This window comes from Bubalus kerabau, chromosome 10 (genome assembly GCF_029407905.1).
Source record: "Bubalus kerabau isolate K-KA32 ecotype Philippines breed swamp buffalo chromosome 10, PCC_UOA_SB_1v2, whole genome shotgun sequence".
Taxonomy (NCBI): domain Eukaryota; kingdom Metazoa; phylum Chordata; class Mammalia; order Artiodactyla; family Bovidae; genus Bubalus; species Bubalus kerabau.
Window position 1 is genome coordinate 76,993,602 of NC_073633.1, and position 219,148 is coordinate 77,212,749.

The following is a 219,148-nucleotide window of genomic DNA, read 5'->3' on the forward strand; positions in this document are numbered from 1 at the left end:
GGCAAAAAGAGGCCAGAGTTGGTCCTTAGGATGTGGAAATTCACTAGAAATGCAAAAGAACTGCAGATGAGAGATCTTTAGGGATGGGGGTGATCTACACAAAGAATCCACAATGCTCCATAAAAGCTTTAAACACCTGCCACACACAGAGGAAGTCAACTGGCTTTTACATCATTGCCCTTCAAGCAAAATCTGTCTTAACCCTTCCTCTCTGCAGCCACACTTTTACCCTGGAAGGTCATGAGCTGTGCCTGGACCTGACTGAATTAACAAAAAAGCTAACTGGCCCCCTCTCTTCTACTGCAGGCTTCCACACAGAATAGCCTTGACTATTGACTATATAGCCTTGTGGTAGAGAAAAGTTTTAACTTTAAATGAACTAGGAAGAAGTTTATAAGGATATGACATTTTGACGGAAATATGTGACTATGTTTTTGCCACTTGAGGTAGCTGAGGATGTTTTGTTTTCCCAGAGTGACCAGATAAGTTATGGAATCACCCTAGCATTCATCCAAAACAGCAAGGAAGAACCAGCCCCACAAAGCAGATTGGAAAAGGGTAAGGAAGGAAGAATAAATGTTGTATTTGAAGCCTATGAGGCCTGCCACTTCAATGTACCCTGAAATACATTATTAATTATTCTTACTCACAATAAATAAAAGTTTGTTTTCATTCTTGACAAGCATGTTGGAATGTCCCAACATTTTATACCAGGGAGTCAGGTTTAGCAAACACTTTCTTATTCCAATATCACTAAGTCAAAGCAAAAGGCCATAATTATACAAATTAATGGCTTAGTGGGATAGAAGGGTAAACAGGAGCCTAACTAATGAATCTGCTAATTGTCTTTCCTTATTGTGAGCATCAGTATTCAGTACTTAGCTCTAACGTATCCAGTGGAAAGGAAAGAACAGAACTTCACAGGCTGCCTGGCAGTTGGGTTGGAGATTTTCCTATAAAGGCCTCCCTACTTTGGGTCCACCCCACAGAGTAGCTGAATGAGGGCTGAGGACTGCCTCAGTGTACAGGGCACAGCAGAGGACCCAGAGGCTCCTCATAAGGTAGTAAGAGTGTTACAGGCTGATTTTCATGCCCTTTTTTTTTTTTTTTTTTGAAATTTTTAAAGAAATTGGTCCCTGTCCAAGGATTTTAGAAAGAATCTTTCTCAAACAGGGGCCTTTTCATTTCCTCTCAAAGACTGTTTAAAAACTTCCAGCTGCTTTCACTCATTCTTCAACAACAAGCATTTATTGAGTACCCACTATGCTCCCAACCCTGTGTTAGCTGCCAGAAAAAAGAAGATTCATATTGGGAGATAATTCTCCATGAGTCCCTTCGTAATTCCGTGTGTCTTATAATGAGGTCTTGACTATCCTTTCAAGAATGTCTTTGTAGCAAAGAGCCTTGGAAAATAGGGAGAGTCTCCCTCCCAGGCAGGGGCAGGTCTGTTTCCCATCCAGGACATGAAGAAGTCTCCCTTGGGAGACTTTTGTGGAGCAGGTTTGCTGGCGGGCCCTTAGAACAGGGGTCCCCAACATCCGGGATCTAATGCCTAAAGATGTGAGGTGCAGCTGATGCAATAATAATAATAGAAATAAAGTGCACAATAAACGTAATGTGTTTGAATCATCCTGAAACCATACCTCCCCAACCCTGGTCCATGGAAAAATTGTCTTCCATGGAACTGATTCCTGGTGCCAAAAAAGTTGGGGATTGCTGCCTTAGGAGATTGGAAGATTCCCTAAGCTAGAGTTCCTGGACTGTGACAAGCCCACCATGTGTGCAGCACCCACCTGGGCTGCTCTGCATCACTCCCATGGGATTCGGGATTTGCAGGCAAGGAACTGACTCAAACATGAAGCTCATGGTGCCTGCAACATGGTGAGTAAGTATGTCCTCTGTCCCTGACCCAGGAGTCCCCACTCCTCTGTCAGCTTCCATGGAACTATGGCAGACTAGCTTGTTAGGTGGCAAGCAGGATAGAATCTCCAACCCCTCACAGTTCTCCACATTCAGTTCCTCACATCAAGGAGCTCCAGGTTTTGGGGAGAAGTATAAAAAATATTTTAAAACAACGTCTACCTGGAGTATTAGACATATACTTATGGGCCCTTTGCAAAATCAGTGGGGAGGAAGAGTCAGGAGAGGTTTCCATGGCAGCCAAACATGGTATGTGTAGAGAAGTAAACACTTTACTGATGCTGAAGGATCAAGTGTGAACCTGGCATTGATCCAGACTACAGCTGGAACGGCTGGCAGAGGCCTGAAGACAGAGACCCTTGTATTTCTCCAAAACTCAAAATGTGTGCTGTGTGCTCAGTCATGTCCAACTCTTTGCAATCCCATGACTGTACCCCCACCAGGCTCCTCTGTGCATGGGATTTTTCCAGGCAAGAATACTGGAGTGGGTTGCCATTTCCTTCTCCAGGGAATCTTCGCAACTCAGGGATCAAACCTCCATCTCTTGCACCGCCTGCATTGGCAGGCAGATTCTTTACTACTAGCGCCACCTGGGAAGCCCATATTTCTCTACAGGAGCCTAAATTTTGGTTGTACTCGGTGGTTTCCAAAGAGAGGAACAACCTGGGGCTTCCCTGGTGGCACTAGGGGTAAAGAATCCACCTGCCACTACAAGAGACAAAGAGAGGCACACAAGCCAATCCATTGTGACACCAGAAAAATATATTAGAATATACAGATATGTAAGCTTTACTGAAAATATAATTTAACTTTATTAATATATAATATATGGATTGACACTGCCTCCCTCACTTGATCTATAGTTTTGGTGATTCCGTGTCACACAGAACACAGAGATTCCCAAGGGAAGAGGCTAAGCTCCTCAATCACTGGTGGGCTTTTAGAATGTTATAACATTACTATCTATGAGTACTCAGTTAAGAATATGTGTAGATTATGCTACCTTGTTTTATTGAGCTAACACAATACGGATGGGCTTCCCGGGTAGCTCAGCAGGAAAGAATCCGCTTGTGGTGCAGAAGACGCAGGAGACGCAGCGGGTTCAGTCCTTGGGTCGGGAAGATCCCCTGGAGGAGGGCATAGCAACCCACTTGAGTATTCTAGCCTTAGAGAGCCCCATGGACAGAGGAGCCTGGCAGGCTACAGTCCATAGGGTCGCACAGAGTCGGACATAACAGAAGCGACTGAGCATGCACGTACAGTATGGACAACTGGCTAGAAAGGGTTTCAGCAAAGAAACCACAGACCGATAGTAATCAGTAATGGTGCAAATACACAAACAAGTGACCTGAAAGTAGTCTGACAAACCAGCCACATTATAAGCTAAAATCAGTGACAATTTAATCAGATCTAACCACAAGAATTCATTTTCTTATTAATTGAAATATGGATCAATATCCACCATCAGTAAAGATGAACCTCATTACAAGTAATAATTCTTGAGGTAATAGGTAATGCTGGTGTCAAGTCACCACAATTCGCGAGACACTTTAAAACCTGAGCATTCTAAACATGGAGGTAACCATTTCAGTTTTTTCACTGTTACTTAATGTTATATGTGCTTCAACTCAGAAAATGGTGTTGCAAGATGCATTAAAAATATTGCTGTGGGATTTCCCTGGTGGTCCAGTGGTGGGTATTTTGAGCTTTCACTGCCAGGGGCCTGGGTTTGATCCCTGGTTGGGAAGCTAAGATCCCACAAACTGTGTTGTGGCAAAAAGAAAGGAAGAAATGCAATTTTTAGAAATTGCTGTATATTTGAAGAGATGTGTATTAGTACAAATTACACAATGTGGGAGGTTACTACACAGTTGGATGAAAGTCCTGGGGTTTCAACATACCTAAGCTTATGGTATTTACTAGTATCTGTTTGAAGGATAAAATACACAAAGTTGCTTCTGGTGATGTATGAAGCAGTGATTCTCAACTCAAACTGCTCAGTAGAATTAACTGGGTATTTTTTTTTTTAACTGCCCAAGGCCAGGTCCCATCCTAGACCTATTAAATTGGAATCACTATAAATACTTCTTTTGTTAGGAAAGGGGAAAGGAAGGAAGGTTGCAATGATAGCATCTCACTATGAAACCCATTCCTGAATCATTCATTTTGATATTTGGCAAAACTAATACAATTATGTAAAGTTTAAAAATAAAATTAAATTAAAAAAATAAATAAATAAAAAGTTAATTACTGAAACAATCTTAAAAACAAAAACAAACTATTGCTACAAAAAAGTTAAAGCCAGGATTGTACAAATTGCTACTAGAGCTCATCAGTGTATAGTCAGTTCTGTTTTAACATGACATGCAATCTTGATAATCACAGCACCACACTACGCAAAATTGCAACAAAAATCACAGTGCTTATGAAGACAATGGAGTGAAAGCAAAGCACTTAAAAACTTGGTCAATACCAGTTGTTGTTTTTTTTTTAAGTTAAAGTGAAAGTTGCTCAGTCATGGCCAACTCTTTGCAACCCCATGAAGTATACAGTCCGTGGAATTCTCCAGGCCAGAATACTGGAGTGGGCAGCCTTTCCCTTCTCCAGGGGATCTTCCCAACCCAGGGAGCAAACCCAGGTCTCCCACACTGCAGGCAGATTCTTCACCAGCTGAGCCCCAAGGGAAGCTGGAGTGGGTAGCCTATCTCTTCTCCAGCAAATCTTTCTGACCCAGGAATTGAACCAGGGTCTCCTGCATTGCAGGCGAATTCTTTACCAACTGAGCTTTTTTTTTTTAAGGAGATAAAATTTTAATAAAATCAGAAACACAGTTTTACCTGTCTTAAATGGCTAAGACCCTTGAAAAAGGCCTGAAGGTTTGTGTTGCAGCTTGTGGGTCGTTGTGTAGTGGTGAAGGAGGGTTATCTGAAATTGGATGGAAAGTTTTATAACACCAGATGTGAACAGGTATGACTCATCTCATAACACACAACACGGTAAACTGAGGCAGCTAATAAACATTTGAGAGTAGGTGTGTGTACATGTGTCCTGATTCAGCGATTTTCTGTATTCACCCAGATTCACATACTATTTCTTGTGGATGAAACTGTGCATAAGCAAACACAAAGTTGTGTTATGCTCAAAGTAATCCCAAATATGTCCATTGCATTGGAACAAACTCACATTTTCATATAAGCTTTATAGCAGAACTGACTACTTAAAATTACAAAAACAATGCAATGAAATACAACACAGTCTTTCAATAATTTGCAATGAGATGGATAGTGACCAAGAAAAACTTTTACATCTAATCAAGGTTTGCACATTATCTCACTGTAAAAAAAAAAAAGATTTATTGAACTTTTAGTTATCCATTTTTATCTCACAAAAAAGACAAGTCTCTAAATTTGCTGACATCTCCTGATATGACAAAAGCCTTCTGCAATGCAGTACTAAGTAGACACATAAACTCTCCCTTCATCATAAAGGTGGCATTTTAACCACAAGGGAGGAAATAATGGCTTTTCAAATGAGACAACCCCTGAAGGGAGCATACTGAAAATGAATAATTGGAAATGATTCCATTATCAGGTAATTTTTGCTGAAAATGATGTGTGTCATATATAAAAACTCTCATACCTGCACACATTAAATTGGAAATGGAATTTTCCAATCCATCTATAAATCTTCCACCTGAAGACTTTCTGTCAATAGGTTTTGAAGCCAACTGTGAAAAGTATACAGAGCATCACTTCTAATTAGTTTTGCAGGGAAATTATTATAAAAGATGGAGGTTTATTGGCCAAATTCAATATAAAAAAAAAAAAAACCTTTGCATTATTGAGGGATGGAACTGAAAATTGAGTATCTGGATGTAGTAAGTTCAACCAATAATCTACTTATTCCTTTAGGAAATGCATGCCTTTGTAAAGTATCTTTTTCAGACTTGAGAGTTAATAAAACCAAGCATACAACTAAAATAGCCTTGAAGACAGATCTTCAGATCATTCCATCAGAAGGTGTTAGACTTAGATTTTCAGAAACTTTGAAAGCATATTAAATTGCAATCATGTTGTTCAGTATTAAAAGTAAAAAAAAAAGTATCATTAATAAAAATCAAATACAAAATACATGTATTTTGTCTTTAACTTATCCATTTTCCTCTATGTCTAACATATAAGTACATGTAGATAGTTTATAAATAAATAAAAATACAAATTAATATATATATATACATGTTCAAAAATTTTATTGATAGATGTCTCGATCAAAAAAGGTTTAAAGACCACTGCTAGAGCTTACTCCTTGGAAGGAAAGTTATGACCAACCTAGATAGCATATTCACAAGCAGAGACATTACTTTGCCAACAAAGGTCTGTCTAGTCAAGGCTATGGTTTTTCCAGTGGTCATGTATGGATGTGAGAGTTTGACTGTGAAGAAGGCTGAGCGCAGAAGAATTTACGCTTTTGAACTGTGGTGTTGGAGAAGACTCTTGAGAGTCCCTTGGACTGCAAGCAGATCCAACCAGTCCATTCTGAAGGAGATCAGCCCTGGGATTTCTTTGGAAGGAATGATGCTAAAGCTGAAACTCCAGTACTTTGGCCACCTCATAAGAAGAGTTGACTCATTGGAAAAGACTCTGATGCTGGGAGGGACTGGGGGCAGGAGGAGAAGGGGACGACAGAGGATGAGATGGCTGGATGGCATCACTGACTCAATGGACATGAGTCTCAGTGAACTCCGGGAGTTGGTGATGGACAGGGAGGCCTGGCGTGCTGCGATTCGTGGGGTCACAAAGAGTCAGACACGACTGAGCGACTAAACTGAACTGACTGAACTGAGAGTTGATGAGGAGATTAAACAGTTGAGCATTCAACTACATGTATATTCAACTATATGCATTCAACTACAAGTTATCAGATATCCTACTTCTGGGTATAATTTTCTTAAAAGAACCCTAGGTGTAGGACAGTCCCAGGCTGGGACTCATAAAAGGTCCAGACTCCTTCTATAAAGTCTCTTTAAAATGTGGACTCTCCCTCATGCAGACATAATGGCTGCTGTACCCTTAGATATCATGTCCACATTCCAGGCAGGATGAAGAGGGTAAAGTGAAGGGAAAAAGACAGATCATGCACATTAGCTGAAGCCCTCCACAGATAACCCAGGGCTAGGCACCCAAGGGAAAAAAATCCAGAGAGGTCAATTAAGGCTCTTACTGTATTTTATATATATATACACACACACATGTACATATATACACATCGTGGCAGATAATAGACCCAGAGCCCAAAAGCTGGGCATCAACAAGAGCCACTGTAGAGAAGCAAACAGAAAGCCTGATCTCTAGCTGACTGAATACTGGAGTGGTAGTGAGGGGCCAAAGTAAGCCTTGTCCTATTGGAGCCAGGGCAGGTGTTCATGGGGTCCTCGCTGTGCAGCAGCCTGGCACCTGCCCCACATCTGAAAGCATAGGCTATAAAGACATAAAGTCACAACTTCTCTGGAAAGAGCCACCAGTTCAATGTAGAGAAAGACTACGGAAAGGACTAGCTAAATCAACTTCTCACAAGTCCACTCCATCTCATACTTTTAAACCCATTAACTCATTTTTTCAAACAATAGTACATCAGCGCATCTACAGAGTTATAATCTAGCAAGCTAGATTGGGCCCTACTTCAAAGTATTCTTTGGGAAAACCCTGATTGGAAATGCTAAAAAATTATTCTCTGAAGGGTCTTATTCATTTATCCACATAAAGCAAACTCAATGATTTTAGGCTAACAACAAGCAACCCAAACAACAAAATAAATATAGAAAGTCCACAGTTTAGAATGGCAGCCAAGTTCTCTCTGGGATGATTTTTATCCTGAAGAGGAAAAGTTATCCTGATTTAACATCTGTGTGATTTTCTCACATACAGTACTTTTGAAATTTTTGCTCTGCAATAGTCAGAATCAGCTACTTTGTTAAAACAGCAGCAATAGTAACATTTAAGGCCAAGCTTGTATATCTCTCACAATAGGATGTCCAAGCTGTTTTATATCGCTCAAGACTCAAAAGCCTTGTGTATTTTTCATTTACTCCACACAGGGCATGTAATAAATTACTGCTGAGATGCAACCACTTAAAGCAAGACAGTTCATATTTACTCTGAAAAATGATTTCTTCTCAGAGAGCTTTTTTCTTTAAGGTCACCGTCACAGGCACCGATGCTCCTCTTAAAAATGTTTATTCTTTACCCTGCACTGGGTAAAGTTCCATTCCACGACCTGAAACAGAATTTTCTCTCTTGGATCTCGCCTTCTGAGGGCAAGAGCTCTGGGATAACTAAAGAAGAGTCCTTGGGGTCCCCCAATACAAGTGAAAGCCTCCCTCCATTCCACAGGAGCTGTCCCTGCTTCTCCCTTGGGGACGGCACTGCATTGCTCCTCCTTTCTCCCTCTCACACTTAAATCTCTTGCCTGACTTCAAAAATCCCCTCCTAAACCTTACATACCCCTGAAGTTGCCAAGGCCTCTCTATCTCAGTCTCTTCAGGCCAAGATTCTTAGATGGGAATCTGTACTGTCATCACCCTCGAGTCTCACTCTCTCCACTAGCTCCTGGTCCACCAACCAATGCCTACTGAGCCAGGACTTCTGCAGAAGGTATCTATGGACACTTAGCATCTCTGTGTCCTCCAGGGAACACAAAGGTGCTTCGTGGTGGCTCTCCTTCCCCGCCAAGTTCTCCACCACTCAGCCCTTCTCACATCCCATACTGATTTCACACACTCCTCCTTTCCCGGCCTGCATCCTGCAGTCAAATTGTTCAGTACCCTACCTCCTCCTTAGATTCCCCCCTTTTTTCCTCATTTCCTTAATGCTGATTCTCAGGTGTGGAAGGACCCCAGGACCTTTGTCTACCTGTATCCTTCTCTAGCTGCCCAGGTAACCTGCTCTCAATTTTCTCTGCTGTTTAACAATTCCCACCTCCATGCCTTTCCTCAGAGCACTACTTCAGCGAGTAGTGTCCCTTGTTCCTAGCACTGTGCAGTCACTTATGCCACCTGTCCTTAGACAGATATGAAGTCCCTCCATGTACTTCCCTGATTAATCCTCACATCTCTTATTTCACCCAATCTCCCCTAAAAAACAGAAGCCCAATTTCTCTCTGATGCTTAATGTATGATCCTTGTCTCCTATTTCTTTCATGATTATCTTTAATGCTATACGGATCATTTTAGAGAAAGGAGTGCAAATACACAGGCCCCTAAACATGCAAGTAAATACAACAGGTTCTCAAGTAATTAATGCCATTTCAGAGTTTTTGCAAAGAACAAAATAGCCAGTCCCCAGGAAGTTGCTCTGCATCCTCACCCATCTCCAATAGCATCTCGTCCACTTCCCTATTGCTACAGAGCTGACCACACGGTAATGCTGCTCACTGTCTGCCTTGCCAATCCCCAAGGAACTTCTAGGAAATCAGGATGAAATCATATTTAGCTCTCTGTCTCCAGCATCTCACATAATGCTTGAGACAAAGTAAGGGCTTAATAAACATTTATTGCATACAGAAATGAGTTTTGAGATGGAATATTCAAACTAGGTTTTGACTAATACCCAGGATAAGATTAAGATCTGGTGGAGGGGGAAGGGAAGTCATACAAAAAGATATTGTGAAAGATTAAGTTATAAAATACTCAGTACCAATAGTGAAAGTCCAACTCTTTGCAATGCCCTGGACTGCCTCCTGCATTGCAGGAAGATTCTTTACCATCTGAGCCACCAGGGAAGCCCAATAAGGGTTGTTTTATGTATGTTTTAATGGCAGATCTCAGCATGATAAAATAAATAAATATATGTGGTAAATTTACTAGAAAACAGGAGGGGGCATCATAAGAAATGTTTCTGCTTTGAAGGGAATAGTCAAACATAGAGCTCAAGTCCTAATATGTAAGTACCCACTTAATTAGGAAATTGTTTTTTTTTTTTTTAATTTTATTTTATTTTTAAACTTTACATAACTGTATTAGTTTTGCCAAATATCAAAATGAATCTGCCACAGGTATACATGTGTTCCCCATCCTGAACCCTCCTCCCTCCTCCCTCCCCATTCCATCCCTCTGGGTCGTCCCAGTGCACCAGCCCTAAGCATCCAGTATCGTGCATCGAACCTGGACTGGCAACTCGTTTCATACATGATATTTTACGTGTTTCAATGCCATTCTCCCAAATCTTCCCACCCTCTCCCTCTCTCACAGAGTCCATAAGACTGTTCTATACATCAGTGTCTCTTTTGCTGTCTCGTACACAGGGTTATTGTTACCATCTTTCTAAATTCCATATATATGCGTTAGTGTACTGTATTGGTGTTTTTCTTTCTGGCTTACTTCAGGAAATTGTTAGTAAGTGCCTATATGTGACAGGCACTCAGCCAAGAGTAGGGGTTACAAAAGTGATAGTTAGTCCCTGTCCTCACAGGACCTCTATTTAATGTTTAGTAAATAGACATTAACAAACTAGTAGTAATAAAAATGAAAACGTAATTGCAAATGGTGATAAGAACTGTGAAGAAAAAAATAAAAGGTATCATGAGACTATATGCAGGATGATCTAACCAAGATGATGCTTCAAGGTGGGGAGAGGCTCCACTTGTTTTAAGGCAGGAAAAAGGTGCACGTGGATCAATTTCTTAAAAAATCAAGTTGTCCTATATTCTCCTCCAACTATCTGTCAAAATAGACGTGCATCCCATTGTCCTGACAAAGGCGGAGTCCTAAAGAAGATGGTCTCCATGTGTATTGTTTGTAAAGACAGGCGTGCTGCCCTCTCAGTAAATATGCCTCAATGCCCTCAACCACTTCCGTATTAATGGACGATTGCTAACACTAAAACATCTGTCTATCTACAAGGTTATTCTCCCTTTGATTTGTTTTTCTGTAAGAAAACTTCTGAAGAGTGGAACTGCTGGTTTAGTAGTAGAGGCATTCCCACGCCTCATCCACAGTGCTGGTGCTGGAGCGTGTACCTAAGTACCCACAGCTTTGTCAGCAGCACATTTCAACATCTCCTCTATTTCTGCAAGTTGAATAGATGCAAACTAGGGCCTAATTTTCATCTCTTTACTGGGAGTTAAACAGTTTTCAAAAAACGGTTTGCTGGGCTTTTTCTTTTATGTCATTTTGAATAATTATTTACCTTCTCTAAGCTTAATGTTCCATATATGCCAAACAGGCATAATAACAATACTCATCTCTGTAGTGTCGCTTAAGAATCAAGTGAAATAATGTTCTTAAAATGCTAAACCCAACATCTGGGATGTAATAAACATTCAACAGATGATAACTACTACGCCTATTTATTCATTATCAATTTAGTTCTTTTAGATTCGTGAGTACTCATATTATGTTTTAGGTAATAAACATCAACCTTGGAAAAATGATTGAAAATATTTTCTTTCATTCTATGATTTTCTTTATTGTCTTCATTTTGCTTGTTCTTCTTATACAGAAGGGACTTCCCTGGTGGCTCAGAGAGGAAGGAATCTGCCTGCAATGCGGGAGACATGGGTTCCATCCCTGGGTCGGAAAGACCCCCTGGAGAAGGAAATGGAGAAGGCTTTGTAAAATAAACACGTTTTGAGGGAGGGTCCATGGACTTCTATTGACATTTCAGCTTTATTTTCTGGATTCTGTGACCCCTATATTGATGGTTTAAGTTTATAGGGGGGTTAGATGAATGGTACGGAGAAGGCAATGGCACCCCACTCCAGTACTCTTGCCTGGAAAATTTCATGGACAGAGGAGCCTGGTAGTTCATGGGGTCGCGAAGAGTCGGACACGACTGAGCGACTTCACTTTCACTTTTCACTTTCATGCATTGGAGAAGGAAATGGCAACCCACTCTAGTGTTCTTGCCTGGAGAATCCCAGGGACGGGGGAGCCTGGTGGGCTGCCGTCTATGGGGTCGCACAGAGTCGGACACGACTGAAGTGACTTAGCAGCAGCAGCAGATGAATGGTAAAGAAGATGCGGTATATATACATATATAACATATATATACATTATTTATATATATATATATACACATGTGTGCATGGTATGTCGCTTCAGTCAAGTCCGACTCTTTGTGACCCTATGGACTATAGCCCGCCAGGCTTCTCTGTCCATGGGATTATCCAGGCAAGAATACTGTAGTGGGTTGCCATGCCCTCCTCCAGGGGATCTTCCTGACCCAGGGATCACACCCATGTTTCCTGCATTGCAGGCAGATTCTTTACTGCTGAGCCACTTTGGGAAGCCCCTAGATATACACATACATACATATATACATACATATATAATGGAATATTACTCAGCTATATAAAAAAATGAAATAATGCCATTTGCAGCAACATGAATGGACCTAGAAATTGTCACACTGAGTGACATTCAGTCAGACAAACTAAGACAAATATCATATGATATAGCTTATATGAGAATCTAAAAAAGGGTACAAATTAACTTACCTACAAAATAGAAATAGAATTACAGATGAGGAAAACAAATATATGGTAATTACTGGGTGGAGGGGAGGGATAAACTGGGAGATTGGGACTGACATATAAACATTACCATACATAAAATGGATAACTAATAAGGATCTACTGTATAGACAACAAAGGGACTCTACTCAATACTCTGTAATGGCCTATAGAGGAAAAGAATCTTAAAAAGACAAGATATATGTATAACTGATTCACTTTGCTGTACACCTGAAACTAACACAAAATTGTAAATCAACTATACCCTAACAAAAATTAAAAGTTTATAGGAGGAGGAGAGTTCACCCCTTACTTCAAAACCAAGAAAATTGCCCAGAACGTGATTTTCTAGAAAAGTAAGATGTTGTATAGTATTTACCATGCAGATGCCTGTATATGTGGTGACTCCTGAACTCTGTTATTCGGGAAATACACCCCTTGCACAAAGATGCAGTGACAGCTCCCTTGCTGAAGTCCTTCTTCCCTTTAACCTGAACTAGCTGATTTTTTTTCAAAATACAGTTTTAGGAACTGCAGCAATAAGAACTTCTGGCAAGCAACTAGCTGAAAAAGCAACTGTATTGCATTCTACTCTTTAATTTTTATACTCACCAACTGAGAAGTGTAGATCCCCAAATTCAAGGCATTATTAGAATGATCATAATGTATAAAATTCCTGATTTCATTAATGAGACTGTTCAATAAAAGGTGACAAACTTCCTATGTGCTAAAATCTGAGCCTAAGCCACACAGTCTTTCTAAGAGCACTTCCTTCCCATCTTCCAGCTTAGATGGGGAAGGGCTCAAAACTACCCACAGCCTAACTTTCTGCCTCCCTGCTCCAGCCACATGATTCAACTTTGACCTCTACCCTCCTCAAACAAGTACCAGACTTGAAGTCTAAAGACTCTGTCATTTACTTACTGGTAATACAGGGGAATCACTTAACCCTTCTCAGCCTCAGAGGACCCAGCAGTGAAGTGGAGATAATAAAATAATACTGACCATGTCTATCTCAAATAGCTGAAGTGAGGACCAGATGCTAGAATTATGCCTATTTCTTGATGCCAGGTTTGACCCCAAGCAAGGAAGCCAGTATCAGGAAGTTCCTTACAATAATTAAGAGGTTTCTGTTTCAGAAAGCAGATGGCACATTAGAAGTTTCATTCTGCTGGTGCCCTGTGCCTATGTCCAGATGTCTGTCCCAAATCCTAATCCTTAGCCAGGTTCCCAAAGCTTTGTGGCCCAGACCTCCTGCCTTGAGCTGCATGCCCTGCTGTTGTTCAGTTTGCTTGCCTGTATCCTGATATCTGATCTTAGATTTTGTAGATGTGACCCTTTATCTGCTATCCTGTCTTAGTTTAGGGTTTCTTAATCTCAGCAATATTGACATTTTGGACTGGATAATTCTCCATTGTGAAGGGCCATCCTGTGTTAGTTTAAAATGGTTAGCAACATCCCCAGTTTCTACCCACTAGATTCCAAAGCTTCCCTGGGTCATGTCAATCAAAAATGTCTCCTAAGTCCATCAACAGATGAATGGATAAAGAAGATGTGGTACATATATACAATGCAATATTACTCAGCCATATAAAGGAATGAAATTGGGTCATTTGTAATGATGTGGATAAACCTAGAGTCTGTCATACAGAGTGAAGTAAGTTAGAAATAGAAAAACAAATCTCATATATTTATAACATACACATATATATATGGAATCTATAAAAATGGTACTGATGAACCTAATTTGCAGGGCAGTAATAAGAGACACAGAGAACAGACTCACAGACACAGCAAGGGAAGGAGAAGGTGGAACAAACTGAGAGAAGAGCATTGACATATATACATACCATGCGTAAAATAGATGGCTGGTGGGAGGCTGCTGTGTAGTACAGGGAGCTCAGCTGGGTGCTCTGTGATGGCCTGACGGGTGGCAGGAAGAGGGGTGGGAAGGAGGCTCAAGATGGAGGGGATATATGGTACGGCCGGTTCACTTTGCTGTGTGCCAGTGGCTGGCACAACATTGTGAAGCAATTATATTCCAATAAAAAAATGTCCCCAGACGTTGCCAAATGCTCCCTGAGGAGAACACTGCTCCCACATCTCCTGTTGAGGATGTTAGCTAATGCTCTTAAACTTGACCTCTGGCTCTCTGATATGTCACCCTTGCTTGCCAGCCCTAATACATTTTAGACAAACACTGCTCCTGTTCTCCTCCTAGCTTTCCCTACTATTAAAAACCTGGAGTATCCAAAAAGATGCTCTAACACAGAGAAAGTTGTTGTAAAATAATAATAGAATAGTTTAAAATGTGTTCTCTGATTTTTCAAAGTCTCACTGCCTGCTATGCAGCCCACAGTGTGAGAAAAATACAGCCATGGCACATCTGGGCTTCTGGCCTCCAAGGGCACAGCTCACCACAGCTCAGGCCAGCAGTCATCAAACCAGGAGTGCATACAAAGCACAAAAGGCCTTAAAACAATGTCATCATGTGCTCTTAAAAGTAAAGAGAATTTTGGAGTTTTACTGCCTCAGTGCCCCATCTCACCCTCAGTTCTACAGAAGATAAACCAGAGGTCTGCAGAGGCTAAATGGCATGCCCACTGTCATAAAGCTATTTAGCAATTGAATTCAGACCAGAAGCCTATAATCTCATCACATGCTACTCATTCCAGGCATGGTGGAACAGTTTGTGGTACCCATTTCCAATATCATGGTTCATACATTTCATTGTTTAGTACTGGATTTTCTCTTGGTATCTGTATGTTTTATACTATTAAACATATCATAGTACACTTACTGTATTTCCCCACCAGGCAGATTTAAAAAAAAAGTTGATAAAAAAGCACTAAACCATATATCAAGAGATCAGAAAAGCACCAAAAAGAAGAGAGAAGGAGAGTGGAAAATGAGAGAACACACATTTATGAGCACAAACTAAACACTTTTAACTAATTGTCTCAGTTGGTTCTCAACATGATCCTATGATGTACATTTGAATATTGACTCCACCACTGAACAACCAGTGACCTTTGGTAAGTTACTTAGGCTCTCTGTGCCTCAGCTTCCTCACCTGTAAAATGGGTATAATAATAGAACGTACCTCTCTATATAGTTGTGGGATTAAAAGATTAAATGTATATAAAATGTAGAGCACAGTGGCTGGCACATAGTCATCATTTCACAACTGTCAGCAATTTTTGTTCTGTCTTCTAGCAAGCTGTGTCTTTTTCACCTCCATGTTTCCGATCCCAGTCCAGCCATGTAACCATAATTCTGAGCTGCTCAATGGAAGCCCCTTCCAGACTTTGCAATGGCTAATGACTCCTGGAGACAAGTGACAAAGAAGACAAAGATCCAGGGATGGTCTCTCTATAGTGGCCCACACTTGCTCAAGAAATGCTTCTAAGCTAGAAATTCAAAACACAGAGATGAATAAAACGTAAGGCTTCCACATAAGCAGCGCACAGTTTTTTAGCTAACAAATGTTTACTGAGCTCCTGCTCTGTGCTAGGGTCCATGCCTGGCTCTGAGGATACCATGGAGGAAGGACAGGCCCCTGCTTTCACAGTGACTAGATTCTAAGGACAATAAACGAATAAGCAAAAACACAAAAGCAGCTAGCGATGAGTCCAAAGGAGAAAATAAAACGGACTTGACTGACAGGGAGGGTTGGGAAGTGGGGCGTGGTATTTACGGGGGGTGGTCAGGGAGGGCCCCTCTGAGGAAGTAGTGGTACAGCTAGTATACCTGGCTGATAAGAAGCACCTGGCCAAGCAAAAGTTTGGAGGCAATAAATGGGTTTACAGCCAACGAGAACATGTATGTGTGTGGTTCTTACTGCAGTTTTCTTCTTTGCATCACTTGAGTTCATTTTCTACTGGACTTGCCCTCCTGTTGGCTGCCATAGCAACCTAGGCAGACCATTTTATTTTGCCCACCAAGTCACTCATCGGCCCACACTTGGCTCACACTCAATCCTAGCAACTAGTCATGGAAACATTACTGAGAAAACAATAGACTCCATAACTCTTTACATCAGCTTCAAGGACTATTCAGCTGTAACTGAAAATAAATCAGGCAGCCTTGTCCCAGGAGAAATCCTTCGTCATTGCCCCTCCTTCACAAATAATAAGCTCGGCTTCTCAAACCAGCCTCTACCTTGCTTTCAACAAAAGGCTCTGATCAGCCAACCAAGTGACCCAGAACAGGCCTGTCTGATGCCACATGGGGTTCTTCTCTACCCCTCTGTACTCAAACTTCCTTGTACTTTCCCTCTGAATATATCTGCATTTCAGACAAGTCTTCTCATTTCAGATTTTTCTATAAGACATATTCCCAGAAGTTGCAGCCTATGTATGGTTTGCTTCCACTCATCTGTGATATATAATTCAAGTTCCCCCATACAAGCAAATGAACAGGAGACTTCCATGTTTAATGAGCCATGTAGGACCAAAATAAATTGCCATCCCACTTCCCTCCCAGGAAATGAGTTCAGGGAAGACTTGCTTACTTTTGCTTGCCTCACACTGGGATGTAGCTTGGCAAATACAATTTTACATCTTTAACAATTCAGAATCATTTCTCCTGACATGGGAATTCTTTCCATGCATCTCTGCCATCACTTCCTGAAGATCTTCAAATATTTGCCCCTGGTTTTTATTCTAAAAGGAAAGCTAGGGACTTCCCTGGAGGTCCAGTGATTAAGACTCCATGCTCCCAATGCAAGGGATGCAGGTTTGATCCCTGATCAGGGAGCTAAGATCTCACACACTTTGGGGCAAACGCCATCCTCCAAAAAACACCAGAAAACAGAAGCAACACTGTAAAAACTCAATAAAGACTTTAAAAATGGTCCACATAAAAATAAATAAATAAAGAAGAAAGTAAGAGTGAAAGTCGCTCAGTCGTGTCCCACTCTTTGTGATTCCATGGACTGTAGCTCACCAGGCTCCTCTGTCCATGGAATTCTCCAGGCCAGAATACCGGTGTGAGTAGCTGGAATTAAACATACGTGATCAAGTTTATCCAAAGATCTAATCATTTTTGCAATACTGAAGTACTGGGTTAAGTGTATCATGAGAAAAGAGAAAGAGACTGGCTGTAATACCTAAGCAGAAGGCAAGGGTTGTGTTCTGACTTTCCCTGAAGTGCTGTGCTGATTTCTTGTGCCCACCTTGTGGCAGGCACTGGACAAGAGCGCAGAGGGGAGATGATAATAGAGGCCTGAAAGAAGAGTTTGGTGAAGAAGAGCAGCTATTATGTGGCCTGGAAGGAAGGCTGCAGAACATCCATTTACATACCAGCAGCAGAGTAACTGCAAACTGCCTCAAAACCAGATGTCAGTGGTCTAATTATCTCCCAGTTTAGATCTCAGGCAACGACTTTCTACAGATGCAGCTACAGAAGGGTCCTCATCATAGAACACCTGGACAGCTGCTTGTTGCTACACCACAAGAGTAAAGGCACTGCTGCTTGCAACTGACAGGTGATTTTTCACCCCCATGGCCCAAAGGTAGATGGTTATAAAAATCTAACAGTGGGGGACAGCGAAGTATTATGATTTCAGTATGAAAATCTTGGCTCTAAAGAGACATAGAGTCACAAATCAGTTTTCTGAAGCACTGAACATCTATAAGTAATAAGGAAGCAAGATAGCATATAAAAGGTACGATACACAATCTTAGGTTAATGAAGTAAAGCTGGATGGTAAATGCCTTATGTCTGCTTACTCCACTTCTGCCAAATATTATATTTTTCAGCCTCTCTGCCTTTCACCATATCTCTGTTTGACCTCATAGCTCTGTATTGACACAGCCAGTTAATGATGAACTTCAGGATATTTGGTCTTTTTTTGGCCCTAAAATGAGCTTCTTATTTCCCATTCTTTCTACTCAAGAGGCTAGCAACCACATAGCAATCCCTCATTCAATCACTAATGAACATCTGAGTGCCTTGTAAAGACACAGTGCTGTTTGGGAGGGGTTCAAAAATAAATTAGATGTGTTCTCTTAGGGATCTTGTGATCTGGCAGAAGGAGAATAAAAATATACATGAGTAACTACAATACACAACAAAACACTCCATTTGGTAAAAGAGAAGAAACAAGATTTTTATGTGCTTGCAATTAAGGTGTGCATTTTTTTTAAAAAAAAGGAAAAGAAAACTATCTAATGAGATTAGAAAGAAAACTCTGAATGAGATTAGATAATGCTGATGTAACCGCAAAATCTCAGTGACTTAAAGCAACACTTCATGGCTACATTAAGATGGAACCATCAGGGAAAACTGAGTGAAGGGTACAAGGAAACGCTTGGTACTGTTCTTGTAACTTCCTATAAATCTATGAAAATGAAAGTGTTAGTTGCTCAGTCATGTCTGACTCTCTGCATAGCCCGCCAGGCTCCTCTGTCCATGGAATTCTCCAGGCAAGGCTTCTGGAGTGGGTAGCCATTCCCTTCTTCAGGGGGTCTTCCCGACTCAGGGATCAAACCCGGGTCTCCTACATTGTGGCAGATATCTGAGCCACGAGGGAAGCCCATAAATCTACAGTTACTGCAATATGAAAAAAACAAATACACAAACAGACATGTGAATGAGGGGGTACAGAACAATACATTTCTTTTCTTGCTCATGCTGCTCGTTTAGGCAGGTTGGCTGTACTCTGCAGTCTCACCCACCAACAGGCAGAGGGAGGCTCCAGCTCTGTGCCCCCAGGAAGCAGGATGAATAACCTGAATAACATGTGGTGAAGTACATCTTGGCTCTTAAAATTTCCACCCTGAAGAGGCACACAACACTTTTGTTTCATTGACCAAGCAAATCACACAGCCACATCTAGCTTCCAGGGGACAAGGATGTGCACAGAGGAAAACCAAAACTATTTGGCAAATAGCAAGATTGACTTCTGCCCCCAAGAACATAAACTGTATCATTGGGCACTGGTTTTTGAGGAGTTTTCTATGTCAGATAATCCCAGGTATTTTTGGCACATGCTCTAAGTGTGATTTTTCTTGTAACAACAGAGTAAATTCTAAAAGGAATTTAACTGGAACGCAGTCACCCAATCTGGTCAGCCACAGAATGAGCAAGTGTGAGGCCCTCTCTGCTGGTTCAGTTGTCTGCCTGTCAGAAGCACTCTGCTGTTACGATGCCTTCCTGAAGTCATTAGAGAGAATCTGGATCAATGTGGATGATGCAGGCTGGAAAGCAATTCTGGCTACATCAGATCTGAGTCTGAATTTTAAAGTGGCCCAAGATCTTTAATGCCAACATTAAAGATGATTTGTGCTGACTCTCTGGGTGTATACTGTAAGGAAATGATCAAACGGCAAGCAGCAAGGAGACCAACCCAATTCCTTTACCCCTGGAGTCTGCTCATGGAGCCAAGGAACTCAGGGAGTTCTCTGGCCCAGGCAGCACTAAGGTAAAATGCTGAGTGTGGCCCGCAGAGCCCAAAGGACAGTGACTATAGCTGGATGACAGAGGGGAGAGGGGGCAGCATCGTGGGAAAGAACCCAGGAGAGGGTGACAGGTACCCGAGGACAAACCTCAGCTCTGCCTGCTGGAGAGCCTGTGCCTCTGAGCAAATCAGTCACCCTTCTCCTGTCTCCTTTTCTGTGTCTTTAAGGTCAGAGGACTGCACCAGATCATCTCTGAGCACCTTCCTAATTCAGAGCCAGGTCACTGGTGTTTGAACAGCAGCTCTGTCCCTAACTAGCTGTGTGACCTCAGCAAGTGCTTAATCTCTCTATATATCAGTTTTCTGTAAAATAAAGATAGTAATGGCCTTAGCTCACAGCATGGTTGCAATGAACAAATGAGTTAACATATATATAAGGCCCTTAGAACAGGGGCTGCTATGTAGTAAGGGCTAAATAATTATTATCTGTTATTATTATTATTAATAATAAAAATGGAAGACATAGAAACAACCCTGAGAGCTCTCAGCTCTGTGTCCTGGACCAATTCAGACACACACACACACACACACACACACACACACAATACAAGTATATTTTAGATCAATTTCCCAATGAGTATCAGTTTAAAGCTAAAAGTAGGGTTATAAATCAAAAGAAAAAAATGTCAAATTTTGGCTACCCTCTTGATACTAGAAAAAATCCAATTTTCTTTCCCTACACTTGAAAGAAGAGCCACACTAACTCAACCTAACCAACACTCTGACTTATTCATCCCTGACCCGACAGAAGATGCCTCTCTAAGTCGAGGCTTTTTGAGGCCGTATTTTCCCCATGTTAACACTGATGATCCCTGTACACCCTGGTAAATCTGACTTAGCTAAAGATCACAGGTTTCTGAGATTCACAGTATATGCCAAGCACCTGAAGAGCAGAGATGGGAAAATTACAATCTGAAATTAGAGTTGTAAGGATCTGAAAAGTCATTATATTTATTCACAAATATAAATAATTAAATTTATATTTTCATAAAGATTTAAAAGCCTGATAGCTTATATAAAGATAATTATAGTTACTCTTCAATTTATTTATGAATAATTTTAGGTTTATTAATAATTTATGAATTATTTGCAAGTACCTCTAATAAGGTATACATGGCTTATTTATCTTTCTTCTCATTTTTTATCTGTGAATTCCTAGAGCCCATAACTGGTCATTGACTCCACTTCTTCACTTTTCCTCGCACTCCTCTTAGAGCACAGGGAGTCGAGAAAAGAACTACACAGAGCCAATGAGAACTGTGCTCTACAGAGATGACACACTAGGAAGAGTCCTTATAATCGAGGCACACAGAGCATTTCCGGAGAATATGACAAAGGGCCTCAGGAGAAGAATGAATGATAAGACGCATCTGGGTAACTGCCAAACTGAAGCCTGAACAAATATTTTCCAAGAAGCAGAATCTACAAACCTAGAGAAATGGATCATAACTCAGAGATTTAGCTGAAAATGAGACATTCATATCCACATAGATTAAATTGGAAATATGAGTCTAAGAGGGACAGAATTAAAAAATATAATAAATACTGACTATCTCATGGTGATTAACAAGTATTTAAATTGGTGCTATAAAAATTTAATTATAGGAATGCATTAAATAATAGTGAAAAGTTTAATGACATGATTTACACATTAGTTTTAGAGAACATGCATGCTGGTAAATAATATGGTAACTTCCATTTATTCAGTGCACAGACAATACGAAAGGTCATGCAGACATGTTTATCTCCAAAGCAAATGCTGGCTCTGAAACACTGCAAGATTCTTTTACACAATATTTCAGAATTTTCCTTTGTTTTAAAAATCATTTCATTAAGACAAACCAACTTGGAGGACAAACACTACCAAATTTCAAAACATTATTAATCTACAATAAATCAAGAGATTGCAGTATTAACTTAAAGATAGAAAAACAGGTCAATGGCATAGAATAGAGAACCCAGAAGCAGATTCTACACACATATGAACAGCTTATTTTCAATAAAAGCAGTTTAGCAGAGAAAGAGTCTTTCAACAAATATTGCCAGAAAGATTGGATATCCACGTGCATAAAAAAGGAAAGTCCTCTATCTATACTTTGCTGCTGCTGCTGCTAAGTCGCTTCAGTCATGTCCAACTCTGTGCAACCCCAAAGACAGCAGCCCATCAGGCTCCACCATCCCTGGGATTCTCCAGGCAAGAACACTGGAGTGGGTTGCCATTTCCTTCTCCACCATATACAAAAACTAACTCAAAATCAATCACAAACCTATAGATAAAACATGAAATTATAAAACTTCCAGAAGATAAAACAAAAGAAAACTTTTGTCACCTGGGGTTAAGCAAATATTTCTATATACAACAACAAGATCCAAAAAAGACATAACCCATAAAAGAGCAAACTGATAAATTAGAGTTGATAAAAATAAATACTTCTGCTCTTCAAAAAGACTGTTAATGAAAAAAATATAAAGCCACAGACTGAGAGAACCAAACCATATCTGATATAGGAACTGTGTGCAGAATATATAAAGTACACTTAATAACAAGGGGGGAAATCTAACAACAACTTGAGCAAAGCCCTGAGTACTTCACCAAAGAAGATATAAAGATGGCAAATGAGCACAGAAAAGATGTTCAATATCATGAGTCATTTGGAAAATTCATGTTAAAAGCACAATGAAATACCTGTTACAATGGCCAAAATTAAAAAGACTGACACCACCATGTGTTCGTGGGGACATGAAGGAACTGGAACTCTCACATATGTGTTGTGGGAATGCAAAATGGTGCAGTCACCTTGGAAAAACAAGTTTCTCAGTTTATCAGAAACTCAAAAACTGTACCTACTTTATGAGTCAGCCAGTCTACTCTAAGGTATTTACCCAAAAGAAATGAAAGCTTACATCCATATGATCTTCCCTGTAGCTTAAATGGCAAAGAATCTGCTCGCAATGCAGGAGACCCAAGTTCTATCCCTGGGTTGGGAAGATACTCCGGAGAAAGGAATGGCAATCTACTCCAGTATTCTTGCCTGGAGAATCCCATTGACAGAGGAGCCTGGCAGGCTACAGTCCATGGGGTCAAAAAGAGTGGGACACTACTGAGCAACTAACACTACTACTACTCCATCCATATGAAGACCTGTTCATAATGTTCACAGCAGCTTTATTTATAGCAGCCAAAAACTGGAAACATTCAAAAGGCTATCAAAAAGTAAATGAATAAACAAATTGTGCATCCATACATGGACTCAGCAGTAGAAAGGAATGAAATATTTATACAAACAATATGAATGAATTTTATAACTATTTTAAGTGAAAAAAGCTACCAAAAAAGTACATTCTGTAAAACTGCATTTATAGAAAGTTCTAGGAAATATGAAATAGCATACTAACAGAAAGCAGGTGTGGGAGTAGAAAGGATAGATTACAAAGAAGTCCCAGGAAACTTTTGGGTGTGGGAATGTTCATTACTTTGTTGGTACTGATGGTTATACAGGCTTATGAATATGTCAAACTCATTATACCTTTGGTCCCACCACTTCATGGCAAATAGATGGGGAAACAGTGGAAACAGTGGCTGACTTTATTTTGGGGGGCTCCAAAATCACTGCAGATGGTGATTGCAGCCATGAAATTAAAAGACACTTACTCCTTGGAAGGAAAGTTATGACCAACCTAGACAGCATATTCAAAAGCAGAGACATTACTTTGTCAACAAAGGTCCATCCAGTCAAGGCTATGGTTTTTCCAGTGGTCATGTATGGATGTGAAAGTTGGACTATAAAGAAAGCTGAGTGCAGAAAAATTGATGCTTTTGACTGTGGTGCTGGAGAAGTCTCTTGAGAGTCCCTTGGACTGCAAGGAGATCCAACCAGTCCATCCTAAAGGAAATCAGTCCTGGGTGTTCACTGGAAGGATTGATGGTAAAGCTGAAACTCCAATACTTTGGCCACCTGATGCGAAGAGCTGACTCATTTTTAAAGACCCTGATGTTGGGAAAGATTGAGGGCAGGAGGAGAAGGGGATGACAGAGGATGAGATGGTTAGATGGCATCACTGACTCAATGGACATGAGTTTGGGTAAATGCCGAGAGCTGGTGATGGACAGGGAGGTCTGACGTGCTGAATTAAATGGGGTCACAAAGAGTCAGTCACGACTGAGCGACTGAACGGAACTGATGTAGAGTTTATTATATTTCAATTATTCCTCAACACAACTATTTTTAAAAGAAAAAAATGTTATTATTTCATTCAATATTTATTGAGCATCTACTCTGTACCAGGCACAATTATAGGTATGAAAGTGAAAGTGAAAGTCGCTTAGTCGCGTCTGACTCTTGCAACCCCATGGACTATACAGTCCATGGAATTCTCCAGGCCAGAATACTGGAGTGGGAAGCCTTTCCCTTCTCCAGGGGATCTTCCCAACCCAAGGATCAAACCCAGGTCTCCCGCATTGCAGGCTGATTCTTTACCAACTGAGCTATTAGGGAAGCCCATTATAGTATAGGATACAATAGTAATAAGCCACAGTTGACCCCTGAGCAACACAGGTTTGAACTACCAGAGTCTACTTATAGATGGATTTTTTCAATAGTAAATACCACAGTACTAGATGGATCCGAGGTGGGCTGAATCCATTGCTAAGGAATAATGGACAGGGAGTAATCCAGGATTCAGAGGAACCCTTATAAATTATACGTGGATATATGACTGCTCAGAGGCTTGGCTCCCTTAATCTCTCACATTGTTTAATGGTTACCTGTAGACAAAAATCCCTTCTGTTGTCCTCTCTAAAAATATTATCTCCATTTTTATAAATAAAATTAGTTGCTCAAGGTCAGGAAAAAGTTTAGAAACTGCTAGAGTCAGGAGCAGGTCCTCCTCTAACATCTGCAGAGCCAGGGGCAAGAGTGCAAATAGAGGTTCACAGCACAGGTTTAACATATAAAAACAAGAGGTCCATCTGTACTCCCTCCTAGCCCCAAATCTCTCTCAGCCCCAAGAGCTAGAGTCTAAGGAGCAGCCCTTCCTGAGCCCCTTGCAAGCCTGAAGTGGAAGTCGCTCAGTCATGTCCGACTCTTTGCAACCCTATGGACTGTATAGTGCATGGAATTCTCCAGGCCAGAATACTGGAGTGTGTAGCCTTCCCCTTCTCCAGGGGATCTTCCCAACCCAGATATCGAACCCAGATCTCCCGCATTGCAGGTGGATTTTTTGCCAGCTGGGCCACAAGGGAAGCCCAACAATATTGGAGTGGGTAGCCTATCCCTTCTCCAGCAGATCTTCCCCACCCAGGAATCAAACCAGGGTCTCCTGCATTGCAGGTGGATTCTTTACCAACTGAGCTATCAGGGAAACCTGCAAGTCTGAAGGAAGGCAAGAAAATGTAGCAGCTAAGTAGAAGCCAGGCCTCTCTGAACCAGACCAGACTCACAGAATCAAGCTCCAAGCTGAGGCCTCACTTTCCAGACTCGGGATTTCCAGGTGCCTCCCAATGCTCAACTTCTGGGCAGAGCACAGGACAGGAATGAAGTTACCTGGGAAACCTGGAGGGCCTGAGGCAGGAAACAGCTGGGCCCAGACAGAAAAGTGTATGAACAAAGGGGTGGAGGGAGGAAAGTTAAATTCCTCATTGAGGAAAGACAAGGAGTCCAGGACATCCAGAGCAAAAGGGGTGTGTTGGGGAGAAGGAGGTGATACAATTGGAAAGGAGGGGGCAGAAGCTGGCTTGGAAGAGGATAAGGATTTGGACTTAGGTAAAGGTGGGCCACAGAAATAAGAAACCCGGGATGACACAACCATAGGAGAGCATTAGGCAAATTAACCCAAAATGTATACTAAATGGGAAAGAGAGAAGCAAAAAGTGAAGATATATAGAAATATATAGAACATACAGAAGAAGGAAAGTTGTCAAGTTCCTCTGAAAAACCGTCAGAAATACTTGAATAGAGATATACTCATTTCAATCAAAATTTTTCACTGATTTTTTTGTATGTGTAAGTGGTCCTTAATTTAGAATGGTTCAACTTATGATTTTTTGACCTAACACTGATGCAAAAGCATTATGCATTCAGTAGAAACTATACTTCAAAATGTTGAATTTTGACCTTTTCCCAGGCTAGTGATATGCAATCCTCTCTAGTGATGCTGGGCAGGACAGAGAGCTACAGCTCCCGGTCAGCAATACCACCACAAGCTTACCAACCAACATGCTTACAGCCATTCTGGATCCATACACAGGAAAAAAATCACATGTAGTAGTTTGGCCATCACAGACAGGTATGATTGAGGATATTGAGATCATTAAAGTACAGCTGTGCTTCTGACCTAGAAAATCTCCTATAAATCTATCTCTGCTTATCTCAAACATTGCTATTTCCTTCTCCAGTGGTCCAGTTTTGTTTATTTAGCCCTTTCCCCTGACTTTGCAGTGTAGTATACATTACCAAGGGCAAAGAGTCTGATAGGACTTAGTGACTAAACAGCAGTAGCACATATTATTAAAGCTTAATAAGAAAACAGCATCTGACAACATTAAAAAATTAAGAGAAGTCTATTTTTTACTGGCAAAATCTTCCAGATTTCTCATTGAAATTCCACATTATGAATCAAAAAGAAAGACTGAAAATGATCAATAGAATTAGATGATCAAGTGAATTAATTTGAATAGATAATACTTTGTGTTTTTTTGCTTTCGATCATTTTTTTCTTGTTCCTAACAAATACAAGCAGATGTAACTAGGTTTATACTAAATATCACCAATCTATGTATTTACTACTACAAAAATACTTTCATTATAGGAACCCTGTTCTTCCTCTAAGAATGTTTAAAACACATATTAGTTTCTCTTTAGCTCCAGCTCATAAAATACATTATGAGTTCCTTTCACTCTTGCTGTAATTATTGCTATTTCAAAGTAAAGCCAGCTTACTTTTTATAACCTGTCAAAAAACCAAGAGAACTACACAGAGTTGATAATCTTCCTCCCTCCACCTAAATCCAACTCTCCTAAGGAAAACAGATTAACTGGCAGTTATCCTTTGGCACTTTCTAAAACATTGTTTTACTTTGGTCTTACAGGTGTGAAAAAAAAAAGCAAACAGTCAGACCGTTAGCAAAATGTATTGTGGTTTTCCAAAGTATTAATCTACATACTTACTTATATGAGCTTCCCTTGAGGCTCAGCTGGTAAAGAATCCACCTGCAATGTGGGAGACCTGGGTTCAATCCCCGGGTTGAGAAGATCCCCTGGAGAAGAGAAAGGCTACACACTCCAGTATTCTGGCCTGGAGAATTTCATGGACTGTACAGTCCATAGGCTCACAAAGAGTCGAAGACGACTGAGCAACTTTCACTTTCACATACTTGTAAGAAAATTAGTGGAAATATATCCAAAGTGACTCAACCTTTATAATTCTGACACATAAATTAAGGTGAAAAAGTTTAACAAATTCAGTTTAACCTATAGGGAAAACTCAGCTTTTTTTCTAATACATTGTTGTTTGGTTGCTAACTCTTTGTGACCCCATGGACTGCAGCATGCCAGGCTTCCCTGTCCTTCACTATGTCCTGGAGTTTGCCATGTCCATTGATTCAGTGATGCTATCTAACCATCTCATCCTCTGCTACCCTCTTCTCCTTTTGCCCTCAATCTTTCACGGTATTAGGGTCTTTACCAATGAGTTCTTCGCATCAGGTGGCCAAAACATTGGAGCTTCAGCTTCAGCATCAGTCCTTCCAATGAATATTCAGGGCCAATTTACTTTGGCATTGACTGGTTTGATCTTGCAGCCCAAGGGACTCTCTATTTTAGGCAATGCATTTCCTTTGTAGAATTTTCATTTCTACAAAGAATAATTGAGAATCTGTTTTTTTTGTTAAACACACAGAAAAAACGAATTGGCTTTTTCCTGCCTTGTAAACTTAACCTTTCCTTTCTGTTCTAAAATTATCTGAATTCCTAGTATTCTGTAATTATTCTTTCTTTCCATCTTTTTTTTTCTCTCTCTCAAACTATTCAAGACAGTTATCCAGAATCATTTCCAAACTCTTCCACTTTTAGACTTTGGAACCTTCTGCCTGCATTGCACCTCATTTGATATGGTTGCTCCTTCTGATTTCACTTTAAGATGGATCCATCCTCATCACCAGGAGACTTGGACCCCAGTAGACCTTTATTGACAGCAATATTGAATGTTGCTGAGCTCACCTAACCACTGACTACATTTTTCCATCATTAAAATAATAACTGCATTTACTGACTTCAGGAAGTTGTGAGGTTTACATGAAATAGAGTCCAGAAGAGCTGTAAAATGCACTCTCTCCTCTCCACTTTCAATTTACTTACTTTTTAATACTCATCAAGCTATACACTTAAAGTGAGTGCATTTTATATGTAAATTATATCTTGATACATCTCAGCTGGAAAAAAAAAAAACCCACAGTGAGATTCCATCACACATTCACTAGAATGTCTGAAATTAAAGAATCTGACGATAACAAGCAGTGCTGAGGATGTGGAATAACTGAAACTTTCATGTATTGGTAGTAGGTGTGCAAATGATACATGTATCTTGGAAAACTGTTAGGAATTTCTAATAAAACTTAAACAGAGGCATATAGGCCTGGTAGGATGCACTCCTAGGTAAATACTCAGGAGAAATGTTTCCATAGATCCAGAAAATGATGTTTCAAGAATGTTCACAGCAGCTTTATTCATAATAGCCAAAAAATAATGGGAGAACCCAAAAGACCATGGACAAGTGAGTGGTAAAAAAATGTAACACATTCATATTGTAGGCTATTGCACAATGATACAAAAAAATAACTCTCCACACAGAAAATAACATGGATGAATCTCAAAAGCATCTTCAGTTCAGTTCAGTCGCTCAGTCGTGTCCGACTCTTTGCGACCCCATGAATCACAGCACGCCAGGCCTCCCTGTCCATCACCAACTCCCGGAGTTCACTGAGACTCACGTCCATTGAGTCAGTGATGCCATCCAGCCATCTCATCCTCGTCATCCCCTTCTCCTCCTGCCCCCAATCCCTCGCAGCATCAGAGTCTTTTCCAATGAATCAACTCTTCACATGAGGTGGCCAAAGTACTGGAGTTTCAGCTTTAGCATCATTCCTTCCAAAGAAATCCCAGGGCTGATCTCCTTCAGAATGGACTGGTTGGATCTCCTTGCAGTCCAAGGGACTCTCAAGAGTCTTCTCTAACACCACAGTTCAAAAGCATCAATTCTTCGGCGCTCAGCCTTCTTCACAGTCCAACACTCACAACCATACCTGACCACTGGGAAAACCATAGCCTTGACTAGACAAACCTTTGTTGGCAAAGTAATGTCTCTGCTTTTGAATATGCTATCTAGTTGGTCATAACTTTTGTAAAAAAGGCCAACAGAGAATTATTCCCTTAATAAATATTCAAAGACAGGCAAAACTATTCTGTGGTAATAGAAACCAGAATAATGGTTGCCTCTGAGAATGGGGGGATTGACTGAGGAAAGTGGCATGAAAGAGCCTTCCTGAATGATGGAAATATTCTTTCTTGATTTGGGTGATAGTTACATGGATATGCATACACCAAACTGTACAAATAACATCTGTTTGCTTTTCTATATGTAAATCACATCTCTATATGTAAATCAAATCTTTTTGAAAGATTAAATGGTATCAAGTTAAATCACAGAATCAGTCTGACTCATGAATGATGTTTCATAAACTATAGCTATTATTGTTATTCTAACTTAAATACCTGTTAATAATATCTGCTAAGCAAGTGTAACTGTATACCTTTTAAAAGAGAAGCTAAAACAAATTGAAAAAAGAAAGGAAATTTTGACTGCAACTTCCCGGTAGCTCTGACAGTAAAGAATCTGCCTGCAATGCAGGAGACCTGGGTTTGATCCCTGGGTCAGGAAGATACTTGGAGAAGAGCATGGCAATCCACTCCAGTGTTCTTGCCTGGAGAATTCCATGGACAGAGGAGCCCAGAGGGGTTCAGTCCACAGGGCTGCTAAGAGTCAGACACGACTGAGCAACTAACACTTTAACTTCACTAAAGTAAGACAACAGAAATAATACAAAACTTGTAGAATCTATGCCCTATGAATGGCCAGATAAACCTCATAAAATGTTTATATATTAGATGGCCATTGGAGTTTTGCTACCAGTGTCATTTATTCTCAAAGTCTTCAATTTGAAAAGTAACAATTAGAGAATAGTGCTTTTTTGTAAATATTTTAAAGGCACTAGGAGAAAAAAAAGAGAGATTTATTTTAAGAAAATAAATGGGTTAAGATTTAGGTCGAAATCCCAAAACGATTTGTGTTTGTCCTTAATTTGCTCCATGAAAAAAGCTGCTCTGAGAATCCCAGCATCCTCCTGGGACACCCGTGCTCCCTGCCTCTGCAAGAACACAGACTGGTTCAGCAATGGAGGAGAGAGTCCCGTCTGGGCAGAAGAACAAGGAAAGATTGTGGGTGTTCTCACAGGTACAATTACACAGATCTCATAAATACAGTTTACAAGATGGAAAGGGAATAAAAACAAGATTGTAATAGTGCTCTTACTGAAAAAAAGTGAAAGTGTTAGTCACTCAGTCATGTCTGACTCTGCGACTCCATGGGCTGTAGCCCACCGGGCTCCTCTGTCCATGGAATTCTCCAGGCAAGAATACTACAGTGGGCTGCCATGCCCTTCTCCAGGGGATCTTCCTGGCTCAGGGACTGATCCTGGGTCTCCTGCATTGCAGGCAAATTCTTTACTGTCTGAGCCACAAAAGAGTTTGTGATTATTATGTAGAAAAATATGCTTTAAAGCAGAAAAATACAAAAGTAAAATAAGCAAGGTGAAGAAGCACATGACACTTTCTCAACAGGGAAGAACTAAATGGAGAGCCTGGAAGTTTTAGGGCTTAGACTTCTTTTGCTTCCAGATGTCTCCCAGTAATCTCCCCAGGGCTTCACCAAAGAAATCCAGCCATTCGTTCATGTATTCAATCTTTCATTCAATATACATGTTTTGAAAACTCTTATATGCCAAGTATTGTTCTAGTCCATGGAGATATAACAGTGAGGTTTCAGGGAACATTAAGTTTCCAAACATGAAAAATAAACCAGATACTTGTAAGTGAGTTGTTATCCCCAGGTTTCTGAACACAGAGCTGCTGATACAATCCTCGCTTACCTCAAGTCTGTCAGAAAACATTGGGAGTACGTAAATGTCAAAACCTCTATTCTTGAGGAAAGAATAACCCTGTTTGCATTTGAGAATGTGGAATGAGAAAGAAGTTGTCAAGCTGCAGTGGGAAGAGAGGATGGGGAACTCGTGATTTTTCAACTAGAGCAGTCAATTCCAGCTAATGTAAAGGAGGAAATCCTTACACAGGGCCATCATCTACCTCCTGCTCAGTTTATGTTGTGACATGGAGGAGCCTGAGCAACCCTTCTAGTATGCAATGCTTTGATTCACAATCTTTTTGAATAATACACAGCATATTCAGCATTGTGAGTCACCATGTTCACACTTCATATTTCTATTATCAAAACTGGAGACATATATTGGGCCCAAAGTTGAACCCCAGAAATTTTACCAACCATGACTTTATTTCACATCCCAGTTGTAGCTGATTTTAAAAACACCATGGTAAGGTCTTTTTTCTTTTTGGCCATATGGCACCTGAGATCTTAGTTCCCCAACCAGGGATCAAACCCATGACACCTGCATTAGAACCACAGAGTCTTAACTACTAGACCACCAGGGAAATCCTGCAGGTTTTGAAATATTCCATGATCATGGTTCAGTCATGTCCTTGGTCAGCTCAGATGGACAACATAAGGTACTTGGAGTAAAAGCTCACCTGAGAAATTATAGTAGTTGACACTGATTAAATGCTTACAGCATGCCAGGCTCTTCTAAATGCTTTTATATATAACAATTCACTGAAACCTCACAACACTATAAGCCATGTTTTACTGATTTATAGATGAGGAAACTGAGACTCCCTGGGTCAATCAACTTGTCCAACAATTAGAAAATGGCAGACCAGGATTCAAACTTGGGCAAAGCTACTCCAGACACTGTGCTCTCAGACTGGCATAATGTCTGGCATATGCTCCCTACCTGGCAGACCATAATCAGACTGCTGATTCTGATAGAGACTGGGCAGCATCTGAAGGACGTGTCCAAAGATCACCCATGTGCTACTTTCTTACCAATGCACTGTGATGCTGTAAAACCTCTCAAAGGTTATTCTGATCATGAATCAGTAACATGTGAGCCAACCCAAGCAACCAATAACAGGTTATAGAAAAACTACTTTCTCTTGCTCAAAAAGTAATCAGTCCTCCTAGAATAGTCAAATTTATGGAGACAGAAAGTAAAATGGTGGTTGCCAGGGACTGGGAATAGGGAGCTAGTGTTTAATGCATGCAGTGAGCTCTGCGGAGAGATGGTAGTCATGGCTGCACAGCAGTGTGATGTGCTTAATACCACTGAGCTGTACACTTAAAAATGGCTAAGATGGTAAATACTATGTGCGTTTTATCACAATTGGAAATAATATTTTTTAAAAGATGATAACAGGGGGAAATTAAATAATGAATCCTCTTCTGATGTTTTAATAAATTATCAAATGGGTTAAGATATAATCAAGGCATTTTCTTTTTGCATCTTATTAGAGGCTGTCAAACTTTAATTTGTTCTCTAATTAAGACTTAGCAGTTTCAGTTACTTTTTATGGATGCTAGATAATGAGATTATGAGAAAGAACTGTGAGTCCAGTTACATTCAATCAGTAAAACTAGTCAATGTTTCTCCACATCTTAAAGCCCTAATAAAGTAAAATCTATAACCAAAGTGAAATGTAATCACCTTAAACATGAACTTGACATTGTAGATTCCCTGCATCAATTAGAAATCAAAAATTCTAAGTGTTCATACTTTGCAGTTTTATAGTGTTTATAAAACCACTTGCTTTGTGATTCCTAATGTGATACCTTAATTGATATATGATTTTAATATTAATATATTACATTTACAATGGAGTGCTATTATCTTTGAAAGTGTTTTACATTGATTTTCTCTTCCTGTATCCACATTTCACTTAACAGTATCACCATGCACCAACATGTCCAAGCCAGAAACAGAAATTATTCTCCAAGTCATATCTGTACTTCAAATAAAGTCTCTCCATCCCAACCCCTCTTGCTCTCCACTGCCAGTTTCTGCCTCACCATGTCTCATCAGACTGCTGTGGAAGCCTCTCAATTCACCTCCCACCCCTCACCTGCTCCCGTTTCAACCTTCCACATTGCCCGAGTGCTTTCGCAACACCAAGCTAAGAGAGATCCTACCTCACTGAAAAAAACTCAAATGACTCTCTACTGTCAAGAGAAAAAAATCTACAGTTCTTAGTATGCCATCCAATAGCTTCAAGCTTCTCAGAGTCCAGTCCTACCCTCCATTCCATTCTCCCTTCCCTTCACGAGGAGGGTCTAGGCACACCTTGAACCACTTGTCATTAACCCATCATGACAGCTTTACAATTCTATTCTTTTGTACTCCTTGGACCTCCTCCCTGGGGGTTCTTCCCCCCACCACCCCCCCGCCCCACACAGTTTTCCAGCTCATGACATCCTTCAAGATCCAGAAAAAAAGAAGCTAGTTCAGGCAGCTGCTATGGACAATTCTAAAGAGGACATAAGGGAGGAGAAAAAAACATCTTTTAAATTCCAGCATCATACATACCTCCACTATAGTAGATTAGGAACAGTAGCTGGAACTATAAACATACCATTAACAAAGGCTATACATTAAAAAATCTGACCTTGGACAAGTGCAAAAAAAGAAAAAATCCACAGAACTCTGTAGTAACAGCCCTGGGGTGGGTGACAATGGGCCAGACTGGGACATAACAGAAGCTCAGTGATACTGCATAATAAGGATGATGCAAAGAAAGAACCAGCACCAGGACTGTGACATTTCCCCTAACCTTCCAGGTTCACTGGTGCTTTTGTGAGGAAGGAGAAATGAAATGATCTAAAGCATAAATTCTGGCCCAAATTTGCTTCTCTTCCTTCCCACTTTTCACCTACAGCAGACATCACTCACCAGTCCCAGCAGTCTTTATCACAGCATTCCTCTCATCTCAGCACCCATATGGATGAGTCATTGCATGCACACACACACACGTCAACACAAACTCACGTACACCCACACGTATAACACTCATCTGCTACCTTGCTTCTGAGGTTCTCAGTACTCACCCCAGAGCACCTACCCAGACACCTTTCTACCTACTAGTTCTCAAATATTTCCAACTAAGTAAGCACAACAGACAAAGAAGAGCAATTGTGCATGCCAAGGGTCTGCCGATAAAGCCTAGGTATATGATGCAGGAAGTGTATTTAAAGTCTCAATTTTGAAAATGGCATGTAAATTTATTCCTCAATGCATCCATTTATTTTTTAATAAAAAAACAAACAAACAAACAACAAAAAAAAACAGTGTTTTAAAAGGCTTACTACTGGAGAAAATTGATTTTGTCTAGTCTGGCTCTAAGTGCCCTTGACCCTTAGCCAAGTGTCTGCATACCTGCTTGAGATGCAAAGTCTGTCCAATTCTGAGGGCCATATGCACTCTCAGAGAAGCAGCCACTTTGCACAGACTGATTTTGCTTATGAGTCAGGAATCATCCAGAGGTTTAAAGACAAATGCTAATAAAACAAACAGCTCTGCATCCCTTCATCATTGTTCTAGAAATCTAGAATCTGAGAGGCAAAAGAAAAACCCTACACACAAAAGATTCCTCTTTGAAAAAGCAAGAAGGGAGAAACATAGTTTTAAGCCGAGTTGTTCTCTCTGAATAGTCTTCCCCATGCCTCATCTTGCTAATTTCTTATCTTTTAAATCTCAGTTCCAGAACCACTTCCACTAAAAATCTTCTTTTAACCTTCCCTTCTGTTAAGATGCCTGGCATAGCAACATGTACGTCCTTCTACCATATTTCACAATAAAATATAATTGATGCTTTATTTAGCTCTTTCATTAGACTACAAGTTTCTTGAAGAAAGAGGTTTTTTAATGCTCTACCCACAGCACTTAGCATAATACCTGGCGTGTGAGTGTATAATAATGAATAATTAGCTCCTATCTCTTTGCTGTTGTCCCTCATGAGCACTATGGTATAAAATATTTTTGCCAGCAATAGTAGTTTACAGAACATAATGATTAATCAGTGTTTCTATTTTATTAACTAATGATATTTTACCTGAGCATGCCATAAAAATAATAAGCCAAAAGTATTTTTGTGTTAAATTTACTTGCTAATTTAGACTGTTAGAGTTTTGGTTTGCTTATAGGGGCTCATACAAATTTTAGCTAAAGGTCTAGATCCCCAGTATTCAAAATATAGGTGTCCTAACAACGTCTTTCATAGGACTTAGTACATAACACTCACCTGACTTTATTGTAAAACCATGGAATCCTGAGACAAAAGGAATAAAAAGATTATTGGAAGTAGCGTAGTTCAACATTTCACTCATTGAAAATAAGCCTACTTTTAAACATCTCTGATAAGTGATTATGCAGTCTCTTCTTGAAACCTCAGGGATGGAAAAAACCCTACTTCATGCTACACTCCCTTTGAATTCTAACTCCTGAACCCCAGACTTTTCCTGCCATATAAGAGACAGAAACACACACATGCAGGGTCGAGTAGAGATGGAGGAAGCTGGCACAGATTATCCAGCCCAGCAGTCAGGAAGTGGGCTCAGTGCCTGAACTCATTTACAAATCCCATATGAAGACTTTTAGCCAGGCCATCTTCGCCAGGGGCTCCTGAAATAAATTTTTCACCAGGCCCAAACCTGCTTTTAAGTTCCATTTCACTGGAGCCTCTTTCATCTCTAGTAACTGCTCAGACGTTAAGAGACTAGAGTTGAATTGGAAAGACTGTAATGTCTTGCTCTCCACAAACTAATAAAAAATTAATCCACCACTATTATTCTTAGTACTAATAGCAAATGAAGACCCAGCTTGTAATGGTCTGCCCCTCCATGTATCATCCCCTTCTTGGGGGCAGAGCTGCCAGGTGAGTTGCCAGGTGCTAAGGAGGAGCTGTTAATGGCAATTGTGTCAAACTAATCTCAGGGCAAACTGCTGCATTTTATTATGTAAATTCTCAGGATAACTGGACACCTTATCAAGGACATCCATCCAATTAATTTTTTAATGTCAACAGAATTCATTTATCATTGGATAGTTTTAATCATAACTGTCAAGAATTGTTTTTATTTTTTAATTTAGCACCCTAGAGTTTTTAAGAGAAATTAAAAATGCTATGATGCTGCTGCTGCTAAGTCGCTTCAGTCGTGTCCGACTCTGTGCGACCCCATAGACGGCAGCCCACCAGGCTTCCCGTCCCTGGGATTCTCCAGGCAAGAACACTGGAGTGGGTTGCCATTTCCTTCTCCAATGCATGAAAGTGAAAAGTAAAAGTGTAGTCGGTCAGTCGTGTCCGACTCTTAGCGACCCCATGGACTGCAGCCTACCAGGCTCCTCCGTCCATGGGATTTTGTAGGCAAAAGAACTGGAGTGGGGTGCCATTGCCTTGACATATGACAATTTTTTTGCTGATTATTCTTATAACTCATAGAGATAGGAGCATGAATTTATACTGTAATTGATTTAATATTACTCACATGAATCTTTTTATACCCAAAAGATTCATATCCTACTTCTAATGTCTAAGAATAGTCATTGATTCTGTGAACTCTGAAAGCTTATAGAAAATGTGCTATGATCCCAATACAGTACTATGATCTCAAGCCCATTTTATGTAATCAAAGGAAAAAATAAACCATCAATGAAATTCGGACATTGATGTACTTGACCCTTTGCTAGGGATGATAGCATGGGGGGATGGTGGAAAAGTTTATAAATAATCTCTTTCATCTAAGGGAAAGCCCTGAGCTAAATTCTTCTCCATTTAGATAAAGTTAATGTGAATCCTTTGGAAAACCCCCAGACAGAGAAAGGAACATTTGGCCCACAGGCCTGACTCAGGCCACTGCCTGATTTCATCCAGCCTGGGGTGAGAAAGCTCTGGGCAGCCCCGTACAGAACACCTTGAGAACAACTCCTACCCCAGAGCCACAGAGGCCTGCCAGGGTCACCCCAGTTAAACAACTCACTGGAGGTTTAAGAAACTAAGTAATCTTACAAATGCAAATTACAATTTCAAATGGAAGTAAAGCCAAGAACCTGGTCTCACTCCAGACTCCAGATTTTAGGAAAGCTTTTCTTACCCACTTCTCTTTTCCTTTTTTACAAATCCATTCCTTTATATAGAGATAGAGATAGAAATAGAAATACAGACATATTTTTTGCTTCCTCCAAGGGGCTTCCTCCCTCTATGTATTTCTTTGTTCCTTACCTCTCTCCCTTTCCATGTCTTCTCAACACCTCTCCCCTTTGTCTATTTGTGTCCATTCCAGGGGTCAAGCTTCCTTCCTCCATCACCATCCCTCCTCAGACCCCAATGCCCCCTTTCTTCTCCACCTCCATCTCTCCTCCTGTCTCTTCAGTTTATCCAGCTGAGACTCCTATTATTTTCTTCTCTCCCTGCAGATAGAGCTGAATTCCATGTCCTGGCTTTGCTGTCTTGTAAAACAGTGTTTTTTTCCTTATGCTATCTTTCAAAGGCAGAAAGGAAATTTGGTACAGTAGACAGAGCACGAGACTTGGGAGCCAGAGATGCAGCTTTGGCCTTGGTCAGAATCCAATTTATAAAAAGAGGATCACTCCATAAAGAACATCAGTGTTTCATCCATTCTTAAGTACTTAAGGGAGGTTGCTGATTATTATGCAAATAAATAAAATTGATAGGAAATTAATACCAATAATAAGAACCACAAACATTTATACAGTCACTACTGTATGTCAAGAACTACAAGCATTAGCTTATTGAATCCTCAAACCACCATATGAAATTGGCACTAAGAGTTGTCCAGAGAGGGTGAGATTTTTTAAAAAGAGAGAGAAAGTGAGATCAGGAATAAATGTTTTCTCTTGCAAACATTGTTTTATTATTGTTTTTACAATTTTAAAACAAGGCTATAGAGTTGACTCTTCCCACTTAACTAAGAAAATCAACTAAATTAGGTCCCATTTTACTTATATTTTTTCCTTGAAAGACAGAGACCTTCATAGAAAAAGAAGGTCTAGGCTCTTATAATCAACTGATATACCAACCCTGCCTTTTATGAACTAAAAATTATGTTTTAAAGATTCATAATAATGTGATTATACAGTGCAGCATGTCAACTTAAATCCAATATCCAAAAGATATCTTCACATGAACCATCACAGTGCAAGCATAGTTAATTAAGTGTTAAGTGATACAGTTAAAGGTTGACCTTGATGCCCCCCATCCAGCTGGATAGAGGAGCTTTTTTAACAGATTGACAAAAATTCCTTTCAGGAACCAATGTTCTTGAGAGTTATTACAATGGTTAGATAACTGCTGAGCACAGAGAAGATGACTACACTTTAAAAAAAAAAAAAAAAGTCACACAGATGGCCTTGACAGGCCACTGGTAATCGTCCCTACTCAATGTATGTTTACTTTCAGGATAGGTACATTACCTCTCTTTAAAGAAAATCATTTTTAAACTGCTCTACACTATTCATAGAAATGAAACCTATTCTTACTTCTGAGACTTCTGATATGCAAACATACAAATTATAAACAGGAACTGCTTGGCCTTTAAAATGTTATACAACTTCCAGGAAACAATACTAGGTGTTTATCCTTTCTCATATTTATGGTAAAAAAGAAAAGAGGAACACATCTCTTAAGGCCATGGATTCAATTTTTAAAAAAATAAACACTCAAATTCAATGCTGATAATGTAAACCTGCTGGGTTGCAATTTACCTTGTATTATCTACAATAAAAGGTTTGCCAAACAAATTAATAGTGTGATCCATAGTAGTATCTCCAAAATTTCTACATATGATGATGTTAGGGGCTACAGGCTGGCTGGAGCAGAAGTCAGGTGACAGTACTTTGAAGCTCCATTTGTACAGGGAGCACCTTGTTTTTACTTTGATGATGTGTTCATTTGTAAATAACAAAAGTAGTAGTTTTTTTAAAATACATATTTTATATCAAGTTGAGAAAGTGTTGTTTGTTTGTTTATTTAGATGGCTGATGGAGATTATCAGAGAGAGAATCAACACCTTTCTCTACCCCAACCCCAGGATCTCCTATAATCAGTAAAGCTGGTTCTAAAAACTTTAGTAATGACTAAAGTATACACAGATGTGCACCATGTACATAGAAACAGTGAATAGACAAATGATACATCACTATCTGGATGCTGGAGAATCATACAGACCCACCGTTTAGCCCTTCCCATAGGGGTTGAGACTAGCTATCATAGGCCATTGGAAGAGCTGAGATGGGTATCCAGCTTGGTGTCTCCAAGTCCACACTCTCTCCAACTTCACCAGGGCCAGTTTGGAAAGAACATGGCTCAGTAACCCTTTGAGAGTCACAAATTCAGTTACAGCACATTTCTGAAACTAACAAAATGGAATTTATGGAATGCAGACTTCTTCTTAATTTAGACTCTTCATAATAGACTACGCTGTAATTATTGCATTAATTTTTATATTCTGGTTATGTACATAGGTATCACTATTCAACTACATGGGCTTTCCTGGTGGCTCAGATGGTAAAGAATCTGCCTGCAAAGCAGGAGACATGGGTTCGACCCCTGGGTTGAGAAGATCTCCTAGAGAAGGAAATGGCTACTCACTCCAGTATTATTGCCCGGAGTATTCCATGGACAGAGGAGCCTGGAGGGCTCTGGTCCATGAGGTCTCAGAGAGTGGGACGCAATTGAGCGACTAATACTTTCACTTTCATTCAGCTACATACTTTGTGTGTGTATATGTATCCAAACACACACACACATACTAAATGCTTAATAAATATTTGTTGAATAAATAAATGGATGATTAAATGAGATTTTATTAAACCATGAAACTACTGCTGCTGTATAAACAGTGATCTACATGAGAGTATCTGGAATTACTGATTTTTTAAGAATAGGAAGTTATTTAATTACCCCATCCATAAAAGGTCTCCAGAAAAATCCCAGAATTTGTGCCCCAAATGGTATTTGTAAGTGCACTTTCCTGAGCAGAGATTCCAAAGTTTTTATCAGATTCTCCAACAGGAATCTGTGATTCTGAAAAGATACAAAATTAATAATCTAATGTATACTGTCTATTATACCTCCTCTGTTATATAAATGACCAGCCCAACTTTGCTTACACACCTCCAGTGATAGGAAACTCACCACCATATGAGGCAATCCAGGCTATTTTCATTTTTCACATTTAACTTCTGGTTGACCACAGCTCCATCCTCCAGAGTCATATAGAACACACCCAGTCTCTATGCCACTTGACAACTCTTTATGTATTTTTAGAAGTTATGTCCAACCTAGATAGCATATTCAAAAGCAGAGACATTACTTTGCCAACAAAGGTTCATCTAGTCAAGGCTATGGGTTTTCCAGTGGTCATGTATGGATGTGAGAGTTGGACTGTGAAGAACGCTGAGCACCGAAGAATTGATGCTTTTGAACTGTGGTGTTGGAGAAGACTCTTGAGAGTCCCTTGGACTGCAAGCAGATCCAACCAGTCCATTCTGAAGGAGATCAGCCCTGGGATTTCTTTGGAAGGAATGATGCTAAAGCTGAAACTCCAGTACTTTGGCCACCTCATAAGAAGAGTTGACTCATTGGAAAAGACTCTGATGCTGGGAGGGATTGGGGACAGGAGGAGAAGGGGACAACAGAGGATGAGATGGCTGGATGGCATCACTGACTCGATGGATGTGAGTCTGAGTGAACTCCGGGAGTTGGTGATGGACAGGCAGGCCTGGCGTGCTGCGATTCGTGGGGTCACAAAGAGTCGGACACGACTGAGCGACTGAACTGAACTGAACTGATCATAACCCACCCTATCTTCTCTTGTGCAGACTGCAAATCCTCAGTTCTTTCAACCAGAGTCCATGTTTCTGCCACCATCTCTGCTCTGGAGCTCTCAGTACATTCAGGACTCTGCCCAGCCCCAGGTATGGTCAACTCTCAGCTCCTGGTTCTGGGTTAACCTTGATTTAACAAGATTAACAGTTCTTCACCTAGGGGGGAAGCTGGCTTGCCCCACTGAGAGTTAACTTTTGGTTAAATAAACCTCCTCTATTTTTTATTTATATGTTGCAATTTCACCATGACCCTCCTATTCTATTCATATAGTTAAAGAATCCTACCACAAGATTTTATAACTATCCCTGTCAAATTTCCACTTTTTAAGTGTTTATTTTAGCTGAGGGTCCTCTGCATTCTCAAGTTCTGTCATTCCAAGTTTTAGCTACCATCCCCCTTACCTAGCTTCTCTCTCTTGCTCTAGTACAGATAGGTTTTCATCTAGGTTAATGTCTTACAAGAATGCTACTTTCACTACAGTCTTTTTATATTTATCCTACATATATAATGTCCAGAGTTTTTGGCTGTACTTAGCAAGAGGGATAAGGAAAAACTGTCTACTCCATCTTTCCAGAAGTGTTCATCTATTTACGGAAGACTTTTAAACCTATAGAGCTGTAAGATTAGCCTGCAAGTACCTTCGCTTGCCCACAGGGCCAATTAATTTAACATCAGGGGCTGAGGTGAGGGTGAGGTGCGGGGGCTGGCTTTCACTGTGATGGCCTCTCTGTGAGAGCAGCAGCCTTCCAGGCCCCCAGGCATACTTGGGGTAGCTCCCTGCATTCACTACCCATCCGCTGAGCAGGAGATTCAGAGTAGACCCAGCTTCCTATCCTCCACTCAGCTGGCCCCCGTGGACATGTATCAGCCCTGCTCGAGGCACAGTTCACTCTTTAGGACGTGAAGAATGGGGTGGGTCGCCACTCCAAATCCACACATTTTCAGTGTGGATGCCAGAACCTACTTCTGGCCAGCACCGTTCTTCCTCGCTCTCCTGCCATTCCCCACTGAGACTTGGCTGAGGTTCAGCTAAGTGCAGCAGTATTTTCTATTAAAACACCTGGGGCTGAGGTGACATGATTTTTTCTCAATCTTTATTCTCCTAGACTGCTCTCCTGCATCTGACAGCACTGATCAGGCTTCCTGTTAGTACTTCCTTACAGATGTACGCCTGCGTGCTAAGTCACTTCAGTCGTGTCCAACTCTTTGCCACCCTATGGGCTGTAGCCTGCCATGCTCCTCTGTCCATGGGATTCTCCAGGCAAGAATACTGGAGTGGGTTGCCATTTCCTCCTCCAGGGGATCTTCCTGAACCAGGGATCGAATCTGCATCTCTTATGCCTCCTGCATTGGCAGATGAGTTCTTTAACTAGCGCCACCTGGGAAGCCCCTCAGATGTCCGGTAATTTGCAATTTGCATGTACTTCCTCAGGTTATCTCATTTTATCTTCACAACCACAAGGTAGCCAGGACAATGGTATCAGTCCATTTTATATAGAAGAAACTGAGACATAAAGCAGATTTGCCCACATTGACATGATACTAGAGACCAAAGCCAAGACAAATCTGTCTTCTCAGTCAAGGCTCATTCTATACCATGCCATCTTGGCTTCTTTGATACTATAATAATGAGGGTAATTACCATCTGATTGCCAAGCACTCTGCAAGACCTAGGACCACACATACAGAACCTGAGGCTGAGGCAGCCTTAACGCCACTCAGCTAGTATGAGACAAGGAGCACACGTTCTCTTCTTGGCCCTTTGTTCTTTAGTCGCTCAGGTGTGTTCGCCTCTTCGCAAGCCCATGGACTGTAGCCCACCAGGCTTCTCTGTCCATGGGATTGTCCAGGTAAGGATCCTGGAGTGGGTTGCCATTTCCTTCTCCAGGGAATCTTCCTGACTAGGAATCGAACCCAGGTCTCCTGCATTGCAGATGGGATCTTTACCAGTTGAACTACCAGGGAAGCCCTCATCCTACACAATCTCAAAAAACAAAATTATTCTATGGCTTCTCTTTCAATTTTCTAAACCTGTATCTATAATCCTGTTATCATCTCCAAAATCCATTCCTTAATATACATTGCCAAGTGGAAACTTCCATTCAAATGGCTTTTCTTCATTCTGAGCCCCATATGACAAAAATGAATGTATTATCCTCATCTCTCTGACCAGTTCCCCCTCCCACTCTTTAGCACTGTCATTCTCCCAGCCATAGGCACAGAACCTTAGAGTTGATTCATTCCTCCCTTCATCCTCCTTGTCCTGTCAGTCACAAAGTCCTATGGAATATTCTGATGAAGTGCTCAACTTTCCTCCTCTTTCTTTCCAGGTACCTTCCTCTTTATTCTCATCGTTATTTATTTCAGGATCCGAAACTTTTATTCCAGGCTCCGAAACTGACGTTGTTGGTCAACCTTCTTTCAGCAAAATTGCAGGTTTTAGATCACCCCCATTGAGTTCATCATCTATGCATAACATTTAATCTTCCTAACCTAGCTTTCTACAGTCATTCCTCAGCATTCACTGGGAATTGGTTCCAGGACCCTGTGCATTTATCAATATCCATGGATGCTCAAGTCCCTTATATAATATGGTATAGTACAGTCGGCCCTTCTGAAACCAAAGGATACAAAAGGCTGAATGTATTACTTCCCCCAAATATAAACCTTCAAATGCCCCAGAATCCATATAAAAGGAGTCTAAAGTCCTGAATAGCCTTAAACATCTCTCCTCCAGAATCTGTCTCCCCGCACCCAAACAGGCAGGTTAAGATACCCTAGTCATTGCTCATCTCTATGTCACCACCCATGTCTCTCCCCTCACATAAAACTGCCTTTCTGCCACTTCTGCTTATTTCTATTCTATCCATCCTTTAGGCATAAGGCACATTCTACCTCTTTCAAGACACCAGGTACCCTGTAACTCATAAAATTATGACATTCCTACAGCGCTTATAGCTTGTAGCATCCATCCAAGGACCAGACTTGACTCTTGCTTGAGTTGTTTACCTTTGTTTTATGTGGATTAGTCACATCTCCCATCTAGATAGTAAGCTTGGAGGAATAGAGAAGACATAGCTCATGTTCCTCTGTTCCCCACAGCTCCTAGAAAAATGCTGAGCTAGTAAGTCAGAAGGAGAGGAGAGTCAATATATTAGTGTTTCTTAAAGTTTTGACATGCATTTGGCAGGCTTGTTTCCCCGAGGTGAAGTCTGTGAATCACTTTGTGTTATTTTGAAAGCAGGAATTCTACAGACCACATTTTAAGAAGCACTGATTTTTTGGGATTCATTGAACAATCCATGCCAAAAGGGAGATAGGACATTGCTGTTTACTCTTATGCATGACAACTGGATCAGCAATCATTTGAATACACATTTTCTGTTGCCCAAGACTTGTTTATAAAAAAATGAAGACTTGCTATGCATAAAGCAAAATCCTAGCTACTTTTAAGGATGTGAGATATTCAACAAATTCCCCATATTCAGGAAGCAAGAATTTGTTCTATAACTGGTTTTATAACAATCTCATGTAGTAGATGAATTAAAAATTCCACTTGGGGACTGGACATGGAAGTTAGAATGCAGAACTGTTCCAGCTAAAAACGTAAATCATTAGGCAGCTTAGCAAATACACTTTTACAATGAATAATCTGGCATAAATGTACAGTAGTGAGACAGAGGACTAAGGACAGAATCATATGATGCTTTTTATGATAAGACATTAATTAATGAATTCCCCAAACATTTTAGAATATATTAAATATTTATGGAATTAGAGTCTGTAGTAAAAAATGAAAAGTACAGTTCAGGAGAAAAGAATAAAACAGATGCTTGCAGATAGCATGTTTTGCATTTAAGGTAATAACTGTTAATTATATAAAACTGTGTTGTTTTCAAGAAGCAAGTATGTTACATTATGGAGCTTGTCTCAACAACGGAGAATTAGAGAAGAATTTTTTTATAGAATTCTTTTTTAAATTGGAGGATAATTGCTTTACAATGCTGTGTTAGTTTCTACTGTATGACAACACGAATCAGCCATGAGTATACATGCTTCCCCTCCCTCTTGAGTTTGCCTCCCACCCCTTCATCCCATTCCTCTAGGTCATCACAGAGCACCAAGCTGAGCTTCCTGTGTTACATAGCAGCTTCCCACGAGCTAAGTTACACATGGTAGTGCATATACAGCAATGCCACTCTCTCAATTTGTCACACCCTCTACTTCCCCTACTGTGTCCACAAGTCAGTTGTCTATGTGTCTCTATTCCTGCCTTACAAATAGGTTTATCAGTACCATTTTTCTAGATTCCCTAAAGAAGAGTGGCCTTCCATGGAAAGTACATTTTTTAGGAAGTCAATTTGAAGTTAGCTGTGGTTTTTGCAATAAGCACTGTTTCTGATTTCATTTGTATGCTATTCACTCTTAAGCAATATGCCTTCTTTAACAATCACAGGTAAGGTCAGGGGTATTGCTTTCTCTTATGAAGGAATAAAGATCTTGGTATAACACTTTCCATTCTAAGTCTCCTCCAGTAAACAGCAACCTCATTTGTTCTTAAATATCAGTAACTGAGAGGTAATCCATCTCTTTTTCTGAGCAATTCTAATTATCAGAACTTTCTCCTTCATTAAGTTGAAACGTGTTTCTCTGATTTACCTGCTAGAAGCTCCAGTGGCGCAATCGGTTAGCGCGCGGTACTTATATGATTTACCTGCTAGTCCCAATTCTGCCTTGTAGTATCACCTCAGTCAAGTCTTTATTTGCTTCATAAGATTTCTTCTAGTGTTTGAATTTAATACTCATATCTCCTTTCATTCTCTTATTCTGGCTAAAAATTCTTAATTTTTTCAATCATTTCTCAAACAGCAATTTTTTCCCCCAGAAGCCACACCAATTTAGTCACCTTTCTCTCACCATACTACAGTTTCTATAAACCATGGCACCCATCATTTAGTATAACACTCCACATTTGGCCTGCCTAGGGCGGAATCCAGGAGAACTACTACCTCATATAATGGGTACTCAAGACTTTCTATTAATATTACCTCAAATTACATAAGATATTTTAGTAATTTCACCATACCACTAGCTCATATTTAGTTAATTACAGTCCTCAAAGTTTCCATCCCTCACAATGAACTATTTTAGGTTGCATCTCATACACTCTGAACAAATTAAGCAGAATTTGCAGAACCCATAGTCAGAAATTTATATTTTTGATTTTACAGGCTACTCTTCTTCCCTCGTCTCTAAAATTCTGTAACTTTGAAGCCCAAGACACTATGTTCTTTCCTAAACGCAACAGCACCGGTTCACTGTACTCTACAATCTCTGCCACGGTTCTTTGCAATTTCAGTAATCACGTAGGTGATCATTCCACTCCCAGCCTGCCATTTTTCTGGAACCCAATCTTCTGATGACCTTGTCCTCTACTCCATCCCAGTCTTCCAATCTCCTCAATAACTGTACTCCCTCCTTAATCTCCATATCAAATAGCACACTGCTCATATCATCTTTTCTCTGTGCTTCATCGTCCTCTGTCCTCATTCCTCCTCCCCAGATTCTAAGATCAATCAGTAATCTCACTGCCTTGCATGCATCTGCTTACTCCACTGTCCACCTTATTTAATTCTCCCTCTACATCACTGGCTCAGGTGGTAAAGAATCTGCCTGCAATGCAGGAGACCAGGGTTCAACCCCTGGGTCAGAAAGATCCCCTGGAGAAGGGAATGGCAACCCACTCCAGTATTCTTGCCTGGAAAAGTCCATGGACGGAGGAGCCTAGCAAGCTACAGTCCATGGAGTGGCAAAGAGTCGGACACAACTGACTGAGCACGCACACACACACACACACACACACACACACACAGGACTTACCATACCTTGACTATATTTTTTGTTCTCTGTCTCCTTTCCCTCTTCTCTCCTTTCTTCACACACACACACACACACACACACACACACACAATTTATTGGAAATAGACTTTCATTTGTCCCTTTCCGTACCATATACTTGGTGCTTAGAACAATGCATGGAATATAGTAGAAGTTCAATCGATAATAGTGTAATAATGAACGAATTAACAGTGCTCCCTTGCTGAATTTGTAACAATGGTTGTTGCTGAAGAGGAACAAGGGCTGGTTGGAAGACTGAGTATGAAGAAGACTTCCTTTTCTCTGTATACCCTTTTGTACCTTTTAAATTTTATTTTTTAAAAAGCTTTTTATTTTGTATTAGAGTAGAGACAATTATCAAACTATGTTGTGGTAGTTTCAAGTGAACAGCAAAGGGATTCAGCCAACATACACATGTATCCATTCTCCCCCAAACACCTCTCCTATCCAGGCTTCCACATAACATTGAGCAGAGTTTCATGTGCTATACAATCCTTGTTGCTTATCCATTTTAAATATAGCAATATGTACATGTCCATCCCAAACTCCCTATCTATTCCTTCCACCATCCTTCCCCACCCTCTCAGCAACCATAAGTCCATTCTCTAAGCCTATGAGTCTCTGTCTTGTAAGTTCATTCATATCACTTCTTTTTAGATTTCACATGTAATGGATGTCATACACTATTTCTCCTTTTCTGTCTTACTTCACTCAGTTAAAATTTAATATCACATGCATATGCTTCCTATTCCAAAAAGGAATTTTTTAAATTAGAGTAAAAAATTATTTTAGTAAAAAGAATTCACTTTTGGGTTAACATTAAAATCAAGATTTTTAAATAGCAGTGATATCCTCTACCATATCAACAATCTTTTGAAACTTTGTGCCATTTGCAAAATTAAATGGCATGTTTTCTTTCTTTTCAATTAATTTTTACTGGAGTATAGTTGCTTTACAATGTTGTGTTGGGTTCTACTGTAAGCAAAATGAATCAGCTATACGTATACATACATCCCCTCTTTTTTGGATTTCCTTTCCATTTAGGTCATTACAGAGCACTGAATAGAGTTCTCTGAGCTATACAATAGGTTCTCATTAGTTATCTCTTTTATATACAGTATCAATAGTGTATATATGTCAATCCTAATCTCTCAATTCATCCCACTCCCCTCCTTTTCCCTCTTGGTGTCCATGTTTGTTCTCTACCTCTGTGTCTCTATTTCTGTTTTGCAGGTAAGACCATCTATACCATTTTTCTAGATTCCATATATATGCATTAATATATGACATTTGTTTTTCTCTTTCTGACTTACTTCACTCTGTAAGACAGTCTCTAGGTCCATCCAGGTCTCTACAAATGATCCAATTTTAATAATTTTGTGGCTGAATAATATTCCATTCTATATATATGCCATATCTTCTTTATCTAGTCCTCAGTTGATAGACATTTAGGTTGCTTCCATGTCCTGGCTATTGTAAATAATGCTGCAATAAACGTTGGGGTGCATGTTCTTTTGGAATTACAGTTTTCTCTGGGTATATGCCTAGTAGTGGGATTGCTAGGTCATATGGTAAGTTCTGTTTTTAATTTTTTAAGGAACCACCATACTGTTCTCCTTAGTGGCTGTATCAGTTTACATTCCTATTAACAGTGCCAAAGCGTTCTCTTTTCTCTACTCCCTCTTTAGCATTTATTGCTTGTGGATTGTTTAATGGTGGCCATTTTGATGGGGGTGAGATGATACCACATTGTAGTTTTGATTTGCATTTCTCTAATAATTAGTGATGTTGAGCATCTTATGTATTTGTTGGAGTTTTCATTTGCATTTCTCTAGTAATTAGTGATGTTGAGCATCTTATCATGTATTTGTTGGTCATCTGTATGTCTTCTTTGGAGAAATGTCTATTTAGGTCTTCTGCCCATTTTTTTGATTGGGTTTGTTTTTTTGATAAACAGTGTGCTTTCTAAAGTAAGCTGGGTACTTCTAAAGTTCCTGGGCATAGTACATGCTGTGCATATGTTGGTGATTCAGAATATGAAAAATAGAAATAATGTTTTATAGGCATTATTTTTCTAGTGAATCAATGGAAATTGCTGGCAATCAGCATGTTTACTATTTTCTAAGTGTTTATAAAAATATTTGGCATAATAATGCATTCTTAGATCTACAAGCACTCAGCAACAAATATATTGGCTTAGTAAGTTTTTAATATCTATCATTTTCTCATTTTTTAAAAATCATTCCCCACTTCAGCTTTTCTAAAATTAGTCTTATTCTCAAGAGACACTAGAATGACATTAAAACTGCTCACTGCACTCATTCTATACCATACGCAAAGTAGTCAGCTCAGAAGAGCCAAGCTTATCAGAGTAGTGGTACAGGATTTTACTTGCTGTTTACTTATCCTGGGTTTCTGGTCTTTCTGTACGTTTTCTATTGTCCAACTTAAGAATTACAACCCACTTTAACGGGTTTCCCCTGTGGCTCAGCTGGTAAAGAATATGCCCGTGATGTGGGAGACCTGGGTTCGATCCCTGGGTTGGGAAGATCCCCTGGAGAAGAGAAAGGCTACCCACTCCAGTATTCTGGCCTAGACAATTCCATGGACTGTATAGTCCATGGGGTCACAAAGAATCAGAGACAACTGAGTGACTTTCACTCACTCACATCCAGTTTAATTCTTTATTTTTAAATGATCACCACAATAACTTATAGTGAACTTCCATTATCTCACACAGATACAAGATTAAAGGATTAACTCTCTTAACAACTTTCATATATAACATACAGCACTGTTAATTATACCTTCCATGTTGTACGTTACATCCTGAGTACTTACTTATCTCATCTGGAAGTGTGTACCTTTTGAGTGACTTCATCCAGTTCTCTCTCCACCCACCAAGCCTCTGACAACCGCAAATCTGATCTCTTTTTCTATGGGTTTGTTTGTTTTCGAAGTATTACTGACCTACAACACTATGTTAGTTCCTGTTACATAACATAGTGGTTCAGTATTTGTATACATTTCAACGTGATCACTATCCATTTTAAATAACATAGCTTAAATATGAATTGAGAAACTTTTCCCTCTCCTTTGTTCATTACTCACGAGAGCATCTTCCACAAGCAGTGAGCCTCTCCAGTTCATGTTCTTCTCATTGTTCTTTTTGTCCCCCAATATTACTTAAATAAAAGTCGGTTGTCTTACATCTTTCGACTATGTTCTTTCACAGAGAGTATTCCTATGTGATATATTAGTCTCTTGAAATAGGTCTTTTATTTTCACTGCTGTCTATATTTTATAGTGCCTTTTCCAAATCTTCCTTAGTCACCACTGAAATAATTTCCTTTACCTTTAAAATAAAAGCACAACCAACTAATACAAGGATCTTTGAGTACTATTCAGCCAGCTATTTCTATAAAGACAGAATTAGCTAGATAGTTAGGTAGATCAATGGATTTTATTTTCCCCCAGCTGTGCACTTTGGGCAACCTATGCTAGTATTTATTTATTCAGTGTTGACCTCAGAGAAGTAACTCACACCTGTGTGCCAGTGTGGTTAGATTGTTATAATACCCTTCTAAACAAGCTTCCACCAGTGACTTGGGAATAAGGAAACGGAAAAAAAAAAAAAAAAAAAACCTTTTTAAACTAAATACTAATGTGAAACAGAAAGATGCACACGTTCTAGGAAACCACAACTTGTGTTCAGTACAAATCCTTACACAAAGGAGGCATTCAGGAAATGTTTACTAAATTGAGTTGAATCACAATGGTCTCTCATTTTATAGATAATAAACACTTTCCATAATCCAGGCTATGCAAGATAGACAGTATAGTAAACAAAATAATCCACTCTTTTCCAAATCCTCAAAGTCAGAAGTAGATGAACAGCCTAAAAAAAAGAGATGGGAGCAGGAAGGTTTATGCTGTATTTGTGGACAATGATAAGGATGGGGTTTCTGGAACAGTGAGTTCATGAAGAGGAAGTTATGCTGAAAGCTCTGATAAAGTTTATTTATCAATGTATTTTTAGCATATGTGTTTCTACATTTTAATTTAACCAATTTGAATTCCCAATATGAAAGACATGCACAGTAGTTACTGCCAGAAATGTCATTGATTATATTCAGAGTCTATGCCCAGAGAAATAAATTGTGTTAGAAACTCTTATTTTCTTAAAGGTTCTGTAAAATACTGTAAAAGTAAGTGCAGTGTTCCTTCCCATTTCAACAGAATTGCAGTTTTCTTAAAAGATGAAAGAAAACAGAAGATTAAAATCTATACCTTCTGAAGAGGATTGCTGGAAATGACTCCAAATAAAAAATACTTACACATCTATCAAACATATCCACAAGAAAAGAGTCAATCTAGCCTCTATGTGGATTTTAAAATATGATTGGTAATATGTGTGGTACAATTTATGATATTAAACAGAATAAATACAGCATATATAAACATTTCTGAAAGGTATTTAAATCATGATAGATTAAGAATAGCTTTTCCAATGGAGTATCATATTCAGCATTTGAAAATTATGAGTACTGTGGTCCAAGTAAACTAGGAAAATTTCTCTTTCTCTGTCCCTCTTCCTCCCTCCCTCTCTCTTTCTCTCTCCTTGTCACCCCTAACTCAGCAATCATCTAGAAATGTAAGGTAAATTATCTATAGGTCAATATCACTAAAGCACATCATCACACTGGACTGATTTCTCCAGGCCATTCTCAATTCTCTTATTCATTTTGCCTTCCATGCATGAATCAGTCAATGAGTTAATTTCTAAAGTAGCCAATGAATTAACATCTTACCATTGCATTTTGTTCAAATGTTCTATTTTAAATTCTTCCTTTAAACAAAGGGCCATTCTTCTATCCTTGTGTTATTGTATGCTCCTTTTGAATAGTTTTCAGGAATAAAATAACTGATCATGAAAAAACAAAACAGTTGCTCTTAACACCCTTTGTATAATGTTACTAGATGATGGCACTGATTCATGATTAACAACCTCACATGTTGTAGCCTACACATGGTGCATTAAATGTTCCCTTGGCAACAGACATATCATATGCCCATTATCAATTTTAGACATGAAAAACTGTAGCCTTAGAATAAAGTGTTACTTTTTGTTGAGAACATTTTCATCCCACTAAAGGGACAGAAGCAATAAGAATACCTGGAAATACAGTACTGATGGAGTTTTATCGTGCAATGCTAATGATATTTAAACATATATTCATTCCAGGACATCACAGAGAAATATTTTTAGAAATGTTTCTTCAAAAACTTTAATTACCATCAATGTATAAAAATGAATCACAGAATTTCTGTCCAGATGGCATGATTAGTGGTTTTTTCAGGGGAAAAAAGTTTTAAAACATGAATGTCTGTCTTACATTTTAGAATTCCATTTGAAAAAGAAACATAATTTGTTTACAATGTATCACACTCAACGTCTAAGTTACTTCTTAGTTTGATTTGAGTCCCAAAGAGCATCATTCTTTTAAAAAAGTAAAATTATGAGCTTAATAGGCTTCCTCTGGATTTTGTCCCTGATTAAGTTGAGGATGCACCTGCTAACTTTACTTATTGCAATAGAACTGTTAAAATAACAGATAAGGAAGCTGGCCCAGATTTTGTTTATTTTTTTTTCAAGATCTAGTAATTTATTTAGATATCATTTCTAGCATCTAGGCCTCTTATAACAGTCCATACTGAATACTGAATGCAAACTGAAAACACTAAATAACCAATAAATATATGACAAATTCCTTCAAGCAGCAATAATAAACTTTAAATTTTCTGTATAAATTGCAAACTTAATGCTTCGTCCCCCTCCCTTCATTCTTTTCCCATCCAAACTCAGCATTATGTTTAATTTTACTAATATATTTGTTGCCTAGGATAGGAAATCCCTAGTATATTTAACAAACTATTTCTAAAATAATAGTAATAATGTTAAAAATTGCAAATGCCTACTTTGTCACAATTGTTCTAAGCATTTTATATACAGCAACTATTTTAGTGGATAGTATGTTATTGAGAGGAAGCTAAGCCTCCTCTCCTTAGTTCACCTGACCCTGATCACACCAATGAGAGGTGGGCAATGTTTATAAATGATTTATTTTGATGACGGTGGATAAAGGTTCTGTACTAGAAGCCACTCTCAACACAGAATGCTGATGGTAAATCAACCAAAAAGTACCTTCCTTTTTCTATTAGTTTTTGCCATCTTCTTTTGCAATTATAAAGTTTTGTTTTCATTTAGATTAAGTTGGGATCTTAGTCGGAAATCTTCCCCTTCCCCATATAATAACTAATACTGGACAAACGGGGTTTTTTGCTTTTGAGTCTGTCTTTTTTCTTTTTTGTTTGTATATGGTCTTTTTCTCTTCCCTTCAGAATGTTTTATTCAAAACATTCCCTAAATCTCCTTTCCTCAGCTCAAATCTTTAGTATAAAGCATAATCAAGACTACCTAAAGCACTCCATGTGACCCTTAAGAGAGGCAGTGGCTTAAGAAAAGGGTTCCCCTAAATCAGCTGCAAAGAACAAGCACGCCAGTCCTGCCCCCATTCCGCTCCCCCAGGATCACCTAGCACTCGGCCTTCAAGAGCTACATCTCCAAAACTACACAACTCTCATTCCACCCGGCAAAGCTTTCTCGGAGAACTACACAACACAGCACCCTCCCCCCGCCCTCCCCGCTCCTTGGAAACACAGAGTTCCTAAGCCGGCAGTCCCACTCCAAAACTCGTTTCAGGCATCCTTTGGGCAGGATGCTTCATGATCTCAGGTCTCCGATGGGATCCAGTTCAGAAGGTGAAGTCAGGTGGAGGGAGGACAAACCCAGGGCAATTTCCTAACGCCCTCGCTGGTTCAGACTGCTGGCAAACTGTGCCTCCTAGCTACATCCACCGTCACTCAATCTCTAGCACCGCAGCCAGCGGCCGCTCTAAATTAGGGTTCCAAGTTCCAAAGCTCCCTTCGAGGTGGGAGCATCGGGGAGCTGAAAAAGAAGGATTCTGGGCGGGGGACCGCCACAACTCCCAACCTCTGGCTTCGCAGTCCCTCCGGAATTAAACACACCTAAGGCGTTTCAGTTTAGTGTGCGGTGAGCTAGAGGAAGGGAAGAGAAACGGGAGGAAGTAGGGTGTGGCGACTCTCGGAGGTTAAGGAAAGGGAGAGTTAAAGTCACATCTCTGCCCTAGATCGAGCCGGGTCTAGGGGCAGCGGGCCTGCCGGTCGCTCTGTCGTCAGCTTCCCCTGTCGCGGGCGCGAGCCCTGCAAGCAAACACGCCCCCCGCCCCCTAAATCGTCCCAACTGGCCAAGCGGGCCCTGCAGCCCCCAGTCCCAAGGAAGAAACTTGTACACAGGCGCGCCAGCAGCTAGGATGCTGCGGTTTGCCTCTGAGGACAACTTTGAAAGCCAGAAAAATAACCATAACGAAATAAAAGGATCAATAGTATTTTGTTTTCTTCTGAGCCTTTGGAAAAAAATAAAATTTATGTTCCTACCAGTTATTTAATATTTACAGGCGCCTGTGGCGAAGGGGGGGGGGGCGGGGACGGATTAAGGTTGGTACTGAAGATAGAGAACGCAAAGTAGGTTCCTAGGTGAGTTGCAGAGAAGGAGGCCGGCAAGGGGACCCTAGTCCCAGACGCCATTTGCGGGGCAGAGGCGCCCGCCCGCCTTACCTGTGGATGCAGTTTCCATGGCAACGGGCGGCGGCCGGGCGGGGCCCGAGCCCAGTTCCCGCGGCGCAGCTTCGGCGACCCCGGCGCCCAACCCCGGTCCCGGCTCCCCCGCCAGCGTCTCGGGCTTGGCTCCTTTCGGCGTCACCGCTTCGTCCTCCCCCTCCCCCCGGTCCCCGAGCCACTGGGACCCGGGGCCGGCCAGCGGCAGCAGCTTGTCTCGGGGATCCGGCGGCGCGGCCATGGCTGGCAGTTCCCGGGCGCGGCGACAGCGGCTTGGCGGGGCCGAAGTGCACTGACTGGGTGGGAGGGCGGGCGCTCGCTGCTGCTGCCCCCGCCGGGACTCGGGGCTTGGGGAAGCTGCGGTGTGAGCGCCGCCGCTGCTGCTGCAACTCCGGCCGAGCTGCTGCCTACCGCTCTCGGCGCTTCAGCTCCTCCTCCTCCTCCCCCTCCTCTTCCTCCCGGCCCCGCAGCGGCCTCTGCCCGCGCTCCTCCTCCTACTCTTGGCGCCGCCGCCGCGGCCGCCTCGCTACTCCCAAGCCTGTTATTACGCAGGTGAAAAAGGCCTGCTAGGTCCGAGTCTTCCTTTGCACACGTCAGCCCCCGGCCTGCTAATGGCAGGCCTCGATTTAGGAGATGTGCCAAATCCACTTGAATCTTCCTCTCAGGTGGGGAGGAACCAGAGAGGATGAGTAGGTAGAAGCAGCCCCTAGCTGAAACGTGACTGATTAGGCAAGCTGCCCACCCAATTCATAAAGTTAAACCCGGACTGGTGTCCTGGGACCCGAGTCAAAGGAAACTGGAGCCATCAAGGACACAGTTCCGAGGGTGACCAGTATCATCTGTGGATGGGGACTGGTCTTGGAGGGGAGGGGTGGAAGTGAGGGTTGACAGATGGGAGACGAGGGAATCAGCAACGCTGGGGTTAAATGTTGCATCCTTAAACTATTTCCAAAACAGAACCAAAAATAGTGGAGTACAGGAAAGAGCTATCAGGATAGCTTCCGAAAAAAAGCTTACCAGACTTCATTACTACCAGCACTGAGGGCGAATAAGATAGCAATGAGCAGGACAAAAACAACTTATGTTTCCTTGCAGAAACCCTGAGCCAAAGCCATACAGATTATAAGCTGTCTGTGCAGTCTGCTTTCTTAGAGAAGTTGGACATTCCAGGAAGCTTGCTGCTGCTTCCCTCGCCCCCATTTTCCTTTACAGCTCTCTGATAAGATGGAAGATACCTGACAGATAAACAGAAACTCAGAGAAAGGAAGTGACTTGGCTTATAATGTATTATTCCTATATTTAGATACATCTTTTCAAACAAGACTTGTGCTTTATTGGTTCCTAAACTGTCTATGAAATGATGTGGTTGGAAAAAATAATAACGCACAGGGTGGAGGAATAAGCCCATGCACTGCTCCTTCTCTAGAAAAGGTGGGGAATGGGGCAAGCTTCCATGAGGCTTGTGGAACTGCTAAGCCACCATAGACATGCTGATTTCATATATATCAATTTTCATGTATTCCAAGGCCAACTTCAGCACCATGCAGATACTCCTCAAAGATGCTGAAAGTTAAAAGCCTGAATTCTGCCCAACCTTTGTTCTATTCAGTGACTAATTAAGAGAAAATGTGTTCACTCAATAGAGAATATACATGGCCTTCTAGGGCCAGATACCCCTGGGTATGTGATGATCACCAATATTCTACATTATTGTTATCTTCAAAACTTATGATAAACGTGTCCATTCGCTCGATTGTGGTGATAACTTCACAGATGTGTACATATGTCAAAATTCATAAGTTCACTTACTATAAATATGTGTGATTCAGTGTTTGTCAATTTTACCTCAATAAAGCTATTTTTTAAAGTTACCCCCTTCAACAATAACAAACAAAAAAAAAATTGGTTATCCTGAACCATCAGGGTTTTCCAAATCTTTTTGTGCGGAAAAAATGAGCCTGTTTAAGAAATCTTTAAGGTGAAAAGTTATTACACTGCTGTCTTTCCATGAAGATTAATCCTTTCACATAATCAGGAGGCATTTGTGAGTTTTTTTTTCCCAAATCTATTGTTTAGAACATCAGAAATACCAGATGGAAATTTCTCACAATTTCATTATTGACAACATGCCAAAAATATAGAAAACTAATGATTTAATATCAAGTGGTTATCAATAAGTACTGAATATTTGAGAATTTTATGGTAAGTGAATTACATACAGAGTTATATGGAGAATGTTATTTTGTTTCTCTGACAAACATCAATGAGTCATCACTTAAAAAAAACTGAAGAAACTTTGCAAGCCTCACAACTTCCTTATAACTAAATTGATAAGGAGTTTGGGGATATGATTCCAAATCTTTTTCATATTTCATCAGATACTGATCAATACTCTAATTGAGAATGTGTGGAAGAAATAGCCAGTTAAAGTATATTCGGATTCTAATTGTTACAGAAAATTGAAATTTTCCATTTTGATTGAAAAATTTCATTTCCAGTTACCATTTAATTGAAATTCTGCTTTGATAAATTATTCTACTTTGCTCTGCTGAAAAGAGGTGTTCACAATGTTTAGTTTTAGCAATTTTCACAACTATCTTTATTCATTACATTCTACTTCTGGATGTGGACAAATAGTTATCTATTTGGGTGAGGAAATTTGCAAGTTTACACTATGATTTGAAATTACCAATGTCTATCAGTTTCATTTATCTTACATTTGCACCCCTGTGAACTAACAAAGCTTGACTCATTTGAAGATGTATGGCCGTAACACATAGGCAACAATGGGATTCCAGGGCTTGCAGAGTTGCTCTAAGTTATGAGTTTTTCCAAAATGCTTTTGAGACGAAAATGGAGTTGGCACTTTTAAAGGATTCAGAGCAAGGAAAGTTGAGACAAAAGAACTGTCAGGTTTTGTCTTAAGCTATTGTTTTTTGGAAGAGAAGTTTTGTTCACTGTTTCAAAAGAAGGAATCTGGTGAAGAGCGTTTAACACTAGCTTCTTAACTTAGACTAAAGCTTATACCATGGGGAAAGGAGTGTGGGGATATGCAGAAAGAGCATCACAAGTAACTTTAACCAAATGAAGTCCTTTCCAGCTTCGAAATGAAATTTAATTGTTCTGTACCTAAGTTTCCTCAACTATAATCTGGATATTTTAATAGCACCTTCTACAAAGGGTTTCAGTTCAGTTCAGTCACTCAGTCGTGTCCGACTCTTTGCGACCCCATGAATCGCAGCACGCCAGGCCTCCCTGTCCATCACCAACTCCCGGAGTTCATTCAGACTCACGTCCATCGAGTCAGTGATGTCATCCAGCCATCTCATCCTGTCGTCCCCTTCTCCTCCTGCCCTCAATCCCTCCCAACATCAGAGTCTTTTCCAATGAGTCAACTCTTCGCATGACGTGGCCAAAGTACTGGAGTTTCAGCTTTAGCATCATTCCTTCCAAAGAAATCCCAGGGCTGATCTCCTTCAGAATCGACTGGTTGGATCTCCTTGCAGTCCAAGGGACTCTCAAGAGTCTTCTCCAACACCAGAGTTCAAAAGCATCAATTCTTCGGCGCTCAGCCTTCTTCACAGTCCAACACTCACATCCATACATGACCACAGGAAAAACCATAGCCTTGACTAGATGGACCTTTGTTGGCAAAGTAATGTCTCTGCTTTTGAATATGCTATCTAGGTTGGTCATAACTTTCCTTCCAAGGAGTAAGCGTCTTTTAATTTCATGGCTGCAGTCACCATCTGCAGTTGGGGGAGCAGTAAATGAGTAGACATAGGTAATGCATGTTATTAAGATATAATTGCACATGCCAAATTATTTTTAGAAAATGGCTTATAAAGGTTAGAGCTCTGCCTGAGTATTTATATTTGTAAAGACCAGAGAGTCAACAGTAACCACTTCAGGCATTCAAAGCAAATTAGATAAAGAATGATATTGAATGACTATTGATCTCTTTCTACTAGTAGTTTCTATATTCTGAAAGGCAAACCTTACATGAAGATAAATATACTTCAAAAGTTCTTCTAAGTAGTTGTGTAAAACACACACATGTAGGCATATACACATATTTCAATTTGCCTTTTTACATCAGGAATGGCAAGTAGAACTCATTGATAGATTGGTAATGAATGCTTGCGGCACCGTGTTGAGAAAGAGTCTTAGATCACATTCACAGTCAGTAAAATAGAGTGTCTAGAAAAGTCAGCAATAGTTACACTCAGGCAAGTGAAGGCAGCATATGCCAAGTATTTGCCTTCTCTGATTAATTAATTTTAAAGCTGTTAGCACCCAAGCCAAGGCTCTACTTTTGAATCTTTTTAGGAGAGAAGAATGCAACTGTGGAAACACCCCCATCGACTTAGTAAGATAAGTATTTGGTTCAAGATGAGACTCACACTAGAGCCTCAGATTTCTCTGAAATCATGATGTCTGGGGTTGGTTCAAGGCTTAATTTGTCTGTGGAGCATTCCATTCATTTGCAACATGGTTTTCACTCTTTCTCAATGTCTAAAAGCTCTTGACTTTGATAAGGAAGAGTTCTCCAATTCCTACTGCGATGAAAGAATGTTTATATTGAAACTGATTTATAGAGGCTACAGGCTGGTGCCCGAGACAGCTGTGTTTTCGCCAGAAGACCACTCCAGCGTTCACAACTGTCACACAGCACATTGGGAACACGCCAGGCTCCTTCTGTCCATGGGGGTGGCTGCTGTTACTTAGCTTCTAATGTTCTCCCATAGGGGTGGGAGAAAGAGAGTTGATTACTTTTCACTGAACCCAGTTTCCTTTTTCTTATTCAATTTGCACGTATGAGTAAAAGTACAAAGACTTTAATTTCTTTGGGCAAAAACATAAATTGGGAGATATGTAACTAGAAATCTCCATACTTTGGACTCACAAAGCATCTTTTAAACATTCTGAGCTTGAGAAGCAAATATATACATGATAAAGGTAAATTCTGTTTGAATAGTTTCTTTGAAGTTTACAAACAGAGCTCATTTAATACACACACATACATGCTTTTAATTTACAAAATTTGATAAGATATATGATATCTCCTAACTGATTTTTTAAATTTAATGACCAGTGAATTTAAAGTTTTTTCATGTGCTTCTTGATAATTTGTATTTTTTAAAATAACAGATTTTTGTAGATATAATTTGCATACAGTACACTTTAAAGTATATATTTCAATGATTTTAAGTATCTTTATATGGTTATGCAATCATCACCACAATCAACTTTAAAACAGTTTCATCACTCTAAAAAAAAACATCCCTTCTACCCATTAGCAGTCACTCTCTACCCCCATCACCTGGTGTTCAGTCCTTGGCAATCACTCATCTACTTTCTGTCTCCGTAAGTTCGCCCATTCAGGACACTTCATATAAATGGAATAATACCCTTCTGTGACTGCTTCTTTCCCTTAGCATAAGATTTTCAAAGTCCATCCATGTTATAACATATATCAGTACCCCATTCCTTTTTAAAAAATATTTTATTTATTTATTTTGACTGTAACGAGTCTTAGTTACTGCATGGGAACTCTTAGTGGGATGTGGGATCTAGTTCCCTGACCAGGGATCAAACCCAGGCCCCCTGCATTGAGAGCATGGTGTCTCAGCCACTACACCACCAGGGAAGTCCCCACTCCATTCCTTTTTATTGATGAATAATGCTCCACTGTATGGATATAACACAATTTGTTCATCCATCCATCTGTTGGTAGACATTTAGGTTGTTTCTACTTTTTGATTATTATAAATAATTCTTCTATAAATATTTGTGTACAAGTTTTTGTGGGTATGCTTTCTTTTATCTTGGGTATATACCTAGCATTAGAATTGCTGGGTCTTATGGGAACTCTGTGTTTAATTACTTGAGGAACTGTCATAATGTTTTCCAAATGAACTGCCCCATTTAAAAATCTCATCATCAGTGTTTGAGTGCTTCAATTTCTCCACATCCTTGCCAGCAATTGTTATCTTTTTTATTACAGCCATCCTAGTGGGTGTGAAGTAAGTAGTAGCACATTGTGGCTTTAGTTTGCATTTCCCTGATAGCTAATGGTATTCAGCATCTTCTTATGTGATTATCAGCCACTTGTATATGTTCTTTGGAGAAATGTCTATTCAGATCCTGTGCCCATTTAAAAATTGGGTTATTTTTCTTTTAATATTGAGTGGTAAACCTTATTTAAATATCTGGATAAAAGTCCTTTATTAGATATATGATTTGCAAATATTTTTCTTTCATTCTATGGATTGTCTTTTTTACTTTCTTGATGGTATCCTTTGCAGGACAAAACTGTTTATGAAGTTCAATTCATCTACTTTATCTTTTGTCACTTGTGATTTTGATGTCATATCTAAGAAACGATTGCCTAAACCAAGGTCAAAAACTTTACAGCTATGTTTTTTTTCTAAGTGTTTTATAGTTCCAGGTCTTATAATCTGGTCTTTGGTCCACTTTGAGTTAATTTTTACATATCTTGTGGATAATTTGACTTTCTTATTTTGTAAATTGCCTTTTGTGCCCCATGTTTTCTTTTCCAATCAGGTATTTTTTCCTAGCTATTTTAAAATGCTCTTTGCATTGTATTTGGTAGATACATTCATGTTGTAGATATTTTTCATACTTTATTGTTCAGAGATGATGAGAATACCAAGGTTCTGAAATATCTTCAGATACATTCATGTTGTAGGTATTTTTCATACTTTATTGTTCAGAGATGATGAGAATACCAAGATTCTGAAATATCTTCAGAGGCTCCTTCAAAATCACATGGCTAATGCAGTTGTAATTAAAGTCTAAGTCTTTTTATTCTATAACTCATGCTCTCCAGCTTAAAAGTCCTGACAACGTATAATCAATTTTTCAGTTTGTGGGGCTTCCCTGGTGGCTCATTGGTAAAGAATTTGACTGCCAATACAGGATATGCGAGTTCCATCCCTGGGTTGGTAAGATCCTCTGGAGAAGGAAATGGCAACCCACTTCACTATTATTGCCTGGGAAATCCCATGGACAGAGGAGCCTGGTGGGCTGCATTCCATGAGGTTGCAAAAGAATCGGACACAACTTAGCAACTAAACAACAACAATAATGCAGTATGTTATTAACAATAGCCTAGATCAATAAAGCTCAAGGTGAACTAGAGAGATAGTCAAGATTAGTGGTAAGAAACTACATACAAAGTATTCAGAATTTAAAGCAAAATCACCAGCATCAGGCCCAAGGGTTGGAATGTCCTGTGCCAAAGTCAGAACCTTGGACAGCTCAGTATGAGCATTAGCCAAAAACTCATTTTCTTCTAACTTTGGACTGTAAACACTGCAACCTCAGATTAGTGGGTGACTCATACTTTATTGGATTAGTTCCAATTTAAGAGGCTCTCGCTTTACTCATGTGGCCCCAACCTCTCTTGGGAAAGAGGGTCATACCATCTTTCATCACCCATCTTCCAAGGGTCTGTAGTCTTGTTAGATGACATGCCTTCATCTTTGGGCCTGAAAGATATGTTAGGAAATCCCAGTCCTGGGGATTCTTTGGAGTTATCCTGGTCTGAGGAGAAAATGTTTTATTTCTTTTCTTTCTTGAAGCTCTTTATCCATAAAAAAGTTTATTCATCAAATTTAGGAACTAGTCAAGAAATTCACTCTAAGTGGGAGCCTGAAATAGTACTTGCCAAGAAGCTTATGTTTACATGAAAGTGCCAAGGGGATTAAGGGGAATATTGAGGCAAAAGGGTTAGAGCCAGGCTAGACTTATAATTCCACATACACTATAATATAATAATAGCTTGACCACTATTGTCGCAGAGCAAAAAGGACCATGCCAACTCTGTGGCTTGTATGCTTTATGAACTGTCCTATTGTCGATCATCTATCTCACTGAGCCCTCTTTTGTTACAGGTATAAGAGACTGATAAATCAAGATAAGCCCATCATAACTGGGAAAATAACCTACGTGAAGTTCCTGATGATAGTAGAAGGTTCCAGACAGATGTCCCTAGTGTGGAGATGGTTTATGATATCTATACACAGTCAGTAAAAAGAAACACTTACTTGAATAAATAAGCAAAAGGGAGAACACTGGGCTCTGTGCCTTTGAAATAGGCTAACATCCTAGAATATCAGTCAAGGGGTTTAGCTCTGTTTTAAAAGCAATAGGCCAACTGTCTTATATAGAGAATCAATTACTCTGCAGAAACATCTAGATGATACTCTGGAATAATGCAATTCTTCAACAGAATCAAGGTTTCCTGTACAACTTTACTTTGAAGACTAGAAATATCTTGCAGACAAATGTTGCTCCTACTCTAGTTTGTCATTGGTGTTGGAAATTCAACATTCTTATTTTATAAATTTGGAAGGTCAGGACTGCTATAAATGGTAGCATCCCCCCAAAAGGTAACTCAGTATTCACAGTATTACTATCTTACAGTGAATTATCAGACAGCTTTACTAAGTTAAGCTAAGATTTTGATAAGAGGAAGAGAAGAGCCAACACTTCATGCTTCCCAGGGAGAACAATCCGCAGGATTGCAACTGCAGGCCCTTTGGAGTCAAAGGAAGATTCTTAACTTTATCAGGGCTGAATATATTTCAGCAAATTATGGACATGCTCAACAAGCCTTGCAGACTGTGACAGTGTAGCAGAAACTATCTCTGCGATTTTGAAAATGTTTATAATGGTCCATCAACTTACCACTAAACCATTTGGAACACACAGCTCTGTAGATTGTCATAGAAGGGGAAAAGGGAAGAAAGAGTGTAGAATTCTCACCTGTTCCAAAATGCCTCATAATGAAAGTTCCACATATAACTTCTTATAGAATATTGGTCAGAACAGGTTATATGCCCCAAGTCTAAAGGATACTGGGAAATATAAAGAGGGGATATTTGGTGAGTCTTAATAAACTGTTAAAATATTCACATCAGAGACTTTGAGAACATAAAGATGAATCAATTTTCCAAGATGTTTACAATCAAATCATGGAGATAATAAAATGTGTCCAAGAAAAATCAAAATCCAAGGTAGAAGATTATAAGCATGAGGGAAAAGGCTCAGATAAAGTGATTGGCAAATTACTGCCAAGTGCAGATATCAAGGGCTTCCCTCATAGCTCAAAAGCTTCATGGGAAGCAAGGTATTTGAGCAAGGCTTTGGAAATTGTAGGATTTGTACATGGGGGACTAATAAATAGAGATCATTCTGATCTAAGAAATAGCCAGGGAATGGAAGAGTACAATGATAGAGCACTTACAGAGATGAGTGACTAGGTACATTTTTCTAGAGCTAAATGTAGGTAAAATCAAAGTGAAAGTGAAGTCCCTCAGTTGTGTCTGACTCTTAGTGACTCCATGGACTACAGCCCACCAGGCCCTCTGTCCATGGGATTTTCCAGGCAAGAGTACTGGAGTGGGGTGCCATTGCCTTCTCCAAAATGTAGGTAAAGTGGGAATTAAAAATAGAAAAATTGGTTGGACTCGGGTTGTGAAGGACCTAGATGCCAGGTTAGTCTTTGGATTTTTTTTAAAAAAAGAGTTTTAATGAGACATAAATAGATGTCATTCAGGAAAGGACAGCAGCAATTAAAATGGATTTGAGAGGAAGAAAACTAATGGTAAAGAGGCCAACTAGCAGGCTATTAAAGTTTTGATGCAGGGCACCGAGAAAGAAGAAATAATAATATAAATGGGGGGGACAAATACTAGGAATATTTCAGTCAACTGAACTTGGTACCTGACTGAATACAGGAAGAGTAAAAATTGGTCCAAAGAATTTGGGGACAGATAATTCGTAAATTTACAATAAACTGTGGAAAATTCTGAAAGAGATGGGAATACCAGACCACCTGACCTGCCTCTTGAGAAATTTGTATGCAGGTCAGGAAGCAACAGTTCGAACTGGACATGGAACAACAGACTGGTTCCAAATAGGAAAAGGAGTACGTCAAGGCTGTATATTGTCACCCTGCTTATTTAACTTCTATGCAGAGTACATTATGAGAAACGCTGGGCTGGAAGAAGCAGAAGCTGGAATCAAGATTGCCGGGAGAAATATCAATAACCTCAGATATGCAGATGACACCACCCTTATGGCAGAAAGTGAAGAGGAACTAAAAAGCCTCTTGATGAAAGTGAAAGAGGAGAGTGGAAAAGTTGGCTTAAAGCTCAACATTCAGAAAACGAAGATCATGGCATCTGGTCCCATCACTTCATGGGAAATAGATGCAGAAACAGTGGAAACAGTGTCAGACTTTAATTTTTGGGACTCCAAAATCACTTGAGATGGTGACTGCAGCCAGGAAATTAAAAGACGCTTACTCCTTGGAAGAAAAGTTATGACCAACCTAGATAGCATATTCAAAAGCAGAGACATTACTTTACCAACAAAGGTCCGTCTAGTCAAGGCTATGGTTTTTCCAGTGGTCATGTATGGATGTGAGAGTTGGACTGTGAAGAACGCTGAGTGCCGAAGAATTGATGCTTTTGAACTGTGGTGTTGGAGAAGACTCTTGAGAGTCCCTTGGACTGCAAGGAGATCCAACCAGTCGATTCTGAAGGAGATCAGCCCTGGGATTTCTTTGGAAGGAATGATGCTAAAGCTGAAACTCCAATACTTTGGCCACCTCATGCGAAGAGTTAACTCATTGAAAAAGACTCTGATGCTAGGAGGTATTGGGGGCAGGAGGAGAAGGGGACGACAGAGGATGAGATGGCTGGATGGCATCACTGACTCGATGGACGTGAGTCTGAGTGAATTCCGGGAGTTGGTGATGGACAGGGAGGCCTGGCGTACTGCGATTCATGGGGTCGCAAAGAGTTGGACACAACTGAGAGACTGAATTGAACTGAACTGAACTGAATTCATAAATGTCATTAATGGAAATTTTAAAACACAGGAAGAAAAGCTGGTTGTAGAAGAACAGTTAATGTTTGGCCAAGCAGAACCTAAAGTATAGATGAGACACTTAGGTGAAGGTATCTAGCTGACTACTAGAATATGAAAAGGAGGTTAGAAAAGAAAAGGAGGCCAAAATCAAAGTTGATGATTGAGAGTTAGGAGTCATCTAGGTAGGGGGAATAATCCAAGTTATAAGATTGGATGAATCTGCCACGAGACGGGGGAGACAGTATATAGAGATATGAGAAGCTGGCCAAGAGCACATCCTTAAGAAATATTTATTTGAGTTCAGAGAAGAAGAAAGAAGACAGAGGGAGGCAGGACACTCAAGGGAGTAATTTCAAGTGTGGGCACTTTCAACAATGTTTAATCCCCCAAAAAGCCTGATGATAATGATAACTAAATTGGTTATTGAATTTGGCCACTAGGAGGGATAGGGAAGAAAGGTGATACTTGCTTAAAGAAATAAAAGGATTAAAGGAAAGTGTGGGCTTTTAGAAAAAAGACAGGAGAAACATATAGGCTAAGGGGGAGAATGCAATGGAGAGGGGGGGACTGTAGATTCAAGAAGAACAAGAAATAATTGATGAAGCCAGTGGATGAAGACAGAATCAGCACCTGGTTCTCCTTGCCCCCTATACCTATTGCCCCAAAGAAGCAACTACCCACCCCCTCTCTTTGTCTTTGCCTATGTATTAATACTAATTCATTTTATCTGGACACAAAACAACATCATTTTCTGGTCTGTTCCTGCCTTCCTGAAAGCTCTCCTTGCAGCAGATGCTTGATACTTACCTCTGATACATTGGCCTCCCTCTTCATCCACAGCTCACACTCACTTCTAGACTTTTGTCAGCTTTCATCTAGCCTAGAAAAAAATCCTGACCAATCTAGTCTCTCCATAGGACCTCCATAGGACTAGGTACAAGCAAGCCCTTGAGGGTAAGGATTAAACTTAGAATGTAGAAAACCTAATTCTTTTTCAGAGATAGAAAAAAGAGACTACAAGGGAGATGAAGAAAAGTTTGAGCTGGAGATGAGGGAGATTCATGTCAGACAGTTAAGCGTAAGGCAGTCATCTGCAAAGCATGAAGGTGGCAACAGTCGGATTTCAGAAGAAAGATTGCTTATAAGCTTAATATTTATAACTTGCATTGCCTTTTCTAATTGACTGCTATTATACTGGGCTGGCAAAAAATTCATTCTGATTTTCCTGTAAGATGTTATGGAAAAAGAAGAATGTACTTTCTGGCCAACTCACTAATTTTATAGTACATTTTTCTCAGCTCTGCTAGACTCTAATTCTTCAAACAGAGAATTACAAAATTATCAAAGAGCTTTCTGACTGCTCTTTATCAAAGGCATTCTAATATGCTCTCTCTCTGTAAGGCAATATTGTCAAATGAATAATCAACTTGAATTTTCTTTTTTTTTTTTTTTTTTTTTTTTTAAGTCATGTCCAAATCTTTGGCAATCTCATGGACTTAAGCCTGCCTGGCTCCTCTGTCCATGGGATTTCCCAGGCAAGAATACTGGAGTGGATTGCCATTTCCTTCTCCTTGAATTTTCATCAAAGTGTTTTAAGGTGTTCTGTTTCTAAAAGTTCTTCAATAACTCCAGTGGAGTTAAATGTTAAATGTGCACAATAGTTATTCCACTCAGTACACATCTATCCAAAACAAACAGATGAGCAAACAAATAAAACCACCTGAAACTGACTTTCCAGATTGGATTGGTTAGGGATTCTGAAGTCAGGCAGAATTTGATTATCTATTGCATCACTTACCAACAGTATAGTATAGCAAGAAACAGCAGAAGGGCATTGTGGTATCAGACTTCCTGGGTCCAAATTATGACTCTCTGAGCTATTCAACTCAGGGAAATAACTCCCCCAAAGCCTCAGTTTCTGTTATCTGTGATACTAATACAAGTGCAATCAGCATGTAGACACATAAGACTATGGTGAAGGTTGCATGAGGTGGGTCATACCTGTAGGGTTAAGAGCATGAGCTCTGTGTCATGCTGCTTGGATACCAGCTCTGTCATGGGCTAATTCTGAGACCTTAGGTAAGCTACTCTCTATGCCTCAGGTTCCTCATCTGGAATATCAGAAAGATAGTATGTCTTCCACAGGACTGTTGTAAAGATTGAATGGCATGATAATATAAAGGACTTAAGGAATTCTCTGGTAGCCCAGTGGATAAGAATCTGCCTGCCAGTGCAGGGGACATGGGTTCAATCCCAGGTCTGGGAAGATTCCACATGCCACGGGGCAACAAAGCCCATGCTCTAGAGCCTATGAGTTGCATCTACTGAGCCCAAGTGAAGCCCACTGAAGCCCAACCGCCTAGAGCCTGTGCTCTGCAGCAAGAGAAGCCACTGCAATGAGAAGCCCACCCACTGCAAGGAAGAGGAGCCCCTGCTCGCTGCAACTAGAGGAAAGCCCTCACAAAGCAACAAAGACCCAGAGTGGCCATAAATAAATAAAATTCTTAAGAAATAGAAAGGGCTTAGCATAGTGTCTAATGCATAATGACTTTTAAAATAAATACTATTGTTTTGTATTCAGCACAATGCCTGATATTGTATTGTCAGCACTCAGTAAATTGTTCTAAATTATTCTAAAGGGAAAGCTTTTAGTGTCTCTTTAAGACTACTTTGCGTGCGTGCTAAGTCACTTCAGTCATGTCCAACTCTGTGCGACCCTGTGGACTGTAGCCTGTCAGGCTCCTCTGTCCATGGCATTCTCCAGGCAAGAATACTGGAGTGGGTTGCCATGCCCTTCTGCAGGGGCTCTTCCCAACCAAGCGATCGAACCTGCATCTCTTATGTCTAACCTGCATTAGAAGGCGGGTTCTTTACCACTTTCACTTTTCACTTTCTTTTCCACTAGCGCCACCTGTGAAACCCCAAGACTACTTTGATTCCTTTATAAATAGTGGTTTACCCAAAGCCTAGTTGACAATACACACATTCCAGCTACCACTAATGGGATACATTTTCACACAGTTGTAGAAAGTTGAGCTGCTGAAAACTACCCAGAAATGAAGTATATTTAACACTACTCTTGAGAAGGACATATACATAGCACAAACAGAGCAAGATTTTAAGTAGGTGCTCTGACATGAAGAAAAAAGTGAAATAATTGCAAACTGAAGAAACACCATAAAAAGCAATGGATGCAGAGCCAGAGGCAATGATGCCCCTGCTTGGTTACAAAATGCTAAGAAACAGTAGTGGTGGGTAGACCAGCTGGACCCACTGCCAGGAGTTCTCCTAGGAAAGTACATTGTAGAGACTGATACATTTGACTAAAAGTTATTTTGGTCCTGTAAAAATGAACTTCTTCCTATATATTGTGTTACTCATTTCAACTAGCGCACTCGGTCTGGATTGGAATAAAGCCACTCTAGATAATGCGTTTAAGGAATGTCTGAATAGTTAGTCCTTTTGGGCTATGTAATAGGATATAGTTGTGATTCTGTCCAGATTACTGTGCCTACTGACTAAAGCTGATTCAGTGCCCCTTAAATACCAGCTCAGGTGTGACTATAATTTTTCTCTAACTTGGTGGCCTTCCCAGGCACCATCTTAAACTGATACACTTAGGATAAACTGATTCTAGCTTTTTACTTCCTCTTTGAATTTGGGCAGACAAATCTCTATGCCATGTACAAGCACCCACTGGAGAAAAGTGGGGCATGGCAACCCACTCCAGTATTCTTGCCTGGAGAATCCCCATGGACAGAGGAGCCTGGCAAGCTATAGTCCATGGGGTAGCAAAGAGTTGGACATGACTGAGTGACTAAGCACACGGAGCACTGGAGAAAGGGAATGGAAAAATCCAGCTCTGATGCAATGAGCCACCTAACAAAGGATGAATTGCTTCAGGGAGCAATCCTAGAACCTGCCTTGATCATTCTACAGTTCAACAACTTCTACAAACCTAAGAAGCTTTGGGAACTGTACACTTTGACTGATAACTAAGGACCACATCTACTTCTACCCAATGTTTCCCCATACTTAAAGCATTCCATGAAGTTCCGTGCCCACTGCGTTCTATGAGAATGACATTCCCAGGAACCAAACACTGCAGCAGACTTCAACACCCCCACTGGAATTGAAACCACAAGAGCCCAACCTTGAGAACTATCTACTCATGATAAGTACTCTGTTTCTCTAAAAGACTATAAACCTGAGTGTAATATATATCCCATTTTTTCCCTTTAGGTCTCATAATTTGTGGTCTGCCTCATAGCTGGCATTTTGCTCCCTTAACAAGGTCTGTGGTTTTTCTGGACTCTGTCCAAAAGCCAGCATCCAAGGAAAATGTTCCTGAGATATGCAGTAAGTATCAGAAGTTCCAGTACACTTAGAGTACCATGGAAGCTACCATCCTGGTTCTGGGAGCCCCACTTCTTATGGGAGTGTTCATCTCTCTGAGAATACAAATTCAGGTATTCTGAGACTTCCTCCAAACCGGTCTGTGGCAGTGCTCCAATTAAGGAACATCACTCTTTAATGCTGAATTGAAGTGTAATCATATTCTGGATGATTTTTTTTCACAACTCCAGGGAGTTCTGGCCCATTCTCTCATATGACATGAAATTGCTGCTGGCAACACTGGCTCTTTGATGAGCTATATCAGCCCAAATATGAGACTATAAAGGTCAGTTCTCTGGAATCATCTTCCCTTAAAACATTCCATGGCAGGGGGCAGGCCACCAAGCTCCAACAGTCAGTAGTACTTCTGGGGTTTGCGGAATATTACAGGAGAGACGTGGGAGGGATATATAAATATACTTCCTGCCATATTTCTTCATCTTGACTTCCAAGCTTACTGAACTGCTTAAGAAAAATAAGCCAAGCATCATTAAAGGCCCCAAAGACATTTACAAACCACAAAGATGGTCCACCTTGCATCTATTCTAGTATACCCAGAATATCAAGGTCCTTCCCCTGACCTCAAGCATATTGTTCTGAATATACTATGGAGGAATAATTCTCAAAGTATGTTCTAGATACCAGCTATATCAGAATCACTTGACATTATTGTTTAATAGGCTTACTCCTGGGCCCTACCCCAGACCTACTGAGTTAGATTCACTGAAAATAGGCTCAGGAATACGCAATTTAAATAAGCAGCTCAAATTATTCTTATATTCACTAAAACTCGAAAATTATAACTATAGAATCATCTTTCCTAACTCAGCCCTGACTCAGCATTTTCACAAATTTATTCCACAAATTTACCACTCCCATCCTTTGCCCTTCCAACCACCCAAAGTTACATGATATGGGATAGGAAGCCCTTAACAACCAAAGGACAGAAATCCTGAAAGTATTATTTGGAAGAGGGCCATGTTTCCAATAAGGATAAAACCAGGTTTTTCCAACCAAGAACATCCAGTTGTCCAAAAATTAAGACAAAGATCCATTCACTGGTTCTAAGTCTCTTCTGGTGCAGAAGAGAGAATTTGTAAGTTCAGGCTCACTGGTTGAGGTGACAATCAGGGATCAGGATTCATTTTTATCTCTTAGACAGAAATTCTCCCTGTAGTGGGTGAAATGACCATTGGCAGAACATAATATCCATCCCGCTGGACTATCCAGTTCAGCCAGGAGCAATAGAACCTTCTTTGCTGATAGCTCTGAGGATAATGCCCTGGAGAGGACTTCCATTGCCTAGACTTGGGGTGATAAGTGAGATCCTTTAGGATGAAAGTGAAAGTGAAAGTCGCTCAGTCGTGTCCGACTCCTTGCGACCCCAAGGACCATATAGTCCATGGAACTCTCCAAGCCAGAATACTGAAGTGGGTAGCCTTTCCCTTCTCCAGGGAATCTTCCCAACCCAGGGATCAAACCCAGGTCCCCCGCATTGCAGGCAGATTCTTTACCAGCTGAGCCACAAGGGAAGCCCTTTAGAATGAAGGTTGGTTATAATGCAGGGCAGCATGACCAACTTGTCCCAGTTTGCCTGGAATCCTTCCAGCTTTAAAGCTGAGGGTCTGTGCTCAAGGGAAGCCCCTCAGTTTCAGGCAAACCTGGAAGACTGATCACCCTAGGTGGAATCAGCCTTTTTTCTGTATGGAATGAGCTCTCCACATGAAATAGCACTTCTGTTATAAAATGAAGGGGGAAGAGAGGCTTCACCCAGGCCAGGTCCACCTGGTACCTGTTTCAAAGCATGATGAAAGCCCCATCTGCCCCTCTTCTCTATGGCAACATTGGGGCACGTTGTCCTTCAGATCAAACTTGGGCTGTGTGACTTGCCCAGGCCATCACCTGAAAGGGTTTCATCCCTCACTAATCTCTATCAGGACCTGACATTTAGCTCTCAAGATTATTTGCACCCTCTCTAGATCCTTACTTGTTCATAGTTCCAGGCCTTGATCTAACTCTTCTCTCTGATGATGTGGCAGCTTACTCTGTTGCTCTCTTCCCTAGATTCACCCTGCTTTCTGGCTTCTGTCTTTGTAACTGATTTGCATACTTCTCTTATGTGATTGTTGCATCTTGCTTGCATTTGGTTTGATGTTCTCTCAAGAGGGTCTTTGCAGTTCATCTCAGCTAAGGTTTACCAAAGCCTCCCAACTCATGAAGTTTACCACGGCCCCCACCTGTTATCACATGGAATTCAACATGGCTGTCCATCAAAATCAGTCCCAAACTGTGAGACAGGAGTTTAATCCTTATAGTCATAGCTGTAAGCTCTCTGACTTCACACACACACCCTCTAATTCTTAGAATTCTGCAGTGCAGGCACTATTATTTCCATTTCACAAATGAGGACACTAAGGCTTTAGAGACCTAGAGGAGTGAAGTAACTGGCCCAAACTCACAAAGTCAATTCTGAAGTTAGAATTCAAAATCTTAAGCTGACTCCATTAGGCAATATGACGGTGGTAACTGGTTGAAATATCACAAACTGGTTGTAATATCACAAATGACAACTTCTGAAGACTATTTTTTAAAGTTCTGCTCAATGTGTATATCTATCCTTTTATTATTGGCACTCAACAATGTTAAACATTTATGTGGAATTTTTCAGAATTTAACCCTCAAAAAAAACCACACTCCCTTATAACATCTTATAGTAGTAACTATTCGGCTGATGCAATTTTAGTTTTGCAAACTCAGGAGAGAAGAAAACAGTATGAAAGAAATGCCTTCTAAAATCCCCAGAAACCTGATTTATTATCATTCTAAAAGGAGAAAATGGGCTTCCCTGATGGCTCAGCTGGTAAAGAATCTGCCTGCAATGCGGGAGACCTGGGTTCGATCCTTGGGTTGGGAAGATCCCCTGGAGAAGGGAACGGCTATCCACTCCAGTATTCTGGCCTGGAGAATTTAATGAACTGTATAGTCTATGGCATCAAAAAGAGTCGGACATGACTGAGCAACTTTCACTCACTCACTCAAAGGAGAAAGAGAATGGAGTAGCAAAGAAATTACCTCATCCATGTTCTAAGACTGGTGTCTAGAGTCTACCCCTTACCTCTCCTGATAACAACTGATAAATAAATGAACACTATAATCTAACAAATAATATAAAAATAAATAAAAACTAATTTCTAACTCTGCAACTTAAATAGCAAAGAAATTATTTTAAAATGTATTTTAAGATTGTTTCCCAATAACTAATGGAGTAGCATCTAGGTTTAGAATTGTACATTTATTTACTTTCAACCATGGATATTATACCTTTTCTATTCATGGGCCAAATATTATTCTAAACCAGTGGTTCTCAATGTGTAGCCAGTAATGCTTGGGGTTTGTGAGGTCAAAACTGAACTGATAACAATATTAAGTTGTTTCACTCTCATTCTCTTGTGGAGAATGAGAAGCTACATGATCTGAGATTCTGTAACAGACTAACTGCAAAAGCAGATACGAGAATCCAAATATCTTCCCTTATGTCAGACACTGAATAATTTTTAAAAAATGTAAAACAATGCTTTGTTTCTCACTAAAGCTTTTTTTCAGAAAATACCATCATATTTCATAAATGTATGTTTATGTTACCATGAACTGTGTTTTTAAAATAAATTAATAAACATGTTTTAAATTTCTGAGTTGTAATTTTGAATTAAATGGTAAATATTAACTGATATAATGCACATAAACAAAAGTTCTTCGGAAAGTGTGTTAGTCACTCAGTTGTGTCCAACTCCATGGACTGTAGCCCATCAGTCTCCTCTGTTCATGGGATTTCCCAGGCAAGAATACTGGAATGGGTTGCCATTTCCTTCTCCAGGGGATCTTCCCGACCCAGGGATCAAACCCAGGTCTCCTGCATCGTAGGCAGATTCTTTACCATCTGAGCCGCTAGGGAAGTCCAAAGTTCTTTGGGGTCCTCAATAATTTCTAACAGTATAAAGGAGACAAAAATGTTTGAGTATAGCTGTTCTAATTAGGATATTTTTGTGGTAAAGTTCTAAATTAAAATCTCTCTCTAGTAAACATGCTTTGATATTCTAGAAAACAGGGAAATTCTACAAATTAATCCAGTGTATTATTATTGCAAAAAAAAAAAAAAAAACAAAAGAAACACAAGAAACTTGTGATTTGAAATAACTGTCAGTTATTCATCAACAGTGCTCATCAATGTCTGGCCTAGCTCTCATTTGAGCCTCTGTTTTTATGGCTCTGGGGCTTCCCTAGTGGCTCAGCATTAAGAATCTGCCAGCAATATAAAAGACATAAGAGGCATGGGTTCAATCCCTGGGTCAGGAAAATTCCCCTGGAGGAAGGTGGCAACATACTCCAGTATTCTGTCCTGGAGAATTCCATGGATGGAGGAGCCTGGTGGGCTACAGTCCAAAGGGTCACAAAGAGTAGGACACAACTGAAGTGACTTTGGCCCACATGACCACATTTATGGCTCTAATAACATTCATAATGATTATCAACTCGTTTAAATTGAAATAAGAAATAAAACCTAAGGGAAGAAAATTAGTAACAAACTCTGAGAATATTTTTAAAATAAACTTTTTTCTTTAAATGGAATATCCATTAGGAAAATTCTTTATGGCAACTGAAAAAATTGAGGTATTCAAAACAAGATTTGGCAGATAAATTCAATAATCACTTCAGCTGAATATGGAAGAAGCAAAAGTGAAAAATTAAAGCTTTTGGAAGGACTGATGCTGAAGCTAAAGCTCCAGTACTTTGGCCACCTGATGCGAAGAGCGGAGTCATTGGAAAAGACCCTGATGCTAGAAAACACTGAAGCAGGAGGAGAAGGGGGAAACAGAGGATGAGATGGTTGGATGGCATCATTGACTCAATGGACATGAGTTTGGGCAAATGCTGGGAGATAGTGAAGGACAGGGAACCCTGGCGTGCTGTAATCCATGGTGTCACAAAGAGTCGGACACAACTGAGTGACTGAACAAGGGGAAGGAGCAATGCATACAACTGAAGATATCATCTGCAATCATTTCATTTATCCTCTCTTCCCCATTTGCTGACCTACAGCTTCATAAGGGGCTTAAATCTTTTCTCATGTGTTTTCCCATTGAATCTGATCAAGTGGCTGCTGAAATGGTTCTAAATGAGAATTGCAACCATGATTACACTTGCTAAAAAGTTTGATGTGGGAAAAGCAACTATGATTCCTTTAAAGTCATCATTTTTATTCAGATATCATTTTAACTAAACCAATTTGGTTAGTAAAAGAATATTGGCAGCATTTCAGAAATTATTTCCTGGGGCCACTGTAATAAGAGGGAGTCTTAGCTGTTCTTCATTTCACAACACACATGTTGAATAACCACTGTGTGGCCAGTGTGCTCCTGAGACCTGAAGGCAGGAGGAGACTGACAGAGACCCTGTCCCCTTAGAGCCACCCAGTCTAGTGGGCAAAACTACAGTAGGACTCCAACTGACATGGTGTTTCCTTCCCATTTATTTGATTGCTTGACATTTTATTTCCCCTGGCTGGTACCTCTCTCCTTCCCTTTCTTGAGTGAGTGAGTGAGTGAAGTCGCTCAGTCTTGTCCGACTCTTTGCAACCCCATGGACTGTAGCCTACCAGGCTCCTCCCTCCATGGGATTCTCCAGGCAAGAGTACTGGAGTGGGTTGCCATTTCCTTCTCCAGGGGATCTTCCCGACACAGGGATCCAAACCAGGTCTCCCGCATTCCAGGCAGACACTTTAACCTCTGAGCCACCAGGGAAGCCCTTTCTTAGACAAACCTAAACTGTCTACTAATGCATTCATTTATTAAATTAAAGTAAATTCATTTTGAGATTTTTGCTGTAACTGTTTAGATTATTGAAGTCACTCCAAGGTGCCATAAAACCTCAGCTGGAAACCCATTTACTTATCATCAGGCTTCAAGTCTCCACACAATTTAAAGAATTTTCTAGAAACAGTGATGCTTTTTGTTGGATCAGAAGTTAAGACTATGATTGTGGGAGGGAGGATGAGAAAATTTTTATTTCAACTGTTAGAAAGTATCTTGAGAAAGTAGGCAAACTGTTTTTTGAAGAAAAGCAGGAAGAGTATGGCTTTGAGTTTTTTGTATTTCTGTAATCTTGATCCTTGGATATTTGCCTTAGATTTCATAGCCTTAGAGCAGCAGTAGCATTTTAATTAAAAATATCAAACATCTGCTTATTCAAATACTCTACTAAAGTTGTGTCTGGCAAACACAAAAACAATAAAACATAGGTCCTTTCCTTCTGGATATTTATAGATATTTAGGAAGACAAAATGATTAAATGGCAAAAAAGTAAACTTGCCAAAAAAGGAGAAAGAGTCCTCCCTCCATTTAGCCCATTTTAAATCTAGAAATTAGTCCACGTTTAGAGAAATTTTGGATTTAATACATTTCTTGAACACACGACAACTCAAATAACTAGGCATTTAAATATGTGCACATAAGAATACAAGATTGGGAAGCTGGAATAAGAAAAGTCACGTCAAGTGATCTGGTTATAAACCTAGATCGAGGGGACCTTTCTACTGTGACAGAAGCCTCTCTGAGTGTTACACAACCATAGTTCCATAGGTTACACAACCATAAGTCTCCATACTGTTATAATTCTAGGGTCACATAACCCATTTGCATCTCTATCTTCTGAAACATTAAACGTCAGTAGATTTGCCAGTAAATTAACAAATTTGCTGGTTAATTTTATCAAAGTAGATATAACCCTGGGCTTCCCAGCTGGCACTAGTGGTAAAGAACCCACCTGCCAATGCAGGAGACACAAGAGACACAGGTTCGATCCCTGGATCGGGAAGATCCCCTGGAGAAGGGCATGGCAACCCACTCCAGTATTCTGGCCCGGAGAATCCCATGGACCTCCAGGGAAGCCTGGTGGGCTCCAGTGCATAGGGCCACAAAGAGTTGGACGTGACTGAAGCGACCTGGCATGCAGATATAACCCTAAAGATGTCTTGCTCCACTTTCAAACAGTGATGAGTGTATTTAAGATAATCTCCTCAAAAACCGATTGAGCTTTCAAAGACTCTCTTGAAATAAAGACTATTAGTTTCCTCCTTATTATCCATTTCCTTTTCTTCTATAGTAGTAAGAATATACTAAGTGGTGATCATTTTCAATATATATAGTAGATTCTTACTAAGAATTTTCAATTTTCTAAGGTCAGTCCATGTTCCAGACTCAGATATCAAACCTGTGTCTCCTGCATTGGCAGGTAGATTCTTTACTGCTGAGCCAACAGGGAAGTATATAATATACATATATAATTGAGCCATGAAAAAGAATAAAGTCTTGCCATCTGCGACAACATGGATTGAACCTTCAGGCATCATGCTAAGCAAAGATATAGAGAACAGATTGGGGGTTGCCAGAGGTGGAGGATGGGGGGAGGTGCAGTGAAAGGGTAAATGGAGTCTAAAGTACACACTTCTCGTTATGAAATAAATAAGTAATGAGGAAGTAATGCATCGCATGGCAATTGTAGTTAATAATGCTGCATTGCATATTTAAAAGTGGCTATGAGGGTAAATCTTAAAAGCTTTCATCAAAAGAAAAATATTCTGTAACTAAGTACGATGATGGATATTAACTAGACTTCCTGTGGTGATCCTTTCATAATACATACAAATATCAGATCATTGCACTGTACATCTGAAACTAATAAAATGTTGTATGTATATTATTCTTCAATTTTAAAAAAGATTTTTCTGATGATAATAAATGTGATTTAGTAAATATTGTAAAAACATTAACTTTACCTATTTTTTTTTACTTTTTTGCTATGGCTAATAGAACATTTAAAATTAAATATATGCATATGAGACTAAGAGATACAAAGAACTGTGTACAAAATAGATAAGCAACAAGGATATATTGTACAACACATGGAAATACAGTCATTATTTTGTAATAACTTTAAATGGAGTATAATCTATAAAAATGTTGAATCACTATGTTGTACAATTGAAACTAATATAATATTGTAAATCAACTTTATTTTAATAATAAAATAAATAAATACTTCAAAAGTAAAATTACATATATGACCCACATTTTATTTCTAATAAACAGCATTGATCTATAATAAAATATAAACTTTTAAGCATAGGGTTCAGTAGCTATATTCACTGAAGATTAAAAAAAAGGCAAAAAAAGGTAGAGTTTATAGCATTTTAGATTTAGGCCAGGTTTGGGGGTAAATAGGGTTCTTGAAGATTGCTAGCATATCTTTTAAATAAAAAGTATCTAGGATGATTTTTCTTTTTACTATTTTTTTTTATTTTTTCCACATAGCATGCAGGATTGGCATCAGTATGTGGGATCTTAGTTCCCTGACCAGGGATCAAACCTGTGCCTCCTGCAGTGGAAGTACAGAGGCTTAACCACTAGACTGCCTGGGAAGTCCCTGGGATGATTTTAATGTGACTCTGTTTTAAGATAAAAGGTGAACTAAATGGCCAAGTTCTCATAAGCACAAAAATTTTAACAACTCTGATACAAAACCCACTATCTTAGGTAAAATTCCTCAATATATCTATAAATGTTGTTGTTTAGTCACCAAACTGTGTCTGACTCTTTGCCGACCTGACGGACTATAGCCTACCAGGCTCCTCTGTCCATCGGACTTAAGAATACTGGAGTGAGTTGCCATTTCTTTCTTCAGATCTTCCCGACCCAGGGATCGAACCCTTGCCTCTTGCACTGACAGGCAGATTCTTTGTTGCTGAGCCACCAGGAGGCTTACACAAATGAAAACACATGTGAGACATTAACATTATATATTTATTGGCTTTTACTGCATGTTACTAGTGTTTTCAAGGACATGAATGGCTTATTTTTGAGGTCCTAGATCTGAGTGGAGGGTCATTTAAAGTTAATTACAATGTAATGCTCAGCTTGGTGTTTATCTTGTATTTGTATGATTGAAATTCTGCTTCTACCAGGTGTTGTGTTTGCAGGTTGGCTTATATAATGATCATTCTGGTGTAGTCTGCAAAGTGGTGCTGGCCACAACCAGTAATTGTCTCAGAGTTCTCTGTATTTAATAGCAGTGCTACATCTCTTTCCAAGACCTTTTGTCTGCACGAACGTGCACATTAGTCATGGTTTGTAAAGCAAATCAAGAGTTTCTCTATAGCCTGGCTCTAATTTCTAAAGATACTGTCATCTTTGTGTACACGTGGCTAAGAGGTAGGCCTGTAGTAACAATGCAGTGCACTTTCACCTTCCCAAAATAATAATAAGAAAAAAGATCTCCTTATTCTGACTAATGCAATACTCTGTTTTTATCAGTGTTAGTATTCATTTTAAATTTCAAATATTTGGATTAGACAAAAGTACTCAAGAAAATTAGAGATAACAAGGGAACATTTTGTGCAAAGATGGGCTCAATAAAGGATAGAAATGGTAGGGACCTAACAGAAGCAGAAGATATTAAGAAGAGGTGGCAAGAATACACAGAAGAACTGTACAAAAAAGATCTTCACGACCCAATAATCACGAAGGTGTGATCACTCACACTCCCCTAGAGCCAGACATCCTGGAATGTGAGGTCAAGTGAGCCTTAGGAAGCATCACTATGAACAAACCTAGTGGACGTGATGGAATTCCAGTTGAGCTATTTCAAATCCTAAAAGACGAGGCTGTGAAAGTGCTGCACTCAATATGTCAGTAAATTTGGAAAACTCAGCAGTGGCCACAGGACTGGAAAAGGTCAGTTTTCATTCCAATCCCAAAGAAAGGCAATGCCAAAGAATGCTCAAACCACCACACAATTGTACTCATCTCATACGCTAGGAAAGTAATGCTCAAAGTTCTCCAGCCAGGCTTCAGCAATACGTGAACCATGAACTTCCAGATGTTCAAGCTGGTTTTAGAAGAGGCAGAGGAACCAGAGATCAAATTGCCAAAATCCGATGGATCATCAAAAAAGCAAGAGAGTTCCAGAAAAACATCTATTTCTGCTTTATTGACTATGCCAAAGCCTTTGACTGTGTGGATCACAATAAACTGTGGAAAATTCTGAAAGAGATGGGCATATCAGACCACCTGACCTGCCTCTTGAGAAACCTGTATGCAGGTCAGAAAGCAACAGTTAGAACTGGACATGGAACAACAGACTGGTTCCAAATAGGAAAAGGAGTACGTCAAGGCTGTATATTGTCACCCTGCTTATTTAACTTACATGCAGAGTACATCATGAGCAATGCTGGGCTGGAGGAAGCACAAGCTGGAATCAAAACTGCCAGGAGAAATATCAATAACCTCAGATATGCAGATGACACCACCCTAATGGCAGAAAGTGAAGAAGAACTAAAGAGCCTCTTGATGAAAGTGAAAGAGCAGAGTGAAAAAGCTGGCTCAACATTCAGAAAACTAAGATCATGGCATCTGGTCCCATCACTTCATGGCAAATAGATGGGGAAACAGTGGAAACAGTGGCTGACTTTATTTTTCTGGGCTCCAAAATCACTGCAGATGGTGATTGCAGCCATGAAATTAAAAGACGCTTACTCTTTGGAAGGAAAGTTATGACCAACCTAGACAGCATATTCACAAGCAGAGACATTACTTTGTCAACAAAGGTCTGTCTAGTCAAGGCTATGGTTTTTCCAGTGGTCATGTATGGATATGAGAGTTGGACTATAAAGAAAGCTGAGTGCAGAAGAATTGATGCTTTTGAACTGTGGTGTTGGAGAAGACTCTTGAGAGTCCCTTGGACTGCAAGGAGATCCAACCAGTCCATCCTAATGGAAATCAGTCCTGGGTGTTCATTGAAAGGACTGATGTTGAAGCTGAAACTCCAATACTTTGGCCACCTGATGTGAAGAGCTGACTCATTGGGAAAGACCTTGATGCTAGGAAAGATTGAGGGCAGTAGGATAAGGGGACAATGGAGGATGAGATGGTTGGATGGTATCACCGACATATGGGTTTGGGTAAACTCTGGGAGTTGGTTATGGACAGGGAGGCCTGGCATGCTGCAGTTCATGGTGCCACAAAGAGTCAGACACGACTGAGTGACTGAAGAAATAAATAATATATTTTTCTTTTCTTCCCAAGCTTGGAACCAACTGGGAAATAGGCATGAGATAATTGGAGATTAAAATATCAGCTTTAATACTGGAAAGTCACTAGGAGAGTGGTTGTCTATCTGTATTTCCCCTATTCCCAACAGATCTTGCCAGATCCCACTCAAGGGAAAATTTGAGTCTATTCAGGTGATTCACTTAGGTAAATTTGTTGCCTCCCTCTAGTCTGGGGCACAAATGGATGAAATCTGGAGCGAATCTCCTGCGGGAGACTGGGAGTGGGGTAGGGGGGTGGATTCTCACATTTGTTCTCTTAACTTCTCAAATAGTTTATTGTAAAATACTATAGATGGAAAAGAAATGAGGATAAATCTATACAAAGTCAAAGGAGACCCGGTTTGGGGTATCTGGGGTAATATTTATCTACATGTTGTGATCCAAAATCACTGCAGATGGTGACTGCAGCCATGAAATTAAAAGACGCTTACTCCTTGGAAGGAAAGTTATGACCAACCTAGATAGCATATTCAAAAGCAGAGACATTACTTTGCCAACAAAGGTTCGTCTAGTCAAGGCTATGGTTTTTCCTGTGGTCATGTATGGATGTGAGAGTTGGACTGTGAAGAACGCTGAGTGCCGAAGAATTGATGCTTTTGAACTGTGGTGTTGGAGAAGACTCTTGAGAGTCCCTTGGACTGCAAGGAGATCCAACCAGTCCATTCTGAAGGAGATCAGCCCTGGGATTTCTTTGGAAGGAATGATGCTAAAGCTGAAACTCCAGTACTTTGGCCACCTCATGTGAAGAGTTGACTCATTGGGAAAAGACTCTGATGCTGGGAGGGATTCATTGGGGGCAAGAGGAGAAGGGGATGACAGAGGATGAGATGGCTGGATGGCATCACTGACTTGATGGACATGAGTCTGAGTGAACTCCGGGAGTTGGTGATGGACAGGGAGGCCTGGTGTGCTGCGATTCATGGGGTCGCAAAGAGTTGGACACGACTGAGCGACTGATCTGATCTGATCTGTGATATAAAGGTTGTGAGGGCAGCCACTCTTCAGTGCATATCTGTTTTTGCCTTCCCAGCATTCAACATTCTGGTACGAACACCTCAATTTTCCTTCAAAATATCAACACTCTTCCTATAGCATACCTGAGATTCTGAAGGACCTGACCCCACCCCTCAGCCCAGGCCAATCAGAGCACTGTAGTTGAGCAGGGGACCCAAGTTAGACCAATCAGCTTGAATATCAGAACTTGTGTTGAAACAGGTAGGAAAAAGGCACCATCTTTCCATTAGGGTCCGTAAGCTGGCAGATGGTGCTATGTGGAGATGCTCCTCTCCGAAAATGAAGCTGATTAAAATAGATTAGATTGATGGAGAGATTGAGTCCACATATTTTCATTTGAATGAATCCTGGATGTGTAGCTTTGCCTAAACCTATTCCTACCCCTGGACATTTGACCTGTTGCTTGTGAAGGTCAACAATTTTTTTTAGTTTTCTTAAAGGTTTGAATTAGGTTTTCTTCATTTAACATGAGAAAGATTCCAGGTCAATAAACTCTCTTGTCAAAATATATATTTTTTCAGAAACCTAAAATTGTGCCACAAAAGGAATTTTTTCCTGGGAGAAGTGTTATCCTATCAATTCTTAGTATTAACTATCATCTTGGTGTTAAGGTTTTTTTACCAGTTTTGAGGGGTGAAAAAGGGGGACAGTGGACATTTTTATCAAGGATTCTTGTATTTTTTTCTTTCTAAGGAAAATAAAGAGATAAGAAGCTAGTTTCTTCATCATCAAATCAGCTTCTGCTTAGATCTTTTTGATTAGCCAAGGTTTCTCAACATGGGTCTTCCCTAGTGGCTCAATGGTAAAAATTTGCCTGCCAATGCAGGAGACATGGGTTCAATCCCTAGGTTGGGGAGATCCCTTGGAGAAGGAAATGGCAATCTGCTTCAGAATTCTTGTCTGGGAAATTCCATGGACAGAGGAGCCTCGTGGGCTACAGTCCATGGGATCTCAAAAGGGTCGGACCTGACTTAGCGACTAAAACAACAACATCTAACATGACTGATTACTAACAGCATCTGGAGAACTTTTTAAAACATAAATTTGTAAATCTCAGTCTAAATCTACTGAATGGTATTCTCTGGGATAAGTCCTTAGAATCTTAAAAACATTCTATGAGAGATTGTAATAAACAGGTTTGCAAACAATCAAAAGTTTGCAGTCTATTTTGGTTTCAACTGAGGTGGTAGTTCTTTACTCTGCTGGTATACATTCACTTATTTATTCATTCAGGCATTATTTCTACTTTGTTAAACCTGTCCAGAGGAAAGCAAGAATGCATGAGACGTAGCCCTGATTCATAAAGATGACAGTCTGGTTAAAGAGATTCACTGTAAATAAATGTGCTACATCTGTAATGGAAGCATAACCAAGATCTGGGTGAAAGCTGGGGAAGAAAGAACAGCTTACTCTCCTGGGGTATTGAGCAAAGGTGCTGAAATAGATCTGTAGGATAGGTAGGCAGAAAGGGGGAGAAAGCATTTGAGGCCTAGGAACTAGTGGATACAAAAGGTTAATGTGGCACAAGGCCATGCAGCATTCTGGAAATGATAAGTTTGATATAGATGGGAAAATTGCTTTGAAATATGGTTTGGGGATGAGGAAGCAAGAGGTAATTTGAGCTTGTATTATATGAAGTGCTAAAAATTTGGGGTTTTCTTGTGTGGCCCCACTGGTTTACATAATCCATTCAGTTCAGTTCAGTCGTTCAGTCGTGTCCAACTCTTTGCGACCCCATGAATCGCAGCACGCCAGGCCTCCCTGTCCATCACCAACTCCCGGAGTTCACTCAGACTCATGTCCATCAAGTCAGTGATGCCATCCAGCCATCTCATCCTCTGTCATCCCCTTCTCCTCCTGTCCCCAATCCCTCACAGCATCAGAGTCTTTTCCAAGGAGTCAACTCTTCGCATCAGGTGGCCAAAGTACTGGAGTTTCAGCTTCAGCATCATTCCTTCCAAAGAAATCCCAGGGCTGATCTCCTTCAGAATGGACTGGTTGGATCTCCTTGCAGTCCAAGGGACTCTCAAGAGTCTTCTCCAACACCACAGTTCAAAAGCATCAATTCTTCGGCACTCAGCGTTCTTCACAGTCCAACTCGCACATCCATACATGACCACAGGAAAAACCATAGCCTTGACTAGACGGACCTTTGTTGGCAAAGTAATGTCTCTGCTTTTGAATATGCTATCTAGGTTGGTCATAACTTTTCTTCCAAGGAGTAAACATCTTTTAATTTCATGGCTGCAGTCACCATCTGCAGTGATTTAGATCTTACCAATTTTATCCCTTTACCGTCCTCCATGAAGTCACTTTCTTCCACACCCAGCTTTAATTCCAAGATTAATCACTATCAACCTTCCTGTGAATACACTCACAAGGTATCTGCCCACTTTCCTTTAGCCAAATTCAACTCTTATCTTCCGTGCTAGCACACACACAGCTGACCGTGGATGGAGAACAATCACAACCACACTGACAAGTCACTTACATTCCTGATCATTAAACTCATGAAAACTAATGCTGTTAGGCAATCATATGCCATTGTCCTAGTCCACTCACTCACCTGGATCATTACATCACACTTTTTCCTCTTTCATCAAACCTCAACACTTTTCCAAGTTCTTACTCTCAGGTGACCTTCTTTCTCTTCACTGAGAAAACTGAAACCGTGAGAAGAGGGCTTCTATATACCTCCACTACCATCTGTACATATCTACCTGCTGCTGTACCAATTCACTCTACCCCGTCTCCTATCCAGGCTCTTAGCCAGGACTAACCCTGTTACCTGTGCATACCCACCTTCTCTCAACTCCTCAAAGATATTGCTGCAACATCTCCCTCTATCTTCTGGATACTTTTTGATTCCCGTTGTATCACTCTCATTAGCATAAAAGATTGCTGTTATTCTCCCATCTTGAAAAATATCTTTATTTACCCTACTCCTCCTCTAGTTTATGTCCCCATTTCTCTTCTTCCTTTTATAGCAAAACTCCTTGAAAGAATTTTCTGTAATATGCATGATCTCCAACTTCTTTCCTTCTATTCTTCTTGAACCCACTCTGCAAAAACTGTCCTTTTTGGTAGCATCAGTGACTCAATTCTTGGACTTCCTCTTCCTTGATCTGTCATTACTCAGTTTCTGTCATTTGGATCTATTTCTTCCCACTTTTTGGCTAAGATTCTTAGTCTTTGGTGGTTCTTTCTCATCTCCCTTAACTTAAATATTCAAGTGTCCCACAGCTTAGGCCTTCAACTTCTTATCTTTTCTACCCACACCTACTCTTTTGGAAATTTAATTCAGTCTAATGACTCTAAATACCATCTTTAGGCTGATAACACCTGTATTTGTATTTCCAACCTGGACCTCTCTCCTGAACTCCAGACTCAAGCCCAACTTTCTACATAGCTTCTCTACTTGCATTTCTTATAGGAATCTCAAACCTAAAATATCCAAGTCTATGCTTTAATATCACCCCACGCTTAAAACCTGTTTCATTTGCACTTTCCCATTTCATAAAATGCCAGGTCTTTTCTATAATTACTCAGATCAAAGCCTCAGAATCATCCTCTTTTAAACCCCACATTCAACACTGTATCCCAGACATCATGACTCATGCCTCACCTCCTTCTAGTCATTACTCAAATATCATCCACTGATATTGGCCTTCCCTGGACATCCAATTTGAGATTACATACACATACATATCTTACCTCCTTTCTCTTCTTTACTTCTCTTCTTAGCACTTATCTCTAGCTAACTTGCTATATATTTTGTCATTTCTCCATTAGAATGCAAGTCACATAAAGATAGATATTTTAACCTATTTTGTTTACTGTGTCTCTAGTGTCTAGAAGTGGAAAAGGCAATGGCACCCCACTCTAGTACTCTTGCCTGGAAAATCCCATGGATGGAGGAGCCTGGTGGGCTGCAGTCCATGGGGTCGCGAAGAGTTGGACATGACTGAGCGACTTCACTTTCACTTTTCACTTTCACACATTGGAGTAGGAAATGGCAACCCACTCCAGTGTTCTTGCCTGGAGAACCCCAGGGATGGCGGAGCCTGGTGGGCTGTCATCTCTGGGGCCGCACAGAGTTGGACACGACTGAGGCTACTTAGCAGCAGCAGCAGCAGTGTCTAGAAGAGTGCTTGACTTACAGGAGAAGTTCAATAAATATTTGAATGCACAAATGAAAAGACATGTAAAGGATGATATGTGGGAGATCTATTAAAGCATGATTTTATCAGATCTGTTTTTTAAGTCCATAAACCTGGATGAGGAACATAGGCTAGTGGACAAAGATTCATGCTTGTTCATGCTCAGTTGCTCAGTCGTATCCAGCTCTGCAATCCTGTGGATTGTAGCCAGTCAGGCTCTTCTGTCCATGGGACTTCCCAGGTGAGAATACTGGAGTGGGTTGCTATTTCCTACTCCAGGTAATCTTCCTGCACCAGGGATGGAACACACACCTCCTGCATTGGCAGGTGGATTCTTCACCACTGAGCCACCAGTGAAGCCCAGACAAAGATGAGTGGCTGGAAAACAATTTAGAGGCTATTAGTAAAAACAAAAAAACTGCACCTTGAACTAAGACACTAGTGGTAGAAATAGAAGGAGATGAGCTGGACCAACTAGGATAGGAATTAGGAAAGACAAGATGGTCCTAGTGTGTAGAGGGCTTTAGTATGATTTAACCTGCTTCAAACAAGAGATGGAGGCAGTTATACCCTTCTGTCTCTGTCTGACTCAAACTTGGCTCTGCCCTCAACTCTAATATTATTTCTGGATCTTGGGTCAAGTCCTGTTCTGGATCCCTTCCTGTATGTGTAACTTTAGGCAAGATACTTTCCTTGGCTTGCAGCTACATAACTCTAATCTCTGCTTCTGTCTCACATGATTTTCTCTCTGTGTGTCCGTGTTTTCACATGACATCCTTACAATGACACAGTCATCGGATTTAGGTGTTACTCAAAGCCAGTATAACCTCATCTTAATTACATCTATGAAGAATCTAAATCCAAATAGGGTCATATTGTGAAGTTCCACATGGACTTGAATTTTGGAGGGACAATTCCAGAGAAAGGAGTTAGACATTTAGAGTAAACTATTATTATAAATTTGGATTTTATAAATCACAGTGTTCATACAGCATTTAGTTTGCTTAAAGTGGAGGAAACTTGGAATTTCCTGTAAGTTTGTGGACAAAAACAAAATTATTAACTTCTTGTTTTCCCCAAGTGTAGGAGAGATAGGATGCTATGGGTATTCTAGGCCTAATAAACCGAAATGATAAAAATAAGTGATTATTTATATAAAGCTCTTTGCACATTACTTAGTATTCATACATTCTACAAATCTTTCTTGGGCACTCGCTGTGTGACAGCCACTAAGCTAGATGCTGTGGACACAATGGGAAATGAGAGAGATGTGATTCTTGCCCTCACAGAGCTCAAAGGGTAGTGGTAGAGGCAGACGTTAAACATTCAGCAAATATATGCATGTAAGGGTAAATAGAAATCCAGAAAGAAGAAAATTTTAATTTTCCCTGTTATAAAAATGGTAAAGAGCTTCTTCTCTCTCCCTTTTCTTTTAGTGCATTTCTTTAGAATACTTGTAATTGCAAATTCTTTGTTTCTCTTAAAAACCTAAGCCTTTTGCCAACTTTATAACCCAGGAATGTCTTTCTCAAGGACCTGAGATCCATCTTTTTGAAATGGAATCAAGGAATATAGTGTGAAAGGAAACAAAAGCCAGACAAAAGTTAAAGTGGTGAAGGTATATTTTATGCAGGAACTATTGGAATAGGGGAAGAGAGACCTGAGTACAGAGTTCCATTCTGCATACAACAAGGGTCGGTGGGGATTTACAGCCAAGAAGAAAGGTGAAGAGGGGTTTGTGGATAAAAAATTACTCAAAGAAAACATCACAGATAACTTGTTTTTTGGTTAAAAAGATTTTATGAAATTAATAAGGAAGGCAGACCAGGATGGTAAGGTATTGAGGTTGGGGGAAGGGTGGGGTGGAAGGAGGAATTTAATCAGATATCATGGTTAGAAGATTTTCCACTAGGATGACCCAGCAGGATTCTTGCTAAAATTGGTCTTACAGGGCCAAGAACAAGCTCAAGTGTGAGGCCTTTTCAGAGAGGATTCGGGGAAGTCTTAGGAAAGTTTGATTAAAGACAGAGTCTTTCTTCATAGCACTCCTATCTCCCAGGTTCTGTGGGAGAGTAAGAGCTAACTCCAGCAGATGCCTTGCTCCAAAACTACCTTCTTTCATAAAGACACGAGTTTTCCTCTTTGGATAAAGCCCACTGGCTAACACAGATGGCCATTCCAATCACCAGGTGAATGTAGGACGAACACCGGCAAACGGTGCTGTCACGTCCTCTTGTCGGAGGCCTCGCTGATCACCTGAGAGCGTGCAGGGGACGGCTTGTATCTGCCTGGCAATATAAAAGGATTAGGTTTATTTCCATCTGCCATCTTTGCAGGGGGATTTCCTGTGATACAAATCATATTCTGGTTTAATGTTTATTTAGTAATAAAACTGTTTGCTTTGCTTTCTACCTCTGTGGAGAGGTTTTCTGAGTTGCCAAGAGATTTGGGGTTTAATTGTGTTTCCCCATAAAGGGGAATGAGAATTCTCAAGCATTTTGGTGGAAGGGAAATCTGGGCCAGCCATTCTAGAAAGTTCTCAGATGGTATTTAGTGAAGTCCAATAATTTAGAATTATTGGAGGCAAAAGGCAAAACAATAATTCTATTCCTGGCATATATCCCAGAGAAAATGTCCTTCAGAAAATAATTACAAGGATGTTCAATATCACATTGCTTACTATAGTCAACCTAGATGCCCATCACTAGGGAAACAAATAAAAACATGATAGATGTATATAATGGAATAATGTAATACAGCAGCAACAAACTACATGGATATACAGAAATAAGGATCAATCTTAAAATAGCACTGAAGGAAACAGAAACAAAATACAATTTATAGCACACTAACTTTTACATAAAAAATACAGACACACAAAATAGTACCGCCTGTTTTTTGAAGATAGATGCACAACTCAAGCTTTAAAAGAAACATCAAACTAATGCCTGTTATTGGAATGGGAGTGGAACTGTATATAAAATAAAATAAGAGCCTTATATGGACAAATGATGATACTGTGCTGTGAGCTGAGGATACAGTCAACCTTCTGAGCCTGTTTGTGTGTGTGTGCTCAGTCATGTCTGAAAAGAAAGAAGGCAGAGGAAAGAATTCTCCCACACAAAGAGCTGATCAGCTCTCTAGTGAATTAAGATGACCATCTCTTCTTAAATTCACTGTCCTTCAATTTGCTACCATAAATCTAAATACAAACAGAACGAGGAAGGTAAAATAAGGAGGTTATGTTGTCTGAAGCAGAGTAAGTGCCTTTTTACAATTCCATTCTAGCTGCCTTTTAAGAAAAGCTTGTGCGTTAATTACATATCAACAAATCATGGACAGAGATTATATGACTTTTTTAGATAGACTCATCAGAAACAGCATTATGTTGGTCTAATTAAAATTTTATTTCAGGACAACTCTTACTTTTTAATTGAATCATATATATTCATTACCAAACACTGGTAATAAGAGGGCCCCAACTGATGACTTTATGTTTCCACATAATCATCTCTTCCACTGCTAAAGTAAATCCTAAATTGTGCTACCTTCATGTTTTCATGATATAGCAAGCTCAAACATGTGACAGCAAATTTTCACAGATAATCTGAAAAATCATTAACTGGAAAACACTCATTTGCATAAGGATCAAATGTCAGCAAGAATATAAAAATTAAATTAGCATTTGAAATCTCCAGATTTTTTGTTTTCTGGCATTAAACTTGAAGATATTACAAAGCCAAATTGTAATTAGATATATCCACTATTACCAGTAAGAATAGGGCTTTGGAGGAAATCAATCTGACCATCAATTCAAAAGATTTTAGTTAAGAAAGATTTTCTTATTTAGGTCTATAAACTCATCTTTATTTTGTTTAAATGATTCTTCTTTAATTCAAGTGGTGACATGATAAGTGTGCCATAATCAGTGGTACTATATCTTCCCAATTGTTTTCAGGTTCAAGATTCCTTTATCCATAAATAGATGTAAATTTATATGTTTTGGCCCTTGTCTAGGGTTATGAACAGACTGATGAATGAAGCAAAGTCTTATTTCACTTAGACTGTTTTATTTTGACTTTTAATGGCTTCAATTTCTATTATTTCTTGTACAGACACATGAAACTGTATCATAAAGAAGCTTTAAAATGAGAAAAGGTGATTAACAAGAATGGTCACTGATTCTGCATTCTTCTTCTGGTTTTAACTGTAATCACCTTTTGCTCCAAATACCATCCAGAATATGCTAACAACAGGCAATTCTTCCTTTAAGAATTGCTCAGGACAAAGGCTTTAGCTTGGCAACTTATCAGTGGTTACCTGTCCACAGCCATATAGTAAACTGTGACTCAACTGCTGACCAAAGCCTTGACCTTTACCTAGAAATAACATTCTTAAAATTAGTCATCTATAAAATATAAAGAAAACTGTTAGCTCTCTCCCAATCTTTTACTGGTTAGATAAACCACACAGATTTCTAACAATCCAAAGTAGATAACCCCTATGTTATGCAAAAGAGTTGTATCTCCCAAAACGAGAAGTTTGATGTACATAACTCACCTGAAGAAGCTGAAGCTGAAGTTGAATGGTTCTATGAAGACCTACAAGACCTTGTAGAACTAACACACAAAAAAGATGTCCTTTTCATTATAGGGGACTAGAATGCAAAACTAGGAAGTCAAGAGATACCTGGAGTAACAGGCAAATTTGGCCTTAGAGTACAAAATGAAGCAGGTCAAAGGCTAACAGAGTTTTGCCAAGAGAATGCACTGGTCATAGCGAACACCCTCTTCCAACAACACAAGAGAAGACTCTACTCATGGACATAACCAGATGGTCAATACTGAAATCATATTGATTATATTCTTTGCAGCCAAAGATGAAGAAGCTCTACATAGTCAGCAAAAACAAGACCAGGAGGTGACTGTGGCTCCGATCATGAACTCCTTATTGCCAAATTCAGACTTAAATTGAAGAAAGTAAGGGAAACCACTAGACCATTCAGGTATGACCTAAATAAAATCTCTTATGATTATACAGTAGAAGTGACAAATAGATTCAAGGGATTAGATCTGATAGACAGAGTGCTGAAGAACTATGGACAGAGGTTCGTGACACGGTACAGGAGGCAGTGATCAAGACCATCCTCAAGAAAAAGAAATGCAAAAAGGGAAAATGGTTGTCTGAGGAGGCCTTACAAATAGCTGAGAAAAGAAGAGAAGTGAAAGGCAAAGGAGAAAAGGAAAGATATACTCATCTGAATGCAGAGTTCCAAAGAATAGCAAGGAGAGATAAGAAAGCCTCCCTCAGGGATCAATGCAAAGAAATAGAGGAAAACAATAGAATGGGAAAGACTATAGAGGTCTCTTCAAGAAAATTAGAGATACCAAGGGAACATTTATGAGCACAATAAATGTCAGAAATAGTATGGAACTAACAGAAGCAGAAGATACAAAGAAGAGGTAAGTGGTAAGAATACACAGAAGAACTATACAAAAAAGATCTTCATGACCCAGAAAACCACAATGGTGTGATCACCCACCTAGAGCCAGTCATCCTGTAATGCAAAGTCAAGTGGGCCTTAGAAAGCATAACTAGGAACAAGGCTAGTGGAGGTGATAGAATTCCAGTTGAGCTATTTCAAATCCTAAAAGATGATGCTGTGAAAGTGCTGCACTCAGTAGCCAGCAAATCTGGAAAACTCAGCAGTGGCCACAGGACTGGAAAAGGTAATTTTTCATTCCAATCCCAAAGAAAGGCAATGCCAAAAAATGTTCAAACTACTGCACAATTGCACTCATATCTCTTGTTAGCAAAGTAATGTTCAAAATTCTCCAAGCCAGGCTTCAACAGTCCATGAACCGTGAACTCCCAGATGTTCAAGTTGGATTTAGAAGAGGCAGAGGAACCAGAGATCAAATTGCCAACATTTGATGGATCAAAGAAAAAGCAAGCGAGTTCCAGAAAAACATCTATTTCTGCTTTATTGACTACACCAAAGCCTCTGACTGTGTGGATCATAACAAACTGTGGAAAATTCTTAAAGTGATGGGAATACCAGACCACCCGACCTGTCTCCTGAGAAATCTGTTTGCAGGTCAAGATGAAACAGAACTGGACATGGAACAACATACTGGTTCCAAATTGGGAAAGGAGTACATCAAGGCTGTATACTGTCACCATGCTTATTTAACTTATATGCAGAGTATATCATGAGAAATGCTGGGCTGGATGAAACACAAGCTGAAATCAAGATTGCCGGGAGAAATATCAATAACCTCAGATATGCAGATGACACCACCCTTATGGCAGAAAGCAAAGAACTAAAGAGCCTCTTGATGAAAGGAAAAGAGGAGAGGGAAAAAAGTAGGCTTAAAACTCAACATTCAGAAAACTAACATCATGGCATCTGGTGCCATCAGTTCAGTTCAGTTCAGTTGCTCAGTCATGTCAGACTCTTTGCGAACCCATGAACCACAGCACGCCAGGCCTCCCTGTCCATCACCAATTCCTGGAGTTTATCTAAACTCATGTCCATTGAGTTGGTGATGCCATCCAACCATCTCATCCTCTGTCATCCCCTTCTCCTCCTGCCCTCAATCTTTCCCAACATCAGGGTCTCTTCAAACGAGTCATCTCTTCACATCAGGTGGCCAAAATATTGGAGTTTCAGCTTCAACATCAGTCCTTTCAATGAACACCCAGGACTGATTTCCTTTAGGATGGACCAGTTGGATCTCCTTGCAGTCCAAGGGACTCTCAAGAGTCTTCTCCAACACCGCAGTTCAAAAGCTTCAATTCTTCTGTGCTCAGCTTTCTTTAGAGTCCAACTCTCACATCCATACATGACTACTGGAAAAACCATAGCCTTGAATAGATGTACCTTTGTTGACAAAGTAATGTCTCTGCTTTTTAATACACTGTCTAGGTTGGTCATAACTTTCCTTCCAAGGAGTAAGCATCTTTTAATTTCATGGCTGCAATCACCATCTGGAGTGATTTCGGAGCCCCAAAAAATAAAGTCAGCCACTGAACTTCATGGCAAATAGATGGGGAAACAGTGGAAACACTGGCTGAGTTTATTTTTTGGTGCTCCAAAATCACTGCAGATGGTGACTGCAGACATGAAATTAAAAGACGCTTGATCCTTGGTAGAAAAGCTATGACCAACCTAGATAGCATATTAAAAAGCAGAGACAATACTTTATCAACACAGGTCTGTCTAGTCAAAGCTATGGTTTTTCCAGCAGTCATATATGGATGTAAGAGTTGGACTATAAACAAAGCTGAGTGCCGAAGAATTGATGCTTTCGAACTGTGGTGCTGAAGACTCCTGAGAGTCCCTTGGACAGCAAGGAGAACCAACCAGTTCATCCTAAAGGAAATCAGTCCTGAATATTCATTGGAAGGACTGATGCTGAAGCTGAAGGTCCAATACTTGGCCATCTGATGCGAAGAACCAAGTCATTGGAAAAGCCCCTGATGCTGGAAAGATTGAAGGCAGGAGGAGAAGGGGATGACAGAGGATGAGATGGTTGGATGGCACCACTGACTCAATGGACATGAGTTTGAGTAGGCTCCGGGAGTTGGTGATGGACAGGGAAGCCTGACGTGCTGCAGTCTATGGGGTCGCAAAGAGTAGGATAGGACTGAGAGACTGAACTGAACTGAATTCATCTATTGATGATTTTGATTTCTGATCCAATTGCTTAATCTAAACATTTAGATATTGAAACTATTGTTATCTAGTCTTTACACTCTATAGTCAGGTCATCTTGCTCAATTAGATTTTCAGAGATGATAATATGAATCAGATTTTTCTAGTCCTTTTTTAAAACTCCTAAACCACAAATCTTTTAATTAATTTTAGTTAATGACAAACTGAAATTTCTGAGGTATAAAAAACATGTAAGTAAAATTTATATTTTTCTATGTTTATATATGTTTACAAACGGTCAATATTACAATAAAATATTTGAAATGAAAATATAGTAAAATATCTGCACTCATATTTTTCATGAGAACGCAGTTTTAAAATATAGTCTATTGAATGAGGCAGCCACCTGGTGACAGAAAACAGAACTTACAGACACTATTTTGCATGAACTGAACGTCATAAGTATTCTACACAAATAACCTCAAAAAACATAATAGCACTGTCCAACAGAAACATAATAGAAATCACATAGGTAATTTAAATTTTCTAATTGTTGCTTTTAAAATGTAAAAGAACCCCAGTAGTTTAATACAATATTTTCATGTAAACCAATATATGAAAACTATTTATCATTTCAACATGTGATCAATACATATATTTTTCATGCTAGGTCTTCAAAACACATTGTGTGTTTCATAGCACATCTCAGTTCGGACAAGCCACCTTTCACACGGCTGTAGCTAAATGGCTAATATGTGGAACAGCGCTTATCTAGAGAATGAAATGAGATCAGCAGTTACTTTGATTGCCTAAGTTCATTTCTCAGCCCTCTGCCCACTCTTAAAAGTTCCCCCCATTTCCTCTTTAAATTTTACTTTATTTTGTAAAAGTCTGGCCACCAGTATACTTTGGAGTGCTTAAACGACCCTCAAAAGCCTGTCGGCGAACGACAAGAAGACCGTTGGAGGGTCCAGGTCTTCTCTGGAGGTCACTAGGGCGTTAGGTTGGCCTGCGCTGTCCTTCGATTCGGCTTGCTCTGCGCTCAGCGGCTTCCGGCTGCGGTCAGGTACATTCCTGGAGAGCGGCGGTCGCCGGCGTTTGGACCGAGGGGCGCGTGGGGATATCAGGGCCTGATACGGGTGTCTGGCCGCCTTGTGACATCACAGCATCATGCTTTGGGGTTCAAGTTCAGCGAGGCTCCGGGCTTCCAGACCCCGAAGATCAAAGATTTTCAGTGGGAAACAGCCGGGACTGGGAGAGGCAACGACTAGGTCCCCGCTGTAAGTCGTTACTTCCCATGCGGGCCTGTGATCTGGCGAAGGCGGGTGAAAAGACACATGCAGAGTCCAAAAGACCCGCGGAGACGGGCGCTCCTCCCCACCATTTCCCAGGAGCACCAGCGGGGTCTTCCGGATGGACCCCTACCTCTGCTGATTGGTTGTAGCTTGCCGCCACGTGATCCAGAAACGGGTCAGCCACCACTTTCCCCGCCCCTCTCACCCCCTCCCCACCCGGAGGTCGCGGGAGGCGGAGAGCAGGTTTCCTAGGTAACCGCAGCGGGCAGTTGTGTACACACCAGGCCCCAGGAAAGGGAGGGTGTCCAGCCTGCTGCTGCAAGACCAGGATTAAGAGGCGGGAGTGGACTCTACTCTGTCTCCAATTGCCCCGGAATCCATCCTGTCTCTGGGATAAGGTGAGTGACTATAACCTGGTGGCCTTTGGGAGTACCTCACCTCTAGGCAAGGCCCAGGAATCTTTGCTCCCCTCTCCTCTCTCTCTGGCCACACCCGGAGGAAGACAAGAGAAAAGCAACGTTGAGGTCAAAAGACCCTTGTAATGGTGCAGTGGAGATGATGATAATAATGAGAGATAGTGACGTGACTTTATCTGAGGCCGTCAGGTTTACCGGGGCAAAGCTGAAGAGGAAACGGAGAGGGAAGGTGGCACACAGCCATCTGTGCAGCCTTTACTGAGAGAACGAAGTGCTCCTTGGACACCCTTGATACCGCTCACCTAGAACTGGAAGGGCATTTGTTTGGCGCATGAGTAATAATGGATGGATTCTGATCCCTTTATACCCAAGGCAGGAAACAATTTGACCATACAGGCCTTCTAGTTTGTAGAAAAGAAATTTGATTTGTTCACAATGACACTCTCCTCAGCTCTCATGGCAGACAGAAACGTGGTCCTTTGAACTCTAATTATTGTTCTACTCTGACCAGTCATGTAAAACTTAAGGTATTGGGTTGGCCAAATGCTTTTGGTATCATCTTGTGGAAAACCCAAATGAACTTTTTAGCCAACCCAATATTTCTTTAAGTTATAACATATAGGACCCTGTGGCATGACAACTAATTCAAGCCATCCAATAAATTGTTATCAAATACCAAGCATGTGTCAGGCACTGTGATAGGGTCATTGTTCCTGCATTCAGTGATGTAACCTGGTAAGGAACAAAGACCTGGAAGTATCACAGTACAGTAGGATAGGTGTTGTATATGTGCCACATTCTGGCCTTTATTGGAATTATGAGCAGGAGAATGATTATAATACTGACAGAATTAAAGTCTCCACACAGAAGACCCTTGATTTAAATTTTTAAGGGCATATGGAATATGCCATAAAGTCAAGGGAAAGTTAGGGAGGGGAAACAGCATATGCCAAAGTATAGAAATATCCCATGTCATTCAGAGAACTATAGTTGTGGCCAGAGCCTGGGATGCTGTCAGGAATTTTTAGTTGATGAGCTTGAAAGGTAGGCAGGAGTTAAGAGTTTGGACACCATGAATACCTTGCAAGGGGAGTTCAGTTCAGTCGCTCAGTCGTGTCCAACTCTTTGCGACCCCATGAACTGCAGCATGCCAGGCCTCCCTGTCCATAACCAACTCCTGGAGTCCACCCAAACCCATGTCCATCAAGTCGGTGATGCCATCCAACCATCTCATCCTTTGTCGTCCCCTTCTCCTCCTGCCCTCAATCTTTCCCAGCATCAGGGTCTTTTAAAATGAATCAGCTCTTTGCATCAGGTGGCTAAAGTATTGGAGTTTCAGCTTCAACATCAGTCCTTTCAATGAACACCTAGGACTGATCTCCTTTAGGATGGACTGGTTGGATCTCCTTGCAGTCCAAGGGACTCTCAAGAGTCTTCTCCAACACCACAGTTCAAAAGCATCAATTCTTCTGCACTCAGATTTCTTTATAGTCCAACTCTCACATCCATACATGACCACTGGAAAAACCATAGCCTTGACTAGACAGATCTTTGTTGACAAAGTAATGTCTCTGCTTTTGAATATGCTGTCTAGGTTGGTCATAACTTTCCTTCCAAGGAGTAAGTGTCTTTTAATTTCATGGTTGCAGTCACCATCTGCAGTGATTTTGGAGCCCAGAAAAATAAAGTCAGCCACCATTTCCACTGTTTCCCCATCTATTTGCCATGAAGTGATAAGACCATATGCCATGATCTTAGTTTTCCGAATGTTGAGCTTTAAGCCAGCTTTTTCACTCTGCTCTTTCACTTTCATCAAGAGGCTCTTTAGTTCTTCACTTTCTGCCATAAGGGTGGTGTCATCTACATATCTGAGGTTATTGATGTTTCTCCTGGCAGTTTTGATTCCAGCTTGTGCTTCCTCCAGCCCAGCATTGCTCATGATGTACTCTGCATGTAAGTTAAATAAGCAGGGTGACAATATACAGCCTTGACGTACTCCTTTTCCTATTTGGAACCAGTCTGTTGTTCCATGTCCAGTTCTAACTGTTGCTTTCTGACCTGCATACAGGTTTCTCAAGAGGCAGGTCAGGTGGTCTGGTATTCCCATCTCTTTCAGAATTTTCCACAGTTTATTGTGATCCACACAGTCAAAGGCTTTGGCACAGTCAATAAAGCAGAAATAGATGTTTTTCTGGAACTCTCTTGCTTTTTTGATGATCCATCGGATGTTGGCAATTTGATCTCTGGTTCCTCTGCCTCTTCTAAAACCAGCTTGAACATCTGGAAGTTCATGGTTCATGTATTGCTGAAGCCTGGCTTGGAGAATTTTGAGTATTACTTTACTAGCACGTGAGATGAGTGCAATTGTGTGGTAGTTTGAGCATTCTTTCACATTGCCTTTCTTTGGGATTGAAATGAAAACTAACCTTTTCCAGTCCTATGGCCATTGATGTGTTTTCCAGATTTGCTGGCATATTGAGTGCAACACTTTCACAGCATCGTCTTTCAGGATTTGAAATAGCTCAACTGGAATGCCATCACCTCCACTAGCTTTGTTCGTAGTGATGCTTCTTAAGGCCCACTTGACTTCACATTCCAGGATGTCTGGCTCTAGGTGAGTGATCACACCATTGTGATTATCTTGGTCGTGAAGATCTTTTTTTTACAGTTCTGTGTATTCTTGCCACCTCTTCTTAATATCTTCTGCTTCTGTTAGGTCCCTACCATTTCTGTCCTTTATTGAGCCCATCTTTGCATGAAATGTTCCTTTTGTATTTCTAATTTTCTTCAAGAGATCTCTAGTCTTTCCCATTCTATTGTTTTCCTCTATTTCTTTGCATTGATCGCTGAGGAAAGCTTTCTTATCTCTTCTTCCTATTCTTTGGAACTCTGCATTCAAATGGGTATATCTTTCCTTTTCTCCTTTGCTTTTCACTTCTCTTCTTTTTGCAGCTATTTGTAAGCCTCCTCAGACAGCCATTATGCTTTTTTGCATTTCTTTTTCTTGGGGATGGTCTTGATTCCTGTTTCCTGTACAATGTCATGAACCTCCATCCATAGTTCATCAGGCACTCTGTCTATCAGATCTAGTCCCTTAAATCTATTTCTCACTTCCACTGTATAGTCATAAGGGATTTGATTTAGGTCATACCTGAATGGTCTAGTGGTTTTCTCCATTGTCTTCAATTTCAGTCTGTATTTGGCAATAAGAAGTTCATGATCCGAGCCACAGTCAGCTCTCCCGGTCTTGTTTTTGCTGCCTGTATAGAGCTTCTCCATCTTTGGCTGCAAAGAATATAATCAGTCTGATTTCAGTGTTGACCATCTGGTGATGTCCATGTGTAGAGCAAGGGGAGTAGTGTGAGCAAATTTCCATTTTGGGAGGTTGCTGGCTTCCCAGGTGACTCAGTAGTAGAGAATCTGCATGCAATTCAGGAGACACAGGAGATGTGGGTTCGATTTCTGGGTTGGAAAGATCACCTGGAGAAGGATAATGGCAACCCACTCCAGTATTCTTGCCTGGAGAATCCCATGGACAGGGGAGCCTGGCAGGCTACAGTCCATGGAGTCGCAAAGAGTCAGACATGACAGAGTAATTGGCGTCATGGAAGTGTGGCGGATCGATTGGCAGGAAGTGAGACTATATGGAAAACTTCAGTTAAGTTGAAGTAATGAAAACCTGAATCAAGGCAGAAGCAATTGGATAGAGGGGAGGAACAAAGAAACTTGACAGACATTTAGCAGGTATATTTCAAGGGTACATATATGCGAAATGATTTAATAAGTGAGCAAAAGTGGGGGGAAGAATGAAAGAGTGATTGAGCATCAGTTCCAGGCTTCTTACTTGAATAATTAGAACAATGATATCATTTACCAAGAGAAAATATGCATTCGGAGAAGCAGGTTGGCTGGAAAATATAATGATTCAGTTTTGAACATACTGAGTTTGAGACACATTCTGATGGAGCTTTCCATATGGGTAGTTGGGTTATTGCACAGAAAGAAAGCAAGATAAAAATTAGTAATTTTTCACCAAGAAGGAAACTATTAATCAGAAAATTAGGCATTAAATATCAAGTAGAGAAAAGTCAAGGAGAAAAAGTCAAACCAAAGAAGAAAACTTAAGAGTCATCAGCGTCGTCAGATTTCATCTCAGAGTCAAATTAAGTTAAAAGCTAAAACTCGTCCAGTGTCTTTGGCATTAAACCAGTGTTGACCTGGAAAAAGAAGATGCAGTTGCCTCAAGTATCCCCACTGAGACAGCAGTAAATTGAGAACTGAATAGAGGTACTGAAGTGTTGCTAATTACTCCCTATGTTTGCTAATGCTCTAATATGGTGCTGCTGCTGCTGCTAAGTCACCTCAGTCGTGTCTGACTCTGTGCGACCCCATGGACTGCAAGCCTACCAGGCTTCTCCATCCATGGGATTCTCCAGGAAAGAACACTGGAGTGGGTTGCCATTTCCTTCTCCAAATATGGTGCTAATGACTTATATCTAAAAGTTTTTTTGTAAAGGGATCTAAAATCAGCTAATATTGAATACAGGATAGGAGAATTTTTTTTTTTTAGTAATGACAATATTTGTGTATGAAGAGAAAAGAGACCCTAGAGAAGGAAAGATGGGAATAAATGAAAAGAAGAAAAATTTGGCAGATCAGTATTCTGAAGAGTCTGAAGAGAATGGGATGAGTACACAGGAAAAGGGATTCATTTGGGACAGGAGAAAGAATATTTTTTCTAAGATGAGTCAGAAATGAAATAAACACAGTTGACTCTTGAACAATCCACATATAATTCATAGTCAGCCAGCTTATCCTTTGTTTCTCCTTATCCTCAAATTCAGGAAGGCATGGACTGTGTCAGTCAGTCATTTCAGTTGCTCAGTCGTGTCCAACTCTTTGTGATCCCATGGACTGCAGCACACCAGGCTTCCCTGTCCATCACTAACTCTTGGAGCTTGCTCAAATTCATGGCCATCGAGTTGGTGATGCCATCCAACCATCTCATCCTCTGTCGTTCCCTTTTCCTCTTGCCTTCAGTCTTTCCCAGCATCAGGGTCTTTTCCAGTGAATCAGTTCTTCACATCAGGTGGCCAAAGTATTGGAGCTTCAGCTTCAGCATCAGTCCTTCAAATGAATATTCAGGACTGATTTCCTTTAGGATGGACTGGTTTGATCTCCTTGCAGTCCAAGGGACTCTCAAGTGTCTTCTCCAACACCACAGTTCAAAAGCATCAGTTCTTCAGCACTTAGCTTTTTTAATGGTCCAACTCTCATAAGCATACATGACTACTGGAAAAGCCATACCTTTGACTAGACGGACCTTTGTCAGTAAAGTAATGTCTCTGCTTTTTAAGTTTAGATTTGTCATAGCTTTTCTTCCAGGGAGCAAGCATCTTTTAATTTCATGTCTGCAGTCACCATCTGCAGTGATTTTTGGAGCCCAAGAAAATAAAGTCCATCAGTGTTTCCATTGTTTCCCCATCTGTTTGCCATGAAGTGATGGGACCAGATGCCATGATCCTAGTTTTCTGAATGTTGAGTTTTAAGCCAACTTTTTCACCTTCCTATTTCACTTTCATCAAGAGGCTCTTAGTTCCTTTTAGCTTTGTGTCACATGGGTGGTGTCATTTGCATATCTGAGGTTATTGATATTTCTCCCTGCAATCTTGATTCCAGCTTGTGCTTCATCCAGTCCAGCATTTCGCATGATGAACCGTGTAGTACTGTAGTATTTACTGTGGGAAAATATCTGCATATAAGTGGGCCTGTGCAGTTCAAACCTGTGTTACTCAAGGGTCAGCTATATATTTTAAGAGATATGGGCATTTAAGAAGTGTCTATCTCATGGCATCATGGCATCATTGTTCTCTGTGAAAATAGGAACAAGATCATCTACTGAGTGAGAGAGAGAACTTGAGGTGAGTGGTAAAAATTTAAAATAGTCCACATGTTGTGAATCTCAGGTCTGTATCTCTAGTCCTACTCCTTAGGAGAGGAAGTTGAAGAGGAAAATATAAAATATCTGTTGTTGGATTCAACTCATTGCATTCATAGTGATTTCAACTCACATGACCAACCAGTCAAGTGAAATCTTTCAGCAGTACTCCAGAGCAGAGATCAGAGGTGACTGGATCAATCCAAGGTTTGAGATTTGAAGGATGAAAGCTATAGATGGTGGCCTCTGGCTCTCTGGAGAAACTCGAGAAGACCTGCAGTTTCTTAGATGGACAGGTCCTAAAAAGAGGTTTCCCAGGTGCAGGAGAGTAAGTACAAGCTGGGCATCAGGACACTCACCTCTAGATGGAATCAGAAGTTGGAAGCCTTGGGACTACTTGAGTTTGGAGAAAACATAGGAGGTTTGTAAATGCCAGGAAGGTCCATAATTATGTATTATTAATTATGCATAATCACATAATTCAGATGTAGTTATAAAAATTATATAATTTGAGGGTTTTAAGTTAAATGTTTCACTAATTAACTACTGAATTACAACAAGGTTTTTCTTAAGTGAGGGCACTGGTGAAGAGAAGTTAAGGTGAAGTGAAAGAAAGGTTGATATCGCAAATATGAATATTTCTCTCTGAAGAAAAAGTAGTCTTTGAAAAAGAATAGATTCGTGTATATGTATAACTGAATCGCTTTGCTTTACAACTGAAACTATCATAACATTTGTAATCAACTATACTTCAACATAAAATAAAAAGTTTGCAAAAAGAAAGAAAAAATAGTCTTCTTGAATAAATGGAGAGTTAGTTATATCTTGTTCTAAAGGAAGATTCAATACTGGAAAGGTGGAAGTTCTCCCTAAATTATTTACAATCTAATCTCAGTCAGAGTCCCAAGTGAATTTTTAAAACTAAATGCAAAATAATTATAAATATTACTTGGAAAAATAAATATGAAAGAGTAACCAGGAAATTTCAAAAAAAAAGAAATGAGGTAGAAATTTACAATATAAATCACAATTATTAACACAGGGTAATACTGTAGGAATAAATAGAGCTAACGGAAAGCACAGATTAGAAAGTCCAAAATTAGACTCAGCTACATATGATAATTTAGTGAATAATGAAGGGAGCAGTTAATATCTTCTCTAATAGATATCTTGGGCATAGACTACAGGCTAGAAAACTTGGATCACTGTTTGGTGACTCTGGGGGTGCTAAAGGCAGGCTTTGTCCCTTGTGTGGTGGTGGGCAGACAGGCTTTTCCTTTGGTGCTCACAGACATTAAACCAGAATGTAGGGGCCCTCCTTTACTTGGGATGCCATCCAAGTAAACCTAGGAGGAAAGACTGCAGTCTGCATCTCTATATGGGCCTCTGATGGAGTATCTAAACTCCTTCAGGTAGTTCTTTGCTGCCCGCTCCCTTGTCTGCCCACTCCTATGCTGTAATATTTGGGGATTATCCAAGAATAGTGTAAAGAGACAGCTGCCAATTGGAAGCAGGGAAGGAATGGTCAATCTTACTTTCAGTATAGATCTAGCATCTAACTACTGCTCACCATCTTCACTACTACCACCCAGTTCCAGCTGCCACCCTTTCTCACCTTATTACAACTGCTCCTTGACTGATCTCCTTGCTTCTCCCATCAACCCCTGCAGTCTATTTTCAACACAGTAGCTAGGGCAATCCTTTTCAAAACCCAAGACAGCTTGTGTTATTCTTTCATTCAAAATCCTCATATAGCTTTACATCTTATTCAAGAAGAAATCCACCCCACAGTACTTCTCTGACTTCACATCCTTCCATCCTTCCAGTTTTCCACATGCTAGCAAGGTAATGCTCAAAATCCTTCAAGTTAGGATTTAGCAATACATGAACTGAGAACTTCCAGATGAACAAGCTGGATTTAAAAAGGGCAGAGGAACCAGAAATCAAATTGCCAACATCCGTTAGATCATACAGAAAGCAAGGAATTCCAAAAAAACCTATTTCTGCTTCATTGGCTACATTGAAGTCTTTGACTGTGTGGATCACAACAAACTGGAAAATTCTTCAAGAGATGGGAATACTAGACTACGTTACCTGCCTCCTGAGAAACCTGTATGCAAGTCAAGAGGCAACAGTGAGAACCAGACATGGAACAATGAATTGATTCAAAATTGGGAAAGGAGTGTGTCAAGGCTGTATATTGTCATTCTGCTTATTTAACTTATATGCAGAGTACATCATGAGAAATGCCAGGTTGGATTAAACTCAAGCTGGAATCAAGATTGCTGGGAGAAATATCAATAACCTCAGATATGCAGATGACACCACCCTATTGGCAGAAAGTGAAGATGAACTAAAGAGCTTCTTGATGAAGGTGAAAGAGGAGAGTGAAATAGCTGGCTTAAAACTCAACAATCAGAAAACTAAGATCATGGCATCTGGTTCTATCACTTCATGGCAAACAAATGGGGAAACAATGGAAACAGTGACAGATTTTATTTTCTTGGGCTCCAAAATCACTGTGGACGATTACTGCAGCCATGAAATTAAAAGATGCTTGCTCCTTGGAAGAAAAGCTATGACAAACCTAGACAGTGTATTAAAAGGCAGAGACAGCACTTTGCCGACAAAGATCCATCTAGTCAAAGCTGTGGTTTTTCCAGTAGTCATGTATGGATGTGAGAGTTGGACCATTAAGAAAGCTGAACACTGAAGAATTGATGCTTTCGAACTGTGGTGCTGGAGAAGACTCTTGAGAGTCCCTTGGACAGCAAGGAGATCAAACCAGTCAAACCTAAAGGAAATCAGTTGTGAATATTCATTGGAAGGACTGATGCTGAAGCTGAAACTCCAATACTTTGGCCACCTGATGCAAAGAGCCAACTCATTGGAAAAGACCCTGATGCTGGGAAATACTGAGGACATGAGGAGAAGGGAGCAACAGAGGAGGAGAGGTTGGATGGTATCACCGACTCAATGGACATGAGTTTGAGCAAACTCCAGATGATAGTGAAGGACAGGGAAGCCTGGTGTCCTGCAGTCCATGGGATCACAAAGAGTCAAACAAATCTGAGTGACTGAATAACATATTAAGACCAGATTCCTATATTTTTCTAAATAGTATATATCTGGAACAATATAATGAATATATTAAAAATTAATGAAATAGTAGCCTACATTTTATTGAAGCTATGTAGTTATTTAGTATTTCATACCATTAAGAAGTTGACTAGTTCATTTTAATAAACATTTATTGCCATGCCTATGGTATGTTACTAAGTCCTGAGGATTCTTTTCTTTGCTAACTATACTTAGAAAACTGTATTCAGTTTGGGACATTACAACATCATAGAAAAAATGAACTGGAACTGATTCAAGGAAGAAAAACAAGAATCTTTTTAGTAAGAGAACTAAAAGTCATGAACTTGGGGCAAGATAAAGGTATAGATGAGAGCTGATTATGTTCTTCAAGTATTAAAGGCTCATAATGTCGAAGAAAAATTAGGCTTGTTTTATTTGAATGCAGGAGGTAAAATGACAGTGAATGGGGAGGAGTTATGGAGAGACAGAATTAAATTCAGAATAAAAAAATAACTTTCCAAGAGAAAATTTCAGAGATGGAATGGACTGTCTTGGGGTCCAGACATTCTTGGTAATGTACTGTTGGAAAATGTTAAGTCACAGATGAGTAAGTCCACCTAAGTAATGTTAAGGTCCCTTTACATAATATGGCATGATTCTGGTACTTACTTCAACTTTTCCTTTTTCTTAATAGATATATTGTTATAACCTTTATTTTTAATGGAAGATGATTGAATGTGAAAACGTAAACCAACACGACATAATTAAAGAACTGGTGAGTCAAAACCAGATTTCTTTTCAACTACATTTGTAAGAATACTAATTGAAACATTTTTACACTTCTCTCTGGAGTTTATCTAAAGATTTCTTCTATGATCTGTGGAAGTAGAGAAAAACCATGTATGCGGTACAGCTTTTCTTCTTGTGAGTCAAAATGTCATCAGTAAAACACAGTTTATAATTTCTAATATCAAAAATAATTTATTATCTTAAAAAGGTAATAACCCAGTTTCTTTTTTGAAAACAGTGTTTATGCAATGGTTTGTCTTATGAGATGATTGGACAAGAAGGATCAGATACTTCAAAACTGGAAATGTTTTTCTCAGGGTATCCTCGTATAGTTGGATTGTCATTATTTCCTAATTTAACAAGTCTCACAATTGTTGCTCAAGATATAAAAGAAATTTCAGGACTAGAAACTTGTTTACAGCTTAAAGAACTTTGGATTGCTGAATGCTGCATAGAGGTAAGCCTAAACATAACCTTACATGAAGTATTTGTACTAAATTATTTGGCTTCGTTAAATAATTCATTGAAGTATATGCTTGAGGCATGGATCAAAACAGATAAATTCATACATGATGAATTAAACTCTTTACCCAGTAAAACAAAAGAAACATTTAAATGGGCAAAATATAAAAATAGATGTATACAAAGGATAAAATAGAAATAATTGAAAAAATAGACACATTCTACTTTTTAATAATCAAATCAGATCAACTAATACCCCGTATTGCTTTGTAATAAAACTGGTTTATTTTAACACTACTGGTTGTATGAAAATTATAACATCTGTATTGAAAAGCCATATTGCAAAATAAATCAAGAGCCAGAGATAAGTATATACCTTTTGACTCAGAAATCCCTATTCTAAGATTTTATCCTAGAGAAGTAATTAAAAGCAGAAAACCCTATACATAAATTTATTTGTTGTAATATTATTTGTAATAGTTAAAATTTTGAAACAAATAATCATATAAGATTATTTTTAAGAAAATTATTATAAACATGAAATATTTTGTAAATACTATAATTTGAAAGATTATAAAAACATTTTTTTAGATGACTTTAAGTTTAAAAAAAATCCCTCAAAATTGTCTAGTTATTATGATTATAACCATATAAAATAGGTATCAAATTGATTAAAATTTCAGACACGACTGAGCGACTTCCCTTTCACTTTTCACTTTCATGTATTGGAGAAGGAAATAGCAACCCACTCCAGTGTTCTTGCCTGGAGAATCCCAGGGACCTGGTGGGCTGCCGTGTGTTGGGTTGCACAGAGTCAGACACGACTGAAGCGACTTAGCAGCAGCAGCAGAGAATATGAAAATTGAAAATAGTTGTATTTAAGTAGAGCAATTATATGATTTTTTAATTTCAGTTCATTTTTCTGGGTATTGATTTTGCAGTCTATTCTGAAAATGTGATTTTTAAAGAAAAATGTACTTAAAACGTACCTTATTGAAAGGATTAATAAAACATAAATATTCAGTCTCCTCTTTTTTGTTTTACAGAAAATTGGAGGTCTTCAAGAATGCAGAAGTTTAGAAAAGCTATACTTATATTATAATAAAATTTCTAAAATAGAAAATTTAGAGAAATTATCCAGATTGGAGGTTCTTTGGCTGAACCACAATGCAATTAAATATATTGAGGTAAGATAATTTCAGTGATTTATATTTAAAGTCAGTCATATATGCAGACGACACCACCCTTATGGCAGAAAGTGATGAGAAACTAAAAAGCCTCTTGATGAAAGTGAAAGAGGAGAGTGAAAAAGTTGGCCTAAAACTCAACATTCAGAAAACTAAGATCATGGTATCTGGTCCCATCACTTCATGGGAAATAGATGGGGAAACAGTGGAAACGGTGGCTGACTTTATTTTTGGGGGCTCCAAAATCACTGCAGATGGTGACTGCAGCCATGAAATTAAAAGACACTTACTCCTTGGAAGGAAAGTTATGACCAACCTAGATAGCATATTCAAAAGCAGAGACATTACTTTGCCAACAAAGGTTCGTCTAGTCAAGGCTATGGTTTTTCCAGTAGTCATGTATGGATGTGAGAGTTGGACTGTGAAGAAAGCTGAGTGCTGAAGAATTGATGCTTGCGAACTGTGGTGTTGGAGAAGACTCTTGAGAGTCCCTTGGACTGCAAGAGGTCCAACCAGTCCATCCTAAAGGAGATCAGTCCTGGGTGTTCATTGGAAGGACTGATGCTAAAGCTGAAACTCCAATACTTTGGCCACCTCATGCTAAGAGTTGACTCATTGGAAAAGACCCTGATGTTGGGAGGGATTGGGGGCTGGAGGAGAAGGGATGACAGAGGATGAGATGGCTGGATGGCATCACCAACTCAATGGACATGAATTTGAGTAGACTCCGGGAGTTGGTGATGGACAGGGAGGCCTGGCGTGCTGCGATTCATGGGATCACAATGAGTCAGACACGACGGAGCGACTGAACTGACTGACTGACTCCTGTAGAGCTTAACCAGTGTCCAAGAAATATTCATGACTAGTTTAATTATTGTTGAGAACTAATGCATATATAGTATATTATAGCATATAGAGAACCTCATATGCATAATTTTCTTTATTTCTTCTACCATGTCTGGGAGGTAAGATGTTATTTCTTCTTTGAGGGTTAAAAATAAAAAGGAGGTTTGGAGAAGTTTTATATATAACTTGTTCTGTATGTATTCTTTTTCCTCCTCCTCTTCTTTTCCTCTCTACTCCGCTCCCTGTTCCCTTCTCCTTCAGTAATTCTCTCCAGATTCCAGAAAACAAGGTAGGCTGCACTGAGTTCTAAGCTTGTAAAGTAAACAGCACCTGGTGCTTGAAACACCAGGAGAGCTAACCAGCTTGCTCAGATGACTTATAAACATAGATTTTAATGATTTCTTCTAAATTATATGTTGCCTAAATTTTTTAGGGCTTGCAAACTTTGAAGAATTTAAGTGATCTCAACCTTGCTGGAAATCTAATAAGCAGCATTGGTATGTACAGTTTCATTTGAAATATGAGATAATGTTACAATAATTTTTTAAAGTCCAGTCTTAGATTTCTTTCTTTTAGACTTTTTGTATGATATCTTTACAAAGTATTTCTAAATCTGTAGTTAAAGGTATAAAAAGTACAGTCTTAGATTTCTTTCTTTTAGACTTTTTGTATGATATCTTTACAAAGTATTTCTAAATCTGTAGTTAAAGGATATGGAAATACTACCCATTGATCAGTGGTTACTAGTTGTGCAACGTTACTGTTAGAAAAGATGGTCATATACAACTCAGAAACATGGCGAGATATGAATAGGAGGCAAAATAAGAAATTTAATTTTTTTCTCATCTTGTTTTTTTAAATTAAAGGTCGATGTCTTGATCCCAATGAACAACTAGAAAGATTAAACCTTTCTGGTAACCAAATATGTTCTTTCAAGGTATGTTTAAGTGGAATAATTTATTTTTATTTATCAGTCTGAATCATGAGCCATCTTATTGAAGAAAATAGGCTAAATATTCCCCTCTTTAAGAATAATTTAATTGTTTTGGGCTACCGAATACTTCCACAAATTTTCACATCATCTGATAAATTGGCCCCAATGATCTGACACTATTAAAACCAAAGAAAATAACTATTTAGTTGGTTTTTAGGATACCACTTTCTCTTAGTTTTTCTCCCATCTTTCTGGCTATACCTCTTCAGTTTTCTGGCTTTTCATTCTCTTCTAGCACCTAAAAAATGGATTGTCCCAAGTTAGTCCAAGATCTTTTCTCATTTCTATCTGCATTCATTCTCTAATCACTCTAATCATCTTACAACTTTAAATACGTTTATCCACTAATTACTCCTAAATTGGTATCTCTATTTTGCCTAAAAAAATGATAGACATCTCCTATCCTAACTCAAACTGATTTTCCCTTCACCAGACCTTCATCTCCTGCAGCCTTCTCCATTTCTCTAAAAGGCATCTCTATTCTTCTGATAACTTAAGCCAAAATCCTTAGTCATTCCATGCCCCATATCCAGTGCCTCAGCAAATTCTGTTGGCTCTACCTTCAGAATATGTCGAGTCTGACCATTTTTTAACCGCCTGTATCACTGTTAAGCCTGATTCAAGACACCATCTTCTCTTTCTTTACTGAAAAAAAAAAAAAAAACCCTCCTAACAGTTCTCCCTGTGTTTACCCTTCACTATACTCAGTCTGTTCTTTACATAGCATCCTGCCCCTTTAAATATATGTCAGATCAAATCACTTCTGCTCAAAAACCCATCCTTGGTTTCTCATCTCTTTCAGAGTAAAAGCCACTTCTTGCAATGGCCCATCAGATTCTATATAATCTAGTTTCCCCACTGTCTCTCTGACTACAGCTTCTATCACTCTCCCCTTTGTTTACATCATTCTAGCCTCTCTGGTCTCTTCACTATTCCTTAAATATATCTAAGACAGTCACCTTAGAGCCTTTGCACTTGCTGGAATATTCTTCCCCCATATATCTTCATGGGCTTCCCCCATAGCTCAGTTGGTAAAGAGCCTGACTGCAATGCAAGAGACCTGGGTTGGGAAGATCCCCTGGAGAAGGAAATGGCAACCCACTCTGATATTCTTGCCTGAAGAATCCCATGGACAGAGGAGCCTGACAGGCTACCGTCTATCGGGTCGCAAGAGTTGGACATGATTGAGCGACTAAGTGCACAGCATGCTCACATATATCCTCATAGCTCATCTCATTTCTTTCCAGGCTTTATTCGAATGTTATGTTCTTAGCTATGCCTTTCTGGCCTAATTTAGATAAAATAGCAACAATCCCTACTTCCCTCTTCCAACTGGAAGCATTCCCATCATTTTTCCCCTGTTCTATTTTTCCTATTGGAACTTATCCAGAAAGCTTACTAGAATACAAGCTCCATGAGTACAGGAACTCACCTGTTTTATTCACTTCTCTATCCACAATACGTAAAGCAGTATTTGACTTGTAATAAACCTCAGTAAACATTTGTGAGGTACATAAATGAGAGAGAAAAAAATAAGACAGTGTTTATGGCATATAGTGTGGGTAAAAATACATAGCATTCATAATTTTGACAGTGTCAGAATGAAGTACATATTCAAACACTTCCTCTAGGTAATACTGAAGAAAGGTGGGCAGATTTACTATTTAAATAATTCTGAATTGATCGATATTAAAGTAGGCATTCTTTTCCTCAAAAAAGATTATAGAACACCAAAAAGCTGTAGAATGAGGCAGAATGTTTGAAGTGAAAGTTGCTCAGCTGTGTCTGACTCTTTATCACCACATGGACTGTAGCCCACAAGGTTCTGTCCAGGAATTCTCCAGGCAAGAATACTGGAGTGGGTTGCCATGCTTTTCTCCAGGGGATCTTCCCGACCCAGGGATTGAACCCAGGTCTCCCGCATTGCAGGCAGATTCTTTACCGTGAGGCAGAATGTTATAAGCACCTTAAAAGAAATTTAAATAAAATTTAAATAAAACCTAATTTTATTGGTAAAATTAAAGAGGAAATATTTGATGTGAACATTGAAGGGCTGACAGAATTTCAACAGGCAATGTAGGGAGAATCTTCTACAACATAGTTGGAAGTAGGCATTCCAAAGATGAGAAGAACCACATGCAGAAAGAAGTGGAGGTAGGAAATCAAGGGGTTTATTTGTAGTAACAACAGCAACAAAGATCAGAGGGAGCTATGAAACATATATTCAAAATGTGTATCTGTATACACTTAAATATTACCTACACTCATTTGTTACCTTAAATATTACCTAAAGTTAGATGACACTGGAGTCTATGAAAGCACAACATCTCACTGAAAATTAGTGGTATGGTACCTGGTACAGATGGAAAAGGGCACACAAATTTTTTCATCACCACCAAGATAGTATCTTTTTAGGGTGACTGGAAAGGTTAGACATAAAAATTCAGAATAGTAGTATTTCAGGAACATTCCTAGGATGAGAATAGTAAAAGTTGCTGTGAGTTATGCTCAGTGTTTTGCTCAGTAGGTAATATTTAAGCTAACAAATGAGACATGAACAGGAGTTACCTAAGGAAAGAGCATTCCAAGCAAAGGTGTGCAGGACCTAGGTGGTGGAAAGATGGTGGCAAATTTAAAAAACTAGAAATCCTCTGTCTGGAGCAGAACGAGGGAGAGAGTATGAGTTGAGGCTGAAGAACAGAATGCTGGGAGGATGAGGTATCACCCTGCCAAGAAGCCATATGGAAGCTTATCTCACCCTGGCCTGCCACGGCAGCCTTGTGGCGAAGAGCAGAGGCTGCACAGCCAGGAAGACCTGTCATTTCTAGCCCTGCCACAAACCAGGGGCGGCGCAATACAATGGTAACGTGATGCTGAAGTGACATAATAATATAAGGTTCTTAGAATAAAGACTGAACATCACTCAATAGATAGGCTATTTTATTATTAGTCTCACTGTTATAATGTTAACCTATTTCAGTCTCCTCACCAAAAGAAGGGATTAAATAGGACTATTGTGAAGATTCACTGTATGGCATAAAATTAAAAAGACTCTCTGCAATAATGGCGGCTACTTCTCAAAAAAACATTGAGCATAACTCACAGCAACTGTTACTATTCTCATCCTAGGAATGTTCCTGAAATACTACTGTTCTGAATTTTTATGTCTAACCTTTCCAGTCACCCTAAAAAGATACTATCTTGGTGGTGATGAAAAAATTTGTGTGCCCTTTTCCATCTGTACCAGGTACCATACCACTAATTTTCAGTGAGATGTTGTGCTTTCATAGACTCCAGTGTCATCTAACTTTAGAGTGTAGGTGAAGGATTCCTGTGTAAGACTTCAAAGTTCACACCCACCATAGCTTAGACTCATGGTCAGATGCAAACCAGCCACCCAGAAAACAGTATCTTCATACTTCAGAACTATCAGTGGTTTACCTTCCTTGCCCTGCAGAATTTGACCAAATAATTCTCTGCACAAGTCTATCCAGCAGTCTCCTTTCTAGAGAAACACTGCTTAGTGCCACTCCTGGGCTATGGGCCCAGCCATAGCCTCAGGTCCAGCCAGGGAGCCAAGTTCTCACTTGTCCATAGATAGCTGGGACACACATTGTCCACCTCCTCCTTACTGTTGATTCTGGCAGCCTGACTTCATTACTTGCTTCCTGATTCCATTTGTACTTTATCTTCTAAATTAGAACCTCCTGATTCTTGCCTTGGATTTCCTTTAGTTCTGATTCTGAGTCTCCTAACTAGCATTGCATTCCATCAAGTCCACTCTACCATCATACCCTCCTACCCCAGGCCCCCCTAGTAATATTATTATCGAGAAAGATGTGAGGATGTCTTAGAGATTGGTGGAAAGTAATATGTTGAAGTTATTTAGATGAATAAATGTTATTCTCTAGTGAAAAAGATGCTAAATACTTGAAAAATGGATCAATACTTAAACAGCAGACTCTGTTTCCATGCATTTTAAATGTAAAAGGCCAAAGAGTATTTACTAAATCATGTATGTATTCCATATGATTTTAATTTAAAGGTAAAAGATGTAATTACATTAACAACCCTTACCCTTCCAGAGTCTGTGAGGAAAAAGAGGGCCTTAGGAGAAAGCTAGATTTCAGTTGCCTTTAATAGGCAGAAATGGAATTTATAGAAACAGAAAACCTCAAATCAAAAGAAAACCTAAAACTCAGGATATCAGTGGTAATTATGATAGAACAGAGGTGCCATAAGTCTTTGGTTATAATAGCAGACCTGGAGGCTAAGGAAAAGAGTGGTGGTCGGTGCGGGGAGTTTGATGAAGCTTGTAGGAGACCTGCACCCTTGTTACTGCTGGGCACTTGTTGGCAAAGGGGCTGTGTGCAAAGAGGGAATGGAGTCTGAAGGAATAAATGGGCTCCAAGATTTCATGTGGAATACATGATTCAGTAAATACTCTTTGGCCTTTTACATTTAAAATGCATGGAAACAGAGTCTGCTGTTTAAGTATTGATCCATTTTTCAAGTATTTAGCATCTTTTTCACTAGAGAATAACATTTATTCATCTAAATCACTTCCACATATTAAGGTACATAATTAAAATGCATTAATTAAGTTATGGGTGATCTTAAGAATTCAAATGCCTTTTTTAGAAATGGACAGTTGAAATTAATTCCTTTATTACTGTTCTAGGACCTTACTAACTTAACCAGGCTACGTCACTTAAAGGATTTATGTCTGAATGATCCTCAGTATAAAACCAATCCAGTTTGTGTGCTGTGTAATTATTCCACACATGTGTTATATCATTTGCCTTGCCTTCAAAGACTCGATACGTTTGATGTGTCACCAAAGCAGATCAAGGAACTGGCAGATGTAAGTGTATCCCTAATCAGGTATCTGTGACTTCAGTGTAATGAACTGCCTCTTTCTGGCCATGTCAACGTGTGGTAGGTGGTAGTGTTTTGTCAGTGTTGTCACCAATTCTCCTTCTGCCCAGTGAGCTGGATATTTCACATAAATGCATATAAATAATAATAATATTAGTACTAGAACCTCAATTTTGATGACAATACTGGAAGGTAAAATAATAGAAAAACATTTATAATTTATATAACCTTAAAGAAGAAAATCTGAAAAATTATCATCAATGCTAAGAATATACGAAAATTAATAAAACCTAAACAAAGTAGAAATGAAACAAGTAACTTCCTCTCATTTGGAATATTATATATCAAAATTAGAAAATACCCATGGTTGATGGTAGTATGCCAGGATTAGGTAGATTTTAATCTAGTTAAAGATGGTTTGGGGTTCTCTGTAAGTATAAGTGGATCCACTCACACTGCCAAAATCTTGAAGATGTCCAAAATCTTGAAGATGACCAAAATCTTGAGAGCTTTTCCTGGGCTGTCACTGATGGTGAATCTCTCAGTAAAGGGGCTACTTTGACATGGTACTAAAGGCTTTGTAATTTGAGAATAGAGTTCATAGGAATTTACCATGTTTATTAATATTCTTTCCACATTATATTTCTACTTCTCCTTCCAGTCCATTGAGGCCCATTTGTTCATTTATTTAACCATTCAATAAACAGTTTATGAGTATCTAGAATGTGCCAAGCATGTGGATGCCCCCACATAAAGCCCTTCCATCCTTTCCTTGTGGTTCATCCATTATCTCAACACAGATGAAGAATGCCTTTACCTATTTATCTTGTTTCTCTTCTCTTGTTAGCCTGAGGATTTATTGTCAAGTTCCCTTCTTTCCTCTCTTCTTTTCAAAACTGAGATTATCCTCTCTCCCATCCCAATCTAAGAAGTGAGCTGTCTTGTAATATTGAGCAAAGGGCTAGATAGTTATTGTCTACTAGCAGAGGTTCAGAGTCATTGGAGGGTCAGGTAGGAATGTCTTCTCTAACAGTGTTAAGTCAAAAATAATTACAAAACTTCACAGTGACACCATATTTTTGAAAGTTCCATTATCATCTATGTGTTTTTTAATCACACACTTTCTAAAAGGTGAGCAGGGTGAATATGCTTCATTAAACTACTTGTCTGATTAATTTATCTAACAAATATTTAATGCCTATTAGACATTGAGACACAGTTTAGGGCACTAGAAATAAAATGACCAAAATAGATAAAACCCCTGCTTCCATATGGAGTTTACATTCTAGTGAGAGAAGGCAGATAATAAGGACTAAATGAGTAAAAAACTAGTATGTCAGATGGTGATAAATGCTATGGAGAACAACACGGTGAAGGAAACAAGATTGTTGTTAGGCGCAGAGGAAGGGCTATTGCCTTTTTTGTGTAGAATTGTTGGGAAATTATTTATTTAGGCAACATTTGAGCAGAGAACTGAGGAAGTAATGGGGCAAGCTCTTCAGGGATCAGCAAGAACAAAGACCTTAAGCAGGAGCATGCCTCTCATATTTTAAGAACAACAAGGAGGCTAGTCTGGCTGGAGCTGAGTAAATAAAGAGGAGAGAAAGAGATGAATACAGGAGTGGCGGGGTCGGGGGGTGGGGGGCAAACCATGTGAGTCTGAAGAATGGTGTAAGAACTTTGGCTTTTACTTTCAGTGATATGAGGCCACTGGAAAACTTTGAGAGGAGGTGAAACAAGATGCCTTATGTTTTAAAGTGTTAATCACTCAGTCATGTCCGACTCTGTGACCTCATGGACTGTAGCCTGCCATGAAATTCTCCAGGCAAGAATACTGGAGTGGGTAGCCATTCCTTTCTGCAGGTGATCATCCCAACCTAGGGATCAAACCCTGGTCTCCCACACTACAGACAGATTCTTTACTGCCGGAGCCACTAGAGAAGCAAAGGGATCTTTTTTTGGATAATAAATTAAGAATAGAGGATTTGAGGGAAAAGGTGAAAGCAGAGAGACCAGTTAGGTTCCAGAAACTTGGATGAGAGATGTTGATGGTTTGATACAGGACACTATAGTGGAGGTAGTAAAAAGTAATCAAATTGTGGTAGTAGTTAGAAGGTGGGACCCATCTGGATTTGCTGATAGATTGAATTTGAAGTGTAGAAGAACAAAGTAGAGAATAATTCTGAGCAACTGGCCCAAGCAACTGAGGGAAAAGGAGCTGCTATTTGATGAGATAAGGAAGAGTATGGGAGGAATACATTTAGAAGGAAGAATCACAGTCTAATTTTAAGCACAGAAGGTTTGAATAATCTTTTGAACATCTGAGATAGATATGAGTCTGTTTAATAGAGTCACCTAGGTTGAAGATATAAATATGAGAATTGAAAGCAGAAGGATAGTACCAAGCTGAGGACTGGATGAATCACCAAGGGCATGGTGTGGATGGGAAGGTAGGGTAGGTGTGTCACTTGGGTAGGTAGGTCCTGACTTTACTTGCTACTTGTAGGCAAAAAAAAAAAAAACGCACCGTTTGCCGTTTCCTTAGTTAATGATTTTTTTTTTTCCTTAGTGGCACACAAGAAACAAGCTCTTCTTGGTCAGGAATTTTTATCTGCTAATCATCACCCAAAACAGCTTTCCCCACTCTTAAATGCTCCAATTTTATGAATGCCTTGTATTTTACACAAGGATTTAATGATTTCAGTTTCAGAATTTCATAGCATGTGTGGGAAAGGGAATTATTTTGCTTTTTCAGCATTCATATATTTGTTTCCATTCCATCTTTTATGCCAAATAATTCTGTTGGGATCTTGACTATCTACTCTCTACTAAGTAAATCAGATAACAGTATACAAGCCTTCCAACTTATTTGAGTACAGATTTCCTGATAAAAAAAAATCTCTTCATTATTTCAGGTAAACAGTTAAAGCCAGGTCATATTATATTAATAATATTATTAATAATATGACCTGATTTGTTTATTTTCTTCTCAGCTAGTTCTTTTTACTAGTATAACTCATAAGCACCATTTACTTTGTGTATTTCTTTTTTGTATTTTTAAATTTTTTTCTTTTTTAATTTATTTTTTAACTGAAGGATAATTGCTTTATAGAATTTTGTTGTTTTCTGTCAAATTTCAACATGAATCGACCATAGGTATATATATTTCCCCTCCTTTTTGAACCTCCCTCCTATCTCCCTCTCCATCCCACCTCTCTAGGTTGATACAGAGCCCCTGTTAAAGAGTTTCCTGAGCCATATAGCAAATTCCCATTGGCTATCTATTTGTAAGTTTCCATGTTACTCTTTTCATTCATCTCACCCTCTCCTCCCCTCTCCCCATGTCCATAAGTCTATTCTCTATGTCTGTTTGCCCATTGCTGCCCTGTAAATAAGTTCTTCAGTATCATTCTTCTAGATTCCGTATATATGTGTTAGAATACAATATTTATCTTTCTTTTTCTGAGTCACTTCATTCTGTATAATAGGTTCTGTGTTCATCCACCTCATCAGAACGGACTCAAATGTGTTCCTTTTTATGGCTGAGTAGTATTCCATTGTGTATATGTACCACAACTTCTTTATCCATTCATCTGTCAATAGACATCTAGGTTGCTTCCATGTTCTAGCTATTGTAAGTAGTGCTGCAGTGAACAATGGGATACATGTGTCTTTTTCAGTTTTGGTTTCCTCAGGGTATATGCCTAGGAGTGGGATTGCTGAGTCATATGGTGGTTTTATTCCTAATTTTTTAAGGCATCTCCATACTGTCTTCCTTAGTGGCTATATCAGTTTACATTCCCACCAACAGGGCAAGAGTGTCCCCTTTTCTCCACACCCTCTTCAGCATTTATTGTTTGTAGACTTTTTGATGATGGCCATTCTGACTGGTTTGAGGAGATACCTCACTGTAGTTTTGAATTGCATTTCTCTAAAAATGAGCGATGTTGAGCATCTATCTTTTCATGTGTTTGTTAGCCATCTGTATGTCTTCTTTGGAGAAATGTCTGTTTAGGTCTTTTTTCCCACTTTTTGATTAGGTTGTTTGTTTTTCTGGTATTGAGTTGTATGAGCTGCTTGTATATTTTGGAAATTTATCCTTTGTCAGTTGTTTTATTTGCTGTCATTTTCTCCCATTCTGAGCATTGTCTTGCTTATAGTTTCCTTTGCTGTGCAAAAGCTTTTACATTTAATCAGGTCCCACTTGTTTACTTCTGTTTTTATTTCCATTATTCTAGGAGGTGGGTCATGGAAGATCTTGCTTTGATTTAGGTCATTGAGTGTTCTGCCTATGTTTTCCTCTAAGAGTTTTATAGTTTCTGGCCTTACCTGTAGGTCATTAATCCATTTCAAGTTTGTCTTTGTGTATGGTGTTAGGAAGTGTTCTAATATCATTCTTTTACATGTAGCTGTCCAGTTTTCCCAGCACCATTTATTGAAGAGGCTGTCTTTGCCCCATTGTATATTCTTGCCTCCTTTGTCAAAAATAAGGTACCCACAGGTGCATGGGTTTATTTCTGGGCTTTCTATCTGTTTCATTGGTCTATATTTCTGTTTTTGTGCCAGTACCATACTGTCTTGATGACTGTAGCTTTGTAGTATAATCTGAAGTCAAGAAGGTTGATTCCTCCAGCTTCATTCTTCTTTCTCAAGACTTCTTTGGCTATTCAGGGTCTTTTGTATTTCCATATGAATTTTGAAAAATTTTTATGTAGTTCTGTGAAAAATGCCGTTGGTAATTTGATAGGGATCGCATTGAATCTGTAGATTGCATTTGGTAGTATAGTCATTTTCACAATATTGATTCTTCCTACACAGGAACATGGAATATCACTCCCATCTGTTTATGTCATCTTTGATTTCTTTCATCAGTGTCTTAAAATTTTCTGTATTCAGTTGTTTTCTCTCCTTAGGGAAATTTATTCCTAGATATTTAATTCTTTTTGTTGCAGTGGTGAATGGGATTGATTCCTTAATTTCTCTTTCTAATTTTTCATTGTTAGTATATAGAAATGCAAGTGATTTCTGTGTATTGATTTTGTATCCTACAACTTTGCTAATTTCACTGATTAGCTCTACTAATTTTCTGATACTATCTTTAGGGTTTTCTATGGCAATGGCACCCCACTCCGGTACTCTTGCCTGGAAAATCCCATGGATGGAGGAGCCTGGTAGGCTGCAGTCCATGGGGTCACAAGGAGTTGGATATGACTGAGCGACTTCACTTTCACTTTTCACTTTCATGCATTGGAGAAGGAAATGGCAACCCACTCCAGTGTTCTTGCCTGGAGAATCCCAGGGGCAGGGGAGCCTGTTGGGCTGCCATCTATGGGGTCGCACAGAGTCAGACACGACTGAAGCAACTTAGCAGCAGCAGCAGCATGTACAGTATCATGTCATCTGCAAGCAGTGAGAGCTTTACTTCTTCTTTTCTGAACTGGATTCCTTTTATTTCTTTTTCTTCTCTGATTGCTGTAGCTAGGACTTCCAGAACTATGCTGAATAATAGTGGTGAAAGTGTACACCCTTGTCTTGTTCCTGATCTTAGGGGGAATGCTTTCAGTTTTTCACCATTGAGAATAATGTTTGCTGTGGGCTTATCATATATGGCCTTTACTATGTTGAGGTAGGTTTCTTCTATGCAAATTTTTTGAAGAGTTTTAATCATAAATGGGTGCTGAATTTTGTCAAAGGCTTTTTCTGCATCTATTCAGATGGTCATATGGTTTTTATCTTTCAGTTTGTTAATATGGTGTATCACATTGATTGATTTGCATATATTGAAGAATCCTTGCATCCCTGAAATGAACCCAACTTGATCATGGTGTATGAGCTTTTTGATGTGTTGCTGAATTCTGTTTGCTAAGATTTTGTTGAGGATTTTTGCATTTGTGTTTATCACTGATATTGGCCTGTAGTTTTCTTTTTTCATGTCTTTGATTTTGGTATCGGGGTGATGATGGCCTCATAGAATGAGTTTGAAAGTGTTCCTTCCTCTGCAATTTTTTTAAAGAGTTTTTTTTTTTTTTTTTTTTGAAAAATTTTGAGAGTTTTACCTTGTGGCTCAACTGGTAAAGAATCTACCTGCAATGTGGGAGACTTGGATTCGATCCCTGGATTGGGAAGGTCTCCTGAAGAAGGGAAAGGCTACCCACTTCAGTATTCTGGCCTAGAGAATTCCATGGATGTCCATGGGCTCACAAAGAGTTGGACATGATAATAGGTGGTATTAACTTTGGGCTTCCCTTGTGGCTCAGCTAGTAAAGAATCTGCCTGCAGTCTGAGAGATCTGGGTTCGATCCCTGGGTTGGGAAGATCCCCTGGAGAAAGGAAAGGCTACCCACTCCAGTATTCTGGCCTGGAGAATTCCATGGACTGTATCAAAGAGTCAGACACAACTGAGAAACTCTCACTTGAGAAGGATAGGCATTATCTCTTCTCTAAATGTTTGATAGAGTTCTCCTGTGAAGTCATCTCGTACTGGGCTTTTGTGTTTTGGGAGATTTTTGATCACAGGCTTCAATTTCAGTGCTTGTAATTGGGTTGTTCATAATTTCTGTTTCTTCCTGGTTCACTCTTGGAAGATTGAACTTTTCTAAGAATCTGTCCATTTCTTCCAGGTTATCCATTTTATTGCCATATAGTTGTTCATAATAGCCTCTTATAATCCTTTGTACTTATGCATTGTCTGTTGTAACCTCTCCTTTTTCATTTCTAATTTTGTTGATTTGACTCTTCTCTCTTTTTTTCTTGATGAGTCTGGCTAACGGTTTGTCAATTTTATCCTCTCAAAGAACCAGCTTTTAGTCTTATTAATCTTTACTATTGTTTCTTTCAGTTCTTTTTCATTTATTTCTGCTCAGATCTTTATGTTTCTTTCCTTCTACTAATCTTGGGGTTTTTTTTTTTTTCTTCTTCTTTTTCCAGTTGTTTTAGGTGTAAAGTTAGGTTGTCTGTTTGATGTTTTTCTTGATTCTTGAGGTATTGCTATAAACTTTCTTCTTAGAACTGCTTTTGCTGCAACCCATAGGTTTTGACCTGCCTCTTGAGAAATCTGTATGCAGGTCAGGAAGCAAAAGTTAGAACTGGACATTGAACAACAGACAGGTTCCAAATCGGGAAAGGAGTACGTCAAGGCTGTGTATTGTCACCCTGCTTATTTAACTTATATGCAGAAGACATCAGGAGAAATGCTGGGCTGGATGAAGCACAAGCTGGAATCAAGATCGCCGGGAGAAATATCAATCACCTCAGATATGCAGATGACACCATCCTTATGGCAGAAAGTGAAGAAGAACTAAAGAGCCTCTTGATGAAAGTGATAGAGGAGAGTAAAAATGTAGGCCTGAAACTCAACATTCAGAAAACTAAGATCATGGCATCTGGTCCCATTACTTCATGACAAATAGATGGGGAAACAGTGGAAACAGTGACAGACTTTATTTTGGGGGCTCAAAAATCATTTCAGATGGTGACTGAAGCCATGAAATTAAAATACGTTTGCTCCTTGGAAGAAAAGTTGTGATCAACCTAGCCAGCATATTAAAAAGCAGAGATATTACTTTGCCAACAAAGGTCCATCTAGTCAAACTATGGTTTTTCCAGTAGTCATGTATGGATGTGAGAATTGGACTATAAAGAGCTGAGTGCTGAAGAATTGATGGTTTTGAACTGTGGTGTTAGAGAAGACTCTTGAGAGTCCCTTGGGCAGCAAGGAGATCAAACCAGTCCATCCTAAAGGAAATCAGTCCTAAAAATTCACTGGAAGGACTGATACTGAAGCTGAAACTCCAATACTTTGGCCACCTGATGCAAAGAACTGACTTACTAGAAAAGACCCTGATGCTGGGAAAGATTGAAGGTGGGAGGAGAAGGGAACGACAGAGGCTGAGACGGTTGATTGGCATCACTGACCCAATGGACATGAGTTTGAGTAAACTCCGGGAGTTGGTGATGAACAGGGAGACCTGGCGTGATGCAGTCCATGGGGTCAGAAAGAGTTGGACATGACTGAGTGACTGAACTGAACTGAACTGATAGGTTTTGAATTGTTGTCTTTTCATTGTCATTTGTTTCTAGAAATTCTTTGATTTCCCTTTTGATTTCTTCAGTAACCTGTTGGTTATTTAGAAACGTGTTGTTTAATCTCCATGTGTTTGTGTTTCTTATAGTTTTTTTCTTGTAATTGACTCTAGTCTCATAGCATTGTGGTCAGAGAAGATGCTTGATATGATTTCAGTTTTCTTTAATTTACTGAGGTTTGATTTGTGACCCAAGATGTGGTCTATCCTGGAGAATGTTCCATGTGCACTTGAGAAGAAGGTGTACTCTTCTGCATTTGGATGGAATGTCCTGAAGATATCAGTGAGATCCATTTCATGTAATGTATCATTTAAGACTTGTGTTTCCTTATTAATATTCTGTTTTGATGATCTTTCCATTGGTGTGGAGTGGGATGGTAAAGTCTCCTACTATTATTGTGTTATTGTCAATTTCTCCTTTATGTCTGTTAGTGTTTGTCTTATGTACTGAGGTACTCCTATGTTGGGTGCATAGATATTTACAATTATGTCTTCCTCTTGGATTGATTCCTTATCATTATGTAGTGTCCTCCCTTACCTCTTGTAATCTTCTTTATTTTAGGGTCTATTTGTCTGACATGAGGATTGCTACTCCAGCTTTCTTTTGCTTCCCATATGCATGGAATATATTTTTCTATCCTCTCACTTTCAGTCTATATGTGTCTTTAGGTCTGAAGTGGATTTCTTGTAGACCGCATATATTTAGGTCTTGTTTTGTATTCATTCAGCCAGTCTGTGTCTTTTGTTTGGAACATTTAGCTTATTTACATTTAAAGTAATTATTGATATATATGTTCCTATTGCCATTTTCTTAATTATTTGGGGTTGATTTTGTAGATATTTTTTCTTCTCTTATATTTCTTGACTATAAAATCCCTTTAATATGTGTTGTAAAGCTGGTTTGGTGGTACTGAATTCTCTTTAACTTTTGTTTGTCTGAAAAGCTTTGTATTTCTCCATCAATTTTGAATGAGATCCTTCCTAGGTATAGTAATCTGGGCTGTAGATTTTTCGCTTTCAGTACTTTAAATATATCCTGCCATTCCCTTCTGGCCTGCAGAGTTTCTGCTGAAAGATCAGCTGTTAAGCATATGGGGTTTCCCTTGTATGTTACCGGTTGCTTTTCCCTTGCTGCTTTTAATATTCTTTCTTTGTGTTTAGTCTTTGTTAGTTTGATTAGTATGTGTCTTGGCATTTTTCTCCTTGGGTTTATCCTGTATGGTAATCTTTGTGCCTCTTGGACTTGATTGACTATTTCCTTTTCCATGTTGGGGAAATTTTCAACTATAATCTCTTAAAAAATGTTCTCATACCCTTTCTTTTTTTCTTCTTCTGGGACCCCTATAATTAGAATGTTGGTATGTTTATATTGTCCCAGAGATCTCTGAGACTGTCCTCAGTTCTTTTCATTCTTCTTACTTTTTTTTCTTCAGAAGTTATTTCCACCATTTAATCTTCCAGCTCAGTGATTCATTCTTCTGCTTCAGATATTCTGCTATTGATTCCTTCTAGGGTATTTTTAATTTCAGTAATTGTGTTGTCTCTGTTTGTTTATTCTTTAATTCTTCTAGGTCTTTGTTAATTTATTCTTGCATTTTCTCCATTCTGTTTTCAAGGTTTTTAATCATCTTTACTATCATTATTCTGAGTTCTTTTTCAGGTAGTTTGCCTACTTCCTCTTCATTTATTTGGACTTCTGTGTTTCTAGTTTGTTCCTTCATTTGTGTAGTTTTTCTCTGCCTTTTCATTATTTTTTTTAACTTATTGTGTTTGAGGTCTCCTTTTTGCAGGCTTCAAGGTTGAATTCTTTCTTCCTTTTGGTTTCTGCCCTCCTAAGGTTGGTCCAGTGGTTTGTGTAAGCTTCATATAGGGTGAGATTTGTGCTGAGTTTTTGTTTGTTTGTTTGTTTCTCCTCTGATGGGCAAGGCTGACTGAGGTGGTAATCCTGTCTGCTGATGATTCAGTTCAGTTCAGTTCAGTTCAGCTGCTTAATCATGTCTGATTCTTTGTGACCCCATGGACTGCAGCACGCCAGGCTTCCCTGTCCATCACCAACTCCTGGAGCTTACTCAAACTCATGTCCATCAGGTCAGTGATCCCATCCAACCATTTCATCCTGTCAGCCCCTTCTCCTTCTGCCTTCAGTCTTTCCCAGCATTAGGGTCTTTTCTAGTGAGTCAGTTCTTTGCATCAGGTAGCCAAAGTATTGAAGTTTCAGCTTCAGCATCAGTCCTTCCAATGAGTATTCAGGACTGATTTCCTTTAGGATGGACTGGTTGGATCTCCTTGGTGCCCAAGGGACTCTCAAGAGTCTTCTCCAACACCACAGTTCAAAAGCATCAATTCTTCGGTGCTCAGCTTTCTTCACGGTCCAACTCTTATAACTGTACATGACTACTGGTAAAATGCTGATGATTGCATTTGTATTTTTGTTTTGTTTGTTGTTTAGACGAGGTGTCCTGCACAGGGTGCTAACTGGTGGTTGGGTGATGCCAGGTCTTGTATTCAAGTGGTTTCCTTTGTGTGAGTTCTCACTATTTGATACTCCCTAGTCGTCTAGTCAAGGCTATGGTTTTTCCTGTGGTCATGTTTGGATGTGAGAGTTGGACTGTGAAGAACGCTGAGTGCCGAAGAATTGATGCTTTTGAACTGTGGTGTTGGAGATGCCTCTTGAGAGTCCCTTGGACTGCAAGGAGATCCAACCAGTCTGTTCTGAAGAAGATTAGCCCTGGGATTTCTTTGGAAGGAATGATGCTGAAGCTGAAACTCCAGTACTTTGGCCACCTGATGCGAAGAGTTGACTCATTGGAAAAGACTCTGATGCTGGGAGGGATTGGGGGCAGGAGGAGAAGGGGACGACAGAGGATGAGATGGCTGGATGGCATCACTGACTCGATGGACGTGAGTCTGAGTGAACTCCAGGAGTTGATGATGGACAAGGAGGCCTGGTGTGCTGTGATTCATGGGGTTGCAAAGAGTTGGACACGACTGAGCGACTGAACTGAACTGAACTGAACTGATGGTTAGTTCCACTAGCAAAGTAATGCTCAAAATTCTCCAAGCCAGGCTTCAACAGTATGTGAACTATGAACTTCCAGATTCAAGCTGGATTTGGAAAAGTCAGAGGAACCAGAAATCAAATTGCCAACATCTGTTGGATCATCAAAAAAGCGAGAGAGTTCCAGAAAAACATCTACTACTGCTTTATTGACTATGCCAAAGCCTTTGACTGTGTGGATCACAACAAACTGTGGAAAATTCTGGACATGGAACAATAGAGGGAAAGGAGTACGTCAAGGCTGTATATTGTCACCCTGCTTATTTAACTTATGTCCAGAGTACATCATGAGAAATGCTGGACTGGATGAAGCACAAGCTGGAATCAAGATTGCCAGGAGAAATATCAATAGCGTCAGATATGTAGATGGCACCACACTTATGGCAGAAAGTGAAGAAGAACTAAAGAGCCTCTTGATGAAAGTGAAAGAGGAGAGTGAAAAAGTTGGCTTAAAATTCAACATTCAGAAGACTCAGATCATGGCATCTGGTCCCATCACTTCATGGCAAATAGATGGGGAAACACTGGAAATTGTGACAGACTATTTTTGGGAACTCCAAAATCACTGCAGATGGTGACTGCAGCCATGAAATTAAATGATGCTTGCTCCTTGGAAGAAAAGTCATGACTAACCTAGACAGCATTTAAAATCAGAGACATTACTTTGGCAACAAAGGTCCATCTCGTCAAAGCTTTGGTATTTCCAGTAGTCATGTATGGATATGAGAGTTGGACTATAAGGAAAGCTAAGTGCTGAAGAATTGATGCTTTTGAAATGTGGTGTTAGAGAAGACTCTTGAGAGTCCCTTGGACCGCAAGGATATCCAACCAGTCCATCCTAAAGGAAATCAGTCCTGAATATTCATTGGAAGGACTGATGCTTAAGCTGAAACTCCAATACTTTCGCCACCTGATGTGAAGAGCTGACTCATTTGAAAAGACCCTGATGCTGGGAAAGATTGAAGGCAGGAGGAGAAGGGGACGACAGAGGATGAGATGGTTGGATGTCATCACCGACTCAATGGATATGAGTTTGAGTAAACTCCAGGAGTTGGTGATGGACAGGGAAGCCTGGCCTGCTGTAGTCCATGGGGTCACAAAGAGTTGGACACAACTGAGTGACTGAACTGAACTGACCTGAGGGTTAGTTTTCTGGTAGTCTAGGATCTTGGAGTCAGTGCTCCCACTCCAAAGGCTCAGGGCTTGATCTATATCCTCCCACTAAACTGTAAATCCCGTGCAGTACTGGGAACATGTCTGGTTCACCACTATGATGTCTTTAGAATCCACCACACCCATATCAAGAAATCCAAACAGGAAGAAGCTCAAGGTCAAGGAAACTCCCAGGTGCCATGGAAAGAACAGGAGTTTCTGAGGCAGGCTGGCCACTGTTCTTTTAAGAACCTGAAGTGCTTTCCAAGATTTCTTGAGCCTCCACTTTCCAGTCCGTAAAATGGGGAGAGCTAGTTGTGCGTGCAAAGCTCCTGGTGCCTGGTGTATTTCTTAATGGTGGATTTAATCAGTTTATCATGATAAGCATTAATAACTACATGACCCATTGATATTAAGAAATTCAAGATAACTGAATTAGATTGACAGTTTAGTAACTTGCTTAATCTAAAACAAATTCATCTAGAGCATCATTTTACAAACTTGTAAAAAAAAACACGAAATGCTATTTCTTAAACATGATTTTAAAAAATGAATGTTACCTTTGCTTTTATTATCTTAAATTTATTTTTTCAATTAATCAAATAGGAATAATACATTAGTTTTAGTAGTACTGCTGCATTACCTAAATGATATTTGTAAATTGAGTTCTATCTATATTCTCTTTATGTTGGCATCCTGAAAGTAAATGTAAATATGCCCCACACTTAAAATATTACCCACAGAGAAAATCTTTGAGATTTTTATATTTTGCTTATTAAATTTGAGTAGAGAATTCTGTATAACCATTATCATTTCAACTAATAATATTAGTAACTGAGCATGTAAAACTTTAAATTTTTATATAAACACACCACACTCATATAATACCACTAATAATTACCTATAATGTTTTGTTTCAGCTAACCTTCTGGGTTTTTTCTCACTTTTAGACCACAGCAATGAAAAAAATAATGTATTACAATATGCGTATAAAAACTGTTCAGAGGCATCTTAATGAAGATCTTGAAAAACTGAATGATCGAAAATGTAAATTACAGAAGTTGCCAGAAGAACGAATAAAATTATTCAACTTTTTGAAAAAGAATGTAAGATAATATCGTAAAATTTCAATAGCCATGTCTTAATAAAACTGGCAGATGGCATTATCTTTTAAATTTTATATATATGTATAGAATTATACGTATACATTAGTACCAAGTTTCAAGTAAGTTTGCCCTGAAAATGTTTTGATTCTAGGTACTTAACTTGGCTTCATTCTGTGCTTAGAAGTCTGCAATTTAAAAAGCGTATAGGCTTATTAATTTACAGAATTTTAAAAATACTGGGTAATTCAATATAATTCACTGAGTTATAGAGATCTGTGAGACTTATTTCACTGCATTTTTATTAGATACCAGCAGGCTGTGCTCAAAATTCATTTTTTGTCTAAAGAGCTAAAATATTCCTTCACTAACACTATTAAGGTATACAATGTGGTGGGAACTTTATAACAAGCTATACTTTAGTAGTTATATGTTCCTTTTTTATTTAGAATAAATTGAATTTCCTTTACTAAAAGTGGACTCTGAAAAATGAAGAATTACCTCAAAACAGAATTTTGTATGTATCAGAATTTATTGTATTTAAAAAGTATAGGAAAATAATGCTTTATTTAAGCAATAGTGTTAAGAAAATAGTCACAATACTTGGGAGTAGGAGAATTGAGTCCTTACTTTATACTTGACCAAAAGCTAATATAATGGGGAAAAATAATTAAATGTAAAAATAAAATCATAAAAAGGCAGAGAATATATAGATTAATATATTTGATTGATCTCAGTCTGCCAAATAAGAAAAATACTATAAACTCTAGAAAAACACTATAAATCATGAAGAACAGAATTAAGATTAGATTTTAAAAAGTGCTTTTGTACTAAATAGCATCATTAATGAAAATAAATAATAAATGACAATCTGAAAAATTTTGTTTAGGATAAAGGTACTCATAAACAAAACAAAAAGGAAATATCCAGATAGAAAAATTGAACAAATTCCATGAACTTTCATTTTACAATAGAAGAAATAAAAACTGACTAATAAACATCTGAAAGAAGACCTCAGTTTGACTGTTAATTTCTGGGTATGAAATAAGACAACAAGCAACCATTTTCACCTATAAATTTGTCATAGCCTGCCTGGTGAAGATGCATGTGTGCATGCTCAGTCGCTTCTGACTGTTTGCAACCCCATGGACTGTAGCCCACTAGGCTCCTCTGTCCATGGGATTTTTTCAGGCAAGAATACTGGAATGGATAGTCATTTCCTACTCCAGGGGATCTTCACAACCCAGGGATTGAACTCGAGCCTTCTGCATCTCCTGCATTGGCAGGCAGATTCTTTACTTCTGAGCCACCTGGGAAGCCCACCTGGTGAAGATGGGTGTGACACTATTACGCCACTGATGAGAGTGTAATTGGGTCATATATATTACTAACAGTCTAAAAATGCTCATAGCCTTTGACCCAGTAAATCTACTACTAGATTTGGATAAATACTTATATATAAGAATATTCATCACTGTGCTATTAATAATAATAAAAACTGGAAACTACCTCAATGTTTAAATTTAAAAAGATAGGAAGAATTATTCATTCTTAAGATAGAATGGTATGTAGCCATTAAAAACCAAGTTTTTAAATACATTAATACTCTTTCTGAAATGAACAAGTTTAAATTCAATTATAGTCAAAAAATATTCTTAAAGTTAAAACATTAACATAATTTAAATTATTTATTTGAATAAGAAATCACAGGAGAACCAGTATATGGAAATCACTCTTTATCTGCCATTTTCATGTGCAAATGGATATATTAATATGTGAAAAATAATAGCTATAGGTTATATAAACTACAGACAATTTTATAAAATATGCTTACTTGGTTGTTTAACAACTATATATAGCCATTACAGAGAAGGGAGTAGGGAAACTTAACAAATTAGTCTATTTGTATACACCTGTCTGTGTACAGTACAATTTATCTTGAAATCCATCCTACAAGACTGGGGTTAGGGTAAGGCAAGTGAGGCACTCACTCTGGGCTCAAAATTTAAGGGAAGGTTCAAAACCTCCATAATAAAGATAAATCTTATACTTTAATGTAATACATTTTAAAAATACCAATGAATGCAAAAAAGTTCTTTATGAACAAAAAAAATCCCAAATATCAAGTTATGCTGATAACTATTTTGCAGAGTCATATAGGAGACTGAGGCAAAGAGAAAAATGTGCACGCTATACCCATGCTTTTATGTATTTTTATGTTAATTTTTCCCAGAATACCAAAATAGTTGAAAAATTGACAAGTAGGAGTGATAAAAGTCACATTATTTCTAGTTTAGGTATTTTCTTTGTATCAAAACCAGCGGAGCTAACTCATCAATAATATTTTAAAATTTACTTCTTTGCTTTTCTCATTTTCAATTGAGAGGACTGCTATGTTTGAAGTAGTTAATATTGTCTTTCATTTGGGCAAGAGAAACTGGGTGACTGAACTTGAACTAAAGTTATAATCATGTGTTTGCCATGGTTTTATGAAGTTTGACTTATTTATATCTAGGTTTCTACTTTACTAATTTAAGTTAACTAAATATTTAATAGATTCCACTAAATGATTTTGCTCTCTGGCACATTGATTTCAACAGTTGGAACGGGAACTGACTGAACTCAAAGGATCTGGGAAAGGACACAATGATAGATCCAATAACAATAAAGTAACTGAGCTTGAAAAATCAAAAATCTGTGAAACTGTCACAGAAGAACCAAGTCTTCAACAGAAGATAGTGATCAAACTAAATGCCTTGAATGAAAGGGTAACATTCTGGAACAAAAAACTAGATGAGTATGTTTAATGAATTATCTACTTGTTCAAATTTGAAACATGAAGAAAAAGAAAGTTCTAGGTCATTAGTTGAGCCCAATTCTCTCCTTCAGGAATGGAAAGAATTACAGTATGAAGTACAACATAAAATGTGTTTCCAGCCCAGTTCTTAGGAGAGATGGGCATCTCTGGTTCAAAGCTAAATTTAGTTTTTTACACAGGCAATACTTTACTAGAAACAGTGCATTTCCTTTGAGTGGCTTCTTGTCACACCATTACTCTCGTATCTGCAAACTAAAAACATTAGTTTTTTTTAACATTAGCTGCTACTGGTGCAGAAACTCACAACAGATGAGACTGGGCAAAGCACATACAAAAGTTGTCTGGAAATATGTAGAAACAAATTCAGGTTGAGTATCAACTAGAAACAGAAATCAAGAAGACTTAGTAAGTACTGTGAGTTTCCTTTTACTTAAGAGGGCCCTAAGTGGATAAGTTAGTTTGCCCTATAATAATACTAACAAAATAATAACATACTTACTGAGTTCTTCCTCAGTGCCAAATTCTTTTCTAAGAGCTTTACATATATTTTGCATATAATCCTCAAAAAGGCCTATTCAGGTATAAGTAATGTCAATAATGTTATTTTCTGAGAAATTGCAGTAGAAAAATGTTGTGATTTGTCTAAAATCTGAGAATCATAAATGGTAAAGCCAGGAGTCTTCTAACGTTCACTTGTTCTGAGGTTAACAAAATTTGAGGTGATTATAATTGCCAAAAATAGAATGTCTTTTACTTGGTTTAACTGTTAACATCAGGCTTTCTTTATCCACTGATGAAAGCCTTATATTTTGACATCAACTTAGAAGAAGCTATCATGAATTTTAGTGTTGTGATTTTTAGATAATTTTAACGTTTGTTTTTTTTCTTAAATAGAATTGAAGCAATTTATCGTATTGAAGTAAAACGAAAGAAGAAAAGTCATAGTTTCTTAATCCCATTTTTGTTAATTGAATTGGAGACAGTGGGAAATATCCACTTTGAAGAAGGCACTCGATCTGATGACTGGTAAATCTTTTGAAATTTAGTTATAGCTTTAAAACTAATCTTAAGTGCTTAGGATCATAGACCAAAATATCAACTTATAAAAATCTTAAAATGTCCCATTTCAACACACTTTCCATATAGAGTATTCATCAACTGAAAATTGGCAGTTACTTACTTTACACCTATATATTTATCTGTTTACACAATTGCCATGAGCTAACTTGAAAACATCCTAATAGTAATTCTTTACTTTTTACTCAATTTCCCTTAGCCCAAGAGCAGAATATAATTTAGAAAAGTTATGGTCAAGCATTTATTTTATGTCTATACTGTTTATTTCTGGACTGAATATAGCCCTGGTTTCTGACTACTGGGTGAGAATCTAGAGCAGAAAAGGAATGGCAAGGCAGGATTGGCAGCAGCAGGTTGTAAACACTGGAGGATCCTGCATAGTGTATTTCCTGCGAGTCCACAGAGTCAAACTAGTTGTCTAGAACTAGCTAGTCAGGGTGCACATAGACTTTATGCGTTTTAAAATAAGGCAGATACTTAAAAACTAGGAATTCAGGTGAAAAGTCCATCTGGACAAAAACAGAATAGCCCCCCCAAAACAGAAGCCAGAAGCAGGCATCTACACTTAAGAATCAAGGCCTACTGGTAGAACAAGAAAGTGGTTGTGTTGCTTCAGCTATAGAGTGTGTGTATGTGTGTGTGTGCGCACGCACTCAGTCGGGTCCAACTCTTTGCAACCCCATGGACTGTAGTCCACCAGGTTTCTCGGTCCATGGCATTTCCCAGGCAAAAATACTGGAGTGGGTTGCCATTTCCTACTCCATGGGATTTTCCCAACCCTGGGATTGAAACTGTGTCTCCTGCTGAGTCACTGGGGAAGCCCAACTAGAGGGTACAACCCTCAAAAATGATCCTAAAAAAGAGCCTTGGCACAAAAATGTCATAATTACTACTTTCACATTTCTGCAGTCATTTTCTCAAAATCAAGAAGCCTATGAATGAGCTGAAGATTTCCCTCGAACTCTAGAAGCATACTGCAAACTTGGATTGTGGAGAGAAACCAGGAAATGTTTAAAGCTACAGAATAGCTTTTTAAAATATTTTTTAAATATTTTTTAAAATTTTTAATTTAAAATTTTAATTTAATTTAATTTAATTTTATTATTATTTAATTTATATATAATTATATATTAATATATAAAATTTAATTTAAAATTTTAAAAAAATATTAAAAAATATTTTTTAAAATACTCGGTATTTCACCCCCGAGGATGGTTTTACTCACAGTCAGTGTTGAAACAAACACCTATTTTTGTGGACTAAAATGCAAAACTTCAGTAACTTTTAGAAAGAAACTTGTGAAAGTATCTGCCTGCAATGCAGGAGCTGCAGGGAGACACGGGTTCGATCCCTGGGTAGGAAAGATCCCCTTGAAAAAAGGCACGGCAACCTACTCCAGTATTCTTGCCTGGAGAATTTCATGGACAGAGGAGCCTGGCAGGCTACAGTCCATGGCTTTGCCGAGTTGGACACGACTGAAGTGATAGCACTGCAGCAAGCATGCACGCACTTGAAGCCAAGCCCCCTGATTCTGTTAGATGAGGCTCTAACTCACTTCTGTGAATAAAAGCTACTGAAGGTTCCTGGGGAACTTTGGTGGAAAAGTATAAGGCACTCTGCCCAAGGGAAAAGGAGTATTTTAAAATATTTTGTTTTGTATCAGTACACCCACTTGCCCAGTGATTATCACTGTTTGTTTAACCACATAATTTGTTTTTTATGTACAAACATAAAAGGTGGGCTTCCCTGGTGGCTCAGATGGTAAAGAATCTGCCTACAATGCAGGAGACCTGGGTTGGATGCCTGGGTAGGGGAAGAGCCCCTGGAGAAGGGAAGGCAACCCACACCAGTATTCTTTCCTGGAGAACCCCATGGACAGAGGAGCCTGACGGGCTACAGTGCTTGGGTCACAAAGAGTCGGACAAGATTGAGCAACTATCACTTTCACTTTTCATATAAAAAATGCCTTTTCATATAAAAGTTACTCACCCCACTTTCCATGTAAACAAGTGGAGGCCTTGATTTTTCAAGTGTAGGAATTGAATGGTATCTCTTGCAGGATGTATGCATCATTCTTCAGTCATTCATTTATATTCACTCAACCTACATGAGTTGTTTTTTCATTATTTCTTTCTTTTTAACTTACCACAAAGTAAGCTCTTTACAAAACAAGTAGATTAGCTTTTACAAAAATATGTAAAAGCAAGATAACTAAAAAGCCATTTAGGTAACTGTGTCAACCCTATAGTAATTTAGATAGCTTTGGTGGATTTTTAATAAGCATTAATAATTTTTACTTGGTTTTAATAAGACTAACCTGGATCCATTTTAAGGAGACCATCAGATACATGTTGGCAGAATTTTAAGGACTGTTGGTTACTTTTACCATACTACAAGCTTGATGAATACCTTAGCCCTGATCTTTTACGTATATTAAGAACCAACTGTTCAAATGCTTTAAATTACTCTGTGTGGCACATAGCTAGTTACTTTATTTAAACACTGATTGTTAGTAATATTTTTAGAGCCAATGATTTACTATTTAAATAAAAAGTACTGGAATAGAGCTAGAACTATAAATATGAAGTTTATATAAATATCTGTATATTTATATAAACTATAAATATAAATATAAACTAGAAAATATAAAGTTTTATACCAAAAAAACCTTTGTTTATAGTACAAGAGCATTGCAGATTTCTAATTGTGTATCGCTGCATATTTCTTAGCTTCATTTCTTTTATAAAATTAAAGGGCTTTATTTTTCAGTTTAAAAAAGTCCCAACTTTACAGAGACTTGCCTGTTGAGTACACTGTTGCCACTATAGCATTTTCATTACAGATCATATTATTTACCTATACATTGCCAATTTAGTTATCTATTGACATCAGACAACATTTATCAAATGGGGACTCCAAAGCATCAAAGATACTGTCCTTGTAGTTGAGAAGCTTTTAACCTAGTTATAGATACAGGGCATTTACAATGTAAAGAAATCACTTCTAAGTACCATAGAACAAAATATGTGACTGTGAGCTCCCTGGGGACAGATAGAACATGCCTTATAAATCTAGTATAGGAGTAGCTGAATTCATAATTCAATCAATAACTACTAATTGAAGTCTCCATATCAATTTATAGATACTTAACAGGTTCACTTTTGTCTATAAAATAACTTAGTAATTAATCTTATTTATAAACATTTCATGCTGCCCTGTTTTAGGCAGCTACAGAAACTTAGACTTTTTGCTTTATACTGTTTTATATTTGTTTTTGATATGGTGTAAGTCAGCAAGTTAACAGTATTTATTAAATGCTTGTTTAGGATTTTGAAGCTCATTTTAATGTATTTTATTAAGCTCCATTTAAAATCATATGCATTCTACATATGCTAGACGAGTACATCATTTGTATATTAATGAACATTTTTTTAAATTTTATTTTATTTTTAAACTTTACATAATTGTATTAGTTTTGCCAAATATCAAAATGAATCCACCACAGGTACACATGTGTTCCCCATCCTGAACCCTCCTCCCTCCTCCCTCCCCATACCATCCCTCTGGGTCATCCCAGTGCACTAGCCCCAAGCATCCAGTATCATGCATCGAACCTGGACTGGCAACTCGTTTCATACATGATATTTTACATGTTTCAATGCCAGTTGTAGGCATCTCTCTGTGTAACTGAATACCTTAGTTTATGTGCATATCACCACTATGGATGCTCACACATTCAGGTCTCATTGAATGAGTGAGGGCACCAAGTGAAATGAGGGGCCTTCACTCTCCTAACCTCTGCAGATTTTGATGCTTTTTAGCAATTCCTTTCTTATAACCTCACCTCTCTAGTTATTTTTTGTACTTAGACACTTCCTACTTTTCTTTTTACACTCTCCCTTGATAATTTCTTCTGCACCTGCACTGTTAGAATTACTTAATTTTTTCTCCTTTATACCAGTGCTGAATCTAGCCCAATGTCCAACTGGCAAGGCAAACTCAACACATTTAAAAGGGAACTCAGCCAGAAAGTAATAAAATAATAAGTGGGGTTAGAATCAGAAAACCTAGGTTCACACTCTATCTGCATAGTCTTAAAGCAGTTATTTAATCCATCTGAACGTTACCTGTAAAATAAGAAAAGTGAAAGTCTATCACAAAAGGCAACCGCTAGGATTAGACAAGTTAATGTAAAAATCTTTAGTCCTTAATCTTTGTGCTTTTGTTTTCCTCATCCTGCCTACAAATCATCCTTTTCCTCTGACTCCTCCATTCCTGTTTGTAGTACTGCCATTGTCTTAGTCGTGGAGGCACAATAAACACTGAAGCCATTCTTGACTCTATTCTCTTCCTCAATATTCATATCTAATCAGTCTAAACAAGACCCTCAGCTTCTCTCCATAATGCCTCTTGAATTCATTCTCTCCTTTATAACAAAATCACCTGCCCTCACAACCTTCCTCTTAGACTATTGCAGTATTCTAGCCTGGCGAATTTCATGGACAGAGGAGCCTGGCAGGCTGCAGCCCATGAAATCACAACGAGTCGGACACAGCTGAGTAATTAACACTTTCACTTCAGACTATTGCAGCATCTAGTACAGTGTCTGTCTGTAGTGGGCACTCAGCGTTTACCAGCCAGTCAGTAAAGACACCTAGTTTCCCATATGCTCCCTTCCTACGCCAACCACTCTGTTAAAAATAACAAAAGCCTCTTGTACCAACTTGTTATCTTCCAAATTACATTCTAACTCTTCACTGACATTCAGTGTCCTTCACTGTATTGTCTCCAAATTACCTTAAAACTTTTTCAAACTGCTTCAGAGTCAGCTAAACTATGCCTGCCTCACTGCTTTTGGAGTATACCTGGTATACCATCACATAGGTGGTTTTCTTTGTTTTGCTTCCTTCCCCCAGAATGCCTTACATCCCCAGCCCTTTGTGAGGGATTTTCTTTTCAATCCCATCATCTGTAGTCATTGTTATTCTTTCTTCTTTTTGAATCTTCATAGCACTGATTTGTATCTCTCTTATACTCTATAATTTTGCTTATACTTGACCTATTACTTTTTCACTTTGTTAGTTTATAAACTCAGTGAATATAGAGACTGAATCTTTTTAATCTTTGAGTCTTTTCTATTTGTTCACTTGCTCAGCAGTCATCCATTAAGCTTCTACTGTAAGTCACATTCTATACTAGGTGTTAGTGGTAAGTGGGGCACTTGAGGGAGATGCTCTGATCTGAATTTTGAAGGACAGATAGACGTTAACTATACAAAGAATTAGAGGAAGGACTTTGCATGCAGAGGCAACAACAGCACGTGAAAGAGTGTGTAAGTAGTTTAACACATCTCGAGAACTCAGTAGTTTCACATGACAAGTAGTTTCACATGACATGATCATTAACGGTCTTACAGGCTAGGCTGGGCAGTTTGAATTTTGCCCTTAAATCTACGGGACTCTTTGAAGGAAAGGTATAGCAGATTTCAATATTATTTTATACAAAGCCCTAGAGAGTCTTGATTTCAGGATTTCAGGTTCAGACTAAAATGCAGTTACCTCAAAGCAGTGCTGCCATGCTCCCCAGTGCAGGTAGCATATATTCAGCTGTGAGAAGTTACCATCCTCCATGAGGTATTGATGATATTGTAAGTCTCATTAATTCTCTGTCAGTATAGGTCTGTTCTCCCTCCTCCAGCAGTATTCCAGCCTCTGAATGATGTTTCCCCATGCACACAGTGTGGCCAGACGATTGAATGAATTGCTTTACTTCTGTGACCCCAGATAGCAGAGCCCTTGTCCTCTTCGTACTAGGGTTCTCTGTCTCCAAGGCTCTAGGAATTTCATATAAAGAAGGGATCAACTGATTAATTCTCAGACAAAGAAAAGCTCTATGAAAGGATCATACTACTTAGAGTTTCCTATGCCATTTCTGGTTCTTGCATTCCTGGAAGACCAGACTAGAAGTGAGTAATTGTCCATTCGTTGAACATGCAAGCAATAAAAAACAAAGGTTAAAGTCAAAGAAAGAGATCCATCATGGAGTCAAAATGGCTCTTTCCTACAACACTTCCCGCTGTCAATGTCCATTCCACAATGTTGTGGGAGAAGAGAGTGATGGCTTTCATCTGCTTCATCAGATGGATCTTTCTGGGAGTGTGCACCATTTGCGCCAGTGTTCCAGATGTTGAGATTTGTCTTTCTTTGTTTCTCTTAGGAAAAAAAAATTTTTTAACTTCTTTTTCATTAAAGTAACATTGGTTTATAATATTATATGTTTCATGTGTACAACAGTATACTTATACTTTTGTATACATTATAGCGTGCTCACCACCAAAAATTTAGTTTCCATCTGTCACCATACCGTTACGTGCATGCTCAGTCGTTCAGTCATGTCTGACTCTTTGTGACCTCATGCACTGTAGCCCACCAAGCCCCTCTGTCCATGGAATTTTCCAGGCAAGAATACTGGAGTGGGTTGCCATTTCCTACTCCAGGAGATCTTCCTGACCCGGGGATCAAACCTGCAGCTCCTGCACTGGAAGGCAGATTTTTTTTACCACTGGAGTCACCATACAGTTGATCCTCCTTATCTTAAATTTCAAATTAATGTAAATTCTGTGCTACTGTAAGACAGGGCCAGAATTACTTTGAGCACGACCAGGTGAGGGCAGCAGAGAGCACATGAGCCCTTAGTTACTTTTTTCTGAGCTCTTCACATAGCAGGCCCCTACTTCTCCTTCAATTCTTAGCTCAAATATCTTCTCCAAAGGTCTTACCCAAGACCTCTCTTAAGTAGCCCATGCTTCATTCCTTACCCCAAACCTTTCTTTATTCAGAGAACTTGTCAGTTTATATATTTTCTTTATTATGTCTTGTTTATTTTGTGTCCAACTCCCTTGGAATTATAGGGTCAATGAGAGCAGGACTCCTGCCTCTTTCACTTCTGTATCCCTAGTTATGAAGCTATGGCAAAGTCCAACTGAGAGGTGATGGTGATTTTAACTAGGATAATAGCAGTGGTGATTAAATAGAGTCATATTCAGGATGTATTTTAGATATAGAGCCAAAGAGACTTGCTGAAGAGTTGGATATTGGTAAGGAAGAGTGGAGGCATGATTTATTCCTGGGATTTTAACCTAAGCCACTAGTTAGATGGTGGTGTCATACGCTGAGGTGGAAAACAGGAGGGGCAGGTTTAAAGGCAGGTGTGTTGGGTGAGTTAAATTTGAGAGGCCTATTACGTGTTCCAGTGAACATAGCAAGCAGGTAGTTAGATATTCAAGTGTGGGTATAGCCAGTTAAGTTGGGTAAAGGTAACGCCTGAAAATAAAATGTTGGAATTTACTAGTATAATAAATATAGGTGTATATGTGTGTGTGTATATATATACACATATATATTTAAAATATATATTGCCAAAGGTCCAAGTGAAATCACCTATTAATAGGGTTTATGGAAACAAGAGGGGAGGCAGAGACTGATTCCTGGGGCAATCCAACATTTAGAAGTCTGTCAGAGAAAAAAGCAGCTGCAAATAAAATCATGAAAGAGTAGCCAATAAGGTGCAAGCCAGAAGCGTCTAGTTTCACTGACGTCCCCCAAAAGAAACTATTACAATAATAGAGGATTGCTCCATATCTTTTAGTCAGAACAAATATATTATTATTAATAAAAGAGCTATTATTCTTCCCTGGTGGCTCAGAGGGTAAAGAATCCATGCAGTACGGGAAACCTGGGTTCGATCCTGGGTTGGGAATGGCAGCCTCTGGAGAAGGGAATGGCAACCCACTCCAGTATTCTTGCCTGGAGAATTCCACAGACAGAGGCTGGCGGGCTACAGTCCATGGGGTCTCAAAGAGTCTGACATGACTGAGCGAGTAACACCTTCAGAGTTTAGCAGTTCTTGTATTGATTGTATAAGAAACAAAACAGCATGTATCTTTAGCAGAAACGTAAAATATGGGCTATTACTTTTTCCATATGTAACTTTGTGTTCTCAACATTTTAAGGAAAGTCTGTTATTTTCTTTGTATATATTTTGTATTCCCATATAGGTTTAATTCCTGCTATGAATTAATTCTATCACGTTTTTGTACGTGGGACTTCAGAACATATGGTATTACAGGAGTGAAAGTAAAACGTGTCATCAAGGTTAATAACCGTATTCTGAGACTAAAATTTGAAGAGAAATTCCAAAAGTTTTTGGACAATGAACATATGCATGATTCAGAGTAAGAAGCTAACTTCCATAAGAAACATTTTTACAACAGCCTGCTTTTATTTTGTAACAACAACAACAAAAAGTCTTTCTGGTTAAAAGTTTACAGTATTGAAAATATCCTTGTTAGTAAATAGTTCCTTTAATGCATCTTCCTGACTAGGATGACCTCATGGTTTATCCACACTGAAGCTCTTTTTGAGACTGAGGAGGAGTGGAAATTTAAGAATGACACTCAGCATAAATGGGAAATATCCTGGCTAGGGCATATTGTCATCCTACCCATGGCTAGGCTTTTTTGAAATCAATTCTAAAACTTTTTTTGTCTTAATTATTCTTAAGGAGCTATCAAAAGATGCTGGAATGCCTTTTTTATGTTTTTGATCCTGAAATTACAGTGAAGAAAAAGCATCTGCTGCAAATACTTGAAAAAGGATTCAAAGACAGTGAAACAAGCAAGGTAGCATAAAATGTTATTCAAAATAATGCTTTCTTCCTGATGAATAAAGCTCTGCCACTGATTAACCATAGTTTGATTATCAATCCGTTCATTTATATTTATAGCAAACTTCTACTGTTTCACAAAAAAGTTAGTGCTATCCTGAAAAGTACAGTCCCTCAGTACTCAAGAGGGATTGGTTCCGGGACCTCCCACAAATACTAAAATCCAAGGATGCACAAGTCCCTTATATGAAATGGTGTTCTGTTGGCATATAGCTTATATACTTCCTTCTGTATACTTTAAATCATCTTTAGATTACTTATAATACCTAATATAATGTAAATGCTATGTAAAGAATTGTAAATACAATACAAATTTTGTGTAAATAATTGTGGAAGCAGGGCAAACTCAAGTTTTGCTTTTTGGAACTTTCCGAAATTCTTTTTTTTTTCCCAAGTATTTTCAATCTACAGTTGGTTGAATCATGAATTATTTTACCTTTATGATTGCCTATTTAATCTTTTTAGGCATCTTACATTTTATATTGTGATCCTTTTGTCAGTGATCTTGAAATCCACTTCTTTAATCTGTTTTAAACACTCTAAGATCTTCTCCGTCTTGAAAAAATTCATTCACTTAACACTGCTGTACTTTCTGTCATCCTCTTTTTCTCTTTACTTTTACTACCACCATTTCTTTATTCTCTACTTCATCTTCCCCACCTTGATACTGATACTGTTTTATCTTTGATCACTCATGAGCTCCAAAACATCCAATCAACCTTTCTCAGTCCTCCACCCACTTGATGAGACAGCTGTAGTACACAAGTATAGAGCAGTATTTCCTAATCCTTTTCTCATCATGGCACACATAACCTGAAAATATTGCTGCATTTGAATCTTGGCTTTCCTGCTCACCAGCTGGGTGACTTCACCTCTCTGTGCCTGTTTGATCCATTCTGGCAAATGAGGGTAATAATAGTATCTCCTTCACAGAGTGGTGAGGATTTAGTAAGATATACACGATAAAGTTCTTGGATACTTGTTCATAGCATCATTAGTCACAATAGCCAAAAAGTCGAAAGAACTCAAATGTCCATTAACAGATGCATGGATAAATAAAATGTGGTATATACATACAATAGAATATTATTCAGTCATAAGAAATGAAATTCTGATACATGCTGTAGCATGGATGAACCTTGCAAACATTATATTAAGTAAAAGAAACAAGCCACTATGGGACAAATATTGTCTGATCCTGCTTACATAAAGTATCTAGAATAGACAAATTGGTAGAGACAGAAAGTAGACGTTTCCAGGAGTTGGGGAGGATAGAGGGATGGAGAGTTATTGTTTAATGAGTATACAGCTTTAGTTTGGAATGAAATTCTGGAAATAGGTAGTGGAGATGGTTGTACAACATTGTGAGTATACTAATACCAGTGAATTATACACTTAAAAATGGTAGCTTTTACCTTATTTTTTTTTCCACAATAAAATAAAGATAGTATAGGAAAACCCAAACAAACTTTTTGGCCAACCCAGTAATTTCAAAACTCCGAGATAGTGACAAGGAGGAGCAGACCTGAGTCTAAATCATGACTTTACAATTTCTGCTTCAGTCTTAGACAGATGATATGATCTCTCTTAGCTCTAGTTGTTTTTAACTGATAAAAACAGATTGTTCCTTTTTTTTTAAGAGCTGCTTTCACAGCAAGTAATATGAATATTCCTGATAAAATACTTTTAAAGAAATAACTCTAGTCACAATGCAAGCTAAAATTTCCATACATTAGTACAATCAGATATATCTGGAAAATAATGTAGACTATTAGACTAATTATTAGGCTGTTTATTTAAATAAGAATCTTCAGTGTAATATCCACTGAATATTATATTTCATAGATCTATTTGCATATACATTTAAAATACGTTACATGAACGGTTTCATGGAATGAAGTTGTCCCTGAAGATTATCTGCTTCTTTTCAGTGAGTGACCTGAAGGTTCCTCGCCCAGACACATGAACATAAAATGATAAACCATCTGTAGTAAAGTTGAAATATTGTCAATCTTATAAAAATTCTCAGACTTTGCTTTTTCTTTATAGCTGCCTCTCAGAAAAGAAGCTGTCATTCTTGCTAATAGCCTAAGTATATGTGAGTGTCCCAGAATTGAAATACTACAGCAAAAGTACAAGGATGAGAAGAAAAACTCTGTTGAGCATGAACTCTTCAGACATGGTATTATAAATACACAGTTTCTGAACTTTTAAGCTCTAAGTCTTCAAATTCATTAATTACTTTCATAACATTTTTGATGCTTGATTTTATCAACCTGGGAAGTTTTCTGAAACCCCTTTTATTTAGTATTTACCAGTGAGGTAATACATGACTTTCTGATCTACTATTTAGTCTGTCAACAAATATTTACTGAGTGATTATTATCAGCAACATCAATAGCATGAGATTCATTTGTTACTCATATTTAATCTCTCTTATATGAAATAAACACTTTTCACAATATGCTTTTGTTCATTAAGATGTATCCTAAAAATATGTGTATGTTATACACACTCACCATACAAACCCCAAATTCACTGGAAAGAAAAAAGAGAATTCTGCCCATTTATGTAATAATCATCATATAAAGCACTTGGGAAGTCAGGCCTTATTTGTCCTTAATTAACAAAATATAAGATGGTAAAAAAACCTGGTTATAAATCTAAAATTGGCAAAAGACCTTTTCCCAGTCTCAGGGTCTTATCTTCAGGGAGTTGGCTCTTCACATCAAGTGGCCGAAGTATTGGAGCTTCAGCTTTTCAGCATCAGTCCCTCCAATGAGTATTCAAAATTGATTTCCTTTAGGACTGACTGGTTTGATCTTGCAGTTCAAGGGACAAAACAGTTAGTTTCTCCCGATTTACATCTCATAGCTCGTACATAGTTTTAAGAAGTACGTGAATACTTTATGCATAGTAATTACAAGTTACTTCGTAGGATTCAGTGACTCTAGAGATTCCTAGAAGTTGGTGAATTTCAAGGTTCCTTAATAATTTAAGGGAAAAGAAATGTTCACCATTCAGTAGACATATTGAGTGCTATGTGCTAGATACTGACGATACAGGGATGAATTTTTACCCAGTTAACAAGAACAACAAATTTCTTAAATTACTTCATGAAAATATTGTTAAATATTGCCTTATTTCCTTCTTTCTTGTCTGTAAAGCTTTGCTTAATATAGTCACAGGAATCCTCTTTTTTAACCATTTTATTTATTCAACAAATATTTATTGAGCTCCTCTATTTTGGATCAAGCAGCGTGCTATGTGCTATACGGATAGCTAGGATCCCTACCTTTACAGAATAAATATACAATCAAGTCTGGGGCCAGTAAGGAAGGTAAAATTGGAAAATTGTTAAGATGAATTCATATTAAAATGTTTTGTTTTTTCATATTAGGTATCCTCCTGATTACAAAGGTTTTCCTTGGCCAGAGTGTTCAGGCTCATGATCACGACTCCATCAGTCAAGCCAACTACCCAATGATTAATTCAGTGTTCATTCCTCGAAAATATTTACTAAGTATGTCTGCCATGAAATAAATCTTTTTTCATCTTTCTGACTACAGAATATTTTAATTTAATAAAGATGCTTATAATTTAACCTGTATCTAACAAAGCTTATAAACTTTTCTATAAAACCATGTTCCTAGTCACTAATGAGCTTCTGTATTTCTGTTGCCTACTTCAATGACAGTTATATATTTCTGTGCATAGATATTTTATTTTGTAAAAGTTTCTTTTATATTTTATACACACACATATGTGTATAATATATTGTATGTATTTCAAAAGATAGAGCCCACCCAACTTTTAACAACAAAGGTTTTAGAGTAATATATTTATCAAAAACTATATGGTCAAATTCTGATTAGAAAAGTGAAAAAGTAAGAAAAAGAAAAGGATATGAATAAAAATATGAAAAATATACTAGTCTGTATAGTGAAAGGGTGACTAGTCTTGATAGAATTAAGAAATTATCGAGGATGGTAGGAAGATAGAAAAAAACCACAATAACATGATATTTTGAGTTTGTTGTTTATTAATCTGTGTAAGGGTGAAAAGTGTATGTTATGTTTCACTTTGAAGAGTGTTTATTTATTTTGCTTGTTTTTATTTTTATTTTATCCTAGATCCTATCATGGGACAAAGAAACTGTGATTGCAGTGTTCGGCAGTGCAAGTGGTTTGTCTTTGATCATGACCTTGTTTTGCCTGAATACATCGTGGAATTTGAGTATATTACAGTGGTATGAATGCATTTTTAAAACTGGAATTCCTTAAATGAGAACAGAACAGTAATTTGAAGCCTAATAATGTTATGTCGAGTTTATGCTATATTATATGTACAGGCATACCTCAGAAATATTGTGGGTTCAGTTTCAGACCCTGCAATAAAGTAAATATTGCAATAAAGTTAGTCACACTAATTTTTGGTTTCCCAGTGCATGTAAAACTTGCCTTTATACTTACTGTAGTCTATTAAGTATGAAATGTCTAAAAAATATACATACCTTCATAAAACAGTAGACTTTATTGCTAAAAAATGTGAATCATCATCTGAGCCCAGTGAGTCATAACCTTTTTGCTGCTAGAGGATCTTGACTCCATGTTGATGGCTGCTGACTAATCAGGTGGTAGTTGCTGAAGATAACTGGTAGCTGTGACAATTTCTTAAACTAAGGTAACAATGAAGTTTGCTGCATGTATTGTCTTTTCCTTTCATGAATGACCTATCTGTAGCATTGCAGTGCTGTTTGATAGCATTTTACCCACAGAACTTTTTTCAGAATTGGAGTCAGTCCTCTCAGATCCTTCCACTGCTTTACCAACTAAGTTTATGAAGTATCCTAAATCCTTTGTTGTCACTTCAACAATCTTCACAGCATCTTCACCAGGAGTGGAAACCATTTTCTTTGCTCATCTGTAAGAAGAAACTCCTCATCTGTAAGATTTTATCATGAGATTGTAGGATTTCAGTCATATCTTGGGCTATATGTCTAGTTCTGTTGCTGTTTCCACTATATCTGCAAATGCTTCCTCCACTGAAGTCTTGAAAGAAAGAAAGTGAAGTCATTCAGTCGTGTCTGACTCTTTGCAACCCCATGGACTGTAGCCTACCAGGCTCCTCCGTCCATGGGATTTTCCAGGCAAGAGTACTGGAGTGGGTTGCTGTTTCCTTCTCCAGAGGATCTTCCTGACCCAGGGATCAAACCCGGGTCTCCCACATTGTAGGCAGATGCTTTACCATCTGAGCCACAAGGGAAGTCTTAACTTAAATTCCTGTTACTGTTGATATTTTGAACTCTCCATGAATCATGTATGTTCTTAATGACATATAGGATGGTAAATCCTTTCCAAAAAGTTTTCAATTTCCTTTGCTCAGATAACCTCAGGAAAATCTCTATCTATGGCAGCTATTGTTGTTGTTCAGTCGCTCAGTTGTGTCCGACTCTTTGCAACTCCATGGACTACAGTATGCCAGGCTTCCCTGTCCTTCACCATCTCCTGGAGCTTACTCAAACTCATGTCCATTGAGTCAGTGATGCCGTCCAACCATCTCATCCTCTGTCATCCCCTTCTCCTCCTGCCGTCAGTCTTTCCCAGCATCAAGGTCTTTTCTAATGAATCAGCTCTTCACATCAAGTGACCAAAGTATTGGAGTTTCAGCTTCAGCATCAGTCCTTCCAATGAATATTCAGGACTGATTTCCTTTAGGATAGACTAGTTTGATCACCTTGCAGTCCAAGGAACTCTCAAGAGTCTTCTCCAACACCACAGTTCAAAAGCATCAGTTCTTTGGCGCTCAGCTTTCTTTATAGTCCAACTCTCACATCCATACATGACTACTGGAAAACCATAGCTTTGATTAGATGGACCTTTGTAATCAAAGTGATATCTCTGGTTTTTAATACACTGTCTGGGTTTGTCATAGCTTTTCTTCCAAGGAACAAGCATCTTTTAATTTCATGGCTGCAATCACCATCTGCAGTGATTTTGGAGCCCAAGAAAATAAAATCTGTCACTATTTCCATTGTGTCCACATGTCTTTGCCATGAAGTGATGGGACCAGATGCCATGAGTTTTTTGAATGTTGTTTTAAGCCAGCTTTTTTCACTGTCCTCTTTCACCTTCATCAAGAGGCTCTTTAGTTCCTCTTTGCTTTCTGCCATAAGGGTGGTGTCATCTGCATATCTGAGGTGATTGATATTTCTCCTGGTACTCTTGATTCCAGCTTGTGCTTCATCCAGCCTGGCATTTCTCATGATGCACTCTGCCTGTAAGTTAAATAAGCAGGGTGACAATATGTAGCCTTGATGTACTTCTTGCTCAATTTAGAACCAGTCTGTTGTTCTGTGCCTGGTTCTAACTGTTGCTTCTTGACCTGCATACAGGTTTCACAGGAGGCAGGTCAGGTGGCCTGAAATTCCCATCTCTTGAAGAATTTTCTACATTTTATTGTGACCCACGCAGTCAAAGTCTTTAGCATGGTCAATGAAGCAGAAGTAGATGTTTTTATGGAATCCTCTTGATTTTTCTATGATCCAGTGGATATTTGGAATTTGATCTCTGGTTCCTCTGCCTTTTCTAAGCCCATTTGAACATCTGGAAGTTCTCAGTTCACATACTGTTGAAGCCTAGCTTGGAGAATTTTGAGCATTACTTTGCTAGCATGTGAAATGAGTGCAGTTGTGCAGTAGTTTGAACATTCTTTGGCACTGCCCTACTTTGAGATTGGAATTAAAAACTGGCAACTATAGCCTTATGAAATGTATTTCTTAAATAATAAGACTAGAAAGTAGAAATTAGTCCTTGATCCATGGGCTGCAGAAGGAATGTTATGTTAGTAAGCATGAAAGCAATGTAAATCTCATTGCACATCTCCATCAGAGCTCTTGGGTAACCAGGTTCATTGTCAATAGGCAGTAGTATTTTAAAAGAAATCCTTTTTTTTTTTTTTCTTAGCAGTAGGTCTAGACAGGGGTCTTAAAATATTCAGCAAACCATGTTGTAAACAAATGTGCTGTCATCCAGGCTTTTTTGGTCCCATTTATAGATCACAGGTAGAGTAGATTTAGCATAATTCTTAAGTGCCGTAGGGTGTCCAGAATGGTAAATGAGCATTAGCTTCAACTAAAAGAGCCCCTAACAAGAGAGTCAGCTTGACCTTTGAATCTCTAAAGCTGAGCACTGACTTCAGTGCTATGAAAATCCTAGATGGCATCTTCTTTTAATAGAAAATCTTAGATGGCATCTTCTAATAGAGTGCTGTTTCATCTATATTGAAAATCTATGTATTAGTGTAGTTACCTTTATTAGTGATCTTAGCTAGATATTCTGGATATCTTGCTGCAGCTTCTACATCAGCACTTGCTGACTCACTTTGCTCTTCTATATTATGGAGATCTCTTCTTTCCTTAAACTTCATGAACCAGACTCAGCTAGCTTCAAACTTTTCTTCTGCAACTTTCTCACCTCTCTCAGCCTTCATAGAATTGAAGAGAGGATTTTTCTGTGGTTTAGGCTTTGACTTAAAGGGAATATTGTGACTGATTTGATCTTCTATCCAGAGCACAAAATCATTTTCCATATCAGTAATAAGACTATTTCACTTTTTTTACATTCATATGTTCACTGGAGTGGTACTTTTAATTTTCTTCAAAACTTCTCCTTTGCATTCAAAACTTGACTGGAGCAAGAGGCATAGCTTTCAGCCTGTCTCAGTGTTCAACATGCCTTCCTCACTAAACTCAGTCATTCTAGCTTTTGATTTAAAGTGAGAGGTATGTGACTTTTCCTTTCACTTGAGCAGTGAGAAGCCATTCTAAGGTTATTAATTGCCTAAATTTTAATTTTAAGATTGTTCTATCTCAGGGAATGCTATGCTAAGTCACTTCAGTCGTTTCCGACTCTGTGTGACCCCATAGATGGCAGCCCACCAGGCTTCCCCATCCCTGGGATTCTCCAGGCAAGAACACTGGAGTGGGTTGCCATTTCCTTCTCCAATGCATGAAAGTGAAAAGTGAAAGTGAAGTCGCTCAGTCGTGTCCGACTCTTAGTGACCCCATGGATTGCAGCCTAACCGGCTCCTCCATCCATGGAATTTTCCAAGCAAGAGTACTGGAGTGGGATGCCATTGCCTTCTCCGATCTCAGGGAATAGGGAGGCCCAAAGAGAGGGAGAGAGGCAGGGAAATGGCTGGTCAATGGAGTAGTCCAAACACAGTTCGCTGTCTTATATGAGCATGGTTTGTGGCAACCCAAAACCATTACAATAGTAACATCACAGATCACCATAACAAATATAATCTTAGGGAAAAACTTTGAAATATTATGAGGATTACCAGATGTGACAGAGACATGAAGTGAGCAAATGCTGTTGGAAAATAGCACCAATAGACTTGATTGATACCTTCAATTTGTTAGAAATCCAATAAAGTAAAATGCAACAAAACGAGGTATGTCTATATATAAATGTAAAATGATTATTCTGTGAGGGATTTAATTTTCAAAGAAAATCATTATGACACCTAAATTTTTTATTTTGAAAATATATTACATGAGTAGTATATAGCTGTAGTCTCACTAGAAAAAATTCAAACTTATTGCAGAATATAGAATACACATGAAAATCTGCTTTCACCTCAATCCTACCCCACTCCCTTTCATTAAGGCATCCACTGTTAATAGCTTTGTGGGTTTGCTTTCAATCTTTTTTACTCTATTTTGAAATATTATCTTTATTATTAAAATTATTTTAATATATACAGATCCTTATATTCTGTTCCATTGATCTCTTGGTCTAATCTTGGACCCCTACCATCTTGTTTGGTTATTACAACCAGATGATATGTTTGGATATGTGATAAGGCAAATTCTCTTCCACTTATTTTTTTAAAAATTTCTTGGCTATTCTTGAACATGAGGAGGGCATGGAAACCCACTCCAGTATTCTTGCTTGTAGAATCTCATGGACAGAGGAGCCTGGCGGGCTATGGTCCATTGGGTTGCAGAGTCGGACATGACTGAAGCGACTTAGCATGCACGCACACATTCTTGAATGTTTTCATTTCCAAATTAAATTTTGAAACATCTTGTTAAGTTCTATTTAAATGTCCTACTAGGATTTGATTGTAAGTGTATTGAATTTAAATTTAATTTGGGGTGAACTGACTTCTATGTAGTATTGGGCCTCTCATCCAGGATCATGATACGTTATTCCATTTACTCAAGTCCTGTCCCATATTTTCCTTTATATGGGTCTTAAACATTTCTTTTTATATTTCTTGTATAGTTCTGGGCATTTATATTTTATGTTGTTATGAAGAGGATTCTATCAGTCAAATATACTCTCAGCAAAAGACACAGAAACCCAAACAAACAGAAAACAAAATAACTGAAATAACAAGAAGTGGAGAGGCCAAGTCCCTGCTGTTGTGACTGACTTCACAACAAAGTGATGTCAGCAAAGATAAGAGCGCCATCATCCTGCTTGCCCCTTTATGAGCTGTTTTAATCTGAAGAGCAAATGTTTCCTTTAACTCTGGGAAGTTTCCTTTTCTTAATTCCTTTATCATTACTTCTCTTCTATTCTTTGTTAAGCCCTCTCGAACTCCTATTTGGTAAACATTGAACATTCTGAACTGTTTCCCCCAATGTATTTTAATTTTTTTTTTCTCTGTATTTTACATTTCCATCTTTAAATTCTTTGTTGTGAAAGATGCCCTCTATATTAGCTTCCACACTGTTAATTTGATTTGCTGTAGTATCCATTTGGTTTCTCAGGACATTTATTGAATATTTCATACTTCACTAATCGTTTTTATGGTGACTTTGAAGCACTTACCCTTTTTTTTTTTCTATAGCCATCTATTCTTTTATAGATGTTTTGTTCTCCTAGATTTTAAAAAGAATTCTCTTATGGACCATTTTGGTTTTTTGTAGAGCCATTTCTGTTTGTTCATGTTGTTTTGGCCCAGTCATCCACAATTCTTATGATAACTTAAGTGCCTAATAATTACCTAGCGCTTCCTCCTGCTGCTTTACTTGTTCACTCTAAACACCAAGTTTCTTGGAATCTGCTCTTTGAAGTGGTTGTCTCCTGCATATATTTTGGCTGCAGGTTACATTTCTGCTTCTTATCTGTCAGTTCAGTCCCTTCTAATTTATATCTCACAACTTTTAGTCTTTTGTTGGTGCCCTCTCCACTGTTATAAACTATTTTTTAAATGTCTTTTGCCAGTTTTAAGGAATTTTCAGGAGGAGGGGATGAACACACCCATTCTTAGTCCACAATTTTAATCTATTCTCATAGATTTCCTAATGTGATACAGATGATCATAGATATTACTATATAATTGAAAAAGTTTTAATTCATCTTTCCTACATAGCTTATTTTTAAAAATGATAAATACAGCAACCAAATTTTCAATGTTTTTAATAAATTTTTTAGGTCAAGGCTCACTCTTTATTTTCTTCATTCAACAATGTTATTCTAGAAGAAAGCAAAAAAAATTCAGAAGGATCAGTATTGTCCCGGGATTTGAAATTTGATGATGAAGTTATAAAAATGGATCCCAGGATCAAGCCCAGACCAAAACTTATTAGTTTGGATGATAAAACAATACTTTCCCTTGGCAAGACTAGTGTTTATGGTCATATTGTGGTGAGTATTGTGAGGAAATTCTATAGATATTAAGATACTCTGAGCTATTAGGCTTCCTTCTATATCATTTTTTTTTTTAATTTTATTTTATTTTTAAACTTAACATAACTGTATTAGATTTGCCAAATATCAAAATGAATCCGCCACAGGTATACATGTGTTCCCCATCCTGAACCCTCCTCCCTCCTCCCTCCCCATTCCATCCCTCTGGGTCGTCCCAGTGCACCAGCCCCAAGCATCCAGTATCGTGCATCGAACCTGGACTGGCAACTCATTTCATACATGATATTTTACATGTTTCAATGCCATTCTCCCACATCTTCCCACCCTCTCCCTCTCCCACAGAGTCCATAAGACTGTTCTATACATCAGTGCTCTTTTGCTGTCTCGTACACAGGGTTATTGTTACCATCTTTCTAAATTCCATATATATGCGTTAGTATACTGTATTGGTGTTTTTCTTTCTGGCTTACTTCACTCTGTATAATAGGCTCCAGTTTCATCCACCTCATTAGAACTGATTCAAATGTATTCTTTTTAATGGCTGAATAATACTCCATTGTGTATATGTACCACAGCTTTCTTATCCATTCATCTGCTGATGGACATCTAGGTTGCTTCCATGTCCTGGCTATTATAAACAGTGCTGCGATGAACATTGGGGTACTCGTGTCTCTTTCCCTTCTGGTTTTCTCAGTGTGTATGCCCAGCAGTGGGATTGCTGGATCATAAGGCATGTCTATTTCCAGTTTTTTAAGGAATCTCCACACTGTTCTCCATAGTGGCTGTACTAGTTTGCATTCCCACCAACAGTGTAAGAGGGTTCCCTTTTCTCCACACCCTCTCCAGCATTTATTACTTGTAGACTTTTGGATCGCAGCCATTCTGACTGGTGTGAAATGGTACCTCATAGTGGTTTTGATTTGCATTTCTCTGATAATGAGTGATGTTGAGCATCTTTTCATGTGTTTGTTAGCCATCTGTATGTCTTCTTTGGAGAAATGTCTATTCAGATCTTTGGCCCATTTTTTGATTGGGTCGTTTATTTTCCTGTAGTTGAGCTGTAGGAGTTGCTTGTATATTCTCAAGATTAGTTGTTTGTCAGTTGCTTCATTTGCTATTATCTTCTCCCATTCTGAAGGCTGTCTTTTCACCTTGCTAATAGTTTCCTTTGATGTGCAGAAGCTTTTAAGGTTAATTAGGTCCCATTTGTTTATTTTTGCTTTTATTTCCAATATTCTAGGAGGTGGGTCATAGAGGATCCTGCTGTGATGTATGTCAGAGAGTGTTTTGCCTATGTTCTCCTCTAGGAGTTTTATAGTTTCTGGTCTTACGTTGAGATCTTTAATCCATTTTGAGTTTATTTTTGTGTATGGTGTTAGAAAGTGTTCTAGTTTCATTCTTTTACAAGTGGTTGACCAGAGTTCCCAGCACCACTTGTTAAAGAGATTGTCTTTAATCCATTGTATATTCTTGCCTCCTTTGTCGAAGATAAGGTGTCCATATGTGTGTGGATTTATCTCTGGGCTTTCTATTTTGTTCCATTGATCTATATTTCTGTCTTTGTGCCAGTACCATACTGTCTTGATAACTGTGGCTTTGTAGTAGAGCCTGAAGTCAGGTAGGTGGATTCCTCCAGTTCCATTCTTCTTTCTCAAGATCGCTTTGGCTATTCGAGGTTTTTTGTTTTTCCATACAAATTGTGAAATTATTTGTTCTAGCTCTGTGAAGAATGCTGTTGGTAGCTTGATAGGGATTGCATTGGATCTATAGATTGCTTTGGGTAATATACTCATTTTCACTACATTGATTCTTCCAATCCATGAACATGGTATATTTCTCCATCTGTTAGTGTCCTCTTTGATTTCTTTCACCAGTGTTTTATAGTTTTCTATATATAGGTCTTTAGATTCTTTTTTTTTTTTTTTTTTTTTTTTTTTTTTTTTAATTTTTTTTTAATATAATTAGATTCTTTAGGTAGATATATTCCTAAGTATTTTATTCTTTCCGTTGCAATGGTGAATGGAATTGTTTCCTTAATTTCTCTTTCTGTTTTCTCATTATTAGTGTATAGGAATGCAAGGGATTTCTGTGTGTTGATTTTATATCCTGCAACTTTACTATAGTCATTGATTAGTTCTAGTAATTTTCTGGTGGAGTCTTTAGGGTTTTCTATGTAGAGGATCATGTCATCTGCAAACAGTGAGAGCTTTACTTCTTCTTTTCCAATTTGGATTCCTTTTATTTCTTTTTCTGTTCTGATTGCTGTGGCCAAAACTTCCAAAACTATGTTGAATAGTAATGGTGAAAGTGGGCACCCTTGTCTTGTTCCTGACTTTAGAGGAAATGCTTTCAATTTTTCACCATTGAGGATAATGTTTGCTGTGGGTTTGTCATATATAGCTTTGATTATGTTGAGGTATGTTCCTTCTATTCCTGCTTTCTGGAGAGTTTTGATCATAAATGGATGTTGAATTTTGTCAAAGGCTTTCTCTGCATCTATTGAGATTATCATATGGTTTTTATTTTTCAATTTGTTAATGTGGTGTATTACATTGATTGATTTGCGGATATTGAAGAATCCTTGCATCCCTGGGATAAAGCCCACTTGGTCATGGTGTATGATCTTTTTAATGTGTTGTTGGATTCTGATTGCTAGAATTTTGTTAAGGATTTTTGCATCTATGTTCATCAGTGATATTGGCCTGTAGTTTTCTTTTTTTGTGGGATCTTTGTCAGGTTTTGGTATTAGGGTGATGGTGGCCTCATAGAATGAGTTGGGAAGTTTACCATCCTCTGCAATTTTCTGGAAGAGTTTGAGCAGGATAGGTGTTAGCTCTTCTCTAAATTTTTGGTAGAATTCAGCTGTGAAGCCATCTGGACCTGGGCTTTTGCTTGCTGGAAGATTTTTTATTACAGTTTCAATTTCCGTGCTTGTGATGGGTCTGTTAAGATTTTCTATTTCTTCCTGATCGAGTTTTGGAAAGTTGTACTTTTCTAAGAATTTGTCCATTTCTTCCTCGTTGTCCATTTTATTGGCATATAATTGTTGATGGTAGTCTCTTATGATCCTTTGTATTTCTGTGTTGTCTGTTGTGATCTCTCCATTTTCATTTCTAATTTTATTGATTTGATTTTTCTCCCTTTGTTTCTTGATGAGTCTGGCTAATGGTTTGTCAATTTTATTTATCCTTTCAAAGAACCAGCTTTTGGTTTTGTTGATTTTTGCTATGGTCTCTTTTGTTTCTTTTGCATTTATTTCTGCTCTAGTTTTTAAGATTTCTTTCCTTCTACTAACCCTGGGGTTCTTCATTTCTTCCTTTTCTAGTTGCTTTAGGTGTAGAGTTAGGTTATTTATTTGACTTTTTTCTTGTTTCTTGAGGTGTGCCTGTATTGCTATGAACTTTCCCCTTAGGACTGCTTTTACCGTGTCCCACAGGTTTTGGGTTGTTGTGTTTTCATTTTCATTTGTTTCTATGCAAATTTTGATTTCTTTTTTGATTTCTTCTGTGATTTGTTGGTTATTCAGCAGCGTGTTGTTCAGCCTCCATATGTTGGATTTTTTAATAGTTTTTCTCCTGTAATTGAGATCTAATCTTACTGCATTGTGGTCAGAAAAGATGCTTGGAATGATTTCTATTTTTTCCTTCTATATCTTGACTCTCAGTCTGTCCATTTCAAATCTGCTACCATTCTATCCAGACTCCCTTTATCACCAACCTAGATATTTCCATGGGGCTATTACACAATTTCAGGAGGCACCATGCACATAATATTCTATTAATGTGCTCTTTGGATGGCATTCAGTATATAGCTAAGTATAACTCAATACAAGGGGTGTGTGTGTGTGTGTGTGTGTGTGTGTGTGTTGGGGTGGGGGTGCATGCCTACTAGAGCTATGCAACAGAGGTTTTGTCCTACTTCCGCTGCAAGGCCACAACCCATTCTCCATACTGAAGCCAGAGTAGTCTTTTCAAGTGCAAATCTGATTTGTCATCCCTCACCACTTCAATATGAAATGCACAAATGCTTTTCATTGTTTTAAAAATAAAACCAAAGTCCTTAATATGGCCTATAAGGTTTTATATGACCTGGTCCCAGGCCTGTCTTTTCAGGCTCTTCTCTATTACCCTCCCTGTAGCAATCTGTAGTCAGCCTCCTTTTTGTTTCCTAAATGTATTGTTTGCAGCCACACAGAGTCTCCACACTAGCTACTTCATCTGCACAGAATGTTTTCACATGACCCTGTTTCTCTTACTTAGCTCCCATACATTTTAGATCTATACTTAAGCATTAAGTCCTTCTCTTACCTCTAGGTCTAATTAAGAATCTAAGTAAGATTCCTTTGTCATGTGCTCTGTATCCTTCCTAAACTATAAATTCCACAGGGACAGAGGCTATGGCTGTTCTTAGTCATTTATATTCCCAGCATGAGGGTAACAATATAAGACTGTGCAGTGTGCATTGCACAGAAGGGCCACATCTAAGGGGCAACTTTTAAATATACAGTAATATATTTACTACAACAACTTTCTGATGACTGGTGGTGGAATTTCTTTTACTAACAAAATCAGTCTATTGTGACAGTTTTCTAAAAGCTGGAAATAGAGGTGTCTTGAGGTAAGGATGCCTTTTTATAATTTACTCATAAATACTGTGTGGACCAGCATCAACTTTGCCATTGTCTAGCACGATACCTAGCACATATGAGACAATCATTGGATATTTGTTCTAAAACAATGTCTGAGTGGTTCTTACAGAAAAAGTGAGTTGTCTGCTTGAACCTACAGAAGGAGTAAACAAATTGATATTAATTGATAAATGATAACAATACTTAAGACAAGGTGTTCTTACTTGACATATCTTTCTATGCATTTACTGAAAACTGAGGTACAGATAAAAATTCAGAAATTATTTTTATCTTGAAAGTCAATTACTTGGCTCCATTTTGACATTTTTAAATCCATTGTTGATGATGACAGTTTTTTCCAAATGATTATGTGAAGCAGAAAGAGAATGCAAAACATATATTTTAAAATAATAAAAGAGGTCAACAGTTTTCAGTCTGCTTCTAAAAATATTCAAAACATCTTTTTAAGATAGTTTATGAAATTGCTTTGGTAAAACTGTATTAGCATCATCCACCAAATCTTCAAGTCTAGATTAAGTCTACTTTCAGTTCAGTTCAGTTCAGTTCAGTCGCTCAGTCGTGTCCGACTCTTTGCAACCCCATGAATCGCAGCACGCCAGGCCTTCCTGTCCATCACCAACTCCCGGAGTTCACTCAGACTCATGTCCATCGAGTCAGTGATGCCATCCATCTAAAGTCTACTTTAGAGAATTATTATCAGAGATGAAGTAAAACTTTAAAGCATGATAGCAATATCACCATCTTTATCATAAATGTGCAATATACTTAATACAGGAACAATCTTCCAGCTGACAGTATGGAGAAATTGTTTCTGAACTATAATGTCAAGATTTCATATTTGAGTAATATATTTTTTATAATAAAGCCTCAATAGGAAAGGTTTAATAAAGCAGTGTTCTGATAGGATTGAGCTTCTAAAACATGTATTCCTATAGATTTAAAGAGATTAAATAAAAGTAAAAAAATAGCACCAGAAGCTAGGTCTTTTTTATTATCTTTGGTTTGTAAGATAAGCAGAAAGGAGAAGAATTTAAGACTTGGGAATATCTTGGCCAGTGTGACCTCCACCTGACTATTAATTCGGTCAGTACCCATAACATAAGAATTTAAGAATTCATCTTAAATTTGTCTATATTTCTTAAAAGCCAGAAAGTTTTCTACAGTTTCCAGTAAGAATTCTAGATATTAGAAGAAGGATATTTAGATATCACACCCTTTTTTATCCTTTATTTGTGCCATTACTATAAGAGAAATTGAAGGTACACATGTATTATTTTCTTTTTAGTTATCCCCACTAGATTGAGTTTTGTGAAGACATCCATAAAAATAAATAAAATATATAGAAATGAAAAGCCTTGAGTAATATAATTTTATATTCTCTTACAGAACAATTAAATACTAAAAATTAGAGTTGTTAGTTGTAAGTCTGGCTTTTGCACTGATTTATTCATCTAGCATTTACTGAGAATTTGCTATATTTTAGCCATTGAAGCAAGTATTAGGTGTTCAATGAATATGTTTTCTTCCCTGCTCCAAGGGTATTATTTTAGTGAAGGAGACAGATATATAAACAAATACAAGACATTTAGAGCTGCTGGGAGAGGTCCACAGAAAGAGGTGGGTTTGTGTGAATTTCTGAAGGATATGGAAGATTTCATTGTTTTTGTCTTCCATGCAGAGGCATACTTTATCTGTAAGCACATGGTTTTGAAAGACCAAGTGTCTTATCTAGGGTGTCTGATGGTGGGAATATAGGTGTAGAATACAAAGATACCTGAGACTCTGACTGAAAGAATGAGAGGTTAGAGCCACATTAGGACTCTTTGCGACCCTATGGACTATAGCCTGCCAGGCTACTCTGTCCAAGGAATTCTCCAGGCAATACTGGATTGGGTTGCCATGCCCTCCTCCATGGGATCTTCCCCACCCAGAGATCAAACCCACGTCTCTTCTGTCTCCTGCAATAGCAGGTGGGTTCTTTACCACTAGTGCCACCTGGGAAGCCCATGCAGATATCAGAGTCACCCCTAAATATAAAAATATGGTAACATTCATTTTCATATAGCCCAGGGATCAAATGGGCAGGGAAAATCTGGGTCAATTTGTGGTGCAGAGACTTAAACACTCTCAACGCCTTCTTTGACGTTGTATCTTCTTTGACATTGTATCCTCCCACTGTAACCCCCTCAGCCTTTCTTCCTTAGTCCAGGGCCCTCATTTGGTTCCCTGTAATCAGGGTATATCCTCGCCATCCTCTCTCCTGTGAGGCAACCTAGCCAATACCCAAAATCTTTAGGGCCTACATTGTTCACCAGCTAGCCTGAGAAATAGAACTGCCCTAATGAATATAACGACAAAATACTTACTCATCTTCTAAGAAGAATTTCATGCCAATTATTAGTAAACTTACAGCAAGTGGAAAATCAAATTAATCAAGTACCAGGTCCAATGCTGCTATTATAAACTTCATCTTGTAAAATCAGATTATAAAAACAGACTATACCTTTAAAATTAGATTTTTTTTCTTATTGGCTCTTTCTTAATGTTATTTAATAGCTATAATTAGAATATAATTTGTCTTACTTTTTATTTACATTTTATTTTACTTCAGAGTCTGAATCTACATGGAAACAGCTTGAGTAAATTGAGAGATCTCTCCAAGTTAACAGGACTTCGAAAACTTAATATCAGCTTTAATGAATTTACTTGTTTAGATGATGTATACCACCTGGTAAGAACTTTTTTGCAATTATATAAGTAAAATAAAATTATTAATTTAATGGATAAATTATTTTTGTAATAATGACCTCATCTATACCATATTAAAGATATATAGCCCAAATCAGGAACAAAGCATACATAAAACTACAGTATGTTACTTTGTCTAAAATATGTCTTAGATTTAGATTCTGTTTACAAACCACATATAAACCTGTGATCATATCTGAGTTCTAGCTACTTGAAAATAAATGTAAAACTACTCCAGACTTGTTTTTAAAATGTCATTTATAAACTGTCATTTCCAATTTCTTCTGCTATTTTTTCTCAGTCTTTTTTTCCTCCTTCTTGTGAGTCCTTATTTCTTCTTTACTTTTTGGTTTACCACTTCACAGCTAATGTTGTCAGTTCTTCCCATCTGTTCATTATCCTTATGGTTATTTCTCTTTCTCTCTGTCTTGTCCTTTCTACCCAAACTTCAAATACATAGATCTTGTTTGACTTGTGTTTCCCTTCTTATAAATCAAAGGACAAATATAGTAATACACATGTACACATAGGTATGGATCTTATCTGGATTTTTTTCCCTGTTATATGTCATATAACAATAATTACATCGGAGAAGGCAATGGCACCCCACCCCAGTACTCTTGCCTGGAAAATCCCATGGAAAGAGGAGCCTGGTGGGCTGCAGTCCATGGGGACGCTAGGAGTCAGACACAACTGAGCAATTTCACTTTCACTTTTCACTTTCATGCATTGGAGAAGGAAATGGCAACCCACTCCAGTATTCTTGCCTGGAGAATCCCAGGGACGGGGGAGCATGGTGGGCTGCCGTCTATGGGGTCGCACAGAGTCAGACATGACTGAAGCGACTTAGCAGCAGCAGCAGCAGCAACAATAATTACATATGGGTTCCAGAACTGCAATCCAGCATCTTTGTTTCCATAGGTCTCAGGTCATCAACATACCTTTTCAGAATATATCCAATGAGATATATTCAAAATACATCTCAGCTCTTGCCCATTTTCTACCTCCTCGTAACCATTTCAAGGCTCTTGCACCATTACTTCTCCCACTATGGTGAGAGTTTGCTACTTTGTTTATTGGCCTTCAGTCAGTTCAGTTCAGTCGCTCAGTGGTGTCCTACTCTCTGTGACCCCATGAATTGCAGCATGCCAGGCCTCCCTGTCCATCACCAACTCCCGGAGTTCACTCAAACTCACGACCATCAAGTTGGTGATGCCATCCAGCCATCTCATCCTCTGTCATCCCCTTCTCCTCCTGTCTCCAATCCCTCCCAGCATCAGAGTCTTTTCCAATGAGTCAACTCTTCGCATGAGGTGGCCAAAGTATTGGAGTTTCAGCTTTAGCATCATTCCTTCCAAAGAAATCCCAGGGCTGATCTCCTTCAGAATGGACTGGTTGGATCTCCTTGCAGTCCAAGGGACTCTCAAGAGTCATCTCCAGCACCACAGTTCAAAAGCATCAATTCTTCGGCGCTCAGCTTTCCTCACCATCCAACTCTCACATCCATACATGACCACTGGAAAAACCATAGCCTTGACTAGACAGACCTTTGTTGGCAAAGTAATGTCTCTGCTTTTGAATATGCTATCTAGGTTGGTCATAACTTTCCTTCCAAGGAGTAAGCGTTTTTTAATTTCATGGCTACAATCACCATCTGCAGTGATTTTGGAGCCCAAAAAATAAAGTCTGACACTGTTTCCACTGTTTCCCTATCTATTTCCCATGAAGTGATGGGACCAGATGCCATGATCTTAGTTTTCTGAATGTTGAGTTTTAAGCCAACTTTTTCACTCTCCACTTTCACTTTCATCAAGAGGCTTTTTAGTTCCTCTTCACTTTCTGCCATAAGGGTGGTGTCATCTGCATATCTGAGGTTAGATTTTAGTATTTAAACTCCCTTCCTTTTTTCTTTTAGCAAACCAGAGTCTTTTTTATTAAATTGGGATAACATTGGTTTATGACACTATATAAGTTTCATGTGTACAATATTATTATATTTCAACTTCTGTATACACCACCAAAAGTTTAGTTTCTATCCATCACCAAGCAGTTGACCACCTTTACCCATTTTGCCCTCCCTCCACCCTACTTCCCCACTGGTAATCACTACTCTGTTCCTTTTATCTATGTGTTTATCTTTATTTGGTTTGGTTTATTCCTTTATTTGGGTTTTTAATTCCACATGTGTGATATAATGCAGTATTTGTCTTTCTCTGACTTATTTCTCTTAGCATAATACCCTCCATCCATGTTGTTGCAAATGGCAAGATTTCATCTTTTTTATGTCTCAGTAGTATTTCATAGTATATATATACCACATCTCCTTTATACATTCATCCATCGATGGGCACTTAGGTTGCTTCTGTATATTGGCAATTGTAAATTCAGCTATGAACTCAGGGGTACAATATTTTGAATTTATGTTTTTATGCTCTTTGGATAAATACGCAGAAGTTGAATAGCTGGATCAGATGGTGGTTCTATTCTTAATATAAAATAGATCTCTCCATACTGTTTTCCATACTGTAAATTGGCTGCACCAATTTACATTCCCACAAACAGTGCATGAGGGTTCACTTTTCTCTACATCCTCTCTTGTTATTTCTTGCCTTTTTGATAACAAATCATTGTGGTTTTGATTTGCATTTCCCTAATAATTAGTGATGAACATCTTTTCATGTACCTGTTGTCCATCTGAAAATAACTTTGGAAAAATGACCATTTAGCTCCTCTGCCTATTTTTTAAATTGGGTTTTTTGGTTTTTTGTTGTTGAGTTTTATGAGTTTTTAATATATATTTTATATCAGCCCCTTATCAGATACATGATTTGCAAATATCTTCTCCAGCTTGGTATGTTGTCTTTTCATTTTGCTGATGGTTTCCTTTGCCATGTGCAGAGCTTTTTAGTTTGGTGTAGTCCCATTTCTTTATTTTTGCTTTTGTCCACATTGCTTGAGGAGTCATATCTAGAAACACATTGCTAAGACTCATGTCAAAAAGCATACTGCCTTTATTTCTTCTAGGAATTTTAATGATATTAGGAAACTGGATAGGCACATGTAAGGCCAAAGTCCTTTTTAACAAAATTCCCTGTAGGGTCTGGTATGCAACTGAGAAAAGAAGATAGTTTAATAGAGGTCCCAGGACTATATATTAATTGGTGGCATTTTTTGTTTAATTTTTTCCTAATGATTTTCTAGTAGTTCCAAAGGTTGTAACAAGCACTGTAATTTTGCTGAGGCACAAATATAAAGAGTAAACTCTTAAGTTACACAGAATGAGTGAGTTTAGCCAGCTGCCCAGTGTGTATTTTGCAGTGTGGTTATGTTGTTCTTTTCATCACCACAGCCACACAGCCTACTTATTGAATAACTATTACCATGGTCATTTTACAGGTAAGGGAACTGGACAGATTTTATGCCCAAGTGTTATTTTTTAATTTTAGAACTAGGTATAGACTCCTCAAACATCAAGAATCTGATATATAAATAAGTCTTTAAAAATGACTATAAGGATCTTCAGGTGTTCAAAGAGAGGAGACACTGTATATGTAGAATAAAACACAGATTCTGAAAACCACATACTACAAATATATGGTTTAATAAATTTTTATGAGGTGAACATGCTTGTAAGTATCGTCCAGGTCAAGAAATAAAACTCAGCCACCCAGAGCATAAATCCTTATATATGCCCCATTCCTTCAAGAAATCATTATCCTAACTTCTATAGTTATCCTCTCCCTGCTGTTTTCCCCCCATAGTTCCAACACCCAAATGTGCATCCCTAGCACAGCAGTTTGGTTTCCCCCATTTTTAGAATGTACTGTACTTTTTAAGTTTCTTGTAAGTTTCCCTTCTATTCTCTTTCACTCCCCACTGTTTATTTGTTGGAGAAGGAAATGGCAACCTGTTCCAGTTTTCTTGCCTGGAAAATCCCATAATCAGAGGAGTCTAGTGGGCTGCAGTTCTTGAAGTTGCAGCGTCGTAAAACAGTTGTAGAAAAACTTGCACCTTCCAACCCAAAGAATTTCCCACAGTCTACTGCTGCTGCTGCTAAGTCACTTCAGTTGTGTCTGACTCTGTGCGACCCCATGGACTGCAGCACACCAGGCTCCTCTGTCCATGGGATTTTCCAGGCAAGAGTACTGGAGTGGGGTGCCATCACCTTCTCTGTCCCAGTCTAGACCCTGCCAATATATTACTTATGATACAACCCTACATGCCCTCTACCCACCAGTTTTTTTTTCCAAATTGGCAGCTGGATCCAGAGATTGGATCAGATTCAGATTCCATTCCTCTGGCAAGACTGTAAGAGACACATAATGTCTAGTCGTCACTTTTCTGATTCAAGGAGCCTATATCCATTGTTGTTAGTTGCTCAGTCATGTTTGACTCTTTGCCAGCCCATGGGCTACAGCACTCCATGCTTCCCTGTCCTTCACCATTTCCCAGAGCTTGCTCAAACTCAACTCCATTGAGTCAGTGATGCCATCCAACCATCTCGTCCTCCATTGTCCCCTTATCCTCCTGCCTTCATTCTTTCCCAGAATCAGTCTCTTCCAATGAGTCAGCTCTTCCCATCAAGTGGCCAAAGTATTAGAGCTTCAGCTTCAGCATCAGTCCTTCCAATGAATATTCAGGGTTGATTTCCTTTGTTCTCCTTGCAGTCCAAGGGACTCTCAAAACACCACAGTTCAAAAACATCAATTCTTCAGCACTCAGCCTTCTTTATGGTCCAGCTCTTACATCTGCACAATGAGACTACTGGAAAAACCATAGCTTTGACTGGACGGACCTTTGTCGACAGAGTAATGTCTCTGCTTTTTAATGCACTGTCTGGGCATAGCTTTTCTTCCAAGGAACAAGTGTCTTTTAAGTTCATGGCTGCAGTCATCATCTGCAGTGATTTTAGAGCCCAAGAAATAAAGTCTTTTACTGTTTCCCTTGTTTCCCCATCTATATGCCATGGACTGGATGCCATGATTAGTTTTTTGAATGTTGAGTTTTAAGCCAGTTTTTCACATTTCTCTTTCACCTTCATCAAGAAGCTCTTTAGTTCCTCCTTGCTTTCTGCCATAAGGTTGGTGTCATCTACATATCTGAGGTTATTGATATTTCTCCTGGCAATCTTGATTCCAGCTTGTGATTCATCCAGCCCAGCATTAAATATTCATTAATTCATTGAAAATTATGAAATAGCAATATTCTTATTCTCATTTCTTTTTCATTTATTAATTGGAATATTTTACATAGAGACATTTCCCCTTATCTATTATTTGGATACCTAGTAGAACCATTCATATAGAAAATGCAGAAAAGATATTTGATTATTTGCCTTTATTTACCAACTTTGAAGATAATGAATTAGTTCCTTATAATTTCCCAAAGATGAGCAATTCTTTTTCTGTTTTAATGTCATTAGGAATGCAGGGACTTAAACATATTTGATGATACTCAATTTATTGCAATTATTATCATGACAAAGCTCAGATTTTCTCATACTTAGCCAGTGGAAGCATCATAAAGTTATATCCTTTAGCCATGACTCTAGTAGTCTGTGATAGCTTCTTTGCCACCTAGGATGAATGATTTTCCATACACATTTTGTGTGTTTTTCTACTGCACACATGGAGTCAACTATTTCTTCAAGAACCCCTGGTTTCTTTTAGAGAAGTGGTATTTCAGGACCACAACCTGGGTTAGTCACTGTTTATAAGTCTTTCCATTGGACAGGACTTGTTGTGAGGCAGGTGTGTGTGGGAGGGGGGCTGGTATATGTGCATATGTGTAACTAAAACTAACCTTATGAATTTATATTGATATTTCCAATTCAAGACTGGAATTCATCTACCTCAACCTTTTCTCTGTTGTTGTTTTGTTCAGTTGCTAAGTCGGGTTGGACTCTTTGCAACCCCATGAACTGCAGGACACCAGGCTTCCCTATCCTTCACTATCTCCCAGAGTTTGCTAAAACTCATGTCTATTGAGTTGGTGATGCCATCCAATCATCTTATCCTCTGTCATCCCCTTTTCCTCCTGCCCTAAATCTTTCCCAGCATCAGGATCTTTTCCAAAGAGTTGGATCTTCCCATCAGGTGGCCAGAGTATTGGAGCTTCAGCTTCAGCATCAGTCCTTCCAATGAATATTCAGGGTTGATTTCCTTTAGGATTGACTGGTTTGATCTCCTTTCTGTCCAGAGACTCTCAAGAGTCTTCTCCAGCACCACAGTTTGAAAGCATCAGTTCTCTGATGCTCAGCCTTCTTTATGGTCCAACTCTCACATCCATTACATGACTACTGGAAAAACCACAGCTTTGACTATATGGACCTTTGTCAGCAAAGTGATGTTTCTGCTTTTTAATATGGTGTCTAAATTTTTCATAGCTTCTCTTCCAAGTAGCAAGTGTCATTTAATTTCTGACTGCAGTCACTGTCCACAGTGATTTTGGAGCCCAAGAAAATATAATCTGCCACTGTTTCCATTTTTTGGAAACATTTGCCAAACATTTTTTGCCATTTTTTCCCCATCTACTTGCCATGAAGTGATGGGACTGGATGCCATGATGTTATTTTTTGGGGATATTGAGTTTTCTCTGTTACATATATCTATATCTTTTTTTCAAACAACAATAATCCTGATTTTCAAGGTTACAAGGTGATAGGATATTTAATAATCATTTATTTGTTTTATCCCATTATACACACAACAGTCTTGGAATGATAGAGCTAATACCCTCATCAGCATGTTACTATAACTATTTTTTTTTTAATTTTGTGTGTGCTCTTTCCAGTCTTCCCTATTTTAAAAAAGTTAAAATTATCATACTATATCTGCTTTGAGCATGTAGCCCTTATACTCTGTACACTCTACTTTTTAGTTCATTGGTAATTGTATATTTAATTCTCATCACCAGTCCTTAGATTGGTATCAAATATCTTAATTGTCAGAAAAATATTCTATTATAGATTCCTCAGGAAAGGCTTTTGGAACAATATCCCTTAAGTTACTACATATTGATAATAGTTTATCTATGTCCTTTATACCCGAAAGGCAGTTTTGTTAGGTATAAAATCCTTGGCTCACAATTTTGTTTCTTGGGCATCTTAAGTGTTATTTAATTTTCTTGTGGCATAAAGTGTTGCTGTAAAAAAGTCTGATGAGAATGTATAATGTTTTCTCTTACAAGTCACAGGCTTTTTTCTTCTAGATGTCCAAAGGAAGTTTTTTTGTTTTCATTAAAGTCTAGTAATTTTATTATAAGAATATGTCTTGGCATTGGTTGTTCTGGGTCAAGATTTCAGATTCACAGTATGCTCTTCCAAAATAAATATTAAAATCATTTTTTTTAACTGAAAGTTTTTAGCAATTTTTGTTTCCTTGCTTTGGTTTTCTTCTTTAGGAACTCACATTATCCATATGTTGAATCTTTTCTTCACTATTTGTCACTTTCTCTTGAGTCCTTTTTATATCTCCATTTAGATTTTTTAATTGATTTGATTTTTTAAAATTTCCGTCTTTTTCACTTTCTGTTTCTCTTAAGGTGTTGTCTGTTGTTTACTTCTTTTGTCTTTGACTAGTTTAGTGTTCACTTCTAAAATGATTTTATTATTTTATTTTAGATTCTCTTCTGGGTTCTTTCACTTCACTTCTGAGTTTTTCTAATCCAGATTTCTATTGTTATTTTGTATCTTGTATCATTCTTAACATCTTTTTGCTTGTTTTGAAATAATAGGTTTATGGTTATGATCTGTTTCTTGGCAATGTCTTTCTGATATACTTTTATTGCTCACAGCAATATTTCTGTCTGTCTTTCATGCGTGCATAGTTTGTTTAGTTTTGTCTGGGATTTTACCTCAATACTTTTCTGTTGCTCATTTTTCAGTGAAATTCTTCTTAACTTTTAAAATGAAAGTGGGTGTTGGGGAAGCTTTTGTAATTTCACAGATCTCCCTCTTCTGCTGTTTATATGTACTGTTAACAGTTGTAGCACTTATTTTCTGAGATTTCCTGATTCTATTTCCTTCTTCCACTTCAGTCTGAACTTTCTCTTTTATTTGCCTCCTTTGTCCTTATCCTGTTTAATTTTGACTTAGCCCAGCAGTTTCTTCTCCAAGAAGGATTCAGTTCTCACCAGAGCCTGGTAGGGTAGTTTGAAAATTCATAGGTGCTAGACTGGTCCAGCCCCTTCAGACCTTTTTACTGTGGATCTCATGCACTCATCTGGTATCAGAGAAGGCAAAACTCCCACTTTCAGCTGCACTCAGTGTGTCTTCAGATATTCCACTGAATATTGGTTGGCTATTTGGGGGCTCTCTTATGCTCAGGCCTGTCAGATGATGCCCTGATGCTTCCTTCTTCCTCTCACATCGACATGGACACCATGTAGTCTTGTGGTTATTGGTGGTTTATCCCCACCAACTTCTTTTGGGACTTATGGGGCTACCTTGTTATGTAGCTTTATTATAAATGTTGTCCATGAAATTTTGGTCTTATTTTTACTTTCTTTTTATGTGGGGATTCAGAGAGACTGAATACCTATGCTGCCTCCACCTACGTATTTTCCAATAATCCACTTTGTATGTGTGTTTAATATTAATTATATTTATCTCTGTATCACAAAAGGCTATGCCCTAATTTAATCACTCACCTGTTACTTCTATCATCTTCTAAGTTTTTATGTTTGCCTTTAGTTTATCTCACTTTTTACCAGCTGAGCCACCAGGGGCTCAGACGGTAGAGAATCTGCCTGCAATGCAGAAGACCTGGGTTCAGTCTCTAGGTTGGGAAGATCCCCTGGAGAAGGAAATGGCTACCCATTCCAGTATTCAGGCCTGGAGAATTCCATGAACAGAGGACCCTGGAAGACCACAGTCCATGGGGTAGCAAAGAGTTGGACATGACAGAGACTTTCACTTTTACTTTTCACTTTTACTTATCTCATTTTTACTATCATTTTCCTTAACTGTGTCTCGAACATGGAGAGTTTCTATACTTTATTGTATGCTAGGCATTAGGTTCTACTAGGCTGCAGAAAGTAAACGGATGGTTACTATGTGTTCATTACCCTGTCTTTGCCTTGTGAATCAGAATTCCCAATCTATGACTGTTTATATAATGAAAGACCTGGGCTTCATAAATGGTGGAGATACATTATATAATTTTTATAGATTTTTTAAAAATCTAAGCAGGACATCCACATAAGGTAAAATTGAAATATCAAAAGCTGTATGTCTGTCATTCATTCACCTGAACTATCAGGAAAGGAGAGTATCCAAGCCAAAGAAATAGGAACAGATTTTTTTTTTCTCTGAAAATAACTATATCATAGTCAGAGTTGGCCAAGGAGAGAGAGACAAATATGTATGGCTCTTTGAAACTTTATAGATTATAGAAATAATACTTCTGTCTTACCTTTTCCAATGACAGATTTAGTGTTAAAATATTTCTAATGCCTCAAGACAGCTAATCTACATTTAGAGATTGAACTGTTATCCCTAAAATATTTTAAAGAGGTCTTGTCAGTTTTAATTTTTATAATTTGGGCAGAATTGTACCATAACTTACAAAAGATTTAAACCAAAATGCAAGAAATACTAAAATGCCAAATTCTCCTGCAAAACTGAAAATATTATTCCTTGAATATTTATGGAGTGTATGGAGTCTCTTTTATATTCTAGGAATATAAAAAAGTAAAGATCCTACCCCTGTTTTCAAGAAAAGAAGACAGCTATCTTTATATAATGAATTGTTCCCAAATGCTAATCAGCATGCAAGTGTCAGAATTTGGGACAAGTTTTTAACCATTTTTTGATGAAAAATGGCAAAAGGTGGACCATGTAGTAAAATTTTATAAATCTAAATTTATTTAATTTAATAGACTGTTCTAAGATTATATCCTTAATACTTTCTACTGCCAAATATCCTTTTGTTCAAGAAATTATAATGATAGTAAATTATAGGATATTTTTTACTATGCTTACTTATAATAACAATCAGTAACACTATTTAATTTCCAGAAACTTTTTAGATTTTAATGATCTGAACACTCAACTCCTGAAACCTGAGTCATTGTAATAGGTGCTATTACAACAATATGAGCTATGCATTATATAGCAGTAACTGATTCTATGGTGAATTCAAATAATTATTTAAGTTATAAAGAAATCAAATTTATTTTTAATTTATAGTAATATTATTTTTATTTTAATAAATATGTTGCAAAATATTTTCTTCATGTTTTCTTTATCACTTTCTGGTTCTGGGTCTGAATTAGTATATACTTTAAAAGAAAATTTTGTTTGCACTGAACAGAAGTAGCAAATTGTTTTAAAGACTTCTTACAAGTTAAGTAAAATAAAGATCTAAATGTATAAATGGCCAAAGATGAGAAAGACAACAAGTGAAAATATAGCTAGTATAGATACAGGCTTCCCTGGTGGCTCATACAGTAAAGCATCTGCCTGCAATGCGAGAGACCCAGGTCCAATCCCTGGGTCAGGAAGATCCCCTGGAGAAGGAAACAGCACCCACTCCAGTATCCTTACCTGGGAAATCCCATGGACAGAGGAACCTGTTGGGCTACAGTCCATGGGATCTCAAACATGGAAAAGGTGTGCAACTTCATTGGTAATAATGTAAATTAAAATAAGGCAGGTAGGTTGGTGGATATTTAAGGAGTGAGCATTCTCAAATCCTATTGTTGGACAGAAAAACTGATACAAACTTCCTTAAAACTATTTGTCAATGTTTATCGAGTGCAGAGTACATCATGAGAAACGCTGAGCTGGAAGAAGCACAAGCTGGAATCAAGATTCCCGGAAGAAATATCAATAACCTCAGATATGCAGATGACACCACCCTTATGGCAGAAAGTGAAGAGGAACTAAAAAGCCTCTTGATGAAGGTGAAAGAGGAGAGTGAAAAAGTTGGCTTAAAACTCAACATTCAGAAAACGAAGATCATGGCATCTGGTCCCATCACTTCATGGGAAATAGATAGGGAAACAGTGGAAACAGTGTCAGACTTTACTTTTGGGCTCCAAAATCACTGCAGATGGTGACTGCAGCCATGAAATTAAAAGACGGTTACTCCTTGGAAGCAAAGCTATGACCAATCTAGATAGCATATTCAAAAGCAGAGACATTACTTTGCCAACAAAGGTCCGGCTAGTCAAGGCTATGGTTTTTCCAGTAGTCATGTATGGATGTGAGAGTTGGACGGTGAAGAAAGCTGAGTGCTGAAGAATTGATGCTTTTGAACTGTGGTGCTGGAGATGACTCTTGAGAGTCCCTTGGACTGCAAGGAGATCCAACCAGTCCATTCTGAAGGAGATCAGCCCTGGGATTTCTTTGGAAGGACTGATGCTAAAGCTGAAACTCCAGTACTTTGGCCACCTGATGCGAAGAGTTGACTCATTGGAAAAGACTCTGATGCTGGGAGGGATTGGGGGCAGGAGGAGAAGGGGACGACAGAGGATGAGATGGCTGGATGGCATCACCGACTCAATGGACGTGAGTCTGAGTGAACTCCGGGAGTTGGTGATGGACAGGAGGCCTGGCGTGCTGCAATTCATGGGGTCGCAAAGAGTCAGACACAACTGAGCAACTGAACTGCACTGAACTGAACAATATAGAAATCCTTAAAAACCATTAATCTTATTTCTAAAAACCTTTCCTGAGAAAATATTCTCGGTTAAAGTATTATGAACATGGACATTTGTTGCAGAGTTGCCAACAATTAGAAGTCACATAAATGTCCATAGCAAAATGTTTTTAAAAGTCTAATAATTTGCATATTAGAATACTATGCAATCATGAAAAATCATTTTGAATAATATTTAATAATGTGTGAACATGTTGCTGCTGCTGCTAAGTCGCTTCAGTCGTGTCCGACTCTGTGCGACCCCGTAGACGGCAGCCCACCAGACTCCCCCATCCCTGGGATTCTCCAGGCAAGAACACTGGAGCGGGTTGCCATTTCCTTCTCCAATGCATGAAAGTGAAAAGTGAAAGTGAAGTCGCTCAGTCGTGCCCCACTCTTAGTGACCCCATGGATTGCAGCCTACCAGGCTCCTCCGTCCATGGGATTTTCCAGGCAAGAGTACTGGAGTGGGTTGCCATTGCTTTCTCCGGTGAACATGTTAGAAGGGCATAAAATTATATATAATAGAGTAATAAATTTGTTTTATATAAGAAAAATATATAAGCATATAATAAAAAATGTTTTCAGTGGTTCTTTCTGAGCAACAGAATTATATATGCTTTCTATTTTTTTATTTATTTAGTATATTTCCCAGACCTCCAACAAGAATGTGTTACTTTAATATTTTTAAAAAAATTATTATTGAAAAACCCTGTCCTTTTAAAAAAGGAAATTATAGAATGTAACAGGTTTAGTTTCTGCTTCTGAAGATGAACCTTTTTAAACTAGGCCATGAGTTTAAACTGGAAGCCTAGGTATAAGAAGTGTAATTCTTTGTTGGGGACAAATTTTCTTGTTAGTTTTTCTTTGCTGTCTCATCTGTAAAAACACATACTGCTATTCTATGTTACAAGGGTGAAGAGAGAAGTAAGAGAAAATTACTGAGATAAAATATCTGTAGCTCTTTATTAACAGGAAAATAGGTACTTTGATGCCATTTCTGCAGTATAGGCTACTGTTTAGGTTTTCTGTAAGGATTATCAAAAAGCATGTAAAGTACTTAAAGAATCAGAGAGAAAAAAAAAGAACTGTGTAAATACAAACCATGATCCTTCTAGCATCACTTCTATTTGTATGTGTTGCAGTATAACCTTGAATATTTGGATGCAAGTCATAACCATGTGATAACCCTTGAAGGATTTAGAGGTCTGATGAAACTTAAGCACTTAGACTTGAGCTGGAATCAATTGAAAAAATCTGGCGATGAAATAAATATGTTATGCAAACATACCACAAGCCTTCTCACTCTTGATATTCGACATAATCCATGGCAAAAGGTATGTAACAGACATTTTATAAAAAAGCAAACAATCACTTTTATTTCAAAGCTGCTTTCTCACTATTATTCAGTAATACCCAGAAACAGGCAAACTGTCTTTGTCTCAGTAGAATTCCTTGAAGTATTTTGTACTTTGAATATAATATATTGATCAATTGAATCAAATGTTATTATAGAAAAGTTTTTAATTTCACATAAGCTTTTTTTGAAGCCTCTAATAGTTTGAGAGTATTGTGGTCTTAAGAGTATCAGATGTCATTGCCATTTGAAAACCTTTAGTTTTCAAATTTTATAACATAGTATATATAGCTCAGTGTGCTAGAATCCTACTGTAACCAAGAATAATAGAATACTATACTGTGAGAGAAACATACTATTAAAGGGGGAACAAATTTGTCACATTCTCCAATAAACCTAAATTATAAAGTCTTATATATGTTCTGCTATCAAAGGAAATTTGAGCACTGTTTTTTCTCATCACAAACATATGTAGATTCATGCTAAAAAATTTCGATATTCAATGATTATATTGAAGAGTATCTCCAAGCATTTAAAATAAGCCCCAAGTTTATAATTTCAAGAATGCATCTTTTCTGGCTTTTCAAAAATGTATATAGACCGTGTTCAACATTTTAAAAAGAGACCAAAGCATGATTGTTTCTATTACATTGGCCATATTACTATGTTTATACTGTTGTATTTCTCCTTTTTCACTCCATAAAATTGAAGCATTTTTTTCTTTTTCCAAATCAGACTTTCTGATTGATCACAGTAGAGCTATAGCCATGCTGCCAAATTAAATGTCAAGAGCTGAAGATCTGTATTGGCTCACCCAATTGGCTGGGTAGCTAACTGCTGATCTAGATAAACAGGAGGCACTGCAGTTCTTTGAACACTTTTCATCACTGCCACTTTTCAACAGCTAGTGGGATTTCTTCCGTTCATAACAGTAGAAGTATCCAGCTTCAAACAAAACAAATTAATTCTTAAATATAATTTAATATCAACTATTATTTAAAGAATTAAGTTAACTCTTTATTTTTAGACATATATAATAAAGTAGGAGGTGCATAATTTGAATTATGTGGGAAGGAATGAAGAAAAACTCCTTTCCATGTCATAACACTATGTAATATTTTGTAAAAATTAACTTTTATTTTTTTTCCCAAGCCAGCCACATTAAGGCTGAGTGTTATTGGCAGATTAAAGACTCTTACTCATTTAGATGGAGTCCTCATTTCTGAAGAAGAAGCAACAGCAGCTATGAAATTTATTTCTGGAACAAAGATTACTCAGGTTGGCTTTTACTGTTTAATATTTCTTGTTCTATTTAGAATATACAAATAATATTTCCTATAGTCTTATTTCATTATTGAGATTTTGTATTCTCTCTTAGCATGCTAATAAAAAAGTTCATCTATAACAAGTGATATGATATAACAAGTGATATTATTCAAGTGATATCGTATTCAAGTGATATGATATAACAATCATATCACTTGAAAATTTTTTTTCTGCTTAAATGTATCCTATTTAAATACCAAGTGGTTTTATGGATTCTCATCCCTGGACACTACCTCAAAAATACCTGTAGGGTAACTGTTTTTTTCCTAGTCAACCTGAATTCACCAGAGCCCTTTCTAGAGCCTACATGAAAATAAGCAACTTTCTATGGATAATGTAAGCCTAGAGACCTTGAGAAAGCATTTAGTGACTTCTTTACCTAGTATTGATATTATATGTGTCTGGCTGAAAAAACCTATTAACTTGGGGAAGGGGAAATACCTGTATTATCCAGATTAAGAATGCTACTTTAACTAAAATTGCTTCAATGTCCTTAATATCTCCACTCTAGTTATCTAGGTATTTACTTTGTGTAAAATATTTGAATGTTAATTCCTTTAATTAATTCCATTAATAATTTAATGTTTAATTTTGGATCTGTTTAAAGTGAAGAAAAGAAACTTTTTTGTTGATCTAAATATCATTGACTCCTAAAGAAGACTTGGGGATTTACCCTACCAGGAATCAAAACTTGCTAAAATCCTGTAAGACAGTGTGGATTTGGCAGAGTTAGACAAATAGACCAACACAACAGAATATGAAGACCCAGTGTAGACCCACACATACATGGAAAAGTGATAAATCACAGAGCTGACCGTATAGATTAGGAAGTCTAGTCAATAAAAGGTACTGGGATAAGTGCATTAAGGTTTCACTGCAAAAAGCAAAACCAAAATATTTTAGAAGAAAAGATTGGAAATTATCATTATAACCTTGAATTAGGGAAGAATTTATTATGTAAGAAATAAAGAGCATAAACTATAAAAGATTTGATTTGTCTGTCTTAAAATTAATACATCTAATCCTCAAAGGGTAGAAAGTCAAAAGACAAGCTATATACCGGGAAAAGAAATTTGCAACATATCTAATTGACAAAAGTAGATAAAATTAGACAAAATTCTTTATATATCCAAAATACGTTAGGAAAAAGACAACCAATCAAACAGAAAAATGAGCAAAAGATATAAACAGACACTTCACTGGAGAGGAAATCAGAACAGCCAAACAACTTAGGAAAGATGCTCTACCGCATTAATACTCAAGAAAATAAACATTAAAACTTTAATGATCTACCAATTTATGGCCACTATTGGGGGAAAAAAAATTCTTGACAATACCAAGTTTTACCAAAGATTTGAAGTAAAAGTTATTACAACTGATGTAACCACTTTGGAAAACAAATTGACCCTGTCTAGTAAAGCTGAATATATACATACCCTAAACCCAGCAAGTTATATACTCCAAAGATACTCTTGCATATGTGTACCAAGAGTCATGCACAAGAATATTCATAACAGCAGTGTTTATAATAGCAAAAAACCCTTAAGTCAGCTCAGTGTTCATTGACTTTGATAAGGAAATACTATATAACAATGACATATGAATAAACTACAGCTACAGGCAGAAGTGTAGATGAATCTCATAGATACAATGTTGAGCAAAAAAGTAAGTTACAGAAGAATACAAACATTATTCAGTTTTCACAAAGTTCAAATATGTGTAAGACTAATATTTTATTTATGGATATAAACATAGGTCTATAAAGAAAACAAGTAATAGTAGATACAAATTTTGAGATTATGTGATTGCTTCTTAAGAGGATTGACTGATTCACTTGAGATGAGTGATGGCTTCTGAGCAGCGGAGGAAAAAGATTAGTATGGGACACACAGGGAGCTTCTAGGGTAGTAGGAATATTCTAGCTCTTAAACTGGCTTCATGGATGAATTACATGGTGTTTGTATTATAATAATCCTTTCACAGTTTTATAAATATTATTATATTATGGTTAAATGACTGATAAAACAAAAAATGAGTGAGATATGATTTAAAGTATATCAAGTTACTGAAAACACTTTAAGACATAGAAAATGTCACATTTTAAAATTACTCATTGGGCCAGCCATCTAAGAGACAGTTCTTTTAACTATATATAAATGGACCTTTCCATAATATTTCCTTATTCATCATGTGTTTTTTTGTTTTATTAGTTCTCTCTCTTACGGCATTCTAGTACTAAAGAAGAGAGACCACGGATTCTCAGCATATGGCCTTCTGCCAAAATTCTGACACAGACTTCAAAGTTAGGACCACATTCACATATGAGTGGAAATTGGTACTTGAAGGTAAATGCAATTCTATTAAACTTAATGTAAAAATCTTAAGTTCAGTTGATTTTAGTCAGCTTTGCCCTTTATGTCATACTGCTACTGCTAAGTCACTTCAGTCGTGTCCGACTCTGTGCGACCCCATAGACAGCAGCCTACCAGGCTCCCCTGTCCCTGGGATTCTCCAGGCAAGAACACTGGAGTGGGTTGCCATTTCCTTCTCCAGTGCATGAAAGTGAAAAGTGAAAGTGAAGTCACTCAGTCATGTCCAACTCTTAGCGACCCCATGGAGTGCAGCCTACCAGGCTCCTCTATCCATGGGATTTTCCAGGCAAGAGTACTGGAGTGGGGTGCCATTGCCCTCTACATTTATTTCATAAAGACGGTACAGATAGGTAATGGGCAGAAAACTAGGAGAGACAAATTAAAATTGAAAGAGAAGTCAAGTTGTGACTAGCTGTGTCACAGGGCTAGACATTGGGACTAGACCTCAATGTTCCAGATTTTCAACTGGATTTGGAAAAGGCAGAGGAACTGGAGATTGAATTGCCAACATCCATTGGGTCATAGAAAAAGCTAGAGAGTTCAAGGAAAACATCTACTTTTGCTTTATTGACTATGCCAAAGCCTTTGACTGTGTATATCACAACAAACTGTGAAAAATTCTTAAAAAGATGGGAATACCAGACCACCTGACCTGCCTCCTGAGAAATCTGTATTCAGGTCAAGAAGCAACAGTTAGAACTGGATATGGAACAACCGACTGATTCCAAATTGGGAAAAGAGTACGTTGAGGCTGTAATTTAATTTGTATGCAGAGCGCATCATGTGAAATGCCGGGCTGAATGAAGAACAAGTTGGAATCAAGATTGTCAGGAGAAATATCAATAACCTCAGATATGTAGATGACACCACCCTTATGGCAGAAAGCAAAGAGGAAGGAACTAAAGAACCTCTTGAGGAAAGTGAAAGAGGAGAGTGAAAAAGATGGCTTAAAACTCAACATTCAAAAAACTAAGATCATGGCGTCTGGTCCCATCACGTCATGGTAAATAGATGGGGAAACAATGGAAACAGTAAAAGATTTTTTCTTGGGCTCCAAAATCACTGCAGATGGTGACTGCAGCCATGAAATTAAGAGACACTTGTTCCTTGGAAGAAAAGCTATGACCAAACTAGAAAGCATATTAAAAAACAGAGAAATCACTTTGCCGACAAAGGTCCATCTAGTCAAACTATGGTTTTTCCAGTGGTCATGTATGGATGTGAGAGTTGAACTATAAAGAAAGCTGAGCACTGAAGAATTGATGCTTTTGAAGTGTGGTGTTGGAGAAGACTCTTTAGGGTCCCTTGGACTGCAAGGAGATCCAACCAGTCAGTCCTAAAGGAAATCAGTCCTAATATTCATTGGAAGGACTGATACTGAAGCTGAAACTCCAGTACTTTGGCCACTAATGCAAAGAACTGACTTGTTAGAAAAGACCCTGAAGCTGGGAAAGATTGAAGGCAGGAGGAGAAGGGAATAACAGAGGATGAGATGGTTGGATGGCATCACCGACGTGATGGACATGAGTTTGAGCAAGCTCTGGGAGTTGATGATGGACAGGGAAGCCTGGCGTGCTGCAGTCCGTGGGGTCACAAAAAGTTGGACACGACTGAGTGACTGAACTGAACTGAGACCTCAACAGTGGTCACTCTAGCACAGGAATTTAGGATAAAGGTACACTACAAAACCAATGGGTAGATTCTGATAATATATCAAAATAAACAAGAGGACTTTAAAGCTCAGAGCCAGAGAACAAGTCAAAAGTTTGGATGGTAAGGTAAAAAGAATCAGATATCTTGGCAAGGGAATAGGGGAACTAGTCAGAATTCACCCAAAGCTAAGAAAAAATGTCATGGAACATCCACAGCTTCTTCATAAAGCAGCATGTAACCTCTTGCCAAAGGTAGAAACTGAATTAAGAGAAAATGACCCTTGAAAATGGAAGATATTAGTGCCATTGTTTTTATTACAGGATACAGAGATATTTAGCTATGATGCTGGCTCAGTTATAGTCTTAGCTGACCCTGTGGGCAGTTCTGGAATTACAATGGCCCTTTAAATCTGTCCCAAGTTGGGCTGAGAAGGCCAGGCCCTTCTTTCCCTTCATCATTGGGTAGGTACCAATCTGGGAAGGGGCATGACCTTGAGCAAGGCTGCTCTCTGCAGCTGATGCTGTCCCTGAAGGGACTGACAGTTGAAGGCTTTCTGCCAATAGCACTCCCAGCAGCTGAGCCAAGTCCTTCACTACTGGGAAGCTGACTGGCACAGCTCAGTTTCTACAAAACCATATAAGTCCCTCTTTGAGTTATAATCTCAAGAAATAATCAAAATTTTACTTTTCTGTAAATTAAGAGCTTTGCCATGTCTTTAGTTCCTAAAGGAATTTTTTTTTAATATTACCACATTTGAATTATTTCATTAGCCTTTTTATCTTATAACAGTGAATTTTGATATGATTCAGAAATAACATATAAAGTGCATCATTCTACAGATAACTGCCTTAAATTTAGATGGGCAACATCTTTTTGAAATCACAAATTTAGAAAAATTGGAAAATTTGAAATGGGCTTCATTCAGCAACAATAATCTCACTAAAATGGAAGGCTTGGAATCGTGTGTTAACTTGGAAGAGCTCACATTAGATGGAAACTGCATCTCAAAGATAGAAGGTAAGATGTTAGATAATCCTAGAGTCTTAAAATATGAATGTCTAATTAAGAAGAGTAAAAAGTGAGTAACACTAATGAAGGAATTTCTGAAGAGGAAGATCTTCCAAGAAGTCCCAAGAAGGTTTGGAGTAGAATATTCTAAGTCACTTCAGCAGTGTCCAACTTTTTGTGACCCTATGAACTATAGCCCGACAGGCTCCTCTGTCCTTGGGATTCTCCAGGCAAGAATACCGGAGTGGGTTGTCATGCCTTCCCTCCTCCAGGGGATTCTCCTGACCCAGGGTTAGAACCTGTATCTCTCACGTCTCCTGCATTGGCAGGCAGGTTCTTTACCACTAGTGCCAGTGGACTTTCATTTCCTCTGCCTTCCCTCCCATCTCTGAACCAGTGTTTACCATCTCTTAAGCCCAGAGTATTCTAAACACCTCTTAGTGGGATCTGTGGTTGGTTACTATATATAATGAACCCAACCAGCAGACTTTCATTTCCTCTGCCTTCCCTCCCATCTCTGAACCAGTGTTTACCATCTCTTACCAAACTTAGCATGTAACAAACTAGGCAGTAGTCAAGATCTATACCATTGTGTATATATTAATAAATGAATGAATGAGGCATACTTCTGAAAAAGATAAGAAGCCATACACACACACACACACATATCAGCATACTTATCTAGGTATAGAATATTTCTGGATGTGCATTTTGGTAACAGGGTTGTCATTGAGAGAAGGTAAAAATTGAAAACCAAAGCCTGGAAAAGAGGCTTAATTTATTTGTTTTTGAATTGTTTTTAGCATGTGTGTGTGTACTACCTTTTTCATAAAATAGAAATTTTTACTTAAAAAAATTACATATGCAAAACAAGTGTTAATTATCTTTAAAAATAGAATGTTTAACATTTGTTATACTTTATTTTAATGGTGATTAACAGTAGTTTATAAAAAAGTGCTTGATCATAAGAATCACTTAGTTCAGTTCAGTCGCTCAGTCATGTCTGACTCTTTGCGACCCCATGAATTGAAGCACGCCAGGCCTCCCTGTCCATCACCAACTCCTGGAGTCCACCCAAACTCACGTCCATCCAGTCGGTGATGCCATCCAGCCATCTCATCCTCTGTCGTCCCCTTCTCCTCCTGCCCCCAGTCCCTCCCAGCATCAGAGTCTTTTCCAATGAGTCAACTCTTCGCATGAGGTGGCCGAAGTATTGGAGTTTCAGCTTTAGCATCAGTCCTTCCAAAGAAATCCCAGGACTGATCTCCTTCAGAATGGACTGGTTGGATCTCCTTGCAGTCCAAGGGACTCTCAAGAGTCTTCTCCAACACCACAGTTCAAAAGCATCAATTCTTTGGTGCTCAGCTTTCTTCACAGTCCAACTCTCACATCCATACGTGACCACTGGAAAAACCATAGCCTTGACTAGCCGGACCTTTGTTGGCAAAGTAATATCTCTGCTATTGAATATGCTATCTAGGTTGGTCATAACTTTCCTTCCAAGGAGTAAGTGTCTTTTAATTTCATGGCTGCAATCACCACTAATCAAATATATGTACAGATTCACAGGCCTCTCTTCTATAGATTTCAGCTGAGTTAGAGTGTAGAGAGGCTTAGCTCAGGCATCTGTGTTTAGAACCATCACTAGCCTTCCACTCCCATACAATAGGGTGCAAATTTTGCTTTGTATATACAACTGAGAACCCATTTCCTTTTTATTCCCCTGCATATGCTTATTGAAAGGAAGAATCCTTCAACCTGTCTTTTCCCTATACCCACTTTTCAAAGATAGCTACTGCCGGGGTCCAGCCCCAGTGGATCCAGGGAATTCAAAGCGGGGACTGCGTTGTCGAGGATCAGGAAACAATTGCTTAATTAAACGTTAATTAAGGATATAAAGAGTGGTTAAATAAGGATAGCTCAGTGAGGAAATTCAGTGGAGAAAAGAGGCTGAATAATTCAGCCAGAAGGTGAGAGAAAGAACAACATGGGGAGACCAAGCTTCGGTGAACAAGGCCCACACTTTATTTTCCAAAGTAGTTTTTATACCTTAAGTTATCCATAGAGGATAATGGGGGAAGGGGTAGAGTCATGCAGTAAGCCAGGCTTCCTTCCTGCAAACTTATCATATGCAAAAGTTTAGGTGATTTGCATCATCTTCTGGCCTGGAGGCCTGTTAACATTTTAAGACCCTTTCTTCAGAAAACTTATTTTTCTCTCAAGGTGATTAGTCAGGCGCCACCCTCCAAAAGCATTAGATAAAGTTGCATTCCTGTAGGGCAAAGGTGTGGTGGGCTATAACAAGAAAAAGAATTAACTCAAGGGTCCAAGGTTACAAACATTAAAGCTACTACTTACACCAATTATATTAATCAATACACTGCCAGGGACACAGCAGGTAAGTGATATGGAAACTTAGCAGCAAACACTGGCCCAACAAGTGAAAAACCCTTCACCAATACAATTTCTAATCAATCTTTTAACTGCTCAAAGGAATCTGTATTCAGACAGTTTAGAACATCTCATGCCTCTCACGGTTGTGAACTAAAACACTCTTGTCACGCCCAGGACAGCCCCCCCGTAAAGTCAGAGGTGTAGGTGAGAGCACAAAGCAGTAAAGTAGGCAGACTCTGGTTTTGGGGGTAGATGCTTGAGAATTTCCAGGGGGACTCCTGAGGCTCGATCCTGCCTTTGCATATGCCGAGCCTCCTTCCTCATGACCTTTGCCACAGGCAGAGTTCCTCACACTGGCTCCCGGCAAGCTACCCTACTAAACTTTAACAGATATTTATCTTCCCCCCCCCCCCCGCAAACACAGATAGGCCTAATATCCAATTTGAGGATTTTTGCTTTGATAGTACATCCTAACTGGCCCCAGATTGATTTACTTTCAGCATTTCATAGTCCCATGATAAAGGCTGATGTGAGAGAGGAACATGAATAAAATTTATTGAGTATTCATTATTTATTTGACAATAGTTAGAACTGATACTTTTCAAACATCACTCTATTTAATTCCATAGCCCTTAGAAGTAGATTTAGGTATATTCATTTCATGGATGAGGAAAATTAGGCTCAGAGTTTACATAATTCTACATAATTTACCTACGGTCCTAAATCTAGTAGTGTTACACTTGAAATCAACTCTGACTCCAGAGTTCTTGTCTTTCAACTGCATCACCCTATCCACAGTTACAAAGTGTCTACAGTATATATTGTGTTAATACATAGGGATTAGATTGTAGTGAGAGGTAACATTTCTGTCTTAAAGTATTTCTAAACATAAAAAGGTAGAATTAGAGTTCTTTTTTTTACTGCAAATGATGCCACAATAAGGAATACTTTGCAGAGCATTGTATTCTAGTTCCTTACCCTTAATGTTTTACAGTACGGGTTGGTGAATACTTGAAGCTTTGTGTAGAGCTTTATATTATTGTGATGATGAAAACCTTAATTAACTACATCATTAAAAGGTTATTTGAAAGCTTAATTCAATATTCCTACACAGTGCTTTCCCTTAACATCTAAGAAAAATGAGTCTACTTAGAAATCCAAAATTAGAATTTAATATATTAGTTGGGACTTAATGCACATTATATTCTTCTTTAACAAAAGGAAAAACAATGATGATCAATACTATAAAATCTGTCAAGTAACTTGAACTTAGAAAAAGAGAAACAGTAAAACAACCAGCAGCTTATTTTTTAAATTAACCTTTAAGTGCTGTCTGAATCTTTTTTTGAATTTGCTTATTTTTCTAGGCATTTCCAAGCTGACTAAATTAACCCGCCTCAGCATAAATAATAATCTCCTCACTGGTTTGGAAAAGCATACTTTTGATAACATGCCTCATCTGCATTCCCTTTCTCTTGAGAACAACAGAATCACTTCACTGAGTGGTTTACAAAAAGCTTTTACACTAATTGAATTATACGTAAGCAATAACTATATTGCTCTCAATCAGGAGATCTACAATTTAAAGGTGACTATCTGGGGGCACTAATGTTTTTATTTTTCTAAAAATGTTATTTATTTATACTATGAAAGTAATACATGCTCACTATATAGAATTTGGAAAATATAGAATAATGTAAAGAAGAAAATAAAAATCAGGAAAAACAAGGTTTGTTAAAACGTATCTGCATTCAATTTGTGTACACATACAAACATGCGAGTGTGTAACCATAGTTGATAGTGTCCCCAGGTTGATAGCTTCACAGAAATATATTTTAGTCCTCAAATAAAATAACCCGGTCTCCATTACTTCTAACTGTGCCTTCCTTAAGTATTTCCAAGGATCGCCTAACCTGATTGGGGGATAAGATTCATTAACAGTTCCTCTTCTCAGAGCAGTTCTTGATTATCTTTCACTACTTTCTGGTTCTCACTTATGGCTTCTACCCTCTCTGGTCAGTTCAGTTCAGTTTAGTCGCTCAGTTGTGTCCCACTCTTTGTGACCCCATGAATCGCAGCATGCCAGGCCTCCCTGTCCATCACCAACTCCTGGAGTTCACCCAAACTCAAGTCCATTGAGTTGGTGATGCCATCCAGCCATCTCATCCTCTGTTGTCCCCTTCTCCTCCTGCCCCCAATCCCTCCCAGCATCAGAGTCTTTTCCAATGAGTCAACTCTTCGCATGACGTGGCCAAAGTACTGGAGTTTCAGCTTTAGCATCATTCCTTCCAAAGAACACCCAGGACTGATCTCCTTTAGAATGGACTGGTTGGATCTCCTTGAAGTCCAAGGGTCTTCTCCAACACCACAGTTCAAAAGCATCAATTCTTCAGCGCTCAGCTTTCTTCACAGTCCAACTCTCACATCCATACACGACCACTGGAAAAACCATAGCCTTGACTAGACGGACCTTTGTTTGCAAAGTAATGTCTGCTTTGCCCAGTTTTGCTTTCTTTAATTCTCCCCAGGAAACCTCTTATATTGAGGTTTCTGTATAACAGGTTTTACTGGAGGTTTTAATAAAATGGAAGTTTACTACAACAAAGAATAGGGATTTACTTCAAATGTAATGTGGGACTTCATAGTTTCTAAAGTTCAAAGGTCATTTCCTACCACTGAGACTCCCAATGGCCTCTCTCCTTTTGCTGATACCACATTGCTAGGACTTTATCTCCTACCAAAAACTTACATCCATTTCCTATCTTTTCTTGCTTGCAAACTTATCCTCATCATATTCCCCCAATACAACTACTTCTAGAGCTGTAGAGTCAACCTAATCAACAATAGCTACATAATAAACATTTTACATTATAGACACAGTAAGTAGTTTTACCCCCTCAGGGTAAAAAGTCAGGGCCCTTCCTTCACAACAAAGGCACATCAAAATATCTAATAAGGAAGCACATTGAAGTCTGCTACTCCCTTACCAGGCAGAAGCACTTCAGTTTTATCCCTCATCAGAAGACTGTGTTTTTCATTGCTTCATTTCACTATTATATTTGTATATGTGCTTATGTATGTGCTCAGTCATGTCCAGTTCTTTGAGACCCCATGGACTGTAGCACACCAGACTCCTCTGTCCATGGGATTTTCCAGGCAAGAGTACCAGGGTGGGTTGCCATTTCCTCCTCCGGAGGATCTTTCCCCCCCAGGGATCGAACTGGCATCTCCTGTGCCTCCTGCATTGGCAGGTGGATTCTTTTACCACTGAGCCACCTGGGAAGCCCATATTTGTATACTACATAATAAGTAAGTAAGTAAGTGAAGTCGCTCAGTCGTATCCAACTCTTTGGGACCCCGTGGACTGTAACCTACCAGGCTCCTCCATCCATGGGATTTTCCAGGCAAGAGTACTGGAGTGGGTTGCCATTTCCTTCAGAGGATCTTCCCGACCCAGGGATCGAACCCAGGTCTCCCACATTGTAAGCAAGATGCTTTACCATCTGAGCCACCAGGGAAGTCATATACTACATAATAGCCATGTACTATTTAATAGACTGTTATTCCATAAACATAGCATATGTTTTAAACTTTGCTAAGTTCTTTACGAGTCTTTATCATGGGTAATACATTTAGCACCAGTATCCAAAAAGTGATTCTGATCATATAGTATAGACCACTGAAATACTGCACCAAATTATACAATAGTCTGAAAGTGTACTGTAAATAGTACACTCCAAAGATCTCAAATCACTATGGAATGATAGAGTAATTCAAATATTAAAATTCAAGGCTGATTAAACTCTTAAGGGGAAAAAACCAGTTAGAGTGAGTATATATGTATATCACATTAAATGTATTTTTATTATGCAGGGTTTATGCAACCTGGTTATTCTAGACATGTATGGAAACATTATTGTATGGAATCAAGAAAACTACCGGTTGTTTGTAATATTTCATCTTCCAGAACTGAAAGCTTTGGATGGAATCTCAATTGTAAGTTTTTTGTTGACTCATAGCATTTGGTCCAAACTGCATATTAATATATATCCATAGGTCATAGTCATTTTGAATGTTGCTTTATCACTAGTACATAAACTTACTATGCTTATTAAAATCTTGATCCCTAAAGCACATTTTAGATCTGGGTTTTAATTTTTTCTCCTTTGGTCAGTTTTTAATTGTCTAAATGAGGTGGCACAGAAGGGAAGATACTGCTTACATTTAAACCCACTGAATCCAATGCCTAACAAATAAAGAGCACAATTTTATGAGACAGGATAGAAAAACTGCCCTGGAGCCCTACCATCTTCTTGGGCCTAAAAACTGCTTCCTGTTACCTGGAAAAATACAGTTAAGATTTAAGAAAAACATATTTGAACCAACGAATGGTATGTCAACATTACTAGTAAAAAATAACTTTTTTTACTGTGTTAAAAAATAACACAGAACATAGGATTGACTATGAAAGCAATATTTGGAAACTTGAATTCTGTAACAAGCAGGTTCATTCAAGGCTTCTGATTTCCGTGTAATAGGATACATGCACAACAAATGTGTGGAGAATAGAAAGTTCCCTGTGTAACACTGCCTAGCACCTGTCAGACTTTAAAACTCTTCAAGTTTCTAGAAAATTGAGAGATAGTTTATGATTATTTGGAACTTTGAGGTACTCTGATAAGATTACTAATTCTAACCTTGCTTTTTTCAAGACCCTCCTCAGAATGAAGAATCAAAAGTATTCTCCCCCAAACATGAACACTTCTCTAGCATGTTGCATACTTGGTTTTGTTCAGGTGTTGGTTCTCACTGAGGGTTGTTTTTAAAACAGGCATTTGAAGCTAGTACCGCACATGCGCCAGGGCGTTGTTGAGAATATTATCCTTCCCATCGCTCTGTGCCCTCAATTGAAGGGCCACCTCGGAAAGTGCTTTTGGAAGTAAGTGTAGGAAAAACATTTCCCCCTGAAGAAAAGTTATGCTCTCCTTGCTGAAAATGAGTATTATTTAACTATTTTCCTTTTCACTTTGACTACCTTAAAGCTCAGAGCCAAATTTGTGGTTCAGTAACAGAAACCCTGTAGGACTTATGGTCTCTCTCCCTATCCCAACACTTGATCTCTTCTAACTTACATCATTCTCAATCTCCACTATTATTTACATCTTACTATTTGATTATATGTTCCTCCTGTAAGCTCCACAAAATTTTTGTAGGATGAGGTAGAATATATGAATTGATAATGGGACATGAAGATTAGACTTTAATTGAGAGGTAATGGTAAGGCATTGAAGTTTTTGAGGAGGGGAATAACATAATTCAAAATTATATATTAGGAAATTTAACAGCAGTGTTTAGAGCAATATACAAAAAAACCAATAGGAGACTATTAGCTTAATCTAGATATGAGGTACTGAGAAACTGAAATGAACCAAGGGGAAATAGTATTATAAATGGAGAGTTGAAAGGTAGAAATACTAGGAAGAATTGACAGAACTTGGCAACCAATTAAATTTGAAAGATGAGGAAAGGAAAGAATAAAAGAGGTCTGTAAGGCTTGAGTCTATGCCAGTAAGAGATATCATAACAGAAATATTATAGGAGGAAAAGTAGTTTCAGGAATAAGATGATTAGTGTTGGACACACTAAGTTTTATACGATAGTGAATCATCTGATTGGAGATGGCAAACAGGCAGTTGAAAACACAGGACTAACGTCAGATATGGACGTTTAATTTACATTTGTTTAGATTTGGAAGTAATTTAAAGAACGTTGCCTAGTTAAAACCAAAAGCATATACCATTGACTAAGGAAAGAGAGTAGAGAAAGTAAACCTAAGTGAGGCTTTAACAACTACATTTAGTAAATGTAAAGAGGAAAAGAAGCCACCAAAAGTAGATGTAGCAGGAGGTAGAAGGCAACATGATCCTAGAGTGTTTGAGAGGTAAATAGACATTGACTTTAGAAATAACATAGTCCAAAGGCTTTATTTTGTGAATGAACACAAAGAGCGCCAGAGAATTTAAATGCCTTATTCGAAGTGACATGACTTTTTAATGGTAAAGCATGGACAGCTAAGTCTCACTCTGTCTCCAGGGCTCCGTGGATATATAATCATACCAGGATGTAAGGTAATGTTACTGGAAGTTCCAACTTTCTAATCATGGTTGGTTTTCCCAGCAACCAGTCCCCATTCTCAGGGACTTTCCAAAAGTCATCTTGTTAAGATAAACTCAGGTGTGGTTGAAAGGCTTGTTAGGAATGGAAGCACGCTCCTTTCACCTGGTGGTTCTGGAGCTATTTCAGGAATCGAAAACAAAAACCACAATATTATAATAAATGATTCCCAGATGTGAGAGTTGGAACATAAAGAAGCCTGAGCACCAAAGAACTGATGCTTTTGAACTATGGTATTGTAGAAGACTCTTGAGAGTCCCTTGGACAGCAAGGAGATCAAACCAGTCAATCCTTTAGGAACTCAATCCTGAATATTCATTGGAAAGATTGATGCTGAAGCTGAAGCTTCAATGCTTTGGCCACCTGATGCAAAGAACTGACTCATTGGAAAAGACCCTGATGCTGGGAAAGATTGAAGGCAGGAGAAGAAGGAAATGAGAGGATGAGATGGTTGGATGGCATCACTAACTCAATGGACATGAGTCTGAGCAAGCTCCAGGAGATGATGAAGGACAGGGAAGCCTGGCATGCTGCAGTCCATGGGGTTGCAAAGAGCCAGACATGACTGAGTGGCTGAACAGGAAATTACAAGGGTTTTAGGAGCTATGTGCCAGGAACAGTAGACAAAGACCAAATGTATGTTTCTTGTTATAGGTCACAATATCATAGCTCATGCCCTTGTCTTTTTACAGCAAAATGATCATAAATTCAAAAGATTTTGGAATATTGCTATAATCCCATTCAGTTATTATACAGTCCATAATCATGGAAATGTCTCCCAGGGTGAGGCTACTCAGATTTACAGCTTTCCATTGGAGACTTTTGTCAGTTTCCTAAAACAGGAGTAGTCTCAGAAAACAGATGCTTTCAAGCATCTGCTATAATTGAACTGAGACAATATCAACTCTTGCTCTAGCCTCTTTTGAGGTAATGTAAATAATACTGGCTTTCCCTCATTACATTACGTATTCATTAATTCCTTTACCCACAACTTCTCTTCCCCATCCTTTCTATTTATACCCATATTTTCCACCTCTGGAAGGGGCATTAGGTTTGGCCACTGTGCTGGTCTAGATTGCAGACAGCGATACTAGTCTACCATACCTTCCCTCAGCCCACCTCGCTTAATATCGGGCAAGGTGATAATAGGTGCAAAACAAGTGGGCTATTTTTGCTACCAGCAAATACAGATACATTCATTGTTAATTCCAATTTTGCCAGATGGAGTGAAGGTAAAATCTACCCCCATCGGGCCTTTAGGAATTCTGACAAAATGTTTAAAAGCATAGTTTCTTGCTTAAAAATGATCCCTATTTCTAGCACTTATAATTGCAGGTGTAGTTCTGTGACCACTGCATCGGGTAGGAAAAAGAAAGTTGAGGTGATGTGAGGAAGAAGGAAAGAAAAAGTATGATGATTTTACCAGCATCATCCTTCCTTAGTAAGAAGTGCATAGTCATATCAGCATCCTTCCCCTGTCCCCCAGATCCACCAAAAAACAGACGTCTATCCACTGGGGACACTCTTTTAGCTCCACTCATGTTCACTGAGTGTGAGCACACTCAGAAAGACATGTAAGCCAGACCCCAGACTGTCATGATTCTATCCCCCCCGTTTTAGATAACCAATGTTTTAATTGCCCAGTCCAATTCTCTATCAAACTACTACTCTGAAAAGGATAGTTTCCTGCCCATTGTTGCACAGTATGGGCTGTAAAGCATGTTCCTTGGTCTGAAGAAATAACCATCAACTGTCCAAATTGGTGTCATATCTTCAGTTCCAGCTCTTTCATACCAATATATGCATTTGCATTTACACTGGATAAGCAAATCCCAGTCCAGGGTCAGGATCTATTCCTGTCAGGACCTATTTGTAGCTCCCCAGGGCTACCAGCCTCAGTCTGACTTGCCAGCTATGTTCAGGGCCTTCCCACAGGGAAATCTGCCACATAGCCATCTGCAGTCTCTGTCTCTTTTGCTGGCAGACGGAACAGTGCTTATTGGCATTTTGTACCTAAGAGGGTGCAAGAGGAATATGTCTAGATTCAGCCTATCTCTGCATTGCTGTAGACCCCCAATGTCCACCTATTTTACAGACCCAGGTGGCCACCTTAAGTGAACATATGGGCCTATCTGCTTGTCGATTTCAATCACCTTCCAAAATTGAAAGTGAGTTCAGATGGGCATCAATGTGCCCTACTTTAATATACCCATCATTTTCCATAGGGCTGTGCCCCATATGGACATCATTTTAACAGGTCAGGTTTTCATTGTTCTCCTGCCTGACCATATGGCCAAGCAGGAACAGTAGATGAAGGTTTCTTATTATTATCAGAGTAACACACCAGAGAACTCACCACAGTGTTATTCCTCAGGTGCCAAGGTCTTTAGCTGGTCTGCCTTCTTCTCTGAACCTTTCAGTTTCCTATGTGTATTTTATATGTAATATCCAGAAGGTTTGGCTGTACTTAGTATGAAATAGGGAGAAATGAGTCCACTCCATTTTGACCTGGAACCAAAGAATTAAAGACATTTAGTCATCTGTAAACCTGGAGTAGGGCATGGCAGCCCACTCCAGTACTCTTGCCTAGAGCATTCCACAGACAGAGGAGCCTGATGGGCTACAGTCCTTGGGGGTCACAAAGACTTAGACACAATTGAGTGACTAAGCACAGCACAATCATCTGTAAGAAAGGACATCACTTTCTAAATATCCTCATATACAGGAACCACCAGAGACTGAGTGTGCAAAAGATTTGTTTGGTGGCAGACTTACTTCTGACATGATTGCTGAACGACAAGGACACCCAAATTTCACCCAAATGCAAGAACTAAATTGGACTTCATCATCCATCAGGTACAATCATTTTATTATATGCTATTTGATATTTGAGGGCTTCCCTGGCAGCTCAGTGGTAAACAATCCATTCGCCAAGCAGGAGATGTGGGTTCAATCCATGAGTCAGGGATATCCCTTGGAGTAGGAAATGGCAACCCACTCCAGTATTCTTGCCTGGGCAGTCCCATGCACTGAGGGGCATGGCAGTCGCAAGGACAATAAGGTCCCAAGTTTTAGACATGACTAAACAATAGCAATTTGATATTATAATTAAATGTGTAGTCATTATTATTTTTGTAAGGTTTATAATTTATACGTCTTATCCAAATATAGCCAATAATTCAGAAAATCGACCACCCTACTTCACAATCTCATATTAATTTTTCCATCTTTGAAGTGCATTAATAACTTTTATTATCACACATTATGATTAAAAATGTAATCAAGCTCTTTCTAAGACTTTATATTTCTATTTTATTTTATAACCAAGTTTTTTAAATGGGAACATACTATGTTTGCTCATCACATTGTATCACTCTAATCCAGCATTATCTGGCTTTCACTGTTAGCATTCCTCTGATGCTGTTCTCATGAATGTTATCATTGTTAGATAATGATAATGGTTAATAAATCCTTTTCTCTTCTTTTTTCTATTCTGTACTCTTCATAGGCAGATATCTTCAGCTGTAGTTTTAATTTATGATGAACCCCTAATTTAGCCTGAACCTGGGCTCCTCTTTTGAATATTTGCTCCCTAGATAGCATCCAGGAAATAACATTCTCCTGTTGTTGCCCAAGCCAAAAATCTAGGGTCCACATCTCTCTCTCCTTTGTCCTCCATTTTTAGTTAATCACTACATTCTCCAGAGTCTGTGTCTTAAGTATGTGTCATAGTTCCCTCTACCTTCTCTCCATAGTCATTGCCATTGTCCTAGAATGGAGAATTACCTATTTTAGAAACTATTGTTTTTTGTCTCATATAACCTTACCTGTAAGTCCATCTATTATCCATACTGCCTATTACAATGCAAGTTTTATCAGATCACTTCCCTTCTCAACATCTTTCAGTGGCTTTCCACTGTAGAGAGAATAAAATTTTAAATCTCTTTGTATGACATGGGACGCCCTTTCATTGCCAGTCCATTTTTATCTCTTGTAATCATTACCTTTACTGCACCATAACTCTTTATAGTCCAGAAATTCTAAAATATTCTATTCCTTAATCTCAGTCACAAAATGCTGTTTCATGTTTCTGCCTTTGCTTGCAGCTGTTTCTCTGCCGGGAACTCTTTCTTGCCTGACAGATGCCCCAAATTCTCCAAGTCTCATTTTAAGATCTTTCTCCCCAGTGAAGTCATTTCTGACTTCCCCAAATAGGTTTTTCTTTCCCTAAAATTCAGTTATGCCTAACTGTATTGTGGCAGTTTTCCTTTTTTTATTATAGTATTTCTTATTATAGTTTTTCCCATTTCTTGAGTGCATGGACAGTGTCTTTCATATTTGTAGACTTTCTAAACACATCGTCTGCACTTAGGAAATAACTAATGAAAACATGTTGAAAGAATAAGCAACTTACTAATGGATAAAGTATGTTATAATTATAACTTAAGAGTTGAGGATTTAAAGATGTGGTTAGGCTTTTGTGCAGCAAAGGAAACCATCAACAAAATGAAAAGACAACCTACTGAATGTGTAAAATTATTTTCAAATTATATGACCAACAAGGGGTTAATATCCAAAATATATAAACAGTTCATACAATTCAATGTAAAAAAAAAAAAAAAAACCTGATTAAAAATGGGCAGAAGATCTGAGTTGACATTTTTACAGAACTAACATATGACCCAGCAATTCTATTCCCAGGCATTCATCTGGGGAAAAAAAAAATGAAAAATACTAATTAAAAAAATACATGCACCCCTGTGTTCATAGCAGCATTATTTACAATTGCCAAGATATGCAAGCAGCCTAAATGGCCATAAACGGATGATACATAAGATATAGTATATATATGTACAATGGAATAGTATTCAGCCACAAAAGAGAACAGAATTGTGTCATTTGCAGTAACATAGGTGGAGGGTATCACGCTAAGTGAAATAAGTCAGACAGAGAAAGACAAATACTATATGATATCACTTGTATGTGATCTAAAAAATAAAACTAGTGAATATAACAACAACAAAAAAAAACTCACAGATACAGAGGATAAACCTGTGGTTATTGGGGAAAGGGAAGGTGGGAGCAAAATAGGGGTAGGAGACTGAGCTACATATAGTCTGTATAAAATAAATAAGCCACAAGAATATATTATACAGCAAAGGGAATATAGCCAATATCTTACAATAACTGTGAATGGAGTGTAATCTTTAAAAACTGTGAATCACTATGTTGTACATCTGAAATTTATATACATTTGTACATCAACTATACCTCAATTTAAAAAAGAAATAAATGAAATAAACTGATATATCTTTAAAAAGAAGGAATCAGAGCAAGGTGATTTAGCTTTATGCTCTTCTTCATAGCTCAAATGAAGGTAAAAAAGTTTTAAAGCTATCAACTAGGAATCAAGCATTCTGACTAATTACCAAAACATCCTTATAAGGTGGAATGCCATAAAAGTTTTCAGGAAATTACACAGAAAACTGTTTTCAAAGACCTTACCTACTTTCTCCTTTTCTTTCCCATCCCAAACCTCTTCCTGGCATTTCAGAAATAACCTGTTTCATATATATCCTCTACAGTTTACAACTGAATATCTTTTGGATTACCGTATCAACTTCACTATGATTTCATGAGCACGTATGTGAATTTATAAAGAAATTGGATGTTTCTTTTATGATAGTGCTATTTATGTGGTAATAGACATATTTCTTAAGTCAATGAAATTCTATGTCATTTTTCTTACACATATACCCAACAAAAATATGTATTTATCCGATCATTTGATCCATACATTTTATACTATGGCAATTATTTTTCATAGAATTTGTCAGATAAATTTTTCAAAATGGCTTTGGTGTTACATGTGAGAGATTTCACCAATATAATATGCCCATTAAAGTTATAACTGTATTTACTCTGTCTCAATTCAGAACTGTGGATTTGATTCCAGTTGACCAGTTTAGAAATGTGTGTAATGTGAATCTACAGAACAATAATCTCACCTCATTCAGTGGATTAATCTATCTGCCTAATGTGAAGGTGAGTCACTCACAAATTTTCTTTTTTTCTTTTAAGATTTCCAGTGCAGGTTGTAATCTTCTTTACTTTAGACTAAAATGTATATTCATGTCATTAAAGAAAAGAAATTATTTTTCCTAAAGCAATTTTTCACCAAGAAAAAAAGTATTACTTCCCAAAGTGATTTCAGTTCAGTTCAGTTCAGTTCAGTCATTCAGTCGTGTCCGACTCTTTGCGACCTCATGAATTGCAGCACGCCAGGCCTCCCTGTCCATCACCAACTCCCGGAATTCACTCAAACTCACATCCATTGAGTCGGTGATGCCATCCAGCCATCTCATCCTCTGTCGTCCCCTTTTCCTCCTGCCCCTCAATTTTATGTGATTGTCTTATAAGCAGTGAATCTTCCTCTCTAATAGGAGATGGGATGGAAAGCTGCCTCTGTCATGAGTGAAGTTGGAGGGCACTGTGGTTCTCAAAGCAGCCTCATTGCCTCCTGTCCTATAGGTTTGAGACATTTGCTAAGGCTAAGGCCTTTTAAACTTAGGGAAATAACAATCTCTCCAACTAAAGAGTTATTTCATCTAAATAAAGCTTGGAGAAGTCAGGAGTACAGATTGAGAAAGTTGAGCAGCTTTCTAGGGTCTTCATTGTTTTGTCTGAAATGGTGTCATTTCTCAGCATGTCAAATAATAAAATACACTTTCACAGTCAAATCCAGACAACTTGGGACATAAAAATTTGTCATTGTTAACACTAATATATTAAATTATGTTGTATAGTCCAAGTTTTATCCATAGCATCTTAATAGTTTTTAGGATGGTGATAACCTCAAACCAAAGATATATATACAGCATCATTCATATTTTAATAGCTGAGTAATCATGTATTCTTTCTGTAGGTGTTATGCCTAAACTATAACCATATTGAATCAATCATACCCCGACTAAAACCTCAGACTCACTTGACCAGTAGACAACTGCTGTACCAGAAAGTGCCTTCAAGTGGCTATGGGCAGCAAGGAACTTCAAAAATAAACAGGTATTATTCTTTTTTTACAACTATAAATAATTTTGGTTGGGAATTTTAAAAGCGGTTAGTCATATCAATGCCAGTAGTAACATACATTTAGCTTATTTAATACTTAATAGCTGCCTAGCAAAAATAAACTTTGTAAATAAAAAGACACCAAAATACTCCTTTGTTATTGTTTTTCCCTGCTTCTTCCATTTCATACCCGTATTGTAAAAAAGAAAAAAGTAAATGAAAAAACCTTGCATGTTTAAGAACTGTGGGTTGTTGTTTTTTTGTTTGTTTGTTTTGAGATACAATTCACATACCGTAACACTTGCCCTTTATGTACAATTCAACGTTAGTCATGAGGGAAACGCAAATTAAAACCACAATATGATACTTCAACTCCATTAGAATGGCTGTAATAAAAAATGTAGACATCTAAGTGTGAAATTCCTGAGTCAACTTCTTAAAAAACTGCCACACTCTTTTCCAAAGTGGTTGTACCAAATTCCATTACCAAAAAAAGTTTTGAGGGTTCTAATTTCCCCATATCCTCACCAACATTTGTCTACATTTTTTATTATAGCCATTCTAATGGAGTTAAAGAAGTATCTTAGTGTGGTTTTAATTTGCATTTCCCTTATGACTAACGTTGAGCAGCTTTTCATATGCTTTTTAACCATTATTTTATCTTATTTGGTGACTGCCTGTTTAAATATTTTGCTTATTTTTCAGTTATGCTGTTTGGGTTTTTATTATTAAATTCATCAAATATTCTGGATACAACACCTTTATCAAATAAATGATTTACAAGTATTTTTCTCTAAACATGTGACTTGTCTTTATGTTTTCTTGAATGATATCTTTTAAAAGAATTTAAATTTTGATAAAGTCCAATCTATCAACTTTTTCTCTTACAGATTATGATGTTGTTGTACCTCAGAACTCTTTGCCTAACCTAAGGTTACAAAGATTTTCTCATGATTTCTTCAAGAAATTTTTTTCTCTTACGTTTAAGACTATAATCCATTTTGAGTTTATTTTTGTATATATTGTGAAGTAAAATGTGAGGGCTAAATTGAATAGCCTTGGTAACTTTGTTGAAAATCAATTGACTATAACTGTAGAAGTTTATTTCTGGACTCTTAATTCTATTCCATTGATCTGTGAGTCTATCCTTTTGCGAGTTTCAGACTGGTTTGATTACTGCAGCTTTATAAGTTTTGAAATCAGGAAAGATAAGCCCTCCAACCTTATTCTTTTCAAAGATTATTATAGGTATTCTGGGTTGTTTGCATTTTCTCATAAATGCTATGATGAGATGGTTATTTTCTGGAGGAAAAGAAAAGGGAGAAAACCTGCTAGACTTTGATAGAGATTGAATTGATTCATTAATCAATTTTGGGAGAACTACTGTCTTAGTAGTAATAGTCTTCTACTGTGTGAACATGAGATTTTTCTCTATTCATTTAGATCTTTATCTCAGCAATGTTTTGTAGTCTTCTATGTATACATTTTCAATTCCTCTTGTTAATTTTTTTGGAAGTATTTTATCATGCTTTATAATATTGTAAACAAAGTCTTAATTTCATTCTCAGTTATTACAGATGTATAGATATTCAATTGATTTTTGTATTTTAATCTCTTACCCTATATCTTCATGAATTAATTTATTGGTGCAATGATAGTTTTGTTTTGTTGTTGTTGTGTTGGTGGATTCCTTCAGATTTCTAAATACAAGATCATGTCATCTGAGAATAAAGACAGTTTTACTAATTCCTTTCCAATCTAGAGTTGTTGCTGTTCAGTCACTCAGCCCCATGGACTGCAGCACACCAGGCTTCCTTGTCCTTCACCATCTACCAGAGCTTGCTCAAACTCATGTCCATTGAGTCAGTGATGCCATCCAACCATCTCATCCTCTGTCGTCCCCTTCTCCTCCTGCCTTCAATCTTTCCCAGCATCAGGTCTTTTCTAATGAGTCAGCTCTTCACATCAGGTGGCCAAAGTATTGGAGGTTCAGCTTCAGCATCAGCCCTTCCAATGAATATTCAGGATTGATTTCCTTTAGGATTGACTGATTTGATCTCCTTGCTGTCCAAGGGACTCTCAAGAGTCTTCTCCAATACTACAGTTCAAAAAGCATCAATTCTTCAGTGCTTGTCCTTCTTTATGGTCCAACTCTCACATCTGTACATGACTACTGGAGAAACCATAGCTTTGACTAGATGGACCTTTGTTGACAGAGTAATGTCTGTACTTTTTAATACACTGTCAAGGTTTGTCATAGCTTTTCTTCCAAGGAGCAAGTGTCTTTTAATCTCATGGCTGCAGTCACCATCTGTAGTGATTTTAGAGGCCAAGAAAATAAAGTCTGTCACTATTTTTTTCTTTTTCTTGCCTGATTGTGCCAGCTGTTGCTTTTTATTCTGAGTAACTCTCTGTATTTCTTTGTTCTTTATCATATAAAACTGATTTTAAAGAAGAAAAAGTGATTATTATATGAATTATAAAGGCAGAATGTTATAGCTTAATTTGCTCTATTAGAAAATTCATTCTTTTTCTTCAGCTTATAGTAAGTACATAATAAACTCGGAGAAGGCAATGGCAACCCACTCCAGTACTCTTGCCTGGAAAATCCCATGGATGGAGGAGCCTGGTGGGCTACAGTCCATGGGGTCGCAAAGAGTCAGACACAACTAAGCAACTTTACTTCCACTTTTCACTTTCATGCACTGGAGAAGGAAATGGCAACACACTCCAGTATTCTTGCCTGGAGAATCCCAGGGACGGGAGCCTGGTTGGCTGCCATCTATGGGGTCACACAGAGTCAGACACGACTGAAGTGACTTAGCAGCAGCATAATAAACTGCCTTTTTATGTTTATACAAACAGCTAATTTGAAATTAAGTTTATGGGCCAAACTGATATTTGTGTTTCAGAGATACAACAAGCAGTGAAAATTTGCCTCCAATAATGAACAGTTTAGAAGTTCTTCATTTGGGCTACAATGGAATTTGTAATTTGATTCAACTACAACTTAACAGACTAAGAAATTTAAAGTTCCTCTTTCTTCAGGGTGAGTAGCAACATTATTAATGTATAAGTCTTTATTATTAAAAACTGACTTAATTATCATCCTATTTTGAAAGCAGATATAAGCATCACTATTAGAACAGATTCATTGACAAAAATATTTGAGTAATCACAAATGGGTGTATCTTGAGTTATTTATATAAATAAGGTAAATGCAATATTCTAGGGCTATAGAAGATTGCATTCTAGCTCACCAAAGCGCATGCATTTTTTATCCAGTATGAATGACATAATAAGGGCTGGGACTAGAATGGTGTCATGGTGTCAGTGGAAAGGGTGAGTAAAGGGGGAGTCCAAAAGGTCGTTTAAAAGAAGTAAATATTAGGACTCAGTGACTAAATATACAAGGAGAGAAAAATAGTTCAGGATGTTTTCATGCTTTCATTAAGACATTGGCAAACAAATTTCTAACGCTAGGGGGAGGATAATGTTGTGACTACTCTGAGACATAAAAATGGAAACTTTTTCAAGTAGTGGTACTGGACCACAGATCAGAACTGGAGATGTATAGTTTAGAATTATCCCAGTGGAGGTGATAGGTCAAGTCATGGTATATGTGCTTATTTAGGAAATAATGATAAAAAACAAAGAATGAAAAGCCAAAAAGACATGTAGAGACACAACTCCCCCCACTACCTCTCAATGGCTGGGAAAAAAAGAACCAGCAGAGGAGTCATTCAAGAAATTTTGAAAGAAAACCAAGAAATACAAACTCTTGATGTCAGGAGAAAATGGGTGATTGACCAAAGTCAAATGATGAAAAGAATGAGGCCTGTGAAAAGAATATTGGATGTAGACAATTAGATTCAACAAAAAGGAAACCACTGGTAACCTTCAGAGTATCAGATTTGGAAGTGTGGGAAATTATTGGATAGGCAGTAAAAACAATAGAGGTTAGAGACTGCATGTTCAAGGAACTTGTCCTTGAAAAATAGGTAAGAGATGGTAGCTAGTGAAGTTATGAGCATATTTGAAGGTTTGTAAAGAGGTCAGTTAGGTGATACAGAACAGGAGGAGATAGAAAATTCTAAGGTCAGTTTAAAGGGAGAAGAGGGCAAAAGCTGTAGAGAAGTACAGAAATGTGGGCAGTAATAAGATAAGGTCATGCCAGGATATATCAGAGAGTTAATGAACCTACATTTCACCTGCTGGATTAAATTTGCTAAGATGGTAGAAAAGTCTTTAGGGAAAGGGCAGGATGGGGCTGTAGGGAAGCAAATTAGATTCTTAAGGATTAAGAGCTAAATTTATCTAAAATGTAACTATCTAGTTAAATAAGTGGGAATTTTCAAAGAGTGGCAAATTCTGCTAGTCATAGATATGTAAGATCCCTGAAATCACATTTAGCATTGTTGTTTTAGAGTTCTCTTTCTTAAATATGTTTAATGAGCATTCTAAAGTGAATAATGGCCAAAAACATGCTACCGTAGATATTATTCAACACTTAAATCTATCTCATGTGATTTTTATATCACTGGATTTAAAATATTAAAAATGACAGTCCAAATACATAATTTTTTGAAAGTGATTTACAACTGAGTCATTTTTCTTAATCTGACTTAATAGACTTCTTTTCATTTATAAGTAAGGCACTGGTAATGTTTCAATTTAATTGTGTGATTTAATTCTTTTCAATTTTATTGAAGGTTATGATGTTATCAATTTCTCTAAAGAATAAAATAAAATAAGATAAATTTCCCATATTTCATCCATTCTGAAACACCCCCTTTAATATTTTAAAATCTTGAAATCAGGTGGTACCTTAATTGATGGCATAGTTTATCTAGCTGAGCTTTTTTTCCCTTTCTTAGTATACACAAAACATTTACATATCTTAACAATTGTTGACATCTTAAAGTCTATGAAATGTGTTAAATTACAAAGAGAAGAATTCCAAGAAAGTGGAATCACATATTCAGTAATTTATTAGTTTTCTAGGACTGCCATAACAAAGTACCACAGACTGGATGACTTAAACAACAAAAATTTATTTCCTCACAGTTCTTGGCCAGAGTCCAAGATTAAGATGTCAGCAGGGTTGGTCACTTCTGCAGCCTCTCTTCTTTACTTGTAATTGTACTCTGTATCTTTGCATGGTCTTCCCCTCTGTGTCTATGTCCTAATCTCCTCTTCATACAGACACCGGTGATTCTGGATTAGTGCTCATCTAATGACCTCATTTATTTAACATTAGTTACCTCTTTAAAGACCCAAATACAGTCACATTCTGAGGGACTAGGGACTAGGACTTCAACATATAAATATGAGGAGACACAATTCAGTCCAATAATAAACAAGGAGGATAAAGGGTGGGTGAAAGCCTGAATGGCATAGTAGTAGCAGCACTGTAAAAGGTCCAGGTTAGGCCTAGTGTTGCTACCTTTATGTCATTCAGCAAGACAATTTCTCTGACTCTCAGTTTTCTGATGATTAAAAAATGATAATATTTTCCCTGTCCCAATTTGAGAATCTAATAGAAATAAAAGCATTTGGTCAAGTCAACTCAAGTTTCCTCTTCCTGTATAAGTTATTTATACTTACAACTATTGATTGTTACAGTAGAGAGAAATCATAGGTTATAATGAAAGAATTGAGGTTCTAAAAAATGTAATAAATTCTTAATTTTTTAATGTAATTGCAGTTCAAAAATATGTTGAGAAGGAATTAACAGCATGGTTAAGGTATAACTAACATACAGCAAATTAGTTTATTAATAATACAGCATAATTAGCAATGCAACAAATTAGTTTATTTTAATAAATAATTAATATATCTATTTGAATACTTATTAGAATAATCCAGTATACTCAGGAAGCATATCTTTCTTTTTTTCTTTTTTAACTACTTCCTGGTACATTTTGGTCTTTTTTTGTTTGTTTTTTGGTTTTCATTTTATTTAGCATAGTTGATCTGCAACGTTGTGTTAGTTTCTGGTATACAGCAAAGTGATTCAGTTACATATATATATAAATACATATATTTATATACATATATATTGTTTTTCATATTCTTTTCCAATATGGTTTAGCATAGGATATTAAATATAGTTTCCTGTACTATATAGTAGGTCCTTGTTGTTATCCATTCTATATATAATAGTTTGCATATACTAGTCCCAAACTCCCAGTCCATCCTTCCTCCACCCCCTACCCCCTTGGCAACAACAAGTCTGTTCTCTATATGTCTCTAAGTCATTTCTGTTTTGTATATAGATTCATTTGTGTCATATTTTAGATTCCACAGAGTTTCCCTCATACCTCAGTTGGTAAAGAATCCGCCTGCAATGCAGGAGACCCTGGTTTGATTCCTGGTTTGGGAAGATCCCCTGGAGAAGGGATAGACTACCCACTCCAGTATTCTGGCCTGGAGAATTCCATGGACTGTATAGTCCATGGGGTCACAAAGAGTCGGACACAACTGAGTGACTATCACTTTCACTTTCACTTTGGATTCCACATATCAGTTCAGTTCAGTCGCTCAGTCGTGTCCAACTCTTTGCGACCCCATGAACCGCAGCACGCCGGGCCTCCCTGTCCATCACCAACTCCTGGGGTTCACTCAAACTCACGTCCATCGAGTCAGTGATGCCATCCAGCCATCTCATCCTCTGTCGTCCCCTTCTCCTCCTGCCCCTCATCCCTCCCAGCATCAGAGTCTTTTCCAATGAGTCAGCTCTTCTCATGAGGTGGCCAAAGTACTGGAGTTTCAGCTTCAGCATCATTCCTTCCAAAGAATACCCAGAACTGATCTCCTTTAGAATGGACTGGTTGGATCTCCTTGCAGTCCAAGGGACTCTCAAGAGTCCACATATAAGTGATATCATATGGTATTTGTCTTTCTCTTTTTGACTTATTTCACTTAGCCTGATAATCTCTAGGTCCATTCATGTAGTTGCAAATGAAATTATTTCATTCTTTTTTATGGCTGAGTAATATTCCATTGTATACATGTACCACATCTTTATCCATTCATCTGTTGATGGACATTTACGTTGTTTCCATGTCTTGTAAATGGAAATGGCTCTTGTGAATAGTGCTGCAGTGAACACTGGAGTGAAAGTTATCTTTTTTGGTTTATTGTTTTCTCCAGATAAATTCCTACGAGTGGGACTGCTGAATAATATGGCAACTCTATTTTTAGTTTTTTGAGGCAGTTCCATACTGTTCTCCACAGTGTCTGCATCAATTTATATTCCCACCAGTAATATAAACGGTTTCCTTTTCTCCACACCCTCTCCAGAATTTGCTATTTGTGGACTTTTTCATGATGGCCATTCTAATCAGTATGAGGTGGCACTTCATTGTAGTATGAATTGCATTTTCTCTAATAATGAGTGATATTGAGCATCTTTTCATGTGCCTCTTGGCCATCTGTATTTCTTCTTTGGAGAAATGTCTATTTAGGTTTTCTGCCCATTTTTTAATTGGGTTGCTTGTTTTTCTTGTTACTGAGTTGTATGAGCTAGGAAGCATATCTTCTGCAGCACTTTTATACATCTACTTTTATCAGTATCAACTATTTTAGCACTTAACTGTTGAAGAGACAGATTGGGTCAATTCACTACATTTTCTATATCATATCTTGATCTTTCACACATAAAGGAATAATTTTACCTAGTATTATTTGATGATGATGCTACCTTCCTATAAATTAATGTTTTTCTCCTTGGAAACATGTTCTTTTAATACTTCACTTTTAAAAAATCATTTGATAAAAATATTTAAACAAAGATAGTTAATTTATTCAGTTTGGGCTCACTTGACGTATCATGAGTTACCTTTTTTCAGGAAATGAAATTAGTCAAATTGAAGGGCTTGACAACTTAGAAGTCCTTCAAGAATTGGTAGTGGACCATAACCGCATCAGAGCATTTAATGATAGTGCCTTTGCCAAACCAAGCTCTCTGTTGGCACTTCACCTGGAGGAAAACAGACTGCGAGAGCTGAGCAAATTACAACCTTTGGTAAAACTAGAGAAACTCTTCCTAGGATATAATAAAATCCAGGTAACATTATTTTGTTTTGTTACAAGATTTGCAAGACTTAACCCCTCTAAACAGAAAGCTGTCAAACACACCAATGAATATTTTGCTAGTGAGCTACTTATCACTTATATGACATGTAAATACTCTGGGATGCAGAAATGCTCACCCTACTTCTAGACTTATAAACCTGACCAACCCACATGAATCTGCCTGGATATCCTCTAAGAGATCTTTTTAGTTCCTGACTGCTGTTGGTCCGAGCTGTTTGTGCATCTCAACCCCAGACTCCTTCTGGGCCTTTAAACTTAACATTTGTACTTGGTCTACCCTACGTTTGAATCAACTCCTGATAATGAACTTTGACTTGGCTTTAATATTTCATCTTTCCCCACTAAAGGCTTCCTGCCTTTGTTTCACCTGATCATAATTCAGCCTATTTCCATTAGGCCATTGCCCCAACCAGCCCTGCCCAAGCTCTCTTCTGAGATAGTATGCAGATAAGTATACACATAATCATACACAATCCTAACATTTCTCTTAGTATTTCGCTGATGATTGGTTAGCCCTCCTTGAACCAATTTTGTTATTTCTGCCTATACCTCTAAGACAACCTTGAAGACAAACTGAACTGTGTACTGCCCCACAAGGGCAGGGACCAAGTTTTTCTTGCCCAAATTTGTATTAGTATATAGCATTGTGCCTGGTACATAGTAGATACATGATTAATATTTGTTTGTGACTCTACTTGCTGAAGTTCAGGAAGATTTTCTGGAGTGATATAAAAGCCTGAGCAGTATCCTTTTCTACCTAGCAACTAGGAAATATATATACAGAGAAAGTAACATACGATCAATATATCAAGGTTCAAACAACATTCATCTGAGAAGATGAATGCCAAAGCTGGCAACGGTTCTTTCAAAGCTTTATCTAGAAGAAATCTAAATTAGGAAATTTGCATTCCTATAGGAACTCTTTCCAGTGATAGAAATTGAGCTAACACAAAGGATTTGTCAAATCAGACTTATATGAATCTGAGACTTTATCCAGTATCAAGCTTTACTAATAATTTAAAGGATACACATGGTTTGGGGCCTTCTCTAAAATAGGTGTAAATTTTTTTTATAATTACTCGATTAATTGGCTAAACCCACTTGGCATTCCAAATAAGAATAGGAGCATATCAAGAACCGTTTCATTACTGTGAACTAGCAACCACCTTATGGAGAAGGCAATGGCACCCCACTCCGGTACTCTTGCCTGGAAAATCCCATGGATGGAAGAGCCTGGAAGGCTGCAGTCCATGGGGTCGCTGAGGGTCAGACACAACTGAGCGACTTCACTTTCACTTTTCACTTTCATGCATTGGAGAAGGCAATGGCACCCCACTCCAGTGTTCTTGCCTGGAGAATCCCAGGGACGGGGAAGCCTGGTGGGCTGCCATCTATGGGGTCACACAGAGTTGGACACAACTGAAGTGACTAAGCAGCAGCAGCAGCAACCACCTTAAGCTGATTGTGTTGCCTAAATTTTGTCAGCAATAGTGTTTTAAAAATAATTTTGCAAAAACTAAAATGTATTTGCAAACTTTCACCAATGTTAAATAATGATAAATGATCCCATTCAGTAGCAAAAGCAACTCATTTAATTAGAGAAACAGTTTTTCTACCATAAATATTCCCAGCAAATATGTCAGTATTCAGTCCATGCAACATGACATGCTCCTTCCTGGTTAAGGTTGTGCTTGATATATACCTTTGAAATTGTTTAGACTAGAATTCACCTCCTTTTCCATACATCTAGGTCAGTCCTCTTAGGAATTAACCAAATACAATCTGAGTTTTAGAATAGATCATAACTCTTCTGAAAAATTATGGTCTTTCCTAACAAGGACTGCTGTATGGCCTGTTTTCCATGTTGGCACATCATCTTTACCCAATCATGTATTTGAAATCAATAGTAAACAGATCTATCTTTAGTCAACAATACAGAATATTGTCACTCAAGCTCATTTCAGAAGATTCAACTCATTACAGTCCAACACCTACATATAATAACTTCAAATCAGCATATATTTGAAGATGTTGGATAACGAAATAATAATTTACTGCTTAATTTTTAATAGGATATGGCAGAACTGGAAAAACTTGATGGTATATCTTCCCTCAGAGAACTTACAGTTTATGGCAATCCGGTGAGTGTTATTTTTCTAATTTATCAGTTAATTTACTTTAAATATAATCTATAGTTGTATATAATTTATTTTTGTATACTGTGATAAAATATTTAATTTTATCTGTTTCCACATGCATAGACAAGTTATCCAATTTATTATTGACAAATACAATTTATTGACTAGTGTCTTCTTCCAACTGATTACAATATAAATTGTCATTGTCATATACAACAGGGTCTACTTCTTGGTTCTACTTTGTATTCATTGGTCTATTTGTCAGTCCCTATAACAAATATCAGTCTATGTTAATTACTAAAGTTTCATAGGAAGTCTTGATATCCGGTTGAGTAGGAACCTCTAATTTTCCCTCTCTTCCTCCTTCTCTCTTTTTTCCTTCACTGTCTTAGCTATCCTTGGCCCTTTACACTTCCTGTGAGTTTCAGGGAACAGCTTCTCAAGTTATCTGAGAATCTTGTTGATAATTTAATTGGAAATTGGAATTGCATTGTATTTTTAAATTAATTTTGGGGAAAATTTGCCACTTTTACTGTTGGAGTCTTTGAAGGGATAAAATAAGCAACCACCCTTACTCACCTAACATTTGAACAAATTGAGAAATATGACAGTGGCAGACAGAGAAGTGAGAATGTTTTGCTTAGTTTAGAATTTTGACAAAGCCAAATGGCCCTGCCAACAGTTGCCAGAGTTAATCCTGATGACTCAGTAGCAGGAATAGTTTGACTGAGGCCTTTCCACATGGAAGGAGAGCTTCTCCTGCAGGAGCAAAAGCAATAAGCTTTTTCTGAAGAGAAAAGACAGGAACTAAATGACCAGTTTAATCTTCCCAGATTTATCAGTTAAATCACTCTACTTCCCCAAGTAGAGGAGTGAAGGGACTGAGACAGCCGTAGTGCCGCATCATAGAGTTACTTCCACCAAGAAAGAAACACAGTAAGCAGTCTCCCCCAATATTTTTAGCTTTCATCCCTCTCATTCACAAATATAAATATCCCTGCGTTTATTTTATGTCCTTCAATAAAGGTCTGTGATTTTCTCCTAAAAGTTTTAGTCGTCTTTAGTTTAATCATCCTGTTGTTTTATTTTTTTTCATTTCTGTTCTTTTAATAGCTGTTTTAAACAATATCTTTTTTATATTTTTCTAGTTGTTTGCTGCTAGAGTATAGAAATTCTGATTTTTTGCATATTACTCTTTATCCAAATAGCTTCTGAACTCTCTCTTAAATTCTAATGGATTGTAAATGTTGTTGGATTTTCTCTGTAGACAATCATAATATTTGCAAACAATGACTCTGATCTTTCTTTCCAATCCATATGGTTTTATTTCCTTTACACCTCTCAGTGTACTGACTAGGACGTCTAGTACAGTATTGAATAAACACACTCATAGTTACTGACTTCAAAGAATGCTTCTGAATTGTCACTATTAAATATGATGTTTGCTATAGGCCATGGGTAGATAACCTTCAGCATTTTAAGGCAGTCCCTTTCTAATTCCAGTTTGCTACTTGTTCTTATCATGAATGGACACTGGATTTTAACTAATTGGTAATATAGTGTTTATCTTTAATCTGTTAATATGCAAATTAAATTAATAGAATATAGTGCTAAACCATCCTTAAATTCCTGGGATGAATATTACTTGGTCATCTTTTATACTTCACTGGATTCATTTGTTAGAATTTCATGTAACATATTTGTGACCCCATGGACTATACAGTCCATGGAATTCTCCAGGCCAGAATACTGGAATGGGTAGCCTTTCCCTTCTCCAGGAGATCTTCCCAACCTAAGGATTGAACCCAGGTCTCCCACATTGCAGGCGGATTCTTTACCAGCTGAGCCACAAGGGAAGCCCAAGAATACTGGAGTGGGTAGCCTATCCCTTCTCCAGGGGAATCTTCCTGACTCAGGAATCAAACCAGGGTCTCCTGCCATTGCAGGCAGATTCTTTACCAGCTGAGCTAGAAAGAACTCTCCAATTAATTTTATGAGGCAAAACAGCATTGATCAACTTGAAAAGAATAGCATAAGAGAACAAAATCATAATAATTTTACTTATTTCCATAGAGATATGTTGAACTTCCCTGGTAGCTCAGTTGGTAAAGAATCGGCCTGCAATGCAGGAGACCCTGGGTCAATTCCTGGGTTGGGAAGACCCCCTGGAGAAGGGATAGGCTACCCACTACAGTATTCTTGGGCTTCCCTGGTGGCTTGGCTAGTAAAGAATCCACCTGCAATGCAGGAGACTTTGGTTTGATCCCTGGGTTGGGAAGATCCCTTGGAGAAGGGAACTGTCTATCCACTTCAGTATTCTGGCCTGGAGAATTCCATGGACTATATAGTCCATGGGGTCACAAAGAGTCAGACATGACTGAGTGACTTTCACTTCCACTTCCTCTCTTTTTCTAGTCTATGAATTAATTTATATAAAAGAAGACTTGTATGTTCCTTGAAGGATAATTAGATCTTATCTCTAAAACCATCTGAACTTAATATTTTTTGAAGTTAGACTTTGAACAACTTATTCAAATTCTCTGACATGACTGAGAAACTGAACTGAATTGGATATATATCTTGTCATTTTCTATTAAACTGATAAGAACATATACTACAGTATACTTAAGAACATACGCTGCTGCTGCTGCTAAGTCACTTCAGTCGTGTCCGACTCTATGCGACCCGATAGACGGCAGCCCACCAGGCTCCTCTGTCCCTGGGATTCTCCAGGTAAGAATACTGGAGTGGGTTGCCATTTCCTTCTCCAATGCATGCATGCATGCTAAGTCACTGCAGTCATGTCTGACTCTGTGTGACCCTATGGATAGCAGCCCACCGGGCTCCTCCGTCCACAGGATTCTCTAGGCAAGAATACTGGAGTGGGTTGCCATTTCCTTCTCCATTAAGAACAGATACTAAGTTCAATATTGAGAACTTACATTTTCCATAAAATTGTCCTTTTATCTAACTTTTAAATGTACTTCCATCATAACACTTTCATAAATTTTTAAAATCTTGATTATATCTGTGTTTTGTCACCTATTTTATAGCTAAATTATTTTTTTTGCTTTTTCTCTCGTATTTGATGAGCCTTACTATCATGCTAATATCTTCAAATAACCATATTTTGGCTTTATCAAGTATAATTTTTCTTTTTTTAGTTCATTAATTTCTACCCTCTATCTTTAGTTTCTTGGAATTACTTTAAAAAAAAATCGGAAGTAGTAGAATGCCTACTCATTAACTTTTAATATTTCTTCTAAATTAATAAATGTTAGGATACAAAATACTGCTTTAGCAACAGCCTAAAAGTTTTGATATGTAGTGTTTTCCCAGTTATTTCTTAGAACCTACTTTACAAAAGATTTCTTCTTTAACTGTGAATTATTGAAGTGTGATAATTTCAAACCTGTCATGTATTTCTAGTTATCTCTTTGTCATTTATTTCTAGTGTTGCTATATTTTAATCAGAAGAGACATTTTATACATTCTTTGGTTTTATGAAACTTGCTTTGTGGCCTAGAATGTGGTTATTTTTTAAACTCAATTTATGACTTAGAGATCACTCTTCATTAACATATATGTATCTACTACATTAAAAAAATAGATTATTTATTCCCTTTTGATAATGTTTATTTCTTCCTTCCTTCCTTTCGTTCAGTCACAAACAGTGCTGCATACATCTGTGTTGTCAGTCCCCCAGATCATATCCATATTCAGAGATTTGCTAGAAGATTTGCTAAAAGTCATGAGACTTAGCATATAGTTGTACTCATGGCTAAAGGTTTATTACTGTGACATAATGAGGATACAAAGCCAGGTGATGAAGAAAAAAAACATAACCAGAGTCAAGGAATCCATGTGCAAGCTTCCTTATGCTTTTTTCCTCACATGAGGGAGTCACACAGTGTACACTCTTCACCCAATAACAAATGTTATTTTCTGACCAGGAAATCCCATTAGATTTAATGGATTTCAAGGATTTTTTTTGGAGGCTTGTCACATAGGTACCCTCTGCCTATCACATACAAAAATTCCAGGACCTGAGAAGGAAAGCAGGTTGAACAAGAATCCTACTGTTTGTAAAAGTAGTCTAGGCATAATGAATTACCTTTATCACTTAAGGAATGGTGGGAAATCTTCCAAAATCCAAGTACCAAACACTTGTTAAAACTTACCCTTGCAAACAGATCCTTCTAAAGTTAACAGCCTCAAACTAACTATGTTAACTCTTTTACACACTTTCTCATGCATAAATGCAAGTAATTTTAGAGTAGGTTAACACTATGAAGTGATGATTCATACAGTTCAACAGAAATGCATTGAATTAAATTGCATAGTACCTATGGGAAATTGTAAGGTTAACACTATGAAGTGATGATTCATACAGTTCAACAGAAATGCATTGAATTAAATTGCATAGTACCTATGGGAAATTGTAAGTTTCAAACTAATTACTTATAAATAAACTTTTATAATCCTATTCATAAGTTGGGATTGCCTGTAGTTAATGAACAATATCATATACTCTTCAGAGAAACTAAACCTCCACATGGTAGCTTTGGTTTAAAAAAAAAAACTCTTATCTTCATTTAGCATAACAGAAAATTGAGAAATCTTTTAAAAAGGGAGTTTGTATTTGTGTCATTTAATACTATATATTAGCTGTTACCTGTCATCTTTGCTGTCTGTGCTAAATATCCTTCTATAAAGGTTAATCTTTGAAATAAAGAGCTTTTTTAAGGAATGAATTGTTATTTTTAACTTTATTCAGATTTGTAGAAAAATGCTACATCGCCACGTGCTTATATTTCGACTGCCTAACTTACAGATGTTAGACGGAATTCCTGTGAATTCAGATGACAGGGCAAAAGCTGAATTTCACTTCTCTGAACTACAAGCAAAGAAAAATTCGGTAATAATTATTTACACTTTTCCTTTTAAAATATATAAATTAGTAGTAGATGAACATTATGTCATGATTTTTACTTAAATGTTTAAATCTAGTGTATGATGCTTCTGTAGACTATTTTAGTATGTATTTAATGATTATTGTCAAAAGCAGCTTGATCTGGTGAATAGAGCACATACACACACATAGAAACTAGGAAAGCTCCTTATTCTAAAAACATACTTTAATGTAGAGCAAGTTATTTAAAACTGTGTGCCTCTTGCTGTGTATATCAGGTGCTGCTAGAAGTTAAGAAACTGTAGCATATCACTCTTATAAACTGTGACTAACAATAAAACTCTTTCCCTTTCTATCTTCTAAATGGAAAGAGTTTTATTGTTCATGGGCATTGGGCCTTTTGCCCATGTACCCTAGTAAGATATCTGACTGTGATAGGGAAGAGGTTAGAGAGGGAAGAAGCCACAGAAGCATATCATTTGGCAATCTATCATTGACCACCCGGATTTTTCATAGCCATCTTCAAAAGACTAAACTTAACACAGAAAAGCTATGGTTTTTGAGCAAAGAAGTAATATTATTAGAGCTGTGCCTTTGCAAAGTTTAAGGAAGAAAAGCCTAGAGGCAGAAAAATCAACTAAGAGGTTTTTCGGATAATCCAAGAGAGAAATTATGAAGACCTGGACTAGGGTGGGGCAGTGAAATGTAAGTAAACCTCTAATGTAAGTTGAAGCCAGAGAGCAAGGGCATTAGACAGTGAACAAAGATTACTTTTAAAAGTTAATTGAAGAGGAAAGAGATAAGACTACTGTAGATGCTTTCACTTATCTCACTGGCTTACCCCACACTCTCCATTCCCTCTATAAAACAAACTAACCAATTCCTAGCATTTAATACTAGTAGGCTCCTCTCTAATTTCTGCCTTCAGCAATAGAATCACAGATTTATTAAAAGTTGGCTATGTTTTTTTAAAAACTTATGCCAATCTTTTATTTTAAATAAATAGATATACAAGTACACATTTTAAATTATTATTTTCATGTTTCTTTGAAAACCAAATGAGATCCTCTGCAGAATCTGTATAAAGATCAACTACACACATACACAAATAATATCAAATTAGGTTGGGAGAAAAAAACCCCTGCAAAATAAGGGAGAGAATTATAAAAAGTCAGATAAAATATGTGGGGAAATTTTTAAAAATCTAGGCAGTTTCTTGTATTCAAATTTTCTCCATATGTTGTTGAATTCTTGTTACTTTAATGAAACCAAACTGGAAATTGTGGTGGCTTTATAAATCAGACAAAATACCAGGCAAAGGATACTTCCTTACAGAAAAGGCCTTGGCCCTTCATCCAAACATGGGTGGGCCCATGTACTTTTATGTTTTAAAATCTTTTAAAGGATTATAAAAAGATTATAGATCTAATTCTTATTATTTCCTGGACTTTTTTTTTATTAACCAAGGGGATTCTATTATAGATCAAAATAGCTGTAGAGACATGTGAAACTTTTACAGTTGTACAATGTTAATAAAGATTATCTAGATTAGGCAAAGGAAATTGGTTCATATACAGGTTATATCTACAAAAGTTTTTCTAAGAACTATGCTTTGTGAAAAACAATGTTAGCTACTAATCTATATGATACAATTGAGAGTACCATCTAAATGTCATCTACCAAAATTATTGTCACAGTTTCTAGTCTTTAAAAAGAGAACAAATAAAATTTAGTCCAAAGATTTAAGCTTCCTTTCCCTTTCTCTTATATTCCATGAGCAAGTCACTTCTTCCTTCCAGAAGTGAAAAACTAAAGGAAACTTTAGTTTCTTGTTGCTGTTGTAACAAATTACCTCAATTTTAGTATCTTCAGACAACACAAATTTATTATCTTAAATTTCTAGAGGTCCTAAGTCCAAAAATTAGTCCTGTAGAGCTAAAAGCACAAGTACTGGCAGGGCTGCAATATCTTCTGGAAGCTCAAGAGAATTTGGCCTTTGCCTTTCAGCCTTCTAGAGGCTATCTGCATCCCTTGGCTTGTGGCCCTCTTCCAACAAATAGCATAACTTTGGCCTCAGCTTCCATCATAACATCTTCTCTCCATTGTTATAAGGATGTTTGTGATTGTGATGGGCCTACCTAGTTAATACGGCATAATCTCCCCATCTCAAAATCCTTAATTTAATTATATCTGTACAGTCCATTATACCACATAAAGCATTCACAGGTTTTGGAGACTGGGATGTGGACATCTTGGTGGGGGGTAGCATTATAATGTCTACCATACCACATATGTGAGGCCTCCAGTGAGAGACCTATATGAATTGTAACATTAAACTTTATAAATTCTATTTTAAGGTAATGCTGGCTAACATTTAAAAAATTCCATATAACTTCATAAATACTAAATTCCATATGAAGAAATCACTCAGAGCAACTTCAAAGATATCAGTTTCCATATATATTTTTAATTGGTTTAATATAGCAAAAAAAAAACATAAACTCAAATTTTAGTCATTGATGGATGTGTATTTCACTAAAAGTTTTTCTTTTTTGGTTCTTTTCTATTTATCATATAGTGAACTAACATTTCCCCCAGTGTATACTATGATTTCGGAGAAGGCAATGGCACCCCACTCCAGTACTCTTGCCTGGAAAATCCCATGGACGGAAGAGCCTGGAAGGCTGCAGTCCATGGGGTCGCTGAGGGTTGGACATGACTGAGCGACTTCACTTTCACTTTTCACTTTCATGCATCGGAGAAGGAAATGGCAGCCCACTCCAGTGTTCTTGCCTGGAGAATCCCAGGGATGGGGGAGCCTGGTGGGCTGCCGTCTATGGGGTCGCACAGAGTCGGACATGACTGAAGCAACTTAGCAGCAGCAGCATACTATGATTTGTTTTCAGTGATTCTAGATACCTATTCTTGCTATTTGAATCAGTGCCATAGGTAAGAATAGAAAGAATATCTTTCCATTTATCCTATATATATATATTTTATTTTACAGTTATGTTTTTAATATTCATTTATATATGATTAGTAAAATAAAGGGAGTATTTGAAATCTTTATTTCAGATAAATCTATTTTTTAAGATACAATAATAATTTTTATTTTCCTGTCCAGAACAAAATTGAGTGATTATTTCATTTAGCTGTTCAGAAGACAGAAGAATAGAATACTTTTCAAATGTTATCAGTTCATTCTAATGTATTGTCCTTTGTTTTAGTTGCTGTTGTTCTTTTTTTCTAACAGCAAATAAAGAGGGAATAAATGAAATCTAAAGTTGCCCTTTAAACCATAACATTTTGGTGCTTTGGTTTCAGAAGAAATTTGACAGTTTTCTGGATTAGTGATGGGAAGAAACTCCAATGAAGGAATTAGTTAAGGAATTTGGGATCTGCTTTACTAAAAGGCCTGATACCTTAGTGCTCATTACAAAGCTGCATTTTGGTTACATTTACTGAAATATGAAGGAAATGTATAATTTTACACAAATGCATAAGCCTATATCTCGAATAAATTGAATCATATATTCAGAATTCATATTTTTTAAAGTATAAACGAGGTCAGTCTTCCTAAAGACCGAGCAGGCATACATTTCTAGTAAGTGTCCAGTGACACTGTTAGTGACACTGATAGCGTCCAGTCTATAATACCCCGCTCCTCCATTTGTTGATTCCTGAGCTCTTTAACCTCTTAATTCGGAAATCCTGTGTACAGAGGAGGCTGGTGGGCTATAGTCCATGGGGTCGCAGAGTTGGACTAAATAGCTAACACTTTCACTTTAATTCTCAATTAACACAAAATGTAAACACTGTTTAGAGGGTTAGTGCACTCCCTAAAAGTGATTGTTGTAAGATGCTTTTCTTATGTTAAGTCATTTCATTCATGTCTGACTCTTTTTGACCCCACGGACTATAGCCCACCAGGCTCCTCTAGGTCCGTGGGATTCTTCAGACAAGACTACTAGAGTGGGTTGCCATGCCCTCCTCCAGGGGATCTCACCAACTCAGGGATCGAACCCGCACCTCTTATGTCTCTTGCATTGACAGGCGGGTTCTTTACCACTGCACTGCTGGGGAAGCCAGATGTTTTCCTTAGTCCCCACTTTATTTGTTTTTGAAAAACTAATTAACTGCAAGACAATTGAAGAGGTAATGTGAGGAGTACAAGGATGTAGAAGATATAACTCTTACCATCCAGAAACTCCTGTTCAGAAAAAAAGATATTACAAAAGAGGAAAGGCTTATTTCTCATTTTCCTAATTTTATATTACCACATTAGGACCCTTTGGAATGGGGAGGTGCCATCACACTAAATTGTAGTGATGTGTACAATGCAGTCTGAAAAAAATAAAAAATAAGGTTCTGATGGGGGGTTAAGGACCCCAAAGGCTGTCTATTTCACTGTTTTTGCCTCTCTACCAACTCTGAGTTAAAGCAACCATTTAATTTCTGACCTAAAAAATTTTAAGTTGAATTTCAAATGGGCTTTGTGGTAAGGCTAAGCCTATTGATCTGAGTTTTAGAGGCAAGGTGTTCTTAACTTTTGTTTTTATCATGTAGTTTATTCCTGTTACCAGCTCTCCTGTGGATGGTACATCGTTTAGCCAAGTGAAAGCTCCTCCCATAAAGATAACAAATGTAATTCTGCCTGGTGGATTTAGCCATTACTTGGGATCTGACTTCACTTTAACTCCTGAAGTTGAAGGTATTTTGAGAGTTTCTGAATGAATGTAAAACAAAAAACAAACAAACAAAAAAACACTCCATTTGATACAAAAATCTCACTTTGATTTCTAATACTACTTAAAATTGCCTATTTTAAATTTACAGATTTACACTTCCTAAAAGTGAATTTGTGTTCAAGTTTCATGTGATCATTCTGATTTCAAAGAATCTATTGTATTTTTTGGTTCTACTCAACTACTAATATGTTGTTATTAGTTAATAGTTAAAGATTTGCTTGCACTTAGAACTTTGTGATACTTACTGGATTTTTCGTGGCATTTCCTTTCAAAGCTTTTATTCCATTTTGTGTATTTCATAGCAAATGACTACTAAAACCTGTAGTGCGTTCTGCTAAAAGTAGAGGTTTTAAAAATATTCATAACAACAGACTCTTGGTGCTCAAAATGTGTCTTACAAAGAGAAGATCAAACTTCATCCTTGAAACCACAATATTATTTTATATATTCATGAAGCTATTAGTAGGGAAGTGTTTCAAGAGGTAGCTCTGTAAAGGAAGGGAGTATATTAAAATGTCAAGGCATGGAAATGGTTCATTCTATTATTACATTTGCATTCAGGCTTAGATGAAGCCTTTTCCCTAATTCCAGATGTTGGCTGGCTATCATTTTTATGAAATTGGGGATAGCTAGAAGACCTTGCTTCTTGGAAGGAAAGCTATGACAAAATTAGATAGTGTATTAAAAAGCAGAGATATCACTTTGCCAACAAAGGTCTGTATAGTCAAAGCTATGGTCTTTACAGTAGTCATGTATGGACATAAGAGTTAGACCATAAAGGAGGCTGAGCACCGAAGAATTGAGCTTTCGAACTATGGTGTTGGAGAAGACTCTTGAGAGTATCTTGGACTGCAAGGAGATCAAACCAGTCGTTCCTAAAGGAAATCAACCCTGAATACTCATTGGAAGGACTGATGGTGAAGCTGAAGCTCCAATACTTTGGCCACCTGATTGCAAAGAGCTGACTCATTGGAAAAGACCCTGATACTGGGAAAGACTGAAGGCAAAAGGAGAAGAGGGCAGCAGAGGATGAGATGGTTAAATAGCATCACTGACTCAATGGACATGAACTTGGGGAAACTCCTGGAGATAACGAGGCACAGGGGGACCTGGCATGCTGCAGTCCATGGGAATGCAGAGTCGGACATGACTTAGTGACTACTGTTTCCCTGAGGGCTCACCTCTTCCATTCTTTTTAGCATATCCCACTTTGCCTCAGACTACTGTTAGACAACAAAACTCTAAAACTGAGTATCACAATAATGATAAAATGATCTAAAACCCTACTAAGAATAGTAGATCTCTCTATGCAATTATTCTTAAAAGAAACTCAATTTTTAAAAATCCAATATAATTTAGTCTAAGATGTTATTTTTAAACTTATTCTTTATACTTATACTTCCTTATAGCTTTAAGATTTACATAGTGAGAATTTTAATGCTTTTGTCCAGAAGACATAACTATCAGTAAAACTGGTATACCAAATTGTTATTAGCCTCCTTAAGAGTATAGTTTCATCACTGTCATCTTCAGGAATGTCTTCAATATCTTTTCTGGGGGGTGGGGGTGGGGGTTGGGGATTAGTTCAACCCTGGATTCATTTCCATAATTTTTTCCTGATATATCTTTAAGATTCATTGTGCAACTACTTTTTAGGATTTTCTGGAAAAGTCCTATTTCTTTCCTATTTTCTGAGTATATATAGTACCCCAATTTTTGCTTGAGAAGTATGGTCACTTTATCTATGTATTTATTTACAGCACACAGCTCTGGATATTTATATTTTTTAAAATTACCAAGAAAATACCAAATTGATTCACTAACTCGGAAAAATTTAAACAGCATTTAAGTGCTAGAAATATATTCCAATTTTAACTTTTATTTAAAATTTTTAATTCATGCTGTGAAATGTGTATAGCATACAGTCAATTGAAGGACAACCATAGCTTATTAATTTATTTTATTAATGCCTTTCATTGTTTCATAATTCCTAATTTCAGACAAAAAATCCAAGAACGCAGGGATTCTAACAAATAATCCTCGGAGCATCCATGCAGAAATAGCTTTTCGGCAACTCAGGGGGATAAATCTTTCTCCATCTCTTTTATCGCACCAGAATATGGCATCTCCAAGTGCACAGATGTACCACAGCAACCAGGACGAGGGAAGGTAAAGCTATTCTGTGTTTTAATATCACTTCTTACCATCAGTTCAGTTCAGTCACTCAGTCGTGTCCGACTATTTGTGACCCCATGAATCACAGCATGCCAGGCCTCCCTGTCCATCACCAACTCCTGGAGTTTACTCAAACTCATGTCCATCGAGTCGGTGATACCATCCAGCCATCTCATCCTCTGTCGTCCCCTTCTCCTCCTGCCCCCAATCCCTCCCAGCATCAAAGTCTTTTCCAATGAGTCAACTCTTCGCATGAGGTGGCCAAAGTACTGGAGTTTCAGCTTTAGCATCAGTCCTTCCAAAGAAATCCCAGGACTGATCTCCTTTAGAATGGACTGGTTGGATCTCCTTGCAGTCCAAGGGACTCTCAAGAGTCTTCTCCAACACCACAGTTCAAAGGCTTCAATTCTTCGGTGCTCATCTTTCTTCACAGTCCAACTCTCACATCCATACGTGACCACTGGAAAAACTGTAGCCTTGACTAGACGGACCTTTGTTGGCAAAGTAATGTCTCTGCTTTTGAATATGCTATCTAGGTTGGTCATAACTTTCCTTCCAAGGAGTAAGCGTCTTTTAATTTCATGGCTGCAGTCACCATCTGCAGTGATTTTGGAGCCCCAAAAAATAAAGTCTGACACTGTTTCCACTGTTTCCCCATCTATCTGCCATGAAGTGATGGGACCAGATGCCATGATCTTCGTTATCTGAATGTTGAGCTTTAGGCCAACTTTAACTCTCCTCTTTCACTTTCATCAAGAGGCTTTTTAGTTCCTCTTCACTTTCTGCCATAAGGGTGATGTAATCTGCATATCTGAGGTTATTGATATTTCTCCCAGCAATCTTGATTCCAGCTTGTGCTTCTTCCAGCCCAGCGTTTCTCATGATGTACTCTGCATATAAGTTTAATAAGCAGGGTGACAATATACAGCCTTGATGTACTCCTTTTCCTATTTGAAACCAGTCTGTTGTTCCATGTCCAGTTCTAGCTTCCTGACCTGCATATAGGTTTCTCAAGAGGCAGGTCAGGTGTTCTGGTATTCCCATCTCTTGAAGAATTTTCCACAGTTTATTGTGATCCACACAGTCAAAGGCTTTGGCATAGTCAATAAAGCAGAAATAGACTTCCCTGGTGGCTCAGACGGTAAAGCGTCTGCTTCTCATCATAAAACCTCCCAAATTTGCTAATCATGTATAGAAATAGGAAATATTGTTATATACTATATATATTTACTCTGTGAGCTGGGGGAAGACTGTCAGCATAAGGCTTATTCTCTCACATTCACTGAATCTTTCTCAAAGTCCAGCATATACATCATAATTCAAACAGAAATGGCTTTCAAGGTAGAATAATGCTCACCTTGTACTTATGTGAGGGAACATTGAAACAACTATGGGAACCACTTTTAATTGTATTATCTTCCAAGTCATTTCTACTTACTGAATATGCAAAGCAGTTCACTTATATTTTGAACAACAGATAAATTCAACTCTGAAATCACAAAGGCTGAGAATTATGTAAATTCTTCAGACTTCTTATAATTCCCACTTGCCCTTCCTCCGGTTTGGATCCTAATCCTTAGAGACCAGCTGAAGGCCAAAGAACCTGATATTCTTATTAAGATTTCACTTTGCTGCCAAAGCCTATCCACCCAGATTTCCAGTTAATATTTGCCCTCTAGCTTCTTTGTCAGAGAAGGCAATGGCACCCCACTCCAGTACTCTTGCCTGGAAAATCCCATGGACGGAGGAGCCTGGTGGGCTGCAGTCCATGGGGTCACTGAGGGTCAGACACAACTGAGTGACTTCACTTTCACACATTGGAGAAGGAGATGGCAACCCACTCCAGTGTTCTTGCCTGGAGAATCCCAGGGACGGGGGAGCCTGGTGGGCTACCGTCTGTGGGGTTGCACAGAGTTGGACACGACTGAAGTGACTTAGCAGCTTCTTTGTAGCCAATCTCTGGAACACCTATTAAGCCTGGCTCTTGCTGTACTGACTTCCCTGCTATAATCAGGCATGTCTCACTAAGTATATTTACTGAGTATACTATGTTGATATCACGGGCTTCCCTGGTAGCTCAGCTGATAATCTGCAATGCAGGAGTCCCCAGTTCAATTCCTGGTTAGGAAGATCCCCTGGAGAAGGGAATGGCAATTCACTCCAGTATTCTGGCCTGAAGAATTCCATGTACAGAGGAGCCTGGCAGGCTACAGTCCCATGGGGTTGCAAAGAGTTGGACATGACTGAGCGACTTGCACTTCACTTTATGTTGATATCATATTTTTATATCAATGAGTTATCCTCATGATATTTTTCTCTCTTGTGTCTTTTTAAAATTGTACACATATAAAATACCAAAATTATTTACTTCAGAATTACCTTAAGTTAGCTGATCCATTAAGAAATTGTCACCACTGTTTAACTCATAAATATTTTGTTTCTGACAGAATTCCTGGCAGCCACTTTCCAAGATCAAATCGAATGTAACTGCCTAAGGAGAACTGAATATACACCAAGAAACCAATTTCCGCTTAGAAGTTGTGCAAAAACTAGCAGACAGTGTTGGTGATAAAAAATATATATAAGATAATCATGTTACTTATGTTACTGAAGCACTTCAGTTCCATATGAAGATAATCTCTATCATCCTTGGTGAATTTTATTTAATATCACCTCTCTTAAACCTTCTTTACAGTTACCTTATTCATTTGATTTTCTATGTTAGAAAAATCATGAAATATACAACAATTTGAAAAGATACAAGTGACAGAAAATCAAGTCCAAAGAATCAAATATTTAGTCATGTTACTGGAAGCGTTTAGTTGTAAAATCTCATTTTGACTTGATATATAAAGACACTAAGCAAAGGTAATTTTAGGAAATAAGTATGTTTTCATTTGTAGACTATCTATCCATTTAGGCTTATCTAAAACTAAAGCACACATTTCTTACCAAACACAACTATTCTTAAATCAGGTTGAGTTTTGTTAGTTGAACTACAGATTAGTTTTTTTAGGACTATACTTTTTTAAAAAAAATAGCATTAAACAGGGTTTGTCCTAACAATTATTTAGAGATGTAAATCATAGGCATCAATAATACTTCCTAAAGGTGGCTAACTATGAGTGCAACTCATGCTACAAGAATAAAAGAATACTATTTCATATACAAAATTCATTAAATGTGCCCATAGTGATATAATTTTACAAATAAGTTGTAGGCTAAGTAAACAGATGTTCAAAATGAGTGGACACATTTAAAATACGGACTCATATTTCATCGGAAATAATTTTTCTAAAATAATTATATTGCATACTACTAGGACAAATCTCAATCAAATGTGGTTTTGAATTTATTAAACACATTTATTATTTTTAATGATTAAATTGCCAATCATATTTTTATATCAAAAGGTTCCATGATTCATGAAGTATTCTGTTTAAATTTTTCAGGAAGCGGTTCAACATTGCATGTAATTTTCAGATTATTTAAAGTGTTCCTTTCATGAAAATAAATTATTTTTACTAAAATATTTGTATTTTATAATCTATCTGGAAATAGTTGTAAGGATATTTTAGAAATTCCAATGTGCATGCAATAATTTTGTGTCTTCTTAAATACTGTATGTTTGTAACTTAATCATGTAATATTTAAAATTTCAAACAATACAGATTGATTTTACCCTTCTTAATGCGTGGTGTTTAAACTATTACTCTAAGGTACAAATAAGATCCTTTGTTTAAAAAGGAACTATGCAGTTCTTAAGATGTCCAGAAGATGTCTTTGTCACCCTTTAGTTTTGAAAACTGCTTTCACTAGTGTTTGATAAGCATCTGCTCATTATTATTTGCTACTAACTTGACATCGTTTGCTTTTTCTTCCTCTCATGATTATGTGTAAGTGAAATGCTCAGTATATTCTACTTTTATAGTAAAAAGTGTCTTTGTAAATAATAAACTGGATGGGAAAAACAGGTTTTCACTGGAGAAAAATTTACAAGAGTAGAAAAGTATAAAGCAAGAAAAACATATCTTATTCAGCATCCACTTAATGTTTGAAATTTTTTTTCCTTAGCCATTTTTTCTATGCATTTCTAATATATTTGAGATCTACCATTTGACTTTTTATGAACACACTGTTCAATTGAGATATTTTTATTATAACATTTTAATCTGAATTTCTTCCTGAAAGTAAATTTGTAATACTTAATAGTAACAAACACTGAGAATAATAACAAACATATTTAGGCATTTCTGGGTGCTG

The 219,148-nt window shown here is 38.2% G+C and overlaps 1 protein-coding gene across 1 annotated transcript; it reads left to right on the forward strand.

The window, feature by feature from the left end:
• Window positions 1-95,419: 95,419 nt before the first annotated feature.
• On the forward strand, window positions 95,420-218,508 carry LRRC9 (leucine rich repeat containing 9). The gene is made up of 33 exons (XM_055538237.1): window positions 95,420-95,546; window positions 105,278-105,358; window positions 105,611-105,829; window positions 106,881-107,021; window positions 108,301-108,364; window positions 108,734-108,804; window positions 113,543-113,725; window positions 126,981-127,136; window positions 129,734-129,930; window positions 130,846-130,977; window positions 139,085-139,261; window positions 139,591-139,708; window positions 141,802-141,934; window positions 143,153-143,275; window positions 143,886-144,001; window positions 150,204-150,416; window positions 157,679-157,798; window positions 170,603-170,794; window positions 171,967-172,092; window positions 174,351-174,485; window positions 177,005-177,182; window positions 180,935-181,155; window positions 183,441-183,563; window positions 188,467-188,597; window positions 191,678-191,786; window positions 192,667-192,806; window positions 195,725-195,861; window positions 200,666-200,883; window positions 202,985-203,053; window positions 207,828-207,968; window positions 212,529-212,673; window positions 214,711-214,879; window positions 217,333-218,508. Exons 2-33 carry the CDS (start codon window positions 105,311-105,313, stop codon window positions 217,370-217,372), a joined length of 4,485 nt encoding a protein of 1,494 aa, XP_055394212.1. The 5' UTR covers window positions 95,420-95,546; window positions 105,278-105,310; the 3' UTR covers window positions 217,373-218,508.
• The last annotated feature ends 640 nt before the right edge of the window (window positions 218,509-219,148 follow it).

Coding starts and splice junctions, on each gene's coding strand:
- LRRC9 (XM_055538237.1), top strand. CDS start 105,311: ATGATTGAATGTGAAAACGTAAACCAACACGACATAATTAAAGAACTG. Junction 143,276..143,885: donor TCCTCGAAAATATTTACTAA/GTATGTCTGCCA, acceptor ATTTTATCCTAG/ATCCTATCATGGGACAAAGA. Junction 170,795..171,966: donor GACATAATCCATGGCAAAAG/GTATGTAACAGA, acceptor TTTTTTCCCAAG/CCAGCCACATTAAGGCTGAG.